Source organism: Papio anubis, chromosome 9 (genome assembly GCF_008728515.1).
Source record: "Papio anubis isolate 15944 chromosome 9, Panubis1.0, whole genome shotgun sequence".
Taxonomy (NCBI): Eukaryota; Metazoa; Chordata; class Mammalia; order Primates; family Cercopithecidae; genus Papio; species Papio anubis.
In genome coordinates, this window is record NC_044984.1 from 97,088,465 (window position 1) to 97,376,822 (window position 288,358).

At 40.9% G+C, this 288,358-nt stretch overlaps 2 protein-coding genes, 3 long non-coding RNA genes and 1 pseudogene across 10 annotated transcripts; 1 reads left to right on the plus strand and 5 right to left on the minus strand.

The window, feature by feature from the left end:
* Window positions 1-88,846: 88,846 nt before the first annotated feature.
* Window positions 88,847-89,903, minus strand: LOC116268922 (annotated as a pseudogene). Its single transcript, XR_004176177.1, has one exon. The product of XR_004176177.1 is annotated as a 60S ribosomal protein L7a pseudogene (transcript).
* A 30,038-nt stretch (window positions 89,904-119,941) lies between these two features.
* Window positions 119,942-140,203, minus strand: LOC108581099. 3 transcript variants are annotated; one of them, XR_004176178.1, is made up of 6 exons: window positions 139,494-140,203; window positions 130,641-130,894; window positions 126,711-128,047; window positions 125,986-126,116; window positions 121,264-121,401; window positions 119,942-120,417 (listed from the first exon to the last, which is right to left on the minus strand). It is a non-coding gene; the product is annotated as an uncharacterized LOC108581099 (long non-coding RNA). The 3 variants fall into 3 exon arrangements; XR_001892933.3 differs by having other exon boundaries at window positions 125,986-128,047; XR_002515819.2 differs by having other exon boundaries at window positions 124,234-128,047.
* A 120-nt stretch (window positions 140,204-140,323) lies between these two features.
* On the minus strand, window positions 140,324-155,454 carry LOC108581098. 2 transcript variants are annotated; one of them, XR_001892929.3, is made up of 3 exons: window positions 150,425-155,454; window positions 143,170-143,274; window positions 140,324-142,908 (listed from the first exon to the last, which is right to left on the minus strand). It is a non-coding gene; the product is annotated as an uncharacterized LOC108581098 (long non-coding RNA). The 2 variants fall into 2 exon arrangements; XR_001892930.3 differs by lacking the exon at window positions 150,425-155,454 and having other exon boundaries at window positions 140,327-140,366; window positions 142,843-142,908; window positions 143,170-148,341.
* A 5,172-nt stretch (window positions 155,455-160,626) lies between these two features.
* Window positions 160,627-235,364, minus strand: PAH (phenylalanine hydroxylase). 2 transcript variants are annotated; one of them, XM_021922819.2, is made up of 13 exons: window positions 234,845-235,364; window positions 230,696-230,803; window positions 211,515-211,698; window positions 194,345-194,433; window positions 183,823-183,890; window positions 178,620-178,816; window positions 176,311-176,446; window positions 175,183-175,252; window positions 170,581-170,637; window positions 168,022-168,117; window positions 167,336-167,469; window positions 164,127-164,242; window positions 160,627-162,951 (listed from the first exon to the last, which is right to left on the minus strand). In XM_021922819.2, exons 1-13 carry the CDS (start codon window positions 234,902-234,904, stop codon window positions 162,908-162,910), a joined length of 1,359 nt encoding a protein of 452 aa, XP_021778511.2. In that variant the 5' UTR covers window positions 234,905-235,364; the 3' UTR covers window positions 160,627-162,907. The 2 variants fall into 2 exon arrangements, with proteins under 2 accessions (XP_021778511.2, XP_021778512.2); XM_021922820.2 differs by lacking the exon at window positions 234,845-235,364 and adding an exon at window positions 233,286-233,312.
* A 31,836-nt stretch (window positions 235,365-267,200) lies between these two features.
* On the minus strand, window positions 267,201-269,141 carry LOC103876018. The gene is made up of 2 exons (XR_635069.4): window positions 269,052-269,141; window positions 267,201-268,743 (listed from the first exon to the last, which is right to left on the minus strand). It is a non-coding gene; the product is annotated as an uncharacterized LOC103876018 (long non-coding RNA).
* Window positions 269,142-276,136: 6,995 nt separating this feature from the next.
* On the plus strand, window positions 276,137-279,004 carry ASCL1 (achaete-scute family bHLH transcription factor 1). Its single transcript, XM_003907054.3, has 2 exons — window positions 276,137-277,499; window positions 277,862-279,004. Exon 1 carries the CDS (start codon window positions 276,736-276,738, stop codon window positions 277,450-277,452), a length of 717 nt encoding a protein of 238 aa, XP_003907103.2. The 5' UTR covers window positions 276,137-276,735; the 3' UTR covers window positions 277,453-277,499; window positions 277,862-279,004.
* The last annotated feature ends 9,354 nt before the right edge of the window (window positions 279,005-288,358 follow it).

The window sequence follows — 288,358 nt, forward strand, 5'->3', positions numbered from 1 at the left end:
ACCAGCATGTCCTGAGATGCCCTAATAACTAAAGGTCATTCTTCCACATACCAGGGGGAGAAGAGGACCAGGTTGGCTTTATTTCCTTAGTGATCTGCTGAAATCTCTCTCCAATTGAAAGTCATCTTTTTCATAACACTGAAAAGATGTAACACTATCTTAATCATTCCCAAATGAATCCTGAAAAATATTTGGAAACAGTACACTTACACAAAATCATTTCAGCATTACTAGAAAGTTTCAACCATTTGCTATAAACTTGTACTTTTAAGTGACCACCATGTGGTCTGTTTTTTGAACATCCAGTTCTTTCTTTTTTTATAGAATTTAAACCCCTGACACTTGTTTTAAGACCTAAGAAAACCTTTAGTACTTAGCAAAAGTAGAACCTGGCATGGTCATAAACAAGATATATTTGATTTTACTCCTTGAAGCCATTTTAAAAAAAAGACACAGAATACTGTCTGTAAGAAAACTAAAATGGCAGCGGCAACTTCTTCTCGGAAGTCTCTGGGAGGAGACATCTAAGGTCACTCCTTCTCCTGGGTTCCAGGAAAGTCATTTACTCTGCCCTCAAACCCCCATCTAAAGCATAGATTATTGGCAAGACAGAGATCCAATTCTCAATAGAGCCTGTCTTGATTGAGGAAGTCAACATTTTAGAAAAGGATTCTGTCTTCTTAACAGGGCTCTTGAAGGATCCTTGCCAAACCCAACCCCTAAAGATAGAAAAAGTCCTTTTTCTAGGACTTAGGAATTAGTCACCAACTTGCATTAGCAAGAGGAACTGTAAAGAATTCCATCAAATAATGCAGTTTGAAAGGCCTAATTTAAATGAAAATAACCAATTTCAAAATGAGAATCAAGGCAGAAGTTGAAGAGAGGATTCAGGTGCCAGGGACAGACAGAAATTCACGTGGGCGGAATGCATAGTTCACTCTTGGGCAGAGGAACTATCACATTGGAATCTAGTGCCTGTGAGTTAATAAACAAATACTGATAAGAGGGCTAACTCTTTTGAGAACATAAGGAGGACAGCCTCTTAGTTCCAATCTATTTAGGTGAAATTTAGTATTATATTGAGGGAAAACATTGAGGTCTCATTAGCAGGATCCTCCTTCCAGTATGGCTTTTAGCTTCTTTGGGTATTGAGAAGAGTTTAGGCAAAAAAGAAGGGATGGGAAATAAATACAGAATAACACATAACTTTACTTCACACAACCTCTGCTGTGGGTTGATTTTTTTGTACCTAGCAGAATGACTTGCACAAAGGAAATGATCAATACATCTGCAATGTTAAAGGAATTAACTAGTTAATTAAAAGAATTAACTAATTAATTTTGTGTTTATATAGGCCCATGCATTAACCAAAGGTGTTTCAGTGCAATTTTATTCCTTCCAAAGGAGTTAAAATGAGGAAATATAAGAGAAAGAGTGAGCTAATTTGAACCAGTGATATCTAGCATTTTATAAACACTGTCTTTCTTTACAGATAGTCAATTTAGCAGTCCAAAGAAGAAAACAGCTGCTTACCATGAAATGAAACAAAGGCAATTAAGACTGTAATGGGGTGTTAACATTGAAGTTATGAGCAGGCTCCAAAATACAATTGATGAAAAATTCAAAAAAGGAGTCCCTGATTGCCAGTTGCATATTTATAAAGGAAATGAGCCTGAGGAACTGCTTGATAAATTTTTGACCCCTCAGACTGGTAAGACTATAAAAAGGGAGAGGTGCAAGGTGATTTTCTATTTCTTCACTTCTTGTGTAGTGAGAGGAGATTTTGAGGAAGCCACTATGTGGTTGGGAACAGGGTCTGACCCCTGTCTGGGGAATCTACAAAAATAAGAGAAGGGCTGCCCAACATTTTGGTGCTGGTATCAAAACAAAATGTGTCTACTGGGGTTGGACTGTGTTCCCAAGGCATGATGGAGCAAGGAACACAAAATGATTTCCTAAGGACTATACATGTGCTACCAGGAGACAGAGTCAGAGATGGATCATTTTTTATTTTGGGGATGCAAAGGGATCCCAGCAGCAAGAATCTGTAGGTGAACACCTTGGGTAAGGAAGGAATCAAGAGCAACCATTAAAAAGAAAAATGTATCCACATCTGCCTGAATCAAGGGGCCTGAAGGTGGGAGGGACTCAGTGCAGAACCGTCAGACACTCCCATCAAAACACCACAGAAGAAATATAATGGGCCAGCTCCAGAGAACAGGAAACCAAGCCCTGAGGTTCCATTAAGACCTTTCTTTACTATTCCCTTCTAACCTTGGAGAGGTCAGAAACTTTTGGCTACCTAGGGAGGGAGTAGAGAAGAGAAGCATAACATGGAAAATATATAGGAGAAATCAACAAACTTTCTCCTTTTCCTCTGCTGTTCTGCAACCTGAAATATAGTCAAACTAAGGAGAAAAGAAGAATTAACTCTAAGTCAAATTGGGATTTTTAAATGATATCTTGGATTGATATTAAACTTTCTGAACTGAGACTATTTTCAACTTAAAGTAATTGTATAATTGTCTACTACCTAAGCATGTATGGAAAGGTCATGGGGCATGCCCACAGGCATAACTTGGTTTCTGGGGAAACTAAGAAAAAAAAAATTGTGATTATAGAAAAAAATCACAACAAATTACAGATTTTAAAAAGCTGACAAAGACCATAAATATCACAAAATAAAAATTTTAATTGGCTGCACATTGATATAGATTTTCTCCTTTTTTTGTTCTTTCGTTCTTTTTTTTTTTTTTTTAGAGACAGGGTCTTGCTCTATGGCTAGTGACATGATCCCAGCCTATTGCAGCCTTGACCTCTCAGGCCCAAATGATCCTTCCACCTCAACCTCCCTATAATAATTTTTCTAACTACATTTTTGATAACATATTCTTTGATTACTTCTTCATATGACTGTAACTACCCAAGGGGTTCACCTTGCCTGCTGCCTAGGCAGAGCCCATTCATCAAGACAAGGGAGTTGCAACAGAGAAAGAGTAATTCACGCAGAGCTGGCTGTGTGGGAGACTGGAGTTTTATTATTACTCAAATCAGTGTCCCTAAGCATTGGAGAGCAAAATTTTTAAGGATTACTTGGGGGTAGGCGGAAGCTAATGAGCCAGGAGTGCTGATTGGTCAGAGATGAAATCACAGGGAGTTGAAGCTATCCTCTGGTGCTGAGTCAGTTCCTGGGGAGGGGGCCACAAAATCAGATGAGTCAGTTTATTAATCTGGGTGATGCAGCTGATCCATCACGTGCAGAGTCTGCAAATAACTCAAGCACTGATCTTAGGAGCAGTTTAGGGAGGGTCAGAATCTTATAGCCTCCAGCTGCATGACTCCTAAGCCATCATTTCTAATTTTGTCATTAATGTTAGTCCTACAAAGGCAATCTAGTCCCCAAGCAAGAAGGAGGTCTGCTTTGAGAAAGGGCTGTTACCATCTTTGTTTAAACTATGAACTATAAACTAAGTTTTTCCAAAAGTTAGTTCAGCCTATACCCAGGAATGAACAAGGTTAGAAGCAAGATGGAGTCGATTAAGTTAGATCTCTTTCACTGTCTCAGTCATAATTTTGCAAAGGCGGTTTCATGACCGTGGTTTAATAATATCAGATCTTCTGTAAAGAGAATGGAAAAATATTGTCTTTTTGTTGCTCAAACTTTTTTTTAAATAGTGTCAATATAGGTTTACACCCTATATATAACATAGGTATAATAATACATTTTATTTCATTTTTTATCCTATTAAAAACAGAAAAATAATAAATGCACCTGGCATTCACAATTACATAGACTACATTTTCAAGTTTGTTGAACATAGGCATCTATGAGAACTGAATCCTCTGTTGAGGATTCATGAGATCTATGAGAACCTGCCTGACTACTGCTCTGCCACTGGGAGCAGAACCTTGTGTTCTCCCCATTACCTCTGGGGAAAATCTGGCCTGGGGCAGTCCCTGGTTCTTCAGATGAAAGGCAAAAATTTAACCACTGCCATAGGAAACGAGGAAATAATTGCAGGCAAGGAGGATACAAAGAGTTGGGTGGTCAGTCCTCTGTCCCCAGGTCATGTGAAACAGGAATGAAGAATCAGACAGTGAAAGAGAGCATGACAACTAGTAGTATATGTATAAGGGAATAGGGCATGAGTCACTTTAAGTTTGTGGGCAAATGCCTGAATGATTTGTTTAAAGGAAACAGGAAACAGCAGGAAAAGTGGGGAGCCCAGTGATATGGTTTGGCTCTGTGTCCCCATCCACACATCACATCAAATTGTAATCCCCATGTGTCGGGGGTAGGCCTTGTGGGAGGTGATTGGATCATGGGGACAGATTTCCCCTGTGCTGTTCTCATGATAGTGAGTGAGTTATCATGAGTTCTGATAGTTTAAAACTGTATGGCACTTCCTTCTTCTCTCTCTGTCTCTCTCTCTTGCTCTGCCATGGTAAAGACAGGCTTGCTTCCCCCTCTGTCATGATTATAAGTTTCCTGAGGCCTCCCAGCCATGCTTACTCTATGGCCTACAGAACTGTGAGTCAATTAAACCTATATTCTTCATAAACACCCAGTCTCAGGTAGTTCTTTATAGCAGTGTGAGAAGGGACTAATACACCTAGTCTACTTGGTGAAGAAGATACCTCTAAGTTCCTATCTCTAGTCACTGGCTTGGCTAGTTGGGTGTGGTAGGATAATGCCTGGGTAGTAATCTGTACTGTGTCATTCCTGTTACATATGGTGTGCAGTAATAGCCTTATAGGTTCACACCTCTTTTAATCTACTGTCTTTGGGTAATACCGTGCCACACTGTCTCTGAGATTGGCCATGGTATGTGCTTTGGCCAATGTGATGCAAGCAGAATTTGGGAACTGCCTTCTCTTATTGTTCTTGGAACCCTCTGCCCGCCATCTGAAGATACCCAGACTGGCCTGGTGGATAATGAGAGAGACAAGAACCAGCTGCCTACCCACCTCTTACCTCCTGTAACCTATCTAGCAGTCTATTAACTGCAGAGTGATATGGAATAAGGGATTTACCATAAGACTTATACCTCACACAGTTGAAAGTCACTGACTAGAAACCACAAAGAAGATCTGTGGAAGGCTGTTGCTTTTGCATCTGATACTATTTCTGAAGTCACTGAAGAAAGACAGGTAGTCAAAAAGAAAACCTGGGCACAAAACAAGAGAGAATGAGGACACACTGGAACCCATATATGTCTTCTATTGCATCTAACTCCTTTGCTATGGAGCTGCACACATGCCTGGCCCAGGATTTAGGGAAGCTAGAGGAGGAGATTCATGGGAGCTGGAGGAATTGTGTGTCTTGCTGCTGTCCCATGCCAAAGGGTGAGCCAGCAGATCAATGGCATGCATGAGCTGCAACAGTGCTTGAGTCCTGCACCAACATTACAAGTATAAAGACTGCAGCTTTACTTCTACCTTCCAGGTATCATGCAAATAGCTTGTGTTGTCTGCCCTAATCCAGAATTACACAAGGAAGGGAATTCTAGGAAATATACTTGAATTTAAGCTAAGTCAATGCAGTATAAGCACCATGCCAACTTAAAACATTCAGCCTCCAGCTAAGTGACCAACTGACCCCAGACACAAAAGCCTACCCAGCAGTTTGGCCAGCAGCACCCAGACCAGAACTGTTCAGCTTACCATAGGATCACAAGCTAAATAAACAGTTGTTTTAAGCCACTACGTTTGTTGCACATCCAAAACTGATACAGGTAGTTATCTAAAAATGGTGAGCTAGATGGGTAGCAGAGCAGATGGGGACAGAAGTAGTAGCTAGACTTCTCAATGTACACCTTATTCAATGAGGCTTGTATCATTTTATTTTTTGAATTGTGTAAATGTATTACTTCTTAATAAAGGATAAAATTAATTTAAAAATACATGGAGAGAGTGTAGTATGCTATTTAATAGTTTGTTAGCCATTGCAAAAGGCACTAACTAAAGGTGAGAAGTGTAATTCAGAAGAACAGAAGAAGAGATATGTCAATTGAGTCTGCATGGGATATGGAACAATCATCCGCCCAATTCATCTGATCAGCCTCCACCGGGACATCAACCTGTCTTCCTCTTTTGCTTTGATCTCTTACTCCAATCCATCAACAAAGACTTGGATTCCATATCTGAGGTATCGCTTAAATATGCCATCTTTTTGTTTCCATTGCTATTTCTGTGGTCCAGGTACCAACATCTCCTGCCAAGACCATTCCAATAGCATCCTAACTCATATCTCTATTGCCATATTGCTTGCCTCCAATTCATTCTTGTACTTAAAAAACGTATTTCTTAAAATATAAAGTAGATCATGTCATCCCTTACCCCATCTTCTACATGAAGCCTTCCACAAATGTCTCTCCATTATGTTTTTAATTTATATAAACTTTTTTTCCTGATTTATAATATTCTGCAAGACCATACTCCTATCAACTTCTCTGATCTCCAGTGTCATTCTCCCAGACTCACCCCACTAGACCCCAACTACAATGGACATCTTTCAGTTCTTTAAACACTTCATGTGTTTGTCCTTTGCACATGATGTTCATTGATATCATCTGGATGTGCGGCCCCACCAAAGTATGTTGAATTGAAATCCCCAATGTCAGAGTTGGGGTTTGGTGGGAGGTAATTGAGTCATCGGGGTGGATGTCTCATGAATGCTTTAGTGTCATTCCCTTGTTGTTCTTTTCGTAATAGTGAAGATGCCAACACTATGCCTCCTGTAAAGCCTACAGAACTGTGATTCAATTAAACCTCCTTTTTGACAAAATAAAAATACCCAGTTTCAGGCATTTCTTTATAGTCATGCAAGAATGGCCTAATACATTCATTATGTCTGTTCTTTATTTATCTCCCTAATAGAACAGAAGCTCTATGAAGGCAGGAACCCTGTTTACTTTGTTAATCATTATATCCCCTAGTTGTAGCATGGGGGTTTGCACAATGGGCCCTAAAAATATATTTGACAGATGAATGAATGAATGAATGACGCAAGATGGATTAGATCGATCCAATTCCATTGGAATATTTTCATTTTTAAATATTCTCTGTTTCTTCTTCCTGGAACTCTCTTCACTTAGATTTGTTTATCTGGCTCTAGCCCTTTCTTTATTCAGGTATTTGCAGCAATGTCTCTTTCTCAGAAAGGCCTACCTTGACCCATATCTCATGTAGTCTGCAGTTGTTCCTTTCTAATTTCTTATCTATCACTCTCTGCAAATATATTATTTATGTGTTTATACGATGGCAGGAATTGTGCTTTTCTTATTAGAATCTGCATTTTCAGTTAAGAACGGTACTTAACACATAGGAAATGTTTGATGATGAAAGGGGGAATATTTAATGAATGAATGAAGAAAGGAAGGAATAAAACAATGGATGGTGATCTTGCCTCATTCTTTGTAGCCTCCCTCTAAGGACTGGAAATCCTGACCTTTAATTCCAGCCTAGTGCCCAGAACCCAGCTACCATTAGCAGTGCATGCCATTGCTGAGCGTGTTGAAGTAGACTGAATTCTCCATCTCTGGGCTGCATTCACCTCCTGGAATTTACCTTCCCTTGTTCTAATTGCTACCAATTTGCCTGAACCATGACAAGATTGCTATATCCCTTTGGATGTCATACTTGGCTTGCCAAACTGCATCTTCTCTCTTGCTCTGTGTCCCACCATTGCACTTCTCTTGGGAAGTCTGGGGCCTGCTCCTGTTTCCTCCCCCAGCTGCCTCAGTTTGCTGTATGTAACTGCCCACACATCCCCAAGTCCTGAGACATGATTGAGGGAAGAGAAAAATCGAGTCCACAAAAAGTTAAAAAACAAAACAAAACAAAAAACCTCAGTGTGATGGTTAATTTTGTGTATTAACTTGATTGGACTATGGGATGCCCAGATATCTTGTCGAACATTATTTCTGGGTATGATGTGAGAGTGTTTGCAAAAGAGATTAGTATTCAGATTGGTAGACTGAGTAAAGTAGATGGCTGTCCTCAATGTGCATGGGCATCATTCAGTTCACAGCTGCAGAGAATCACATCATTTAAATATACCACAATGCATTCATCCATTCCCCTACTGGTGGCCGTATACATAGCTTTTACTTTACATTGTTTGCAGTAAGCATCCTGTGCAGTCCTGGAAGACTTTCACTATGATTCCATTTATGTGAAAAGAAAAAATAGTCTGAATATTTTCCATGGCATGAGCATATATATAATTACATAAATGCATAGGAACAATCTTTTAATAGTAGTTACTTCTGAGGGTCAAGATAGTATTCAAAGTGACTTTTTGCTTCTCTATAATATTTTAGTTTTATAATAAGGAATACACAAGCTACATTACTTGTGTGATTAAAGATGATTAAAACCATTACTAGAACAAACATTGGCTAAAAAAACGTTAACCTACTTTTCCCAAAGTACCTTTTTGAGGAGAGAGTGGAAAGTGATAATGTGATTGGACTTTGTCTATTCCCATCTCTAGGGTAAAGTTGTGGAACGTTGCAAAAGGCAAACAACCAGATTGCCCTGGGAGGAGGCTATCTGGGTAGCCCACCACCCAATTTATTAGCATGGTAAATCATCTTTCTTTGGTGTATTTTAAGGACTTTTGAATTTTACTTTCAACTTTGTCTCTTGCATAAAGAGACTAAAATCTAATAAATGGAAACCTGTCTCAGCATTTTATTACAGAAGATTTCTGGAACATAGCTTCATCTCTGCAAAAGTTACCTATGACTTCCCAGAAAAGCCCAGGCCCAGAATCTGCAATTGCATCATGGTGCGGTGATTGGGCACCACAGCTATTAGTGGACTGTCATAGGGCTGTGTCATTGGATGTCTGGGCCATTGAAGTACATTAGAAAGGTGTGATAACAATGAAACAAGACACCTCTTGCATTTTTATTGGGCTTTTCTTTTGCAAATGTTTCCTAGTACTTCACACATATTTAAAAGATAACAATATGATAATTTCGGGGTAGGTTCACTATCCCTGTTTTACTGAGAGACTGCTCCAGCCATGCTGACATTTCAGTCTCTTAGTCAAGCACCACAGGACATTTGCACTTGCTGTTCTGCTTGGGAATGCTTTTTATCCAGATTTCCTTGCAGGATCCCCTTTTGTCATTTAGTTCACAGCTCCGAGGCCAACTCCTTAAAGCAACCTTCTCTGACCACCCTAGCACTCCTCCAATTACTTTCTATTACATCCCCATATCTTATATTCTATAAAGAACGTACCACTGTCTATAACTATGTGGTTGACTTCTTTATGTATGTCTGTCTTCCTCCAGTCAAACATAAAAGGGCATAGCACTTTTTCATGGTCACTCCTAAATGCACAGGACAATTCCTGCTATCCTATAGGCACTCAAGAATAGCTTTGAATACATAAATAAATTGTTTCCCAGTGATTGGTCTAGAACAGTGGTTCTGTGTCCTGATAGGCACATTAGAATAACCTAGAGGGCTGTCAAAAAATACAGTAGCCGGTACCACCCTCCAGCAGTGCCCATTTACTGGGGCTGCAGTGGGGCCTAGCACTTTGTATTTTTAAAAACTGCTTAGATGATTCTAATGTATGCCCAAGTCTGGGGAGCCTGGGCCAGATAATCTTTTCAGTTCTTTGTGATCCTGTTGCAATTCCCCAGGAGAAAGATTATGGCAATAGGGACTGCAGTGGTCACAGAGAAGGTGGTTAGATGGGGTTGCACTTGGACTAGGATACAGTACACCTGAGGCCAGACATATGGAGACATGCCTGAGATCATTTGCTTTGTCAGCAGAACTGAGGCCACAACCCACATGTTCTGATTATAAAGAAGGGCTCTCCCTGAAACATAATGTCACCCTCTTCTTAGATGCCATTTACTCCATGGTATTCTGGGACCCTACAGAAGTCAGTGCACAGATATTGACTACCTCCTCTCTGAGCTTAGAATTGCATTTAAGTGGCAGATCGACTGAAAGGAAGAAACTTCTGGGTATGAGCCTCCTGTTGTTATTGTTTTCATCCTCCTGTTTTTCTTTCTGCTTCAATTCTCTTACTCTCTGCATTTCTCTCTCTGTAATCTTACCACTTTCTAGTCCCCCTAGAACTTTCTAGAATGCTTCCTCAAATATTTGAAAGTCCCCCTTTTTCCTTCTGTCCTTCCCTCTTTCTCTCTCTCTTTCTTTCTTTTTCTTTCTTTCTTTTCTTTCATTCTTTCTTTCTTTCTTTTTTTCTTTCTTTCCTTTCCTTTTCTTTTCCTTCCTTCCTCCCTCCCTTCCTTCCCTTTCTTTTTCTTTCTGTCTCTCTTCCTTCCTCCCTCCCTCCTTCTCTTTCTTTCTCTCTTTCCTTCCTTCCTTCTTCTCTTCTCTTCTCTTCTCCTCTCCTCTCCTCTCCTTTCCTCTCTTCTCCCCTTCTCTCTCTCTCTTTCTTTCTTCCAAAAAGTGAAGAATTCTCTGTATTGCACTGTGTGCAATCTATGTATAAGAAAAAGCTCTGCATCTGAGCACTTCATCACATCCTCATGCAAGGAGGCCACACAAATTACACTTCACTGTAAATCCCAGATGATCTTCTCATCTTTTCAGACTAGAGAAATGGGGAGAGAATTGGAGTGCAGTCACTTGACCCTTCTCTAGCCTGTGAGAGTTCCTGGGAAACAATAGACCATCAAGGAATTTGGAGAATATGGGTCACATGAATTTTTGAATTTTGTCAGTCTCTAAACAAAACCCCCTCTTCTGTCAATTAGACAAATGATTTATGAGGAGTGAAGTTTGCACATGGTTTGGACACACCATGCCCTGGGGATGAAAAGAGAAGAAAATGTGATTTTATTTGGAAGATGTTTTAAACTGTTGGCTGTCTAGTACTGAGAATAAAATCTGGGTGCACAAGGGATAGAGCAGAGGTGGGGCTGGTGCAGAGTAGAAGGGTGGATTGAACAAGATGCAGGGGCTGGCTGAGTGAAGCACAGCATTGCTTGCAGCTGTGGGATGGTTTAGGGGTCCCATTTCCCTAGATTTCTGTCAGATCTCCTTTCTTTCTGATACAGTGGTGAGGAGACACAGGGCATGTCATGTTTAGTCCTCTTGGCACTGGTGGGAACTTGTGCTTGGTGTCTGTGTATATAGAAGTGAAATTCACCAGACCTGACATTCTGCTGGATTGTTCAGGGGGAAAGGCCAGGTGGGACATGGCATGGTCATTATGTGACCACATAGCACACACTGTTCTTCTCTGATTCAGCACTTTGCATTCTCCAGTGGAAAATTAGCAAGAAATACTCATTTGTGTCAGTCTTTCCTCATGATTTAAATGTTGTAAGCTTTAACCAGGACACCTGTGTTTGTTAAGCAATCATAGAGAAGGCTTTTGAGAGGTTTACCAAAGAATAGGCAGTGCAAGGGATGAGTAATGAAATGGAGGTTCCCCTTGGGGTAGAAGAGAGTGTGTGGGAAGATGTAATTGGGAGGGGTAGAAAAGAAGGGAGTGATGTGAAAAACTAGCTTCTCTAGTCATCCATTCAACACTTTTATAGCTATTTATTGAGCTCCATTGTGTACAAGGTACTTAAGTGTAGAAGGTATATCAGGTTGAATCTGAGTCCTTGACTTTCCTATCTTTGTTCACCATATTTCTACTTATTGCCTGTGGAGACTTTCCTGACTCCTAGGCAGACATGTTGCTCTTTCTCTATGCTTTATTTTCTTGCTTCTCTATGCTTTTGTGCAGACTTCTCCTTTGGCACTTATTACGCTTATTATAGTCTATTTTTCTGTGTTTATGTCTGCCTATTTTATAAGGCTCTGAGCCCTGCAGGCAGGAGTCATGTCATAGTCATCTCTGACTCCCATGCACATGGAAGGTGCTCAGTAATGGTTTTTAAAACAAATTTGACAATGAACATTTAATTTGGAAAGGTGGATTTGTCTTCACATATTTATAAATATGATGGTGATGATGACGATGATGTGGATGATTTCATTTCCCAATCTGTTCTAGCAACCAAGGAGGCAGGTTTGACAGTGATATGGTAAGACCCATGGATTTTTAATTTCATTCTTCAAACAATGAATAATATGAGAACAATCCCATGGAAGATCAGTGGGTGCACCAAAATTAGTGGTCATTATTTAGATAGGGTTGATACAGTTGTTGTTATTGTTGTTTCAAATCAAATCAGCATGGTCCTTCACTAACTCATCTGTTCCCTCTCTCATTGTCCCCAAACCATGCCCTCAACATGTGTCACATCCAGGAATTACTCAACAGTAGTAACAATGATTATAACAATAATGAATATTTATTGAGTCTTTCCATTTGTTAAGGTCTATTCTGAATACTTTTCATGTTTTATTTTATTCCTATGCAATCCCATGAGGCTATCAGGACTATTATTTTAATTCTGAAATAAAGAATGGAGATGTAAAGAGTTTAATTAACTTTTTAAGGTCACACCAGCTTATAGGCAGGATAGAAGCAGAATTCCTGCCTAGGTAATCTACCTTCAGGGATTGTATTTTTTATTTTTTATTTTTTTGAGACAGAGTCTCGCTCTGTCACCTAGGTTGGAGTGCAGTGGCTTGATCTTGGCTCACCGCAACCTCCGCCTCCCAGGTTCAAGCAATTCTCCTGCCTCAGCCTCCCGAGTAGCTGGGATTACAGCTGTGTGCCACCACACCCAGCTAATTTTTGTATTTTTAGTAGATGGGGCTTCACCGTGTTGGCCAGGCTCGTCTTGATCTCCTGACCTAGTGATCCGCCTGCCTCGGCCTCCCAAAGTGCTGGGGTTACAGGCATGACCACTGCGCCCAGCCCAGGGACTGTATTCTTAACTTCTGTGCTACATTGTATCCTCTCTTTGACTATTGGCCCTGCAGGAGATTTGTGCACATGGAGGGATAAACATGTTTCACTCTTTGTGTTGAGGATCTTTTGCCTGAAGGAGACATTCCTTGCACTGAGTTTCCCTCATTTACCCTTCAGGACTGAGCATCATCCTCTCTGAGAAAGTTGTCCCTAATCTTTTCCAGAAGAAGCCAGATATCACTTTCTGTAATTCTATAAAACCTTTTGTTCTCCTTTTTCATGTGACCTCAACTGTAATCATCCAGTTTCTTGTCTGCTGCTCCCATGAGTCTGAGTTCCTTAAGATCAGAAACTTTTCAACTCTCAGTGCCTAGCACCCAGTGCTCAATAGTTTAATTAATTAGTTAATTTTTAAAAATGTGTAATTTGCTTCCAGTTTTTCAAGAGCCTGATGGAAAGAATGTTTATTCACTTATTACATCTAGTCATTTATTCATTCTTTCAATAGATATTTATTAAGAGAGGATCTGTTTATGTTAAGCATTCTTCTGTGGACTGGGAATACCAAGGTGAAAAAATATATACGTGGTTCTTGTTCATAAGAGGCCTACAGTCTACTACTGGGGGGTCTAGATATATTAACCAGAACTGCCAAAAATTTCAGAAATTACAGAGTGTTATGGGGAACTATAGAGCTAAACAAAAGGGTCCCTGGGCCTCAGAGAAGGCCCCCAATCTTCCCAAGTTCATATGAACTCGGGGTATATTCTAGAGTCAAAGGATGACACATTTGACATCCTTTGACTCTCTAGGATATGACCAAATATGTAATCACTGGACTCTCTAGGATATGATCCAATGTGTCATCCTTTGACTCTCTAAGATATGACCAAATGTGTCATCATTTGCTCTAGGATATGACCAAATGTGTCATTCTTTGACTCTCCAGGATATACCTCAAGTCAATAGCCACTTCTTATTGCAGGCCAATTAAATGCAGATTTGGACAAGTCTGGAAAAGTCAATATATTATTCTTACAAGAAGTCTTAGAATGATTGAGTTAAAGAGACCTCAACAATCATTGAATTCAAACTTCACATACAGTGGAAGAGCTCACAATAAACTTCTGGGTAAACTGATTATCCATGGAGAATATGAATCCGTGCCACTTTATAAGGATTTACTCAATGTCCCAACACTATTCCTAGGAACAAATGGAGACCAGTGTCTTCCCAGAAACTTTATGAGGCATTTACAGACATCTTGGTGGCCTCAGGTACTTTTACACAGAATCCAGAACAAATCATCCCAAACCATGTCTGAGTTTTGTCAGGGATTTATTCCAAATTCACCTAGGTACTACCCTCTGGTGGGTAAAATCAGATAGCAGAGTTTGAACTTCTAATCCTGAAGAACTTTCTGATGGAGTGATTTTTTGTTTTATTTAGAGGAGGGATCATGAGATATTATTAAAACAACTAGAACATCTGGTTTGGGAATAAAGTCATTTAATTGTGTGACTGCCAAGCCACAGAGCCAAGCTTACCAAGAAAGCCTTCTTTCCTCCCAGCCTTACGTAAAGCCTAATACCCAACTATAACAATATGAACCCTCCAACACAAATGAAGAGTAAAAGGAAGCAGAATGGGGTCTTTACGTCAATGAAAATTCACCTGGTGGTCGAAAGCCAGAACCTGTTTTCTCAGGCTGCTTACCCCCTATTCAAACTCTCAGTGAATACTATAAAGAAGCAATATCAAAAAGAGGCGTTCACTGAATCCCAGGAAAATTCCTCCTCCCACCACCACTGCCCTTTCCTCTATGAAGTTGAAGGTCTGAGATCAGTCTTAGAGGAAATAAGGATCAGATTTGGCAAGGACCCTTAAAGGACAAATGGAATGAGGTTATTCTAACTATGTGAGTCCAGTACTAGTGGAGCCTTGTCCTGCTGTTGGCCAAATGCTCAAGATATGGTCCTTAAGCTATTTAGACTCATTCATTTATTCAAAACATATTGAGCACCTATCAGCTAATAGGCTCTGTATCAAGCACAGGGCTCTATTACGGGATGGCACTTATATTTTAGGCAGCTAAAATACACTAAACAGATACACACATACAACTATTGCTAGGGCGAAAGAACTATGAAAGAAACACACAAAACTCTGGGAATTCTTCCTATCACATCTATGGCAGACCTGTTGGTCAACCATTACACCCTTTCCCACATTCCTCTCAGTGAAAACCAATGGCAAAAAGTTGAAGTCTACCTGCTATCACCAAACCTGGGTTTTCAAATAAGGACATTGACACCCCTAAACAGGACATATCTATGTCATACCTGCTTAGTCACTGTATCAGAGTTGGAAAACAGACTAGAGATCTGCTTTGCTGAGGCCCCTTGTTTTGCAGTGACCCACAATGGGGAAGTAACCTGCCCCAATTCTCAGGATGTTACCAGAGGCAAAGGCCTGGTTAGAACTCAAGTCTCAACTTTAATCTAGGACCTTTGCCTGTGGTCTTCAGTGGAGACTAACATTTTTGTCTTTTCCTACCCAATCATCTCCATCCACTTACTGTGCTTTCATAACTTGAAGAAACTTGTGAGGGAGGAATGTTTACAAAGGTCAGGAGTTAAGTAATTTTTGTGGTTGGCAAGATGTATCAATGAGTGGTAGATTATGAATGCTTAAACAGGAAAAGCATATCAGAGCCTGGCAACTGAACAGGGATTAGGCTCTTTCTTTCTTAAATGTCAGAATTTCAGAATGTGAAAAAATCATCTTCCTTCTGAGTCTTCAATTCATCTTTTCAGGGGTAGGAATTTGGGAAAAGATAGGAGAAGGGGTAAGAGCGGAGGGAGACAGAGAGGCAGGAATTGGATTTTTAAGATATATTTGTGATCTGTTCTTGCATTGACTACCTACCTAATGTAAATGCTGAGAATGGTTCAGTATGTGCCAAATTGATGGTGCTATTTCTTGCATCTCATAGCAGTTTGCCAGAGGAAGTCAACTATAAACAGGTTTTTAGGCTGGCAATACAAGACTTCTTACAGGATTGACTCAGCAGTTATTTTGTCCAAGGTACATAGAACAAGTTTAATAAGTCTGGGTCATTCTGATAAATTCTTGAAAACAGGGACCTAGACAGCAAGGGGAGAACATCAAAGATCTCCTGGGGCTGTAACCATAGTTGGCAACTGGCCTGTGTCCTCACTTCACTCCCATCCTGGGGCCTACAGCAAAAGGAAACTCACAAGGCAGAAGTCCTCCTTTGCCCTCCTTAAGCCATCTGCTTTGATATGGCTCTCTTGAAGAATCAGAGCTTCTAGACTTCAAAAAATCTCACCAGATCATCTACTCCAGCCCTTACTTTATCTTTACTTGCACTTTACCTCATGGAGATAAATTAAAATTGTCATTAACAAGACCACACTACAGGCTCTTATGTGGAAAGAAGAAGGGTTAGAGCACTGAGTGAGCACAGGGGTCCCCAAAGACCTCTGGGAACAGAAAGTAAGTGACTCCCTGGCTTAGGCAGGAAAAAAACAGGATATAAGAAAATAGTAGTACTCAAACTTTGGCACACACCACAATCACCGACATGGCTTTTAAAACACAAATCCCTGGACCTCACCCCCAGAACCTCTAATTCTGGTGGGTCTGGGACACTGGAATTCACATTTATTTTATTTATTTATTTATATATATATTTTTGAGATGGAGTCTCGCTCTGTCACCCAGGCTGGAGTGCAGTGGCACTATCTTGGCTCACCGGAAGCTCCGCCTCCCGGGTTCAACTCCTGCCGAGTCTCCTGAGCAGCTGGGATTACAGGTGTGCGCTACCACACCTGGCTAATTTTTGTATTTTTAGTAGAGATGAGGTTTCACCATATTTCTGGTCTTGAACTCCTGACTTCGTGATCCACCTGCCTCGGCCTCCCAAAACGTTGGGATTACGGGCGTAAATCACTGCGCCCAGCCTGGAATTTGCATTTCTAGCAAGTTCCCAGGTGATGTCAATGCTGCTGGTACAGAAACCACACTTTGAAAACTTCTGTAATAGATAAAAAGAGAAAAAAAAGAAGGCAACTGTATGAAGCCACTCAATTCCCTTATCTTCTAAAGGCTTCAGGGAGGGAGTTGGCGAGTAGATATTTTCCCTAGTTAGGTAGATGGATGCAATCTTTTCTTTCCATTAAGTGTCATATTTGAACTTAGTGAGGGTGGTGTGTAAGGAAGGGCTATGCCAGCTGGCATAGTTCACAAAACATAATTCCCTGTGGAAATTCACTAAAAAATCACAAAGGGGTGAAGTCCGATCCTACCCAAGAGTCACATAGTTGAGCCCTGGAGGGAGTGAGGGACTGGCTTGGGTCTGGTGAATAGCGGTGGGAGTGAGGTGGTAAACAGGAGAGAGAAGCAGATCCAGCTCTCCTGTTTGCCATTGCTCATCACTAAGTATATTCCAGGTTGTAAATTATAAGTAACTTTATTTTTCTAATTCTATTAACTTTTATTCATATTTAGGGGATACTGCAATGTGGGAGAAAGGGCCCAGGACAGGGATCTGGCAAGTCACAATCCTGACTCCACCCCAGTTAGTATTGTGATAATGAGTGTTCTTCTATGCAGCTGAGCTTCCTTATTAGTAAACTGAAATAAAAACGTTTCTAAACACTCCTTGAGGGTCCAATGAGATAAAGTATAAAGGTACTTTGCAGAAATACCTTTATACTCACTCACTCATTCATTTGACAAAATTGTATTAGGAATCAATCATGTGCTGTACTCTGAGGACATCATGAAGAACAGACCAAACAAGATTCTTGCCTCATTAGGGGAAAAAGAGGAAATAATAAGTTTTCTTTTCAATCTCCTCCCCTGACCTTACTACTACTGAGAAAACTTTTAGTGGGACCACAGGAGAGAGTTAATAGACACAGCTTTAGAGTTTTCCTGGGAGAGGGTCTTCAGGTGCCCTTGCATGCCCTCTCCAGACTACTAAATATTCTCATCTCTAAATAGAGATAGATAGATGAGGGAGAAGAGGTATTGAGCCAGTGAGGTGGGGAGTGGTGGAAAAGGCCTCACAGTAGAGTCAATGGGTCCCAAACCTGGTACTCAATGAGTGGCTTTGGATGAGTTATTTAACAACTCCATGGCCCAATTTTTATCTATTATATGGACCTAAGTCATGGCTAAGATTCAGCAGTACTGGTTGGTGAAACATTGAAATACTTCTGTCCCAGTTGGTAAAAGTTACTGCTACTCAAGTATCTCCTATTCCTGCTACTCTGGGCATTCATGCCCTACCCTGTCCTAGGACCTTTCCACAGTCCAACAAATAAGAAGTAACGCCTGTCACAGTGGATGAATCCACTCTGCTTCAGTAAACTTCTATAGTTTCTGGGTGGCTGATGACTGTGTCAAATGTATTGTTAAATATTTTGACCATCACTTGTCTATACAACTTTTGTGAGGATCTCATAGAATCTCAATAAGCAAATGTCTTTTTGTGTGCTCAATATAGTCTTATTTCCTCCTCCAGGCAAAAATGGACTGTTTGGTGATGGAGACTGAGCAGAGGTGGGCTAAAAGGAATGGAAGGAGACTAACTGGTGAAGAAGGAGCAAAGAGTGAGGCACAGTAAGTGGGTTGGGGGAGGGGGCAGCTTCTCTCTGGACCTAGGATGCACTTAGTAAGTCCCTTCTTGGAGTCCAGAGAGAAAGTAAAAGCTCAGGGCATGTCAAAGGGTTTGCAATTTGAATGAAACACAAAGTGTTATTGTTACATAGTAACAGCTCTTGCCCACATGGATAATTTATTCCATTCTAATTCTAATCTCTTCTTCACTGGGGAGACACAAGTCTGCACATTTCTTCCTTGCACAGCCCTGCAACTTGCTACTGGGAGACTGGGAGAATGGTTTCCTTGTTTCCCTGAGACTCACATTTGCACTTTCTTGGCAAGCCTGCCGAGAGGTATCAGAGTCACTGCACACACCCCAGAACATTGATATGTTTGGAATTTAATCAAAAGCCCCACAAAATGGGACTATTTACCTTACTTCTGGAAACACCCACTTGAAAAATATTTAAAAGCTATCAAAATACAAATTATTAGGACTCTGCCCTTCACAATGAGCTTTTTAGGATTTATGTATTTTGATATACGCCTCACTCTTCCCAAGAAACGAGGTCAGGCATTTCCCCGATTCTGACATTTTAGTGCAGTGAGTAGTAAAAAGATGGCTAGGGTCCAACCCTGTTTTTCCATACTTCTTTACCTTGTTCTTTGGCATCTGTTTTCTTGCAGGCGGGGCCTGGAAAAGCCTCTCCCAGCAATCTCAGGTGGCATGGTCTTAGTGACTGGAATTGCCAACCTTGGAGTTCCAACTCTGTCTTTGAAATCTGACTGGGAGCAGTCACCGATCTGAAAGTCAAGGCCCACAGGAGCCTGAGAGTCCGAGAGCCCAAAAAGAGACAGACAGACAGATAGGCAGACAAAGACAGGCAGAGAGACAGACACAAACACACACACACACACACACACACACACAGAGAGAGAGAGAGAGAGAGAGAACCAACTATGTTGCTGCTTACCAGCCTTTTACTTCCTTACTTGTTACTCTTATTGTGTCCTCTGACACCAGCCTAGGGGTTGTTTTAAAGTTTCTCCATGATTCTCAAATCTTCAGACTCACCCTCCCCACCTACCTCTCTAAAATGCCACCAGCTCCCACTCTGCATTGGAAATATCCATCTTCCCTGCTCATATTCCTCTCCATCTCAAAATGTTCCTTTGTTCTTCACTCTCTTCCTTTCCTTTGGCATCTGGGGAAGGTTTGTTCTCCTTGTCAAATTGAAGGCCCTGACCTGGGCTGATGATCAAACATCACTCAGTGATCTCCTCTTGGGTAATTTCAGTCTCACCCTTTTCCCTTTCTGTAAGAAGGACCCTCAGTCTTTCCCACACAATGCCCTCTCAATGTGCACCCCACCTCTCTTTTCCTTCCTTGTTAAATTAGTAGCCTGCACTGGCTGGCTCCTCTTTCTGACCTCATCTCATTCCAATCTGCAGATTGCAATCCTGATTGGGATCTTACTTCTGGTCAAATTGCAATATTGAAACATAATTGGTGGTGTAATGATTTCACCATTGATGACTCTCAAATCATCCAAGTCAGTTTTTTCTTTCTTTCTCAGCCTTACTCTCACCCTTCCCTCACTACAGGGCATAGGACACTGCTGACATCCCCTTGCTTCTTGAAATGAATGCTTCCTGCTACACTACTGTAGTAGTTCTCTTGCAACCAGGCATAGTTTTTCTCAAGTTTCCTAAATGATGCTTCCTTGGCACTCCTGAGATTCTTCTCCTCTCCTCCTTTTTTTTTCCTTCACTCTACCCTCCCCTCCCCTTGTCTCATGCACTGCCATGGTTTCGGTGACTACCCTTTACCTCTATAGAAATGACTCCCAAATCCTTGCCTCCAGAGTTCTCTTGCCTCCTGGATCATAGTCCCTCAATTCTACCTGCTGGATTTTTCCGCTAGTATACTGCTGGCATCTTAACCCAGAGTGTTCAATACCCAAATCATTCCCCTCTTCTTGAAACAGACTCAGCCTTTTCAGCCTCTTTACTTTTGTAAATGGTATAAACATTAGCTTAGTCATGCAAACTAAACATATTTGCCTCTACACTGCATCACTCTATTTATTTAACTCACTTTTTCTGTTTGTTTGGTTGTTTTCTGCACTGGCTCTTGACTCTACTCCCTGCTTTCCACTGCAGTTGCTCTCACCTGAATGTATAGTTTATCTTTCTGCTTGGATGCTTGCAATACTTGCAATAGCCTGTTTGGTGATTGTTTCCTTAATTTTATTTTCTCCTTTTCCAATTATCTAACACACCTCAGATACATTGATCTTCTTCTTTTTTTTTTTTTTTTTTTTTTTGAGACAGAGTCTTGCTCTGTCACCAAATGTTGGAGTGCAGTGGCGCGATCTCGGCTCACTGCAACCTCTGGCAGGTTTAAACAATTCTCGTGCCTCAGCCTCCCAAGTAGCTGGGATTACAGGCACCTGCCACTATGCCCAGCTAATTTTTTTTGTATTTTTAGTAGAGATGGAGCTTCACCATGTTGGCCAGGCTGGTCTTGAACTCCTGACCTCAAATGCTCCACCCGCCTTGGCAAACTGATCTTCTTAAAGCCCACTTCTGATGAAAGTCTTTGCTGGTTTCACCTCTCTGCTAAATTAAGCTAACCTTTAAAATGGCATTTAAGGTCCTAAAAGATCTTTCAAGATTCAGTTCTCAGTAATGTCCTAAAATTAATCTATTGTCAAATCAAATGTGATGGCTCAAAATTTCCCAGTAATTTCCAATTTCTGCCCCTTGGTTTATATTCTTTCCTTTGCCTAGCTCCCCCAAGAGTACTTTTGCTCAAATGCAGTGGAATCAATTCCTTCTCTGAAACCCTATGAAACTTACTTTGATCTTCCTGGTGACCTTGATCATTGTCTGCTTAATATTGCATATTTTGGTAGCCTAATTTTTCTACTTCTCTCTCTTCCAGTTTATAAAATCTTTGAAGGGAAAGAGTATATTGTAGGCTTTCTTAGAATCTTGCATGGCATCCGGGGCAGTATCTTTTGCATTGTAGGCCCCAATATATATTTGTTGAATGCTAAATAAAATAGTCATATTTTTAGAAACTTTATATTCAGTTTCTTGTTTGGGAAAATATTTAAATATTTTTCTTTTATTTATTTTTTATTTTAATTGATAACTGGAAAATACTAGTAACTATTCACCTCACATAAACATTCTCAAAACAAACTCATTTCTCCCCAAAGGTGACTACATTCATCAACATTTAGAGATAATTCTTCAGAAGCAAGATGGTGGACTGGAGGGCTCCACTAATTGTCCCTCCAACAAGGACACCAATTTAAGATGTATACACACACAAAAGCACCTTCATAAGAACCAATCATCATGTGAGTATTCACAGTACTTGGTTTTAACTTGGTTTTATCACTGAAAGAGGCACAGAAGAGGCAGGAGAAACAGTCCTGAATCACTAATGCCACCCCTCCTGAAACCACTTGCAGTGGTGGCCTGGTGTGAAGCATTTCTATGCTCTGGGGAGAGGAAGCGTGGAGTAATTATGAGGCATTGACTCAGTGCTGCCTTGTTCAAGTAGAATGTAAAAACAGACCAAACTCACATGACACCCAGCCATGGATGTCATTTAAACCATGGAGGGGGCATTTAAACCAGCCCAAGACTGAGAGGAATTGCCAATCCCAGCATGGGAACATAAGTTCCCACAAGTCTTGCTCCTGTGGGCTAAAGTGCTCTGGGGCCTCAAATACATTTCAAAGGTAGCCTGGGCCACAAGAACTGCAACTCCTAGGTGAGTCCTAATCTGAAATGGGCCCAGAGCCAGTGGACTGTGTGGGGAATTAGACCTACTGAGACATCAGTTAGGGTGGCTAAGGAAGTACTGGCATCACTCCTCCCCTAACCACAGGCTGCATAGTTTGCAGCTCCAAAAGAGACCCCTTCATTCTGCTTGAGGAGAGAGGAGGGAAGAGTGGGGAGGACTTTGTCTTGCATCTTAGATGCCAGCTCAGCCACAGCAGGGTAAGGAACCCATTAGAGACATGAGACCCTAGCTCATGGATGACATTTCTAGACACACCATGGGTTAGAAGGAAACATGTTGCCCTGAAAAGAAGAACCCACTCCTGGCAGTCCTGCTAACTTTAAAAGCCATTGGACCTTAAATAACCAGCATCCATAACCAGGTAAACTATCCAGAACATTGTGGGCCTTGGTAATACTCTGAGACTCGCTGGCTTCAGTTGAGACTCAGCACATTCCCAGCTGTGGTGGCTATGGGGCAAGGATCTTTCCACTTGTGACAAGTAGAGAGAAATGTACAGTGGACTTGTCTTGCACCTTAGGTACCAGCTCTGGCCATAGTGGGGTGGAGCACCAAGTGGACTTTTGGGGTCCCCAATACCAGCATTTGGCTTTTGGATGGCATTTCTGAACCTGCTCTGGGCCAGAGGGGAGCTCACTGCCCTGAAGGGTGAGTCCCAGACCAGGCAGTATTCAGCACAAACTGACTGAAGAGCCCTTGGGCCTTAAGGGAACATTGGTGGCAGTCTGGCAGTACTCACTGTGGGCTTGTGGTGGTAGTGGCCATGGAGTGAGGCTTCTCTGCCTTTGGAAAGTGTAGGGAAGAGTGGGAAGGACTGCTCCTTGTGGTTTGAGTGTCAGCTCAGCTGCAGTACAATAGAACACCAGGTAGACTTCTCAGGTTTTTGACTCTAGTCCCTGGCTTCTGGACAGCACCTCTGGACCTGTCTGGGGACTGGGAAACTTGTCACCCTGAAGGGAAGGACACAGGCATGGCTGGCTTTGCCATCTACTGATTTTGGAGCCCCAAGGCCTTGAGCGAACATAGACGGTAGCCAGGGAGTGGTTACAGAAGACCTTGGGTGAGATTCAGTGCTGTGCTGCCTTCAGATCTGACTCAGTACAATCCTAGTGCTGGTGGCCAAAGGAGTGCTTGTGTCACTCCACCCCCAGCTCTAGGTGGCTCAGAACAGAGACTTTGTTTGGGAGAATATAAAGCAAGAGAACAAGAATCTCTGTCTGGTAATCGAGAGAATTGTGGATCGTGTTCAAGACTCTATGAGTCTACAGGAACCAGAGCATTACTAGACTTGGGGTGCCTAAAGTAGATACAGCTTAGATCACACAACAACCAAGTTTTTTTGAGTATCTGGAAAGCCTTACCAGGAAGGATGAATACAAACAACCCCAAACTGCAAAGACTACAATAAATACCTAACTCTTCAATGCCAAGATACATACACTCATCTACAAGTATCAAGGCTGCCCAAGAAAACATGACTTTAAGAAAGTAACTAAATAAGACACCAAGGATCAATCCTGGAGAAACAGAGATAGGTGACCTTTCAGACAGAGAATTCAAAATAGCTGTTTTGAGGAAACTCAAAGAAATTAAAGATAACATAGAGAAGGAATTCTGAATCCTATCAGATAAATTTAACAAAGAGATTAAAATAATTTAAAAGAATCAAGCAGAAATTCTGGAGCTGAAAATTCAATTGACAAACTGACGAATGCATCAGAGTCTGTTAATAGCAGAAGAAATAATTAGTAAGCTTGAAGACAGGCTTTTGAAAATACACAGACCAGACAAAAGAAAAAAGAAAAAACCAACAAAATATGCCTGTAGGATCTAGAAAACAGTCTCAGAATGGCAAATCTAAGAGTGATTGACCTTAAAGAGGAGGCAGGAGAAAGAGATGATAAGGATTAAAAGTTTATTCAAATAGATAATAATAGAAAACTTTCCAAACCTAAAGAAAAATATCAATATCCAAGTACAAGAAGGTTATAGAATATTAAGCAGATTTAACCCAAAGAAGAGTACCTAAAGGCATTTCATAATCAAACTCCCAAAGGTCAAGAATAAAGAAAGGATCCCAAAAGCAACAAGAGAAAATAAACCAAACACACACAATGGAGCTCTAATATATCTGGCAGCAAATTTTTTAGTGGAAACCTTATAGGCCAGGAGAGAGTGGGATGACATATTTAAAGTGCTGAAGGAAAACAAAAACAAAAACAAAAACAAAAACCTTTTATCCTAGAATAGTATAGTCAGCAAAAATATCCTTCAAACATGAAGAAGAAATAAAGATCTTTCCAAACAAACAAAAGTTGAGGGATTACATTAACACCAGACCTGTCCTGTAAGAAATGCTAAGGTAGTACTTTAATCAGAAAGAAAAGAATGTTAATGAGCAAGAAGAAATCATCCAAAGGTACAAAACTCACTCTTAGTAGTAGATACACAGAAAAACACAGAACATTATAATACTGTACTGTCATATGTAAACTACTCTTAAGGAAAAAGACTAAATGATGAACCAATCAAAAATAATAGCTACAACAACTTTTCAAGACATAGGCAGTACGGTGAGATATGAATAGAAATAACACAAAGTTAAAAAATGATAGGATGAAGTTAAGCCAGAGAGTGTTTATTCATTTTCTTTTTGCTTGCTTGTTTGTTTATGTAAACAGTGCTAAGTTGTTATTGGCTGAAAATAATAGATTATAAGATTGTATTTGCAAGCCTCATAGTAACCTCAATCCAAAAAACATACAACAGGTACACAAAAAATAAAAAGCAAGAAACTAAAATGTATTATCAGAGAAAATCATCTTCATTAAAAGGAAGACAGGAAGGAAAGAAAGAAGGAAGAGAAGACCAGAAAACAAATAACAAGATGCCATGAGTAAGACCTTATTTATCAATAATAACAATGAATGTAAATGGACTAAGCTTTCCAATCAAAAGACAGACTGGTTGAATGGATAAAAACAAACAAACAACAACAACAACAACAACAACAAAACAGGCTGGGCACAGTGTCTTACATCTGTATTCCCAGCACTTTGGGAGGCAGAGACGGGCAGATCACTAGGTCAGGAAATCGAGACCATCCTGGCCAACATGGTGAAACCCCGTCTTTACAAAAAGTAGAAAAATTTGCTGGGTATGGTGACGCATGCCTATAATACCAGCTACTCAGGAGGCTGAGGCAGGAGAATCACTGGGAGGCAGAGGTTTCAGTGAGCCAAGATCACGCCACTGTGCTCCAGCCTGGTAACAGAGCAAGACTCCATCTCAAAAAAAAAAAAAAAAAAATGTATAGATATATGTATCTCAATACTCAGTAGTCGTTTGCCTACAGGAAATATACTTCATCTATAAAGACACACATAGACTGAAAATAAAAGGGTAGAAAAAGATATTTCATGCCAAAGGAAACCAAAAAAGAGAAGAAATAACTATACTTATATCAGACAGAATAGATTTCAAGACAATAACTAAGGTAACAGGTAACTATGTGGTGATAAAGGGGTCAATTCAGCAAAAGGATATAACAGTTTTAAATATATATGCACCCAACACTTCAGCACCCAGATATATAAAGCAAATATTGTTAGCGAGAGACAGACCCCAATACAATAATAGCTGGAGACCTCAGCATCCTACTTTTAGTATCGGATAGATTTTCCAGACAGAAAATCAACAAAGAAATATCAGACTTAATCTGTGCTGTAGACCAAATGAATCTAATAGATATTTAAAGAACATTTCATCCAATGGCTACAGAATATATATTCTTTTCCTGACACTTAAATCATTCTCAAGGATAGCCCACATGTTGGGTCACAAAACAATTCTTAAATTATTCAAAAAATTAAAATAATATCAAGCATTTCTTTGATGACAATGAAATAAAACCAGAAATTAATAACAAGAATAATTTTGGAAACAATACAAGCATAAACTATATGCTCCTGAATGACCAGTGGGTCAATGAAGAAATTAAAAAGGAAATTGAAAAATTCTTTCAAACAAATAATGGAAACACAGCATACAAAAATCTATGGGAGACAGCAAAAGCAGTACTAAGAGGGAAGTTTAGAGCTATAAGTGCCTACATCAAAAAAGAAGAAAAACTTCAAATAATAAAAAAAACCTAACAATGCATCTTAAGGAACTAGAAAAGGAAGAGTAAACCAAACCTAATCTTGTCTTGTTTAGAATAAAACAAATAGTAAAGATCATAGCAGAAACCAATAAAATTGAAATGAAAACAATATAGCAGATCAATGGGGAAAAAAGTTGTGTTTTTGAAAGGTTAAGCAAAATTGACAAACCTTTAGTCAGACTAATTAAGAAAAACAGAGAAAATGTCCACATAAATAAATTCAGAGATGAAAGAGGGGACATTACAATGAATACTGCAGAAACTCAAAGGATCATCAGTAGCTATTATGAGCAACTATGTGCCAACAAATTGGAAAATGTGGAAGAAATGGACAGATTCCTAGACACATATAACCTACCAACATTGAACCATGAAGAAATTAAAAATCTGAACAGACAAATAACAAGTAATGAGACCTAAGCCATAATGAAAAGTGTCCCAAAAAGAAAACCCCAGGATCCACGGCCTTCACTGCTGAATTCCATCAAACATGTAAAGAACTAATACCAATCCTATTCAAACTATTCCAAAAAATAGAGAAGGAGGGAATACTTCCAAACTCATTCTGTGAGGCCAGTATTACCCTGATGCCAAAACCAGACAAAGACACATTGAAAAAAGAAACCTACAGGCCAATATCTATGATGAATATTGATACAAAAATCCTCAACAAAATACCAGCAAACAAATTCAACAATACATTAAAAAGACCATTCATTATGACCAAGTGGGATTTATCCCTGGGATGCAAGGATGGTTCAACATATGCAAATCAAACAATGCGATACATCATATCAATAGAATGGAGGACAAAAACCATATGATCATTTCAATTGATGCTGAAAAAGCATTTGATAAAATTAACCTCCCTTCATGATAAAAACCCTCAAAAAATTAGGTATAGAAGGAATATACTTCAACATAATAAAAGGCATATATGATACACCTACAGCTAGTATCATACTGAGTGGGGAAAAACTGAAAGGCTTTCCTGTAAGATCTGGAACACAACAAGGATGCCCAGTTTCACCACTGTTATTCAGCATAGTACTGGAAGTCCTAGCTGGAGCAATCAGACAAGAGAAATAAATAAAGGGCATCCAAATTAGAAAATAAGAACTCAATTTATCCTTGTTTGCAGATGATATTATGTTATATTTGGAGAAACATGAAGACTACAAAAAACTGTTAGAACTGATAAACAAATTTAGTAAAGTTGCAGAATACAAAATCAACATACAAAAATTAGTAGCATTTCTAGATGTCAACGGTGAAGAATCTTAGAAAAGAAATTTTAAAAGTATACCATTAACATTAGGCACAGATAAAATTAAATACCTAGGAATTAACTTTAACCAAAGTGAAAGATCTCTATAATAAAAGCTATAAAATATTGATGAAAGAAATTGAAGGGGAAACCCAAAAATGGAAAAATATCCTATGTTTATGGATTGGAAGAATGATTATTGCGAAGATGTTCATACTACCCAAACCAATCTACATATTCAAGGCAATTCTTATCAAAATACCAATGACATTCTTTACAGAAATAGAAAAAAAATTCTAAAATTTATATGGAACCAAAAAAGACTCAGAATAGCCTAAGCTATCCTAAGCAAAATGAACAAAACTGGAGGAATTACATTACCTGACTTCAAATTATCTTCCAGAGTTATAGTAACAAAAACAGTATGGTACTGACATAAAAACAGACACAGAGACCAATAAAACAGAATAGAGAAACAAACCCACACACCTACAGTGAACTCATTTTCAACAAAGGTGCCAAGAACACATACTGGGGAAAAGACAGGCTCTTCAAGAAATGGTGCTGGGAAAACTGGATATCCATATGCAGAAGAATGAAACTAGACCCTTAGCCCTCACCATATACAAAAATTAAATCAGGATGGACTAAAGATTTGAATCTATGACCTCAAACTATGAAACTGCTAAAGGAAAACACTGAAGAAACCCTCTAGGGCACTGGCCTGAGCAAAAATTTATTGAGTAATGCCCTACAAGCACAGGCAACCAAAGCAAAAATGAACAAAAGGAATCACACCAAGTTAAAAAGCTTCTACACAGCAAAGGAAACAGTCCAATGAAATGAAGAGACAACCAAAAGAATGGGAGAAAATATTTGCAAACTCTACATCTGACAAGGAATTAATAACCAGAACCTATAAGGAACTCAAACAATTTATAGGAAAAAAATCTAATAATCTGATCAAAAAATGGACAAAATATTTGAATAGATATTTCTCAAAAGAAGACATACAAATGGCAAACAGGCATATAAAAAGGTATTCAATATCATTGGCTATCAGAGAAATGCTCATCAAAACTACAATGAAATATCATCTCTTCCCAGTTAAAATGACTTGAATCCAAAAGACAGGCAATAACAAATGCTAGTAAGAATGTGGAGAAAGAGAACCCTCACACACTGTTGGTGGGAATGTAAATTGGTATAATCACTATGGGGAACAGTTTGGAGGTCCCTCAAAAAACTAAAACTACCATATGTACAAGCAATCCCACTGCTGGGTATATACCCCAAAGAAAGGAAATTAGTATATAAAACAGATATTTGCACTCCTGTGTTTGTTGCAACATTGTTCACAATAGCCAAGATTTGGAAGCAACCTCCATGTCCATCAATAGATGAATGGATAAAGAAATGTGATACTTACATACTATTCAGCCATAAAAAAGAATGAGATCCTGTCATCTGCAACAACATGGATGGAACTGGAGGCTATTCTATTAAGTGAAATAAAGCAAGCACAGAAAGACAAACATCAGAAGTTCTCACTCATTTGTGGGATCTAAAAATCAAAACAACTGAACTAACAGAGTTAGAGAGTAGAAGGAAGGTTACCAGGTCCTGGGAAGGGTAGTGGGTGGTTAAGGGGGTGGTGGGGATGGTTAATGGGTCCAAAATATAGAATGAATAAGACCTAGTATTTGATAACACAACAGGGTGACTATAGTCAATAATAATTTAATTGTACATTCAAAAATAACCAAAGGAGTATAATTGGATTTTTTTGTAACACAAAGGATAAATGCTTGCAGTGATAGATACTCCATTTTCCATCATGTAATTATTATGAGTTGCACACTTGTATCGAAATATCTCATGTACCCTATAAATATATGCACCTATTATTTACCCATAAAGATTTTGAAAAAAAAACATTTTGAGAGTGATTATGCCTTCTTATTTAAATAATTAAGTGAAAATAGGAAACAAAGATATGAATGTAATGTACACAGAAGCTCCTGGGACATGATATTATGAAATTAGTACTCCTTCTAAAACAAACAAATAAACAAAACCCAAAATGGTCAACACTTTGTAATAGTGAGACATTTGAGACACTAAGCACAAGGTCTCCTATACTCTTTTTAAACATCCAACCCTCTTTCCCTACATTGTACCTATGAGAGGATTTGGAGAGGGACAAATAGCAGAAGGTGCTATAATTGACTATAGAACCATAAAAGGGGCCTCTTCTGACCTTCACAAGTTTTTTTCATTACCCTACACATTCAGAATAAAAGCTTTTTTTTTTTTTTAAACTCAGCCAACTACTTGAATGTTGGATCTTCAAATTAAATAAAAATATATATTTTAAAACATCCTCAATAACTAACAAAAAAATCACTTTGTTATTTGGTACATGGACCATGTCTCAATACCTTGTTTATTTCTCCCACAGGATTAAATCTCAGTACATAGTGAATGACCAATCAATCCTCATAGCTTGAGTATAGATTATTGACTTACATTTACGAGATGCCTTCTGGAAACTCTCCTATCCCTGAACTCAGAAGTCTGACAACATGTGTAGAGAAAACCTGTGTCTAGAGCATGCATTGGCTCAGAGCAAAACACACCCAATATTGTCAAACAATTGGTTGTTGACAAAAATTCAACCTTTGTTTAATGAGGAAAATGTGGTTGGCAGGCAGAACCCAAGTCTTCGAAGGCATTTTTTATGGTGTATGTGTGTTTTATTTGCTTTTATTTCCACATGTATTAAACAGTCATCCTATCTCACCTTGGGCGATTGCAGCCCTCTTCAGTAGGTAGATCCCTCCAGCCATCGTGGACCATTTCTATGCCACAGGCAATGTTTTCTTCTTTCCAAATTTTATTTTGAAGTAAGTTCAAGGAAATTCAAAGCAGCAAAGTTGAATGGAAAAAATAAGTCTTTTGTTCAGCATGTACAGTTTGAATTCTTTCAGGGAATATTGTACTTTCCTTTTATTACACTTTATTTTGGAGGGTTTTTGTTTGTTTGTTTGTTTGTTTTTTAACAGAGTCAGAAGAACCCTAAGTCAGGAGGCTGTCCATAGCTGAGTCTCATGGACAGATGGTCAGCTCAAACACATAACAAAGGGTCTGTTGTGATGTTGCCAATTCTATTTCATGAAATCTTTTTTGGTATAAACTGGAGAAAGCACTTTGTTCAGTTAAAGATTTTTTTTTTTCTTCCCTACCAGTTGTCTTTGCCAAGGTCAATGTTTCTATTACGTGGGGGAAGCATACCCGCCCCCTGGTGGCTGATTTACACATAGACATTTTTCTTTCCCAAGACCCATGAGTCTCAGGAGCTAAAATGTCCTAGTGTGGTGTACATTCATTTAACAAACATTTATTGAACTTCTATTGTGTGCCAGGCAATGTACTAAGTGATTCAAGTTGGGAAACCCAAAGTCTTCCTCTGGGTCTTTTATATGGCAACCAACCATTCAAGCTGTTCACAAGGTGGCCACCTCATCTCCTGTGCTTCGTTTTCTCAACAATGAGCTGTATTATATCTGCATTACTTATCCCAAAGCATAGTATCAAAGATACAAAACGATAAAATAACAGCAAGTGTGATCATATGTTGTAAATTAGATGAGGTCACTCCAGTGCTTAAAATAATTTAATGTCTTCCCATTGCCCTTAAAATAAAATCCAACCTCTTTTTATGGACTCAAAGACCCAGCATAATCTATGCACTGCCTCCTTGTCAACCTCATGCCACACCATTCTCCCCATGTAGAATCTCACCCCTTCATACAGGTCAACTGTCATTTTCTTGAAAGTGCAATTTCCCCCGCAAGGCCCGTATATGTACTTTCTCCTCCCCTTTATAAGCGTCTTCCTACTCTTCACCTACCTCTTATTTATCTTCTTTCTGAAGGCCACCTTCTCAGGAATTTCTTTGCTAAGTACTAGTTCTAAAAATAATTCACTTTATTATATTATTTCTTAGAATCTTATTTTCCTTCACAAGTCTTATCCTGTATAGCAAGTATGTATTTATTTAAATTACTGTTTTTGACCATCTTCTCCACTAAAGTGAAAGTTCCATGAGGACATGTACCATAACTGTTTAATTCACTACAGTCTATTTTGCATCTGTAAGTAGCATCAGTTGGAATTTGGGGAATGAATGAATAAATGAAACCTGTGGAATGTTATAGAAATGTGAATTTATTATATATAAATAAGATACTATGAAATATAGAAAAAGAGTAGGAAAAGCAGTTGAAGAAAGAGAAGATTGGTGCATTTAATATGTATTATTGAAATATGAACTTTTAAAGTTACTTTAATTACTCAGTTATATAATTTATATGTTATGGCTGCTTAATTAAATAGAATTTAGAATGGTATAACCTAAGCTAAGTTTGCAGGTGACAAAACTGGTGTCTAAAGACATGAAGTGATATATATAAGGTTATACAGAAGCAGTAACAAGACTAGACTATATGTCTGTGATTCCTGACCTGGAGTTCTTTTGACTACATTGTGTTTATTTTTGTTCAACATTATTGTTATGAGACCTCATTTCTTAAGGCTTTATAGACTTATTAAACTTTTATATTCTATTAAGGTTAGACTAGAGCATCTATAAACAAATTGCTTAATAATTATTGAGCATCTTCCATCCTGATGTCCTGGAACTTATATATATATATATATATATATATATATATATATATATATATCTTAACTCGACTGCCTTCTCCCTTCTCCTCCTTTTCCTTCTCCTTCTCCTTCCCTTCTCCTTCCCTTCTCCTTCCCTTCTCCTTCCTTCCTTCCTTCCTTCCTTCCTTCCTTCCTTCCTTCCTTCCTTCCTTCCTTCCCTACCTGCTCCCTTCTATTTTACTATTTCCTTATTGGGAGCATTTTGTCACCCTTTGTGCTCCAAGGGTACTTTCTGTCTGGAAACTCATTTCCTCCATTATGGGAAATTTTCTTAAATTATTTCTTTTATAATTTTTCCCTCCATTTCCTATTTTTATTTTTCTGTACTTCTGCTTTTCCTTCATTTCTGCTCCAATAACTGTAATTAACAATAGCCTTTTGATGATATTTGAGTATTTCTTTTTATAACAAACTGTTCTTATTTCAAAGCCACAGTATCTTGTCTTAACTTTTTGAGGAAATGAATGGCACTATTTTTGAAATTATTTTTTCTTTGCATTTTTTTCATCTTTGTTTCTTTTCCCTCATTAGTATGTTTAAATCACTGTCTTTCTTGCTGAGGTTTTCCTGAAAGATCTGGTGATTCTTGGATGTCCATTCTTATTTAAGAGAGAATAGAGTTGCCAGACAAGATAAGGAACACTCATTTGAATCTGAATTTCAGATAAACAATGAATACATTTTTAATATGTCCCAAAGGCCACATTTTTATTTGCTAAATCTGGCAACCACAAGAGAGGGGCAGGAAGCAGCTGAAGAAATGTCTGTGTGCATGGATAGGACTTGTTGACTACTGGGTGTTACTAAGGTGATCTGGCTGGGCTGTTTCACTAGAGGATGCCTAACCATTAGCATCTTTAGGTGTTTACTGAGTACCCAGGACAGAATCATTCAGTCTTTAGCTCAAGGGCTAAAAATTGGCTGTCAGTGTTCTGGGAGCCAAAGTAGACCAGGAGATTGGGGTTCTCACCATTCAGAATGTACTGTTTCAGTAACTCTCCTTGTTTTCAGTGGGGGTGCTCCTGCCCTGAGTAGTGCCTGCCATCTCTTGTCTAGATCTTTCTGAAACATGTTCTCCAGAGAGTCTCCTGTCTTCAGTCTCCTGCCAGGAGGGTGAAGAAACTGATACTCAAACAGACTATTAATAATTCTGCGTCTGCCTCAACTGCATCCCCACTTTCACATGTACTTCTTGCTTCCAATTCCTGAGCCTTTCCAGGGTTTTGCAATGCAAATCAGGTTGCTTCTGGGTTTTGTCCGGTCAACTTAAATTTCAGCCTTCATGGTTCGGCTAAGCCAGTTACCCCTCTACCATCTGCTTTCCATCTTCCAAAATGTTGTTGTTGTTGTTTTCCTCCTAATTCTTTTTTTCTTTATGAGTGAATGTCTTTAAAATCAGTCCCTTTATTGTCTTTTTAGTGAGCTTGGGGGATGGAATGTAATGTAAAGCATATGTTAAATCTTCCATCTGCAACTAGAAGCACAGCTATGAATTTTCAAAGTGACTACAGAAGAGTCATTTAATTTCTCTTTTCTCAGTTTTCTTTTGTAAAATGAGATGACTAAGGGAGATGAGCTTTGATAAACCCCACTCAAAAATTTTATGATTGTATAATCTCCTGCACTATTAACGGAAACCTTCCAAACAAATTATGTTTTCAGTCTTTTAAGGGAGAGACAAAGCCATGGTCTACATTTTCATCAATATTAAGACTTCTCACCACCACTTGCCACAACAGGACCTTCAGCAAGGACTTCTCTGAAGCTTGTTTTCTCTCCAAATGGGGAACTAATATGAACTTCCATTAATATAAATTTCCATCATAAGCCCGCTGTGATTAGCAGATGAGTTAACCCATCAGAAAGTACTTCACATATGGACACTTGCTATGCAAATATTAATTGATGTAGTTGTTCGTTGGAGTATGCACCTTCTCAGCACAATAATTCTTGGTCTTTTTAAAGTCTTCTGCCTGGGGAATCATAGTATTTACCTTAAATCACATAGACTTATTATAATTAGAGTTACTAGTCCCTGCAGGTTACCAGTGAATCTTCTTTCTAGAAAGCACTGAGGCCTCAAAGACATTAGTAATACTATTAAAGGAGTTACTCTTAATTGAAAAACACTAATGTATCGGATAATCTGCTAAATGCTTTATATACATTTCCTCTAATCTTTACAAACATCCTGCTAGGTAAGTCATATTTAACCCATTTTACAGATGAGGATATTGAGGCTCATAGAAGTTAAGTGATTTGGTCAAGTTCACTCACTCAGCAAATGGTAGAGTTGGGATTCAAACCAGATCTTTTTTTTTTTTTTTTTTTTTTTTGAGACGGAGTCTCGCTCTGCTGCCCAGGCTGGAGTGCAGTGGCCGGATCTCAGCTCACTGCAAGCTCCGCCTCCCGGGTTCACGCCATTCTCCTGTCTCAGCCTCCCGAGTAGTTGGGACTACAGGCGCCCGCCACCGCGCCCGGCTAGTTTTTTGTATTTTTAGTAGAGACGGGGTTTCACCGTGTTAGCCAGGATGGTCTCGATCTCCTGACCTCGTGATCCGCCCGTCTCGGCCTCCCAAAGTGCTGGGATTACTGGCTTGAGCCACCGCGCCCGGCCCAAACCAGATCTTTCTGGCACCAAAACCCATGTATACTTTTTGCTTTTATGCCATAATGCTTTCTTAACCCTTTAAAAAACACTAATATCACTTACAACATTGAAGCCAGAATGAGCTTGGTGTGATTAGCAATCCTTTGGTTCGTTTATGGTATTCAATTCTGACATTCCCAAAAGAGATTCTGAGTTCTGTCAGCATCTGTTGGTCACACTCTACTAAGCCCCCTTCTTTGCTCCTGTTGTTGTTCTCCTTCAAATACCATTTCTCCCTTTCTCTGTCCAGTGACTGTCTACTCATTCTGTGGGGCTCCATCAGGGTACAATTTCTTTTTTGTTTGTAAGATACAGTCTTGCTCTGTTGTCCAGGCTAGAGTACAATGGCATGATTATGGTTTACTGCCGTCTCTACTTCCTGGGCTCTAGCAATCCTCCTGCCTCCGTCTCCCTGGTAGCTGACACTACAAGCATGTGCCACCATGCACGGCTAACTTTTTTTTTTTTTTTTTTTTTTTGTAGAAATGAAGTCTCGCTATGTTGTCCAAGCTGGTCTCAAACTCTTGGCCTCCGGAAATCCTCCAACCTCAGCCTCCCAAGGTTTTCCAGCCTCCCTGGAATTACAGGTAATAGCCACTGTGCCCAGTTAAGGTGCAACTTCTTTGTGGAGCTTTTCTTTACTTCTCCAAGCAAAATTAGTTGCTCCCTTCTCTATGTTCTCTGTACATTTTAGTTCATACCATATAAAATTGCCTCTATGTAACCATTTTTGACCTACAGATGTGGCAATTTTATATCGTTTAGCCAGATGTCTCCTTATCCCATTGTATTACATTTTGGGATGGCATGTGTCTATCCCCTCCCCATTCCACCCCCCTAGAATATAAGTTCCAAGACAGTTAACAATAAGAGCTGACTTTCTGTGTGCTTCCTAGGGGGCCAGGACTGTCCTACACACTTTAAGTAAATTAACTCTTTTAATTCTTAGAGCAACTGTGTAATGATGATACTTTTATATGCATAGTACCACTATATAAGTGAGGAAGCTGAGGCACACAGAAGCTGTATTTGTCAAGGTTCTCCAGAGGGACAGAACTAATAGGATATATGTCTATATGAAAGGGAGTTTATTAGGGAGAATTGGCTCACAGTTAAAGGTGAAGTTCCACACAATAGCCAACTGCAAGCTGAGGAAGAAAGAAGCCAATAGTGGCTCAGTCTGAGTTTACAAGCCTCAAAAGCAGGAAAGCCTACAGTGCAACCTTCAATCCGTGGCAAGGACTGAGAGCCCCAGCAAACCACTGGTGTAAGTAGTCCAAGGGTCCAAAGGTCAAAAATCCTGGAGTCTGATGTCCAAGAGCAGGAGGAACAGATGGAAGCATCCAGCATGGGAGAAAGATGAAAGCCAGAAGACCCAGCAAGACAGATTATCCCACCTCCTTGCACCTGCTTTGTTCTAGCCATGCTGGCAGCCGATTGAGTGGTGCCCACTCACACTGAGGGTGGGTCCAGTCAACTGACTCACATGTCAATCTCCTCTGGCAACATTCTCACAGACACACCCAGAAACAACACCTTACCAGCTGTCTAGACATCCTGCAATCCAATCAAGTTGACACCCCGTATTAATCATCACAGAAGCTAAATAACTTGCCCAGCCTCACAAAACTTGACAGAGCTTGGATTTGAGGCTAGGTTATCTGTCTTTAAGATCCAGAGTCTTAACCATTTCTCTAAAATCCTTCTATTACTATTCTGTCTGGTTGAGTTTTGTTCACCACTGTATTCCCAGGGCTAGCACAAGGCTAGGTAGGGGCCTACTGGGTACTTAGTAAAGAGGTGAATTAAAGAATTTTGTACCAGTCACATTTACTGAGCACCTACTCTGTGCTCCCAGATGTTGTGGTGGTAGGCATCAAGAAAAATAAGGCCCAGTCCCCGCCTTTATGGAGATGGTGGCCAAGCAGGGGCCGCTGGAAACAGTGTTGCACTTACATTGAGGAGGCTGAAAGTCAGAGGTGAGGTTTTAGGAGAACTGTGGATGGCCTGTTGTGTACCTGGAGGTAGAAAAGGTGATGGAGAAGTCCTGAGAAAGGGAAGGGTAGAATTATCCACATGAAGGAGGGTCCAGGTTCAGTGCAGATGTGTTCCAGACAGATGGAGCAGCTTATGCAAAGGCCCTGAGTTGGGGCAGGGTGCAGGGAGAATGGAAAAGTAGGGCTGCGAGTTCAGAGAATGTAGGACTGGGGGCCCTGGGTCATAGGGCCTAGATTCTGTATCATTTATCTCCTTAGTGACTTTGGGTAGATTTCTTACCTCCTTATGCCTCAGTTTCCTCTTCTGTAAAATGGATATAATAACAGTAACTGTCTGGTGAGATTCAAAGGAAGAATTGCCTTAGTTATACTCATAAAGTATACAGAATAGTGTCTGGTTCATAGAAAATGCTCAAACATAATTCTTAAGGAGTTAAATTTCCTGAGTGTGTAGAAGTTCATCAAAGAAAATATTTGCTTCAGGAGAGTTAGAAATTTGTGATTAGGGCTTCTGTATTAGTCCGTTCTCTCACTGCTATAAAGAAACACCTGGGACTGGGTAATTTATAAGGAAAGAGGTTTAATTGGCTCACAGTTCTGCAGGCTGTACAGGAAACATAGTGGCTTCTGTTTCTGGGGAGGCCTCAGAAAGCTTACAATCATGGCAGAAGGCAAAGGGGGAGCAAGGCGTCTCACTTGTCAGGAGCAGGAGCAAGAGAGAGGGAGCAGGGTGGTGCTGCACACTTTTCAACAACCAGATCTTAGGAGAACTCACTCAATTGTCACATGGACAGTACAAAGAAGATGCTGCTAAACTATTCATGAAAAATCTGCCCCCATGATCTAATCACCTCCTACCAGCCCCCACCTCCAACATTAGGGATTACAATTTGGTGGGGACAAAGACCCAAACCACATCAGCTTCAAACTGCGCTCTCATAATTATAAAGTAGTTAGAATGATAGCCATCATGTATTGTGTGTGTAATGGGTATTCTATGGCATGCTAACCTCAAAACAACCTTGGGAAGAAGGTACTACTGTCCCCATTTTATACATGAGTATGTTGAAGCACAGGGAGGTTAAATCATAGTTTCACATTAACAAATACACAGAAGACAGGTTTTAAATCAGGCATTGGCTTTCTGAGTCCTTGTGCTGAGCCCCTTTGCCATGATGATTTTCTGGTTTGCAGTTTTAAAATGAGAGTCAGGTTGGATGCAGTGGCTCATGCCTGTAATCCCCAGTGGTTTCGGAGGCCAATGTGGGAAGATTACCTTGAGTCCAGGAGTTTGAAACCAGCCTGAGCAACAGCACAATCCAGCCTTTAAAATTACAAAAAAAATTTGAAAATTAGCTGGGTGTGGTGATGGTCACTGCCATAGTGATGATTAGTTGGGCCCGGAGTTCAAGGCTGCAATGAGCTACATAGTGCCACTGCACTCCAGCCTGGGAAACAGAGCAAGACCCTGTCTCTAAAATAAATAGATATATAAATAAACAAACCAATAAAATCAGAGTGAGATGGCAGGGTCCTAAATCAGTCTTGGTTTAATGGGGCTATTTGAAAAGAAATAAACAAAAAAAGTACAAAGGAATGAATAAATGCTCCTATGACATATTCTTGTTGGTTTCCATCACTTCGAGCTTCTTTCAATTGATTGATCATAACTCCATTCCCTTGGGAAAAATCAGGAAGAGTTTACATGGAGCTACAGGTCACTCCTTTGGGCCAAATGTTTAAGAAATAATCAGTGGAGTTTTCTTCCTTCTTTGTTTTTCATCTTCTTTTAACATTTTAAACTAAGCAAAAGATTTCATCTAAGTTTTCAGACTGATGTCTTCAAAATAAAATATTTTAAGAGGAAAAAACCCATAAACATGTCAGAATTATGCATAATTTTAGAAAGGAAGCAGTAGGGTGCAGTGTTAGAACTAAAGATTTTAGAAGCCCAGAGTGTTAAGCCTGTATGAGACTTTAAAGATCATCCGGTAATGAAAGAGTTAAGGTAAAGGACCTGCTCTTGAAACTTGTGACCTTAGATAAGTTATTTAACTTATCTGAACACCAGATTCCTGTCTCTTAAGTGGGGATAATAATAATACTTGCCACGAAGGTTATGACATGAAGAGTAAATGCGTTCATTCATGAAAACTGCTTCCTACGATGCCTGGCAGTCAGTGTGCAAAGTTACTTTCCTGAGGTCATCTACATAGTTAATGTCAGAAAACTGAATTTTCACTCCTAATCCTGTTTTCCAGGCAAGTATTTTTTTTAAACAGCAGATTATTATGAACATTCTCAACATAATTGATATTTGAGTTTCATTGTGTGTGTTTGCTTCTAGTAACTAGATCGATTCATGTTTGTTTTCTGTTCTTTTTCTCTTCTGATATTATGATATTAATTCTATATATAGACAGCCTTTTCATAAATTTCTGAGCAATAATATTAGTCCTAGGCTAAAGCCAGACAGCTTAATTTATGGTGTGTATCCTTTAAAAATTATTGTTATCTCAAACAACTTTACAGGAAAAAAAAAATCAGTTGATGTTAAATCTCAAATATGTGTTTGTTTTTAGCTGAAAATTCCAAGCAGAATTACCTAAGTATTGAAAATCTTCAGAAAGAGCTGTAAGTTGATGGATATCTCAGTTACGCTGATTTGATCTTTACCCACTATATAAATGTCTCAAATTATCACGTTTCCCCCCAAATATGTATACATATTATGTATGAATAAAAATAATTAAAAAAGAAAAAAAGAAATAGCTTTAGTTATTATTAGTTAGTATTAGACAGTGGCGACAAGGCAAGAAATTTAAATATGATCTAATTGCAAGATTTAACATCTAGAAACCTTTTATTTTCTGAAATTAAACCAAGATATAAAGACATAGAATCAAGTTATCTAGAATGTGCAGAGTCAGAAATGGAGGGCATCTTGTCTCTAGTTCATTTTATATTTTTAGGCAGTGGTTAATCAGTGAAATTATGTCATGAGTTGGGGAGATCTCACCATTTCTCTTATCATTTTTCTTCTAGCCATGCTTCACCAAGGGGTTTAGGGGGGAGATTCACAGTGGAGGGAATAAGGATTAGGACCTAACTGTATTCTGAGAAAAAGTATGTAATTCGAAGAGGTCATTAGGAAATCATTTCCCAAAGAGGGCACTTGTCTTTGAAATCCGTTCTCACTCCTGATCTAACAAAGCCCTAGTTCATTGAACCTCAAAGGACGATCTTAAGCAGCTGGTTTGGGCTGGCCAGCTTTGATGGCTGGGGCATTTGAACTGCAGGGGTTGGAGGTATCCAGGGGTAGGGGGTGGTTAAAATGGTTTATTTCCATTTAATTGTTTGTATTATCTGTTCAGGATTCCTCTTAAGGAAAAATGGGCTTCATCCTGTGGGAAATGAACATCTCATAATGAGTATTATGGAGACTTAGACAAAATAAAATCACTTTTAAGAGCCCAATTTGATGTTCTGGTAAATTAGTTCATCTAATCACTTGGTGCTTCTGTGATGGATTTAGTGTGCAAGGGATATCTGCACTTTCACATCCCTGTCCCTTTAAGTTCCTGCAATCTGGAAGGCCCCTTCACAGATTTCTGCACTTTCTTCAAAGATTCCCCAATAACCTTCCCAAATCACTTACCTTCAAAATTCAAAGGACAAGATTTTACATTCCTTTGGTGTCCTGGGAGAGGGGCAGAGGGACTAGTGTTCTCTGGACTTGCCTTCATCTTGGAGAAGAGAGTTGAAAGTAAATCATAGGATGGAATTTGATAACTTTAGCTTGTCCTCAAGAAGAAGGATTAATTTTCTTCCCTAATATATTCCTCCTTGTCTGGACTGAAGCATTGCTGCATTTGATCTCACTAGATTCCTCTATTAGAATATAAGTTCCATGAGGACAAAGATTTGTCTAGTTATGACTATATCCTGAGTGCCTAAGACAGTATCTAGCACATGGTGGGTTCTCATTCATTTAAATGAATAAATGAATGACCCAATGTGTCAGTAAGGTAACCTGGGTTGTGCTGCAGTAAACACAACCTTTAAATCTTAGTGGTCTACCTCTTATGCACTGAGGTCAGCTGGGAGCTCTGCTCCATACCTCCTCCCATTGGAACCTAGGCTGACAAAAAAGCTGCCATCTTGAATTTTGCTTATCACTGGATAGAGGAAAAGAGAGCTGTAGGTTTTTGAACCAGCAATAGAAAGTTCTGGCCTGGAAGTCATATATGATCCTTTAACTTACAATTCATTGGACAGAACTAGGCACATGGTCCCTGCCAAATCATGTGGAAGTATGTTTGCAATCTGACTATATTCCAAAACTATTGATAGCAATAATGCCTACTACATTTAAGGAAGGCTGTAACCTAATTTTTAAAGGGAACTTGGCCATTATTAGAATTTTGTTGAGGCCATGAGACAGCTCCATTTCCCAGAATTACTTTTAGAGTCGTAAACTAATCGCTTTGAATCATGTGTCTTAGTCAGTCTGGGCTGCTATTAACAAATTACGATAGACTCTTGGCTTAAACAATAGAAATTTATGTCTCACAGTTCTGGACGCTGGAAAGTTCGAGATTGTGGTGCCATCATGGGTAGGTTCGGATGAGATTCCTCTTCCTGGTTTGCTGATGGCTGTCTTCTTGCTCTGTCTTCACATGGCCAGAGAGCAGAGAGAGGAAGCAAGCTGCCTTGTGTCTCTTCTTAGAAGCACAATAATCATATCACAAGGGCTCCATCCTCATGACCTTCTCCTAAAGACTCTACCTTCTAATACCATTCCACTGGGGGTTAGGGTTTCAACATATGAATTTCGGGAGAACACAAACACAAAGTCCATAATACCATGCATTCTTACAAAAGCAGTATCACCCCAAGAGAATGAAAATTGGCTCTTGGAGGATGAGAAAATTCAGATCTTATGATGGTTTGTGGACCTACAAAGATTCACACTACATAAACAGACATATAATATATGTGTGGTATTTACATATCATGGTGGAGACAATTAGGAAAAAATGTGCAGAGGTTGCAGTCAGCCAAGATCACGCCACTGCACTCCAGCCTGGGCAACAGAGCGAGACTCTGTCTCAGTAAAAAAAGTAAAAATAAAAATAAATTAAAAAGCATTTTTAGGGAACAATAATGAAAAAAAGGTTGAGGAAAACTGCTTTAAACCAATGAGAAGGTAGCTTATATCTGAACTTCTTGTTGCTGGTGATTTTTGACAGGAGTGGTGACTCCCTGGGGCTTGTGAATTATTTCTGCTGGTGTGAAGAGATGATGTCTCCACTTCAGGCCACGTTCATGAAGTGATTTCATGCATGGTTTCAGGATGAAACTGTTTTACCTCAGATCATCAGACATTAGATTCTCTGCATCTGCTATTCTCTAAAACATTCTGATACCAGCAGGTTGAGGAGGCCTATAAGTAGAATATTACTGATATTCTAGCAGTAGTACTTTCAAGGCAAGGAAAAACTTCTCTCCCACAACCCACCATTTAGGATAACCAGTCCCAACAGATGGGTTCTGTGCTAAATAATGGACTGACTAGTATTTTTGTTCTGATATTTTGATCATTTGAGTTTGGAAATTTCACTCTCAGACTCAGGTTGGCTTATTAAATATTTGTTGACTTCCAGAGAAAACCCTTATTTTTAAGTGAAGATAAAATAAGCAAAATATCCTTTTCTTATGTTTTTAGTAAACTTGAGTTAGAATTGTTGCTCCCTGTATTTGAATTGCAGATTGAGCACTTATGAACTGAGAGACTTTCTTTGAGTTATTTAATTCCTTTGTGCCTTGGTTCCCTCACATGCTAAACAGGGATAATAATAGTTCCTACTTCATAAGGTTGTTGTAAGGATTAAATAAAGTATATAAGCATTTTAAGCTTTTATAAATTGGCAAATAAAAATTGTAAGTATTCATCTTGAATAACATGATGTCTTGAAATATGTATGGATTGTGGGATGGCTCAATGGACCCTAATTAACATGCATATTACCTCACTTTTTGTGGTAAAAACGCTTAAAATCTACCCTCTCAGCAATTTTCAAAATATAATGCATTGTTATGAGCTTTAGTCACCATGTTGTACAGTAGATCTCTTGAACTTATTCCTTCTATCTAACTGAAATTTTGCGTCCTTTGACCAATATGTCCCCAATGCCCCTACCCAAGTGCCTCTGGTAACAACCATTCTATTCCCTACTTTCAGAAGTTCAACTTTTTTGAATTCTACATATAAGTGAGATCATGTGATATTTGTCTTTCTGTGCCTGGTTAACTTCATTTAACATAATATCCTCCAGTTTCATCCATGTTGTCACAAAAAGATTTACTTCTCTTTCAAGGTTGAATAATATTCCATTATATATATGTACCATATATTTTTAATCCATTCATCCATTGATGAACTCTTAGGTTGATTCTGTGTCTTGGCTATTGTGAATAATGCGGCAGTGACCATGGGAGTGCTTTGACATACTATTTCATTTCCTTTAGATACATACCCAGAAGTGAAATTGGTGGATCATATAGTAGTTCTATTTTTAATTTTTTGAGAAACCTCCATACTATTTTCCATAATGGCTGTACTAATTTACATTTCTACTAAGAGTAACTGAGGGTTCCCTTTTCTCTACATCCTGGTCAACGTTTGTTTTCCTTTGTCTTTTGTGTAGTAGTCATTCTAACAGGGTGAAACATCTCATTGTGGTTTTAATTTGCATTTAACTGATGATTAGTGAGGTTGAGCATTCTTAGTATGCCTGTTTGCCATTTATACATATTCTTTTGAGAAAGAATGTCCTTTGCTCAATTTTGAATCAGGTTATTTATTTTCTTGCTATTGAATTGTTTGTTCCTTATATATTTGGGTTATTCATCCCTTATAGCAGCAGTCTGCAATATTTTTGACCTACTTGTTTCATGGAAGACAGTTTTTCCACAAACTGGGCTACAGGGGCATGGTTTCAGGATGAAACTGTTTTACCCCAGATCATCAGACAGTAGATTCTCATAAGGAATGCACAACCTAGGTCCCTCGCATGTGCAGTTCACAATAGGATTTGTGCTCCTATGAGAATCTAATGCCACTGCTGATCTGACAGGAGGTGGAGCTCAGGTGGTAATGCTCGCTCACCCACTGTTCACCTCCTGCTGTGCAGCCTGGTTCCTAACAGGCCACAGACCCGTACCAGTCTGCAGGGCTTGGGGACCCCTGCCTTTACAAGATGTATGATTTGCAAATATTTTATCCCATTCCATAAATTGTCTTTGCATTCTGTTGATTGTTTATTTTACTGTGCAGAAGTGTTTAGTTTGATACACTCTTATTACTCTATTTTTGCTTTTGTTGTCTGTGCTTTTGGGGTTGTATCCAAAAAATCATTGTCTGAACTAATGTCATAAAGCTTTCCCACTATGTTTTCTTCTGGTAGTTTTATAGTTTCAGGCCTATGTTTTAGTCTTTAATACATTTTGAGTTGATTTTTTATATGATATAGAATAAGGGCCTAATTTTATTCTTCTGTATGTGAATATCCTTTATTCCCAATATTATTTGTCAAAGAAGCTGTCCTTTTCCCTTTGTGTTTTCTTGGCACTTTTGTCAAAAACCAATTGACTATAAATTCATGAGTTTATTTCTGGCCTTTATTCTGCTCCTTTGGTCCATGTATCTGTTTTTATGCCAGTACCATGCTCTTTTGCTTGCTATAGCTTCATAGTATATTTTGAAGTCAGGTACTGTGATGCCTCCAGCTTTATTCTTTTTGATCAAGATTGCTGTGTCTACTTGGGATCTTTTGTGGTTCCAGACAAATTTTAGAAATGTTTTTCTATTTCTGTGAAAACATCATTGGAATTTTGGTTGCATTGAATATATTCAACTTTTCACCACTGAGTATGATGTTAGCTACAAGTTTGTTGTCTGTGGCCTTTATTGTACTTCTGTACCTAATTTGGTAAGAATTTTTATCATGAAAGATATTAAATTTTGTCAAATGCTTTTTCTGTATCTATTCAGATTATCATATGGTTTTTGTCCTTTATTCTATTAATGTGGTGTATACCACATTTATAGGTCTATGTATGTTGAATCATCCTTGCACCCCGGGGAAAAATTCAACTCGATTATGGTGAATGGTCCTTTTAATGTGCTGTGGATTTCAGTTTACTATTATCTATATTCATCAGGGACGTAGACCTGTATTTTTTTTCTTGTAGTGTCCTCATCTGGTTTTGGTATCAGGGTAATGTTGGCCTTGTAAAATGAGGTTGGACATATTCCCTCTTCAAATTTTTGGAAGAATTTTGAGAAGGATTGGTATTCATTCTTCTCTAAAAGTTTTGTGGAATGCAAGAGTGAAGCCATCAAGTACTAGGCTTTTCTTTGATGGAAAACTTCTTATTACTGATTCAGTCTTCTTACTCATTATTGATCTGTTCAGATTTTCTTCTATTTCCTCATTATTAATTTTTGGTAGGTTGCATATATCCAGGAATTTATTCATTTTTCTCTAGGTTATTCAATTTGTCAATGCATAATTATTCATGATAGTCTCATGATCCTTTGCATTTCTGTGATATTCGTTGTAATGTCTCCTCTTTGATCTCTGATTTTACTGGAGTTCTCTAATTTTTGTTAATCTAGCTAAAGGTTTACCAATTCTGTTTATCTTTCAGAAAACCAACTCTTAATCTTATTGATCTTTTCTATTGCTTTTCTAGTCTCTATTATTTATTTCTACTCTGATCTTATTATTTCCTTCTTTCTACTTACTTTGGGCTTAGTTTGTTCTTCTTTTTCTAGTTTCTTGAGGTATATACCATTAGGTTTTTTGGGGGGACTTTCTTCTGTGTTGATGTGGGGATTTATTGCTATAAACTTTGCTCTTAGAACTGCTTATGCTTCATCCTGTAATTTTTTGTATGTAATTTTGGCATGTTGTGTTTCCATTTTCATTTGTCTCAAGATATTTTTTTAATTTCCCTTTTAATTTATTCTTCAACTCATGGGTTGTTCAGAAGCATCTTGCTTAATATCCATATAGTTGTAAATTTTCTGAAGTTCCTCCTGTTGTTAATTTCTAGTTTCATACCATTGTGGTCATAAAAGGTACTTGTTATAATTTCGATCATCTTACATTTGTTAAGACTTGTTTTGTGGACTAACATATGATCTATCCTGGAGAATGTTTCACGTGCATTTGAGAAGAGTGTATATTCTGTCTCTGTTAAATGGAATGTCATGTATCTGACTGTAAGGTTTATTTGGTCTGAAATGTAGTTCAAGTCCAATATTTCATTATTAATATTTTGTCTGCATGATCTGCCAATTGCTGAAAGTGAGGTATTGAAGTCTTCTACTACATTGTATTACAATCTGCTCTCCTTTCATGTCTATTAATATTTGCTTTATATGTTCAGGTGCTCCTATGTTGGGTACATATGTATTTACAATTATTATATCCTCTTGATAAATTAGCCCCTTGGTATAGTCCAAAATTAATCTCCAGTGTTAGAGGTGGGGCCCAGTGAGATATGTTTGGTACATGGAGGCAGATCCCTTATGAATGGTTTGGTGCGGTCCTTGTAGTAAAAAGTGAGTTCTTGCTCTATTAGCTCATATAAGAGCTGGCTGTTAAAAAGAGCATGACACCTCCCCCTTCTCTCTTGCTCCCTCCCTTGCTATGTGACACACTTGCTCCCCTCTGCCTTCTGCCATGATTAAAATTTCTTGAGGCCCTCAACAGAAGCCTTCCTTTGTTGGTGCTGTGCCTCTTCGGCAGCCCATAGAGCCAAATAAACCTCTTTTCTTTATAAATTACTCAATCTCAGTTATTCTTTTTTAGTAGTGAAAAACAGACTAATACACCCCTTTATCACTATATAATGACCTTCTTTGTTTCCTTTTGTGGTTTAAATATCTCATATAATAATTATTATCTAAGAATTTTTAACAGTATCTAGAGTATAGTAAGTCCCACACAAATATTAATTACTGATATCCATTGTTGCGTTATCAGCATTTTAATCATTATTCTTCATACATGGTCCTTAGTCTTTTTTCTTGTTATAAAATGAAGGATACAAGGTTGTTTTTCAATGCCATTTTTGGATATTCATGCACCTCAGCTTTGACCATATTAGTATTCACAGCAGACACTGTAGGGTTCCTGGACACAGCCTCAGTCACAATTTGCTTTTCCCTGGAAGCTTTCGGAGATTGGATTAGGAATGCATGTGCAACTCAATAATCTCTAACTGGAAGTTGCTGGATGGGACTTCAGGGAAAGTTTGATTTACAAAACTCTACCCAGAAAGTATGATTCTTTGACACTTAGTTCTTTCTGCCTTTTTCTTCTTACCACCTGGAATGCAGATGGATTTGATTGCAGTTGGTGTGACAGCCATCTTATGACTGTGATGAAACAACCATGATACCATCACTTTAAATACAGTGAAGCAAATGATAGAAAGAGGTTAAATCCCTGGCAGAATCTTTGGACAACCACATCACTCTGGACAAATTTCCTCCTGACTTTTTGATATGTGAAAGAAGAAAATGTTTATGTGTTGAAGCCATAGTTTTCCATTGCTTTCAGGAGAAAGCATTATTAGTTAATGTACTGTTTTTACCTATATGGAAATGTGTAAAATGTGAATGCTTTAAAAAATAAATGGAAAATGGACACACACACACACACACACACACACACTCTACTGGTAAGAGGCATATTTCCAAGACATACTAGGAGTGAAAAGTTTTTAAGTTTCTTTCTTTCTGAATTATAAATGTAAGGGTTATTTCATATGATAATGGATAAATAACCATTTGTTCTTGAAATATCAAGAAAAGGGCTTCCTGTTTGATCATCTCTGCTTAAGGTTTTTTTTGGTGAAATTAAGTACTACTTAAACTTCACAGAAATTATATTTTTACATTGTTATTTAAAAGAACAGATGTTCATAGCTAGCATTTATTTACATTTATATGCTTGACATCATGCTAAATGTGCAGTCTCTATGTATCTATACACATGCATACCCTCAGTTAATCGATTAGTCTTATATCAGTCTTAAGAGACAGGTACTGGGTTTTTTTCAGTATATGTAAGAATATTCAAGGCTTAAAAAGACAATTTACCTAATGTTAAGTGAAGATTATTGATGGAAAGCGACAGAAATTAACTTGGCTGATTTAAGGAAAAAACAGATACGTATTTAGAGGATATTACATAACATGCAAAATTGTTGGGGGGCAAGAGTACAAAGATCATGAGTTATTTAGCCAGAATCAAGGTCCATTAATGCCACTAACACCGAGGCCACTGATACTGGACTTAGGACATTTCCACTGGCACCACTGGACTGCAGCCATAGGAACTTGATCTTGCTTGACCTAAAGGAGATTCTACAGGGTCCCTATTTCTTAGTGTCAGTAGCTCCTAATTTAGAAATTTGCCTGGCTTCATTTATTTGGTAGATTCTAGACCTCCTGCTTAAAGTTCAGCTGTAAAGGAGGTTGGAGAAATGAAATTTGCTTTCCAAAGTGGGAGGTGAGCCATACCTCCTATGAAGATTCATACAAGGAAGGGTATTTTCCAAGCATTGGAAGGAATTTCAAATATTAGCCAGCCAAAAAGAATGATTCCGTACAGCTAAGTCAAAATTCAAACCCAGATTTCTCTAACAGCAAAATCCAAACTTTTAACCACCATCCTGAAAGGCTCCTAATTTGTAGTAAGAAATCCAGCTTCCAAATTTTTAAGACAACAGAGCTCCCAACTGATTCCAGGGGGATAACAACACTGTTATATGTATTTCTAAGTCATTCTCCCCCTTCCTTCTCTTTAGGGGTTTTGTCAAGGGTCTGGTGGCATTCCCACTAGGTGAATTGACCAAGAGGTGACATTATTTTCTTTGACAACTGTGCTGACAGTTTTATAAGTTGAAATAAAAAAGTTGTATTATCTATTAAGAAGCATACATTCCTAGATGGACAATGTGATGGTGTGAAGTGAGTTTTGGAACTGGAATCATTAGAAAAGGCCCTTTACCTCCCCTTCCTCACCTGACATGTTTCCACTAAAATGGTGCATCTCAGCTGAACTGTTCAGCTATTCTCTGCCCGTGCTCACTCTGAGAGCCCCTCATCCCTTGGGTAGGATTGGCAAATCTGGGTGATGAGAACGTAGGCCATTTCTTCTTACTAATGGGTGGAGTCTCCTCTATTTCTTATTTGCGTTGCCTCTAACCCTTGTTTCCTGTCTCCATGTGGAAACACTGATGCCTGGGAAATGTCACCATCCTCTTTTAGCTGCTCTCCTCTGGGGTCAGCTGGGAGGTGAGGTGGACTTGTGACTGGCTGGACATGTAAGCTTAGTGGCTAACTGGAGACCCATACCTTGTTACAGGAGTCTCCAGGTCTGGATCTAGAGAGATAGAGAGAAGAGTCTCATTTTGTGTTCCCCAGTGGAGACTATTTCCACTTTATTGGATAAACTCAACATTTTGGTTCTCAGTTGGCTATTATACATGAATTAGTCTTAGGCTGTGAGGAAATTTCAGAGTCAGCACCCCTGGATTCAAGTATATCTACTTAATACATTTGGCAAAGTAGTTAGCTCTCCTGAGTCTCAGTTTCCTCAGCTATAAAGTGGGAATAATGTCATCTGCTTCGCATGTGTATAACCACAGTAAGGGCTAAAAGAGATTTCATGTATTAAATTGTTACATGACCAGGCCTAGGGTAGGTATTCAAACCACATGAGCTAAAAGGAATTTTAGAAACGACGGGGATTATTTACCTTTTGAAAGAATAACAGCTAGTCGAAACTGGTAAAAGAGAAAATCAGTCTAAGTTCTAATGTAGTAGCACTTAGAAAAAAATGTTTATTGAATTCCTGTCATTTTCTCCTTTAAAAGTAACTATTACTTATTGAGGACTTACTCTAGGCCAAACACTTTACCAGTATTATCTTATGTAACCCTAACAAGAAACCTTTGAATTCAGTTCTATTATAAGCAGTCCCATTTTGCAGATGATAAAACTGAAGCTTAAAGATGTTAAGTAGTGCAGTGGCAGGCCTGGTGGTGGAGGTTGGGGCTGTCTGGATCCAGGATCAATACTCATAACTACATACAGTCCTGAGGGCACAAAGGAAAATTTGGCTCAGTCTCTCCCATCCCATAATTGCACACCCCCAAATGGTGGAATGCGAATGAGAGAAGTCAACTTTCCCTGTGAGCTGTAGATCAGAATTCAAGCCCAAGTTTGTTAGCTGTAACACCTGTAATCTGAGATTCTAAGCAATATCACCTTTTGTCCTGGGTTCTGTGTAACTTGTCTGTACAGATGGATGTGTTCCAAATTCTGGCACTGAGGTCCATAAGAGAACAGTGAGATGTGGCACTAACTGCTCAGGCCATCTGGATACCCTGTCAGGACTCCTTGGTTTGTTTACTCATCTCAGTTGGCTACATAAGTGGTAAGGAAAGTGGTCAGGGGCCTGGTTTCATTTGGAGAGCTCTGGGCTGTTATCTTGCTAGGTTTTCCCCTTCTTCTGAATGTGATACCTATTCAGGGACAAAGTTCTGTTGAATAAGCAAGCTGTGTTTGAAGGCAGCCATCCAGGTCCAGAACAGTCCATCTATTCAGAATCTGATCTCTTGACAATGGGGGCTCTCAGGGTTATTGTTATGATAATATGTTCTAACTCTTTCTTCCCAGAGCCAGGTAGGTTCCCATGTAAAGAGTGGTGTTAGCATTGGATATTGTTTCTAGTAGCAGTTTTCCTGGTATGGGCGACAGGGACTGAGCAGTAAGATTGACTCTTACTAAATGGGTCCTAGCAAGGGCTGAAGGTGGGGAGTGGGTGCAGTGAGGTAAGCACAGGCCTGCTGGGGACCCTGCATAACCACGATGACCACACACAGTGGTCCCGGAAGGAAGGATCTGCAGGGCTAGGAAGAAACTGTGTCGTGTGTGTGTGTGTGTGTGTGTGCGTGTGTGTGTGTGTGTGTGATGGAGGAGTCTCATTACATTGGTAATTGTAATTGTAATTACCAATGTAATGTCAATATCCCCAATTCACAGTCATTCATTTGTTTATTAAAAATTATTGATCAAGTGCTTCTCAATTGCTAGGCAGTCTGCTAGGTGTTTCAGGGCAAGACTACCATGTACAACCTGCACAACTATCTATGGCCATCCTTCTTTAGAAAACAATAGATAAAAACATGATGTAGTCCCTGCTACAAGAGACTTAGTGTCCAGGGCCCAGAGAGGAATTGAATGGGCAGGTAGGAGAAGTGAAGCTTTCTTTGAGCTGGAAAGTTGTGACATTTGAATTGCATGTCAGGATGAAGGTTGGATCAAGAAACATGAAAATATGAATAAGGTTGAGAGAGAGAATATTGAGACAAGTTGTAAAGGGGCAGGAAATGCCTGGCTATGTATATAGAATGATGAGGAGTATAGTTTGAGGCAAAGGGTATGTGAAGAAAAGTAGTAGGAAATAAGGTTGGTGACAGGTTGAGACCTTGAATTCCAGGTGAAGGAGTCTGTGTTTGACTGTGAAATCATGTGGATAGGTAATGTGAACAGAGTGTGTTTCAAGTAAATTAATCTGGTTGGAACATCAGTAAGGAAAGAGACTGGGGTCAGGGAGACAGGGTAAATATATGTCATTTAACAGTTCTTTATGCTCTGACTCAAGCTGTCAATTTTGTATATTTTTATATAAGAGCAGTGCCTCTTAAAGCAAACTGTTCAGAGGTGAACCAGGATTATTATTAGGCAATTATATATACAAATTAAAACAAGAACATGTTTGTGTGACTTGGCTCATTCGCCTATGAGTGAATTTACATGTAACTGACATTTCATATATCCCATCTTTTTTTTTTTTTAAGAAAGAATTATATAAGAAATAACATTTCTGTGTTTGAAGAATTCCTAGCAATGCTGTTGTAGACAGCTTGATCAGAGATGGGAATGCTCTAGTACTACTCCTTAGCTTTTGTATCCACCTATTTGGGCCAAGTGTGGAAGTTCCTTCCAACCTTACTGCCATTTCCTTGCATGTGAAGTAAGCTTCACTAATGGGACATTCCTGGATCTTGTCTCATTTCTTGCCTCTTCTGATGCAAGTAGAGTAAATAATCTAATTGGTGAGTTTGAGAAAAGAAGGGGGTATGCATAGCTCAGCCACTCACTCTTGGGTGTGAGCTGCCTGTAGGAACCATGTGTCCTCCTCTGTGTCTCCAGGCCATAAGGTTTTTTAGGGTAAGATTTCACATGTGGAGACCTATAGTACTCATGCTGTTTGTCATTGCATGGGAAAATTCGTCTAATTCTAGGTTTTGGTATTAGGAAGCCTATTTGCTTAGTGTTTCAGGAAAAATTCTCAAATATAACCATAAAGGTGATGTTTTGATTTCTCTTCTGCTTTACTTGGTGGTCTTATTTCTTGATTGACTCAGAACTTGGGCAGGGGAAGAAGTGTGCTCCTTTTCAGGCCTCTGAAACTTTACCAACACAGTGTGGCTGGAGGAGGTATTTGTGTTTTCACAGAAAGTAAGATGGTATTCATGTTTTGTACAAAAGAGAATTTGTTTCTGGCTACAACTCCAAGGAGAAAGGTACTCTTTCTTCCAGATAAGGTCTAACATGCACATTCCAGCCCAATATCCCCATGGAAAATGTCAGTTCCCAGGAGTGAACAGAATTATCAAAGAGAACTCAGATGTAGAGTGCACCTGGGAAAGACAGGACTGCAGCCTCACACAGCCCCTCTCCTTAACAGAGAAAGCTGCAGGGAGCATTTTGCAGAGGAAAGCAACATCTTCTGTAGGAATCAGTTAACAGCAAAAATGGTACTTCAAGCAATTCACGAGCAAAGATTAACTCATCTCAGTAAATAGCATTATAAGAACTGTGGTAGGCTGAATAATGATCTCCCAATGATGTCCACATCCCAATCCCCAGAACCTGTGAATATGTTGCCTTACATAGCAAAGGGACTTTGCAGATATGTTTAAGTTAAGGACATTGAGACAAGTAGGTCTCCCTGAATTATCCAGGTGGCCCAATGTATCACAAGGGTCCTTACAAGAGGGAGGGAAGAGAGTCAGAAGAATCACTTCTGTAATTCTTCACAGAAGTTGTGATGATGAAAGCAGAGGTCAGGAACTCAGGAGAGAGATTTGAAGATGTTGTACTCCTGGCTTTGAAGATGGGGAAAGAGCCACCAGCCAAGGAATGTAGGAGGATTCTAGAAGCTGGAAAGGCAAGTAGATTCTGCCTGAGAACTTCCAGAAGGAACCAGCCCTGCTGACACCTTGACTTTAGCCCAGAGACCTGATTTTGAAGTTATTACAGGACTGCATGAAAATAAATTTGTAATATGTTAAACCACTAAGTTTGTGGCAATTCATTATGGCATCCAATGGGAAACTATTAAATACTACAAGGACCCTAAAATAAAAGTTAAACATTGCAGCAAGGATGCCTAGAAGAAGTGGATCCAATTCTGGAAAACTAGCCTCTTAGCCTCACTGCCTAAGACCTCTCTCCACCCCATTAATAAGAAATAACTGAAAACTAATATGAGAACATTTATAGTGCATACATTTGTATATTTCACTGTATAAGGGTTTGTATTGCTGATTGTAAGCTTAGACATTCTAAATAAATTCTTTCTTCCAAAATTTCTAGCTAAATAAACTTTTAGGTATTGCTTTCTATATTTTTTAAACTTAAGTAGACTTGTACTTTTGATTAGAATCAGGGTTCTGGTATTAAGAAGGGGCTATAGGTAAAAATCCCTTCAAGATAGAATTCTGCCTTGAAGAAGCCCATTTATTTCTAGGAGTGGGGTTTGTTACCATATAATAATTGGCTTGGTGAGTTATTCAAATCTCTGTTTAAAAGTCAATTCTTAAAATTCTCTGTTTGATATTCTCTCAGGTTCCCTATTACCTACAAGAGAAAACCCATATTTCTTATGCTAGGACAGTGGTGAAAAAAATTCCCTTTGTGGGAAGAGCTCTGAGCAGTATGTTTGATTGTCTATGATGCTTGAAGTGACAGAAGGCCAGAAGTATGGCTCCTATGTTGATTCATGGGCAGTTGGATGGTCAGGTGCTTAGTGGAAACAGGATTGGAAAATTGGTGGCAAGAAAGTCTGGAGAAGAAGTACGTGGGTAGATTATTCAGAATTGGCACCGAAGGCGAAGATATTTATATTTCGTCTGAATGTCCACCACAAGTCATCCCTATAGAAGAGGTGTTTAATAATTAGATGGACAGAATGTTGCACTCTCCTATAGATGTAATCACACTCTTTCCCTAGCCACATCAGTCCTTGTTCATTGGGACCACGAACCAAATGGTCATGGTGGCAGGAATAGGCTAAGAACATGGATGTCCCCTCTAACCTAGATAGGACTACTGAGTCAATCTGCCATCAACAGAGACCAACACTGAGTTATTGATATGACTATTCACAGGCAAACCGGTGAGCTACTTGATGACAGATTGACTGCATTTGACTTCTTTCATCATGGAAAGGGCAGAGATTCACATTCACTGGAATATACACATATTCTAGAAATGGATTTGCCTTCTATACATATAATACTTCTCCTAGTATCATGATCCATGGATGAATGAAATGTCTTATCCATTGTCATGGTATTCTACACAGCATTGTATCTGATTAAGAATCTCATGCCACAACAAAAAATGTGCAGCAACGGATGCATGCCCATAAAATCAGCTAGTCTTACTGCACACCTCCATTACCTAGAACTATCTGGCCTAATTGAAAGATGGTGGCTGATGAAGACTTGGTTATGACATCAGTTGGGAGACAATACCCTGCAAGGATGGGATTCTGTTTTACATGATGTGGTATATGCTTCAAATCAGACACCATTATATCTCCCCCACACTCAGCCTACACAGGTCTGGGAATTATAAAGTAGAAGTGGGAGTGTTTCTGAACTAGTTTCCTAAGGCTGCTATAACAATGTACCACAAACTGGGTGGCTTAAAACAACAGAAACTTCCTCTGTCATGTTGTTGGAATTCATAACTTGGAAATCAAGGGCCACATTCCCCCTGGGGGCTTTAGGGGAAAATCATTTGTTTTTGCCTCTTTCCGCTTTCTGATGCCTGTTAGCATTTTTTTCTTTTTCTTTTTCTTTTTTTTTTTTTTAAGACAGGGTCTGGTTCAGTCCCCATCCTGTAGTGTAGTGGCATGATCTTGGCTTACAGCAGTCTCCATCTCCTGGGCTCAAGTGATCCTCTAACCTCAGCCTCCTGAGTAGCTGGGACCACAGATGTGCACCACCATGCCCAGCTAATTTTTGTATTTTTTGTACAGACTGAGTCTTGCCACGTTGCCCAGGCTGGTCTCAAACTCTTGAGCTCACGTGATCCACTCACCTCCACCTCCCAAAGTGCTGAGATTACAGGTGTGAGCCACTGCACCTGGCTGTTAGTATTTCTTGACTTGTGGATGCATCATTATAATCTCTGCCTCCATATCACATTGCCTTCTCCTCTTCCCTCTCTATCTCCTCTGCATGTCTTTTATAAGGACACTTGTCAGTAAATTTAGGGCCCACTGAGATTTTCTCAAATAAGGTAATACCCACAGGTTCCAGGGATTAGAACAAAGCATATCTTTTTGAAAGCTACCATTCAATTCACTATAGCTACACACTGGAATTGTGGGGCAACTTTGAAAAAAAAACAAACAAGAGAGATTCTTTGATTTCACCATAGGCATTTTGACTCAGTGTTTTTAAAGATGAGGTCTAGGAGTCTGTATTAATTCCTCGGGTGATTCTTGTACAGTAGTCTGTACACCTATACACCTGCATTTAAGAACCACATCTATTGCATGCACCAACACCAATCCTTGAATTTTACACTGTCAGTATCACCACTTGCTAGCTGCATTACCCTCAATAAATTATTTAACCATTTTGAGCCTCATTTTCATCTGTAAATTTGAGATAAAAGAAATACTTTCTTCAGAGGGTTTTTGTGAAAATTAAATGCATGCCAAGTGCTTAGAACAGTGCCTGGCACATAGTAAGTATACTACTCAGTTAAGTGTTTGCTACAGTGATAATAATTATTATTACCATTGTCATTACCCAGTGATGTAAGAGCTGGTTCCTCTGCCAGGGGTTCCATCTCCCTGTATTTGGGGGCCTTTCCCTACCACTTCTCAGTATCAGGAGGCCAGGGTCCTCTCTCAACTCTAGCAGGAATAGTTGCTAGTCACCACAGGCTTTCTCCTTACTAACTTTCAATTCCTGTACCTGAGAATTTTGACCATCACGGAATGCCATTTTCAAATTATTTTTTTATCAGTTTTTTTTAGATAAGGTAGTCTGAGTTACAACTCACAGATTCAAAGAAAGATATATATTGGTTTGATTTTCCAGGCTGCCACTAAATACTATGTACCTCACATATAATAAGTACATATTTTTATGATGGCATTATAAGATGTTATCTTGTGACTATATATAATAAGACTATTATAAGTATGGCTATTCAGTAATAACCATTTATTGAGCTCTGTGTGTGTATGTGTGTGTGTGTGTGTGGGTGGGTGGGTAGGTGTGGGTGTGTGCATGCCAGATGTTATGCTAGATCAGAGGTTGACCAACTGTGACCTCTGGGTCAAATGTATCCCATGGCCTGCTTTTGAAGATAAAGTATTATTGAAACACAGCCACTTCTATTTGCTTACATATTGGTTGCTTTTACACTATAACCACAGAGTTGAGTAGTTGTAACTACTCATCTGGATCTTTACAGAAAGTGTAGGCAGACCCCTTTGCTAGATGCTTAGGTTACACAGATGCAAAAAGATCATTGCGCCTGCTCTCAAAGAGTTTACAGACTAGGGTGAGGGATATAAAAGAAAACAAAAACCCAGTAGAGTGGAGACATTTTTCAACTAATTGTGTAAACCATGTGAATGAGATTACAAAGCAGGAAATGATTAGTTCTTTCTATGAAAGTTGCTAAAACATCCCTGAATAAGAGACAAAATTTGAGTATCTTACTGTCTAAGATTTTGCTCAGTGGACAGAAAAAGGTATCTCAGATGAGGATTCAGTATGAGCAAAGGAGGAAGGAAAGGAAGTAGAAAGTGTGGGAATCACTCATTAAGTTGCCCATTGTGGTATAGCATCTGTGTGTGTGGGGACAGAAGGAGTAATTGAGGCTAGTGGTGGGTGGGTCCTAGAATGAAATCAAAACAAAACTCTAATTCTGACACGGGAATCCCCTTTCCATCTTATTGTAGCCTTCATCAGAGCTGCTGCAGCTGGCAGGCTGACTTACTCTTTTACAATGGATACAGTTATCTTTAGCCATGTAAGGATGAGGAGAATAGTGGGTGTGGAGTCGGTCATTGTGACATTAGCCTCCTAATTTATGTTTGTGCAAAGATGTTTTTGTGGAAACGTTATGTTTTATGATTGGGAAACTATGAAAACTCCTTCCTTGGAATTGCTTACCATTCATAACAGGAACCTTATTTTCCAAAGCACAGTGTGAACAACACAACAGAGAAAATTCAAAGATAAAGAAATGTCTTGAGGCCCCTTGCATAGTCATAAATAATGATGAGTAAATAAAATTTGGATACAAGATGGGAAAGCCAATCATTTTTGTAGAAAGAGATATTCCAAGGAGAGGTTTTTCCACTGGGAAAGCTGTGCAAATGGTCCCTCACTTTGGACATAAGAAATGCTCTCCTTTTCAGCATTCTTTTGTTCTTGAAATCTGTCTTCTCGATTGCCCCTTCCTTAAATTCTGGACTCAGATTGGGCATGGATTTGAGCTCCATGATGTTCTGTAGGGAGAAAAAAAGTAAAGTGGGAAGTACCTTGGGAAAAGTTGGGCAAAACTCTACTGGGGTTATAGAAACATAAACATAAATACTCCATAATGATTCACAAAGTTTTGGGATACTGTATTTGATCAGTTCTTCAGATGATTTCTAATTGTTACAAACTGATCTTGAATACAGTATCATTTTATTAATAAAGAATTGCAGAACTTGGTCTATGCCACTACCTGACTTTGTGGCTTTTGACAAGTTCCTTTCTGGATATCAGTTTTTTTATCTGTAAAATAAGGATGCTAGGAAAAGTGGTTTGGAAAGGTGGAAGTGCAGTGAATTTGAAGTTAAGAGTTTGTGTTTCTCAAAACAACTCCAATTCAATTGCTTCTAACTAGCTTCTTATTTACTTCGTGATCTTGGACAAATGGCCCCTCTAAACCACAGTCCCTTATTGGGAGAATAATACATCGAAATTTTATGAAGCTACTGAGAACATTAAATTAAGTAAAGAAGAATTATAGACCACTCAAGAAAGATTTTATATGCCTAGTGTTTGCAAAAGAGCAAGAAGACTTAGGGACATGCAGATGATGACTTCTAAAGGTGTTGAATCAATGTCTTTAATATATGCCAAAAGCCTTAAACACAGTGATAACTTTAACACAATAATCTCACTCTTGGAATTCTTTCTTAACAAAATAAAACGGTATTTATGATTATTCATGATAGCAAAAATTATAATCTGATTTTTTAAGTAATGATTAAATAAGTTGCCTCTTTGTAGATCATGGAGTTATTAATTATTATGATTCTACAGCCCCTGGTGGAGTCTCACTCAACTTGTCTTTAAAATAACAATAAGAGCTTATAAAATGTGGGTAAATATCATGCCATTGATATGTGGCTTGTTTTTTCAAGCACAAAAATATAAACATTTGTCGTCTTGTGCCAGGAGCGGGTGCGGATCACAACATTGAATATAACTATTGACACAATTCATTGCCAGAATCTGTGATAATTTTCCACACATTTTCTTGTCTATGGAGTTTGAATGAGAAAATCCATGAATGGCCTACCAATGCATCGCCCAAGAAGATTGAACAATCCTGGACTCGTGGGACAAGGTGGGATAATATTGTATTTCTCTCTCATTGTCTACTGTCTGGCTCAGTCACTGAAGACCTTTACTCATCAGAAAACCAGGTAGTCATGTTTCTACTAGGTAAGTGCTATATGGTGAGGAAGCCATAGAAGTTTTCCTTTCCATCCTGTTCCCGATCCATCTTTTACGATCATTTTGCAGGGTGCTCTGCTTTTTGTTTCCAGACATGATTCTGCAGCCTGCTTCCAGAAAGCACAGCAGGAGGTTGTTAAGTGGTGGTGATACTGGCGTGAGGGTGAGGTGGTTACCACTGTGCTTTTGCCTTCTAGGGGTAGAGTTCTCCTGAGCAAAGTACTATAGAGAAGACAACAACTAGTACACAGCCATTCTGATCATAGCACAAGCTGTGCAGCTTAGAGTTGCAGGGAACCACACGATGGAGGTAGGAAAGATTGCACTGTGGGCCAGAGAACCATCCTGAGGAAATGCCTGCTAGGCACGGGCAAGCAGCTGTGCAAATGAACGGCACTTTAGTTACGCTTTAAAGTGAAGATGATGGAAATGAAAGGCAGAGAACAGAGATCAAAATAAAAATAATTAAAACTGTCTTTGCCTAGAAATAGTCTTCCGCACATCATGCCAAAGCCCAGTTAAATTCCAAAGAAACAAATAAAAATACATACTCCAAGACTCTGGACCATTTTTTTAAAAACACATGTATAAATAAAAACTTGACAAGGATCACAACAATACAATTAATTACTCAGTGATTAGTTAGGAAATGGTTTGGCTACCTAAAAGAGGAGGTCCAAATAGTGATGGCTTAAAGAAGATAAGTTTTGTTTTTCTCACATGTAAAAGAAATCTGATGTTATGGTTTGGTTGTGTCCTCAACCAAATCTCATTTTGAATTGTAGCTCCCATAATTCCCACGTATTGAGGGAGGGATCTAGTGGGAGATAATTGAATTATGGGGTCAGTTTCCCCTATGCTTTTCTCTTGGTAGGGAATATGTCTCATGAGAGCTGATGGTTTTATAAGGGGAAACCCTTTTCACATGGTTCTCATTTATCTCCTTTGCTGCGATGTAACACGTGACTTTTTCCTTCCACCATGATTGGAGACCTCCCCAGCCAGGTGTAACTGTGAGTCCATTAAACCTCTTTTTCTTTATAAATTACCCAGTCTCCAGTATGTCTTTATCAGCAGTGTGAAAACGGACTAATACGTCTGGAGAGGCAATTCTGAGCTCCAAAGGCAGCCCTTGTGTCATTCAAGGGAGCAACTTCCTTCTAGCTTTCCCCTCTGACATTCTCAAGGTGATCCTCTCAAGATGGCTGCCAAGACTCCAGCCACTGTGTCCAGGCAGGAAAACAAGAAGAGGCAAAAGGAACACATGATCAAAGGTGATTCTCTCCCTGTTAAGGGCCTTTCTGAGAAGCCTGCATTTAGTAACTTCCACCTAAAATTAATTCATTGGCCAGGACCATGATACATGGCCGTTCTCTCTGCAGGATAGTTTGGGAAATATGGTTTTGGCAGGGAATATTTATATACCCAACTAAATCAGAGTTAGTAACAAAGAGAGAATAAATATTGAGTCAGCAACTGGCAATATCTGCCACATCTATAAATCTACAGAAGTCAGACTGACATTTGGCTTCTACTTTTGGGTGTAAAATAATATCAGTGCATCGGACAATGTCTCTAGATTTTTAAGAGGAAAAATGTAACCTATACTTTCATACATAGTGAAGTCATAATTTATATGAGAAGCTACAAAATAAAATTTCCAATATACAAGGGGTTAGAAAATACACTATGTGCACTTCTTTTAAAAAAAATCCCAAATGGGCCGGGTGCGGTGCTCATGCCCGTAATCCCAGCAATGGGAGCCTGAGGCTGGCCGATCACAAGGTCAGGAGATCGAGACCATCCTGGCTAACACGGTGAAACCCCATCTCTACTAAAAATACAAAAAAAAAAAAAATTAACCAGGCATGGTGGCAGGCACCTGTAGTCCCAGCTACTCAGGAGGCTGAGGCAGGAGAATGGCGTGAACCCAGGAGGCAGAGCCTGCAGTGAGCCGAGATTGCATCACTGCACTCCAGCCTGGGTGACAGAGCAAGACTGCGTCTCAAAAAACAAAAAACAAACAAAAAAACTTGTGACAGGTGACTGAGAGATGAGTCAAAAGTAAAAACTTCATCATGAGTTAAATATAATAGAAATCACTGGAGGTAAGAACTGCACTCATTTAAACAGGGAGTTGATTAAGAAATTATTTTGAACAACTCCTCTGAGTACAATTAGAATAAGTGAAATGTCTAATTAGATACCTCAATGAACTGTGAACAATATTTATGTAAAAGTATCAATTAACAAAGATGATTCAAGAAGATGTAGAAAGCATCAGGATCTATATCCTACGGAAAAAGAAAAAATAAACAAAAATAAACAAAAAAGGCTGAAAAGCCAAATGATTTCATTGATGAGTTTCCTACAAACTTTTAAAGAAAATATAATGCTTATGATGCTAATTAAAAGTTTTGTACATACAGGCCAGGCACGGTGGCTCACGCCTGTAATCCCAGCACTTTGGGAGGCCGAGGTGGGCAGATCACCTGAGGTCAGGAGTTCGATACCAGCCTGAACAACATGGAGAAACTCTGTCTCTACTAAAAATACAAAATAAGCCAGGCATGGCGGTTCATGCCTGTAATCCCAGCTACTAGGGAGGCTGAGGCAGGAGAATCGCTTGAACACGGGAGGTGGAGATTGTGGTGAGCTGAGATCGCACCATTACACTCTAGCCTGGGCAACAAGAGCAAAACTCCATCTTAAAACAAAAAATTGTACATACAAAAAGTGGAAAATTTCCCAGTTGATTCATAAAGTGTCATGAATCTGATGCCCAAAATTGACAAAAAAAATACTGTGGTAAAAGAAAACTCTAAACCGTCTTCTCATAAATATGGGAGGGAATGTATATATGAAGTATTAGACAGTTTAATTCTTTAATACAATTCTACTTGGACGAAGGAATATCTAAGTAAAAAATGCAAATTTTTTATAATTATGAATCCAATAATATATGAGATAAAAAAGAAATCTTTTGATCATTAAATGAGTGACCAAAACCTATTGAATAAATTATAATGTGCATCTCTGTGAAAATCTAAAACACTAATAACAGAAGACTTTTCTTAACATGGTAAAAATAACTATCATAAACCAAAGATAACACTTAAAATATCAGAATATTTGACAAAAACTAAAATCAAAAGAAATATGTTGCTATCACCACTATTATTATTCATTGCAAGTTCTAATCCTAATGGAACAGGAGTAAAAGACATGGAACAGGTATAAAAGGCAGATACTTTAAAAAGGAAGATAGAGGCCAGGCACGGTGGCTCACGCCTATAATCCCAGCACTTTTTGGGAGGCCGAGGCATGCGTATCATGTGGTCAAGAGATCGAGACCATCCTGGCCAACGTGATGAAATCCCGTCTCTACCAAAAATACAAAACTTAGCTGGGTGTGGTGACATGCACCTGTAGTCCCAGCTACTTGGGAGGCTGAGGCAGGAGAATTGCTTGAACCTGGGAAGTGGAGGTTGCAGTGAGCCGAGATCATGCCAGTGCACTCCAGCCTGGGTGACAGAGCGAGACTCCATCTCAAAAAAAAAAAAAAAAAGAAAAAAAGGAAGATAGAATATTATTGTTATTTATAGATGATTTGATACTTTAAAAAGAATCAATTGAAAAATAATTAGTGGTTTAAAAATTTGAGACAATATAAATAAGCAAGATTCCTTTATAGATATCTAATAACCTGAAGACATGAAAAATATATCAACTGTAATATATATAAAATATATAAATATGTAAGTATGTATAATGGATACATAATAATGTATCAGGTATAATATCCATATATCCGCGTAACTATATGTACTATCCCAATATTTTATATATATTATAAAATACTAGTCATAAAATACTAGTCATGGACTAAGAGAGGCATAAAAGATTTTAATAAACTGAGAGCTTCTTCTGGAGAGGGTGGGGCCTAGAATAAACATTTTTAAAAAGTATTTCTTTACAAATCAATGCATAGAGTTAATATAAATAAGCTTCAAATTCAAATGAACAGGCTGTGTGTAGTGGCTCATGCCTGTGGTCCCAGCATTTTGGGAGGCTGAGGCAAGAGGATCTCTTGAGGCTAAGAGTTTGAGACCAGCCTGGGCAATATGGTAAAACCCCGTCTCTCCTAAAAAAATACAAAAATTAGCTAGATGTGGTGGTGCATGCCTGTAATCCCAGCAACTTGAGAGGCTGAGGCATGGGAATCACTTGTACCCAGTAGGTAGAAAGTGCAGTGAGCTGAGATCATGCCACTACCCTCCAGCCTGGGGGACAGAGCTAGACTCTGTTTGAAAACAAAACACAGCAAAACAAAACCAAAACCGAATATAGGAGTGGAATTGAAGTGTGCTTCCTCTTTTATCTTGCTTTTTCTCACCTAACACCTCCCTCTCTAGCCTTGAGTTTATAAAATTCACATTTGTTACAAGTGTTTCCCTTTGCTGGGCCACCAATCTGGTTTGGCTGGGTTGTGAGGGGCAGAGTGGACACTGTCAAGAATGACTCCTCTCCTTTTAGGCGAGAGAAGAGACAATGTTCCCTCATGTAGCTAATTCTGTGTGCCAGCTGATTACAATGCCAGACAATAGTTGCCTTCCAATACAAGGGTGATAAATGTAGGCTAAATGGGAAGGGGAGTCATATTTTCTTGTTCACCACTGATTCCTCAGCACACAGAAGAGTAATTGGCACATAATAAGCATTCAATATATATGTGTTTAAGAAAGGTTTTTGCTGGCTTGTGATAGCTTTAATATTTTCTCAGATTATTTGCCTGATACGTAATGATGGTTAATCCACAAATTAGTTAATCCATTGCAGATGATTGAGAGTTGATTATGCATGCAAAGCACAACCACTAAGAAAACAAAATAAAGACTATGCAGAGGAAAAAAGATCAAAGCAGAGGAAGTAATATATCAAAATGATATCTGTGGATGAGTTTAAATGATGGGGCACGTCTGCATTTTCTAAAATATTTAACAAACATGCATTAATTTTATAATAAAAAAGCAGCTTTTATTTTAAGTATTTTGAGATGTGTTTGCACTTTTGGGTGGATTTCAGATTTTGCTTACATGATGTCGTAAAGCTCAGTTGATATGGTGGTTTCTTGGACAGCCAACAGATCTAATAACAAAGCATAAAAGCAAAACAAACAAACAAACAAACAAATCCCTAAATATCCAGATTTGGAATTTATCTTGAAATGACTGAAATTTTTACTTTATAATTGATTTATTCTCACACTGAAATAGTAGAGAGACCGTCTCTGCATGACATTGTCTTCTAATACTATAGATAATAGGAATAAGAGGTATACTTAAAAGATGAACAGGAAATAATGATGGCCAATCATCAATTGCTACCCCCGCTCATACTTCTTCTGAACCTAACTTATGTTGCTAGTAGAGAATTTATCCTCACTGTTTTATGATGACTCCCCCTCCCCATTGGTGAGCCTGTAAATTACCTGAGAGCAGAAATCATGCCTTGCTCATACACCCCACTTCTGGAATAAGTTAGGCCCCTCTGTCATGCTCTCTCATGATCCCCTGGGCTGCTCTTTCTGGAGCACTCTCATAATTGTAAGGAGTGTGTTTAGCCTGCACTCTTCTGACTTTCTCTGGAAGGGTCTCTGTTAGAGTAAAAATTCTGGTTTCTTATTCCATCCCGGCTTTTTGTTCTCTTAACCAACTGAGCTTAGCCAGAGGTGTGGCCCAGCTGATTGGTAGGGGCCATCCTGAGTTGGCTGCTGGTCAGATAGGAGAAGGTGAAAGTGGGCACAGATTGCTTGGCAATGGGTGCTATTGGCAGAGAATCTTAATGATGTTTGGCTCTGTCTTTCTGCAGGGACTATAAGTCAGATGATTAAATTAGTCCCCTGTGAAGGAGGCCTATAGTTTTGTGGAAAAAATTCAGTGCAGGGGCACACTGTAAAGCCCTCTTGGGTAAGTAAGCCACATGCTCCAAACAGTTTTATCAGTCATAAAGCTGGTGTGCTTATTTCTTTTTCTTTCCTTTCTTTTCTTTTCTTTTCGTTTCTTTTCTTCTTTCTTTCCTTTTCTTTTTTGAGACAGGGTCTCATTTTGTTATCCAGGGTGGAGTGCAGTAGTGCAAACACGGCTGACTACAACCTTGACCTCTTGGGTCCAAGTGATCCTCCCACCTCAGCCCCACAAGTAGCTGGGACTACAAGCAAGCACCACCATGCCCAGCTAATTTTTGTATGTTTGTAGAGATGGGGTTTTGCCATGTTACCCAGGCTGGTCTCAAACCCCTGGGCTCAACTGATCCACCTGCCTCTGCCTCCCAAACTGCTGAGATTAGAGGTGTGAACCACCATGCCGGGCCTGGTGTTTTGATTTATACCATTCTGACTCCCGTGTCTCTCTCAGGTGATCCAGAACTTGAGTGAGGAAGAGAATGATATAATGACATGATTTTTTTAAATGTTAAATTGTTTTGAATTGAGTATCTATATTGCCTGCTAGACTGGAAGCTCAATGAAAGCAGGGATCTTCTATCTGTTTCATCATTGCTTCCCCAGGGCCTATCATTGTGCCTAGCATATTATAGGCCATCAATAAATATTTGTAGTATGAACAAATAAATTTATCTTTTGATTATCACTTTTTAGTATAGTCCCTGACATAGAAGTAGGGCTTAGTAAATACTGGTTTGAATTGGAGCTGAGGTTTCAGATGGGGGTGGCATCAGGAATCACATTCTGGTTCATTCTTCTTGGTTCTTTGACCCAGCCCTCCCTATTCCTGGGTGAGTGCTAATAGCCCCTAAGCCCACCTGTACTTGTTCACGTTGCTTCTCTTTACCACCTCAGCACAGTGCATAAGGGGAGGGGGGAGTATAGTCAGTGGGAACCTATCAATTTCCTACTTGCATGCCTCATCTCCAGCCCTGTGGCAGAACATTTATTTTTTATTAAAAAAGACAAAAGCTGGGATAAAAGAGGAAATGAGGGCATTTAATCATAATAGTAATAGGACTTAGACTCTGTTCCACCTCCTCAGTAGCACAAAGAACCTATATGTAGAGTCTCCAATCACCCTGTCCAGGCACCAGTCCACCTCCCAGATCCCTGGGCTCACTTTGGGCTGTGCCTTCTCCTGAACTCCACCTATATTCTTAATTAAGAACAGAACATTTTCTTCATTTCCACTACACAGAAGAGTGACATTATGTGCAGAACATCTGTAAATCTTAAGTGTGGGCTCAGACAGTACCACTTTCCCACACATAAATCTTCATGTGAGCTTAGGTCAATCGATACTTGCCTTCATAGGTGACTCTGGGGTCAAGCACATGTCCTTTAGACTATAAGGTCAGGACCTTCTTTCCAATGGGAAAAAGTCCACAATTTCAGAGAGCTGAACAATGGCCCCAGGTCATAGCACTTGTCTGTCTTTTTCCTCCTGCAGTGCTCTGGCCTGGATGACTGGAAGCCCATTAAATCAGCTGGAGTCTCAGACTTTCAGTCTGAAGGTGTGGCACAATCACCTACTCAGGGCTAATATTCTTCCTCAACATGTGCACTCCAGCCTACAATTTCCCTCTTCTGTGGGCAAGGAGATAACAATGTCTTGGAGATCAGTCACTCCATCTTCACACAGCTTCTGTCAAATGATGCCCAACCATGTGCAGATGGCCAAAGCACACCTGGTGCTTCCATATGATAGAATGTAATGCAGCTATTGAAGATCGTATCTTAAAAATTATTTAACCATCTGGGAAAATGTTGATGATAGATTATTAAATGAAGAAGAACAAATTATTATACTGTAATATAATATAGCTAGATAGATGATAGGTAGATAGATGATAAATGGATCAAGCATGAAGGATGATGAGTGCCTCAAAACACTGAAGAGCTCTTCAAAACACTCAATCTCAAACCGAGGAACTATGTTTCCATAACTCTGTTTTGCCCTATGCTATATAGAAAGACAAGCAGACAGAGTGTATTTCTAGGAGGAAACAATTACACCTATTATTCAAATGCAAACATGTAGAAAATGCAGAGCATGGTGTAACACCAGAGTTCCCTTTCAGTCTGTTCACTGAGTCACCAGTGGTCACCGGGGGTCCTTCTTCTTCTGCTCTCTCTCCCTCTTTGCTTCCTCTCTATCTCTATGGTTTTCCCATCCCTTTACACATTTCTGCAGCATGTTAACATCACTCTGGCCTTAACTGAGCTTTGCAATTCTCAACAGAAGCAGGCTTAAGGCTTCTGGGGGTTACAAAGTGAGGCTTTTTTTTTTTTGAGACGGAGTCTGGCTCTGTCACCCAGGCTGTAGTGCAGTGGCACAATCTCAGCTCACTGCAAGCTCTGAGAGTGAGGCATTTTTGAGGTGAACTCCTCTTGCTAATATTTAGCTCATCACGTATAATTTATGGGGTCATTTATAGTAATGAACACCCTATCAGGGGTAAGAGGGACAGAAAACCCCATTGGGTTTCACTGGATTTGCCATATAGTTAGGCAGACATATCATGAAACGTGCTGACCTAGAAGAGAAGATACTCAGTTTTTGTGGAAAGCAGAAGAGTTACCCAGTCATAATCATGGCTAAACTTAAAAGCTGCTTGTTTCTATGTTTTAAACTGTACTTTTCTCTAAATCATCACGCTATATTCCTTAAAAAAAAAAAAAAAGGTAACTACATCCACTGTTTGCACTGCTTCTTGAGAAAGTTTGAAAAATAAACTCTAGTAAGTAAGCTGGAGCCATGGAATTTCTGATTGAGGTTGGAGTTACTGGAACCAAAAACAATGTGAAAGGCAAAGTCTAACAATAAAGGCAGTGAGAACCAAATAGATCGCAGCAAAGTGACCTCTCTAAGGTTAGATCAGAGGATGCATGTTGCAGAACAAGGGGAATAAAATAGATAGCTATGATAGGGCTTGACTCTGGAGGTCTGAGGAAGCTTGATTTGATGCTGAAGCCCATTGGAAAGGCAAACCTTAGAGTTGAGGCTACAGGGCCTCCCCTCCTGCCCTCAGCTCTTATTCTACCCCAACTTCTGCTCCTGGCTCATCTCTCTCTCTCCTTTCCAGGTGGGGAGCTCAGCTGTTCTGAAAAACAAAATAGGAAGTCACTTATATGCCCTGGAGCCCTGCTTTTGTAATTCTGATACAGGGCATTAGACCTAATTTAATTTGAAAATAATATAGTAAGATGAAAGGAAATCCCATTTGAGCTTCTCATTTTAAAAAGAGTTCAAAAAAAGATAAAGTGAGCCTGAGAACCTCAAAGAAGGCCCTCTGGTCAATAGAGGCAGACAGGCCAGATGTTTTTCCCGTCTGTGTCTTGTCCCCTCTGACATGGGGCTAGCTGAGGGAGACAGGCACACAACAGAAGAGCAGGCTAGCTTGCTAATACTGCCCTCTTCTTTAGCTCAGGGAAATGTCATAACATCTAAGATCTTACTTTCCCTCTGGGTTTGAGGGGAAAATATCTATAGTCCTCTTGAACTCATTTCATGGAAGGAACTTTGTTACTGTGCAAAATTTCACCGAAGATTAATTGAACTTGACATCCTGAATGTCTTTTGCATAATGTACTAAGGTGGAGTTTTTAAAAAAAATGTCAGTATCTGATCCTTGGTGTGTGGTTTTTAGATGTCCAAAGTATTCCCACTTCTCAAATTTCCTTTAAGAAGCTGGAATGCAATGCATTTCTGGGTTTTCTTTATTTCGGTTGAATCCCCATCTTGCTATAGCAGTACTAAATATACTTCAAATCAACAATTCATCACAATAAAAAAAAATTACTGAGTGATATCCAGAGTGGTTGGCCTCCGTTCAACACCAACTATTCTCTAGTTTACGGGAAATTAGGATCACAGGCCAGCTTTACATTAACTGGAAAGTGTACGCTACCATCTTGTGGACAAAATATCAATAACACTGAAATATACTCAAGGCAACTTACCATCTCTTTTGTATTACAGCAAACATTTATTTTGTCCTGGGTTCCCACATGCACTCATGGTGACCGTTCCATGCCATTCAGAACTTTGTCACTGAATTATCTTTGTTAACAAATTGGGTACAGTTCAACATGAAGAAAAGGGAGCTTACTGAGAAAATTGTGGAACCCAAATAGCAGAGACCTGGATCCTCATGTAACCTTAGCTTTTGATTCCTGCCTCTTCAGTTTCCACTTTTCTAAATGCAAAATACAAGTGTTGATTCTGGTCATCTTATACTGAACACATGGATTTTTGGTTGGTGTTGACAAGGTTAGATTTGTACAATATCCCGAGGAGTTGAATGTTATGATCCCAAGAGACATTAATTTATTAACCAGTTGTTCTTTAACTGATATAAAAATTCATTACTCTTCTCCTGGATGGTTTTCACATGAACACACAGGTGCATATCTCACATGCTATGGTACTAAACAATGACATCAGAGGATGCAGAAGGATGGTGGTGTCATCATAGCTGTATGACATAAAAGTTATAGGATCACAGCATCTTAGGGTAGGCAAGGACCATCAAGTTCATTAAATTCACTTACATTTCTAATGTTTGAATCACTTGCATAATGTCCAGTTGCTTGTTGAATCTCTTCTTTTAGAATATAAGAAAGTACTTGAAAAGGGAACCATGTAAAGACAGGAAAATAGGCAATTTCTAGTCCAAATTTCTAAGGATGCTTTTTTTTTTTTTTTTTTTTTCTAGTAGAGATTATGACAATTAGTAACTAGAGAATCTCTAAGGAGGAATCTGTAAATATCAGTCTCCTACCCTTGATGTTGTGGTTCTAGTCTATTTACAGTATGCCAAATAGCTTCTTGCTCACTGGAGCTCAGAAGGCCTTCTAAAGTTAGAACTTTCCAGTGTTAAAAGTTTCTACTACAAGCTAAGGGTCTGTTCTATTCCCTCAGCTCTTCCTTTAAGCCATCATATCTAAGTTAGAAACATGTGCAAGTATGTGTGTTTGTGTGTTTGTCTCTATGTCCATATGCTTGTGTGTGTGTCTGTGTGTTCTTGGTATTTTTCTTACTTGTAGGAAAATGATGACCCCTCCCACCTCCAATTTGGTACCAGTGACAAAGCATCATTTAAGAGGGCCACACACTGTTCATTTTTGTTATGAGCAAAAAAATATAACTGGTTTTACACAGTTTTCCTTCCTGTTAAAAAAAGGAGCAAGCTATATCTTCTCTACCTCCAACAGACATATTTTGACAATTATGACACCACCATCTTTCATTAGCTTACTAATCTAAATATACGTTTCTATTACAACATTGCATACATAGCAGAGAGCCAATTTCAAAAGAAGTATGTTCACTTCCACTTAACTATTAATGCTGAAGCACTGAGTTTTGCAAATAGAAAAGCCCTAAAGCTACAATAAGATGATGATAATGATGACAATAACAGTAACAGAGACAATACAACACTTAGACAGGCATTCGTTCCCAGTACTGGGTCTGAGGAGGACAGGTGAGAAATAGAAATATAACTGACCGCACGTAAGTGACTGGACCACGGCTTCCAGACCAATTCTACTTGCCTTTGTATTTCAAGGTTCTTGACCCTCCTTTTTGGGGGTATATTATGGGTTGGTTTTTTTTTTTTTCATTATATCTTGTGGCAAATGTATAAATGTGGTCTCTGAAGAGAGACCATCATTTTAAAAGGTCTGAGAAGCTTTAAAAAAGCTGTGACCCCACCCAAATCTCAATTGAATTGTATCTCCCAGAATTTCCCACGTGTTGTGGGAGGGACCCAGGGAAAGGTAATTGAATTATGAGGGCCCGTCTTTCCTGTGCTATTATAGTGATAGTGAATAAGTCTCATGAGATCTGATGGGTTTATCAGGGGTTCCTGCTTTTCCTCTTCCTCATTTTCTCTTGCTGCTGCCATATAAGAAGTGTCTTTTGCCTCCTGCCGGGATTCTGAGGCCTCCCCAGCCACGTGGAACTGTAAGTTCAATTAAACCTCTTTTTTCCCCTGTCAAGTATGTCTTTATCAGCAGCGTGAAAATGGACTAATGCAAGCTGGATAGAAACTCTGCCTTGATTAGCTATGAAACCACCAGTGCCAAAGCACCTTAAAACCAATAAGAAAATTACCTAAATCCAATGAGGAGAAGGAACCTTTCATATCCCACTGTTTCCCACAATCTGGACACAGTATTTTCAGTTTACATACATTTTTATGTGAGTGATGGATTGTTGAATGCTAATACTAGCATTTTATCATAACATTATCAATGTTCTGTTTTGAAGAAGACTTCATGCATTCTTAGAGTTTTAGGGTAATTTAAAATTATTATTGTCTCCAGATGAACTTATCTCCAAATGAGTAGTGGAACTCAATGAGAAAATAAGGCTCAGTGTCTAGAACGTCTCTACACAGTCAACCTTTTAAGTACTTCTTTGTTCTATATTTGAGAAATATGGGTAATAGACATAAAAGATAATCTGAGAGTAAAGGCATTATATAAATTCCAAGAAAAGTTTAATAATAAGAAGAATGATATGATTTACTGAATTTCTATGACATACCAGGTAGTCTGCCAATACTTTTCTCTATCCTGTCTGCAGTCTTTACTGTAGACTGACCATCACCATTTCAAGCTTGGTATGCTTAAGTGGTTCACCCAAGTCACACAGTTAGAAGTACTAGATTTGGAACTCAGAGTTTATACCCTGCTTATGCCATATTGTGGTCCGTATGTAAAGATTGTAGTGTGTCCTGGGTGAGTTTTGATAGGAGGACAAATTTATAGATTTTATAAAGCAAAATACCCACCTACAAGGTATCCAAATTAGTGTTTTGGCTATTTAAGATTGTAACTTGGGAGAGAAGTTGAAGCTGGTGATACAAATTTTGGGGTCACCTGCATAGATGCCAGAGCTACAGATTAGAACGGAGATCATGGCGGGAAGACATAGGAAGAATGGAACACAAACCAATATTCTAAAGAATGCTAACAGGTAAGTGGGTGGGATAAAAGAATGAGCCTCTGATCCACAAGAAAGCCAAGAAACAAGATATGGGTAGTATCCTTATCTACTACTTACAGATCAGGAACCTGCAATACAAAGACAGAAGTGACTTGTTCAAGGTCACACATCAAATCAGCATCCAACCTGGGACCATAAACCAGGGTTCATGTCCACCAACCCATTGCTTTTTGCCCCACAACTTTAAAATACAGCCCTTTTGTCTTTCCTAAGCCCATTATTTTCTCCCCAGCAGGTGAGAATAGACACATTCTGAAGATAGCACTCCAAACCAGCCTGGGCTTCCAACTCTGTTGATCCGACAGCTTCCTGGTTCCCTTCTGAAATGAGCCCAAGTTAAGTATTGGGGTACATGGAGGGCAGGAAGGTGGCGAGTGGGGAGAAGCAGGAGTAAGCATTAGTTTTCTCATTTAATCAACTGCATTCAACAGAACTAATGCCATAAGCAACTTACTAAAGGCCAGTAATACATCCCTTAGGAAATACTTGGGGCCCAATTTTTTGGCCCATTAGTGACCACAAGAACAGACTCATAAATCTAGGTCTGTCAAAGCCAGAAGAAAAATGTGTATAATTGGAAAAAGGTTGAAAACAATCCTTGATAATAAATCACACTTATTCAGCTCTTTTGTCCTTCCAATTCTTCAGCTAGCATCACATTTCACAAAGGAGACATGGAGAAGAGGCAAACACTGAAAGGGAACCTTTACTTATTAGACACCAGAGGGAGGCCTCCGAGATCAGTGGAATCAGCTGTTTACGTAGATTCCACTAACTCAAAGGGTGTGTAATGCCAAGAGGAGGCTGCTTGCTTCCCTCATGGTCCAGAACAGGGCCCCACAGTTTGACCCTTATCTATAGGAAAGTTGGCAGAAGGAGCTTAACAAAATCTCTTCTAATTAGGCGTTCTGATAATCTTCTAAATTCGCTCGTGCAAAAGCCAGCTACCTACCTCATCTCCTTGGACTGCCTGGAGTTATAATCTTCTCTGACATTTATTGGATCTTCCTCCCTGGGAGATAGCTGCTCAGTAAAAGGAAGATGAAATGGAGCACCCCTGCTTACCAAGCGCATTTAACACACATTAGCGTCTTGTGTGGATGGAAACCAGCTGGAATAATTTTGTCAGGAAGTGCCAAGCTTTAGTCTGTTGTAGAGCTTGAAGTGGATTCTCCCTGCTTGCTGGGATGAGGCCTTTGGATGTTAGTTTATGCCACTGCCAGTGATGTGTGAATTCGGTCACTCAGTCTTCATCCACAAAGACATTGTGAGCCTCATACTTTTAAACTCAAGACTCCTAGGGGAGGGACAGGCACCGATGCAGCTTGACATCCCTGTGAAGAGGTTCTCTTCATAGTCCTTCACCTGTAGCTCAATTTATCTACTCATCTACCACATACAGTAGTTTTGCCTGCCATTTCTCATGTGGACACATGTCCAACATGAGCTGGCAAGTCCATCTACGTGTGTGATACAGTGCAGGCCAGGAAAAGACTTTGCTCCCAAGATGCACGTTCTCTAGAAGTGGCCTCTTCTCAATATTGTTGAAATCCTCTCTTCACCTCACATTTTTTGTGACCTATCAGGAAAGTAAAGGTCAGTGTGTTGATTACTCCACTGGAGCATTCGGTAGCCAGACCAAGAAGCAGTCTGTGGGCAATGGTTTCATGCAAGGGCACCCCCAATGTTAGAACAGGGAGTCATTTCTGGATGCCAGGAAACCCTTGGAATGTGATTTGAAGGTCGTTTTCATCTTTCTGAGTCCCTCGCTCTGCTTTTTTTTAAAACCTTGCTGAGAAGGGAAGCTTTGGGGAAGCAGGAGCCTGGCCTGTTCTGTTCATTCCTGTGTGTGCACATCACGTACATGCCTGAATAAATATTGTTGAATAAATGGGTGAAGGAAACCAGAAATGCTGCTATTTGAAGATGAATTTCTATGGGTCATCAGAGCTTTCAGGCAAATATCTCTGAGAAATAGGTCACAGTTTCCACTTTCTGAACTCATGATGCTGTGGATTTTCAAAGTTTTTTTCATCGTTTTGAACAAGGGAAACTTTAAAACTTTCTTTATTTTAGATTCAGGAATACATGTATGGGTTTATTATATGGGTAAATTGCATGTCCAAGGGGTTTGGTGTACAGATTATTTCATCACCCAGGAAATGAGCATATGTATTAGTCTGTTCTCACGCTGCTATGAAGAAATACCCGAGACTGGGTAATTTATAAGAAAAGTGGTTTAATTGACTCACAGTTCTGCATGGCTGGGGACGACCCAGGAAACTTACAATCATGGGGGAAGGCACCTCTTCACAGGGCAGCAGGAGAGAGAATGAGTGCTGAGTGAAGGGGGAAGCTGCTTATAAAACCACCAGATCTCCTGAGAACTCACTATCACGAGAATAGCATGGGGGAAACTGCCCCCATGATCTCCCACTGGGTCCCTCCTATGACATGGGGGAATTATGGGAACTACAATTCAAGATGAGATTTGGGTGGGGACTCAGCCAAACCATATCAGCATAGTATCTAATAGGTAGATATTTGATCCTCTCCCTCATCCATCCTCAAGTAGGCCCCAGTGTTGGTTGTTCCCTTCTTTGTGTCCATGTGTTCTCGTTGTTTAGCTCTCACTTATAAGTGAGAACATGGACTATTTGGTTTTTGGTTCCTGTGTTAGTTTGCTTAGCATAATGACATCCAGCTCCATCCATGTTGCTGTGAAGGACTATGATCTTATTCTTATTCTTATTATTTTGAGACAGAGTCTAACCCTGTTGCCCAGACTGGAGTGCAGTGGTGTGATCTTGGCTCACTGCAACCTCCACCTCCTGGGTTCAAACAATTCTCCTGCATCAGCCTCCTAAATAGCTGTGATTACAGGTGCTCACCACCACGCTCAGCTAATTTTTTTATTTTTAGTAGAGATGGGGTTTCACCATGGTGGCCAGGCTTATCTCAACTCCTGACTTCGTGATTGCCTGCCTCGGCCTCCCAAAGTGCTGGAATTACAGGTGTGAGCCACCGTGCCAGGCCGATATTATTTTTTATGGCCACAGAGTATTCCACAGTGTGTATATACTACATTTTCTTTATCCAGTCTACTGTTGATGGGCATTTAGGTTGATTATATGTCTTTACTGTTCTGAATAGTGCTGCAATGCACATACATATGCATGTGTTTCTATGGTAGAATGATTTATATTCCTTTGGGTATCCACCCAATAATGGGATTGCTGGTTAGAATGGTAATTCTGCTTTAAGTTCTTCGAGTAATCACTACACTGCTTTCCACATTGACTGCCCTAATTTACTTTCCCACCAGCAGTGTATAATCATTCCAACAAGGGAAACTTTTAACAGTAACATGAATGTATTAGTCGGTTCTCACACTGTTAATAAAGACACACCTGAGACTGGGTAATTTACAAAGGAAAGAGGTTTAATTGACGCATAGTTCCACATGGCTGGGAGGCCTCACAATCATGGTGGAAGGTGAATGAGGAGAAAAGTCATGCCTTACATGGCGGCAGGTAGGAGGACTTGTGTAGGGGAACTCCCATTTGTAAAACCATCAGGTCTCATGAGACTTTTTCACTACCACAAGAAAAGCATGAGGGAAACTGTCCCCATGATTCAATTACCTCCACCTGGCCCCACCCTTGACACATGGGGATTATTACAATTCAAGGTGACATTTTGGTGGGGACACAGTCAAACCATATCAACAAAAACAAAACAAAACAAAACTTCTGGGGTGAAGCTGAGTTGTGCAATTTAAAATCGTGAATTTTGGTCAGGAACAGTGGCTCACGCCTGTCATCCCAGCAGTTTGCGAGGCTGAGGCAGGTGGATTACTTGAGATCAGGAGTTTGCGACCAGTCTGGTGAAACCCCATTTCTAGTAAAATGAGCCAGGCGAGGTGGTGGACGCCTGTATTTCCAGCTCCTCGGGAGGCTGAGGCAGGAGAATGGCGTGGACCCGGGAGGTGGAGCTTGCAGAGAGCCGAGATCACACCACTGCACTCCAGCCTGGGTGACAGAGTGAGACTCTGTCTTGGAAAAAAAAAAAAAAGGTAACTTTCTAGTATGTGAATTTCAGCACAATTTTTGTAAGAGAGCCACCGAGGGGCTGTGAGGTGCAGGCAGCACTGGCAGGAGCCCGAGGGTTGGAGGAAGGAAGGTCCTCCCCGAGGGGATGGTGGTAGGTGCAGCCCTCTCAGTCCTGCTGCATCCCACGGGGTCAGCGTAAAACCCAGCTCACTGGCTGGGCAAAGGAGCAGCTTTTGTCAACTTGGTCTCTCGGCCTCACACGTGAACCAGGTTAGAGACTTCACGAATGTCTTTTTTTTTTTTTTTTTTTTTTTTTTTTAACGGAGTCTTGCTCTTGTCGCCCAGGCTGGAGTGGAGTGGCGCGATCTCGGCTCACTGCAACCTCCGCCTCCCGGGTTCAAGCGATTCTCCTGCTTCAGCTTCCCACCACGCCCAGCTAATTTTTTTATTTTTAAAATTTTGAGTAGAGACGGGGTTTCTCCATGTTGGTCAGGCTGATCTCGAACTCCCTACCTCAGGTGATCCGCCTGCCTCAGCCTCCCAGAGTGTTGGGATTACAGGCGTGAGCCACCACACCTGGCCTTTTTTTTTTTTTGAGACAGAGTCTTGCTCTGTCACCCAGGCTGGAGTGCAGTGGCGTGATCTCGGCTCATTTTAACCTCCGCCTCCCAGGTTCAAGCGATTCTCCTGCCTCAGCCTCCTGAGTAGCTGGGAATATGGGTGCCCGCCACCACGCCCGGCTAATTTTTGTATTTTCTCTTTGGTTTTGAGATGGAGTCTCGCTCTTGTTGCCCAGGCTGGAGTGCAGTGGTGCGATCATGGCTCACTACAACCTCCGCCTCCCGGCTCCAAGCATTTCTCTGGCCTCAGCCTCCCAAGTAGCTGGGATTACAGGCGCCCGCTAATTTTTTTTCATGAAGAATAAAGATAATGTGTGTTTATTTGGGAATGTGGTGTATACTCAATAGACATTATCTTTATTCTTCACAGTAAGTCTGTGAGTAGAATAACAAGCTGACCTGACCAGTGAGGAACCTGAAGCTTAGAGAAATTAGATAATTTGCCGTGTAACCCAATTAGCTAGTGGTAGGTTTTAATCCAGATTGTTTGAGAGCAAGCTTGTACTTGTCAGACACCAGGGAAAGGTCTCAGGGTAGAGGGAAATCAACTGTTTATTTGGATTCAACCAATTTAAATGCTGTTTAAGACTAAGGGTTCCCATTCCCTTTTTCAAAAATGGATGTTCTTTCTTCTACAAAGTGTAGTCCATGGCCAGCAACCTTCATATCAGAGAGCTTATTGGAAATGCAGAGTCTTGGACTTTAACTCAACCCTAATGAATCAGAATCTGCCTTTTAACAAGATCCCCACATGATTTGTATGTACATTAAAGGTTGAGAAGCACTGGTCTACACCACAACACACACACACACAACAGCAGCAGCAAGTTCTGAGGGAAGAAGTAAGTACAGAGGTAAAAATTTGGAGTGCAGTCTGTGCTCAAAGAAGGAAGGCCTGCTCTGTAGCCACTGCATTGCTGAGAACTAAGAAGTGAGTAGGTAATGGACACAGTGTGGAGTACCGGATCTTTTACTGGTGAGAGCAGCATTTCTACCTTAGCACAATAAACCCTTTGGTTCAACCAAAGGGGGTGTTTCTCAAGAATACATTTGGGGCTTAAATTTCTATTGGGGTGGCCAGCTTGCCTCAGTTTACCCAGGACTTTCCTATAAGTCCTGCATCCTGAGAAAATCTTCTATTCTGAAAAAAACATGACTGTTGGTTATCCTAGCATCTGTCTCTTCCTAAAGGGGCAAATAATAAAATTACCTTAGACTTAGATCCTGGAGATCTGAGTTCAACTTTCGGGATCATCACCTATTACTGCTATTATCTTATGTGAGCCACTTAAACTCCTCTTTTTCTTATCTGCATAATGAAGATAATACCAAGCTCCTTTGGTAGCTGAAGAATAAATTTAAAGCTATAGATATTAAGATCATCAAGACAGGGATGATTTACATTCTATCTTCACCGCCCTGAATGAAAGTTTGTGAATACACTTTGTGAACTATGACATAATCATGTATCCAAGATGTTGCCAGTGGTATAAGAATGTATCTCTCTTGAATACCTCTCTGTCAAATTCTATACAGTCTATACTGCTCTGATGAATCCTAGTCTCCTCAGAGTAGTCTCCTAACTCACTCCAGCCATAGTGGCTTCTCTCACTTTTGAAGAATCACTTGAAGAGAATTGTTCAGCATTACAAGTTTGTGTTTTGGCCAGGAACGGTGGCTCATGCCTGTAATCTCATCTCAGCACTTTGGGAGGCTGAGGCAGGAGGATCACTTGAGCCCAGGAGTTTGAGACTAGCCTGGGCCACATAGTGAGATTTTGCCTCTATAAAAAAATACAAAATTTAGCCCGGCAAGGTGCCATATGCCTGTAGTCACAGCTACTCGAAAGGCTGAGTTAGGAGAATCACCTGAGCCCATGAAGTTGAGGCACCACTGCACTCCAGCCTGGGCATCAGAGTGAGAACCTATCTGAAAAAAAAAAGAAAAGAAAAGAAAAAAGAAAAAAAAAGTCTGTGTTCTGGAGACTTGGCTTCACCACTTAATATTCAAGTGACTTTGGACAAGTTACTTAACCTCGTGAGGTTCAATCGCTTCAGTGGTAAAATGGGAGCAATTGTAATAGTACCTGTCTAATTTATAGTTGGGTGTATGGAATGAGATAGTTAAATCTATGTGTACCATAAACTAAAGGCTTAGATATGTTAGTTGCTCTGCTCTGAAATATATTTAATGCTTACTTTCTTAGAATCCTGTTTCTTACAGGACTTGCAATGTGGGGAAGGATTCTCTTGTAACACTAATCTTTTGTTTTTCAACTTTTTATGTGTTTACTTTGTCTATTCCTAGATTGGAAACACTTTCAGATTAACAATAATGATATTATCGGCCATGCAGTGGTTCATGCCTATAATCTCAGCACTTTGGGAGGGTGAGAGAGGTGGATTGCTTGAGGTCAGGAGTTCAAGACCAGCCTGGCCAACATAGCGAAACCCTGTCATTCCTAAAAATAAAGATAAAAATAAAAATATTAGCTGGGTGTGGTGGCAGGTGCCTGTAATCCCAGCTACTCTGGAGGCTGAGGCAAGAGAATCATTTGAGTCTGGGAGCTGCAGTGAGCTGAGATCATGCTGCTGCACTCCAGCCTGGGTGACATAGCAAGACTCCATCTCAAAATATAATAATAATAATAATAATAATAATAATAATAATATCTAGACCACCTCCTCCAAGACCAGCACCTGTAATAGCATTTGGAGCACTCGTTGTGTGCCAGGCATTATGAAAAGCAAATTGCCATTAGTGAGTGAGCACCTATTGTGAAGCAGATACTTTATTTAGGTGACCTCATTAACTCTTATGCCATCCCCATGTGGTAGAAATTATTGTCCCCATTTTGCCGATGACTTTTGATGATATGGAAATTAAGTACCTTTTCTGCCAGTCACACAGCTGGGACTCAAACTAAAGACCATTTTATTCTGAAGCTCATGCCAGCCACATAACTGAGATTCAAACTAATGACTGTCTGATTCCAAAGCTCATGCCATTTCTATGTTGCTTAGGTACTGGGATCCCCAGACCATCTAGTAGTTCTCCACGAACACATAATAAAGTAGTGCTTCTCAAATGTTAAGGTAGATATGAATCACCTGGAGATCTTGATAAACTTCAGATGCTGGTTCAGTAAGTCTGGAATGGACCTGAGGTTCTGCCTTTTTAGCAAGTTTCCAGGTGGTACTGATGCTGCAGTCCAGGGACCACACTTTGAGTACCAAGGCTGTATTATTTACTTTCCAATGGGTTGGTTAATAGGTGAAGTCTCTAGGATCTGCATCTTCTGCAGTTCTTGGGGTAGGGTCTGGGGAAGGCATGAGAATGGCAGGAGGTGGAGATTTGGTGGAACTGGTAAGTAACCAGTCATATTTAGAAATTGTTCTTAACTGGAGTGGTCATAATTTGGGACTACTTTTATCTATTTCTCTTAAATTCTGTGGCATTGGATATTCATCAGATTTCCCCAGTGATCACAATCACCTGGGGTACTTGTACACCAGAACACTTCCAAGGACTGTCTCCCAGAATGAGGCCTAGTAGTTTGTAATTTTACAAATACTTCAGAAAAGCCTGAAAAACACTGAAGGTGCTATAGAAATTGCAAAGAGCGAGCAATCAATAAGGGATGATGTAATCAAAGAAGGCTTGGCTAGTGGGGGTGGGGAGGTTGTAGGGGGCATGGTTAGGGGATGGAGCTCAGTCCTGCAGAATGAGAGAGTTCTAAAAGGGTAAAAGATGGTGGGAAGAGCGCTGGGTGGTGGTGGGGCACATAAACAAGGGTATGAAGATTGGTTCTGCATTTTTTCAGATTCAATTTAAGGCGGGATATTGTTTGAAATGCTGTATAAACGTCATCTATATGGGTACACTAAAAATATTATAATAAAAGATTTTTAAAATATTGGTTCTATACTCAAGTGACAGCAAAGTCACATGCAACCAGAAGTTTGCATAGTATAATAAACCTAAAAAATTGCTGTGTTTCTAACTGCTGGATGAAAACATGCATCAGAATGGCTAAAGTTAAAAAGCCCAACAATACAAGTGCTGGTGAAAACGCAAAACCCAATAGGAATTCTCACTCATTGGTATAAATTGGTACAACCACTTTGGACAATTCTTTTATGGTGCCTATCCGTGTTGAAATATGTCTTCCCTATGACACAAGAATTTTACTCCTAGATATAGATCAAACAGAAATTCCTACATTTCTAAGGTCACCTAAAGTCTGAGCAAGAATTTCATGGCAGCATTATGTATAATGGCACCAAGCTGGAAATAAATTAGATTTTCATCAATAGTAGAATAAAAATGTATTATTTCATTATAAGAATGTGCTATATTCTTATGATGAAATATTATACAGTTACTACTGTATAATATTAATCAATTATTGCAATCAATTACTGTATAATAATTATTGCAAAAAGTAGATACAGAAAGTATGTTCAATATGTTTTATTTTATATGAAGTTGAAAAACAGATAAAACTAAACTATGGTGTTAGAAACCAAGATATGGCTATCTTTGGGGAATTGGAGGGGGCGAAAACCTAGGAGTGGCATGGTAGGGGGGCTTATGGAGTACTGATAATATTCTATTTCTTAACCTGGGTGGTGATTATATGAATATGTTCATTTTGTGATAATTTATTCATCAATACACTTAACAAATTTTTTTTCTATAAAAATATCCTACTTCAAGAAAACACACAGGCATGCACACATGTATGCACATGCACACATACAAACACACACACACACACACACAAACACATGGCATTTTAAAAAGAAGGGAGAAGACCCCAGTCATAGGTATTTCTAGGCTAGGTTTGCATTGTCTCTATTTCTCAAAACTCATCTCTGGGATAAAACATTCAACTGACATTTGGGGATTTCTTTTCTCCCCCAATCATGTGGTATAATGTTTGGCAAATGGAAATGACACTGGTTCTTCCCAAATCATGTACTTCTGTAAGAAACAGCCCATGGGCCACATTCATCTTCCCCTTGGAGAGGTGTTTAAGCATCACTCAACCCTGTGGGGTAGGATTATTCTTGATTGGGAGAAACAGCCAACACTCATTGCATCTGGCAACTTGCCCTAACCATTGAGTATTGTGGAGATTTCTCAACAAGGCACGGTCAATCTTGTGAATAACTTGGTGAACTTGGTGATCACATGTTTCCACTCTCCGTCTATTCACCACCTTCCCCTGAATATATACGTGCCTGTTTGTTCTGGCTTTTGCAACCAACCTTGCAAAATCTACCTTCTACAGCTCCCAAGGCATGAGGGTTTGGGTTTTTTCCGATTACCCTGCTGGCTTAGTCCTGGCTTTGTCTTCGAGCCAGAGGCCTGGGTGGTCTTTGAGAAACCAGAGGAAAGGTTTCTTTGACAGATCATCTCCCAAAAGTGATCTTTTATGAAGCCTTAGGCTAAAATCTCCCTGGAGTCTTGTCTTCTCCTAGTTGGGTAAAGATAGTATCACTTGAGTTTGGGCAAGAAGTTGGAGGAGCTCTGAAATGACGAAAATGCAAATACACATCTCAAAATAATCCAAAGCAAATAATTTATTTTAATAAGTTAGCCAAGGCCAGGTGCAGTGGCTCACGCCTGTAATCCCAGCACTTTGGGAAGCCTAGCAGGTGGATCACAAGGTCAGGAGATTGAGACCATCCTGGCTAACACGGTGAAACCCTGTCTCTACTAAAAGTACAGAAACAAAATTAGCCAGGCATTGTGGTGGGCACCTGTAGTCTCAGCTACTTGGGAGGCTGAAGCGGGAGAATTGGGTGAACCCAGGAGGTGGAGCATGCAATGAGCCGAGATCGCACTACTGCACTCCAGCCTGGGTGACAGAGCGAGACTCCGTCTCAAAAATAAAATAAAATAAAATAATCTAAAAAAAGCCAGCCGGGCGCGGTGGCTCAAGCCTGTAATCCCAGCACTTTGGGAGGCCGAGGCGGGTGGATCACGAGGTCAGGAGATCGAGACTATCCTGGCTAACATGGTGAAACCCCGTCTCTACTAAAAATACAAAAAACTAGCCAGGCGTGGTGGCGGGCGCCTGTAGTCTCAGCTACTTGGGAGGCTGAGGCGGGAGAATTGAGTGAACCCGGGAGGCGGAGCTTGCAGTGAGCCGAGATCACGCCACTGCACTCTAGCCTGGGAGCACAGCGAGACTCCGTCTCAAAAAAAAAAAAAAAAAAAAAGTTAGCCAATAAATACTTAGTGAGGGATTAATATGCAAATGATATATGATGAAAACATGAATTACAATAATGAGCCCACTGCCCATATGTCATTTGCCTTACTTTTAGGATATCTGCCTTGTATAACAATTTTTAAAGTAGGGCCTGAAAACTGACATCCTGCAGGACTAATACGGCCCACAGACAGGTTTGGTTTGGCTTGCACAATTGTTTTAAAACTCAGAAACTTTACAATAAAATCCATACTTAACAGCATCTCTTTAAAAACTGAAAGATATGGCAACATGTCAACACATTAACAATTTATTGGAGCCACCATCTCCCATTGCCTTACACAAGAACTGTTTCACTCGTGTGTATTGCTTGTCTAATCCCTTTAGGAGTTTGTGTTTTCTACCATTATAAAAGTGTCTGTCTTCATAAACAGGTTGCATGAAAGGGGAATCATGATCATACCTGTTCCTAGGCTCTGCTGGTGGGATGGGCTTGGGCAGTTGTATTTTTCATGATGTTACCTCTCACTCCACCTCTCCACTTCTCACCCTGGGTTGACTTCACCAGAAATGGTGCCGGCATCAGAGGTGGCCCATCCTGAAGCTTGCCAGGGACTTCTGGCCTGACAAGAAAGAGTGAACAAGGATAATCACATTCTTTGCTCAGAGTTTGGAATTAGAAAGCTGAGCAACTGTTTCTAGTTAGTGACGGAGAACATTGGAGACATTGCAAAATGCACTTAGGATCACAGCAAGTCAAAGCCCTATGCAAGCTGAGCTGGGTGGTAGAGAAAATCCTTGGAGAGGGGAAAATGGACTTCATGCACTGAAAGAGCAAGTGATAAGACACAAGGTTGCCCTGGAAGGCTGAGAGCACAGCTTTGTCCCCTTGAGTTCATTCTCAATTCTAGCTCTGGTGAAAGCTGATGGACTTGGTTTCCAATTATTGGATGTACCTGACTTAGAAAAAAATTGCCCCAGTCATCCTATATCCACCCTTCTTCTTAGGGAAATAATACCCTGAATTTCCTTAAGGGAACCATTCCAATATGAGAACTAAGATTATCTGAGAATGAATCCTATGCACAGGGGAGAGAAGACTTATACCCTAAATATTTCAGATGTTTCCTATTTCTCCAGAAATGCTTTTGCTCATCAGAAGGTTCTCTAAGCATTTGCTCAGCATATCTGCCTATATTTAAGGCACAGTTGGGAAATACAATAATTATGAAAATACATTTCATAAGCATTTATTGAGCATCATCTATATATGATCCAATATGGTAAAGACTGAGAGGGAAACAAAGATGACCCAATTTCCTGCACTCAAGAGGCTTACAATCTAATTTGGAAGACAGAAAATGTCTATGAATTGCTATTCATATTGCAGAATGAAACAAACAGTACAGTAAATAGTTGCAGATCCTCAGAGTCCTTAGGGGAGAGAGAGGAGGAAGTTATTCTCTTTAACAGGGGTTAGGGGGCTGCTTGGTAATCTGGCTTCCTAGCAATGAGGAGAGGCAATGATAGATGGAGAACAATTTACCAGGAGACACAGACAACAGGACAATGTTGATAGACATGAAGAAAGGAGACAGGAAAAAAAGAATATAAGAGATCTGGAAGCACAGCAGGACAGAGAGAATAACCTCTTTCATAGGGAGCCGGGGGCATTGCTGGATGACATCCTATTGCCCCCACCACCGTAGCACCAACACTGGATATCGAGAAGGGTCAGAGGAAGAAGAGGTCACCATGGATTTGGAATTCTTCCCAAGGGGACCGGCCTTCAATGGGGCTTTGAAGCTTTTGTTTACATTTTAGAAGAGGGTGAGATGCAGCAAGAGCCTCCTAGTTGAAAGGAACCATGGGAACAAAGGCATAGGAAGGCGAATTCAGGGGCAGTATTGTGTGCTCGGGGAGAGGGAGTGTGAGTAGACAAGCCTTACTGGATTGATCATTCACAGTGGAGAGAGCTGGAAAAACACTGTTGATAAGGCTGTCTGGAGCCGGCCTGTGGAAGGCCTTGGATTGCAGGACAAAGGGTTTGGACTTGATCCTGGAGGCAGTGGGAGCCAGAGAAGACTGGGGAAAAGGGTTTAGTTGATGAAAGAGTTCCTCATTCACTAAAGAAAAGCACCAGCACAGCTCATTTTTCTCCTCAGAAAACAATCACAGAATTTAGCTTTAAATGCACCCCCAACTCAGGGAAAAGCATATACCAGTCCCTGCAAAGGCTCCCGGGGGGAGTTCACGAGTTCATACTCAAAGCACAAGATATGTTTTACTTGGCATTTAAGCATATCTATGGGTGATGCATGTCCTCAAACGAGGACAGACCGATATGATTATACACTTTATATCAGCTGATGCTCAGTGGTGCCCTTTCTCTCCACTGTTCAGTCTCTGATCCCTCCACTTCTGGATATCCAGAGTAAAATGGTTATAAGACAGATAGTATACTTTCTTGGTGGCATCTATGTGGTGTAGATTGTCCAGGTAAGGGCTTTGCAGGAATTGAACTACTGTTATCTCAAGCTCTTGAAGTCTCACTTAGTCCTTAGCAGTGGTTGAAAACACCTAGCATCCTGTCTGGCAATGGGGTCTGGCACATGGCAGGAACTCAGTCAGAACTTGTTAGTAACAATGTTTAGGATACACAGGGTTGTAAAGTGAAACTTCTGATGTATTCCTTCTTTCTTTCTCCCTTCCTTCTTGCTCACTTCCCACTTCATTTCTCTTTCCTTTCAGCTTTTCTTTTCAGCTCATTCTTGTTTCTTCCCCCTCCGTTCCCTCTATTCTTTTTACTTTCTATCTCCTTGTAACTTTCCTTTTCCCTACAGGAACTGGGAAAGACAAGGGTGTGTGGGCGGTCATGGCTCCCCTCCAAGGAAAGTGTGAGGCTTTGGGCAAAATAGATCTCTCATTTCTTCCAAACATAGGTCTAATCTGAACTGTCTCCAGGCTCTAGTCTCCAATCCAACTTCAGTGGTTTTAGCTGGACTCCATGAGAAGGGACCCCAGGGATGCTGTGTCTTTAGTCTTGTCTTGGAGAAACCCGGCTTTCCATGCGTCTACTTGTCTCGCAGACTGGGGCACCTACGTTCCCTTTCCTCAATCCACTAGCACCTCAGAGAGGCTCTTCAGAGTGAAATGCCTGGCTGAAGAGAAGCAGGACTTCATTAAGAGTTTGATTTATCCCCAAACGATCTATTGTTACACATCAAACATGTTTTCCCTACAAACTAGTTGGCAGAGAGCACACAGATAAATTACTACAAGATGTAACCAGACAAGCTGTTCAAAAGGGAAATGGTTCTCTGTGTGTGGAGCTCAGGAGAGCACATCTATAAACATGTGTTGGGAAATCAATTTGGTATAAGTTTGCAAAAGAAGTGCACTGCTGTCCCCAAACTACCAGCTTGCTGTGATATCTGACTGTTCTTTTGAGATCATAGTCCATTGTCACAGTGGTAAGGAAAGGGAGAGGTACAACCTACTCTGAAGTGTCTTCAAGGGGGAAGGAATACCAGGTTTTCCATAGGCAGTTGCAAATTCTCTCCCTAGGCACAAGTCAATTCGTCCAATTCATTCTCTGGAGACAATAGGTTAGAGTAATTCTACCAGCATATAACAACATTTAGTTGACGTTATGGTAATTTCAAAAGAATTATAGTAATATAATGCTGCAGCACAGTACTATGTAGTGTGATGTGGAAGAAAACCCCCTTGGTGTGGCTTCAGAGACAGAAGAGTGTAAATCCCTTCCTGACCATGTGCAACTTGCTAGTTCGGTGAACCATTGAAAATTTCTCCACTTTTCTGAGATTTTTGTCCTTTTTCTATAAAGCAGTTAAGTGTATACAGGTTGAATATCCCTAACCCCGAAATCCAAAATCTGAAATGCTCCAAAATATGAAACTTTAAGAACACAAACATTTCACCACAAGTGGAAAATTCCATGCATAAGTACTAAAACAAACTTCAGTTCATGTACAAAATTATTAAGAAATACTGTATAAATTACCTTCACGATAGTTGTATAAGGTCTATGTGAAACATAAATGAATTTCGTGTTTAGAGTTGGATCCCATTCCAAGATATCACATTATGTATATGCAAATATTCCAAAATCTGGAAAAAAAATGGAAATCTGAAAGACCTTTAGTCTCAACATTTCAGATAAGGGAGACTCAACCTGTACTACTTGCTTTGACAAGACTTGCAAGAATTACAGAACACATGCAACCTGTCCTATAACTGCACTGTGGCCAATAAATTAAAAGAGATTACATTAGTTCTTTAGTTCCTTCCTCGCAAGAGCGACATTTCAAGTGCTCAAGAGTCACATGGGGCTGTGGCTACCGTAGTGGGTAGCACAAATATACAATATTTCCATTATTACATAAAGTTCTATTCAACAGTGTTGTCCTAGAACATGCCAGACACGAAGTTAGGTAATTTACACATAATTTTCTCTTGCTTCCAAGTTTTCAGACACCTTGGTACATACAGCTTAATTAAAAGTCCATCTATCCAGCAAATCTGGAGTGCCCTTTGATAGCCTGTTGGACAACTGTCCAAGACTGACTCTACATAGTATTCTAAGCTGGCACAAGTCTACAAGGCATAGTGATTGCTGAAAAATTGGAGAAGGTCAAAAATAGAGGACTTCTGGGCCTTTACCAAATGCATATATATGAGAGACTTTGGCTCCAACCACAAAACATATCTCAGTAGAGATGACAATGAGAATAGAAACAAAGTGGAATCAGCAAAGGAAAAAATAATCATGTAGGAATAGCCACCAAATACTCTTGCTTTTTTTTTTTTTTTTTTTTTTTTTTTTTTTTTGAGATGGAGTCTCGCTCTGTCGCCCAGGCTGGAGTGCAGTGGCGCGATCTCGGCTCACTGCAAGCTCCACCTTCCGGGTTCACGCCATTCTCCCGCCTCAGCCTCCGAGTAGCTGGGACTACAGGCGCCCGCCACCACGCCCGGCTAGTTTTTTGTATTTTTAGTAGAGATGGGGTTTCACCGTGTTAGCCAGGATGGTCTCGATCTCCTGACCTCGTGATCCACCCGCCTCGGCCTCCCAAAGTGCTGGGATTACAGGCTTGAGCCACCGCGCCCGGCCCCATACTCTTGCTTTTAAACATGGTGATGACAGCCTAAGAAACCTTCTCATGATTCATATAACAGTCTTGGAAAAATCCCAGAGTAGATAAAAGCTACCCCAAGATATGTAGCTGAAGCTTAGGAAACTTTCTCAAGGTCAAAGCAGAGTTACAAATTTGCTCTCATTTCATTGAAGACCATCTTGACTCTTTGGGGTGAGTCCAACACATCTATGCTGAAGCTGATCAGATTGTAGCCTGCTGAGAAGGACCTCTTGATCTTCAGAGCACATTTCCTGGCAGAAAAAGTAAGGCAAGCACAAGGTAAGGTTGCCTTCCACAAGCAAAAGTGAAAAGAACAAAAGCAATAGCTACATTTGTTAAGTGCTTATTGGGTACCCTGTTCTATTAATATTACACTGGTCATCTGATTTAATCTTCACCATAACCTTATGAAGAACTTTTAATAGCCCCATTTTATAGAGGAATAATTGAGACAATAAATGTTTAAGGACAATCCAAAGTCACATGCTAGTAAATGGTGGAGCCAGGACTTGACCCTGTGTAGTACAGCAAGAGTTCACATTCTTTTTTTTTTTTTTTTTTTTTTTATGGAAAATTTGTATTTTAATTATTTTTATGTACGGAAAACTCAATAGTGTACATTTAACCCAGTTTAGTGGCAAGTTCTTTAGCCTTTGCCTTTTCGAGCTTGGCGATACGAGCCACAGACTTGGGACCCAGGACATTGCCGCCCCAGTGACAGTGGATCTCATCGTATCTGTCGTTGTCATTGGTCCTGATAGCTTCTACCAGCTTAGCCAAAGCGCCTTTGTCTTCCGAGTTCACCTGTGTGAAGGCGGCAGTGGTGCAGGTCTTCCTGTGGACTAGACGGCCCAGTCTTGCCTTCCCCTTGATAATGCAGTAAGGAACCCCCATTTTACGACACAGGGCAGGCAAGAAGACAGCCAGCTCGATGGGATCCATGTCGTGTGCAATCACCACCAGCTGAGCTTTCTTGTTCTCCACCAAGGTGGTGATGGTGTTAACTCCTGCTCGAAGGACAAGTGGTCTCTTAGTGGGGACGTCCCCTTTGCCAGCAGCTTTCTTCTCAGCCCGGGCCAACAGCCTCTGCTTCTTCTCTTGCTTCGTCTCTGGCCTGTACTTGTGGACCAGCTTAAGCAGCTGAGTAGCTGTTTGGCAGTCCAGGGCCTGGGTGAACTGGTTAATAGCAGGAGGTACTTTCAGCCACTTATAGAGGATGGCTCTCTGCCGCTGCAACCTGATAGAGCGGGGCCATTTCACAAAGCGGGTGAGGTCTCTTTTGGGCTGGATGTCCTGTCCAATGCCAAAATTCCTAGGTCTTTTCTCAAACGGGGATTCACCACTTTCTTGGCCTCCTGCTTTTTCACGACAGCAGGAGCTGGAGCCACCTTCTTTCCCTTGGCCTTCTTTCCTTTCGGCATCTTGGGCGGCAGGAGGAGAGAGAGCAAGTTCACATTCTTAACCACTGTGTCTGTTAGTGTAAGTGATCTCTCTGGCTTTCTCATTTAAGTTTCTAAAAATAATGAATTCTTATACAATCTTTAGAGTTTTCCTTCTGCAGCTTTTCTGGTCACTGTAGAAAACAGCCATATGCATTACATAAAACTTTAGCCTTAAAAATAAAGATATAAATACCCCTTTTTTGACAATGCATCTTATAGATCGCATATAAGCAAGCATTTCATGAATAAATGAAAAATGCAAATAAGACAGTGAGATTGTTACATCTTTGAAGGTGTGGGATCATTTTGTCTTGAATGTTTGAGTAAAGAAAGTGTCAAATGAAAATGGGCACTTCGATGGGGAGGGTGGTCTCTAAACTAAGATTTGTAGATCTGCTGCCTATTTTTGTAAATAAAGTTTTACTGGAACACAGCCACATGATTTATAGGTTGTCTATGTTTGGTTTTGCACTACAATGATACAGTCGAGTAATTGTGACAAACTGCAAGACTCACAAAGCCTAAAATATTTACCATCTGACCCTTTACAGAAAAAGTTTGCTTACCCCTGACTTAGATGACAGTGACAAAATTATGTTCTGATAGTGTGTCTTAACTTGTATCTGTCATTTTCAGTTGGTTGAAAATTCAGGATTTCAATGGTATGATATCAGTGAAATTTGACATTATTTAATTTTACATAACCCAAAACTGCAAATAAGAGGAGCTTACAGGTCAAATGGCAAACATTTATAATAAAGCATTGTTGCAGTTCTGAATTTGAGAACCAAAGGCCATCCTAAATAAGATAGAATGAGAAGCTGCTCCATGATCCTCCAACCTCAGGTCTATTTCTGTCTTTACCTCTAATCACAAGTAATCATTGTTATTATTCTTGTTATTGTTTTATTTGCAAAGGTTTCACCTTTCCTACCTGTAAGTTTTGAGGGCAAAAGATGTGTGTTTCATTAGCCTGGAACTTGGCACAGTGATTGGTAGGTGGTGGGCACATAGTAGTAGCTGAATGAATAACTACATAGCATTGAGTTAAAGAGTCTATGCTTAGGAGAGTTAGGGAAGCAGCTACAATACAGGGGTGTTTGGGCAGAGTGCTATCTCAAAGACTGGGTGAGCCAGCAGTGAATTCATAAAAGTCACAGGGTTACGACCTAATCAATGTGCAAATATATCCCAGGCTAAGTGAGGAAATCATGGCTAACTTTTACTGATCGTATATTATCCTCTAGAGACACACTTTTCTCAGCTCTTTGCATTTATTTCATTTAATCTTCACAATGACTCAAGGAAATAGGTTATTCTGTTTATTTAATAAGTGAGGAAAAGAAGCACAGAGAGGTTTATTACCTTATCCCAGGATACACAGCAAAAAATGGTAGAAATCAGTCTTAAACCCAAGGAGTCTGAATTCAGAGACAAAATTTTCAATAATTATGCTATATTCTTCTCTATGTGGCTTTATCTGTGACTTCTTCCTCTTCAGTGGTTTCCAAGACATTCTATAGGGAGCTCTCTGAGAACATATATTTTTACTTTTCTAACAAAAACCAATTGCCCAAACCTAGTTTGTTGCATAACTGTGCATTTTATTGCCAACTTCCTAGTAACTAGCCTACAAAAAATAAAGCATATCATGTGAACAGGGATAGGCATAACATACTCTATTGCTTTTATAGTTCCAGCACTCATTTGGAATTTACTCTGTTATGCTTTTCTATGCAATTAAAATTATGCTCTTTCAAATTTTGAAATACTGGAAAACTTCAGATAAAAGTCCTTGCTAGCCATATCCCAGTTTGATGTCCAGTAGAATCAATATCACCCGGGAGCTCGTTAGAAACACAAAACCGAGGCTTCATCCCAGACTGACTGAATTGAAACCTGCATTTTCACAAGATGACCAGGTGATTTATATGCACTTTAAAGTCTGAGAAATATTGACTCCATCATGGCAGAATGATTACCATTGATTCCCCCAAAGAGAACAATTTGGGTACCTCTGGTTAGGTGGGAAAGAGAGGCAGGCTGATAAAAGCCTGATATGCTTGGGGCAAAGGCCCCATCCTAACTGTGAAAAGACCTAGTGGCTTATACCCCTGACTGCTTTTAAAAGCCCCAGAACCCATCCTTCTCACCATACCAACTAATTTAGAACCTCTCAGGTGGGAACTATGTACCAGTACTTTTTAAAGATCCTGGGGTGATTCCAATGTGCAGTGAAGGTTAGTCCCTTTGTTGGAAATGGGTGTTCTTTGTAGGAGAAGAGTGAATGTGCCTCTGTTTGCCCTCTTCACCTGAGGAACTGACACTCACCTTTAATGTCTCAATGTATGCCTTAATGTTTTTTTTTTCCTCCAGGAAGTCTGAATTAGGTGCCCCTGTGTGCTCCACACACCTATGTTACTCTTATCAAGAGCTATTGTAATTTCCTGTGTACTTTTCTCTGTGTCCCATTTGCCTGGAAATTTCTTGATGGCAACATGGCAGCCACCTTGCTCACATGTGAACAACAGCTCAGGAATGAGCATTCGGTGCACACTGATCATGTGCCAGTCCCTGTGCCTCCATTCCCTTAGTTAAGACCCATTGCAACCCTCTTATCTCCATTTCCCAGGGGACAATTGGAGGTTTAAGAAAGTGAACTTGCCTCAGGTCACACTGCTTAGAAGTCCGTAGTACTATATTCAGTTCCTGGCACCTAGTAGGGTGTTCAATAAAGATTTGTTGAGTGAAAGAATAGAGGTATGAGCTATTCTCCTTTCAAGCCTGCCTACGCCTTCTGTGGTGGGATTAAAGCCACACTGAGATTTCCTCCCCACACTCTCCACCACATCCCACACTCACTGGAGCTCAGCCTTGACATCTTTTAAGTTCTCTGCCACAAAATGGATGGGCTGAAAGTCCCAATCTTTATATGCCTGGACAGCAGCAGCTTCTGCATCAAAGGGCTGGTATTCTGGCTTGTTTGACAGAACGTGTTTAAAGAAAGAATCAGATGAGAGGGAAGAGACCAGATGCATAAAATTTTCCAAAGTATTTACTTTCAGCTTAGAGTCTCAAGCTGTGTTTCTCAACCTGAAGGCGGAGGACATAGTGTGGGAGGATTAGGGCATGGAATTGTGCAAAGGACCTTAATCCTCGGCTATGTCATATATTTTCTTGAAGTAGAAATAAGCTTTATTCTCCATTCCTAGATGTACTATTGGATTGTAATACTGTCATAACAAATAAAATGCGAGCTCATTTAAAATTGTCAAATCCATATTAGTTTTCCATCATCTTAGTAAGTACAAACAGCAGCGCTAATACATTTTGTGGGGTCCAGTGGGGATTTTTGAAGTTATTACTAGTAATAAAAATTCCAAATATATATTTACTGTGCAATGTACTGTGAATGCAGGTTATCTCATATAATTCTCCATCAGTCCTTTGAGGTAGGCACTATTATTCCTGCTTTATACGTGAGGATCACAAGATATTTAAAAACAGTGGTAATCGTATTTCCTGCTTAATAGTGTAATGGAGAGTAAACACCTGGGGAACTCTGTCAGGTCAGTGCCAGAGTGCTCTCCTCTGCCAAAAAAAAAGGATCCATGGAGGCTCAGACAGTTTGGAGTGGGAGATGGGGAATGGTAACAGCTATGCCTGGAAGTGACAGGGAGCCTCATGTAGACTGACAGAGTCTAAAATTTGGGAGTGGGTAGTAAGCCAGCAGGGAGGTGGCAGATGCCCAGAAGATTTAGCAGGGCCTAGAGTGAGTGTCTTAGGATGAGAATGGTACCTGTCTAAGGCAAATGAGTTATCATCTTGGGTTTATGGGGCGAATATGTAAGGACCTCCAATGTGTAGAAAGAGTGCTTTACATTTACAAAGTATTTATTGAGTCCCTACTGTGTTCTGTGCACAATGCAAGTGGCTGGAATGCAGTTCTGAGCAAAAGAGATATGGTTTCTGCCTTAATTAGACTTGTTTAGATAAATTGTTCAAATATTTACATAAGGCTTAACAAAACTGTAGCAAGCATGATGAAGGAAAGGTACAAGGTGCTATACAAGCATCCAATAGCAGAATCTGATTTCATTTGGGGGTCTCAGAAAAGGCTTTCTTGAAGAAGTACTGGAAAGAGAGGAGAGCATTTCTGGCAAAGGGAACAGCTTGTGCATTTCTGGCAAAGGGAATACTGGTGCCTAGATCCAATCCCCGGAGGTTCTAAATTGATTGGTATGGTGAGGAACCTGGGCCCTGGGTCTTTTAAAAGGGAACAGCTCTTTGGAATGGGAGAGAGAGGACAGCATTTCTGGCAAAGGGTCCTGAAATAGAAGGAAGATAATGCATTTGAGAAAATGAAAGAAAGCCATATGTCTTGAGCTCAGTGTGGGTGAGAAAAATACTTCTGTTTTGGAGGAGGTGAGACTCTGAACCAGCTATATAGATAGAGACTTTGACCCCAGAAAACGAAACAGGAATGAACCATTGAAACTTGAGCTCACGAGAAGACTAGAAGGACTAAGGCTATTGAACTATGAGTCTGAACTTCAATTTGTCATCACAAAGGATGCAGGTAGTCCCAGTGTAGCCCTCAGTATACTGCCTGACAAGTGTGCAGGCAGCATGTACTCTGCTTAGGGCCAGGAAAGTTGTTTCAGCCCTAGCTCTGCCTCCTTCTTAATTTGGTATTACTAGGATTCTGCTGACCCCATTGTATTGCTTAGAGCATTGCTATTCAAATTGGAGTCTTAAATTGACAGAATTTCTAGAGGTGGGGACTGGGAGTTGTGTCGAGTGATTATTATGTAGTTAAAATTTTGGTAATGGTGGTTTCAAAATGTGGTCTTCAACCTTAACTGCCCACTAGAAGATCTTTAAAAGTATTGATGCCTCAGCACCAGCCCCTAGTTCCTGATTTAATTGCTCAGAATGTTGGTCGGGCATCGAGAATTTTGAAAGCTCTTCAGGAGACACTAATGTTCAGCTAGATTTGAGAACCACAGATTTAGAGGCTAGTTCCCAAATGCCAGTCCACAGATCAGCTGTATCAGAAATATCTGGAGTGCTTATAAAGAAATCTCCAGTCCTACTTCAAACCTAACATGCCAGAATTTCTAAGGGTAAAGCCCAAGAATAGGCACTTGAAAATATTTACCCTGACATTTAAAACAAATATGGGACCACCAGGTGATTTTTGAACCTATCTGGGTTTGGGAGGCCCTGATTTATATTGAGGCATCTGAAACTGTAATCTGATTCAGTCTGTGGTGGCGTCCAAGGTTCTGCATTTTAAACAAGCTTCAAGGTTGTGCTGCTGGTCTGAGGACCACACTGCAAGCAGCAAGGGCTCAGGAAACCCAAATGAAAGAATGGGCAGCTTTAATTTAAAATCCGTAAAGGGCTGTACATGAAATCTATTAGCACAAGGGACCCTGTTTTCATGGCTGTCTCTCTTTACCAGACCACTTTCTTTAGGGCAAGGATTGGATCATTATCATATCTCCATTTCTAGCATCTAAACACAGTGCTCAGCACATGTTAGGAACACAATAAATGGGTTTTGAATTGACTGAATACCATGATGTCCTTAGGGTCCAAGCTGCAGAGCCAGCTGAAGGTGAGACATTGCTATAATGCAGGCCTTTTGCCACTTCCAGTCATAAATTCCAATTGGATGGGGTCCAGTGCGAAGCTGTGTGTTACCAAAGCCTCCTCTGTAGGGGGTAGGGTCAAAGCAGGCCTCTGAAATATTAATAATTCTGAGCAGTGACCACAGCTATGATATTTACAGACCCATGAAGTGCAAGAGACAGCCTGAGGTTGTTCACACAGGCAGAGACTCCAAGGACTTATTCTGCTCCAAATGGAGCATGTATATTGCCCAATCCTGCCAAAAGCCATACGGTTCATTAGCTTTTACTATACTGAGAAATGCGCCAGGCCTGGTGCTAAAATGACATGATAAAGCATATTTGACAGCAACAGTCAGAGGAAAAGGCACAGTGGGAACGGAAGAGCTCTGTGGGACGTTGCTCATGCCTTTGGAACAGAAGAAAAATACCTCTGCCTCTCAATTTGGAGACCCAGGCTGGTTGGAATCTGACAAGGACTTATTACTTGAGAAACGTTTTTCAGGGGTTTGATTTCATCCCCTGGATTCTCTTTGCCTGGTGATGGATGATTTTCTCCTTAGTATTTTTTGATACTGTGACTATTTGTGTGGTTTGTGAGTTAGATATTGGGAGGGGGTCAGGAGAGGAAAAAGACACAGAGAGAGAAAGAGTAAAAGACACAGAGAGACAAAGAGATAGAGAAGGGAGAGAGGAAGAAAAAAGCCCACACCTGTAAGTGAGTGGAAAAGAGTGGACGAAGAGCAGTGAGGAAAGGAAATGGGATGTCAGAGGAGGATGGAGGCCAGGAGGATTCAGGTCAGGGCCCTCCCTTCATTTGGGATGGATGGTCTTTATACTCAAGGCTGGTCTTAGTGTGTTCTGAGGGGTACTCATGTAATCTCCTCCGTCTTCTTTCCAAGAGGCACAAAACTAGCATTTCTGGTCTCACTTTCAGTCCTAATAACTCTTTGCCTCCTGCCACGCTATGAAATCTCATCCCTAATTGTTTTTCTGCCACCATCACTCCTGTTCTTCCTATCAAAGACTACATGGTCTGGCTCAGGGACATTTATATTTTATGTGTTAGAACTTTCTCAGGCTGTTATACCCCAACTTAATCTGGTCCTACCACCCTTAAGTCTTTTGCCCATCTTTCCCCAGTGCCTTTGGCTCCCTTCTCTGGGCATAGCCTGAGACAGGGTCTCATGCTCTGCTTGGCCCACTCTCCACTCCATCTGAGTATAGATTCCCCCTGGAATGTATTCCAAATAGCCCAGTGTTTCCCAAAGTGTGTTTTCTGGACCATCTGCTTCAGAATCATGAAGGTGGGGTAGAGAAAGGGGAAAAAGGGATTTTTAAAATATGCAGATTCCTGGGCTCGGTTCTCCAACCCCTAAACCAGACGGGGGACTGGAGGTGGGGGCAATTTTGAAAATATGTACTTTTAATCCTTGACCCAGGATTGCAAAATATAGTAACATTTAAGAACTTCAGCAAGACCAGTCATCTGGCTTCCCAGATTCTTTCTCCTTCAAGACCTGGCTCAGAAGATCAGAGACTCCCCTCCCACAACACACAGGGTAATGTCAAGAGCCTGGGCCACACACCTTACACAAATCACTTAAACTCTCCAGGCCTTTCTCATCTTTAAGCAGGGACAGCACTGAAGTCACAAGTAGGAACAAGGACGGGTGACATATAGACAGGACCAACGCTGGCCTGGTGGGAATTAGGGGAAATTGGAAGCTGCAAGCTTGAAGCAGGCACCTGTTCCTCCAGTGCAGTCAGTTATGGACAGTTGGGAATGGGGCTCAGAGATGCCAAATCTTCTGAAGTTTTTAGGGAAGCTAGAAATCAGAATTTCTATGTACATTTCCTAACTTTTTTATTTCTGGCTAATTTCTTCTTAACGGGCCAAATAAAATTACACATGTGGGGCACATTAGGGAGGTTGAGTCCACATTTGCAACCTCCAGACTAGGGCTCCCTAAGGTTGCTTTCCACACGAGAGTCCTGGCATACAGTGATCCTGAAGCCCCCTGGTTAAACAGGTTGTTCTGTTGCTGGTTGGAGCTTCCCAGCTGATCCCTCTGCTTTCCAGGAAAACCCCACAGCTCCACTGGTTCTAAGAACCACTAAGGTTCTCAGAGCTTACTGTGCATCACAATCACTTGGAGGGCTTAGTTAAAACACAACTTGTTGGGTCCTACCTGCAAAGTTTCCGACTCACAATGTCTGAGTTAGGACCTGAGAATCTGCACTTCTTACAGACTCCCAGCTGCTGAGGCTGCTGGTCCAGGGTTGGCACGTTGAGAACCACTGCTGTAGACCCATCATTACTCACTACTCGTTACCTATGATGTTTGCTTTCTCCTTATAACAGGCACTCAGGGCCGGGCGCGGTGGCTCACGCCTATAATCTCAGCACTTTGGAGGCTGAGACCGGCGGATCACCTAAGGTCAGGAGTTCCAGACCAGCCTGGCCAGACATGGCGAAACCCCATCTCTACTAAAAGTACAAACATTAGCCGGGCATGGTGGCAGGTGCCTGTAATCCCAGCTACTTAGGAGGTTGAGGCAGGAGAATCGCTTGAACCCAGGAGGCAGAGGTTGTAGTGAGCCGAGACTGCACCACTGCACTCCAGCCTGGGTGATAAGAATGAGACTCCATCTCAAAAAAACAAAAAACAAAAAACAAACAAACAAACAAACAAAAACCTGGCACTCAGGTTTTAGCTTCTCTGTCATTCCTGAGTCACTTCAGACTGCAATACTTTGTGCCTTCCTGGTGTTGCTCACATGATCAAGAACTCATTTGAACAATAGCTGTCATGTTTGGGTGCTTACAGTGTGCCAGTCATTTGTCCAAGCACTTTACTGTGTAACCGTCATCAAACCTTGCTAAGGAAGGTATCATCCTCAATCTCTACATGAGGAAACCAAAGCCTGGAGAAGTTAAGTAACTGGCTTAATATCAGAGCTTAGTGAATGGTAGAAACAAGGTCCCAGCCCAAACTGTCTGGCTCCAGAGATTGGTTGTCATATAACTTGTAGACCAAGCTGCAACACTTTTGAGAGTGACAGGAGATAATATTAATAATTATGCCAGGACAACAGATATAAACCAAGACTGATCTAGGCACACCAGGACATGAAATTGTCCAACATATTCTGCCATTTTAAATGTACTCGTTGAATGGTTACAATCTTGTGAAAAGACCACAGGCTTTATAGCCAACCAAATTCAGGCTTAACTGAGCAGAGGCATGAAAGCACCCAGCACAGTGCCTGCTGCATGGTAGGAACTCAGCAGATACCTGTTTCCTTCTGTCAAGCTTCTAATCCTTTGCTGGGCAACATGGGCAAGTGTAACATGTTGCCCTTATTCTAGAAGCCCTTACAATAGAGTTGATAGAAAAAGGAACGTAAATGAAAACTTTTAAAGATTATTCTAAGACTTTAGTAATCCACGACTGAGCGTAAGCATTCAGAGATGGTGATTCCCTCAGCTTTTGAGTCTTTTGGTGAGTAGAATTTGAACTGTCTTGAAGACTGAGTAGAAGGTAGGAAGGTTAGAGTTGGGTATAGCTAAGAAAAGAATGAGTTTATTCAGAACTGTCTGTGTGACATAAGTTTGTCAAACATTTCAACTCCATTCCAACCATCGTAATACTGCAGATACAATGAAACAGGGACACGATTTTATTGTATTTTATTTTTTCAGTGTTGTGTACTCATGAACCCCTAGAGAGCCCAGATGAGGACTTGCTTCTCCCAGGCATGGAAGGACAGACAGAGAAACTTCTTAGGAGCATTGGTCTGTGGTTTTCAAGACCTTCTGTCATTTAGGAATTTTGAACAAAATTCTACGCCTCACAATGTTTTTCACAGTAAGAGTAACAGCTGTGGGGTACTTATTCCTCCCTGATTTGTGTAAAAAGGAAGAGCAACTTCACACTTTTTCTCAATCCCAAGTGTGGGAAATTCTAAACAGGCTCAACACCACCCTCTAGTGTGCACAAAGGGCGGACGTGGGAATTGAAGCCTGTTCATGACAAAGGCAGCTGGTGAAGACTGGAAAAGGTAGAAGAGAAACATCCTTATATCTGCAGGAAGCCCATAAATTAATAAATATCCAAGTGCTCTAAGGTAAAGTACTTCTTTAATAGAAAGATCTAAGGCACCGCTTCCAAAAGAAATAATGTAATGTTCTGTGAAATAGTAATCCCACGAGATTCCGTCCACACCCACTCTTAAAGTGCCCCACGGTTAAATAAGTTTGGAATCCTCTGCATATCATTACAGTCTTCTGCAAGCCCCTGTTATAGGTTCAGTGTTTAGAAAAGCTGTTGGAAGTTATGCAGTGATGAAAAATCCACTTCCAACAAACATTTGACCCCTGAACTTCCCCGTCCCCACCCCCCGACCCCCCCCACAAGCCACATATCATCCCCTAACACAACTTCTCATGGAATGTACTTTGGGCGATGCTACTAGAAAAAGTACAAATGAAGTTCTTACCTTCGGCTTCCCATTTGATTAAACAAGTCCTGTCCCATAGGCTTTGATGGCTCCACTCTGCTTGCAAAGATCAAACTCTAAAGTAAACCAATAGAGCTGATCAAGACACAAAATGGAAAAAGAATGGAGCGGTGACTGAAACCAAATATCTAATCAACAGTGCCAAGGACTGGAAGATCCCTCAAGAGGCTGAGAGGCAACCCAGCTCTTCCCTATTTCAACCGCATCCCGATCTTCAGGCAGGACCAAGAGCTTTCGTACTGCTCTCCTAATGCATCACCCTAAGTCCTCTGGATCCCTCTTCTGTCAAATTTCAATTATATCTGAGGCTTAGTTCAAGGGTCCTCTTCTTCAAACTTTCTCATGACTCTGGACCCCACTGAGCATTTCCTTTTCTTCAATTAGATCACTCTTTCATGTATTCATTAAAAGCACATTGAACACTTACCATATGCATGATACAGTGCTGGGAAATACAGATCTGAAATAGACAAAGATCCTACCCCCCAGAGGAGCCCACAATTTCTACCACTGGAAGAGGAATGAAGAGAAGACAATGAAGGCTCAGTTCTAAGGAAGGCTTCAGGAGATGAAGATACAGTAAGTTGTGGGCACATTGCCTTGTAGAACACATCCAACAGCATTCTCACCATGATCACATCAAGTCATCAGAACACAGCCTGGCTCAGGGTAAGCACTCTATAGATGTTAGCTTTTATTTGTGTTGTTCTTATCGCTTTTGGTGTTATGTATTACATTTATGTTGTATTATATTTTTTCTCATTCTGCTGTTCCTGTACAATAAAATTGAAGGGTAAGATGCCATCTCCCCTACAAATGGTTTAGTTTGTGAAATTACTCCAATACTCAGTGATTGCTGATAAATATGAATGCCAATGACACTTTATTCCTTTCCCTGTAAAATGATGCTACCAGTAACTATCTTTTCAGATTTCATTGATTCATCATTTTTTTTCTTCATTCATTGAAATAATATAAGGTTTCCATTAGGTGCCAGACTCTGTGCTAAGGAAAGGGAATATAATAATAAGACAGACATGGTCCCTGCCCTCTTGGAGTTTGCTATGTCTCAGAATTGTGGAGATTTCAGTGAGATTACTTTATATGTATGCATTTTGTGATCTAGAAGGCTGGGTAAATGTAGAGTATTATTATAATTTAACAACCCACCAACTCTACTGCTGTCAAGCATAGCCTCCAGTCTCTGAAATAGAGAATCTCACTGTGCTTACCTGGCACTGTGCCTGGTTTCATAGGCACCTTCAGAAATGTCTGCGAAATGAATGAATGAGTGGAAGAATAAATTAGAAACACTATTACTAAATTCCGTTTTCTACATAAATAATAATTATGATGAAATGAAGGGGGGTGAATGAGAATATCTATGAATTAGTCAACTTCTTGTTATATGGTAATTATGACATTGTATACTTTTTTATCATTGTCTTCCTAGCAACCACGGTGTTTAGTGTCAATATTCTCATTTTAGAGATGAGCATAAATAAGTTCAGGGATATTAAGTAACTTTCCTAGGGCTTCAAAATTATAAGCACAAATAATAATGGAATCAGTGGCCTGAGAACACACTCACATGTTCCTTCTCCTTTAAGGGGTAGTTTCATTTTTTTCCCAGACCCTATTTTATTATTGAGGAACATGGTCTTCTTTTCCAGATGAAACTAAATGGGGATGGATGAGGTGATGAGTTCCACCTAATGTGTCACAGCTGGAGATGAGTGTCATGGCCATTAAGTGAAATTAATGCCCTGAAGGCTATCATTACCAACGCCAGCCTAATAGAAACCAAAGGCATCTCCGATAATGTAGTTTTGATTTCCTCCCAACATTTTCCAATTAAAGTGAAACAACGGATTTCCTTAACACCAAAAGATGTGTTGTCGCTGTGCCGAGTGAATCTTGATACAGAACTCAGTTACACGGTAACAGGACCAGAGACCTATTTGAGCCATTTCCTTGATGATGAATCTTCTCTAATCCTCCCCTCCCCAAATGCCCTCTAGCCTGTGCTTGGATACCCCTAGTTGGAGAATTTCTTCATGCTTAAGATAGCCCATTTTATCTTTAGAGTGAGCTCATTGGAAAGTTCACTATGTGTTGAGCTGAAACCTGCTTCAAGTGGCTTCTCCTCATTGTTTTTAATTTTCTCCCCTGGGAGTCACTAGGAAATGTGATTTGCCATCCCCAGGAATAGTGTTTCCAGACTACTCCTATGGTACTTGCTGTACTACACACTTATACACTCAATATTTTTATTCAACTCATTATAACTTTACCTATTTTAATCTATAACTAAGCAATAATATCTGTGAAATCATAGGTTGATGTGTCAGCTTTATGGTTTCTAACACGTATTAATATTAATGTATTAATTATATATATTATTTGTTATACATTATTTATATTAATGTATTATTAATTATATTATCATTAATGTATCAATGGTAGTATGGCCACCCCATTTGGGAAACACCATACATATCCCTTCTCTGTATATAGTAGTTGGAAATAACAGCCAGTCTTCATCGAGTTTCCGGTTATCTAGGACAAACATCCTTAGTACTTTCCATTATATAATATAGAGCGAAACTAATTTACTACCTTGGTTATTTGCCTCCAATTTGTCTATATGCCTATTTAGGTTTGGGGGCCAGTCTCAAATACAATTCTCTCATTATATATGCTTTGATTTTATTAATCTGTGTTTCCATTAGCCTTGGAAGTCAGACTATGTATTTCTAAAGAGTTCACTGGTCCTCAACATCTTTAAGTCTTTGTTACCTGCACCGGTGTTATATCATCCTTCCCCACCTTGTTCCTTCTTTTGGAACCAAGTATAAGAGCTTCCATCAATCCTCACTGCATTTCATCTGGGCCTATCAATTTATAACCTGCAAAGATGCTTGTTGATTCTGATTCTGTTACCTAAATTATTCATTCTCTCTCCTATCCTCTAATGATATATATATATTTGATAAACATGCATTCTGTATTTTCGTGTAAATCACCGACAGGTATGTGATCCTAGAAACTTGCTTCCAGATTAATATTGGTCCATCAATCATCTTGCTTTAGGGACTAGTTACTATAATCAAATCCATGTTTATTGTTAATCCTCTAGAGGCTTTTGTCATTTAACATGGCCTATATAATACTCTGGTAATTACTTCTTACATACTTATGTACCACCCATATGAACACTTGATTTTAGTAAGATTACTAAAGAATTCTTTAAACATCACTCAGCTCTAGAAGGTATAATAAGGATTATTGAGTTCCAACTTATCCATTTATTGGACCAAACACTTGACATATACTGAGCGTTTTAACTGCAATAAGTTCATAATAATAAAGATTACTATCCTGAAGATATTGGAGATCCTGAAGATTTTTAAGTCATAACACCAAATTAAGTAACCTGGTTGGTAGGTGGAGAAGATAAGATTCAAACTCAGGTCTGTCTGACATCAAAGTTCAATCCATTTCTATTCTAAGATGGTCGGCTCAGAATGGAAAATGCATTTGGAAAACTGTCTACTCTCACGTTTGCTGACTATAGTGTTTGCACTTTGTAGGCTAATATGTAACAGCTATCCTGGAAAAAAATATCAAGTCCTTTTCTGAGGGCTTTGATTTTTTAAAACAAAATTGTAGTCACATAATCTGCACAGAAGATAAGCTCCTATAGAAAATGAGGCATTCTTTGACCCTGTGAGGAGTCTCAGTGTGGAAGCTCTGAGCAGAGAGCAGCAGCAGGGTGCATGCATGCTTAAGTTTTGCACACTGAGGCAATACTTTTAAAAGTTGGTATATTAAGCCAGATCAGAATTTAAAATGAGCTTATCTGTGATCTTTAATTGTGGCATAATCCATAAGAAGAAGAAATAAATGTCTAGATTTATCCCCCTGATCCTGAAGCAGCTGCTACTGTAGCTACCACTAGCTTACTTCTGCTTGATGGATAGCACAGTAATATCATCTCTAACCATAGTACACTCCAATGTACATTCATGGACACATAAGCAATCCAGCTCCTCTCCCTTTAAGAGTTACTCTCCTAGAAATGGGGCTGCACTCTTCATCCCACCCTACAGAGGGTACAGAGGGCCAGTCAACATGGGGACCATTTCAAAGTGATGTAGGAGACTGATGGCTCCCAAAGGCAGGATAGACTAGTAGCTGTGCCATATGGACTTTTACTTATTGGACATTCACCCCTTTGGGAGAAAGTTGGGATGGCTGCTTTTCAATAGGTGCAGGCTCTCTGCAGCTTTGGCCCTGTCTCCAGCACTTAGAGGGTGGGTAGCAAGCAAACTTTTCCAGCAGAAGGCTGTATTTCCACGTGCCAAAAATGCATTTGGCCATGGAGCTGTTGGAGAAGGCCCCAGGGGGAGCCTCTGTGTTTTTGCATGGTTGTGGGTTGCTAGGTCTGGGATAACCTGGGGCAGGCTGCATTGCTCACCAAATCCTTAAATTAAGTGCTTCAACAAGGGAACATGGGGTAAGCATGCCTGGCTTTTTCTGTCAGCGTTGGCAAAGCCAGTTCCATAGCTGCCATGTCAAAGACCTCATTCAAGGTATGTCCAGCTGAAAGCATGGAACAACTTGGTCAGGCCAGATGGCTGGACCATGTGGGAGGGAGCCAGTCATCCACCAATGCTTGTTTAAGGTAATCTGAAACATTTTAATAATAATTTCATTAATTTTTTTCACCTGCTTCTAAATAGCAGTGAAGCCAAGTTCGTGTAACTAGAGAGAATTTCATTACAGTGGAAACTATCTTACACACATTGTTTTCTTCTGTGGTCCAGTAAGTACGCTCCCGAGAGATATCAAGCTGGGACTTCCCAGGATGAACTACCTTGATGGTATCAGTGCACCCCAGGGCCCCAGAGAACTTAAAATTTGATTCGATCTATAATGTGATCTGCTTGATCACTAGAATCGGCAGAAGACCCTCCCACAGCCCCAGTGAGAGAAAGGCTTGAGTCAGCACCCACCTATGGGAGTTCCCTCCACCCAGTGAAGTGAATGTTCTCTGCTTTAGATGGATGCCTCTGAAGCCACCAATGTGTCTTGAGAGCAGCTAGCTGGTGCAAAACATTTTCTTTATTGGGCCTATGGTGTTCGTCCTGTGGGATTCCATATCTGGCCCCAACCAAAGATCCAGGGAAGTCTCTCTCCACAGCTGCCCAGTGTGCCCCGATGCACAAGAACACTAGGCTGTATTTAGAACATGTCCACATCCATAGGGTGGAAAAAATTATGTTATTTCACAGAGCAACTGCTATCATGTCCTTCTCCCTCTCTTTGTCCATAAAATTCTTTCAAGAGCAACACAAATGCCTTTCAAAAAACCAATTTCTCTGTAACCCTTTCAAATTGTAGCTTCCTCCTCCCATTTCCCCCAAATACCTCAAGATGTAAAGATGGGGTAGGCATCTTCTATTCTTGGAATTACTAATTGGAAACTATTTTTACTTCCTCCTTCAACAATCCAGTTTCTTGTGACCTTCCATGCCTCTATATTACTGATCTTTACTGACCACATGATGAATGGCCTCATCCATTGAGGACTTTAGCACCTACCTTGTTATTTTCTTCTCCACCTCTATTTCTGACACCATTCTTGATAACTTCAACACTTACAAGGCTGACTCATTTAGCTCCCTGCCTTCTCAGTTCTTTCAACTCTTTGCCACTGATATAGTTCTGCTTTCACCTCACTTCAGTCACACATTCCTCACAGTCTCACCCCTACTAAAATCTTCACTCCCCCAATCTGTTCCAAGCATTGTCCCCTCTAACCACAACCCCTCTTCCTCTTCAACTCCATTAGTGGTACCTAGGCCCTAACAATGAGCTGTCCCTCAATCCACCTAGCCATCTCTCTGTCTCTCTCTTTCTTTCTCTCTCTCTCTGTTTCTCTGTCCTCCGCTCTCTCCTCTCCTTCCCTCCATTCCTCCCTTTTTCCCCTCCATCATATTGCCCGGAAAAACCATAACCCCATTTAAATCTAAATATTTATATGTTCTGCACCTACACCTAAGTAGCTTAATGTTGCTGGAGAAAATCAAATGGATGTGATGATTGGTTTGATTGAATTTCATGATCCCAGATCTCAAATGATCACTCATGATCATTAAACATTTATCTACTTCACTTCCTCGTAAGTTCACTTTACATCTTTCTGAGATGGTTCTCTTTATCCTCCAAATTTTCACATGCTTTTTCTTCACCCCTCTCCTCACTCTCAGCTGATGATCCTACTTGAAAAAAACAGGAACGAAAAGTCAGAACTCCTTCATCTACCAAGCACAAACATCTACAAAAATCGACCTCTATCCTCACCTACATTCTCTGCCTACCTCGCTGCCACAATGGAAGTTGTATTCCTGCTCCTGCTCCTTCCCTCATTTAATATCTGAAATTCACCCTCTCACCATCTGATATGGTTTGGTTTTGTCTCCACCCAAATCTTATCTTGAATTGTAGCTCCCATAATTCCCACGTGTTGTGGGAGGAACCCAGGGGGAGACAATTGAATCATGGGGGAGGTTACCCCCATGCTGTTCTCAACATAGTAAATAAGTCTCATGAGACTGGATGTTTTTATAAGGGGTTTCCCTTTTCACTTTGCTCTCATTCTCTCTTGCCTGCTGCCATGTAAGACGTGGCTTTCACTTTCCACCATGATTATGAGGCGTCCCCAGCCATGTGGACCTGTGAGCCCATTAAACCTCGTTTTCTTTATAAATTACCCAGTCTTGGGTATATCTTTATCAGCAGCATGAGAACAATTAATACACCATCTCAGGCACTTTCCTTCTGTATCCTCCATTTGTCCCACTCTGCTGCCTCATTTTTATTAGCATATAAACCTGTTCTACATCAGTGCTACATAGCAGGCTAGGCCATGAGGAGATAAGATGACACCAGAGTGTAAATCAATGCATTGCTTCTTTCATTGAGAAAGTCTTCATATGAAAAAGTGTCAAATGAACTAAGAATTTGGCTTAGTGATGTTGTTGATTCACATTTGGTTCATAGATTGGCACAGATCTACAGGACTAGCAGAGATCTCTGAACCACACGTTGAATTATACTGCTTTGAATTTTCCATGTTTAAAAACTCTCCCTTGGCCTCAATTCCTCCCCAGGTATTTCTGATTTCTGAACTTACTCAGAAATATTTCACTGAAGAGTTGTTCAAACCCACCATCTTGACATCCTTGGCACACATTTGCCATTTAATCTATCGAGTCTGGCTTTTGTCCCTCTCGTAACTGAATTTTACTTGCCATGGTTTCTTCCAGCCCCAATGTTATCATAGCCCATTATTGCTTCTGTGCCCTCATTTCCCTCTTATCTATCAGTGGTAGTAAACTCAATTACCCTCTCCTTTCTTGCAACACTTTAATTACTCAGCGTCTATGATACTGTGTTATACTGGGTTTCCTCCTTCTCCTCCTTCATCTCCATTGCTGCCTTCTCTTCCTCTATCCAACTTCTAAATGAGTGGCTGAATGGATGATCAAATGTACTCCCTCCTTATTCTGTGTTCCTCTTTCTCCATTTCTCCTCCTCCTCCTCCTTCCTCTTCCTCTTCTTCTTTCTTCTTTCTTCTTTCCCTCTTCCTTCTTCCTTCTCTCTTCTCTCTTTCTTCTTCTTCCTCCTCCTCCTCCTCCTTCCCTCCTCCTCCTCCTCCTCCTCCTCCTCCTTCTTCTTCTTCTTCTTCTTCTTCTTCTTCTTCTTCTTCTTCTTCTTCTTCTTCTTCTTCTTCTTCTTCTTCCTCTTCTTCTTCCTCTTCCTCTTCCTCTTCCTCTTCCTCTTCCTCTTCCCTCTTCCTCTTCCTCTTCTTCTTCTTCTTCTTCTTCTTCTTCTTCTTCTTCTTCTTCTTCTTCTTCTTCTTCTTCTTCCCTCTTCTTCCTCTTCTTCTTCTTCCTCTTCTTCTTCTTCTTCCTCCTCCTCCTCCTCCTCCTCCTCATCATCACTCCTCTTCTTCTTCCTTCTTCATACTGGCCTGGCTAACAGCTGGCCTTTATTGGCCTGGCTGCAACGCTTAGCTGCTGCTGCTGCTGCTGCTGCTGCTGCTGCTGCTGCTGCTGCGATGGAGTCTCACTGTCACCTAGGCTAGGCTGGAATGCAGTGTTGTGATCTTGGTTCACTACAACCTCCAGGGCCCAGGTTCAAGTGATCCTCCCACCTCAGCATCCCAAGTAGCTGGGACTACAGGTGTGCACCATCATGCCTGGCTGATTTTTGTATTTTTAGTAGAGATGGGGTTTCACCATGTTGGCCAGACTGGTCTCAAACACCTGACCTCAGGCGATCCAACTGTGTTGGCCTCCCAAAGTGCTGGGATTACCGGCGTAAGCCATCATGCCCAGCCTATACTTCTAATTTCTATGTGTTCTTGATTTCGTTCTTTTGTTATCTCTATTTGTTTCTGTGTCTGACTCCCAAAAATCTACAATGATCTCAAGTTCTTGGCCATAACTTTTGAATGTGATCTTCTTACCTGGAGTGCCTTTCCTTCTCTTCATTAGTTCATTAATGTAAAATATATTTATTGAATGCCTTTTGTGTGCCAAGCACCATGCTAGGTGCTAGAGATGTAGTGAGCAAAGAATCCTGTCCTTACAGAGCTTACAATCTGCCTCCTCTGTAATTTTAAACTCCTTCCCATTATTAGAGCACAGCACAAATACCATTTCCCACTCCACAGTGCTATGCAACATCCTCGTGTTATTACTAGCCTTCACCACAACCCTAAAAGCCACATATCATTATCTCATTTTATAGATGAAGAAACTGAGGCTAATCAAAGTTAAGCAACTTTCTGGATCTCTTACTTAGGAAGATTAGAGGCAGGGATCAAACTTGGGATTGCTGCCTCCAAAACCTTTTCCTTTCTGCCACACTACAGACAGGATCAAAAGGAAAGATTAAAGAGCACAAGGGAAGAACAGTATGGTTAAATGTATACAAGCAGAAAAGAAATGGGGCAGAGTGGGCTGAGAAGAACCAGAAGAACAATACTGTGAACCGAATGTACGTGGGCTCCAGATTTGGACTTGGAGTAGACGCTATTAGAATACTACTGTATGATGGTGCAGAAGACTCCACATGGTGTGTGTGCCTTATGGCCTTGAACTTGATACTAAGGTTCTATGATAAGAATCATGAATCTCCTATCCTAAAGGAGATTTTATTTAATTGATAGAAAACAAGACTAAAAAGCTTTTTCAGTCTTCTCTAATCTCCCTCTCAAACACACACACGCGCACACGTGCACACACACACACACACACAGGGATGCATACACAGCACCCCTATACACTTTCTGGCTTTCCTTCAGAAAAGAACTAAAATTAGCATTTGTTTACCATACTAAATCAGAATTTTAATTGGTGTGAGTACAAGTCTCAATTACCAGACATGTGGCAAAATGACTTTAGCAGAGGTACCAAGTTAGTGTGAGACATGAAGTTTTCAGGTTTACGTTGAAAAGAGAGGCTTCATCATAGGCACTGAGGTGTAGTTGCAAAGAAATTTAAATGTATTTGTGTCAAGGTGTGACTCTGCTCTTAACTAGCTATGTGACCTTGGGGAAATCTCTGAACCTTTTTGTGCCTTAGTTTCCTCTTCTTGGGACCTAAAGGTAGTAGTGGGTCCCTGAGCTGCTATAAACATTTAACAGTCTTATAAAAATCTTGTCTTTAGCTGTACAAACTAGTTGTGTGACTTTTAGCAAGCTATTTAACCTCTCTGTGCCTCACTGTTTTCATCTGAAAGTGGGTATGATAATAGTGCATGACTATGGGCTTCTTGTAAGGATTAAATGACATAATGCCCATGACACTTAGAACAGTGCCTGCTACTTGGAAATTATTGAGCAATAAATGTTAACAATTGTTTTACGGTTATTATCAGCATCATTATTACGGTGAAATGGAAAAGCAGTGGTATTTGCAACAAAATAATTACTACTTAGTAACTGTGGTTTTCTGGTTAAAATATCTAAACAAGGAGCTCTTTGAGAGGAGGATTTAAAATCTGTATTGAAACTATGGGAACCACATATTTTCTTTAGGCATGTGGGAGTTGGCAGCTATTATGCACCTACTTTGTGCACTATAACATGCTGTACATAAGACATATTTTCCAACAAACTGTCCCTTGGCTCAGACCCATGGTCTGTTACCCCAGCTTATGCCATTGACATTAACACCAATAAAAATTTTGTAGAATACTAATGACAAGCAAACTGCTGGCCTATCAACCTTAACAGTTTTAGAGATGTGTTTCAAATGCTGGGAACACAGCAAGGTCTCAACTCATTATACAGATATTCCATTCCATGTCTCTTCATGACTCTTAAATTTATTTCTCTCCAACTTGTATATGTCTTGGGGTAAGAAAGACATTTACTGATGTAAAACACTCCATGTCTATGCCTGACATGGAGTGAGTGCTCAATCAATACAAACTATTTACTTATCAGTCATGTGTCACTCTTCTTCCTTTGTTTAACAATGATATTGAAAGTAGAGGCCGGGCACAGTGGCTCACGCCTGTAATCCCAACACTTGGGAGGCCAAGGCGGGTGGATCAGCTGAGGTCAGGAGTTTGAGACCAGCCTGACCAACATGGTGAAACCCCGTCTCTACTAAAAATACAAAAATTAGCTGGGCATGGAGGCACACACCTGTAATCCCAGCTGCTTGGGAGGCTGAGGCAGGAGAATCGCTTGAACCTGGGAGGCAGAGATTGCAGTGAGCCAAGATTGCACCATTGCACTCCGGCCTGGGGAAAAAGAGCGAAACTCTGTCCCCACCACCCCCCACCCCAAAAAAAAGAAAGTAGAGGCGGGGTTAAATGACATTTTTACGGGCTAGTATATGCTAGACACAGTGTGCTTTGTGTACATTCTTCTCTTTTACTTCTCAACTATACTCACACACCTGAGTAAAGCTGGAGAAAAACAAACAGCCATGCAGGTTATAATGTGTGGGTGACTGGATCACTATAATATTCAGGGTTGCCCTTTATTGGAATTTTAGATCTATGCCCTTTGCCATATGACTTTGCATTACCACCCAATGGAGCAAGCATATATCCCTGATCTGTTATGGAGAGCTTGGCCATGTGACTTGCTTTGGCTAAAAGAATGTTGGCAGAAATGTCAATGTGCCAGCTTTGGGTCCAGGTCCCTTTCACTTCTGCATTTTCTTGAGAAAAGTTTCCCTTGCATATTTGCTGACCTAAGTACAATCAGCAATGAGGAATAAAGTCCAGCTGGACTTGTGGCTTGAAACAGAGCTGTCCAGGTCACCCTAGCAGAGACTGGCCAACTCCAAGACAACCTGCAACGCAACGTGATAAATAGAATGTTCATTATGCTATGCTGCTGGGACTTTGGTTGTATGTTACACGGTGCCAATTTAACGACAGTAACTGACACATAATCACTTCAAACTCAGGACCTTTAATCTTATGATAGCCCTTAAATCTGTCTGGCATCAACATACGTTTGCCTAGTCCATCTATCTCTATCTGCAAATCTTTAACATGTACTATTCCTTCCTCACTTTTGGCCAATGTCTTTTGCTTATACTTTCACTGAGAAAAATGGGAAAAATTGGAACAGAACATCTACATGTTTCATCAACCGCTGTCCTACTGGCCAGCATCTGTGCCCATGCACTCTGCCATTTCTTTCAAATGAACTACCTGTTCATGCTCCTATCAAAAGTGACTTCTCCCTTTGAGCTTTAAGTCACATCCTTCTTTCTCCAGATTTTCCCCTCTCCATATCGTGCATCATCAATTTTCTCTCCTGAGATGCATCATTTCCATCAACATAGGAAGGAAAGAGGAAGGAAGGAAGGAAGGAAGGAAGGAAGGAAGGAAGGAAGGAAGGAAGGAAGGAAGGAAGGAAGAAAGGGAGGGAGGGAGGGAGGGAGGGAGATGGAAAGAGGGGTGGAAAAGGAAGGGAAAAGAAGGAAAGAGGGGAAGAGGGGAAGGGAGGACCTTTCTTGACTCCTATTTTCCCCAACAACTACCACCTCACTTCTCTAACTCGTGCTACAGCAAAGTTCCTTGAAAGAATTGGCTATATTCTCCATCACCGAGTCTTCTCTTTTCCTACTAAATCCACTGCAGTCAGAATTTGATCTCTCCCATTTCAACAAACTACACTAGTCAAGGTCCCAATACTCTTCACATTACTGAATCCAATGGTCAGTGCTTAGTCCTCATCTTATTTGACATAGAAGCTGCTTATGACTGCATTATCACTCCCATCTTTCTTACATCACCATTTGCTTTCCAGGACCCTACACTCTCCTGATCTTCCTCCTACATCACGACTACTCCTTCTCAGGCTCTTGAAAAGCTGAAATGTCCTAATGCTCAAGTCTTGAAACTCTTCTCTCTTGACTCTCTCTCCTTTGATGATCTTAATCAGGATCATGGCTTTAAGTAACATTTAAATACTAATGACTCTCAATTTATTATTCAGCTCACATTTCTCCTTGACCTTGACTTGTGTATCCAACTGCCTATTTGATATCTCCTGCTTGGACATCTAATGGGCATCTCAAATGTTACATGAGTAATAGCAAACTCTTAATCCCCTCCCTATACACAGACACACAGACACACACACAGACACACACACAGACACACACACACACACACACAAATGTTTTCTACATCTCAGTAAATGGAAACTCCATCTCTCTATTTGAGCCTTTTGAGAACCTTGGCATCAATCTTTGACCCCCTTTTTTTCACCACTTGTTTGTCATCAAATTCTGTCAGTTTCATCTTCAAATGACATCCACAATCTTACAACTTGTAGCACCTCCACAGTTATCAATGTGGTCCAAGCCATTGCTATTTTTGGCTAGGGTCATTGCAATAATCTCCTAATGCTCTCCCTGCTTCCTCCTTTGTTCCTTCATTCTGTTCTCAATGTAGCAGTCAAAGTCATGCTGTTCAAACTTAAGTTAGGTCAAAGTTAAGTCACTGCTCTGCTCAGAACCTTCCAAAGGCTGCACACATCACTCAGAGTGAATTAAATCCTCATGGTGACCTATGTGGCTTTACCAATTCTAACTTCATCTGTTACTACTCTTCTCTTTTGTCCACTGTGCTCAGCTTCCTTTCTCTTCCTCAGGTGCATTTCTGCCTCGGTGCCCCCAGACTTACTTTTTGCTTGCCTAATTACATAGCCTACTCCTTTCTATCCTGTAGATTTGCCCAAATGTGATCTCCTCAGGAAGACTTCCTCTGTCCCTTCCTAGTCCACTAGCAATCCCCACCTCTACTTCCTTGCTTAATTTGTCTCCCTAGCATTCATCACTGTCTAACATACTGTAAGGTCCTTATTTATTTTATTTATTGTTTGTTTCTTCTGGACAATCTCTGGGAGCAGGAACTTTTGTCTAATTTGCTCCCTGTTAAATTCCATATCAAAAGTATGTCTGATACATAATAAACATTCAGAAATTATGTGTTCAAAATATGAATCATATCATTTAATCCTCAACAAACTTGTGAAGCATATCCTACTCTATTCATTTCAAAGAGGAAGGAAATAAGGCTTAGAAAGTTTAAGTAACTTGTCTAAGGTCACACTGATGGTCATTGCTGTTTATTAGGCCTGATCCATTTACAGTAGGGTACCATTATATTGCTTCACCTTCCATAATATTCCATCTCCTAAAACCAGTAGCTTTCAGGTTTAGACCTACCACCTCTAATCGCTAGTCCTTTCCATGCCAATTCCCTTTGCCTGAAGTTGTCAGGATTTCTACCATAGTTTCTATTGGGCTTTTGAAGTAGAGAGCCATACTTTTCCATATTCTAACTCATTCCCTGCCCCAAGTGGACCAGTGAGACAAGAAGCTCTCCTTTAGTTCAGTCAGATACTGAAAAGAAATTCTACAAATGAGAACATTCTAAGTAGATTCTCTATAGCATATTGGATATGAAATGTACTTTATCAAACTTACTTATTGTGTATGCTTCCTGATCACTCCAGGTAAGAGCTTTGACCCTGAACTCAGGAAGTCCTAGTTCCAATTTTGACTCTTCCATGTGCTAGCTGTATGACCAAGAGCAAGCCTCTTAATTTATTTTTGACTCAATTTCCTAATCTACAAATAGTTCCTCCTCCAGAGGGTGATTGTAAGGCATGAATGAGATTATGTACATGAAGCACTGATGAATATGATGAGAATGCACAGAACATTTAGGATAATAAGGATAATAGCCCAGTGTCAAGAGAAGGAGCCTAAAGAGAAACACAGAAGCCGGGTGACCTGTCACTATTCCATAGTCACAAGCTTCACTCTTGATTTACAGCATACCTATCTGATAAATGCAATAAATGAATTCATTGTTGATGCATTGGCCTAAGTTAGATCATGTGGAGGAATTTATCACCATGGCTAGAAATAAATCATTACTCAATTACAAGATATTAGTTAACAAATTCCCACGATGTTCTCTTCATTACCATTTCCATTATGTTCTCTTCATTTTCATGGATTGTACCAGTAGATTAGTATATTTGTGGAGACAAACATTTACATGGGAAAGAAACCTAATAGTACTCTGCAGTAAGTGGGTAGAGCCAAAGACACAGCAATGGTCATCAGCATTAGAGGGGTAGAGATAATTTCTAGGAAAAGTGGTCAGGGAGAGCTTCAGGAGAGAGGTGATAATTTGGAGTGGTTTTGCATGTGATTTGTATCTGAAAATAAAGGCATGAAAACAGAGGTGTCATTTACAATTTGAGGCTGAAAAGGAAGGGTGAAACCAGGAGCTAGAAGACCTTGAATAACAGTTGAAGAACTTTGGCCTTGATCCTACAAGAAATGGGAGAGTGGATCAATATTTAATAACATAAGAATGATATAGAGTCAAAGAAATCTTGAATGTCTGGAAAATACTTCATTCAGCTCAGCCTTCACCTGGGACCAAGGAGAAAACCTAGGTCCAGAGAGATGTTCAAGAGACTAGTCAATCCATGACAAAGGCAAGACTTCAACTCAGGTCTGACTCCTAGTATGGTATTCTCTCCAGTATGTCATCTTTGTAAAAGGACAACCATCTATGACTAACTGTATGAATTGTAAACCAAAAAAGTATTATGTCTCATCCTCTCTCCTGACATGAGAATAAACCATGATCATGCAATGCACACTTAATGGTGCCAGATTTTAATATCAACATCAGATGATACAAGAGAAGTAGGTCCAGTATTCTAATCAGTAAACGAGGACTAGGAGTTGTTAATGCAGACATCTATGGTTACTTTTCTAATAGCCAGCAATCAAACTGTACCTGCCTTCCTTTTGCATTGCTCTACTTTCCCTTCAAATTTTACTTCTTCCCCTCATTCTTCATTCACTCGAAAGGCCTTAATCCCAGGCCTTGTCCACACTGTGTCTGATCCTTGTGACTAGGTCCTGGCTTACTACTAGCCAAGTGTTTTCTCAAGAAACTAGAATTAATTAGGCCCTAATTGGAATAATGAGTTGTTTTTTACAATGCACATCTTGAAATAAAATTTAAACTTCTGCTTGTGTGTTGAGAGAAGCAAAAAAAGAAATTGATGGTGAAATTGTTGTCTTTCTGTATGGTCCAGGAACCACATGGAAGTGTGATTTGCCTGAACTGAGAGGTGATGACTGGGCTGATGGTTTCATCAGGTTGAATACTGGGTGGTGATCTGTCTAGGATGCAAGATGTACTTCTCCAGCAATTATTTCATGGAAACAGAATTACCTCACTGTACTGAATTATTGGATGTGCCTCTTTTTTGCATATCTGTAACATAAAAGTGGGTTAACTGAATGATGGGAGAAACTTTGAGATACATTGAAGCTCTATAATCACTTTATTTAATTTTATCCAAAATGTCTCAAAGTCAGCTTTGCAGCATTTTAGTCATTAGGGGAAAAAAAGACTGCATTCTTGAATAGCACATAGTTTCATGCCTAGAGCTCACAATGTCTATTAGCTTATTAAAGGCTCCGAGAAGTCCTGCAGTAAATAAACTGGTTAAATAGCTATTGCTCAAAACCTATTTGATGGTGGAATTCTTTCTTTTTCCCCCAAGAAATTCCTGGCCTAGCAATTTTAGACATCAGCAAGACAGTATGTGCAAAAAACAAAAGACTAATTACCTGTGAGCACTGGGTAAATTCGTTATCTGCAAACATGGGACTATGATCTAATAATTCATGATAGCAGCCTCTAGAGAAGAAAAACAAGAGGTGATAAATATGATTCATAGTCACATAGCAAAGACCATAGGAAGACATATCTATGGAAAAAGTTAAACATGATGCATGTTTTGACATTCAGAAATTACTCCAGAGTATCTCACCTTCTAGCTCATTAAAATGTTATCTCAGAAAGTCCAGCTATTCAGAAGATATATTCCTGTATATAAAGAAAATATTACTGCATTTGTACAAATAGGTTTTAATAGCATAAAAGATTCATGGCAGAAGCACTAAATGCATGCAAATGCGCTGTAATATCAAAAATCCTATTTACATAACTGTGTCATCAATATAGTCCTTTCTTACACATTTATCACATTTGAAACACTCAACTATTCAGATTTTTACAAGTATTTGTATTTTATACAAGTCTGATCCTATCTCCAATTTACAGATAAAGAAATATAACAAAAACTGAGAGAGACTTAGTGGATGTTGTGGTGTGCCACCCAGATTCCCCGTAGGACCAGAGCTGTCCTTCCCCTAGCCAGAACGGGAGGCTGCTAATGGATCTCAGTTTATTTCTCTCTGCAGGAATTGCCCTCTGCCAAAAGTAGTTGCCTTGCCCAAGTTCAGGCACCCTCCGTGAAGTGGCTCACATCTACTGATTTGCCAATAAAAGGGTACAAAACTTAATTCCCTTGCCTGTATTCAGGACATTCCTTAAGGACCATCCTATCCCAGCTACATTTTTCATTGTAGGGTCAGCTGAATCTTCTTCTGAAACATCATCACAGCTCATCTTTTGCCTCTTTTCTGTTCTACTTCTCTTACTGCAACACAGGTGTGAATCCCCAGGGTCTGCCCCTACGCCCAGTAAATATCATGCATGCAAACTCTGCCTCAGGGCCTGGTTCCTGGGGAAATCCAAATAATGACTCTAAGCAACTTGACTCAAGTCATCCTACTAGCAGTTCACAAAAACAGAACTTGAAGGCAAATTCCATATTCTCTCCAGAGAACACCAATCTGTCAGGTGAATTTTTTGGGCCCCCTTCCGTCAAAATTCAAGTGTTGAAACCTAATCCCCAATGTGATGATGGTATTAGATGATGAGGACTTTGGAACGTGATTAGGTCATGATGGTTCCACCCTCATGAGTTGAATTAGTGCCCTTATAAAGGAGATCTGAGGGAACTTGTTCACCCCTCCTACCATGTGAGGACATAGCTAGAAGGTGCCATCATTGAAGCAGGACACTGAATCTGCCAGGCACCTTGATCTTGGACTTCCCAGCCTCAAGAACTGTGAACGATAAATTCTGTTGTTTAAAAATTACCCAGTCTAAGGTATTTTGTTATAAAAGCCTGAATGGACTAAGATAGCCTATAAATGGATGTGACCTCTACAAACTTGTCTCCTGCTATTAGGCACCTCATTGGCTGGCTTCAATCACATTAGTCTTCTTTGCTTCTTTGTCCACAGACATGCGCAGCCCAATATCGTCTCAGGAACTTGCACCGTCTCTTTATTCTGCCTGGAAATTTCCTCCTCCAGATATTTACATGACTGGCCCTTGTCAGTTATGGCTCAGCTCCAGTGTCACTGCCTCAGAGGTGCTTCCCTGACCATTCAGTATAAAGTAATCCCTCAGTTCTGGTGTTTCTTCTCTACAGTACCACTCTGCTATATATTCATTGTATCACTTACTACTCCATGTTAGCTTATTCATTTATTTGTATATTTGTCTGTAGTGTTCTCCCCCAGTGCTTGATCTCCAGAATAGTGTAATCCCCACATTATTAAAGCAGGGACTTTGTGAGTATTCTCAGTGCCTTGAACGGCACTTCTCAAAGTGTGGTCCTTAGACGGCTGATCAAATTATTTTCATACTAAGACATGAAATACCCTTTTCACTGTGTTGACATTTGCAATGATCGTGTAAATGCAACGGTGGGTAGAACTACTGATTCCTTAGCACACATCAAGCAGTGGCACCAAACTGTACAAGTGGTCACTGCATTTTCTTTTTCATGCTCTTTCAGGAAAAAAAAAAAAAAAGTCAGTTTTACTAACGAGTGCCCTTGATGAAGCGGTAAAAATTATTATTTTGAAATTGTGACCACCAAGTACACATTCTTTTGATGTGCCATGTGGTAAATAGGAAAGCACACTTAAAACATGCCTCCCCACATAACAAAGTATAATGATTGTCTTGAGGAAAAGCATTTGTGTGACCGATTGCAAGCTGCACTAGCTACATTTTTCATGAAACACCATTGTTCCTTGAAAGAATGACCACCAGTCAAGCAATGGTTACTTAGATTTGCGTATCTGGCAGACATTTTCTCAAATAAACAAAAAATATCATTTGATAAAATTCAAAATTTCAAGTGAATGTTAGAATTTTGGAAAACTTGTACCTGCCAGCATCGGTTTGACAGCTTCCTAATACTTAAGAGACTTTCTGATGAAATTGATAGGTGATGTTAACAAATGTATGCTATTTTTGGATCTAGTCTATATAGTACAATGTAATGTGTCAACTTTTAGACTATGTTAATGACTCAGTAAACCAATATTTTCCAAGTGAACAATGCATGAGGTTACAAAATTATTCATGGTTAAAGGATCTATTCCAAGTTTAGGATAGACCAATGAATTTTAATATAAGAGTATGAAAAGTTGATTGATATGGTTTCAAATTCCTCCTTGCAACTGACTTTTAAGAACTTATAGCCACTTGGATTTTATTTTAGCATCAAAGAAGATTACCCACAATTATCTGAAAATACTATTACAATATTTTCCTCTTCCCAACTATGTAACTATGTGAGCCTGGATTTACTTTATGCAATTCAACCAGAACACATATCACCACAGATTGGATGCAGAGTATGAGAATCCAGATTCCAGATGAAGCTGGATACTAAAGAAATCTGCAAAAAATGTAAAACAATTTTACTCTTTTCACTATGTTTTTGTTTTGAAAAAATAAAGCTATTTTATATTCATCAATACAAATCATATTTGTATTAAGATTTATAAGATTTATTATTTTAAAATCAACCAATAAATGTTCACATTTCTTAGTTTTAATTTCTACATCAGCAAATATTGGTTAATAGAATAATAAACACAGTACATAAACACAATCCTTTGAAGTCTTCAATAATTTTTTTTTTTTTTAGTTTATTAAGAAAGTGAAGGAATAAAAGAATGGCTACTTCATAGGCAGAGCAGCCAAGTCCTCTTAACTTTTAAGACTGTAACAGGATTCTGAGATCAAAAAGGTGGAGAACAATTAACCTAGAATCTGTGTTGGCACAGAGCTGGCATTCAAAAATTATTTATTGAATGATTTCAATATTTATAAAAGAAAATAAATAATAGAATTTCACTCCCCGTTAGATTATGCATCATGTCTCTGCACATTACAAATAGGATATTATATCCATCTGAGTGAATGAGTACACCTTCATGGTGGCTAAAGTAGGTGGTTGTCAAGAAAGAGAGTATCCATCCCAAATTTGATGGAGCTTTTTTTTTTTTTTTTTTTTTTTTTTGCGGGAGGGTGGTTGGAGACAGAGTCTCATTCTGTCACCCAGGCTAGAGTGCAGTGTCACAGTCTTGGATCACTGCAACCTCTGTCTCCCAGGTTCAAGCAATTCTCCTCCCTCAGCCTCCCAAGTAGCTGGACTTACAGGCATGCACCAACATGCCCAGCTATCGTTTGTATTTTTAGTAGAGATGGGGTTTCACCATGTTGCGAGGCTGGTCTCAAACTCCTAACCTCAAATGATCCACCCACCTTGGCCTTCCAAAGTGCTGGATTACAGGCATGAGCCACCACACCTGGCCAGTTTGATGGTCTGAAAAGGAAATCTTCATTTCCCACATACAGCCAAAATCTTAGGTATTTTTGGAGTACGGGAAGTCTGTGGGCTCAAAATTAGTTCTTATAGGCCTGGCCTTGCTCAGTATGCTCTTTACTTGTAGTCAAGAAACATTTACAAGAAGGAAGAATTTCAGCACAGTCTCAGAAAGTTAATGAATTTATATCCATGCTCTACCCATCAGATTACCCAAAGACATGAAGGGAAATGCTTCTTGAACAGGAAATCTGTTTTGGAAGCCCAGACTTTTGAAGTTTGTCTTTAATGAAGATGTATAAAATCAAATTCATAGTCAGGAGCACCAAGCTGACCCTCTTCCTCAAGCTCCCCTCTCAAGTCAGGGCATGATAACTAGAAAGAAGCAGAAAAACTAAAATTATTGGGGACCCGTTAGCCACGCCAGTGTTACGAAGGCTAAAATTAAGCAGCACTGAAGTGAGCATTCTGAATAGTGAAACTCGGAGATGACAATGGGGCTTTCAGTAGAACATTTTCTAGAGCTGGCCCTGAGACTTTCAATGGCTTTAAAGCAAGCTTATTCAATGGCTAGCCAGATTTTGAACAGTAGCTCTGACTGGCTTTCATAAGAAAAGTATAGGAGGTTTGCTTCAAATTTTGGAACAAGAGGAATGCTTATATCTGAATTACAGCAACATCTTGGTTAACTAGAACTGAAGCAACAAGACCTTTCAGTTAGACATATTTATCCTACATTTAAATTAAAAATTGAAGTGAGAAGAAAACCACATGGCGTAAACAATTAAGTAAGGGGACAGGACTACTTGCAGAGAGTATCCAGGGTTAAATAACCTTTCAGTTCAACCTTCTGTACTTTCAAAGTTCAGTTGCACTTGATACAATAGTAACTATGGCTCCAAATGATGGCTTTGAAGGATCAGGTACTCACCAATTCCTCCTGCATTTTGGAAAATTAGTAGACACAATTTATTATTTAAAAATTTGCATGAAGTATAACAACTTGGGTAACTTGGAAGCCTATGATGTTTTACAAAGCTAGACTACGATCTATTGTAACATATTCCCCTGGTGTGACACACTCACACTGATAGCCACTATCAATTAGCAAGTAGTTGCTTAATGAAAGCAGCTAAAATATTGAAGATGAATACAAAATTATTTTTATTATAAAAAAACACAGATAATACTTTTAAAAATATAAAATGTAATATGCCTTACTTTACTCCTTTTTCTTTCTCCATACTTGACTTTCACTCTACTGGATCCGTTCATCCATTTGCTGAGGGAGTAGGGCTATTATAAAGGAGTCCATCGCTAAAGACGAGGATGATTTTCATAAAAAATAAGATTTCAGAACTAGAAAAAAAATGTATGAAACTTGAGTTTTTGTTCAAAGGAAGATTTTGTAACCTCTTTGTTTCTCTTTTAGCATGGGCCATTCCTGGAAGACCCAGCTCTAAGACTTCTCCTGTAGGGTGGTGAAGATACCCCTATCTATGTGACAGGAGCCTATCAGTTCATTATAGTACATGATTGAAAAGGATACAAAGTAAAAGTTATATCGCTCTTCCCCTATACCTAGACATCAGTCTCAGGAAAAGAGAAAACAGAGATAGAAAGCAAAGCTGGTAGATTGTGTGTCTTCACATTCTCTTTTTTCATCTTTGGATGGGAGAAAGGAAGGTATATTAGAAAAGCAGAGATAATCCTGAAGGATAAAGCAGGTATTGTGTTTTTAACTCACAGACTTCCTCATAGGCTTGACACGGCAGTGTGGTGAGGTTGAAGGTGGCCTTGAGTTGAGGTTATCTGAAGTTGCCTTCTCTTCCCATTTGGGGTAAAAGTGGAATTGAGAGCCAATAGGCTAGTGGTGGGTCTTATCTATGGATGGTGGGTGTGTTAGTCAGGGTTAGCAGAACCAGGGAAGCAGGACCAATAGGATGTATAGATATGAGGAAATTTTTATGGAAACAAATATAAAGATCAAGAAGTCTAACAGGCTGGAGAAAACCAGGAAAGCCATTGGTGTAATTCAGTCCTAGTCCAAAGACCTGAAAACCAGGAGCTCTGACATTGAAGGGCAGGGAAATTGGATGCCCCAGTTCAAGAACAGAGAGTGAATTTGCTCTTCCTCCACCTTTTTGTTCTACAAGGCCCTCAACAGACTGGATGATGGGACTCACCTTGGTGAGAGAGATCCTCTTTTCTCAGTCAGTAGCAACTCAGTTGCTAATCTCTTCTCTCTTCCAGAGACATTCTCACAGACACACCCAGAAATAATGTTTTACTAACTATATAGGTATCCCTTAGTCCAGTCAAGCTGACATAAAATTAACCATCGCAGTGGGTGGAGAGATCCTGTAGCAGAAGTTAGGTGGGACATCTTACCAGGAGAACAAGAGGAGGCCAATGCTGAAAAGAGAGGAGTACTCGATTCTCCCCAAGAGTACTGGCCAGGTCAAAGAATGGTTAGCATTAAAAGCCAGCAAATGCTCAACCTTCAGGCAATAAGAAACATCACCCAAGAGACCAGGAATGCCAAAGATACTGCCCCCAAAGTCTCTGAACCTTACCACCCTTCACATGAACCACATACCCCTACCCCATATACCCTGCTGCCATCTTACAGAAGAATCAGGGAAGTGACGAGAACACTGAGACACTGAGCACTATCTAAAGGGACTATTTTAGTGATCAGATCTCACTAAAGTTTTAAAGTATGTAGCTAGGACTGAAAGTTATCCCCCCGCCCCGCCCAGTATCAGAAGGCAGAATAAAATTAGTCATAGATAAAATAATAAAATTGTGTTTCCTCTGTGCTTTCAAATTGTTGGGTGAGTAAATTTGTGGCCAGCTACAAATGAGAGTTCTATTAGGATTTATGGATCTGTGGCTACCCTGTCTCTGTATAGGTTAATAAATGCTCAAACTAAATTTAGGAAGGTATATCAGGCCAAGGTCAGAAACAGATATATAATAATCAGCAGATGGGAGGAACAAGATGAGTTATCATAAGACCCTTTCTTGACTTCTGAAATTTTTAAAAATTGAATTGTTCTTTCAGAAAAGAAAGTCCAATTGCAGCTAGAACTCAGACCACTAATTCACTGACCTGGGACATCTTCTGAGACACCTTGGAGGAAGAGATGGGACTTCATAACAAGTTCAGAAAGCACATGGGTAGTAATGCAGAAGTGTTTAAGAAGTCCATGGGAGGCAAGGTGGGAGCCATGCTGGTCCCACAAGAGCTAACTCAGCTAGTACCACTTCCTCTCCTAAGCCAGCAAGCAGGAGCCTGGATTATATAATTCAAGATGGTCAGGAGGGGAACACGATGGATAGTTGAGTTGAATTATCAGCCAATACTAGACATAACAAACCAGCTGCTCACTCCCAGCTGGTGTATAGAACCCACTCATGATTTGGTTCTGCATAGGGACGCTCTCTGCCACAGTGACTGAACTCCTTGGGGACGCATGGAGTCTATGTTAGGGGAGAATCAAGCCTCTTCGGGGATTGAGTTATGGCACCTAGTGGCAGGAGGTAAGGCTTCATGAGTACAAAAAGTTACTAAGGCAGGATTTGAGGGCTTGGAGTGGAGTGAAAAACAGATTTGAGAGAGACCTGATCCCAAACCCACTTAAAATAAGGTGGCACGTACATGTAAGTAAAAGTTATTAATGGGTATGTAAAACTTTACCGAAGATAAAGTGAAATGGGGACAATAATAGACTTTACTCTTTTGCTTTTCCCAGTATGTGCATGGCTCAGTGTATCAATCTGCAGAGAATTGAGGAGAAATTAGGAATGCTGCAATTAGAATGCAGAAAAAGCACATTAATAATTTTCAAAATTGATCCCTTTTATAATAGCCTCCCAGTTATTCATTTGCATAGCAATGTGCTTTCTGGAGTGCAGAAGGGACAGCATTGGAGTCTCAGCTGTGAATTATACACATCCTACAATGGAGCTCTATCTCACAGGGCTTTTTCTTGGCACATATCAGGGCATCTGTCAAAAACATAAATGATATCCACTATGTGTGCTTTGGCAGGAAAAAGATTGAGAACAACTGCTTTAAACAAGGAACCTGTAGTGTGGATAATAAGCAGCTTGAAGGGGTACAGCGGGGCTGGGGAGCAAGGGAACTTAAACCTGAGCGGTGTGATATTGGGCAAGTTTCTCCACCTCTCTGAGATTCAGTGCTCCCTTCTGTGGAGGGAGAGAATTGAAGATGATTTCTGCAGGAACTTCCAGAGGGAAGAATTGTGAACTCTTCAATGCTCCAGGACACAGGGTTGAGTCCCCTCACTAGCCTTCAAGTACGCCAGACTAGACATGGCAGTGTGCAGAGTGGCCTCCTGCCCTGAGAAGGGCTGCAATAGGGTTGTACAGGATCATCTGGGAGGAGGGTCATTTTGCTGTGTGCCTCCATCCTCCCCTTTCTTCTCTGACTTCTTATTACCTTCTCCCACTTCCCCACAAACACTACAAAATATTCAAGATGCTCTCCATTATCAAAAAGTGCTTTCAGTTAAGCTAATACCAGCCATTTATCCTTTGGTGTGAATTTATGTCCCAAATCACCACCCCAAAGGAGTGGTTTGGTTACCACTCACTGCACACATTGCCCCACATAACTGTTTTTGCTCTGTCAACACATATGCTCTGCTGCCTCTCACCAAGCTCCTCATCTCCTCGTGCCCTCTTCCTGGTGAACTTCCATCCTTTAGGACACATCTCACATAAATGCCACATTTTATGTTACAGGCTTTGAAGCCTTGACTCCCAGGCAGAGTATTTGCTCCTCCTCTTGGTTCTGGCACCATTTAGGGGCTTGCCAATTCCCCCACAGCTCCCCCAACTCTAGCCAGGTCTTCGCCTGGCTGACTTCTAGGGAGTCCTCCTCGCACACAGCATCTCCTCAGAGAGGCCTTCCTTGAGCAGCATGGGCTTCGAGTCTCCTCCCCCAGTGATTCACTAACCCTGTTTTAATTTCTTCATAGCACCAGCGACTCTGCAGTTATTGTATTGATATATTTGTTTCATGTTTATTGTCTGTGTCTCCCCATAAGAGAGCAAGCTTGTCTCATTCTCGGTGGTTTTGCTGTCACCTAGAACAGCCTGGTGCACTGTCAGGGCTGATAACTATTGTCTGATGAACGAATCTTGTGCATTCCTTAAGAGCTTGTCATGCTATATCACATGTAACATGTTCATTTCTCTCTCTCTCTCTCTCTCTCTCTCTCTCTGTCTCTCCTCCTTGTACTCATATTCAGCTGTGTTCTCGACACTAGTCAGGAACTTGGTACATATCAGATATCTGATGAGGGAATAAGTGAATGAAGAGTAAGACTCTCTTCTACTTATATTATTAAGAAAAGTTTTGTCCAATTTTAAGCATTTGCGAGTGGCTGGAGAAGGAGCTACTCTAATGCCCCTAAAAGTGTTTACCCAGAGACTGCCACCTGCTCTTCCCATGGGTAGTGCTGGTGGCTTGGGGCCAGGCGTGATACTCGAAATATGTAAGGACCGTGATGGCAGCTTCTGCTCGTGACTCTGATGTTAGCAGTAGACTGGAGCAGCTCTCAGGGCCAGGCATCAACCCTTCAGTGGCTGGATTCTAGGATGTTCCGGGGCAGGCACAAGGAGAGTGGCTGGGGTCCTAAAGTCATTGTGCAGGAACCTTAGAGCAACTGCTTTTATCAAGATATACAGACATATTTAAATGCTTTCATAATCGCTATATCTCCATCCTGGCTCTTGGCTGAATCTTAGCCTGGTGTGGTGCCCTTGCAGGGAAGAGGGCCTTCTTGGGAGAGTGTTCACAGACAGAGCCTGTGGGGCTCAACCCTGGAGAGATGCACGGCAAGAGTAATTCATTTAGCAAAGCACAGAGCAATCAGGAATGGGGAGACTACGAACCACCCCTGCACTTACAGCTCAGGGGACTGCTTCATGGAATGAGAGGTATTTGATGTATTGGGTGCTCTGGAGGATCTGGAAAGCGAGGCTGGCAAGGAAGTTTCCAACTGAGAGCAGCCCTGAAGTTAAAAGTCTCTTCTGTCTGCCTGTAGAGAAGAGAATGAGCTGGACCTCTGACACAGAGTCCCGGGCCACCACCACACTCCCACATCCACTGAAACCCTTCACTGTAAAGGTTTGGAGGCCTAGGGAGGAAAAAGGATTTACCTAGCTACTGGGTGGCAGAGTTTCTACTAGTCTCCAGCTCTTTAGGGTAAAGATTAAAGGCACAGGCTTTACAATCAGCTAGAACTTGGCCTGCAATTTGGTTCTGCTATGTGGTCACCATGTGTCACTGAGCAATCATTTGATCTCTCTGAGCCTCAGTCTCCTTGTCTGTAAAATGAGAGTGGTTGTATCTGCCTCAAATCATGCTTGAAAAGCCCTAAGCACGATGCCTGGTACACTGTAAAGACCCAGAGAATGTGTATTATCACTAATATGACTAGTATTATTATGTCCTTTCTAATTTGGGCATACTTTGATTGGCTTAATCTGAATGCTGAATTTATTCAGTGAGAGCTGGAACCTAAATCTTTATCTCTTGATCCTCTGATTCCTATTTCTACTCCAGCTACACATAGCCTTGCTACCAAATTTCTGAAAGGATAGCTAATTCGACCAGGGTAACCCACTGTTACCTAGAGTTAGTAGATCTTTAACATAGTGCTTCGAAGAAAGGTTACTCCTTTCAGCAGTCTTCTGATGAAGTAGAAGGTTAGCCAGAAAAACTGTCTGGTCAGAGCCTTGTTGACAAATCTGAGGATCCTTTCCCATTTTGGTGAAGCATGGGCTGGGGAATGCAATTGACTTGTGATGATTCTGAATCTCCAGTGCTGAAGGGTAGATTCTGTGAACCTAAAGTATTACCATTCCACAGAACTGTCGCCCTATAGATGGGATCCCAGAAATAACATTTAATAAACATTGTTTGATAAACATTATGTATCAAACCCTGACACCAGCTGGTTCCTTCCTTTTTTTTTTTCTTTAGCCTAAAAGTAAAAAAAAAAAGTAAAAAGAAGACCAAAACAAAGATGTATAGTTAGCTAAGGGCTATTTATTGTTCACTGGGCTTTAGCTAAGAGGCATACCATCATTCCAATCAGCCAAACCACCTCTTGCCTCCTTTGTCTGAATTAACCTGAAAGAAGGAAAGAGATTCTATTTTTTTCCACTTTATTTCCAACATGTGTTGGCCTGAGTTTCAGTGGTCTGTGAACCATACCCTCTGTGTCTGTACCACAGACTCTGTGTGAGAGATTCTGGAATCCACCTAAAACATTAGTATTTTTTGGTCCTAGCTAACAAGAAGGTGAATGTTTCTATTGTTCAGTTATGCAATTTTCCATATTGCTGAAAAGCCTGTCCTCCTTGCCAGTGAGGAGGTTTGTGGACTGATATTTTATGAAAGATACTAGAAGAAAAGAAGGGGAGAGGTGGGGCATCAGGAGGGTGAGGAGGGCACTGTGCATGAAGGGAGGATGGTTTCTCATGGGCAGCCCCGACAGGAGTGCTTGGATGAAGAGAGCTTGCAGTGCAAGCACGAAGCACGAGGTTTCACTTTTGGCCTAAGAAAACCTTTGCAGGGGCCTAAATAAAACTTTTTAACTTAAAAAACTTGTAATGAGCAGTAATGAGTTCCAGCTGTGTGGCAGAGCAAATTCCCAATTCCAAACAGCTTCCCTAGAAAGAAACAATCATGTCTGTCCCTGCCTCCTTAACTCTTTCATCCCTGGGGGAGAGACACATTCGAGCCTGTTCCTGGGTGCCCAGGAGGTGGAACAGGTGGACTGGCCTTTGCAAGCTGGGTCCGGAGCATGTTGCAGGCTTCCCGGCTTGATCAGATCTCTGAGATGGGCCAAGGTTCTGCTGTCATTGCTTCTCCCAACTCTCTCTAGGACTGCCATCATCTAAATCAGGGATTGGTAAACTGGAGCCCGCTGACCAAGTCCGGCATGCTGGCTTGTGCCTGTTTCTATAAATGAAGAGTTATTGGCACACAATCACACTTATTTATTCACGTATTGTCTATGGCTGCTTTCCTGCTACAACAGCAGAGTAGTTGTGATCAAGAGACTTTGGCCCACAAAGCCCAAAATATTTACTACCTGGCCATCTACAGAAAAAGTTTGCACAGCTCTGACCTAAATAAAATTTAAGGTCAGTTGAGTCTTGTCTATCCCTATCACTATCAAGGCTTTGGTATTTTTTCACTGTAGAATTGGGTGAACAACAAATATATTCAGAAATCATAGAGTCCAATCCATTTCATACAAGAAACAGAGGCTTACAAAGTGATTTGCCCAGAGTTAAGTTAATGGTAGAGCTGAGGTTGGTATTGTGTCCTCCTGACTCCCAGGTCAGTAACATTTCCACTACATGAGCTGCCTTTCGAACAAGGAAGCTAATGTCCCCAGAAAATGGACCACAGTGACAGATCTTTGCTTTCCATGATCCATAGCAAAATACCTACAGTAAACTGGTTTTCCGAAGGAACATTTTAATAAGATCTTTTTGCTATGTATTAGAGATACTCTAGTGTTTGCTAAAACATGTTCTGTAACTTGTGAGTGTGTAATGATCTGGTATTTTAGTGGTAAGTGTTTGTATCTAATGATTAAATAGTCATCTAGTTATTTAGCCCAGGACAGAACCAAAAAAAAAAAAAAAAAAAAAAAAAGGACTCCCTGCTCCTTTGATCAGGCCCTATGAACAATGGCAAGAATTTGCATAGTGATTTTAATAGGCCATTACACAGAATATGCACAGTATAAGTTAGGTTTTCATGGGCTGTTACACAAAGTATGCACAGAGTAAGTTAGTTTTTCAACTGAGTTTTAATTTGATTTTTTTCTAGTAATCTCCCAAGGATACATTTTGGCTCTGGCCAAATAGATCAAAAGTTTCAAGAGGGCAAGTAACAGATATTTTGAAATGTGTGTATTCTTTCCAGCTTTCTTGGAACTTTAGTAGCACAATAACACAATAGCATAAACTCACAATGAGCTGAAATCGATCTAAACCGGAGCTCAAATAACTGAAATGTAGCTTTTGGGTCACTCTTCCCATCACTCAAGTTTCAGAGAAAAGAGCCTCATAGCAACAAAACAAGTAGATGAACATTTAGTTTAAAAATTGACAAAGCAACTTCTGGAAAATGTCTCTGGAGTCAGAACAGACATGGGATGGGGAAGATGAGTAATTTTCTGGGGTCCCCATAGTTTGTTAGGTATATGCCCCTCGGGGGACTGGGCAGTGGATTCCGGGAAGCAGCCGAAGGGAAAGGCAGAGTCACCAGCTGGAGCTAAAGAAGAGCCGGGCTCATGTTCTTACAAGCAGCCCTAAACCAAACCACCTCCAGGCTCTGAGGCTCGCCTGGCTCATACCCTTGCTCTCCTTCGACCTTTGTCCCACCACCAGCCACAAGGCTGAGCATCTGCCAAACTGACTTTCTCAGGGTTCTCCCAAAGTGCCCACGCTCTCTCTCAAGAGGCAGACAAGAGTAGTGTGGTCTCTGTAGCTGGATTCTCTGGGTTCAAGCGCTAGGTTTGTTCTTTATCAGCTGGGCAACCTTGAGCAAGTTAACAGAATCTCTCCGTGCCTTTCTTTATTCTATTAATGAGAATAATAATGGTACCTCTCTCATAGGGTTGTTATGAGGTTTAAATGAGCAAATTTGTGTCACCTGCTGAGGACACAGACTGTTACTCCAGGATTTTGCACTTGCTACTCCTTCAGCCTGAAACACCTTCATGCTACCTCCTAAGAAGGAAAGGGACTTTCCCTGACTTCCCCAACCCTGTCGATCAGCTACGATGCAAGGCTGGGTTATGATTCCTGGCCTCTGAGTCCTCATGAAACCCTACGCTACTCGAAGGCATTTTATCTACTAGTCTGATTCTCCCATCAGGCTGAACTCCCTGAAAGCCAGAATTTGGTCTTAAGCATTCCAGTGTCAGCACAATGTTTTGCACAAGCTATCACTCAAAGTCTACTTTTTAAATTGATGATGCATAATGCATGCATGAATGAATGAGTCATTTTATGAATAAACTAATAAGTAAATGAATAAAAGCCAAATTACTCTTCTATGTCTTTCATCTATCTGGATCCTGGATTGTGTCTATAACAGACACCACCTCTCTGCCTTTGAGTGGATCAGAAGAATTTTAAAAATGCTTTCTTCCGCAAGATACTTCACTTCCATCTCTTCCATCCCATCAACTCATTCCATAATTATGACAATTATAAAAATGTCATAATACATTGATTTTGTTAAAAATGAGGCATTTGACTGTCGTCTTCTTAAAACTTTAAATCATAAGTATATAAATCTACAGTGCCTATCTTGTAAATGGAACCCCCATGGATTTTGCACTGTCCAACCTACACAAAGATGGTGGCCCTGCCTGTGCTTTCTAGATCAGGAAACCAGGTTGATATATTTAGAAATAAATGTTTACCTCTAAACCTCAGAAATCAGACCATCCTGTGAACCAGTTACTTGGTCTTATTTCTGGGTATTTTGCTGTGAAGGACTGCAAGCCTAATGGCACATTGGGACTTACCATGAAGTCAGTTCTTTCGCTTGGTTCATCTGCCCTCCTTAGTCATACCTACTCTGAGCCTTCTGTCAGCTTTTCCTCCCAATAGTGAGATATGCCATAAAAGGGCATGGGCTGGTAGCCAAGAGACTTGGGTTTTATTTCCATTAGCTCTTCACTGATCAGTTAGGTGATCTTGGGCAAATCTCTGAATTGATCTGAGACTTAGTTCCTCCTTAGAAAATCAATTGTAAGGTGATTTGAAGACCACAAGCTCTCTGCAAAAGCAAAGTACTATATTATCATCATCAATAATAATAATGATTACCTTAGTATAATAATAATAACAGTGACAATACTTCTAATAAACCTACCATGAATGTCACATTGATTCTAATATTCTAAGCATTTGATGAGATACATTAGTTCATTAATAAATGAGCAAGAATTTGATTATCTGACATATACCACCCTCAGAACAGAGAGCAAAATCCTAGGAAGGAGTGACACCTGGTAAGTTTTGATTCATGAGAAAGAGGTTAGGAACATGAGATGTCCCCATACCAGAAGAGTTTGAAGCAGGGGGACGATAGGAAGGTATTGGACATCTGCAAGAAAACGGAGGTCTTCTTGTCTTCAAAGTTTGGCACAAGGATTGTTTTCAACACATGATTCGGGGCTTTGGGTTGGCTTCTAATGAATGACTCAAAATTATGCTGTCCATTAGAGTTTACATGTTCGTTTGTGAACCAAACACTATAGTGACCATATTGGTCTCAAAGGGTCAATCTTAACTTTGGTTGAGGGAGAAATGATCAGGAGGGAAATATTTAAACAGAACCTTTCCCCTGAAGATAGAAAGTCTCAGATTCTCTTGAAACCTTGCCATGCTTTGGGGTTCAGAGAAATGTTGTAACCTTGTAATTAAGATAAGATGTTTTGCGTGAAGATACTAGAACTGGGAATGCAGATAATGTAGCCCAATAATATTCTCCCTGGAGGGAATGTTAAGGTAACTTGCCCAAAGTCATGCATCAAATTAGTGTGAGAGCCATAACCCCAACCAAGTCATCCCAAATGTATGGATATTAACAAGCTGCATTACTCCAAATATCTGTACACCCATAAAGCATTGACAAGAGTCTCTGATGAACATCTGTAGGCTTCACTAATGGAGGTTTTGTGGATGCCCATATCTAACTGCTCCATTTGTGGCCACAGGCTCAGAGAGCCCCCAAGTTTTTCTCTGAGGTTTGTCACTATACAATCAGGGTATAGCATTATGGACTGATAGGTGTGGGGAGGCAGCAATAATGAAGACAATGAATATTATGGGCTGAATGATGATGTTGGAAATACTCCAGTGTTGGGTCTCTAGAACTGCTGCCAAAGGCAGGGACAGGTACAGAATTCTGGCCAGTGCTGACCCTCTTCCTTGCCCTTGTTCCCCATATATTATTTTTTAGGAGAGGCATGTACCACTGAGCAGATGTTCCCTCTCCTATGTAGGTTCACTCCTATACTTACCGGGGCTCATCACAATGCTAGATGTTGTTTTGCTTTGTTTGGACCATCTGTATTTATTTCTACCTACTTAATGCTTGCCCCTGAATCTCAGGGGCTGGAAGCCAAGGACCTACATTTCCCAGGCTCCTCTGCCTCCATTGTCTAAATATGATTTAGTCTAAATATGACTTGCAGTCTGCCAGTGAGATGCAGTAGCATAAGATGTGGAAGGGGAAAGACAGACCAAAGCCATCGTTTTCCTCCGGAAGGAGTTGCATGTGATATCATGCAGGAATGCTTTTATAATGATCTCCTGAAATTTACCTGCCTCAGGCCTATGGAGATAACAAGTTTCTGAGCCAGGCAGAGCTTCATAAATGTTATGACTCTTGGAACCCCAGCTTAAAAGCTAATGCTAATCCTCCTAACTTGCCCTTTCAGTCTTTTCAGTGATTTTATAAAGACTTATTACTCAATGTTAAATCCCTTTTTGCTTGACAGACCTAGTGTGATTCTCTTTTATTGGCTGAACTACCTGATGAAACCAGCTTGCCACTAACCATTGTGTAACACTGGGCAAGTGACTTTCCATGCTAGGCCTCCACACCCACTTGTTGAGGACCCACAGAATTTCTCTGGTGGCAGAAAGATATCCAAGTACTGCTTACAGGCATGGGTTTCATAGGGGCTACTTAGTTTCCAGTAGAAGGAATACTGGTTGCATTTTTACTCCCTTATGAAAGTGGATCTCATCTCACCTGTAATCTCAAGAGAAGCTCATATATCTGCCATATGTAAGTAGAAACTCATTTGACCCTTCCATGGTCAAATGAATTTCTATTCTTCCCTCTCATCTTCCAAACCTGAACAGGAGACACATTTATTTGTGTCAAATTATTGCCCCATCCAAACCCTTCCTTAGAAGGTCAGATCCTTCTGACAAGGGGTGGAAATTTGTGGTCAGTCATTTCACCCTATAAAAATTATAGTGGCCAATGCTGTCAGTGCCCTACCCACACTCCTTCAGCTTCAACACTTTAATGTGCCCCAGGTATTTCCAACCATAGGTATCTGCATCACTTTACTGGAATGTTTCCTCCAAAGCCCAGAAAAGCCTAGTCTGCCTCTGTGCAAGGAAGCCTGGCTACGCCAGAGAATTAACACTCCTCAAACAAGGGCTGGTAAGGTGGTGTATAAAGACTCCAGCTCTCTTGCCCCTGGGTGGGATAGCTCAGAATAGGTGGCATGTTTTTCTCATCATTTTTCAGAGTTTTCACATAAGATTTTTCAACTCAGGTTGCCCATAGTGGTAGCTGGCTTAAGTTTGTGAGCCTTGATTGGCTGTCTTTCCTTCCCAGCCTCTGTTTCCAAATAAACCCCCTGCATTTGTATGCTTGCTCATAGTCTGCTTCTGAGGAAAGTCAACCTAAGGCAGTTAGTTTATCAAATGCTTTTCTTTGTGACAGCCACTTACACTCAGGGGACTGAGATATCGGGGATTTTTATAGATGAAGAGGAAAAGGAAATTCTAGAGTTAGAATGAAAGAGTAGTCTGTGTCAGGGGCTATATATTGCTGCATGAAGGTCCCAAGGAATTGAGGAAAAGCCAGGAAGAGCAGGAAGAAGGGTGAAGAGCATGGGATGCTTCTTCATGGCCATCACATATAAAACTCTGAGCATAGAGCCTGACATGTAACAAGGGCCCAAATGTGTTTGTATCTCTTGTTGAGTGTTTACATTTTCTTCAGCACTTAGCCCAGGGGATCAGATCATTCATTCATCCTTTCATTCATTGATTTGGTAACATATTTACTCACCAACAATGAAAATAATTTCTTTAATACATATGTTGTATTAGTAACTGTGCTAAGTCCTGGGATGGAAAGATGAATAGGGCACAACTCTTGCCTTTAAGATGCTTCTAGTCAAAAGGCCCAGAATGGAAAGTGCTCCTCCCACTCAGTACCAAAAATCCTTCCCAATTCAGACTCACTTGCTGGGGTCTTTGTAAAGAGGTCTTTGCTTGACTCCGGAAGGGGTCGGCTAGAGTCCACTACACACTGTATTTTGCTTATTTAAAGCAAACAAGTAATAATGTAATGGCAGGAAGTCTCATAAAATGGTTATTTCTGTTCCCGGACTACTCTGGGGTTCCATCTAATTTATAAACATTGTTTTATGAAAAATTGAGATCATTCTTGGAAGTGTCTAGAGAGAATGACCTTTGCTTGTTTTGGTGCAGTGTTTGTGTGTGAGTGTGTACACGGCTATTGTTGCTAAGGAGGCGATGGCCAGCCATGGGTAATGGCTGTCTTTCCATTCTGCACATTTTCTTAGTCAGGGAGGGTGTAACTGACACCCCCTCCCACACCCAGCTCTCCCCAGAAAGACAGAAATGGAGTCAGACCACGGAGTCAGCAGTCTAACTGAGTGCCTGGGAAAGGCTGGTTTTACCACTGCTACAATTAGGACAAGTTCCACCATGCCTTCAGGTGCTTTCAGACCCAGAAATTTTGCGGCACATGCCTCAAGTAGTTTCTCATCTAACTCTTTATGAGAGTCAGGCATTAACACCAAGCTCTGTCTCTAGGGATCTGCACCCAAGCTTAAGGTGGTGGGGAAATGTGCTTTACATGGGTGGGGGAGGGGTGGGCTAGCGGGGAGCAGAGAATCAGATTCTAGTGAATCTTAGGAGTGCCTAGTCCCAGGAATAATTTGGCAAAGGATTAAAAAGCAAAAAGTTAGAGTCACTTTCCAACTCTGCCACTTAACTTGCTGTGTTGCCCTGGACACATCACTTAACCTCTCTGTGCCCCAGGTTTTTCAAATAGTAAAAATACCTGTATCATATTTTATAAACTAACTCAACAAATATTTATAACGTGTATACAATACATTGCAGGCAGCCTCTGATAGGCATTTGGTTAGGCTACTTCCTTTGTGTGAAATGTTCTTTCCTCAAATATCTGCCCAGATCCACCCCGCTTCATTTAAGTTTCTGCCCAAATGTCACCTCTGTCTAGAAGTCTTCCCTGCTCAGCCACTTCTTAAAGAGCAGCCTTTTTATTCTTTTTTCTCTATCCCCTTCTCTGCTATCCTGTTATTCTTAGCACTTATCGTTACCTAAAATTATGTCATGTATATCTTTTTATTTAACTAGTTTGTTCTTATTTTCTGTTTTCCGTAGCTAGGATGTGTGTACTATGGGGGCAAAGACGACTTTTCACCACTGCATTCAAAACACACATAATGATGTCAAGCACATAATAGGTACTCATTACATGTTAGTCAAATTGACTGATATGTGTACGCTCTCCCAGAGTGTGTACTCTGAACTAATTTAGCAATTGGAAATCCCAGATTAAACGTGAATGTTAAACGTGAATGTGAATGATGCCTCTATCAGAATTTGCCAGACTTGGTTAGGCTTGTGATTGAAACAATTAGCGTTTTCCCTTAATAGCCACAGAAGTCACTTTTTTCTGTATCTTCATCTCCTTCTTCCCCCAGCTCTCTCTCATGGTTTTCCTTAGCTCTGGACTGTTTTGGGAGTGAATCTTTTGACTCTGGGATCATTTTTCTCTTCGTATGGACCTGAGGCACTGCAGGGGGGAGGCATCCTGCTGCAGCTCCTCGGAAAGCATTTGGAGGAGGTTGTCATGGGCTACACAGCTCCCCTGGGGCTTTGCTGGAGCCCTCATATCCATGAGGTAATGAATGTGACCCTCTCACACAGCCAGAGCACACACGAGCTAATTTGGAGAGCAAATTCTGAAAAGGTTGATGTAATTGGCCCCAAGGGCCCCTGGGTGGGGTCAGAAGGAGAAGACAGCCTTTTCACTGGGCTGGCATGGCCTAACTCTCCACAAACAAGAATTGGCTAATGGGAAGACAGTCACACACACTCATGAATTATCAATGTAGATGGTAACCCCACTGACTTTCTAAGGCCACAGATGCTCCTGTAGGGGCTGTGATGAATGAGAAGTTAAAATAAGAAAGCAGAAATGCATGGAGGTGAAGTGGCTTACCCAAGGTCACACGGCACGTGAGTGACACGGCTGGGATTAAAACCTAGTTTGCCTCTTCCTGAGCTACACTATAAGCAAATTTAAGACAAGGACTGAGTCTAACTTGCTCATCCTAGATTCCTCAGCACCTAGGACAGTGCCTGGCACTGACAGATGTAGAACATCCATACACCCACCATTTTGACCTAACATATAGGAAAAGAAGCCAGAGAAGCAGAGAGAACAAAATCTTGGGTGGCTGCTATGGTTATCCCTGAGCTTTTACCAAGCGAGCTTTTCCATGTCTGTCCTCAGTACTTCCTTCACAGTTGTCTCCTGGCATTTTGTCTCCACAGTTCTTCTAAGAGAGCTTTGGAATGTTTGATCCGATGGCATTGGTGAGGAAGAATCCAAGTATTATTGTTTCTCCATTTTAGGGTCATTTAAAAAAAAGAAACCACTTTTGGACCTGTTATATCCACATTGGGTCAACAGGTCAATGGAATCCAATTAATCAACTCACTGAAAACAAATTGCCTAGCTGAAGTGACTAGAGCCATCTAGCTAAGTATGTCACCAGAAAGAGGTAAAATGATAGTTAGCATTGTGTGGGGCAGAATGCAGATTCCTGGATTTGAAGCCCAGAGGTTCTAATTCAGTGGACTTGAGGTATGGCCTATGAATCTGGATTTTAGCAAGCATCCTGATGAACTAGATGCAGGTGATTCAGGGCCTTTGCACGACATTGGGTGCAAAAGCCCTCATATGGGAGGTAAGAGATAAAAATTATAGTCAGGACACACCTCTATGCAACTATGGGAACTTATCATTTGACCTTCTTGGACATGACTTAACTAGGCAATGAACACATCATTTGGGGCTTGCAAGCTGGCAGCTTGGTGACTTCATATGGCTTCCAGAAGGGTGTGTTATTGTCATTTTCTTCAGCACTTTAAGCAGTCTTTTTATTGTAGGGCCGTAAAATCTATCAAGCATGTTAATGTCAACCATGTTTCACATTCCAAATTAAATATAATTTAAATTAGCTACAAAATAGCGAAACTGCAGTTGGTTGGTTAACATGTTACATTTTGTAGTTATCTAATTAAATGTTACTTCTGATTCTGTAATTTTCTTTTTATGTTTTGGAACCAAAGCAGTTTTTTCCTAAGGTTCAAACATTTCTAGAAGGTCTTTAAAAACTTAGGTCCTAGATAATATGTCTTTAGTTTTTCTAATAGTTGGAATTGCTCTACTTTTGTTTGTCTAAGAGAGTATTTTAACAGGCAATAAAACTAGTTAGGAGTTAGCTTGATGGGAATATAAGCAGCTTAACCTCTAGGATCTTATATACCATCCATTTCATTTCATTCAATTCTTTTTTTTTTTTTTTTGAGACAGAGTCTCACCATTCCATCCAATTCTTATTGCCTGTCGGCCCGTGGACTTGTTACCCATTATCCATCATGGGATCTACACTTAGAAAGTAGAGAAAAAGAAAACACAAAGAAAGACATTGTGTAAATATATTGATCATGACCAATTAGAAGACTAATTAGCAAACAGAATGTTGAAGCCATTTTATTAAAATATAGGCATAAATTGAGACTTCCTCTATTAAAAAAAGGAGTCAAATGTGAATGAATTTTCTCCAAACCCTCTTTAAAAGACAGGATCCTGAGCAAAAGGTTTGCTACCCTACAGGGCTCCACATTTCATTGTGTAGGCCACTGGCCACCCATGGTCATTTACACTTAAATTTAGATGAATTAAAATAAAATAAAATAAAATAAAAACTCAGTTATTTAGGCATACTAGAGACATTTCAAGTGCTCAGTGATCACATGTAACTAGAAGCTATTGAATTAGACAATGCAGGTGTGGAATATTACCATCATCATAGAAAGTTATGTGGAGAGTACTGCTGTAGGGGATGTCTCTTGCTCTTATCAAATAATCTGTTGATTCACATTTTGTTGAAACAGGTTTAGTCATCTGTGTTTCAATTTCTATGTCTAATGTCAATATGGAAGAATGTTTGGTGCCATGGGTAATCAGTGGAATGATGAAATATTCTTTAATAAAGTGAACTTTGTAGTACATTAATATGTCTTTTCCTTATTGGAAGCACAAGATGAGTTTTTAAAAATTCAAAACTGATTTCTAAAATGTCACCCAAGGCCAGATGCAGCAGCTCACACCTGTAATCCCAGCACTATGGGAGGCTAAGGTGGGAGGATCACTTCAGCCCAGGAGTTTGAGACCAGCCTGGACAACACAGGGAGACCCTCATCTCTACAAATAATAACAAAAAATTAGCCAGGCATGGTGGCAGGCACCTGTGGTCCCAGCTGCTTGAGAGGCTGAGTCTAGGAAGTTGAGGTTGCAGTGAGCTGTGATTGTGCCACCACACTCCAGCTTGAGTGACAGAGTGAGACTCTGTCTCAAAAAAATAAAAATAAAAGCCAGCCAAGCTAATGTTAACTCAAAGCTGCAATGCAGATGGTTATAAACAAAACATTCCATATAATGAATAACCTTTTGATTTGATAATTTATATGAGGAGTATTTGATACTTTTGTTGCAGTTATCAGACACAACTAAGAAAAAGATACTGTTAATGAAACTAGGTCATCTGTTTATTTAATCATTCAATTAAAATACAAGGAAAAGAACAACTGATATTTTTAGAACAATCTACAAAAAGAATTTCACGCTGTACCTCAAATTAGAGACAAGTATATTTCATGTCTAACCTTTATTCTTATTCTTCAACTTTGTTTTCACCTTCTTTAACTCAGTCTTAATTCTCCCTTTTCCTTTTTTTCCAACACTTGCAAGTTTTTAATCCTTTAGAAAATGATTTCCAAAGAATAGTACACATAACACTTTAGATGGAATAAAGATATTAACTTTAAAATTTATATATTAGAACAATATAATTTTTCCTTCAAAATCATGAATTCTCAAATATTAAGGTTTAAAAAATAAATTTAAGCAAAGATATAAGACAATTTTAAAAATGCTAGATAAATAATAGTAGTGGTATCTTGATAGAAAAAAATCATGAAGTTGGTATGTAAAAAACCGAAGCTTAGAAAATATTGTTTAAGGTAACCATCAGTATTACCTGGCATCAACCCCCTGGCATATTATCCCTTAATTGTTTTAGATTTATGCTAAAAAGGCCTTGAGTTGGCCATAGGTGTCATGCTTGTTCCAGCTGCAATACTCCAGCATTATTTAGAATCTCAGTCTTATTTTCGAACTTCCATGAACAAGTGAGCATTTTTTCCATCTCCCCAACATATTCCACACCATATTTAGCTTCCCTGCTAGACCTGTGGCTTTCTATTCTTACCTGTGTGCCATATACCCTTTTTTCTTCCTGAGAAGTCCCAGTTCTGACTGGTATTGTACATACTTCAAATACACTGAAGAGTCTTGGTTTAGTGGCATTCACTTTGAGAACTTAGATTAACATGATAAGAGTCTTCCCATCAAATCAAAATTCAGTCATTACCTGTTCAATTATATGATGGGCCTGTGGACTTACATTTTTAGTTATATTTTAAAGAGGGGTGGCATAAAGCCATTGCTTTATTGAAGCATTTATCAGAGTACCCCATTACATACTTGTCCTCGATGTCAATTAGAAGAAATAAATTTAGGAAACACTGAATGTCAAATTCCCCCTCTTGGACTTTCCCATTCCACAGCATTATGATGTCATGATTAAACATGCAAGTTCTGTAACCAGATGGCCCAAACCGCAAACTCAGCCACCACTTACAAGCTCTGTGCCTCTGTTTCTTCATTTGTAAAATGGGGAACACAATTAGTGCCTATCTCAGGGTTATTGCCAAGTTTAAATAGGCCACTGTGGGTAATGTACTTTGCACAGAGCCAGTCACAGAGCAAGTATGCCATCGTGCTTTGTACAACAAAAGTATATTAGGCCGAACGCAGTGTCTCCACCTGTAATCTCAGCACTTTGGGAGGCTAACGCGGGTGGATCACTTGAAGTCAGGAGTTCGAGACCAGATTGGCCAGCATGGTAAAACCCCATCTCTACTAAACATAAAAAAATCAGCTGGGCATGGCACTGGGCACCTGTAGTCCCAGCTATTCGGGAGGCTGAGGCAGGAGAATCACTTGAACCTGGGAGGCGGAGGTTGCAGTGAGCCAAGATCACGCCACTGCACTCCAGCCTGGCAATAGAGTGAGACTCTGTCTAAAAAAGAAAAAAGAAAAGAAAAAAAGTATATTAAACACTGTGAGAAGTCCTGCAGGGTTTAAACCTATTGAACTTGGTTCAACCCAAATTTATTTGATTTTAGAAGCATCTTTCGAGTATAAGTCTTTAGAATATTCATGGATCCACAATTTTGAAGACTTGTGTTTGAAAGTCAGGAGCTCAGAAAGCCAATTGCTTCCTTCAAGGTACTTTTCTGTGTGAGGGTCTGCTGCCCCCAGGTGGACAGAAAGACCTTGGCTGGAAACCCAGAGTCTGCCCTGCCAAGCTCCCCACAGGGGTAATTAAGAGAAAGTAGAATAAATAAATAATTTTTTTCTGTTACTATGTGTTTTAAAATAATTTGAGGAAGAGTTATTTATTAAAATACTAAGTATAAAAATGGATATTACTAGACAGAGGGAGTACCAAGAGCTAAGACTCCAAGTTGCTCCTCATGAAAAGACAATCTTTGTATTTTTGTAGCCCCTGCTCGGAGAACTGCTGAGACAGGCACGCAATAGGTATCAACAAATATTTGTGGAATAAATGACTGGCTCATTGACTTATTACAAAGAAGGGCAGAAAATCTGAGTGAATGTTATGTTTCTAATTACGTTCTTCAGGGAGCTCAAAGAACTGCTGCAAATATGTATAAAAATTCCAGGTAAATGACTGGGAGCTTTTTCTCCGGGAAGATTCAGTACTCATTAAGGAAGAAAGGAAAGCTAATAATATTTTAACAAATGTGTCAGCTAGAATTAAAATTCAAAGGCTCTCAACAGATAACCAGTAAGTTTGGCTAACCAGAATAACCAACCCTATAAAAATTACAGCCCTATAATTAAGTATAACTGAGTTTTTCTCTGAAACAGCAATGTGAGAAAGTGGAAGGTGAGACCAGTGGTTTTCAACAGCAGCATACCAAAGAAGTTTCTACTTTCCAAGTTTCTAAAATCATTACTTTTTGTTCTTGTCTTCTCTCCTTTTTCTCTTTATTTGTATTACTGTTAAATATGAGCCATTTTGTGGACTGTAGTTGGGAAGACAGACATAAAAGCAGTAATCTAACTACTCATACTAGAGAACAGGAGGTGATGGAGAGAAAACCTGGGCGTTGTTCAGTTGGAGGCCTCAGGTTCTGAGCGGCAGTAAGTGCCTTTGATTAGGTGAAGCAGAAGTAACCATGTATCAGAAAGGCACTGGGGAGCTCCGATCCCGATGTGTAGAAGGAATGAAAGCAGCTCAAGCCTCCTCAGCAGCAGAAATTCACAAGCTAAATTCACGAGCTTTCTGTCATGGATCATTAACATTATTCATTTCTAATGACAGTTTCTGTATCTCTGTGTTTACAGTCAGAGAGAGGGGAGCTGATTGGCCAAACTGATGTCAGATGTGCCTGAATATTTCCCGTTTGCTTCTCCAAGTGCATTAGTTTTCCTTCCCCACCCTTGTCTGCTCTACTCTGAGTCCCAGGCGGGTCAGCCTGAATGGACTGAGTCATGGACCCTTTGCCCTCTGACTTCCAGTTGGGTTCAGCCGATGGAGAGTGCTGCAGGAGATCAGAGGGAAAGAGGGGAGTGATTGGCATATTTATTCCCCTAGCTGCCTCCCTGCTGGGCCATGTGGCCTGGCTACCTCCCTCTACTCAATGTAACAGCTACTGTTAAAGGTCTTTCTTTCCGTTTAAGCTTAGGGGTGGGGCTTTGCCTATTCCTTTTATATATATAATTTTTTACGACTTGCCCATTGCTTGTATCCAGTCCCCATAATGAATTCCTCCCAGTTTACTCAATTTGAGTATTCCTTCTGTTCCTGTTGGGTCCTGATAGATAATAGAGAAATACCACACAATCCATCACGCAATTACTCAGCATCTCTGGGCTACACTTTCCTCAGCTGAAAAAATAGGTCAATACTTCATAGAGTTATAGTAAGGCTTAAGTGGGTTAATATATGTAAAGCTTGGCACATTAAAAAAAACAACAAACCTAGGCTATTATTATCGACATTTTGTCATTGTGATGAGTTCATTAAATATATTTTTATAAATGTGATTAAAAATGTTATGTTTGTAAGAGACTTCACATAAGCACTTTTCAAACTCAGTAAAGATTCACGTGTGACCAAGTATCTCCATTTGGGCCAGAAGAAAGTGAGATTATAATAGTTCTGGTAGCCTTCCCAGGAGTAGGTAGGTAGTGGGTTTCTGAACTAATTGTATGGATTGACTTCTGTTAACTTCTTAAGAGATGGGCTGTGAGCAGCCTTCCGCCCACTGATCACTCCCAACCACTGAATCCATCAGTAAAGAGAGCCCATCTTCAGAGGAGCACCAAAGGCAGACACTGCCCTCTCTTCATGGAGCAACATTACCTGCTGGCCCATCCTGCATGATGAAAAATATTCCCTTTAAAAATGTCCCCTTCCAGGGAAGGCTCTGGATCCCAGAATACTACATAACGGGTTTACTTACTCTTCACGGCCCAAAGCCAGTTCCACAATGTCTGCCCTTAACTTCTGTTCTCTAGACCTGTGGTACCTAGAAAGGAAGAGATTTGCTGAGAAGGCTCCATCTTTAGGACACGTCCCATTTGTTCAGCCAGAGATTTTGTTTTAGGGTTTTTTTTGTTTGTTTTCCCCCTAAGATAAGAAATTACCACAGTTCTAAGGTTGGAGAATGTCATTGAAGGCAGGCAACATGGCTTTGTTTAAAAAGCATGAGGTCTGAAGCGAGAGAGACCTGGGTTTAAATCCCAATTTGGTCATTTATTAGCTGGATGACCTTGGGAAAGTTACTCACCATCTCTGGGCTGAAGGATTATCATCAGTAAATCAGGGTGTACATCTTGTTTCTGTAGGATTCTTGTGAAGATTGTGAGAAGATGGAAACTGTCTGACAGGGTACCTGATGCAATCAATAAACGGTGACAATTATTGGCAGAAATAGTAGTCGTTTTCATTCTTAAAGTCCTTACCTGTCATGCAGAAATACTCCAAAGCATCTCATAGATGCATATATTCTGGATTGGGAGGGGCCAAAATATCCAGTTACTTCAACAACCTCTCCTCCCCAACCCCCTGCTAGACAGAACTCTACAAAGCCAGTGGGCAAGGTATAGGGATCCTCCTGGGACTTCCAGTTGGCTTAAATCTAGACACGTGACTACATTTAGTGAGGACTCACTCTGTGATGGGCACTGCTCTAAGACTTCCATAAATATTTTCTAAGTTAATACTCAGCACAATCTGTGTTGTATTTCCTACCATTGCGCCCATCTTACAGATGATGGAACTAAGCCTCAAAAGAGTTAAGTGACTTTTCCAAAGTCACATAACCCATGAGTGGATGCAGAATTTGACCCCAGGCAGCCCTCCTTTTTAACCACTCTATTGTGCTGGCTCAATATCTGGCTAAAAGACACAGCAAAACAGTCATAGGCTCTACATGCTAACATGGCTACTTGGACTGAATTGACGCATCAGCACAGCAACTGATCTGATTGATTTGAGCATGCTGCATCTACTGGAAATACAGACGTCCTATAGACCAGAGCTTCTCAACCCTAGAAGCAGATGAGGATCACTTGGAGAGCTTTTTAAAAAGTACCAATGCCTGTACCTTACTGAAGGAGACTCCTATTTAATTGCTCTGGGTGGAATCTGGGCCCAGAAAATTTTCAAATCTCCCAAAAAGTTCTAATACGTAGCCAGAGTTGAGAATCACTGGTGTAGACTCTTCTTGTCCTTGATGGTGACACTTAGTCACAGAGCTTCTTGGAGTTCTTTAGAGGTTGGGTTTGTTTATCTTGACATTTAGTTCAGAACTAATTAGCTGATCCTCATACACTATGCAATAATACATTGTGTAAATTCTGACTTGGGACACCACTTTGCATAGAAATATGAGCCTTTCCAAAGAGAACATTTTTCTGTATTACTAAATGTAGTCAAGTTTCCTTTGGAAAATGGCAAAATCCAAATCTCTTTTTCCTACTAATCATGTGTTGCAAAAAGATTGCCTTGAAACGTTGCAAGGCAGCCAACACCATTCAGTAAATTACACCATGTAACTGGCTTAGGCCTCATTAGGCTTGCCCTCTTTGGCCTTATCAAGGGAACAGCCACTTCCCTTTGCAATCCCTTCTGGGAATGGATTTCTTCACTTTTCCCTGAAAGGTCAAGACATCCATCTTTCCCTGAATCTCTCATCAAGAAGTGACAGTTCAGCTTTTTTTATTATCTTTTTGTGCCTCTCCTTTGAGGAGGAATTTTACTTAAAAATTAAAGATATCTTCAATTGTAGATAATTTATATTTGAAACCAAAACAGAACAATCTTATTTTGAAAAAGAATACTTATAGTGAATTGTGTTAGACGTCTAACGAGCATTCCTCTTCCTCTTTCCTAACAGGATATGATTTTGTTTAGGTATCTGTCCCCTCCTCTGTACAGCTCATGTGTATTCAATGTCCATTTATGCTCATAATTCCGTTTGCTTATCCTTCTCCACTGTGACCTAGAATCTGAGTGCCTGATCTGGTGATGGGTGTGCACTGATGGCATTAATGGCTTCCTTGCACTGTGGCTTTCAGAGTGAGGGTGGGTATCTATTCTTCTGGTTTCATTTTTTCCTAGGTAGTTGCAAGTTGACAGCATCCCTCTATGAATGCACAAAGAACCTCTTGGGCAACCCTCCCTATCTGATTCTCGGCACTTGTGTTTTAATAACAGCCCCCTAATCCTCAGGCTGAGGGCAGTATTGGTTCCTGTTGTTGCCAGCCCTGGACACTGCACCATCCCTTGCTGAGTTCCCTAAACTTTGACCACAGCTTTATAGTCACTTTATTAAATTCTCATTAAACTAGTTTCAATGTGTTGTCTGCTCCCTGCTGGGACACTGACAGACGCGTGACTCACATCTCCAGTTCCAGGGTCTGAATCTTGATTGTCCTAACCTAGTCACAGTATCCCATGGACCAGTGGTCAGTTCAGACACCGGGATTAAGGCAATCAGTGCGTGGAACTTCCTTAAGAAATATTTGTGATGCAGAGGTGAGCACCTGACTTATGTTGGCCAATTAGATGGAAGGGAAAAAGGAAGTACCTGGCTTCAGCTTCCAGTAGTAGCTGTCTTGTGAGTGAGAGGGAAGACACTGTGGGCACAAAGACAACACCTCACGGGGCAGAGCCTGGAATTATAACACTGATATATATGTCACATATGTGGGCTTACTGTCACATATATGGGCTTATTGTTATAGGAAATAATAAATCTCCTCATAGGTTAAACCCAGTTTAGTTTTGTTTCTGTTTTTGTAATTTGCTGCTGAAAGCACCATAGCTAATGTGATTTGTTAGCATTTCTTTTAGTTGTGTAGCAGCCATGGGGTTTAAAGCATTTCCCATGCATTGTTCATTTTCATTTTTTCAAAAGCCATGTTAATGATTATAGTAATATTAATAGTTAGGGTAATAAGTAATAACTATATCTATGTGCTAGGTACTATTCAAAGCACTTTATAGATGTTAATTTGGTTAATCATCACAACAACTCTATTCAATAGGTACTACTATCATTCCTATTAAGGTTATTAGATGACAGACAGAAAGCCCTGAGATATCAAAAACATATATCAGGTCACCCAGCTGGTAAGTAGCAAAGCTGAAATTTGAGCTCAGACAGTCCAGTCCCAGAGTCTGTGTTCTTTATATGAATGTATCCTACCACTCATAATTCAAATGAGGAAACTGAGGCTCAGAGAGCCAATGAACTAGTTAAGAGAAGAATCGGGAAAACTAATACTGAGCAAAATCTACTGCTATTTCCACTATGCCACATTTTCCTTCCAGTGAGCTTCCCATCAAGGCCTTTTTAATAATTTGTGGAGCAGTTAATGCAAATGAGAGCTCTCCACCCTTCCAAGTTATTCTTGTGGAACTTGGGCAACATGTGAGGAGAGACTCCATCTAGAGGCCTCTAAGTATAGTGCAGTCTAAAGATTACACACGTGATATTCAAATCTTACACACTCTCTAAAAGAATTTTGCAAATGTGTATACCCCTCGGATATTTTTAAGTTATCATCTAAAAATTTATCCTATGTCATAAAAATGTAATCCCTGGTGTATTAAAATATTCACATTTAAAATAAAACAGTTAGTTAATTATTCTATTTGTATCCCTTTGAAATCTGATTCCATTGCAACTTGATTCTCACAATAATCCAGCCAAAAGTTGTGGTATGCACTTTGCTAATAGTTAGAAATTTTATGTTTGTCCTCTTTTCTGGAAACCATATTTTCATTTCATATTGCTCACAAAATTTTGTTGCAATGCAATATATTTTATTCCTAAAAGCATTTTATTGATCTTCACAAAAAAAAAGAATATAAATTAAGCCTCTTTAAAAAATTTTTTCCATGACTCTAAGATCCTGAAGGTTAAAATGTGTTTTGGATTGAGTGATATTTACAAATATTATTAATACACAATTTATAAATAATTGCTAACCACAAAAGTGTACTATAATTGGAAATGCATTTTTTAATTAGAAAGATGGAAAATTTTTTAACCCTCTTAGTTTATATAAAATGTATTTGTTACTAAAATGAAACAGGAACAGTATTGATTATATTTGCTTGGGTTTTTCCCAATTTTTTATAGTTGCAGGTGCTGAGAAACTATACAGGAATGCCACTCAATTCTTTGAGCACCTTGAGGTTATTTGGCAAAAGTATATCATGATCTATGACCAAAGATGATTTTGATAAGCAATCAGATGTTTATTTTCTTCACAGTCTTTATCAGACAAAATAATCATATCCTTCATTTGTTTATTTTAGTCTCCCCTCCTGCCTCCCTATATCAGGACACAGATATTATAAAAGCAGAAATCTTGCCTGTATGCTTTGGAATAATGTCTGTCACATCATAGGTGCTTAACAAATATTTGTTGAACAAATGCCTGAGGCAACCCACATTCAAAGGAAAGGCAAGTACGGTGATTCTATTAGGACAGGGGATAAGGGAAGTTTGGATGTGTAGGTGATTGTGGTCTTCATGACCTCACTGTTAAAGTTTCCTTCTTCACCGTAAGTAGTAGCCTCTCTGAAGCACTATTGTTCCAGCAGAACAGGGATTCTCCTCCCATCCCCACAGGTACAGCGGGAACAGCTAATTTTCCTGTGTCTCTGGTCTCAGGTACCTTAACAGCCTCCCCTCTAACTTCTCCTCAGTAAGTTCTCTTACTAGATCCCCCAGTAGGCTGAATGGCCATCTGTGGTGTCCTTGGGTGATTTCGACGTGTCTGCTGTTTCCACGAAACTTTGTTTATTCCCCAGCTCCACGCAACTTAGGCAAACACTTCTAGAAAGTCCCAATAATACTTAACAATACCATACATAACATTTCCATGCCATTGGAAGGTCTACACATTACATTTTTATATCTAATTTTTATAATTATCACGGGTTGTGAGGTGAACACCCTAAATTTGAAGGTGAGAAAACTGAGGCCCAGGAAGGTAAAAATCACACACCCAATATTACATCATCCTCAGATGGCTGAGTATGAGTTTGAATGCCTCAACTAGAAATAGTGTAGATTTAAATTTAAGCCCAGCTCTGTTCAGCAACTTACCAGGGAGACTACAAAAAAGTAACTTAATGTCTCCGAATTTTAGTTGACTCAGTAAAATGCAACCATGAAAATCATTTGATGTCAGAAGGGAATTAATACATTTATAGCCTTAACACTCCCCAGTACACTATTTTTCCTGCCATGAAGCAGTATTATTATTATCCCCATCTTAAAGATGAGAAAACTCAGGCATAACATAGCAGAACAGCATAGTCCTCAAGAATCTGGGCTTTGGGCCAAGCATGGTGGCTCACGCCTGTAATCCCAGCACTTTGGGAGGCCAAGGTGGGAGGATTGCTTGAGGTCAGGAGTTCAAGACCAGCCTGGTCAACATAGTGAAACCCTGTCTTTACTAAAAATACAAAAAAAAAAAAAAAATTAGCTGGGTGTGGTGGTATGCATCTGTAATCCCAGCTACTCAGGAGGCTGACGCAGGAGTATTACTTGAACCCAGGAGGCGGAGGTTGCAGTGAGCCGAGATCATACCATTGCACTGTGCCAGCCTGGGCGACAGAGAAAGATTCCACTAAAAAATAAAATAAAATAAAAAACGTGAGATTTGGAGTCAAGCTACTTGAGCCAGGTCCTGGCTCTATCACTAACTAGTTAAGTAACTTTGGGCTAGTTACTTAATACCTGCCTGGCACAAGGTAAAATTTAATATAATATATGTCAACCGGTGTTGGGCAACTTCTCCAAGGCCACAAACAAACCATAATAGTGCCAGGCTTCAAAGCTAATTAGCCAATTTGGTTTCAGAGATCATGGTGTGTACCATAACACTGTTATCTTTAGAGTCAGAAAGTCAGGGGATAGGAAGATAAATATGAGACAGAAAGAAAAACCTGGAGGTTTGAGACTGATAAAAAGTACAGGCAAAAGAGAGAAGAGCAATTTGTGGTGCATCAGGGCATTTTACTCTATGGCAAGAAGTGGAATTTCCCATAAGTTGTCCTTTCCAAAGATTCCAGTGAAGCACTATATTGCTCCGCAAGGTTTTTTGTTTGTTTGGTTGGTTGGTTGGTTTTTTTTGTTTTTTGTTTTTGTTTTTTTTTGCCAGGATGACATTTCTTTAGAAAGAAGTACTGTTTCTAAAACAGGACACAATGCAGCCCAGCTTTATTTGGGTTAAAAGTTCTAAAATAATTTCAGTAGTTCACTCTGGATACAGCCTCCAATGTGGGGTCTTGGAAAGAAAGGGCAGAAATTCCTAGGGCAAGCACCACTGTGTGTTTCCTAGGCAGTGATACGGTCTACATGTTGTGGATCCTCATTCTGTCCGAGGAACTGACCAACCAGCTGATCAAGATATCAACCCACTGAGGGTGACCAGACAGAAGCATGCTACTCCCTTCTCTGTTTCTATCTACCCTCACCTTAGTGCCCATACTAATTAGAACTCCTTTTCTCTCCAGGAAACTTTATCCAAGAAGCCCCACTTCCCCTTTCAAAGTAGATTGGTTCCTGGAAATATTCTTGGCCTGGGAAAGAGAAATCATTTTCTATTTTCAGCTGGAGTTAGGTATTATTCGTGGACACCTGCTAGATCCCAATAAACAGATTCTGCCTGAAATTATAGCCTTTTTGTGTTCCAAAAACTAGCTCTCCTCTTAGCCTGTGGTACCCACAGTAACAAACCCAATATCAACAATCATATCTATCATGCAGTAAGCAATCACTACATTTCCTTGTTGAAATGAATCCTGTGTTTTTGAGAAGGTCACCTTACCTGACCTCAGTTGGGGAATTTCTGTGCTGCAGAATGTCTGTGGTCTCTTTTCAGCTTTGAGATTTATAAATCCGGTATGTACCATGAGGTCCCTTATGGTTCCTCAGCAAGATTCTATTGCTGTTTATTATTATTATCAATAGGAATAACAAGGGCTAACATTTCCTGGACACTAACTATGTGTCACTGTATTAAGTATTACTATATATAGTATATATAATCCTTACCAAAAAGAATGTGAAGTATGTATTATTTTCATTATCCCCAATTTGCAAACTGGGAGACCAAAGTTTAGGTAGGTTAAATAAATTCCCCAAGGTTACCCAGCTAGGAGTGGAGGAGGCAAGATGTAAACCCAGCCCAGACTATTCACTCCAGACTACTCACTCTACTACATGGAATTACTCTTTCCAAGTTACATGTGAACAAGAGAGTTCAATTTTTCTTTGTCTATATATTTGGGGTTAGAGTTTTTATAGTACAACATATTAATTGGCCTAAATTTCTAGCCATATTCTTAGGAAAGATAGGGATCTGCCTGTCAGGTTCCTGCATGATAGTGGCAATGATGGTACTTATTTTCAGTGCAGATAAAAAGCCTGCCTGGAATCTTCTTTTTGGAAGGTTCAAGAGTATAACCAATACGTTGTAAGGTGGAATTAAGATAAACAAGTGCATTTTACTTACAGGGTGAAAGTGGTCCATACCAGATTCATGATTGGTTACCAGGTGATGGCAGTTGTCAAGATCTTGTATTTTTCCATGGAAACAAGGAAACCATAAGAAGGAGAAAAGAAGATACCTGAGGTAAGAGAGAGAAAAAGGAGACATTAGAATTAATCATTTATAGGATAAGGGCATATAGATGAGAATCTTGGGGGGAAAAGCAATGCAGAAGCTTGGGTGAGCAACACACACTATCATCATCATCATCATATCATCATCATCATCACTGTCTTTGTCGTTGTCATCATTATCATCATATGCACATGTGTCCTAGTTTGGGTCTTTCAGAAGCAGACTCTGAGAAAAGGATCCTGGTGAAAATAGTATAGCTGGAAACTAAAAATTGAAAAATGGGAAATAGAGACAGATAAAGAAAGGTAATAATTACACGGAGTGTTATCAAGCAGGCAGCTATTATTGTGGGCAACTCAACTTACTGCCTCTGAGAGTCAGTGAGGGAGAAAGCCTCTACCAGTTCTTACTGGTCATTGGTAGAGGAATGATGGGAAGTTATTAATTCCTAGGAACTTTTGGCCTACCATAAAGGAAAAGTGCTTTAGAACCTGAATAAAACTTTTAAAAAGAGAAACAGGAGCTGGCAGTTGGCAGTCAGCCATTCTGCACTAAAGAGGAAAGGGCAGAAGGGTGGGGGGGAGGGTCACTGAGAGCATCTGAAACAATTTTGCTTTTAGAGGGTAAGAGACAGATGGTAGTTAACATGTATTGAATGCTTAGAATTCATTTAATTTTCACAGTCTGCATAGAAAGTGTGTAATATTGTTGGCATTTTGTAGTTAACAAGAAGTACAGAGAGGTAACATATTTGTTCATGTGGGAATAGCTGGTAAGTGGCACAGCTGGGAGTTGAATCCAGAGGTCCTGACTCAAACCTTCCACGTTATTCCATCTAACTATGCAGACTGTAGCCTCAGGTTCCTTAACCTATAATCTCCAGCTCCATCCCTCTTGTTCATTATGGATATTTTTTACCCAAAAAGGACCAATCTGCTTCCAACAAGTTTCAACTCTCCTTGATTTGCATTTTTTCCACGTAGGATTAGTGATAACTACTACAGTTAGCTCTCTCCTAAGCTCCTTACAGGCTTGTCTTACTTAACACTCCCATCAAACCTATAAGGTGGATACTGTTATATTCTCACCTTACCAATGAGGAAACCAAAGCACAAGGTGATGAATAACTTGCTTAAGGTCATGTATTGAGTGAATGGCAAAACCATGTTCAGCCCTTGCTTAACCACGATGTTCTGCTCTCTCTTTAGCTAGAAAGATTCGAAATAGTAAAGTTGTGTGTAGACTGTGGCACATGGTAATTCCAGGAATTGCCTTTAAAGTGGAACAGGTTTGTAATCATAGCCAATCCAGGGAAATGGCAGAACTTTATCTCCATCCTCAGAGCCTCTGATTTAGATTCAGAGCCTCTGCTTAGAGAAATACAACGATTTACCTCTTTCTTTTGGGTTACCATGTCCATATCCGAGCTCTTGTTTTAAGGCATCAATAAACATGGTGACAATCGGCTTAGAAATGTTACATTTCATGTAAATTTTCACCTGAGACAAAGCATCTTTGGTCTTAGCAGGTCTGAATTCTAGATGATGAATCTTTACTTCAAGGGATTGAAAGGGAGAGATGGATCAGTCATTGAAATCTTCACGACTTGCTTTTTATCCTCAAATTTCAGTAATTTTTTATTGCATAAAACATTAAAATAAAAATAAAAACAGCAACAGTAACAAGTTCGAATTACCTTTGATCACATTATCTTTCTTCTTTTTAAAACAGTATGTGGGGTAAAGAGCAAGAGCAGTGTTTGACCATCATTTCAGAGCCAGTAGTAACCACCAGCAACATTCCCAGTTGCTGGTCTCTCTTATCCTCTGTGATTATACAAATATACATATATGCCATGTACATACATATACACCATTAATAATGTTTTTCAAAAAATGGAAATGTGTTCATGCTTTATGTTTGCTTAAAAATACCTCATAGACATCCCTAGGTCATTATTTATAGATTTACTTCATTTTGAACTCTTGAACAATGTTCTATTACATAGATACTAATTTTCTGAGCAATCTCTTACTAGTGGACATTTGGCTTGTATTGCGACATCTGCTGCAGAGATCATGTTGGTGTATTCTTTTGTACTCCCCAAATAGTGTCTTTTTAGAGCATGCAGCACTGGCCTGAAGATATCAGGTGGTTGTTTTTTTCTCTTTTCAACTAAGTAGGTAAAGCCTAACTGAATATTTAGTTTTCAGATTTCCAGACACCCTTTTACAAACACTTCCTGCTTCTGATTCTAGTTAGATGCCCATAACCAATAGCAGTAATTTATATTCTGAATCCTTAAAGACAACAGCATGTCTGCATTCCCATTCTAATGCCCAACCAAGAAGAAAACTTGGTGGCCACCTTCCACCTTCCTCTATCTTCTCCCCACTGCCTAGGTCCAGCTTCCCACTCTCTCTAGGACTAGCCCTGAGTCCTTTGGGGGTTAACAGAGACAAAACACTTGGAAGCCATTGATCAAATGTATTAAAATATGCTTCCCAGAATTCCCCACACATCCCCTCACACCCCTCCCCACACATACACAAAGAAAGGTCCAACTCTTTGAACAAAGATTGCACCTGCAAAAAGCTTCTTCAGTCTTGGAGAAACAGACTTTTTCATTGAGCTCTCGCCTGCACTTAAAACAGAAGCCAGTAGAAAGACCAACCGGAAGCAGAAGGATCTCACACTCCCTCTCCACCTTCCACTAGGAGAGAACCCCCAGGTCCCAACCCATCTGGACCCTGGAGACCCAGCCTTCTTCTCATCTCTCTCCATGAGACCTGAAGATTGGCAGGTCTGGGAAAAAGGGAGGTGGGGAGTGTGAAGACCTCCCAGTGGCTGGGAAAAGGGGAAGGGTGATGGATGAGTGAATTTCACATCTGGCCAACCTCTTTCCGTGAAGAACCAAGTTAGAAAGAGCGTGGAGAAGGGATGGGGAGGGGAAAGTGGATGAGGACTGCACTTGTTATGCTGGGAAACCTCAGTTCAACTCTACAGTGAGGCCTCTGACACGTCTCTAGTCTCTCTCTCATTCGTGAGCAAACAGAGTTCTCAAATGAAGTAGTACCTGAACGACGTGGGAAACTTTCAAAGCAGGCCTTCATCCCCGATCTCCTCCGGGGGCTCCGCGGCCGCCTCCTCGCCGCTGTCTGAGCGCTGCCTCTCGGGCGCAGTAGCTGAGCTCCCAGAGAGGAACTGACCTAGATCTTCATCGGGCGCCTCTTTCTCATCTCTCGGGCTCTAACTCCTCTTGGGGTGCTTAGTTCAAGGCTGGGCAGCCTAGAAGACACCCACCAAGTGTGGGTGGGGAAGAAGCAGAGCAAGGGCAGGCCGACCCGATCTGCAGCCACACTCCTCGTCCTCCGGGTGAAACTGCAGACGGCACAGCGCAGGGAGGACACAAGGGCCACAGGGCGGGAGCTGTCCGTGGTTCTGGCCGGCGTCGACCCGTGGGTATTTAAGGTCTGGGGCAGCCCGCCTACCTTCTGCTAAACCGCAGGGAGGAGTCGGGGGCTGCAGAACCTGGATTGGTTCTAATTAACCCACTCGCAGGCAAGGCCTGAGAGCCGCGTTTCTGCGCCCTTTGCAGCGCAAATCACTGCTGGGGAGAATCTGAATGTTTCTTTTCGGGTTCTCCGTCAGTGCCATTTCTCTTTGAGGACTTAGAAAACCTTATTCGGACACCTCTCATTTTCTCTTTTCCCCGATCCCCCAGAATTTATCCACCACCGCCCCAGTTCTCTCCCCTGCCCCACAAAACAAATCTATGCGGAAAAGCGCAAGGTGAGGGCTGCAGTAGCCAAATGGTCATTCCCAGCTTCACTCCTGATCTCCAAGCAGTCATGCTGGCCTTGGGGATTCTGAGGCAAACTGGGGATGGGACTGGTTTTAAACCCACCATCCCCACCTGTATGTTGACGGGATGCAACTTTAAGTTCATCAAATATAAACTAAATTTGTGGAACGATGAGGGTTGAATCTCTTGAGATGAATGCAGCGTGTTTCTGGTTCCAACTAAGCTGATTCTAAGTCAGGACTGATGCGTGCAAGGCGCTCCCTTTCAGGTTGGAGCGTTCCTGGGAAAGGAAGAGAAAAAGAGGTCGAGGAATCCAGCAGTGCTTAGGCAAAAAGACTAATATCCTAAATCAACTACACACGGTGGAGCAATAGAGGTTCTGCTGCATCGCCCTTGCAGTAATCATTTTAATGTGTCTAGTCTTTCACTGAGCCCGAATAAAGCATTTATTTTATTTTCAAATAAAAACTTGTGGAATTAAGCCCGAAAAGTGCAATACATTGAGTTTTAAAACCTTGTATATTAATGGATTATCTTTCCCCCTCGTCAAACTATACACCTGGTGGCAGATTTTAGCAACTTTTATTCTACAATCCTTTAATGAGTGGGGATGGAGCAATATTCCTGCAGCAACAGGGTGCTTTCTTATCACTTCCTCATATTTGAGGGACTGGTTTGTCTTACCCTATTTTGCAAGAATTTTTTATTCTGCCTCCTAAATTAACTTTTTCTGTAGGCTGCAATGTGCTCAAAGGGTGAAATGGCCACAGTGCCAGCGACTTTTATGTTAAAAATTGTTCTCCACTTCCTGTTCCTGGAAACACAAAAAGCCTCCCAGATCTCACTCTCCAAAATTACCTTAGAATTGGGCAGCAAAGTGAAGTCATGCTTTCTTGTACTGGTTCCTTAGTAAAACAACCTGTCTGTAGCATGATTTTTTTTTAAATCAATGTTGTTTATGTTAAAGCGTTAACTATTTCATAAAACGTGCACTGCACAACACCCCCAGCTGAAAGAATTGTTTTAATCTGTTCTCACGCTGCTAAAAGGAACTGCCCGAGATGGATAATTTATAAAGGAAAGAGATTTAATTGACTCACAGTTCCACATGGTTGGGGAGGCCTCAGGAAATTAATAATTATGACAGAAGGGGAAACAAACACGTCCTTCTTCACATGGTGGAAGGAGAGAGAAACGCAGAGCAAAGCGGGGAAAATCCCCTTATAAAACTATCAGATCTCATGAGAACTCACTCTCTATCATGAGAACAGCATGGGGGAACCACCCCCATGATCTAATCACCTTCCATGAGGTCCCTGTCCCAACTTGTGGGTGTTACAATTTGGATTCAAAATGTGATTTGGTTGGGGACACAGAGACAGATCATTTCAAGAAATGTCTTTAGCAGTGAAGCAAATGCTGACTTTTTGAAGGTTATGATCTACAAGTCTGGTAATGCTGCAGCTTCATGAGAGAAAGGAGGTTGCAAAATGAAGAACAATGTCAGAAATGAGGGTGGATGAATGAAGGTCTATTGCCTTAAGCTTCAAATGGGAAATTTCAATTTCAATCTCTAAAGTTGCCATTTTCAAGATAGTTTTAGTTTCAAGTTGATGTAAATTTTATTATTTTATTGTTCATAACACATGCACATGTGTGTACATGTATGTGTGTGTGTGCATGTGCAGTGTGCGTTAAAAGGTTTAAATTGTACTTTAATTAAAATTCGTTTCTCAACTGGAAGCTTCTTTACAGTTGTCATCTCTTTGGAGAGAGTTGTCAGTTGGGATTATGTTGCTGGATCAAGATGATCAGAGTAATAATAACCAACTCTTATTAGAGCCCATTTGCCCTTTAAATAAGAATAATAAATATTTAAAGTTGTTAGATAATATTGGAAGTGATTGAGGGCTTCCATATACACAATATGTTATTTGATCTTTGTGACAACCATATAAGATAGACATGCATCTTCTCCACCTTACGGATAACAAATTGAGACTTGGGGAGATTAAGAATCTATTTAAGTGGGTTCAGCTTGATGGAAAAACTGCCACTTGAATTGGGATCACCAGAGCAGTCTCCTGAAATATGCTACGTCTTTCTATCTCTATCCCAAATCGTAACATGTAGGAGTGCACTGCTTTTTTTTTCTTTCTTATTTTTTTTTTTAATGGTACCTGATTTTTGTCTGTGTAAAATATAAGACATTGGACATTGTCATTAAGGAGATAAATGACACATTTTTTCATTTGGTCTTTATGCAGCCAAAATTTATTCAACGTTTACTCTAAGCAAAATAATTGTCATAATCTTGTTTACGGGTCTTTGTACTAACTCATTCTCTTCCCATGCCCGACTCTTGCTGTATAAAAACATAGGCTTTCGGCCAGGCATGTTGGCTCCCAGCACTTTGGGAAGCCGAGGTGGGTAGATCACCTGAGGTTAGGAGTTCGATACCAGCCTGACCAACATGGTGAAACCCCATCTCTACTAAATACAAAAAATTAGCCAAGAGTCATGGTACATACCAGCTACTTGGGTGACTGAAGCAGGAGAATCGCTTTAACTTGGGAGGCAGAGTTTTCAGTAAGACAAGATCGTGCCACTGCACTGCAGCCTGGGCAACAAAAGCAAGACTCTGTCTCAAAAAAAAAAAAAAAAAAAAAAATGGCTTTCAGGCCTACCACCCACTTCCCTGCCCTCAGTAAAGGCACCAAATGTGCGTGCTGTCCTCAGTGCTGAGAATCTCCACTCTGGAAGGCATGGATAGTCTGCTCCGCTCTCTCTTTGCCCCAGGCTGAGGTGCCTTGTCTTAGAAGTTATATTCCTGGAGCAATACAGTGGATTTCACAGTCACAAAACCTCTATTGTGTAATTCCAGGCTGCACTCCATGCGGGGAAATTAGTAGCTATTTTTCACAAGAGTGACCTCAAAGAGAGTCTCTTGCCTCCATGGCTTTCCCAAGGACATTCTACGAACAGAAAGTTTGGGAAAGTTTCTGCTTCCTCCTTTTTCACTCTCAAACTTGATTTATTTTATTAGGCCAAGGAAACAGAGTTTATCTATCTTCACAGATTTGGGGAAGGTGGGCAGAAGCAGTATTTGGGTGCTGCTGGAGATGGAAAGCCTTTCTAGACCAACAGTTACTGTGCAGTCAAAGTTAGGTATTTCAAGCTAATTTTTTGTTTTGGGATGTTTTTGATGCCTGGTGACTCTCTAACGAACAGCTTTAAACTGTGTTCTATTCCAATACATGGCAGGGTGGGTCTTAGGGAAAGGGCCAGCTGCTCTGTGCCTTTGCTGATGGAATTCTCAACTTAGCCCTATCTATGGCCTCTGAGAGGTAGGAGGAATGGCGGGGAGTGGTGGTAGAATTAATGACTTCTCAAAGAAATTCACTTTTGAAAAGAGAGACATGAGGGAGAAACTCAAAGTCACAAATGAACATACATCTTAGTTCTTCCTTTCTAAATCCAAATTCCATCCTCCCCAGGCCCCTCATAAGGAAAGATGAAAATTATCCCTTTGACACAACTCACTTACCTTACATTTGCAAGGTAAGATTGTGGGACAAGACAGGTCCAGCTAACATTTGTTTGAGAACCCTTTGGAATAAAGAGACCTTAAAGAGGACTAAGTTTCTTTCTTTTAAAATAGATATTCCTTAATTTATGTCTACTTCTAGGAATAGTAAATTAAAGGCATCCAAACTATAGAAAAATTTTAATAACGTCAGTGAAAGATGCTGATCCACTTACTTCCTCTGGGCATCATGTACCACCTAAGAATGATCTAGGGAAAAATAAGTACCGCAGTTCAAGCTTAATTACTATTTATCTTTTATTCATTTAGGCAAATTTAAAAATTAACAGTCTGTTATGATTTCTTTAGTAACGTTTTCTTTTCTTGGAAACTTAAGAATCCCATCTCTCAGAGAAGCACATCTTTTTAAAAGGAAGTTTTAAAATTCACACATACAAATTACATATATTTATGGTGTATAATGTGGTGTGTATATATATATGTGCAATACATATATGCATATATACATGTGCATATACATATATGTGCACACACATTGTGAAATGATTAAATCAAGGTAATTGGCATATCCATCACCTAACATATTTATATTTTTGGAGGGTGAGAACATTAAAATCTACTCTTAGCAACTTTCAAGTTTCAAGCAATTTTACTTTTGAAACTTCACAGGAAATCTATTAAAAGGCAGTGACCATCTGTGTGTGTGTGTGTGTTTGTGTGTGTGGAGGGGGCACGCACACTTTACTGGGAAGAGTACTTTAAACACATTTTTAATCTTTCCTTTGCCAAAGACATTTTTATTTCTTTCTTAATTTTGTTTCCTTGATTTTTTTTTTTTTTTTTTTTTTTACAAATGTTAGGGAAGTCACTCAATGCTTTCTGAGCATTTCAGCCTGACTATGGACAACAGTGAAGTTTCGCCAGTGTAATTTTTTATCTTTATTTATCAACAAACATTTATTAAGCACTTACCATAGTGCAGTTATTATCCAAGCAGCATAAATACAAACTATCCATAATCTAGTCTAAACTGGATATAAGGGGTAATATCTTTCTTTTTAAAAAATCGCAGTTTTGTCTGGGTACGGTGGCTCATGCTTGTAATCCCAGCACTTTGGAAGGCCAAGGTGAGTGGATCACTTGAGCTCAGGAGTTCAAGACCAGCCTAGTCAAAATGGTGAAACCCGTCTCTACTAAAAATACAAAAATTAGCCAGGTATGGTGGTGCGTGCCTGAAATCCCAGCTACTTGGGAGGCTGAGGCAGGAGAATTGCTTAAGCCCAGGAGGCTGAGGTTGCAGTGAGCCGAGATCATGCCACTGCACTCCAGCCTGGGCAACAGAGCAAGACTCCATCTCAAAAAAAAAAAAAAAATCACAATTTTGACTAATTTATAAATTTTCTTTTTTTTTATTATACTTTATGTTCTAGGGTACATGTGTACAATGTGCAGGTTTGTTACATATGTATACATGTGCCATGTTAGTGTGCTGCACCTGTTAACTTGTCATTTATATTAGGTATATCTCCTAATGCTATCCCTCCCCTGTCCCCCCACCCCACAACAGGCCCCGGTGTGTGATGTTCCCCTTCCTGTGTCCAAGTGTTCTCATTGCTCAATTCCCACCTGTAAGTGAGAACATGCGGTGTCTGGTTTTCTGTTCTTGCAATAGTTTGCTGAGAATGATGGTTTCCAGCTGCATCCATGTCCCTACAAAGGACATGAACTCATCCTTTTTTATGGCTGCATAGTATTCCATGGTGTATATGTGCCACATTTTCTTAATCCAGTCTGTCATTGATGGACATTTGGGTTGGTTCCAAGTCTTTGCTATTGTGAATAGTGCCGCAATAAATATACGTGTGCATGTGTCTTTATAGCAGCATGATTTATAATCCTTTGGGTATATACCCAGTAATGGGATGGCTGGGACAAATGGTATTTCTAGTTCTAGATCCTTGAGGAATTGCCACACTGTCTTCCACAATGGTTGAACTACTTTACAGTCCCACCAACAGTGTAAAAGTGTTCCTATTTCTCCACATCCTCTCCAGCACCTGTTGTTTCCTGACTTTTTAATGATCACCATTCTAACTGGTGTGAGATGGTATCTCATTGTGGTTTTGATTTGCATTTCTCTGATGGCTAGTGATGATGAGCATTTTTTCATGCATCTGTTGGCTGCATAAATGTATTCTTTTGAGAAGTGTCTGTTATATCCTTTGCCCACTTTTTGATGGGGTAGTTTGTTTTTTCTTGTAAATTTGTTTGAGTTCTTTGTAGGTTCTGGATATTAGCCCTTTGTCAGATGAGTAGATTGCAAAAATTTTCTCCCATTCTGTAGGTTACCTGTTCACTCTGATGGTAGTTTCTTTTCCTGTGCAGAAGCTCTTTAGTTTAATTAGATCCTATTTGTCAAGTTTGGCTTTTGTTGCCATTGCTTTTGGTGTTTTAGACATGAAGTCCTCGCCCATGCCTATGTCCTGAATGGTATTGCCTAGGTTTTCTTCTAGGGTTATTATGGTTTTAGGTCTAACATTTAAGTCTCTAATCCATCTTGAATTAACAAATTTAGTTGTTTCTAAACTTTTCTTACACAATAGTTTATTTGTGATCAACAATCTTTGCTACCTTCTTTGTGATGCAGCTCACTCAGCAATTGTTTTAAAATAAATTATTGAGCATCTATTATGTGCTAAGTGCTAATGGTTTCAGAGGTGAAAATAAAGTCAAGGTTTCTGTTTTTATAAAGCTGATATTTTATTAGTGGATTTTTTGAAACACAACTAAATTATATAACTTAGAAACCTACAATTAAAATTCAGATTCCTACTTTCAGAACCTTATTAAACATCAACGCCTCACACTTGGAATTTTTTATGTATTTCTCTGGATTGCACTCAGCAAGATCATCTATCAGTAAAGACTGATACTGTTTCTAAAATATTGCTCATTTACTAGAAATTAAACAAATAAAAACACATATTGGAAATTTATTAAATCCCATTGCTACAGACTGGGCTTTTATATCTGGATAAAAAAGAGTTAAGAACTGAGTAGCACATTACCAAAAGTACAAACATTATATTTCATTCAGTATGTAACTTCCTGTGAAAATCATAACTTAACCAAAACTTTACCTTCAAGCTCATTAAAACATCTTTACTGGACTAAAACTCACTCTTCAATATTGTCAAAAATATTATCTAAGTTCGAGTCAACAATTAACTTTTCATGTGAAATAAAGAAACATCAGAATAATCCCTTTGCAGGGATTGTTTGGTGTTTAGAGTAACACCAGAGAAAAAAGTCCATTTTCACTTTTAAAATCAGTGGGTTTTACAAAGGCATGAACATAGATACAGGCATAAAATTCCAACTTCTAAACAATGAAATTTCAGACACATTCAGTAAATTCCTCCTTCCTCCCAGCTGTCTTATGTAAGCAGGTATTGTAACACCCCATTAGTGGATCAGGGATAGCTATATGAAGACACATGTGAAAACTTGAATCATATTTCAAGGCTGCAATGGACCTTGGTTTATAAAGTTTAACTCCCTCATTGTTAGAGTGACACTGAGGTCTGAAGAGGGGAAACAGCTTATTCACATTGGCATCATTGGCAGTGGCAGACTGACCAGCACAAGTCAGGTTTTCTCAAACTGAATGTACCTGATAGAATTTGGCTATGAATAATGAAAATAATAATTTTGGGGTACTTAAAATACAGGTATCTGGGCCTTATCTTTAGAGATTCAAATTGGGTGGAGCTGGGAAGGTACCCAGAATTTATTGTTGATGATACTACAGCTGATCTGAGAACTACACTTGAAGAAACACTATGGAAATTCTTTAAGACTTAACAATTTCCAAAATAAAATGTAAAGTAGTGTGAGAATTTCAAATTCAGAGCTTTAAAGACATTGTTTTTTCTCCCCATTGCTTCTCAGATATTCATGTGTTCATGGCAAACACACAATCAACAAAAGTCAAAGTCTGCTGCCTGTCCAGGCATGACTTTGAATGTCACAAGGAGCCCCTGCAAAGGGTTGGAAATATGAGCCTCTGGCCATTTTCTCATGTTACAAAATTATCTAGCTAATGTATTTCTAAGGCAGTGAGAAGAATATTTCATTCCAGGAAATATCTGAAACAGCAAAATTGCTTAAGCTACTAATGTTTTATTTCTAATACAAATAAAATTTTCACATGTATAGAGATTTGCTTTTCAATAATGTATTTACTTATTTATTCAATGAACATTTCCTGAATATCTACCAAGCAAGCCTTTAGTCAACATCTGCTGCATAATAAATGTCTTCAAAATGTCTCCCAAAACAGACTTGATAATTAATTGGAAAATGAAACTGGAAGTTATGGGGATTAGGTGCACAGTTTTATTACCTTATACAGCAGTATTTGTAATTACAACAAAACATACAAAAATGTTTTATATTAATATAATACTAAAGAAGTTCAATGCTTATAAATATTTTAATGGGCTTCTGAATTAAGGAAAATTTACTTAGGTACAATAACAAAGCAGTAATTGGAATCATAGTTAACTCCAACAGAAAATAAACTTCATAGGTTACAATTTATAGGAAGCCCACTAATTCAATTATGATGACAGTCTTGTGTTTTACATTTAGCCTTATATGCTCCTTTATGAATTCTCTACAAAGCATATATGAAGCTTGAATGAAGCAGGTCCCAAATTTTAATTAACCTTGATGAAATGCGACAGATTACTGATTTAACTCAATTGAGAGTATGGGATTATCATGTCTAAAGCAAAGATGACCCCAAAAGATTTACCATTATGCGTTTGAGTATGTACTCATATCCTGTCATTTCAGATTATTTTGACTTATTTGTTGTTTCTCCATCTTGTTCTATAAAGGATTTAAGCCTCTTATTTCAAATTAAGGTTTGCTTTTCAGACTTTTTCTGATAAAAGAAATAGTTGGATCTCCATCAATAGATTCACAGTTGACAGACCAAGTTCTGTCCATGGCTTTACTTTATTTTCTGGAGGGCACTGCAAAGGATTCCAATTTCACCTACAAAGAAAAACACCCTCAAAATGGGCCACTCATATAATAAACAAACACTCTTCAAGTATCCACAGTGCAAAGCACTGGGGGATAAGTGGGCTTCTTGGATAAGCCAGATACCACCCCAACTTTCAAGGAGCTTTCATTATGGTATAAGTACTTGCATGTTTTAGAAAATGCCAGAGCCATTAATGTAATCAGCATCCCTTTTCCATAGGTCACTTCCCAGGGAAGGACTTAACAGGTCTCTCCCCAGGCAAATTATTAGCCGTTCCATTCCTCTTTTACATTACCATCTACAGATGCTTCAGGAAGCAAAATCATTGAACCTAATAGTATGGTTCACACAAAACTCGAATGTCAGAATCACCTGAGGTCTATAAACTCCCAAGAGTTATCACAGATTTGGTAAATTTAGCCTTGGCTATGACTCAAAGCTATTAATTTTTAGCTAGCTTTTCATTTGATTCTGATGCATATTCAAATTTTAGAATCCATGGTTTAAGCAGATAACTCAATTTAGATGGCAAGATCACTGGATGAAGGTGTGAGGCAGCCTTCCATTTATGCCATGTTCTCACATACCAAGTAAATGAGAATGGAAAGGAGAATATTTTAAACATAAAGAACTGCATGGGCAAGAGTTAGGAGTCAGGAAAGAGCATGAGAACTAAAAATTGATCACTGTTGCTGGAAGAGAATGTGAAGGGCTAGAGAGATAATCAGGTGATAAATGAAGTAACCCTGTGACATTCTTAAGAGCAATTATTATAATATTCTCATTACGAAAGAAGAGTGGAAGGTCAACAGATGAGCCACTGGACAGCTTATAAAGTGGATAGAACCAGGAAGAGTGATACCAACTGGTCACTTTGCGTAGAAGGGATGGAGAGGTGAAGGAGAAAAAGGAACATGGCGGTGACAGGCTAAGTGTGGAAAGGTAGAATGATGGTGGGAGGTGGAGTGGAATCTAGGAAGGTCAAAGGAAAAAGGACACAAAGGTAACTCCTATCTTTTTGTCAAGCTCTTCTCCATCAGTGAACCCATGGCTTAAATGGAGATGCTTTTCTCCTTAATTAAATATTTCAATAAATTTCTTATTTTTCCTATGGCAATGGTAAGGAAACACAGTCTTCTATTACTGAGAAACAGAGTGGCCTTGTAAGGTGTAAATTACTTACTGTTAATGGAATCAGCCAAAATCTTAAGCTGCTGGGTATTGTCCAAGACCTCAATCCTTTGGGTGTATGGGTCATAGCGAACTGAGAAGGGCCGAGGGATTGTGGCAGCAAAGTTCCTAAAACCAAAACCACAGGCTTGAGTGAAGGGCACCATTTGGAGAAAGGTAATCTTAAGAGAATTCTCGTGACATTTTACTTCTCTTTTAGGAATACGGACACCTCCCTAGAACACGGTCTTCAACAGCCAGGGCTGAGGAGGGGAATGGAGTTTTAGTGAGTCTTCTTGGGAAACCTTCTTGTGTGTATGTGTATGTACAAACACGTATATACACATATTTAGTCACTTAGCTCCAAGAAGACAGAGGTAGCTTACAGTGAAAGCACTGAATACAATAAAGCCACAAACTCCTATCATTAAATAAAATCAAGAGTGAGTAAAACCTAGCTAAAGAATGCTATATATAGAAAAAAAAAAAAAAAAAACCTCTGAAATGCTTGATAGTCAATGCAGAGGAAAATGGCTCTCAAGTGGTGAAGAAAGCACCTTCTATGTACCAAGAACTATGTTAAGTTCTAACTGCCCAATGCTCTTTACAAATATCCTTCTTATTTAAGCTTCACAAAAACCTTAGCAGAAAGGCACCATTACCATACCCATTTTATGGATGAGGAAACAGGCTTGGGAAGGCTACGTGACTACTAAGGCAATACCGTCAGTAAGTTAACTAACTGGGAAGAAACCCAGGCAGTCTGACTCTGGCCTGGACCCTTTGCTTTCTTGCCTTCCCAATACTTTACTCCTGGATCTGGGAGAAATCCACCATGAGGGCCTCTATGAGGGACATCATGCAATACCAATAACAAGATGTTCCAAAGTAATCACAAATTTCTAAGTTGGCCTCTGGTGAACATATAAGCTGCCGTACTGAAAATACAGTGTTACAGGAGACAGTAGGGACCTCCAAGTTTGGCAAGAGTGGCTCCCCAAGTTCCAAGTCAAGCTGCCTAGGCTGAAACCCTGCCTCTGTCTATTACAGCCCTTGTGACCGTGGGCACAGGGGACCACTCTTCTGTACCCCAATTTCCTCTGTAAAATCGGGGCAAGAGTAATAGCTGCCCCAGGGGGTTGCAGCAAGTGCTGTTATACTATGGAGTAAGTGCCCCATCAGTGTTAGTTGCTACCTTTAATGAAGAACAAATGGCCAAGTATGTATTTCCACCTCTTCTTCTCTGAAAAGAGCGGTCTCAGTCCAGCTAGTGGCATGAGCCATGTGTTACACATCTATAATTTTGCCTGCTCTGCACCTCTTCCTCCTTCTTCCCATAAAGCAGCTCATTTTTTGCTTTGGGTGATTTACTCCTACCCTACTAGGTGTGTATCAGTCCAGAAGTCAGTATTTGGTGCCAGCCATCCTCTGGCGAAGAGGTAGCATGTGAACCCTGCTCAGCCAATCACATCTCTGCCTACAATTTGAATCTTGAAATTCCAAGTGGTTAGAATTGGTTGCTCTTGGCTGGGACGCTCTGAGAGAATCCAAAGGGATGCACAGATTCCTTGTTTTGAAGCCTGTCCTTTAGCATTCTCTTTGACTCTCTGAACCACTTCTCAGCAGAATGGAGTTTTCATGGTTGTTTCCCTTGAGGCCTTGGTACTGACAGGCCTGTGTCCTGGCAAGCTCTTCCCTGCTGGTCTGGGACCGATCACATGCTGATTAGAGAGCTGTGTCCAGGAGGGCTCATCCAAATATTATCTTGGTATGACAGGGGGCTCATCAGCACTGCCTCCAAGCCCCAATGCCTGGGTCCAAACCTTGGGCCTTGGAGGAAGAGGAGGATGGTGCTGGAAAGTGTCTAGGCTTCCAGTTTAGGAGAGAACTAAGAAAGCAGAGCAGGAAGGACCTGAGAGCTCTGGACAGAGCTGGAGACATAGTCATTTTAGGCCAAACCAAGTAGATTTGTGGGCCAGCATTTTACCTTTAATTATCTAAAGATAGAAGTAGACATAATTTAAGGAATATCTATTTTAAAAGAAAGAAACTTAGTCCTCTTTAAGGTCTCTTTATTCCAAAGGATTCTCAAACAAATGTTAGCTGGACCTGTCTTATCCCACAATCTTACCTTGCAAATATAAGGTAAGTGAGTGAGTTGTGTCAAAGGGATAATTTTCATCTTTCCTTGTGAGGGGCCTGGGGAGGATGGAATTTGGATTTAGAAAGGAAGAATTAAGATGTATGTTCATTTGTGACTTTGAGTTTCTCCCTCATGTCTCTCTTTTCAAAAGTGTGAATTTCTTTGAGAAGTCATTAATTCTACCACCACTCCCCGCCATTCCTCCAACCTCTCAGTGTCCATAGATAGGGTTGAAAGCTAACATACTCAGCTTCATAGACTCCCAAAGGCCCGTATGTCCCATGCCTGTCATCCATCACTGATAAGATTTTTTTAAGTGGTAACATACAATGAGTATTAGGATATCCGTGTCCAGGTTGACCCTCTGCCCAGTCTGTCTCCTGCTTGGGTGCAGGAACTGTGCACTCAGAGGGCCAATAGTCTCAGAGTCCCAGCACCGCTCCATCAGCCTCTTGCTGAACTGCCTCTGAGATTAATGCCTTCACCAATTATTTATTGAGTGCTTACTCTGTGTCAGGTATTGTTCTAGGGGCCGGAGGAAAAACAGAAAATAGAAAGAACAAAATTTCTACCCTCATAGAGCTTACCTTATGTAATATATTACAAGTTAATAAGTATTACAGAAGCACTGTAATACTTGGCAGGGATGAGTAGAAATAAGTTGGTTAGAGAAAGACATATGGAGATTAAATTTGGGTAAAGATACAAAGGAGGAAGCACGTTTTGTAGGTGTTTGGGAGAAGGAAGTGATGAAAGGACTTCCTAGGTTATAAGACTTCTTTGATTTTGTGGGGAGACTTCTGTGGCCTCTCTGTATGCAGGAGGGTTCAGTATCTGGACTTGGTGGTTGCGTTGAACAGGGACCAGGTGGCAAGGGTGTGTGCAAAGGTCAGCACGCCCAACCTTCCAACGGAGAACGGAAAAAAAGGAGGGAGGGTGGAGAACATGGGAGAGAAACTGTCTATGGTACAAAGTTGCAGTAGGCATTGGAGTCCACTCTCCTGGCCAACCACCCACAGATGAGTGCCACCAGCCAGGAGGCCCCCAGAGCTAGTGGCTCACCTTTGTCACCACCTCACCTTACTTTCTCCTTGGCATCATTAAAACTCTCCGCCACATAATACAGGGGCTGGAACTCCGTAACAGTGTACTTTTGGATGGCTGTCTTCTCCAGCTCCAGGGGAAGGAGCTTTGGCTTGTCTGATAAGCAGTACTGTAGACCCCAAGTGACAAGTTATTATCACTGTTAAATAAGGATCAGTATTCCCTACCGCATCCCAGAGGCCATTTGTGCCCCTTCTCTCATCTCACCCCGATTCCTTCTATATCACGGCCCAAATGCAGTGAGCCAAATTACTTTGCACATACTAGGTTCTACCCTTCATAGCTCATCTAAAACCTACAGCCAAGGGAGAAAGGAGTAATTCATTCCAATTACTTTCAAGTAAGGTGGTCAATAGATGATGTGGGAGCCACCACACTTTCTGGCATGTGTTTGCATACTCACAAGGCTGCATGCATAGGTCAGTCTTGGAATCAGGAGGCCCTTTCTCCCCAGAGATACGTGTACTTGCAATTCCATTTCTATCTGTAACACCCACAGCCATAATCAAATCATAGCTGCTAAGGTACCAATCACTGAATGAGTACTCAGGTTGCATGTCAAAATGGATACAAATAGGGTTTCAACAATATCGAAAGCACAATAATGGTTTTCTGTACCCACCACTTTTAAATCCATCCTTGGTTCCTGTTAAGGTCATACCTGTAATTCACCAAAGGATGACAGGAGCCCAGCACCATATGCCTTTATGGAGTCTCCTTGTTTGCAGAGCCCAAATTCCACAGTAAACCAGTAAATCTGGAATGGAAAGTCAATCTGAGAGCACACTGTGATGGTTAATTTTATGTGTCACCTTGAATGAATGAAGGGATACCTGGATAGTTAGTAAAGCATTATTTTGGGGTGTGTCTATGAGGGTGTTTCTGGAGGGGATTGGCATTGAGCCAGTGGAATGAGTGGGGAAGATCTTTCCTCAATATGGGTGGGAACCACCCAATGGGTTGGAATCCCAGATGGAAGAAAAAGGCAGAGGAAAGCCACATTCATATTCTATCCCTCTTAGAACCAGGATACCCTGTTTCTCCTGCCCTTGGACATCAGAACTCCAGGCTTTCTGGCCTGTGGACTCTGGGACTCGCACCTCATCACCACCCAGGAGTTCTCAGGCCTTTGGTCTCAGACTGAGAGTTATACCATCAACTTCCATGAGTCTGAGGCTTTTGAACTTTGAATAATCTACGCCACTGACTTTTCAAGTTCTCCAGCTTGCAGCCAGCATATTGTGGGACCTCTCAGTCTCGATAACTGTGTAAGCCAGTTTCCCTAATAAGTCCCATCTCAGATTTCCCTCTCTCTCTTTATCTCTCTCTCTATACATCTCACTGGTTCTTTTTCTCTGGAGATCCTTGACTAGTACACATCCCAAAGAAGGAGAAGGCAGCAACTGCCCCAGTGCCACGGACAAGATTGCCCAGGTAGGAGCCTGTGCAGGTTTGTTCTCTAAATCAGCATGACCTGTGATCATGTCTGTGTGTCCTGTGTCTCACTCTATCCGGTCACCTGTTGAATCGAATGTTGGCTGAATGTAAAGAGTGATGAAAAATATCAGGTGGTACTAAGAAGCCCCAAAAGGAGACCTCCAACAATCTGTTCTCCATATGACAGGAACTCTTCTATCTCTTTTGTCTGTGGTGTCAACTAGACGGAGATGTTCCTCAGATGCTCTGAAGCTAGTAGAGCTCATCAGGCACAACAGTGGGAGGTAGCAGATTAGGTAGTGATAGAATCAATGAGGAGAATATCCCATCATCTATGCTAAAACTTCGGGGTGTTTCTGAAGTCAACTACTGCATTTATCTCCCCAAATAACCAAGTATTTTTCTTTCAATAACCCACAGTCCAATATGTCCTAGAGAGTTGGCCTGAAAAAAAGAATATGGGAGTTCTGGGACTAAGAGGAACCCACAGCTCAGTTAGCTGCTAGAGACAGTCACAGTTTTGGAGAATTAGGGGTAGGTTATTAGTTACATCTGTTTATTGGACTAGAATATGTTAAACCTGGGAGGGCTGTCAGAGCTCAGTCAGTCTGACCTCCTCACATACAGGTGAGGAGTCTTCAGCCCAGGAAGGTAAGGCAACATGCATGTAGTTACACAGCAAATTAAGGGCAGCAAGAATCCAGAACTGTTCCCCAACCAACCAGTAACATTTTTCCAATCAGTAACAATTTTTTTGGGAAGTCGAATTGGTGATAAGTCATTTTAATATTGTTATGGTAGATAACATGATGCTTTGAGTTCCAAATTTATTTTCTTTGTAGAAATGAGAAATTCTATCCAGCTCTGTAGCTTCTTTGAAAGCCGCTCCTTGTATCTCTGAAGCCTCTGGCATTTAAAAACCCATGTTCACAAAAATTTAAATAATTAAATTTAAATAGTTAAATTTTTAGTTGCTTTTGAGATGGGCAAGATATGAGCTGTTGCATTTCATTTTTAGAGATGAGGAAGAAAAAGCCGCTTGTCCAGGGCCTAAAAGCAGCTGTCAGTGAGAAAATAACCTTCTGAGAGTTTTTAGCCTTTCTGATGGAACGAGTTCATAAGCTTCTGAAACTGATATATCTTAATAATAGATTTGCACTCATTGGCAGTCCATAATTCAATTATAAACATTTATTTTTCAACTTCCAGCACAGGCAATGTGGCTAGTGGCTGGGGTGGGAGGTAGTAAAATTAGAAATGAGTATGAAGGAAGGAAATCACCTGCTATGCAGAATTGCTGCTTCTATAGCCCCAGTGGACAAGTGTCATCAAATATACTCAGGAGAGGAAAGTGTTCAGCAATAACGGGAAAGCCCACCCCTGTTTCTCCCTCGTATCTGAGAAAGAAAAAATCCTAATGCATGCTCTGGTGTGAAAGTAGAGATGTAAACATTCCCTCTTCAAAGTTCTGGATCCAGATTACTTCATACACACACTTTATGCCAAAGGTTTTCAAGGGCTACTGTTATAGCCTGTTGGTGGGTTCAAGATACCGCTTAAAATTTAAGAGATGTAAACATCTGCAGGTAGCTGATTTCAAAATCAAATTATTAAGGAGAAATCAATCAAAATGTGAAGTTTCACTTGTGCAAATGTAATCCACCACATTCTGATTTTTTTCCCCCAGATAACCTGGCTTCCAGGGGAGTAACAAAGCTTCAAAGACCTGAGGGCCATAGCCTATAGCACTCCCACCATCCACCCAGGGAGAGAAGGGACTTACTGTAGCGAGCTTTTCAATGTACTCATCAGGTGCACCCAGAGAGGCAAGGCCAATTTCCTGTAATTGGGGGAAAACAGAGTCACTGGAGTAGCTGGTGTCTGGCCGTCTTTAACATTCACCCATAGAGCCAACCTGGTACTTGGCCATAAAAAGGTGATGGGTGGCCAGATGCCTTCAGAATGGCCCACATGGACCCTGAGTGTGGTGTCAAGTCTTTCCTGCCCACATGTTATAGAATCACAGATCTCCAGGGCGGGGAGACCCTTTCACCCTCACTTAGTCCTTTGTTTTCACTTTATAAGTGAGGAAACTGAGGCACAGAGACGGGAAGTGACTTGCTCATGGTCACAGGGTTGGTTAGTATCTAAAGCTTCTTCTCTTGACTCCAGCTCAGTGATTATTCATCAGCAGAACATTCCTGGAGTGTTAAATGAGTCTTAATCATGTACCCTGGAAACTTCACAGGAGAACTGCAGATAAGTGGTGACATCGGTCCAGACATACATATAACTGGAGAGTCTAACACATCATCGATTAATTCTCACCACAGCTTCTGTTGCAGAATTCCTCTATTGGTCTCTTTGTCTCTTTTACAGCACTTACTGCAGCCTGCCTTGTGTGTATGTGTCTTTCTTACTGTATACATTAATGCATTCTTGAAATATTAAGTTCATTCGATGTGCCAGGCAGTGTATAAAATCAGTAAAGGCATCTTGTGAATTCTAGTGGAGACAGACAATAAATAATGAACATATACATAACTATTTAGAAGAATACAAATTCTTTGGAAAGAAGAAACAAAAGAAGAAATAAACAAGAGGGACTAAGAGCTCCAGGGGATTGAGAGGAGGCTTCGATTTTAAATAGGGTTCCAGGGTAAGCATCGTTGAGAAGGTGATATTTTTGCACAGACTTGAAGGAAGTGGGGTTGTTGGTTATACTGACATCTGAGGGAAGAACACTGTAGGCCAAGCATATAGCCAGTGCAAAAGCTTGCATTTCTTTCCCAAGAAAAGGAAGTGTTGTTTGGGTCAAGAAACAGGGAGGAACCAATGTGGCTAGAGCAGGATTAGTGAGGGGGCAGTGGCAGGTGATATCAAAGAGGGGTCCAAAGCCAGATCATGTAGAATATTTTTAGACATTTTAGGGCTTGAGCTTTTCCTTTCAGTGAAACAGGAGCCATTGCATGGTAATGAGCAGATAGAAGGTCATGATCTCACTTGTGTTATCAAGTACTCCTTCTGGCTGCTATGTGAGAATAGATGGTAGGAGTTGAGGGTAGAGGCAGGACACCAGGAGACTGGATGGTAGACAGGGAACCAGGAGACTGAAGGGGCTGAGGGTAGACAGGACACCAGGAGACTGGAGATGTGGAGGGTAGCCAGGGCACCAGGACACTGGAGAGGCTGAGTGTAGACAGGACACCAGGACACTGGAGAGGTGGTGGGTAGACAGGACACCAGGAGACTGGAGAGGCTGAGTGTAGACGGGACACCAGGACACTGGAGAGGTTGAGGGTAAACAGGACACCAGGCCACTGGAGACATGGAAGGTAGACAGGAACCAGGAGACTGGAGAGGTGGAGGGTAGATAGGACACTGGAGAGGCAGAGGGTAGACAGGACACCAGGACACTGGAGAGGTTGAGGGTAGACAGGACACTAGGAGACTGGAGAGATGACAGGTAGACAGGTCACCAGGAGACTGGAGAGGCTGAGTATAGACAGGACACCAGGAGACTTGAGAGGTGGAGGGTAAACAGGACATCAGGAGACTGGAGAGGTAGATGGTAAACAGGACACCAGGAGACTGGAGAGGCTGAGTGTAGATGGGACACCAGGACACTGGAGAGGTTGAGGGTAAATGGGACACCAGGAGACTGGAGGAGGCCAGGGTAGAGACCACTAGACGGGGCCAATGAGGAGGCTACTGCAGTCACCAGGATGAGAAATGATAGTGGCTGAGACCAAGTTGGTAGCAGTAGACATAATTGAAATGGTCAGACTCTACACATATTTTGAAGGTAGAACACACAGGATTTTCTGAAAGATTTGTTGTGGGGTTAAAGAGAAAGGAGCTGGTAATGTCCCAAAGTACTTATGGTTTGATCAGCTGGAAGGGTGGAGTTCCTGTGAACTGATAGAGAAAAAGCTATCCTGGAGAAGGTTTGCGAAGGAAGATCCATAACTCAGTTTTGGACAGTATGATAGAGATTTCTTATAGACATCCAAGGGGAGATGTTGAATAGGCAGTTCAATATGTAAGTCTGAATTTTGGGATGGAAGTCTTGGCTGGAGATATAAATGTGTCCATCATCAGAGTAGAGATGGTATTTAAAGCAATGAAATTGAGTGAGATCACCAGAGGAGTGGGTGTAGACAGAGATGAAGACTATGATTAGACTCACTTTGAAGCAAGAAGCTACATGGTCTATATCTCTGTATCACTCCCTGGGCCAAGTCCAGAGCCTGGTTTGGATTAGGCTTATAAAATGCTTTCTGATTTAGAGTGAACTGAATTCAAATTCTTAGCCTGGATCTGCTCTCCTGACCCTCAGCCATCTCCAATCCATCCACCCGCCCAGACATACCACAGTCTCAATTCAACTAGAAACCACTGATAAATCCAAGACCAAAATGGCGCCTTGTTCTCTTAGTCACCATTCTTTGTGAGCCTAGAGCTTGCCTACAACAAGGGGCCCAACATCCCTGTGCTTCAGTTCCACTCCATCCTGTACTGTAGTGAGAAGCAAGTCCTTCCTCTGTTTAACAAGGAATGTTCTCAGGAAACTTTCAACACGTCTCACTGCCTTGGGACCATCCAGATCAAAATTGGAACCATGTGACACTGATGCCCCAGGAGCTCCTGTTTGTTGACCTGAGTAACCATCCACTCTTCTGTGGGGTTCCCCAAGTGGAAATGGCTTAAGAAGGACTGCCACTTAGCCTCTGACTTCATAAACTAGCTTCTGGTGGTAAGAATAAAAGTTTCCTATTCTTCAAGGAAAAACTGATTGTTTTGGGGCCATAGTAACAAATCCAGATTTTAAAACTGTCCCAAGCAATCAAAGATATCTTGGCAGCCTAACCACACTTCTGAATGTCATTGGTGATCCTTCTACAGTTAAAGTTCAACTAATCCCTAAACAGTCCCACTTCCAAAAGTCCAACAATCTTTGAACTCCATAATTCCTCAAACCTCACATAAAAGTAATTTTTCCTTTTGTTTAGAGAGGCTGCATCTTACAAGTACAGTTTTCCCTCACTTAGCAAGCAATAAATTCCAGTTTTTTGTTTGTTTGTTTCAAATATTTACTGGTAGCTTCTTTATTTGACCGTGGGAATGTTTATTTCTTTCAGCTAAGGGAAAATGCCCATTAAATTCACACATGATCCCATTATTCTGAAATCCCAATACTTGGCTCAGTATTTGCTCATAGGTCATTCCATTTGATTCTCATGCTTCTTTGTGACGAAGCTGACTGGTGGAGAGGGCTTTTGACTGATCCACATTTATTAAAAAGGAGGCACAGGGTGGCTGATAATGTAACCCCAGGTCATACAACTGGTTAGTGGCAGGGTTGGAGCCTTGGTACATCAGAACACCATTCAACCTTCTCATGATCCCAGCTACCAAACCATGGTTTTAGGCTGCCTCTCAGTGCCTGGAGAGAATTAGTAGAATTATTTTACTCAGCCCAAAACTTTCTTTTTTGGCCAGGTGTGGTGACTCTTGCCTGTAATCTTCTCACTTTGGGAGGCTGAGGTGGGAGGATTGAGGTCAAGAGTTTGAGGTCAGCCTGGGCAACATAGTGAGACTCTGTCTCTACAAAAATTTAAAAATTCAGCCAGGCATGAAAGCATGTGCTTGTAGTCCCAGTCACTCAGGAGGCTGAGGTGGGAGGACTGCTTGAGCCCAGAAGACTGAGGCTGCAGTGAACCATGATTACTCCACTGCACTCTAATCCAGCCTGGGTGACAGAGTGAGACCCTGCCATAAAAATAAAAAAATTTAAAAAAAAAAAAAAGCTTTTTTTTTTTTTTTTTTTGAGCTTGTTAACCACTGTGAAAGATGAATGAAATTCTAGGTTGCAGGGTTGCAGCTTTGATGATGGTGATAAGATATTCAGCTCATTTTTATTTCTTTGTTAACTGTAAGTCAGGGTTTCAGCATTGAATTCTTGGCAAATGTCATCTCACTTAATTCAAGCATATACACAAATAACTGCCTGACAAGGCAGAAAGTTACAATGGCCCTGAAAAGGTGAGGGGAATGCACTAAGACATTGGAAGAAGGTGAGGTAGTTCCTGCATGGGCATCAGGGAGGCTTTCATGGACGAAAGGCTCTAGCAGGAAAAATGAGATTAGTACATTGAAGAACACACATATGATTCAGAGGATGAGTGATGCACCAACACCATGCTTGATCTCTGAAATGGGTATTTAGCTTCCCAGAACCACTCACCCACTTCAGGTGGGATCATAGAACTGTACCTGGTTTCCACTCTTGCAGAGGGCATGAGGGCCCCTCCCTGGGCTCAACTCATTTGAGAAATTCAGGTCACAGACCTATAATTAGAAAGCTAAAAAATCCATTCTTTACCTGGGAAAACTGGGCAAAGCTGCGATCTGAAAACAAGGGCACATGTCCCAACAGCTCATGGCAGATGTCACTGAAAGACAGAAAGCACAGAGAGCTTGGAGGGGAGGAGGTTTAAGCCAAGCCAGACTCAGTCTTTCCATGTGAGGAATGGGTAGAAAGAATGGAAATAACTCTTTTAGGCTTATAATCTCTCTCCCAGGAATAACTGATATGCAGAGGTTGGGATCAGAAAAGGCAAGGTAAAAGATAAAAAGAAGAAAAGGAAGGAAAAATAAGAGACAGGTACAGGGCAGGGCACAGCAGCCAAGGGTCTTAGGAGTATGCCCAGTGGGGTACAGGGCAGAAGAGCTAATATTTCTGTGGACATGCTCCCATATACCTAAGCAAGCTATGAGTCATGAACACTTCTCATCCTGTCTTCTCCCTGGTATTGACTTCCCTGGGCAGATTCAATATGCTCAGCTATTCCACTGGGAACTAAAACAAAAACAGTGCTGCTCTTCTCTTAGTCTGGAGGTGGACAGCAGTGAGGGAAGAAAACCTACCTTTACTTAATATTTTATGTGCTATGTCCATTTGGAAAAGGTCTTTTTGGATTTGTAGCAATGAACTTTATGGGCAAGGAAAAATAATTTTGGATGTTCTACTGAATTTTTTATAAGTTGCATAAGTTTTATCAGACTAAGGGGATAACTAAACACCCAAGTAAGAAGCATAATGGCTGCCATTCTCTACCTCTACCCAATATACAATCTAGGCAAAGAAAGATAAGAGTAATCTAGATGTATACTTAGGAGGTATTGAGATAGCTTGGCTGCCACTTGTTCCTGTTCTCATTTGCAACTTCATAGCTTTGACTTTGGAACTTGATTGGGATCTCTCATTCTCACTGCCAAGGGAGTTCTGAGTTATTGGATCACAGGATGCCCAAATGTCTAATCAGTCTGGTCTATCTACTTGGATGGAGAAAATCTCCACAATAGATGAGTTGTTTTTAGTACTATCAGCAAACAGTCTAGACAACTAGTCCTATGGACCAGCCAGTAATGAACCCAAATCTCATTCTTGCAGCAGGAAAAGATGGTGCTCATTGTGCCTGGCAACTAGTAGCTGGAGGACAGTACTCACGGTTCGGGGGTGTACATGGGCTTGGATCCATGTCTGATGTACTGTGTGCAGTGGAAAACTCGGAAGGCCAGGCCACCCAAGAAATCCCGAGAGGAAAGCAGGCCAGCCACAGGTCGGAGGCGGAAACCAGTGCAAGCTGGGATGCAAAGAAGAAAGAAAACTCAAAGCTCTTCACCACTGAGCCAGAGGCACTAGGAGACCTTCAGGTAGTGGAGTAGCACACATAACTGCCCAGGGACATGGGCTTTGATGCTAGGCAAACTTGGCTTCAGATGTCTGCCTCGCTGCTTTCTAGCTAGGTGATCTGATCAAGTAAATTCACATTTCTGAGCCTCAGTTTCCTCATCTGCATAATGTAGACAGATACTTCTTAGAGATGTTTGAAGAATAAAAAGAGCTAATGAATATAAAGTACTTAGCACAGAGTCTAGCACATTGGAAACATGCGATAAATTTAGCTTTCATTACCATTTGTTAGGGTGGAACAATTATTCCCTACTTCTCCTGCTTCTAGAGTGAAAAGGGAATTTGTACCTCATTTCCCAGAAGGTAAGAGTATGGATAGAGTGCTTCCAGCTTCTGTCCTGCACCTCACACAGTCCACCCCATGAGTAGCAGTGACCTGTCTGACTGGAGCATTTGGGAAGAAAATATGAATATTATCAATTTAACTCTTTCTGTACTGCTCTTTCTCTTTTGATTGCTCACAGAGGACCTCATTCCAGTCTGCTCTTGGCCATGCAATGGACTGTGCTGCATGAATTGCCAGGTAAGTTTACCTAATTAAGGGGTAAAATATTAGCAAGTCCATTTGTGTGCACATCTATATCACATTCTCTAAATCGCTCAATTTTAAAGTTGACCTCTGATCACCATCTCTATGGTTCCTGTATCTGTCTCTCAATTTGTTCCAAACTTTAAAGGATAAGGACAATGACAGTGATAATGGTAATAATAGCTAACACTATATATTACCTACTGTATGTAAGACACTCTTTTAAACTACTTTATGTGTGCTACTAATCCCCACAATAGCCCTATGAAGTAGACACTCTTATTATGCCCACTTTACAGATGGGAAAGCTGAGACAGAGATAGGTTAAAGGTTTCATTCAAGGTCACAGCCATAGGTAGTCTAGCTTCAAAGTCTGTTCTCTTAATTACTATTATGTAGCTTCCCAACTGCTAGTATTACTGTTTTATTACTCTTATTATTGGCCATGGCAATGGGAGTAATTAGCTAAAGAAGTCTTTGAGATCTCCTTGCCTCTTGCCCCCTGTTCTCTGTGTCTTCAGGCTGAAGTACACTCTCCTTGGACCCTTACTCCACTCTTTATCTAAGAAGCAAAGACTTTCTAATGGAAGGGACCCAAAAGGTCATCTAGCTCACCCCCGATCTGTCCTGGCTACAACTTCCCTTCCTGCCAAGTAATTTCCCTGGCTCATTGTCCCCAGAGTGGCTCATCTCGGCACAGCTCTGATATATAGAAACTTTTGTAACCTGTAGTCTGTCTCCCTACTTTTGCTTATTCTACCTGGCACACAGTAGGTGTTCAATATGTGTTAGTTCATTGTTTTGTTTTTGCTAAATTAACATCCCCTTAGCAGAAAGAATAACACCTATTTCCCCTGAATATATACTGTATGGAGAGGCCTGCAACTCAATGTATTTACCTATTGAGCTACTCAGGTTTCAATTCAGTCCAAATTCACTGAATACCTGCTGTGTATGCAAGACTGTGCTGAGTGTTTTCATATGCAGCATCTTACTTCATTCTCGTAATTTCCCTATGGGAAAAGCTAAAGTGTTGATACAGTGTCCATTTGACAGATGACAAAACTGAGGCAGGTTTACTCAGCTGGAGGGTGTCAAAGGCAGGATTCATACCAGATGCACAGACTCAGAGCTCAGGGCTCTTGGCACCATCCCTAAAAATAGCACATTTCTTACACAAACACACACTCCTAACTCATAACACAGCAGGAGCTACAGGGAAAAAACAAAAAACAAAAAACTCAGTGAAACAGCTTGGGCTTTAAGTGTGAAAGAAAATACTTTTCAGGGACATGTACACAGCAAAATCCACAGCCTCAGGTATTTGATTGAATGAAAGTGGATAAACACAGTAGAGACTGGAGGGAAGGTAGAGCACAGTGAAACTGAGTTCTTCCTGGAGGAATCAACCTGCATGCATTTCTACAATCACATGCTTTCATACTCGCCTCCACATACGTCTTCCCCTTCCCTCTCCTCTGCTTCAATCCTCCCCCCACTTTCTGCAGGGTCATTGACCCTCATGTGGACTTACTCTGCAGAAATTGAGAAACGTCTTCCAGCTGGGGAATATTATCTTCACGGAAGCCACAGTACTTTTCAAGAAGTGGAAAAATGTGATTGTACTCATAGCAAGCATGGGTTTTATACAAGGACTTCAGAGTCTTGAACACTGTACCCCAGGTTTTCTTTTCTTCCTCTGTGTATTCCACTCGAGGGATGGGCTGCCCACTAGAATCCAGACAAAAATAGGTGTCTCAAGCAGGGCAAGGGCACAGCAGAATGCAGGTTAGGTTAGCAGAGGGAGTCAGAGGCCAGAACCTGTGAGCTGCCATCACTTGCTCCAGTGAATTTCATACATTATTTGAAAGAGAAAAATTACACATCTTGATACAGGAAAATTACTGTTTTGATTTCCCACATGAAATTGGCTAAGCAATGGTTAACCACTTTGATTAAGCAATGATACAGGCTGCATTGAGGATTTGCTCTCACATTCAGGAAATCACTTGGTTTTTCTACTCTTCCAATTCTCTAACTGCTTACCTAGGGTGGAAATTCACTTACCTGCACGGGCCAGTCAGGTATCACAAAGGTGTAAAGTTTCAGAAATAAGGCAATAAGGAGAATGGTGGCCAGCTGGTGAATGCATTGCCTTTCTAAACCCGGGCATCTAAGTCCAGTTAAAGCAAAATAGTGTATTTTTATGGTGTTAACTAAAGCAATTATACCAGTGAGCTGAACTGGATTTAATATGTAGGCCACGAATCTGAGATCCCCTTTGTTTGGTAGGCATGCACTTATTGGGTTTGATATTTCTTCTCCTGCGAAGTTATAAAGGTATTTAAATACAGGCTAAGTAAGATTCCACATTGTATACATATATCAAAACATCATGTTGTACACCATAAATATACACAATTTTTATTTGTCAATTAAAAAAACTAAATAAATAAATAAGTTCTAGATCAAGGATAATAAATATTGGAACAAAGGAGAGAAAATTTTATAAATCCATGCTAAGGTATAAAATGCCTTACACCTTCTCTACACTGAGCTTGTTCAAGTACATATGCCAGGCCCCACAGATTCTGAATCTCTTGGGGAAGGGAAGGCTCACGTATCTGGAGTCTAGTAAGCTCCCCAGGTGACTCTGATGCAAACTATAGTTTAAAAGTCATTCGTTGTAAAAGTCCTTTTGAAAACCACCTGGGAAGGAGCTGTGTTCTGAACAGCACAAACAGATGAAAACCAAACAAAGCCTGACTTCAAAGCAGTGACTCCTCCCTAGGCTGCAGGCCTGTTTCTCTAACAGGAACACAGAGTCTGGGACAAAGTGAGACTGTTTATCTCAGAATTATGGATCATGATTAGGCTCCAGATTAGGTCTTTCTTGCCCTTTCAGAATTGTACCTCATCCAAACGCATTAGAGCACAGTCTTCGTTATTGTCTACAGATGAGTGACAGGGATTAGGCAAAAAGATAGCATTTTGCTTAAGTATTGAAAGCCAGACAAATTCAGAAGGTCTTTTGGTAACCAGCAGTGATGGTGAAAAAAAAAAAAAAATCAGGTAAGCTCTTGCCCAAGAACGTGCCATTATCAAGACTAAGAACTGATACAGGAGACGAATAGACTTTGGAAACAGACAGAGACTGTTCAATCCTTGGCCCTGCCATTACCTAGCTGTATCGGCTCAGGCAATTCAGCAAAAATCTCTAAGCCTTAATCTGCAGCTGCTACATGGGCTAAACATAAGTAACTATTTAAATTTAAGTCTAATACTATGTATAAAGTACCTAGTATTAGTACTGACAAATCCTAACAATTGGATAATTGATCATTACCATTATTACTGATTCTAATTTTAAAAGAAAGGCATCTGTTATTCCTGGCACAAATTTCAAGAGATGGTAACATCCTGAGCACCAAGATGTTCTGCTGGTTGACACCTGCTGTTCTAGGGACTCAACATCTGTTCCCCATTCATCAGTAAAGCACCTTTCTGCCCTCTCAGTCTGTGAGGTTCGGGTGAGGAGAGACTCCATTCCTACCTTCAGAAGTGGGCATGTGACCAGGCTAAGCAAATTGAAATCCCTCATTCCCCTGCATTGTGCCTGGCTGACAGATGGGCCTATGTCCTAATCAGAGTCAGTGGACTCAATGCTAGAACTGTGGTTGACCTTGTTGGAAATAGACAGGACCTCTAACTGAGTTGAGGTATCAGCCTAGAGGTGCTAGGTTCCCTCTCCAAGAGAAATGAGGCCAAAGTCTGAAAGCAAGGCCAAAGCAAAGGACACTAGAGTCAGAGAGGCAAATAATGAGACACTAAATCCTGGACCTGCCTGAGCCTAAACGACCCCCCTTAAACTCTTCATTTATAGTATCCAGTAGAGCTTTCCTTTATGTTTGAGTTGTTTTGCAGCTGAAAAATATAAGCTCCTATGATCCATTTTATCTATTCCTAGATAAAACTTAAAAGCCCAACCTCCACTCCAGTAATATAATCAAAACCTGCTGTAGCAGTCTTCCATATGGTTCTAGACACAATTCCTGGCTCTGCCTCCAATTCACCATTTTGAATCTTTACTCTTATATGGTCTCTTGGATTAATTCATTCATTCAACAAATGTTAATTGAGCACTGTGACAAAACAGTCAATTACCCCTGCCCTCATGAAGTCCACATTTCCAGTAGAGGGAGACAGAAAGCCAACACAACTCCGTTAGATGGTGAGAAATGCTACAGAGAAAAAAAGGACAAAGGTATAAAGAGTTTCAGAATGGGTTTTCACTTTTACATAGGGTGTAGAGAGGGGCATGGCTGAGAAGGTGACATCTAAATGAAAACCTGAGGAGATGAAGCCTTGGTGCTTCACTCTGGAGTCTTCCATTTAGCTTGAACATAACTATTTGAGATTCTGATTCCGCTTTTCTGCAGGTTAATCTGGTTAGCACCAGTCCCTGAAGTCTAAAGCAGTGAGAGCTGTATCCCCTTCATGCAGGTATTGGGGCTGCTCATCCCAAGCTTGATAGCAGTGGCTCAGCACTCCCTGCTTTCCTGGGAAAAGCAGGAGAATCTCAATTCTAACTCTGCTGCTTCCTAACTGAGTGAGACCTTGGTCAATTGTTAAAAAGCAAATCACAAACGAAAGCACAAAAATGTTAAAAATGTGACACTAAACAGACCATGTAAAGGACACAGGTTGACAAAATGAGGGTAGAAACAGAAAGGTAGAGTGTTGCCTTGTTTGACCTCAGTTGGAGATATACACCTCAGTAGAATCAAATTTTTTCTCCTGCTCTGTGCAAGTCTGGGAATGACTGTGAAAGTGTACAGTGAGTATCAATTTTGGGGTCACAAATACACTTAAGTAGGCAAATTCACAAAGTAGAATCTGAAAAGAAAAAAAAAAAAAAAAGGATGAACTATATCAGACCCTGAAGTAAGACTGTTTACTATTTTGAGACTAATAGACTCTAGTAAGACTAGAGACTATTTTGAAGAAGAAAGACATAGTAAAAACAGCATCAAAAGCTTAAATGACATGAGATAAAGTAAGATCTGAAATAGGCTTTGAATTTTTTAAAAGGCGAACCCTTAACTAGCTACACGACCTTTGGCACATCAGTTAATCATCTGGGATTCATCTATAAAACGTGAGAAATTGACTAAAAAATTTTAATGTACTTCTGAGAGTCCAGCCATCTATAGATGATTTTCAATAACCAATGTAAATGATTAACATGCAGGATTGTGAGGTGATTCACCAATTTCACTCTTCTTCATAAGGTTTCACATTTCTATGAGAAGGAGGTTGAGGAGGATCTGTCTTCGCTCTCCCCAAGTCCCAGCAACCCAGAAGTAAGTGAATGTACTTTCTAAGCACCTCCTCCTTGATTATATGAAGTGCAGTTTCTAGACTCTAGGAGTCCCCAGACACTCAGAAGAGTGGCTAAAAATACCCTTAGAATTCAACAAACCTGAGTTTAAAACCTGATTATGTCACATACTAGCTACATGATGTTGGCAACTTACTGAACCTTTGTAAGCTTTGATTTCCCCATCTGAAAAATGAGAAGTTATTATTATTAAGGCTAAACAAAATGATATATACAAAGCATGTACCAAAGCCCCCAGACACATAGCAAGAAGATAACAAGTATGATCTGTTATTGCTGACTATCTGAAGGACTCTTGCCTGCACCTGCTTTGATGGTGTCCACCTGACTGTGCTGGGGCAAAGGTGGGGTCAGGAGAGGGAGGTCACCATCTTCTGTGAATCCTGCTCAGCAGGATCCAAGGCCCAGATGGGCTTAGATCTGACCAAAGACAGCACATTTTTTAATCCTTCCACTACCAAAAGTCATTCAGAAAAAAACTTTCCCTCTCTTTTTCTGGAGGTTTTTCCATGTTGAAAGTAACTTTGTATTCAGTATAGAAAGGCCCATCATCTTCTCCATCTCCCTGAGATTCTATCAAAGCTGTCAAAGTACTATGCCATGAGCATTCTGGACAACTTTTACGTTTCTTCTTGTGTATGTCTTTTCTTAATCCCTTAACTCAATAACGGCACTTGTCAAAACACTGTTTCCCATGGTGGCATTTCTGTAGTTCCTTAAGACTCAAAAGAGCAAAGCTGTTGTCTTCTCAAACATGTTTGATACTTGCATTTTCTTTTGGCTAAAATAGGGTAGGAGAGGAACACAGAACCTCAGACAGAAAAAAAACAAAACAAAACAAAATCCTAAAATTGTCCTTCACAGCTGGGTCAGACCAGATAAAAGTAGAAAGCTGAAGTTTGGCTGGCCTGAAATCTTGAATGATTCATTATTTCAGTAAAGCAGCCAGCTCCTTCTTGAATGTAAATGATTCTCTTTCCTTCTTCCCTGTTTAATGTGCAGAAGACCGGAGGCTGTTTTATTCAGGACTGAGGCCTTTTCTAATTACTGCAGACACCACTGAGTAATTAGACAACAAAGCTTGGGAGAGAGCAGGGCCCCAGCACAGTGGGTAATTTTGTTTTGTCTAGCAGCAATCGTTTTTTATCGTATGTTATTAAAGGGAGGGTTTAAACACACCCCCACACACATACACGCACGCACGTGAACACATGCACACACAGAAGGCAGGACTCTTCAAGCTGGTATTTTCCATTCTCAACTGGATGAGGGCAAGGGAGAAACAGGCTAGGGGTGTGTTTTTCTCTCTTCCCTGCAACAAGCAAGGCAGACTTACTGGCGGTAATTGTAGGCAGTGTCAGCAAACTGCTTCCGTCTTGCACGGTACACAGGATCTTTAAAACCCTAGGAGAAAAGAGACACCTGATTTTCAAGGCTTCATAGAAAGAGGTCTGGTACCTTTGTGAATGCTTTGAACGGGGGCTCTTGAGCCATGACAGTGCATGTCTCCTTCCCTTGTTTATACCCTAAAACTAAAGTCTTGGTTAAACTTAGGATAAGCTCTCCTGCCAGATATTGTGAGTGACACCTGGTTAGTAACTCCTTCGATTTAGCATGAGCCTCCTTGCTGTGGATTCCAATGTGCATGCTCCGTTCTTAAAGAAACCTCATCTACAGCATATCTGACTGACACACTTGCTAAATTAGGCAAAGTTCATAGGATGGATGTCTATGATGAAGATATACAATATCCATTTAATTCCTGATTGAGGTATGTGTCTAGCTCTACCTTTTAATTTCTTGATAGAAAAAGGTACTTGCTTATTGCTCTTGCAATTTTTAAAAATACGATTTATTAAATATATACTATGTGCCCATCTGTGAGTACTAGGAACTGATTTTACATATAATTCTCATAACAAACTTGCAAGTTCCACGAGTATGATTATCCTGTTCTTTCCAGAATAAATGGTGGTTCGGAGAAGTGGAGCCATAGTGGAGGTGAGGCTGGGATTTAGATCACCATCAGTAATTGTCAGCCTTTACAACCTGGCAGGGGCCTAGCTAACTGAGAGTCTGTCTCAGGACCTAAAAAGGATGATAATGGCTTCTCCTCTCAAGCTGACTCACAGGCAGCCTTTTCCCAGTGATTTGTAAGCTCATTTCTTTTCACTCATTTCTGAGTGAAAAGAGGCTAAGTGTGTCTTTGAGTGTTTGGGGTGGAAGTGGGATTCCAACTGATTGAAAGACAATTTTCCAAAAAAAGTTGATTGCAGTCTAAATTTCAGTAAGACAAGAGACTGATGTCATTGCTGTAGAACTCTGCTGTGGTTCTTCCAAGCCTTTCCCAGTAAGCCATGCCATCCACCACTTTAGCTCACAATTTCTCTGCTCCACTGTCCCTCCAAACCAAGGCAGTAGTGAATTCAAAACAAAAGCTTATATCACAGAGTGTAATGTTTAAAGGAGCTTTTAAAAAGAGAAATATTCCCTGATTTTTAGATATTGTTTTTTGTTTTGGTTGCTTGATTGGTTGAATTTTTATTTTGGCAGAGTTTCTCTCTCTCTCTCTCTCTCTGATATATATATCTATATATATATCTCTCTCTCTATATATATATATATATATCAGGGCCTACCAGTAATTGTAAAGACACAGAGGGCAATGTAATATAATGTAATTTCTTCTGAGAATCTGCAGCATTGATTTTGGCACACAGAAAAAACTACAGACACTTGTTGGAAGAAAGGAAGAAAGGAAGGGAGGGAGGAAAGGAGTTAATTAGTTTATTTCCTGGAATATATTTTGAAAAATAGAAATATCCAAATGTTTCACACTTGAAAAGTGAAGTAAAACTACTACACATTTTTTTTCACTCCAAAGCTAAATCCCAGATAAATAATGTGATTACTCTGTTTAGAAAAGATTTTATGACGCGGTTATTACAAAGTATAACTCTTCCTTTCCCTAGAGCACTGAATGGTTTTTAATCATTAATTACAGATTAGAAAGCTTAGGAATCTGAGGACTTAAAACTACTGTTGTGCCTCATTTCTACTGGGTGAAGATAAGTTGGTTTGAGATGATGTGGTTAAAAAAAAAAAAAAAAACAAAAACAAAAAAAACTGGGCAGCATGATTTACTTTCCAAGCATCAATAACACACCATTTTAGAAACCTGTCTACTGGACCAATCAAAGAACATTTATTTGTCCACATCTCCATACTTGGGGCTCAAAATAAAAATGTAATATTGGTCAGTCATTAAGGTTTGATTGTTACAGTCATTCTCACTTGCCATTCTTATTGAAGAGTTAGTAATGAATAGCCTTCTTCAGGCCCTAAGGATAATAGGTAGACTTCTGACCCTGTAAGGCACCTTGGAGAAAGGTCCATTTCTATATTTTGGTGTTGAATTGAAGAATATAAAGCCCATGGAGCCATTTGCCTAAAGGCCCTAAACTACAGAACTAGCACCTCCATTTGGATTTTGTGGCCCTGCCTAGGCTGGCAAGCTGAGATTTGAGCACTGAAGTAGGACGCCAGGAAGAAAAGAGAATTCCTTCAATCCATGGATTTCCACTTCATCATGCTGCTTCTAAGAATGAGATGTCCATGAACAATTCTTACCCCCATTTGCCTTTATTGTTTATCTTTCATGTACCTTGCCTAGGTGGTTTAAAGATTTTCCACTTGAGAAAATAAAAGCTAATGTAATACTGTATATCCAGTTGATATTATCAATTATGTCATATATCAATTAGGTCAGAGGAAATACGTAAGTATATAAATGAAATGACTAAAGAAATACACCAAACTCTAACAAATGTTACCTCCAGGTAGTGGGAAAACTAAGTAACACTAACAGTTGTATTCTTGAAAACTATTTATGCTTTTCAAGTTTTCTAATGTGAGAATGGGTTTCTTTTAGAATAAGAAAAAAAGAAAATAGTATTAAATATCCATCTCAAATCATTTTAGTGAAGTAGCAGGAGATTCACATGAGAATGTGAGAATGGGTTTCTTTTAGAATAAGAAATAAAGAAAATAGTATCAACATCCATCTCAAATCATGTTAGTGAAGTAGTAGGAGATTCACACACTGGTATACAGGAACACACACACAGATAATGCACTATACAGATCTTCCATGTGGGAAGGCTTCTAACTATGACCCTTTCTAGCTCCTGGTTTTTAAGAAGTTCATTATCAGCCTGCAAGGGGCCCCCACCAACCAGGTTGCAAGGAGTTTTGCTTTCTCAGTTACCAGTGGTCAGACATCTCTGTGGCCTGAAGCCCAGCCTCTTGGGGATTTGGCCTCGCATCCCTTGGGCTACCAGATGATCACAGGGCCTCTGTAGCTGTCCATGTGGAGTACATTCTGAATCAAATCACAGTTGGTGATGACTGATCACCCTGTCTCAATTTAGACTAATAGCAGCAATTTCAGTAGCACTGCATGTAATTTATTTATAATCACCCTGTCTCAATTAAACTAATAGCAGCAATTTTGGTTGCACTGCATGTAACCAAATATGTTTTGACAGGAAAATATATTGTTGGTGAAGGAGTGGTGAAGGGGAGGGAGAGGGGATAGGAAAAGACGGGAGAAAGTCGAGAGAGTTCTACAGGACTCAAGTCATGACATCAACTGGAGTCTGCATGTATTGAGAGGTATAATTTGTGTGTGTGTCGGTTTAGCGGAGAGGGTAACTACATATACGGAAAAGTCTTGAGTACTCTTGTAGACAGATATTTATTCCATCATTTCCTAATATCACAGTTAAGGTTAAACCTCAGAAGTGCTCTCTTTAGGCTAGTGAGAACACGGGTTTTAAAGTCCGAAAAGCTGTGTTGGAATACTAATTCATTTATTCACTAGGAGCATGGCCTGGGGGCGGCCAGGTTATCTCTCAGCCTTAGTTTCCTCAGCAGTAAAATGAGACTGTCAATCCTACCTGCTTCACAGTGTTGTATAGTTTAAGTCAGGTAATGTCAGCAGCACATTAAGTAAAATTCGGAGCACATCGTAGGCGCTCAAAGAATGATGCATTTGTGCAAAATGGCAGGAAATCCAAAGACAGAGAAGTCTGGCTCAGAACATAAAAAAGATACACTCTGGAATGGGTCAGTGATCCCCACCAGCCACATGGGGCTTTTACATCTACAGAATTCTTACCTTGCTGTGTATATTGGCTAGGCCAATAACAAGAGGCATTTTGCATTTTCCATAACGTTTCATGACAACTGGGGGAAGGATGGAACACAGAAGACAAAAGGTTCAAACTAACTGGCATTTATTAAGTAGCTGCCATTCCCATTCTAGAGACACTGGTCAAGGAGGACTTGCAAACAGTAGACTAGGGGACTACCGACCATTCCTAATTCCTTCGCTCACCCTACAACTGGCCAAGAAGCCTATTTTGGAAAAATGTATGTACCTAGTTGCCCAAGCCCATAAGCTAGGAGTTATTGTTTTACTTCCCCCTTCTCTCTTCCTTCACATCCAGCAACCAATTTCTGCCCATTCTACCATTCAAACATCTGAGTCTGTCCTTCCGACTTCATTCTTACTGCTGCACCTGCATTCGACCACCACCATTTCTTGCCTGACTATTGTAGCTGCTGTGTAAGTGGCCTCTCACCCCCGCCACTTCAGCCCAAATTAGATTTATAAAGTGCAGGTCTGGTGAGGCCACTCGCCTCCTCAAAAGTCCTTCAATGGCTTCTCATTGCTATTAGACTATTGTCCAAAATATTTAGCACGGTCCACAAGGCTTTACATGATCCAGCTCTATGTGTCCAGCCCTGTGCTGACTCACTTTGGCCTTCCTAGGATGCTCCAGAGTGGGACCCTCTTCCCCACTTGTTTAGACCAATAAGTCACTACCTGTTCTTTCTGTCTTCCTGGATTTTTCCAAAATTTATTGGTTTCCCTCAGTGTGCTGTATATTTCTCTTTTCAGGTGATCTCACGTGTTAATAATGATTAAACTCAGGAAACTCTCTTACATATCACTGGATTTTCGGGGCATAGCACATTCAGCATACCCCCAAGCAGAAGCTGTTGAAAAAATTATGCAAAACAGGCTGGGTGCGGTGGTTCATTCCTGTAATCCCAGCACTTTGGGAGGCCAAGGTGGGCAGATCACCTGAGGTCAGGAGTTCGAGACAAGCCTGGCTAACATAGTGAAATCCCGTCTCTACTGAAAATACAAAATTAGCTAGGCGTGGTGGCACATGCCTGTAATCTCAGCTACTCGGGAGGCTGAGGCAGGAGAACTGATTGAACCTGGGAGGCAGAGGTTGCAGTGAGCCAAGATCGCGCCATCGCACTCCAGCCTGGGTGACAAGAGCAAAACTCCGTCTCAAAAAATATATATATGCAAAACCTAGGAAAAAGGGCAAACAAATTACTATGTGCCTTTTAAATGTCATATGAGATCATTGTCTCACAAGCTCACTCTGTGCTCTAAGGGGACATATATTTACTACTTATAAAGTTACAACCACTTCAAAGTAGATACTGGCTTCCTAGAAGACCAGTAAGTTGCAAAATATTCATTTGATGATCAAATTGTAAGTTGTTTCTGTCTAGTAGAAACGATAAGACACATGATTATGGCTTTATTGCCTTATGGAACATTAATCACTTGTGCATCCATCTTTGTGATCTTATTCTGGCTTTCTATTTTCCAATGACCACTTGTACTTTGGTCTCTTGTATCTTTTCTGCACTATCTTTGTCATCTTGCTGGTTCCCTCAATAATGAGCTACATGGATCTTTGACAGGTGTTCACCATATACCTGCATGACAGTTATGTTTTTAACTTTTTGCAAATTATGCTTGGATAGAGCAACTTACTAAGAATGCAACAAGTCTTTGATGACTCAACTAGCTGACTGACTCTTAGAATTAACTCTGATGGGGTCTCAGGTGGAGAAAACTAGGTGGGCAAAAGGAAAAGAAAAGGAGAAAAGTATTGAAAAACGTAGTCTTGTCCTTGGACAATTTGCTGGAGAACAAATTTCCTACGGGAGAGCAGGAAAACTTGATGTCCACACCTTGAAAGATTAAAAAGCAGTTTCAGGCCTGGCGCGGTGGCTCATGCCCATAATCCCAGCACTTTGGGAGGCCGAGGCAAGCGGATTATCTGAGGACAGGAGTTTGAGACCAGTCTGGCCAACATGATGAAACCCCATCTTTACTAAAAATACAAAAATTAGCTGGATGTGGTGGCACAGACCTGTAATCCTAGCTATGCGGGAGGCTGAGGCAGGAGAATCACTTGAACCCAGGAGGTGGAGGTTGCAGTGAACTGAGATCGCACCATTGTACTCCAGCCTGGGCAGCAAGAGTGAAATTCCATAAAACAAACAAACAAACAAACAAAAACAGTTTCAAAGACTTGGGTCAAGAAGTAGAAATATACACAGAAGGATAGTTGTGTTGGCTGATATTTTCTTCACTAAGAAGCCCCCGCTATTGCAGATCTGTAGCCTAGACTCCAGTGCATCCGCCAGGTAAACTGGAATAGGTACCTCTGGAGTTGGGGTCTATGTGGCAGAGGCTGCTAGTGCTCCTCAAGATCTGTCCTCTCTCCTTTGTTCAGAGAACATTGCTAAACTATTTTCCCCCATCTCCTTTGCAGTTAGTAATGGGCATGTGACTGAGCTCTACTCAATGGAATTTGATTGAAGGGATGTGAGTCATCTCCAGACATGGCCCATGAAAACTTCCCAGAAGCAATTCTCACTCTTTCTTCTCCCATCCACTGGCAGAATGAGTGGGCTCCAAGGAGTTGAAGGAGGGTACAGCCATCGGTGGAAGGAGCCTTGGTTCTGAAAGACCGTGTGGAGCAGTTTCCTTACTGACCCACATTGGAAGTGAACTTTTATTGGGTTAGCCATGGAGATCTGGGGATTGTTTGCCAAGCAGTTAGCTTGCTCTGGTTGCTGGAGGGCTAGACTCAGATATTCCTCTTTCTAGAAGGCCTCCCTAACCATTCCAGTCCACAGTGACCTTAGAAATGATAGCACATGCTATCTGACTCACGAAACCTGGCATTTATGCACTTTTTAAAGTTATTATTTGACTAATTATTATCCAAACTGTATTCCATGGAAAACTACCACTCAAGATAATGTTGCTAGGCATTTCATTAAAAAGAGTTCCATGGGTAAATACGTTTAAGGAAACATTACATTGACTGGGTTTCATTTTTGCAGGACTTTCCAAAGTTTCTGATGAGATCATGGAATTTGCATATTTGAAGCAGGGTTATAGAATACAGAGTTTCTCTCTTTGATCATGGGATATTTTTCATAAACTATAGTTTGGGAAACATGCATATGGCCCTTTCACTTGCATAGAGTATCTTGTGCCTCCCATGAGGTTATAAGTCATGAAGAAGTAAACTTACTGTGATCTGATACTCTATACCCAAAGCATAAAGCACAATGTGATAGTTGCCATCTCTGAGATAGTAACAGAGTAACAGTGTGAAAAACTTAAGCCTGGGAAGAGACAGGAAGAAGGCTTTAGGGAGGCAACATATGTGATTTAGACCTTAGATGAATAGAGGTTTTCAAGTGGGGAAAGAACAGGTAGGTTGACAAGAGAAAACTTCTTAGGTAAAGGGAACAACATGGACAGAAAGGGGAGTACATTTTGGAAATGGAAATTAAGTAGAACCGGTTAGATTCTGCCTGTCAAGTTTACAGTTGCTATTCCAGCTCCCTCCTGCACTGCTTTGAGAACAATCAACACCCCTTCTCCCTGTACTGTACAACTGCAGTCCCCTGGGAGGCAGGGATCATGTCTTATCCGTCACTTCAACCCCCTGTCTTTTATATGGCCTGAGACATAGTTCACGTACAGGTGATGCTACATGGCCCTCTCCCTCTGAGATTTCTCATCTGAAAATGAGGTGTACAGCCCTCGTAGGGCGGTGATAATATTCAAACTTAAAAAGGAATGCCAAGCATTTAGCATTGTGCCTGGCACATAGACCATGCTGAAGAAGCATTAGCTCCTAATATCATTAGCTAAATAAAAGCTTGTGGAAAAAAGCAAGCAAGGTGGGAAAGGGGAAAGGAAGGAGACTGGGAAAGAAGGGGAAAGGAGGCAAGATGGTCACTGGGGAATCTCGCTTTCCTATTTCATTTTCTCACTTAGCTAAAACTGAAAGGCAGAGGCCGTTTTCCCTCTATCTTGGAAACAATCCTTCCTTTACTTCATTTTTCAAAGCAGGACCTGATGAGAGATATTGGGTCACACATCCATGCATACTGCCAAGGGCCGGGTTCAGGGACAAAGAGATTACACAGGATGCAACGGGACAGAGAGAACAGAGGGTCCTTTGGAGAAGAACACCCGCTGCCTGTGCCACTCCTTGTGCTGGTTTCTGTTTGCAGTCACACACTGAGGCCAGGCATGTGGGCCCCGGGGTCTCTGGGAAAGCACGCTGGAGGGTTTGCTTTGTCCTTGGCCCACCTCCCTGGGATCTGATGAGAAACCAAAGGAACAGAGAGAGCCTGGCGCCTCGTCTTCAGGGAACTGTGTACCTGATATGTTGTATTTTTACAATAAAATTCATAACATTGAGAGGGCAGGGAGTCAAAGACGTGGCTTTTAAAGCCCAATGAATTCCAGAGACTTTTAAAGCCAGTGCCAGCAGCTTTGGAGGGGACATGAGGATACAGAGAGAAAAATGTCAATCTCTTTGTATTGGCGTCTTCCACTGCCCCAAATGAAAAGGGAGTGAGACCAATGGGAAAAATGCCGGTTTGGGGCAGGAAGACAGGAGTTTGGTAAGAGGAGAACGCCCTGCTGGACAGACCCCTTGGATGGGGTCAGAGGTGAACAGATAGCTTTTCTGAGAACCGGTATCTTTGGAGATGCTTTGCGGACAGAGTTGATGGCTAAGAGGCCCCAGACAGAGACCTGTTGAATGGGTACACAAAGCAGAGTCCCACGTGAGCAACCTTGGCACCCCAGGGCTCCTGGGAGTAGGCTACATAGTATACAGGAGGATGGAATGGGGGCCAAAAGTCCCCACATTTACCTTTAGTTTTCGGAGAGGGAGAGTATTTAAGTAATATATACTAAGAGCCTTAAATGTAATTCCTATCCTTAGTTTAAATATAACTTAGTTTAATTTCACAGCTAATATTCAAGGAAGCCATTGGAAGTTCACATGAACATGCACAGGCGAGACTCAAACTTCCTATACGTTTGCAATTGGGTGCTGGTTAGTAAGTTGTGGCATGTATACACACACACACACACATAATTGTGTGCATATATATATATATATATATATATATATATATTTAGAGAGAGAGAGAGAGAGACAGAGAGAAAGGAGGAAGGATGGAGGCACACCCAAATATTAATATTGATTTATTGATTATTTTAGAATAGTGTGATAATGGGTGATTTTTTTTTCTCTTTTGAAGTCTGGGAGATGGGAGGAAATTCACCTTTGTTTCTGTTTATATATGCTTTCTCATTATTTAAAAAATGCAGAATAGGCCAGAGAGAAAAACAGAAATAACTAAAATTATGGTTGCTTTTCATTTTCCTCCTCATGTTCTTCTGTGTTTTCAAGCCCACTATAATGGGTTTTACAATTTGAATTAGAAGAAGCATCAATCATTCATATTTCAAAAGGCCAGCCTGCCCCTGAAATCGTTCGCCTTTGGCCTCTGTAAAAGAGCCTGGATTTCTGCCACTAGCCAGGCCTTTGTCTCCAGGCACCATGAGCTCTCAGGATTCACAGTATAGCACAGGGCCTTAGAAAAGTCATCAGGCTCCTCAGGCCTCACTAGTTCTGTAAGATGGAAGCATCTGCTTTGCCTCCTGAAAAAGGCCTTTGCGAACATCCTTTGCTGATTGTAAAGACCCACATAAATGTGAGGAGAAAACAGATTCCTGTGGAAGTGTAGACGCTTCCTCTGGGTTCTGCTAAACCTTCACCAATGTAAATGGCTGCAAGTCATTTAAAGATTAAGGAGTCATTTGCCTGGCAGAGAATAAAGGGCAGGCAACAGGACGGTGGCCCTTCCCACCAAAGGAGGCTGTGAGACCTGGCCCCGAGCCACCGCAGCCTGGGCTGTTCCTTCCCAGACCCTCTGCCCCAGAGTAGAGGGAACGATGAAATTTCCCCTACCCAGTCCTCTACTCAAAAACCATTAAAGGATCTGCCTCCATGGCCTCAAGGCACAGGCCCAGTCCATGTTCCTCTTTCTGGTCCATCAGACCTTTTACAATCTGATCCCAACCCACTGCCCCAACCGCATCTCTCATTCTCATACTTAATGCACCAACCAGTCATTCCTACAATATTGTGGATGCTTCCAGGACTCTTGGTATCTCATACACTGTTCTTTCAGCCATAAGCCCTCTCTGTTCCTTATCTGACCAACATTTCCCACTCAGTTTTTAAGATCCAGTTTCAATGTCGCCACTCCCCCCTGCCCCCTGCAGTTGGCAGAGTTGTTAGTACAGGTTGCTGTTTACCAAGCACTTGATTTAAACCTCCATAGATGTACACAGGCAGAAGCAATGATGATTTGCATCTATGTGTGTGTGTGTGCACACACAGATCTAGTATATAGAGACAATAGTTTCTGGACAGTGATTTATATTTGCTCCTACAATAATAATGACCATGATAATGATGATGACAATAATGTCTTGCTAATTTTTCCCAGCCCTCGTGTAAATAGGAACACAATAAGTGTTTGTCGAACAAGTGAACAAGCACATTGCTCCAAGTGGAGGAGGTAGGAGGAGGGGAGGGAAGTGGAGGAGAGGCACTGAAAGAATCTCAACCTATGGGCCATGGACTCACAGGGTGGTCAGCATCCAGTTCCGCTCCATAGCTGAGAATCTGATTGGCAAATCTGTCCAGTTCTTGAATGGTTCTTGGAAACCAGGGCACTGAAACACAGAGAAGGCAAAGTCCTGAGTGCAGATTGGCAGGACATGGCCAAAGGCCTCGCTGAGATCAGAAGTGGGGATCCCAGTCAATGGTGATGGCAAGTGGGCTGGCTTCCAGATAACCCCCAAATTACTATCATTCAAAAGTTAAACTCCGTTTTCCTTAGAAACCAGTTTTAACACCCATTCCCAAATACATTATCTTTCATGGAGATGTTCTCTGAATTATCTCAAAATTCATCTCCCTCCCACCCGTCATGGTAGTTTTCTTTGATGGTTTTCTTTAGTAGCAGAATTTTTTTTTCCCCTCTGTCACCCAGGCTGGAGTACAGTGGCACGTGATCTCAGCTCACTGCAACCTCTGCCTCCTGGGTTCAAGCTACTCTCCTGCCTCAGTCTCCCGAATAGCTGGGATTACAGGTGCACGCCACCATGCCTGGTTAATTTTTATAGTTTTGGTAGAGGCAGAGTTTCACCATGTTGGCTGGGCTGGTCTCGAACTTTTGACCTCAGGTGACCCCTCCCCTTGGACTTCCAAAGTGCTGGGATTACAGGCATGAGCCACTGTGTCCGGCCATTCGCAGCAGAATATTACATATAGGCCCAAAATATAAATTATATAAAACCAGACTGTTCTACTGTAAACAAGTTCATGAGATCCCATCTTCCCATTATGTGTTTCCCTCCCAAAGGCCCCAGGCACTGCAGCAAAATCTTTTGATTGCAAAGCCAGTTAGAAAGCCACTGTGACGCAGAGCGAAGGGAGTCAGGTAGTTGGGATCTGAAGATGCCTTGCAGCACCTAAAGGATTTCAGACTTGCTTCTGAGCCAGTGTAGTGGGGAAGGGGTTGGGCTTGAGTAGGGTGAACTACAACACCTGGGTCTTGCAGAGAGAGGGGCCCAGGGAGAAGGGCAGGTGGCAGCACCGACGTCCCTGTAGGTTACAGGAAACAAGACACATTGCAGGTGAAAATTTCCCAGGAATGAACAGAGACAAGGGCATTTTGGACTGTAAGTTTCATGAGGGCAGAAACCATGGGTACTTTGTTGTACCAGGCATAAAGAGAAAAAGAAGGAGGGAAGGAAGAGGGAAGAGAGGGAGGGAAGAAAAGGATAGAAAGGAGGGAGAAAAGATAAGGAAGGAAGGAAGAAAGGGAGGGAAGAAAGGAGGGAAGGAAGGAACTAATGGATTCACCCTGGTTATGTTAACATTTAAGGTATTGACAGCAGTAACCACCATCCGGAGTGCCTGCTTTGGTACAGTTGCTATTTCTGAGGTACCTCCAAAATAAGGAAGGCATGATAACCCCTCTTGCGCAGGTAAGAAACTGAGGCTCTAAAATTTTAAATAGCTGGTTTAAGATCACACCAGGAGTAAGAAAATGGTAGATTCAAAAAGAATCCAGAGAGCCAAAATAGATGTGGTGGGAACCCTGAAGTGAGCACAAGGCTTCCAAACTTCCCCTGAAATGAGGTTGAGGGGAAGATGCTGAACTTCCAATCAGCATCCGGTCTGGCTTAGAACCCGGGCTCCATCTGCCTACTTATCTTCTCTGTGTCTCAGTTCCTCCTCCGGGAGGAGGAGGAATAAAACAGCTGGGATACACAACTATAGGAAGAACCGCAAATGTGTTTTTGAAGCCTTCCCATGTGCCAGGCACTTCTGGTGTAGCATTTCTGGTGGAGTAGCTCTTTGAATCTGAGGACTGCTGTGGGCAGTGATGAGAAAACAGGCAAAGGGCGCCGCTCAGCGTCTGGCACATAAAACACGACTTTCCATCTGATACCCATTATTCATGATTCTGACCTACTTAGATGGGACAGGAAAGAGCATGCGTGCCATCTAGTGGCCAATCTGGGGAAATTCCATCCATGATCTAAACAGGAGCCTCAGGAGGAGCAGCAGCTGCATTCCAGCAAAACAAGGAGAGCTGATTCCAGCAGTTCATCAAGGTCCATTTAGACCCTGGTTTCTGCAGAGCTGAGGAGCCTAGGCTCTCTACCACCCATGTTAGCAATAAAACCAAAACAGAATGGTGTTCTAAATATTTTACCTGTGAGCTGGGTACTATTAATATTCCCATTTTAAAGACGAGGACATTGAGGTACAGAGAGGTTTAGTGCAAACCCAAATACACACATTGCTAAGAAACAGTGGAGTCAGGATTCAAATACAGGTCCAGCTGACTCTCTGGCTTCTGGTCTTGATCTCCAATCCATCCTGCCACTCATGGGAAGGTGGCAGAGCATACTGATAAGGAGGGCTGGCTCTGAAGCCAGATTTCCTGCCCAGAGGTTTCCATGGCCCTAAAGCCCAGCCCTCTTTTCCAGATTGGCTCCCTATGGACAGCAAGAACAGAAGCAGATGCTGCAGCCATCGTTCCAGGTAACACTTCTGTAGTACTTGCTGTGTATCAGACACTGCCCTAAACATCTCACATATGCTACCCCCTTCAATTTCTGCAACAGTCCTTTGAGGTAGGTATTATTATTATCCCATTCTACAGATGAAGAAACTGAGGAACAGTGAGGGCAAGTCTCTTGATAGACCTCCTTGGTCCCAACTGCTGAAACTTTGGAGTCTCGGGTGACTCAATACCATGCTCTGCTCACTTGGTGAGGAACGTGGCTTCCCACCTTGTCACCTACACTCCTCCCCAAGCTCTCCTTCCTCTGTGGGTCCAGCATTTGTACTGCACACTGAACCTCTGTTGTCAGTGCCAAGAATGGGGGTTTTTCCCACCCAGGTTTGCAAGGCCTTGAGAAAGGAATCAGCACTTCAGAGTCATCCAGGGCTCAGGATCTTCTTTAAGATCTTTCTTGTTTCTCCAGGACATTTCCACTGCGGGGTTTCAATGACTGGCACCCACCTGGACAAGGGGGCCTAACGTCTCTCCTCTGTGTTCAGCACCACGGATAACCCCATCCCCGCACTGTGGAGGTAGCCTGTCTCCATTCATTCATCATTTCTCTTTTGCCTGGGAATCATTCATAATTCTGTCAGTAACTGCTGGCCCCAGAAATAAGGCAGGCCAAGTCCTTTCTTGCTGCACCCTCTTCTTACTTAGGGGACCCTTAGAATCACCAAAGGAGATTCCACAAATATGTACTGAGCACCTCCTGCATACCAAGCACAAAGCACTGGGGGGTGCATACAAGGGAGTCTTCATCCTTGTGGTGCTTACGTTCTGGCAGGGGCAACACGAAATAAGTAAATGTAAATACGTGACGATGTAAGGAAATTCTTGAAGAAGAAGAAAAAAGAAGCATAAGGAAATGGAAAGTTATGGGGATGCTCTTTTTTAAATTCTTTTTTAAAAATTCCATCTTTATTGGGGTATAATGGAACAATAAAAAATGTATATATTTTTATAATATAAAATTACAATTGTATAAAATTGCATACAATTGTAAAATTTACATGTATACACACAATTATATTTGTATATATTGCATATATTTTAATATTTATTTATTTGAAACGGAGTCTTCCTCTGTCGCCCAGGCTGGAGTGCAGTGGCACAGTCTTGGCTCACTGCAACCTACGCCTCCCGGGTTCAAGCAATTTTCCTGCCTCAGCCTCCCAAGTAGCTGGGACTACAGGCACGTGCCACCACACCCTGCTAATTTTTGCATTTTTAGTAGAGACAGGATTTCACCACATTGGCCAGGCTGGTCTGGAACTCCTGACCTCATGATCCGCCCGCCTTGGCCTCCCAAAGTTCTGGGATTACAGGTGTGAGTCACCGCCCCTGGCCTATTGCATATATTTTATGTAACACTTATATATATATTTATATTATAAATTTATAAATACAATGTAATTATTTAATACATGCATGCATCATGGTTACCATGATCAAGTTAATGAACATATTAATCATCTCATGTAGTCATTTTTCCTGTGTGGGGATGGAGTGGAACCAGGATACTTCAGATCTCTCTGAGCAAATTTCAAGTACACAGTAAAGTGTGATTAACAATAGTCACCATGCCATACATTTGACCCCCAGCACTTGCTCATCTTATGACTGAAACTTTGTACCCTTGACCATCTCCCAATTTCTCTCATCACCCTACCCCCTGGCAACCAACATTCTACTCTCTGCTTCTATAAATTCAACACGTTTTGAATTGGATATGTGTGATATCATGTAGTACTTGTCTTTCTGTGTCTGGTTTATTTCACTTGGCATAACGCCCTTCGGATTCACCCATGTTGTCCCAAATGACAAGATTTCTTTTTTATGGCTGAATAATATTCCATTGTGTGTGTGTGTGTGTTTGGGGGTATCACATTTTCTTCATTCATCCACCTTGATAGACACATATTGATAGATATCTAGGTTGTTTCCCTTGGCTGTTGTGAATAATACTGCAATGAAAAAGGGGTGCAGACATCTCTTCGACATACTGATTTCATTTCCTTTGAATATATACTCAGACATGGGATTTCTGGAAAGTATGGTATTTATATTTTACATTTGTGAGGGACTTTCATGCTGTTTTCCATAATAGCTGTGCCAACTTACATCCCCACCAGCAGAGTACAAGGGTTCCCTCTTCTCCACACCCTTGCCAACACTTATCTCTTGTCTTTTTGATGTTAAAGGCAACATGCTATTTACTATGACATCCTCTGCCTCTAGACCCCAGAGGGAAGACCCTGGTGACTTGACATTGCCTTGGCATGGCTCAATGAAGTCTGGGATAGTCAGGATCTGGCCCTAGTCCAGAGTTGGTTTCCTATTTGTGTCATGAATAGTCAGTCCAGCAATGGTTAAGAGTCTTACAACAGCCAGACAGCCCAGGTTTGAATCTTATCTCTGCGTTTACTATCTATGAGCCCAGGAAAAGTTATTAAATCTCTTTGTGCCTCACTCTTCCTATCTTTGAAATGGTGATAATAGTAGTACTAGAAAATATTGCTTTATAAGAACAACATGATGTCAAATGAGTTAATATGCATGATTTATGGAAAACAATACCGGCACATAGTAGATAGTATTACTGCTCAGCTGTGAGTTACATATGTGTGTGTATGTATATAAACACACACACATATCACACATACTATATATGTATGTGTATATATATGCATATACATATATATACACACACACACATATATATATATATATATATAATTTTTTCTACTCTGTCCTTAGCTTATCATAGCAGAGAGCAGAGTGGAAAGTTTTCCAGCAAGCCTCGAAAGTCTCTGCCACTTATTTTGTTGTGCAACTGGCCAGTGTCTTATCTCCTGGAGTCTTAGTTTCCCTATTCACAAAATGAATTAAAATGCTCTTTCCATATTATTGGATGAATTAAATGCTGCAGCAATATGACACATCTTAGCACAGGGGCCCATAATAAGTGCTTTATCAGTGTTAACCATTAATATGACAATGATTTTAATGATGATGATTAAAGGAGGAGGAAGGAGGAGGAAAGAACAGAGATTGGGATCAGGAAGCTGGTTCTCTGTCCAGCTTTGATATTAGGAGGTTTCTAATCTCGGCCTTCAGTTTCTGTGACATGTGGGTATTAGATTCATCTGCGCGTCACACCCTTTTGAGTTTCTTATTCCGAGATCCGTGGGATCCTCTGAAGGGCTGAGACTGGCCAGAGGATACTTGAAAAGTCAGCTTCACTTCAATCAATGTGTCAACCTCATTTATTTTTCAGAAATACAGTCACTACATTTGTTCGGTTCCCAAATGCACTGCCTCATTTCCCTTTCTCCTCCCACCAAAGAAACAACGTTCTTCCCCATAAACCTAAGCTAGGGTGCACCACCTTGACTTGGGGCTGTGTGGGCTGGCTGGCGCCCAGCGAACGCCAGAGGGCAGCAGAACCAGCGTATTTCCAGCTCTGGGTGACTTTTTTTTTTTTTTTTTTTTCCCCCTTATCCAAAGGAAAATTCTTCCTGGGCTACCTGGCTTCGTTCAGCTCTCTTGGTCGGAGCAACAAAACAAAATAAAACAAAACAAAAACAAAAAATTTGAAGAACTTGAGAAAATTTGCTAAGACTCAGATGATTCAAGTCTCTGTAAAAAGAAGACAAAGATCAAAACAGCTCGCCACATCCCAGACCTTTGAGCTCTGCACCTTGTCACAGAGGCTGTGAGGGACCCCAAGGTAGCACTGCAAAGCTGCAGGGTGCTCACCTGAGTCCAGGGGCCTTTGGTGGCTTTGGGACCCCACCATCATCAAGAAAAGGTCCAAAACACAGCCAGGCTGGAGAAGTGGCAAAGCCTGGGGGCTCTTCATACACACTTTGCAGCCAGACCGCCTAGCTCCAATCTAGCTCCAATCTCAACTTTGGAACTTTGGAACTTTGTGCGAATTACTTAATCCCTCTGTTCCCTAGTTTCCCATTTACGAAATAGCTATAATAACAGTACGTCCTTCAGAGGGTTGATGGGAGGATTAAAATGAACTCATGTATGGAGAGTGCTTAGAATGGTGTCTGGCACACAGCAAGTGCTTATAAGTATCTGGTAGTGGTATTATTATCATTATAGAAGGGCAAGTGAGAAAGAGTGAGAAGGCCTGGTGCTCACTTCCTCCAGGCAGCAGCCCAGCCCCATCTTTGATCTATTCCCTCAGGTGAAGTTAATGCCCTTGGGTACAGTCTATGTGTCTTCTATGGTAGGATGAGGACCCAGGTCAGGCCTAACCATTAAGAGAAAATTCACCAGCTATCATGTTGGAGAGCAGGGACAAAGCCTGAGGAACGAGACCGGGGAGAGGCACCTGGGTGCTGGGTGTTGGGGACTGGGGATCGATCCCTGATGTGGCTCACTTCCCATCTTGCAGAGTTGTGAAACAGGCAGTGCAAAGACCTCAGGGGAGACCACAGAGGACCCCAGACAAACTCAGTGCCAAGCCTTGACACATGTACTGACTCTCTACATTGTGTGAAGGGTGTGCACATCCTGGGCTTGAAGCCAGCAGGTCTGAGTTCAAGTCTCATCTTTCCCACCCACACAACATGGGAGTCTGAGCAAACTACTTAATTCCTGAGTCTCTGGCTTTGCATCTGTGAAATGGGCAAGGTGCTGAGCCCTTGCCCGCCTCCTTCCTTGGAGTGGGAAGAAACTGACCCAAAACAGGTGCACCTGTGACATTAGTCCTTGCACCTGAGCCTCATAATAAACTCCAGAGTTGCTTGTCTGACTAAGATAGTGGTCTCAGAGGCCACTAGAGGCCAAGCCAGTCTGTACTTGTGTCTCTAACCTCTGCACCTGGGCTTTTCTGATTTTTCTCAGGCAAAAAGGTAGGGCTACCCTTTTTCCTCTAAAGTTACATTTTCTTGAGAGCTTATTATGCACCAGATACTGTGCTAAGTGCTTTACTTTCATCATCTCCTTTAATTCTCAAAACAGGCCTAGGTGGTAGACATTATTGCTGTTCACTGATGAGCAAACAGGCTCAGAGAGATAAAGTGATTTGCTCAAGATCACTAAGCTAGCTGAGCTGAAAGGACAATTCTGCAGCCAATGCACTTCACCAAAAAGCAATGCTAGGCTTTGAATAATGGTGTGGTGGTGGTGGTGAAGGAGTGCTTTTAAATTTTAGATTCATTTTCTCCCACCTTGAGAAGGAAAGGAAGTGTGACAAACTAAAGTAGATCTCTAAAGGTGCTCGAAGAAGATCCCTAGGACAGCCTTGGGCCTGCCCCATCCTAAGCATCCCTGGATTTAGGGATAGTCTCTTTTTAACGTAAGTTCTCCTTCACATACCCCTTCTTTTCTTTACTGAAGGCTGCAGGTCCCTTCCCCCACCCAGTCTCTCTCACAAAGCTGGAAATAGAGACTGACCCCAGCGACCCAGACCTCTGTTTTGAAAAGTTAAATCAGATTAGCTCATTAATGGCCTTGCCAAATACCTCGGCCGGTGGGCTGGCCTCTGTGAGCCCCTCAACAGCCTCTCGGGTGGGCGGCTGGGCTTCACGGTTAATGAATGACTTGGGCAGGCTGGGGCAACAGAGGCCCTCTGTGGAGCGGAGGCACCCGGTGGGGGCAGATCATTAATAAATATTGATTTGGCTCCAAAGGAAGCAGCCCGCTGGAGAGCTGGCCCTGGACACCCACGTAGTGGTCCCATTAAGTCGGGGTCAAATGCTTAGCCAGGACGCCAAGGGGCGGCTGGCTCAGGAGCTTCACTGAGAAAAGACCCCCCAGGCCTGGCCAGAACCTGCTTCCTGGCCAGTGGGTCAGAGGAGGCCCATTCAATTTACAGCAGCTCAAGGTGCAGGCTGAGTCCAATCTTACCCCCTCCCTCCACCCGACATTCACCAGCCCCAGGGGTTAGCCGGCAAGGCACCCAGGCTTGCCTCCAGCCTGTCTCAGAGAGAGCAATAAATCCTGGTTTCTTGGGTGTGAAATAGAAGGCTGTTTTCACCACCCCCTCCCAGGCTCCCGGATGTCTCCTTCTAGGCAGTGGCCTCCAGCCACGCAGAGAAGCAGTTGCTGCGTGCTGATCTCCACAGCTCCCACAAAGGAAGAAGAGACGGCTTGCCAACGTCCTGCAGGAGCAAGACTTTTAAGGGTTTTGTTTTTCTCTTTTAAGTAGCTTCTACTTTCTTTCTGGAGAAGGAATGCTCTTCAGGAAGCTCTTGGCAAGAATGATGAGCCAAAGGCTGGCTGATGGTGCCCAGCTATTACTCTCTGCCTCCTGGAGACAGCAGTGGTCAGAAGTCAGGAGTAGTGGTTTTAGGGCAAAGCATCTGTTCTCTCTGTTCACATGGAAAAATAAGAATCCCCGAACTAGATGACTAAAAGGGATCTCACACATGAAGGGTGAAATTGTGCTTAATAAGCAGAGGGAGTGAGTGAATAGATATGAGTGAAATTATGAATAAATAAAATAATAACCTGTAGGGCCATTATTCCAACCACCCCCTAAATTACAACTACCCTCCCAATATCATTTTTAAGATACTATGTATCTCATAAACATTATCCATTGGCAGGTTGGCCCCTATATCCCCAAATATCCAATTCTGTCTTCTGAGAGCTCACCATTGCATTGAGATCTGGTTGCCTGTCACTGACAACTCTAGTTATGGTCAGCCAACATTGGGCCTAACAGAAGACACCTAAAGCCTCCTCCATGTATTGGCTGTGTCACTCCAGGAGCACTTATTTGGCCCTGCTCCCCTTCTTCTCATCAACTGAACCCACGCCTGGACTCAGTGCCTCAGTGCACCTCCTAAGACTACTCCTGAGGCATGCCACCTTCTCTATCACTGCCATGTATTATGCCATGTAGCCACAACCTACTAGATTATACAATGCATGGGTCTAGGCACCATGTCTGTCTTTTTCACTATTGCATCCTATCATGTGACTGACACCGAGTGGGCACTCAATCAATATCGGTAGCATAAATGATAACTGAATTAGGAGATAGATGTGAATGAGAGAGGAATTTGGCAACGCTGACTCTGTGCTGTTTGAGAAGGAGTAGTAAGAGAAGGAAGAAAATTCCAACAGTCAAGATTTTTAAAAGGTAAGGGCCACATAATTCATAAAATGCTAAGGAAAGAGAGAATTCCTGGGGGATATTTATGTCAGATGCTACAAAAATGTCAAAGAGGATGAAAAATAAAAGAGGCTATTGGTTTTGAGTATTGTCAGAATGGTACAAGGAAAGGAAGAAGAGAAAAGAAAAGGGAAAGAAGAAAGAAGGAAGCAAGGAGGAAAGAGGATGGTGGAAGTAGGGAAGGAAAGAGGAAGAAAGAAGGGAAGGAGAAAGAAAAGCTGCATGAAAAGGTGACCTTCTATCTCATATGCCAGTGCCATGTGCAATATAGCACCAAGTGGATGATGTTAAGCACAAAAAGTATTTGGAAATGTGAGATCATTCACAGGGCCCATCATACAATCCCACACATGAAGTTGTCTCCGTGGCTGCTAGGTAAGCCTGGCTTCAATGAGGTGGTGGCTGCGACCAATTCCTTATATATTATTATTGGCCTGGTCAGTGTCTATGTCCATGGAACTGGTGGTGACAAGTAACCTGCTATTGGCTGGGGTTATAAATCATAGAGAGCTCTCCCTATTGAAGCTTAAGGATGTCTAAGATCAAGGGCCTACTCAACTCAAGCAAGTTCAACTTGATCTTTAAGCACCCTAATGCACAGGGTACTCCACATAATCCCCTCAAGGAATCACAGGAATTGGGAGAGTGGGTCTTTGCTCCGTTTCACAGATTAAGGACAAGGGGTCATCCATCTGGAAGGGTGTCAGATGGAATTCAAACCTAGCTGGTAGTGTACAAGATGGAGACCCAAATCCTGGCTCTTGACTCTAAATTCATGGCCCTTAGTGCATCACGACAATACTCCCTCAATCCAGCATGATGGCAGTGACATTTAGTTACAGTCATTCCATATCCTTTTACTTCCTTCTTCAACTGAGAGAACACACCTGTCACACAGAGAAAATGTATTCCCTGTCTAATTTTTTTCTACCTTTCACTATCTTTTGGACTGACCCAAAGAGCATTTCGCGGTTGCCTTTATTTATCAGACATCAAGAGTTTTGGGAGTTTGGACATGCTCAACCCTAAGATTCATTGTGTGTGTATCCTTATGAGAGACTTAAGGGTAAGTTTACTTGTAACCTTTTGCATGGGCCCTACATGCTAGGCACTTTATGCAAATTATATCATATAATCCACACAACCACACTGGTACCTGGATTTCTTCATTTGCAGATGAAAATATTGAGGCCTAAAGAGGGACAGCAACTTGGCCAAACAGCTACAGTCCAGGAATTGAACTGCAAAATCCATGCAATCTTTTAATTATACCTTTCTGACTTGTTTTCCAATATTGAAAACAAGAATGTTTGCTTTAGCTATGTTTGCTTTAGCTGTCAGAGTTGGTTGTTGCAAAGCTTAAATGAGACAACCTAATGTGAAAGAATTTGGAAAACACTGGATGTGGCATACCAGTGAGGGATTCCTCTTAGAATGAGAGCCTCCTTATAATTTTTTAATCTTCCTGAGCTTGAAGCTCTGTGACCTGGCAAACTAGATGGGCTACAGAAATAGCATTTGCTCAGGATCTTCCTTTGCCAATGAAGAGAGCTGCCTGTGACTGACCGCAGGGAGAAGACAGTCTACCAAGGATATGAAGAGACTCTGCTTCCCGCTCCTGGGTTGGTGTCAGCTCCCCCTGTATGGGCTGATCCTCTCAGCTGGAGTCTGCTTGTCTCAGTGAGGCAGTCTGCTGAAACGAGTGACCTCCCCAGCTGCCAGGACTTAGTGCTACATCAGCACATCCAGCAAGCATCCAGGTAAAGACTGAAAAAGGCAGTCAATCCTGTGTTTTTGCAAACATGCAGATACTTGGTCTCCTGCAGACAAAGAGCCACATATATCTACAGCTGTGAAAGGCACCCATGGAATGCACAAAGTGAAATGCACGGGAGCAGGTTTAGAACTGAGAAGAGGGCAGTGGGAAGGTGGAGACAGAAAAGCCAAGCAGACGAAAGGAGAGAGGAAAGAAACACTCAGGTGGTGGGAGTGGAGAAAAACTCTAACCATATGGATTCCCTTCCAGCCCTAAGCAGCTTCTCTCTAAAAATTCTTAACTCTTTGGGAACCATAGCCCCTTTGAAAAATCTTGTCTCCTAAAAAATATGCATGCACACCCATGTACTATCTTGCCCACAATCCCAGGGGCTTTTCAGAGCCCTCTAAGGAATCCTATCCTCCCTTCAACCCCAATTGATCTGAAATGTCAGCTTTACTCAGCACTGTTCTTCAGGTCAGAAATGTTGAAGCAGAAAAAACTCAAGAAGGCAAGGAGGGGCAATAAGAGGGAAGGAATGACTATAATGATGTTGCTTTTGTCTTCTCATAGCAATCATAAGTGTCCCCAGGCAACGTAGATAGATAGATAGATAGATAGATAGATAGATAGATAGATAGACACGCAGATAGTCTTTCTGCTTTCCACAGAACCAGTAGTTGTTCTGGTAATTTGAGTCCACTTTTCTTCCCCTTATAATCACCATAAATTAAACAAAACCCAACAGATATTTATCCGCTCGTGGAAAATAACTGCAAACATATTTCTCAAATGGTGATGTTCCTATAACTCTGTCTACCCAAGACATTGTGTCTGTCCGCTTCTCCTGGCTGCAATCTGTCTCCATATAGGAATTTTCTAACCCCCACTAAATGTAATGTCATGCAGTCGACTCAAAGGGAAAGGTAAAAGGATTAGTAGATTGATCGATGAAAGATATTAATGCTCTTTCATGTTGGGTTGAAGAAGGATTTGAAGTCATCAGGAAAGAGGGTAGCAGGAGAATAGACCTCAAGTATTCAAAAGACTCTCTGGATTAAAATCCTATTAAATTCACATCAGCTTCTCCAGGAGGCATTTGAGAAGGTTGGGGTTTCTTTACCATGTCGCCGTAATTAACCTTCTCTTAAGCTGTTTTGGGTGGGGAACTTTCGCAATTAAGAAACTAAAAAACTTTTATTTTCTATCACCCACATGGCTTTTTGAATGGTTTAAAAACTAGAGTGGAAAGTGGTTTAGCTTAATTGATTTCTCCTACTTGAACCTGCTGTCAGACTCGCCTCTGAGATCTGTGCCCCTCAATAAAAAGGGCATTTTGTCCGGAGAAAGAATCAAAGGTTCAGATCTACTACAATGCTTTTCTTCCTCTGACTGTTCTCCCACTGAGTCCTATAGAAAGGGCGATTTTGCAAAGAAATGGTTGTTCTCCTTAAAAAGACCTGTTTCTTGGCCCAGACCCCACTTCATGGAAACTGTCACAGAAACCCAAAGAGCCTTTCTTGGCAGATGCCAGGTTGTGGCATGTCAGCATCAGCTGTCTCATTACAGGTAAGTTAAGGTCAGGTGGGGGCAGCCACTATGGGATTGGGTAACCAATCATCTGAAGAAATAAGGGTCACAAAACACATGTTGTTTTAAAGGGTTGGTCTTAGCCAGTTTTTCTTCCCTAGGGAAAATGTCATCCCACTTCAAATATCAACAACCTTGCCATTTTGAGCAAAGACGTGAGAATCCTTGCTAGGGAAATGAACCTGTGCTTCCTCCAGGTTCCAATAAGCCCAACTTTTATTACATGATGCCTCTATGTAAAAACATTAGCTTTTTAGGCTGGGCATTATGGCTTACACTTGTAATCTCAGCACTTTGGGAGGCCGAGGTGGGCAGATCACCTGAGGTCAGGAGTGCAAGACCAGCCTGACCAACATGGTGAAACCCCGTCTCTACTAAAAATATAAAAATTAGCTGGGTATGGTGGCATGCACCTGTAATCCCAGCTACTCAGTGAGGCTGAGGCAGGAGAATTGCTTGAACCCAGAAGGCGGAGGTTGTAGTGAGCAGAGATTGTGCTCCCGTGTACTCCAGCCTGGGCGACAGAGGGAGGCTCCATCTCAAAAAAAAAGATATCATTAGCTTTTTTTACTTTCATACTTCCTGGATTCTCAGAGCTAAACACAAGCAGGGAACAGGCCGAATTGCACCAACCTTGTCTTTCTCACAGCACCTGTTCCTCTATTCTACTTACCTGGGTGTGTCTTCTCCTTTGCCAGGCTGCGAGCTCCTTAAGAACAGGCAGTTTGACCCTTTCTCTCCTAGCACTGTGCCTGGCACAGAGCATCTCTCAACACACCCTTGCCCGTGACCCCCTAGAACCCATTCTTTGCCTTAAGGCAAGTCCCAGCCTCTGTTTTTACAATGAAAAATGAAGGGGTCTGTAGGACTGCATGACCTCTCAGGTCACTTTCCAGTTGCCAGACTCTCTGAAAAAGGAGCTGTGTACAGGCTGCATTTCGGTAGCTCTTGTGCTCATGCCAGTGTTTATAACGATAATGATGATAATGGTAAGAATAGAGAATATCTTTAAGTCCTTAAACATGCTCTGCTCTGTTCCCAGTGCTTCACTTGTGTGATTTCACCAATCCTATAAGGCAGAGGCTGTTGTGACTCCCCTTTGATACAGTGGGAGACTGCAAGGGTGAATGATTTGCTCAAAGTCACACCAAGTGTGGTCACCGTGGTTCCTGAGTCTGCACTCCTAACTCCCCCTCTATGTCCCCGCTAAGAACCTCCTTTCTGAGCCTCCAGTTCAGGCTGCCGACTCTCCAGCTGGTTTACTATATATTCTCTGGCTCCTCCAGGGGCTGGCTGTCTGCCTGTCAATTGCTTTGATTTCCTTCCTCATGGCCCCAGCTGGCCCAGCCTCCACCTGCTCCAACCAGAGGCTGAATTGCCCCAGGATCTGGCAGGCCCTTTGTCCAGAGGGTCTGCAGCTCCTGTTGAGAGCAGGTGGCTGGAAAAAAGCAAGAGAGGGCAGTCATTGTGGAAGCAGCTTGGGAGGCTGAAAAGGAAAGAAGGCAGATAGGAATGATCCAGGGAGGAATTCCCAGTGCCTGCCCTCCAGGGACCCAAGCCCATCTGCATGGCTGCCCACTCTCTGCAAAGCCAGAACACTGGGGTGGGCTTTCCTTACCTTGGTTATACCTACAGGAGAATGAAGGCAGAGATGAGTCTCCTAGAAAGACCACGGAGCTACCTTTTGAAAAATGTTTCAGTGGCCTATTTTACAGGGTGGATCTTGTCTCATTTTAAAGCATCTCTGCCTATTCAAATGCTTCTTTCAGCTATGGTGCCTGAACTCCTCTTGACCCAAAGTCTTTCCAAGTGTTTTGGAAAGAAACTTGATTTTACAGTAGAAAAAAATAATTTTTTAAAGAAGTTCATCTCTGCAATCACATTCTTAAATATTTACTTGAATCAGTTGAAAACTTACCTTCACACAAAAACCTGCACATAAATGTTTATTCACAGCTTTATTCATAAGCATCAAAAATTGGAAGCAACCAAGATGTCCTTCAATAGGTGAATGCATAAGCAAACTGTGATACATCCTGACAATGGAATATTATTCAGGAACAAAGAGAAATGAGCTATCAAGTCACAAAAAGACATGGAGGATTTGTAAATATGTATTGCTAAATGGAGGAAGCCAGTCTGAAAAGGCTACATACTGTATGATTTCAACTATGTGGCATTCTTGAAAAAGCAAAACTATGGAGCTAGTAAAAAGATCAGTGGTTGCTGCAAGGAGTGTGTAAAGAAGAAGGAATGAATAGCTGGAGCATGGGGCATTTTTAGGGCAATTAAACTATTCTGTATGACATTGAAATGGTAGATACATGACATTACGCATTTGTCAAAATCAATAAAACTACAAAACACAAAGCATGATCCCGAATGTAAGCTATGGACTTCAGTTAGAGATAATATATCAATATTGGCTCATCAATTCTAAAAAAAAAAAAAACCACACACAAATGCAAGATGTCAATAGAAGAAACTGAGGTAGGGATGAAAGACCTGGGAACTCTCTGTACTTTCTGTGCAATTTTTCTGTAAGCCTAATATTGCTCTTTTAAAAAGCCTATTAAGGTCAGACGCAGAGGTTCACGCTTGTAATCCCAACACTTTGGGAGGCTGAGGCGGGTAGATCACCTGAGGTCAAGAGTTCGAGACCAGCTTGACAAACATGGTGACAGACCGTCTGTACAGAAAATACAAAAATTAGCCGGGCTTGGTGGCACATGCCTATAATTCCAGCTACTCGAGAGGTTGAGGCGGAAGAATCGCTTGAACCTGGGAGGCAGAGGTTGTGGTGAGCGGAGATCGCACCATTGCACTCCAGCCTGGGCAACAAGAGCAACACTCTGTCTAAAAAGAATAAAATAAAAATAAAAAATAAAATAAAACGTCTATTAAAAAATGGTTCACTTGAATATACTTGAGGCCCTAAAAAGCAGTCACTTTGCTCCTCTGTATTGCTTTCAGGCTAATCATAATCATAATAACAACCACATGGTATCATTTGTCCAGCCCTACAGTGCACCAGGCACTGTTCTAAGCACTGTTTATGTATGACTTCATTTAATCCTCACAAAAGCCCTATGAAAAATTGAGGTCAGGGCAGTTAAAGCAATTTGTCAGGGGTATCAAACTCAATAGGTGGAAGAAGCAGGACTTGAACCACAGGCTATTCAACTTCAAGCCCACACTTATAATTGCTACACTCCATCACCCTTCCCCGCCCCCACCCCCCAATCCCGAGAGGATGGGTAGCATTTCAGTATGTAAATAATGGGACAATGCAAGTTTTGACAACTCCTTTATTAGTCATTCACTTGGAAATATGTGCAGAGCACCTGTGTACCAAGCAGTGTGCTAAACTCTGAGGATACAAATATAGGTAAGAGAGTGTACCTGCCCACAAGGAGCTTGTATGAGTAGAAGAGACAGATAAGAAGATGGAAAATGACAATGAAAGCCCTAGCAACAAGAAGCCAGGTAGCTCCAGCTCTGGAATTGGCATGTTATGAACTGGAGCTATATGGGGAGATCCCTCTGGTTGGAATGGAGAGATGCAAAAATCCATTCAACCATCTTGAGTTGATTTTTGTATATGGTAAAAGGCAGTGGTCCAGTTTCAATCTTCTGCATATGGCTTTCCAGTTATCCCAGCAGCATGTATTGACTAGGAACTCCTTTCCCCATTGCTTGTTTTCATGGGTTTTGTTGAAAACTAGATACTACTTATTGGGTATTACGCTGATTACGTGGGTCACAAAATTATCTGTACACCAAATTCCCATAACACACAATTCACCCATGCAAAAAACCTGTACCTATAACCCTGAATTTAAAATAAAAGTCAAAAGAAAAAAAAGAGAGAAAAATAAAAATAAATACAAATTAAAAGCTTATAAAGTTAAAAAGAGAGAGAGAGAAAAGAAAAAAGAAATAGCTATCTTTAGGAAGGGGGAAAAGAACTAAAATTCATTATATGTCTAAAATATACCACGCACTTGCCTAGGTCCCCAACCTATATCCGCTCAATCCCCCAAACAGTCTTCCAAGGCATTATTTCCAATACATATATATTAAATATACATATATTTAAATATGCTGTTAAATATATATCTTGCTGTTATTTTATGAAGACAGTGTGGAGTTACTTATGTTGCAAAATTCCTCTAATTCTTACCTGTGTCTTTCTTCTTATCTCGTGAAAGCTCATGGACAGTGGCCCCAATGTCGTGCCTCAAGATCTTGATGATGTTTGTCAGAGCAGGCAGGCTACGTTTATCCAAATGGGTGAAAAATTCGTACTCATCTTTCTTTAAACGAGAAGGTCTAGATTCAATGTGGGTCAGGTTTATATCATTCTCCTAGAAGAGAGAATGGGGAGGGTGAGGAGACAGTCACTGGAACTAACACAGGTCAAAGATGCAGAACCAGTACAATAAAACCTAACACAACAAAATGGAGAGTTCACGAATACAATTGTTTTTATAAGAGTAGAAAAGAGTCCTTAAATTTGCAAAAGTTGTTTACTTTTTCTTCTTTAAAACCAAGTACTAAGTGGCAGGAGGTGGGGCAGTTAGTTCACATGTCACAATTTAATCACATGAAAATCTGCTAAAGGCCTAGAGTTGCCACTGTAAGATTTTGATTTGGTTAAAATATTTAAGACAGTTGTTGCCAAAAATATTTACATAGGAAACCTCCCCACTTCCCAAATGAAATTCTATGGAATTACAATAAATAAATAAGATAGAAGCAACATTGTTCTGCTTGAATAGGGGGATCAGACTTACTTGATTTATATCTAACATCTAAATTTATTGCTTGTGAGACAATGTACTTTCATGTTTCTAATCCTCAGTTTTTCCATCTGTAACTTGCTGGTCTTAATTATACCTGCTTCATAAGTTTATTGGGAATGTTGATGATATGATACATATGCACCACTTGGCACATAGTAAAAATTATCTAATATAATTACCACTAATATGTTTATATAGGCCAGGTGCGGTGACTAATGCCTGTAATCCCAGCACTCTGCGGGGCGGAGGCAGGTGGATTGCCTGAGGTCAGGAGTTCAAGACCAATCTGGCCAACATAGTGAAACCCCATCTCTACTAAAAACACAAAAGAATTAGCCGTGCATGGTGGTGTGTGCCTGTAATCCCAATCCCAGCTACTTGGGAGGCTGAGACAGGGGAATTGCTTGAACCAGGGAGGTGGAGGTTGCAGTGAGCCAAGGTCGTGCCACTGCACTCCAACCTGGGCGACAAAGCGAGACTCTGTCTCAAAATTAAATAAATAAATAAATAAATAAATAAATAAAATAATATGTATATATATAATTACTTTCCATTCAAGCTATTCAATAAATATATACATTTGTAGCACCCAACAGTGGCCAGTGATCCTTCTAGCAGCTTGGAATCCATCAGTGAACAAAATAAAGATGCTTCCCTTTATAAAGCTTACATTGAAGTTGAGGGGACACAAACAACACACAGAAACTCATTTGTGCATGTTATAATGAGAAGGTCTAAGGCAACAATGCAAGGCAGAGCAGGGGGAAGCAAATGGGCATTCCTGAGGCAGGGTGAGGGCAGATTGCAGGACTAAATAAGGCAGACACATGGGGCCTCATTGGGATGGCACGATTTATGTACAGTCCTAAAGGAGTTGAGGGAGGTGAAGGCCAGAAGATGGCAGCGTGCCTGGCCTGTTGAAGAGACAGCCACAAGGTGGGTTGACGAGAGTGGAGGAGGTCAAGGGGAAAATAACAGGAGACAGTGTCAGAACAATCACAGGGCATTGCAGGCCATTTTAAGGACTATGGTTTTGATTCTGAAAGAAATAGGGGTCTTTGCAAAATTTTGAGCAGAGGAATAATATGATCTCATAGGCTTAAAAGGATCAGTCTAACTTCTATGTTGAGAACAAACTTTAAGGGATAAGATAGACCAAGCAAGGCCTGTCAAGAGGCTGGTGCTGAAATGCAGACAAGACGTGAATGTGGCTATGTCCACGCTGGTGGGAGTGGAAGTGGTAAGAAGACATTATATTCAAGACGTCTTCTATAATCTCCTCAAAAGGATCAAAATTATCCAAGGATATGAGAAAAGTTTGTGGGTAAGAAAACGGAAAAAAAGTTCATCATATTCCATGTCACCCTCAGATTTGACTATTACACTGATCACTATGTGGCTAAATAAAGAGAATTTCAGGAATCCAATGGGAAGAAAAGAGCACATCATATCTCCCTGAGGAATATCATCTTTAAATCAAATATTATGGGCCAAGCTAGGTACTCGGACAATGCAAGGATGAATAAGATATTTCCCGCTTTTACATTAGCCATTCCTACCCTAATCAGACCATTTTTAATGGCTGCCTGATGATCTGCTGCATAAATGCAGTCATAAATTCTTTAACCAATACTCTAGTGATGGATATATGTGCTGCTTCTTGTTTTTCTGCCACTAGAAATAATGGACAACATTATACATAAATTTTTGCCTACTTGTCTGATTTCTCAGAATAAATGCCTAGGGGTCAAATTGTTTAATCAGAAACTACCCTTTAAAGATTATTTATATATTGTCCCATTGCCTTCCAGAAAGACTATACTCATCTCTTCTATCTTTCCACTAGAAGATCCATGTTTCCCACCTGTACTAACTTTAAGAATTTTCAATATTCTTGACTTGACAGATGAAAACAGCAAATAACTCATTGCTCAATTTTTTTATTTAATTGCTGATGACACTAAACATTTTTCCTAGGTTTAGTAGCCATTTGCATTTTTTTAATGAATTATCAGTTTATACCATTTTTTATCACAGAGATTTTTTACTGATTTGTAATAATTGTTTATATTTTCATATTAACTCTCATATGTGTGTGTGTGTGTACATATATATGTATATATAAAAAATTCAAACTGACATTTATTCTTGACTATTCTTAAACACCTCAGTGAAAAAACAATTCTTAAAATGCTCTCAAAAAGTGTTGGAACATCACAAGTATAAATAGTCTTAGAGTTTTTAAGGAATGTAGCTGTGATGTATTATCAGAAAAAGGCAATAACTTCTTTCTCAAAGGTAATAACTGCCTGCGTATCAGAGTTTGCTTGATGTCTCAAATGCTCCCTAATTGTAGAACCAAATTCCTTAGACTCTTTTGGATTACTATGGCATCTGCTGAGTGCTAGATGCAAAATCACCAGACATAGATAAGCGGCACAAGGTGGGTTGTATAATTTGTCCAAATGCATCCCCTAAAAAAATTAGGCTGGATGACTCAAGAGTTTTATTTATATCTGTCTTGTCCCTTTCTGAGAATAGGCTGTGGGGGACTGGAGCTCATTTGTAATTATGCCACAGTTTTCTTGCAAAACCTGGACTCTTTACACTGGTTCTGAAGCAGAAATGAACTAAAAAATGAATGTTGGTCAGCAGCAACACTTGGCAAAGTCTACTCAAATGCACTGAACCCCCAACACAAAGATGTCAACTTGCAGTCAGTGTTTTCCTGCTGGAAGCACTTGCTAAGTATGGAAACACCCCACTCCCACATTCGTGCGAAGAGCTGGGAAGCTGCTTTCATTGTGGAACGTACCTCAAAATAATAAGAGCTATTTATGACAAACCCACAGCCAATATCATACTGAATGGGCAAAAACTGGAAAAATTCCCTTTGAAAACTGGCACAAGACAGGGATGCCCTCTCTCACCACTCCTATTCAACATAGTGTTGGAAGTTCTGGCTAGGGCAATTAGGCAAGAGAAAGAAATCAGGGGTATTCAGTTAGGAAAAGAAGAAGTCAAATTGTCCCTGTTTGCAGATGACATGATTGTATATTTAGAAAACCCCATTGTCTCAGCCCAAAATCTCCTTAAGCTGATAAGCAACTTCAGCAAAGTCTCAGGATACAAAATTAATGTGCAAAAATCACAAGCATTCTTATACACCAATAACAGACAAACACAGAGCCAAATCATGAATGAACTTCCATTCACAATTGCTTCAAAGAGAATAAAATACCTAGGAATCCAACTTACAAGGGATGTAAAGGACCTCTTCAAGGAGAACTACAAACCACTGCTCAGTGAAATCAAAGAGGACACAAACAAATGGAAGAACATACCATGCTCATGGATAGGAAGAATCAATATCGTGAAAATGGCCATACTGCCCAAGGTAATTTATAGATTCAATGCCATCCCCATCAAGCTACCAATGAGTTTCTTCACAGAATTGGAAAAAACTGCTTTAAAGTTCATATGGAACCAAAAAAGAGCCCGCATCTCCAAGACAATCCTAAGTCAAAAGAACAAAGCTGGAGGCATCACGCTACCTGACTTCAAACTATACTACAAGGCTACAGTAACCAAAACAGCATGGTACTGGTACCAAAACAGAGATATAGACCAATGGAACAGAACAGAGTCCTCAGAAATAATACCACACATCTACAGCCATCTGATCTTTGACAAACCTGAGAAAAACAAGAAATGGGGAAAGGATTCCCTATTGAATAAATGGTGCTGGGAAAATTGGCTAGCCATAAGTAGAAAGCTGAAACTGGATCCTTTCCTTACTCCTTATACGAAAATTAATTCAAGATGGATTAGAGACTTAAATGTTAGACCTAATACCATAAAAATCCTAGAGGAAAACCTAGGTAGTACCATTCAGGACATAGGCATGGGCAAAGACTTCATGTCTAAAACACCAAAAGCAACGGCAGCAAAAGCTAAAATTGACAAATGGGATCTAATTAAACTAAAGAGCTTCTGCACAGCAAAAGAAACTACCATCAGAGTGAACAGGCAACCTACAGAATGGGAGAAAATTTTTGCAATCTACTCATCTGACAAAGGGCTAATATCCAGAACCTACAAAGAACTCCAACAAATTTACAAGAAAAAAACAAACAACCCCATCAAAAAGTGGGCAAAGGATATGAACAGACATTTCTCAAAAGAGGACATTCATACAGCCAACAGACATATGAAAAAATGCTCATCATCACTGGCCATCAGAGAAATGCAAATCAAAACCACAATGAGATACCATCTCACACCAGTTAGAATGGCGATCATTAAAAAGTCAGGAAACAACAGGTGCTGGAGAGGATGTGGAGAAATAGGAACACTTTTACACTGTTGGTGGGATTGTAAACTAGTTCAACCATTATGGAAAACAGTATGGCGATTCCTCAAGGATCTAGAACTAGATGTACCATATGACCCAGCCATCCCATTACTGGGTATATACCCAAAGGATTATAAATTATGCTGCTATAAAGACACATGCACACGTATGTTTATTGCAGCACTATTCACAATAGCAAAGACTTGGAATCAACCCAAATGTCCATCAGTGACAGATTGGATTAAGAAAATGTGGCACATATACACCATGGAATACTATGCAGCCATAAAAAAGGATGAGTTTGCGTCCTTTGTAGGGACATGGATGCAGCTGGAGACCATCATTCTTAGCAAACTATCACAAGAACAGAAAACCAAACACCGCATGTTCTCACTCATAGGTGGGAACTGAACAAAGAGATCACTTGGACTCAGGAAGGGGAACATCACACACCGGGGCCTATCATGGGGAGGGGGGAGGGGGGAGGGATTGCATTGGGAGTTATACCTGATGTAAATGACGAGTTGATGGGTGCAGCAGACTAACATGGCACAAGTATACATATGTAACAAACCTGCATGTTATGCACATGTACCCTACAACTTAAAGTATAATAATAATAAATAAATTAAAAAAAAAAAAAAAAAACGTGAAAATAATGATTATTTACTACAGCTTCTCAATTTCAATGTCTTTAAATAGTGATATTTTAGTTCTTATGGTTATTACAAAAAAAGTCATTTATTTTAGTTGGTCCTCTAACATAAATGCCTGGCAAATTATCTGCTACTTAGTCAGAAAGTGTGTGATTTCCTTGGTAATGCTATTTATTATGGAGAAAAACAAGGAGTATTGTATATACTTTATTAAAACAAACAGATAATAGGGGTTACTGCATATTTAAATAGACAGAAAGTATCTGAAAATATAACTTAAATAACTCTAAAATTTCAAAAAATTAAAATTCACTGAACTTGTGGTTGAAGAGGTTTATCTATTTCCTGAATCGTTAATGGTATAAAGTTCAAAAGAACGGTAGTGATGCCTTTTCATACTTAAGTATCACTTTATAGTACAGAATTCTTTTCTGTGACCATCCCAACAATCCTTTGAAAAGGTTAAGGGAGACATAAAAAGGTAAAAACAGAGATGAAGGTGCTTTGCCTTAAGCAGCTAGAGAACAAGGCCCATTTTTTTCCCTAATCTCAGAGTCATTAGTTTTTTAACCACACTGCCTTTCCTGCCAGGCATACATACAGTGAGCACTCCACTAAAATACTAACTTTTATTATTATTACTACCATTATGTCAAACACAAATAATTAAAACCTCTGGATGTAGTAAATACAATAAGTAACCTCAAACAGGCTCATGGTGCAGCCATTATTTATGGCTTCAACTGCAGGCAACACACCCTTGAGGACTGTGGCTAGGGAAACCCACAGAGGGGCCCCCATTAGGGAGAGAGAAAATAGTGGGGAGGCAACGCCAGAGAGACAGCGGCAGGTCTGAAGCTTTCTCTGGCAAACAGAGATTACTTGTTAAACAAAGCAAAGAGCAATGTCATCCTTCTTGGCTCAGGAAGAAAGAGAATGGGTAGGTTCCACCTACTATTTACCTAAGATGAAGCTTCAAAAGAAGACATAACCAATTCCTGCCTTATGCAGAGCTGAGAGCACAGCAAATTCAAGAACCAAGAATGGACACACCTCTGGCATGCTTATTTGTGGGAGAGTTCGGGAAGGAAGGGGAGCAGGGAAGAAGTTCTGGGAAGCAGACCATAGGATATAGTGCTCTTCACTCATACCCCACCCCTGGAAGCATCCACTTCCACAGAGAAGTTTCTAGCTTTGAGGATAACAATAAAACAATTTATGTTTCATGACTCAGTTTTTCTAGTGTTAGAGATTTAACTTATGGGAAAATTCACATAGCATTTCACCAAAACTTCTAAGCTAACTAAACTCCCATAATAGAGGAATGATGAAGTGGACTGTGGTATAATCCCACAATGGAAGATTAGGCAATCATTAAAAAGTGAGTAACAAAAACAACAACATGTATTAAAAAACGTGTCGGTAAGCACTTCAAGACCTGAGTGCAGTGGCGGTCTCCAGATGAAGGGCTTAGGGGTGATTTTGTTTCCTTCTTTCTCTTTTTTTAAAATCATAGTTCAACTTTTTTGTTAACATTTATTGCTTCTTTTTTTTTTTTTTTTTTTTTTTTTTGAGACAGAGTCTCGCTCTGTTGCCCAGGCTGGAATGCAGTGGCACGATCTCAGCCCACTGCAAACTCCGCCTCCCGGGTTCATGTCATTCTCCTGCCTCAGGCTCCCGAGTAAGTGAGACTACAGGTGCTTGCCACCACGCCTGGCTAATTTTTTGTATTTTTAGTAGGAAAGAGGTTTCACCACTTTAACCAGGATGATCTCGATCTCCTGACCTCGTGATCCACCTGCCTTGACCTCCCAAAGTGCTGGGATTACAGGCGTGAGCCACTGTGCCCAGCCACATTTATTACTTTTATAATGAAAACTTAACTTTATTTGTTAAGTGGTTATAATGATAACCATTGGGGTAAATACTTATGATAGGTATAGGTATGTGATTATTAAAAAATGTTTAAAATATTATGCCCAGGCTAACAAATGGGGGGTGGGGCGTGGAAGTTATGATGAGATTATATGTAACTGCTACTTACTTGGCAGAAGTCTTACATGAGTGAAGTTTCTGGTTAATTACATACTGAACATAGAGCTGAATTGTTTAAATCATTTCTTTCCCATTGGAATCAATTTGTTAATAAACAACCCTCCAGTTTGGCATGTAATTTCCTTATTGGCATCTTTCTAATTTACTAGTATGGATCCTTAGAAACCAATAATTTTGATTGCTAAGAGAGCCTCGAAAGTTAATTTACAAGCCTGATTAGGATCATACTTTTAACAAATGAATTTTTACTTTTCAACAAGTGTCTGTGTAGGTTTACAAATTGACCCATATACATTCACTACATCTTTGCTGAGGGATAAAGAAAGCACTCTTGATACTACTCCAAGTGGACATCTAGGGGAAGGCAATAAAGGCTTGAACTTTTCAAAAACAATTTCATGATTTGTCTAATATTTAATTTATGCATAAAAGATGGCAGCATAAAACCTTGCTTAATCAGGATTCAAACAGAAGATACAGGCAAGGTGAAATGAATCACCAATTTTTCTAAGTATTCACCAGAAACCCCTTTCTTCTCTTATCCTTTAACAAAGTCTTTCTAAAGGGGGATTGGTCACAAGTAAATAAAACTATAGAAACAGACTTCATAATGGTGAAAAGTTGGCTTGTCTTTCTGGATCTTCTCTTGACCAGAAACTGGGCACCCCGTCTCCTCCTCCTCCTCTATTTTATTTATTGAAAAGAGAGAACAGTATCTTGCAAGTATGTGGGCTATCTGAGTTCAAATTTTGGTTCTGCTACTCACTACCTTTGGATATATTAATTGGCCATTCTGAAGTTGGTATTCTGTGTTTAAAATTAAGATGATAATATTACCTGGCAGCTTAATGAGAGTTTAAAAAAGCAAAAGCACCTAACAATTTTTGTCTGCACCTAACAATTTTCGTCTTCATTAATAGATATTCAGTAGGTATTCCTTACACTCTGCCTCCTCAACTTGGTATAGATGCTCATTTCTCTGAAAGATGGAGCACATTACATTTTATGTGTCATTTTATTCTTCAATATTTGTTTCACCCTAAATTTTTCTCAGCTCTTTATTTTTATTTTTATTTTTTTTGAGAGCACACTTCGAAAAGAAGGAAGGCCTAGGCATCTTTTGAGATGAGAATAGACTGGCAAGGGAGAGCTTCTTGGACCACTATGTGCTACGTGCTGTTGTCTTGGAGTAAACCTAAGTGAAGTTATGTCCTGGCCTGTTTCAGAGGTTGCTGGGGACAATATCAAAGAAATTTACAAAAAAATGTCCTAAATCACCGGTCTTAGGTAAATAGACAGGAACGTTCAATACTTCATTCAGTTAAGCACCTTTTTTGTGTTAACCACTGATCTAGGTGCTGGGGTGTAACAGTGGGAAAAGCAGAAAAAAAAATCTCAGCCCTCGTGAAGCTTTACGTTCTCGAAGGAGGAGACAGATGGTAGGTATGGTAAAGAAGTAAAATATATAGTCTTCAGATGGTGGTCAGCATCACGGAGAAAGATGAAGCTGGAAAGGGACTGGCTACACCATTGTTCATGGAGGTGCTATTTTTAAACAATGTAGCGATGAAGTCATAAAAAAATAAACAGGTAATGTTTAAGCATGAACCTGAAATCAGTGAGGGAGAAAATCGTGAGGGAACAGCCAGTGCAAGGGTCCTGGAGTAAGAGAATGCACAACGTGAGGGCAGACCAACAAGGAGGCCGGTGTGACTGGGGCAGAGTGAGCAGGAAGTGGGGGTGTGAAGACACCAGGCAGAGAAGTTACCAGGAATAGATTATGGAGGGCCATCCTGGCCATTATAAGAAGCTATGCAAGGTAATTAGGCAGAAGAGAGATATCATTTGATTCATGTTTTAAAAGACGCATTCTGGCAGCTGTTTTAAGACTAGACTGTAGTGGGACGAGACAGGAACTGTCTGGGGCAACAACATTTGGAGTGAGATATGGTAGTTGCAAAAGTTGGAGAAGTCGCAAGGAGATACTGATGGAAGTTCTTACATGTTTCACTGATTTCCTCTTCCAGGAGGGCCAACAATACCCCAGTTGACCAACAATATGGAAATTAAACCCACTGGCATTTATAGGAAACTAGAAATATTCAAGAAAGTATGAGCAGCACAATTAAATTCTATAGGGAGCTCAAGATTATCCCCCACTCTAGTCTGGAGGAGGAGATCTTGGAGAGATGCAAGCTGGACCTTCCATGGGATTCTCACCCCAAAGACCATCTTTTGGGATCTGATTCCTGCTTCCTTTTGGCATGTCTCTTGTGTGATTCTTTGGACATTTTTTTCTTTCAGCCACCTCCCTCTTTATGAGATTATTTCTTCCTCCACTCTCCCTTCCAGGTAGTTTGGGCTGCCTAACTCAGAGAAGACTCCTTGCAGGAGAGAGCCAGGGCTGCAGCCAGTCTGAGGACAGATCTTTTGGAAGCAAAGGTCTGTCTACTGTACAAATGGAGGGTAAATTCTGAAGCAGTTTTTGGCTCTAAGTGTCTAATTCCTGCAAGCTTGTCTAGTCTGAGCGTCGGTGTCTTCATCAATTGAATGATGCTGTCTTTGAACCTACCCATATACGCCAGAGACGGCCTTGGAGCTCAGAGCTCTGTATATCTGCTTGTTTGTTTGTTCCCTTCCCCAGAGAATACATGCTAAGGCAAACAGTGTACTTCCCCCAGAAGCCTGCTTCTCATTTTTTATCCCATTACTAAGCCACTTAGAGTAAAGATTCTCAGGAGACTATTTTCCTAAAAGGCATGGACACGAGCTAGCAGAGGCTAAAAATATAGAGCGCTACAGAAAATGTTTAAACCAATGCATAAATAATTGAAAGTTAGAACAATCTACTGAGATCAGTGGGATGTTTGTAGGTTAGCAGGTAAGGGTTTTGGTATACTCCTAATCATTTGGCTCCAATTCACTGGAACTTCTACTTCTTATCTTAATTTTTAGAATGAGGAAACCTAGCCACTAAAAAGTTAAATAATTTTCCTGAGGTCATCAAGCTTACAGGTTATGCAACTGGGTTCTGAATCTAAACAGTTTGATTCTAGATGATATATTCTTACTCCCAATGCCAGGTTAACCCCAAACCTAGGTTATCGCTGATAGTTTGGAGTTCATAACTGTAAAACAGCATAAGTTTAGTGGAACACTGGTGCCTGGAAGATATTAACAGATCTTCCCTAAACAAGGTCCCATGGTAAATACATATAGGAAATGCTGAGTGAGATTACACTGAATAGGTTTCCTCTCTGCAGAACTTCTTAGAATCTTTAATAAGTTCATGTGTACTATGGCTCTCTAAAACCTAGATGTGGAATTTTTCAGATATAATGACCCTTGGAATTCTTTTCTGATAAAACATCTACTATCATACCAATTTTGCCAAAAAAAATGTTTAGGAAACACTGCTGTAAAGTATAGTCTAGATTATTTCATTTGTTTTGCCACTTATTTCCTTTAATTTCATTTTATAGGGTCCAGAAATGTGTTGTAAACTCCACAGCTTAAAGGTCTTGTCCGTATTTTCATATATGACTCACTTCTCCACCTCATTCACAAAGATGTTGGGAGAGGTGTAAATACACAAGCACACTATGTGCACCACAATCCCCCACTCTGCCAAGTTATTTTTCTTCTGGCAAATGGCTCCACACCAGCTATTATTGGCCATTGCCACTTTTCTATAAGTGTTCATGAACAATGCAAGTCATTCATTCTAGATTTTCATTAAAAAAAAAAACTTTAAAATCAAGGTTTTCTACTCTCCCTAGTCTTCCAACATCTTTCTCATCTTCACGCTTTCTTGAAGATTCCTAATGGGGTTCATAGATCACACATGGAAGGGGTAAAGGAATAAAAATTGTGTGAGCATCTTCTGTGGCCTCAGAGTCACACTAGGCATAGCAAGATCAATAAGTTAATCACTGGCAGATCTGGGATTTAGATGCCCAATATCAAGCCTATATTCCTCCTACTCTTTATATCATAACATGGGGCTACTATAATGTTTGGTACCAAAGATATGAATTCATCTATGGGCAAATAGTGATCTCTTGATTCCTCATAAAACCTTGGCCCCAGATAGTTCCCTGATTCACCCCTTTGTAAGTAACAGATAGGTGATGGGGTGAAGTCACTAGTCCAAGGACAGAGTCCCAAGATCTACCAGCCATGCTTCTCTTGGTTCTCAATATTTTGTTTCAACATTCGCAGTTTAAAGATAATTCTCTTTACAATGAAAAGAGATGCAAAATAACTGCTGTGCCATTCTGCTTTCTCACAGCAATTGGTTTTTCTCTGATTAAAAAATATATATAAGCCCAGAGGTTTTAGCATAATAGACCTAGGTAAATTTCTGAAGTACTACCACCTTCTCTACCTTAGACAAGCTACTGAGTCTCTGAGGTTTAGTTTCCTCCTCTCTAAAATGGGTATGGCATCTCTGACTCCCCATAGCACTGTGATGAGTATTAAATATGACTTAATTCATGTGAAGTGATAACACAGTCTCTCATGCACAGCAAGAACCCCTTCCCAGGCAATAGCTTAGAACAATGGTTCTCATTCCCGACTGGGCATCAGAGTCACCAGTGGAGTTTAAAAAAAAATTCACAAACAAACAAAAATCTAAAACCATGAAAAAATGACTGAAAATGTTGATTATATCAGAATTTTAAATTTCAACATGACAAATTATACCATAAACCCAAGTAAAATGAGAAAGACTGGGAGAAAATCGTTGTAACACACGTAACAGTATTCAGAGCATATAAAATGTCAAAAAATCAGTAAGAAAAAGGCACATTTGCCAAAAGACAACCATGTGTAGACAAATCACAATTTACAAAAAGACAAATTATAAATGTTATGAAATATGACCTACATCTCACTGATAATCAGAAAAATGAAAATTAAATAAATAAATTACTGCATTTCACTCATTATATTGTCCAAGATTAAAGGCAATAATAAGCATATATTCTTAAATCTATAGAGAAATCAGTATTCTCATGTCGAACCAGTGGGAGTGTAAATTCTGACAGGACATTTGGAGAAATACTTTGTAGTTCTGATTAAAACTAAAGATGTCCATATCCTAGGACCAGATTCCACTTATAGGTATCTACTCAAAATAAATGTCTGCATATTACTTACCAAAAAAATTGAACAAAATACTGCAGAATTGTCTGTGACTACAGAAAACAGAAAACACCATGGATGCCAAAAATAGAGGGATGATAAATAAAATATGATACACATATATTAAGAACTATACTTCAGAAGTTAAAAGTTATGAACCTGCTCTAAATGTGTTAACACGTATACATTTTTAAATGTTGCATTCACGAAATATATATATAGTAATTCTTACTTAACAGTTAATAAACATTCTGAGGGTTTTACATGCATTGAGTGATTTAATCTTTAGAACTACCATATGAAGCAGACACGATTACTGTTTCCATTTTACAGATGAGGAACTGAAGCACAGAGAAGACAAGTGACCCTCTCTAAGCCACAGCCCTACATACATGGAGTCCATCCTCTTGGCCACTCCATTGTGCTCACTGAAAGAGGTTGCAGACCAATGTGCACAGTATGACATTTGTCAATATCAACATACTTTTCCAAAGGCCTGGAAGGAAATATGCTAAACTCATAATGATGCTGTCTTGGCTAGAAAGTTTGTAGAATGATCAGGATAGAGGAGAGATCAGAAAAGACTGTAGCTTTATCTTCTATTTTTTTTTTCTTAAGAAACAATATGTTAATTTGTAATTTTTGAAACTGCAATTATACAGGAAAAATTGAAAGTGATATGTCAAAATGTTAACAGCGGTTGATAATAGATGGAAGGAATATTAGTAGTTAATTGTCTTGCATTTAAATGCATTTTTCAATATGAAAGAACAAATACCCAGAGACAGACACTCTTGCCCCCTTCCCCCAAGAATGGGAGACTGGGACCAAGATATTTGCATTTTTTTAAAAACTCCAGAGTGATTCAGATGTTCAGAGATATCTGTATTTGGCAGAGGTGTGGGGTGCAATAGAAAGATCATGGGTTTTGGAATCTGAGATTCAGAGTTCAGTGCCATTTCCACTGCACATTAGCTGTGTGATCTTGAGTAAATTACTCAGTCACTCTGAACCTCAGTTCCCTCATCCATAAAGTGAGAGTACTACCTTCACTTAGTTTAATGCAGATTAAATCAAGAGTCATATGTGTCCAGCTCATTGCATAACATGGTTCTACAAATACTAGAATTTGATTCTTTTAACGCAGCATCATTTTTTTTGGAGGGGGGGGTGCAGGGGGACAGAGTTTCACTCTGTTGCCCAGGCTGGAGTGCAGTGAGGTGGTCTCAGCTAACTGCAACCTCTCTCTCCCGGGTTCAAGCAATTCTCATGCCTCAGCCACCTGAGTAGCTGGGATTACAGGAATGCGCCATCATGCCCAGATAATTTTTGTACTTTTAGTAGTGACAGGGATTCGCCATTTTGGCCAGGCTGGTTTGAATTCCTGGCCTCAAGTGATCTGCCTGCCTCGGCCTCCCAAAGTTATGGGATTACAGGTTTGAGCCACCATGCCCAGCCTTAACTCAGTACTTTGAGTGATTGTAACATTTTGCCAGGCTGTTACTAAGGTGAGAAGTATACTGGCCTATATAATGTCTACAGCAACTTTTGAAGTATGCTTGGAAAAAAAAATCAATACTCACTAGCAACCCTTCTTCAGTCACCCACTATAGTGACCTCTGTTTCCTCTTCTGTAAAATGGGTGTAATAACATCACTTACTGACCTGTGTAGTTGAGTTTCTGGATAACGCTTCAGAGAGTTCAACCAAAGTTCACACACATTCATGTGACCCCCCCCACACCACCACCACCACCACCACCACCACACACACACACACACACATCTTGAGTGCATTCCATCCAGTTCTGATAATTTAGTTACTTGTTGTTTATTTATTAGGTTGAAAACATTCTGTTCATTTACTATTATTTAATCTATTAACTCTGACTTAGGCCTAAGGGGCAACCTCTCAAGGAGAAAACGCTGATTATCTAATACAAAAGCTAAAAAGTTAGGTGCATTTTACAGATACATTCTTTCTCATGGACAGTTTGTTGCTCAGAAAATGCTGTCCCTCTTCTCTACACTCACTGCTTGCTCTCACTCAGACATAAATTCTCCTCCCCCAGGTTTAATTTTTTTAAGGCAATTTTTAAAGAAAAATTTTGATTTATGAAAAAATAGAAATGATAGCACAGAGAGTTTCCACATAACCTGGACTCAGTCTCCCTCATTATGAATATCTTACATTAATGTGGAACACAGGTTACAATTAATGAACCAATATTGATGCAGGTTGTAAACTAAAGACCATACTTTATTCAAATTTCTTTAGTTTATATCTAAAGTCCTTTGTCTGTTCTAGGATCTCATTCAAGATACCACGTTACATTTAGTCCTCACGTCTCTCTTTTTTTTTTTTTTTAGACGGAGTTTCACTCTTGTTGCCCAGGCTGGAGGGCAGTGGTGCGATCTCGGCTTTCTGCAACCTCTGCCCCCCTGGTTCAAGCAATACTCCTGCCTCAGCCTCCCAAGTAGCTGGGATTACAGGTGCCCACCACCACCCCCAGCTTTTTTGTGTTTTTAGTAAAGACAGGGTTTCACCATGTTGGCCAGGCTGGTCTTAAACTCCTGACCTCAGGTGATATGCCCGCCTTGGCCTCTCAAAGTGCTGGGATTACAGGCGTGAGCCACCGTGCCTGGCCCGAGTCTTCATGCCTCTTTAGGCTCCTCTCGGCTGTGAAAATCGCTCAGACAGTATTTGTTTTTGATGACCCTGAGAGTTTTCAGGAGTAATGGTCATGTATTTTGGATAATGTTCCTCATTAGGATTCATGTGATTTTTTCTCTCATGGTTAGATGGAGGTTATGGATTGTGGGGAGGAAGATCACAGGGGTAATGAGCCATTTTCATCCTACCAAGAATTCATACTATCAACATGACATCACTGATTATGTTAATTTTATTTTATTTTTTTACTATTAAGGAAAGGTTTATTTTAATACTCAGTTTCTTTTTGAACAATGTTGATTTTGGTCACATGGCTGAGGTGTCTTTGTCACATGTCACCACTGTAAAGAGACTTTTCCCCTCCTTCCATGTGGTACTTTTTGGGAAAAAAAGTCACTATAAAAACCCACTACTTAAATTGTTTGGAATTCTAAATAGGAGATCTCTTTTCTCTACTTATTCATATATTCAATCACAAGATTTAATTATATTTAAAAACTCAGGGTAAAAATTAATCAGCTCTGGCCAGGCCTGGTAGCTCATGCCTGTAATCCCAGCACTTTCGGAGGCCAAGGCAGGCAGATGACTCGAGTCCAGGAGTGCCAGATCAGGTTGGGCAACATGGTGAAATCCTGTCTCTACTAAAATTATAAAAATTAGCTGGGCATGATGTGCCTGTAGTCCCAACTACTCGGGAGGCTGAGGCATGAGAATCGCTTGAACCTGGGAGGCAGAGGTTGCAGTGAGCTGAGATCGCGCCACTGCACTCCAGCCTGGGTGACAGAGTAAGACCCTGTCTTAATAATAATAATAATAATAATAATAATAATAATTGGTTCAAAAAGTGAAAAGATACTTTTAAAACATTTTTTAACTTAAAAAATGTATTAAAAAAATTTTCTTTAGATTGAATTTCATTCTTAATTGAACACAACATATATAAAACTCAGGTTCTGTTGAGGATATAAACATGACTCAAGGTTCCCTTCTTGAAGAAACCATCCTCAGGGCTAGACATAAATGTACACACTGAGCAAACAAGGAAGTGCTGCAGTTAAACATAAGAAGTGCTTTGGGAACACTGAGAAGATCGTAATTAATTCAAGGAAAGCTTCATAAAAGAGGTGTGAGGTCAGGGCCAGCTTCTGGGATGTGCAACCAGTGTCCAGTGTCGGCCCACAGGAATCACACTTGGGGTTTCATGTTCATCATGTTCTTTGCAATCTTCTTGAAATTTGTTTGTGTTTTTTTTGTTTGTTTGTTTGTTTGTTTTGAGACAGAGTCTCACTCTGTAGTCCAGGGTGGAGTGCAGTGGCGCGATCTGGGCTCACTGCAAGCTCCACCTCCCGGGTTCACGCCATTCTCCTGCCTCAGCCTCCCGAGTAGCTGGGACTACAGGCGCCCACCGTCATGCCCGGCTAATTTTTTGTATTTTTGGTAGAGACGGGGTTTCACCGTGTTAGCCAGCATGATCTCCATCTCCTGACCTCGTGATCCGCCTGCCTCGGCCTCCCAAAGTGCTGGGATTACAGGCGTGAGTTGAAATTCTTAATAACGACTTTTGAATTTGTGTTTGATAAGCAAAGTCCAATGGGACAATGAAGCACATGCTAGGTATTTGGAGACTCAGCTCATGTGTAATCACACCATTTGCCCTCTCCTTACCTTCTCAGCCATGGTTCTAAGGGCTTGCTTTCAAGCTTGTTGGACCTCTGGGCCCACACAGCCTTCCCCTCCCTGGTCTTACCTCACCACCACTACTGCCGTTTGCCCAGCGTCATGACCAGGAGGCATGGCCTTTGCGGGGAAGCTCATATTCAGCTGCCACTCTCCCCCAACCCTGGGAGATCTGGCAGGGGATTTGGCGGGTGGTTTGGCTTTAGGCAAGCTTTGTTTCCATTCTCCATCCAGAGGTTACAATCTCTTGGGGGATAGCTTGTCACTGTGGGTTGGTGCAGCAGGCCCACGGAAATGAAACATGGATTTCTCCATCCTTGGTAGAGGCTTAACTGTCAGCCCAGCACTGGCTGGAGAGGGAACCCAGTAGTTAGAGGGCCACTGTGCCCAGGGAAGGAGAGCACAACTAAATGGCAAATCTAAAACACCATAACAGGACATGAGAGAGACCACAGAAGACAGGACAAAGTTATATATTTTAGTACTTTTAACAGCGTTGTTTCCTGTTTTTGAGGAAGAGACCCCATGTTTTCATTTTGCACTGGGCCCTGCAAACTATGAAGCCCATTCTGTCTGGGGCAGTACTGAATAGCAGTTAAGAGTGTCTGTAGGTTCTGGAGTCAGAATGCCTGGGTTTAAATGATGTCTTCAGTATTTACTAGCTGTTTGACCTTGGGTACATTTACCTAATCCCTCTAAGCCTCGGTTTCTACCTCTGAAAAATGGGAGCAGAAATAGCTCCTACCTCATGTTATTTTCATAAGACTGAATAAGATCATGTCTATAAAGTTACCTTTTACTGAGATAACTTCTCATGCTCTGCCTTCCCTCCCCAGCTACTCAGAATATTTGCTTCCCCTGATAGATCCTAAAGGAGGCAGTTTCTCTTCCTTACAATATCTGTGTATCCCCCACCTTCCTCCCCACCCATAGTGCTGAGAACATCATAGGTTTTCACAAGATATCTAATCATATCCAGTCATGCCACAAAATGATTTGTTGATTGCATGCCCAAACACACTGAGCACTAACTATGTGCACAACCCTGACCAATGTGCTACCCCTGCCTCCCAATCAGCTAGAGAGGTCACAGGAATCTCAGTATAAAGCAATGCATTTTCAGGTGGGACGAAATCCCAGCAAAAATATTAGCATAGTACTTGGGAGGAATCTGGATGAGGAAACCTATTTGGAATTCTGTGAAGTTTGGCTGCCCAGCAAACACCCAAATCAATATTTCCTAAACTCTATTCCAAGATGTTAATAAATGTTCTTAAAATAAAAAAGGATCCACAGTCAAGTAAATTTGGAAAATAATACATACATTTCTCTCTTTAAACGACTTAGTATAATTAGTTTTAGAGACTCTAAAAGTTCTATAATAAAGAAATCAGGTAAAATAATATGCCCAAGTTTCCCAAGTTTATTAATTATGGAACCACTTTAATCATAAAACATTTACCAATGTCTTGAAGAACATTAGCTATTTTCTAAAACATAGTTTTGCGTTAAGCTGCTTGAAGCAAGGAACGGTGTCTTGCATATTATTTTATACCTACACATAGAAGACAATCAATATTAATTTAGTGAATAAAAGAATTAATATGTATTTCTCATTTTTGTCTAGTCTTTAACTGTAATCGTATGTGACACATGTGATTACATGTTATGTGAAATGTAATCACATGTGTCACATATGATTATAGTTAATCACACATGTGATTAGGCATTTTACAAAACACATTATTTCATCACAAAGTTCCTGTTGAAGCTGACAAGACACATATTATCAGCACTATATTATGAATGGAAAAACTGAAGCTCAGACAGATTGAATGACTTAGCTAAGGTCACACAGTTGGTTAATGTAAGAACCTGAGCTGAAATTCAAATCTGCCTGTTCGAGATCATGTGTTCTTTTCATTGCATCTAACTAGACAATAACATGGAAGTTTGCTACGACATTATCCAAGACAAACATGAATGTAGCACTGACCTCAAATAAGCGCAATACTTTGGCCAATGCACCAACTTCTTCTTTGAGTGAGAAGATCAGTGATATGGCACCATTTTGATTGGCGTTGTCTTCAATATAGCTTGTTTCCTACAGGATAAGATGCATTTGGTTAAAACATTTTCCACAGTTTAGCAATTCATTCCTATTAAACCTCCATGGACAAAGCAAACATGAACTCTTTCTTCTAGTTAAATCTTGCAATACAACGAGCTATATATATTTCATACAGAAATATGTAGTGTGGTGGAAAATAAGTAAGTCCAAGGCAATTAAATGATCAATGATGCCACTGAGTCAGTTGTCAACTTAAGGAAGCTTCAATTATTCATTGATGTAACCATTCAATCCTGTAAATCCGATACTTTTAATGAGCACCTACTAGGTTCCAGACACTATTTGGGCTCTGAGAAATTTAAAGATGAGTAAGACAATGCTCTATCTTTTAGGAGCTCACAATCTAATTTAATAGACACATACATAACAAACTGAAAGATCCTTAGAGGTGATATAATATGGTTTATAAAATGTCCCAGAAAGATACTGAGAAATACAGTGTGGAAAGTACTAAAAATGGAACATACACAGGCTTTTGAGTCCTAACACCTGGATTAGAATCCTCTCGCTTTCATTTTCCAGGTGGACTACTTTGGGCAAATCACTCAGCTTTCTTCGTTTTCTCATCTGTAAAAGCGTGCTAATAACAAGCTCTGTCAAAACAGTATTCAGATGATGAAAAAAGGAAAAGAACAGTTTAAAAAGAATTTTGAGAAATATATAAAAATGATGAAAATATTATAAATACACAAAAATGACCTCTTGACCTTTGGCAAAGATCTCGGGACACATTAACTTGCTCCCATATGCTGAGATCTGAGATATCCAGTTGTTGAAAAAGAGCCACAAAATCCATGAAAGTATACAAATAATCCATTAGAAAATAAACTTAGTCTTAAACTAAATCTAAAAGAATGTCCAGGATCTAGCACTTACTGTGTGCATGTGACAGAAAACCAAGGTTGGGGTTAGGACTGACATTCCAGAGTTTGCTAAAACATTAGCCTAAGTTTTAAAATAATACATAAAATTCTATGTGTGCCCACAATAAACAGCAGGTACCTAAAACTGAGAAGAAACAAATTTGCAGAACAATTACTCTCTTGTAAGCAAGTTAATGAAATTAATGGAATGGATGTTACATCATCTCAATGAGAGAAGGCTGTGTTAGGAAACTCTTAGTGACTCAGAATAACAAGCCCTGCATGAATACTGATGACCCTTAGCAAAAAATTCTTTCAACTCAGAAAATTCAGAGTTTTGCCAAAACATCCCCATGAAACTGAGGTGTGAGGGAAAAAACAAATTTATCAGCAAGAGTGATTATAGGGAGCTTCAAATGAAATGGAAGACTAAACCGTTAAATATCCCTATTTTGATCGTGATGTTATCTTTCTAAAAAACTGCTTAATACCCCATTTATTTAGAGCCTATAATTTCCGGGTATTATAATAATCACTTGATTTGGATTATCTCATGTAATTCTGGCAACAACCTAAGAGGTAGGTTTTATTAGGCACCAAGTGCCTCCTTTTATTGATGACAAAATTAAGGCTTAGAGAGGTTAAGTAACTTGCCTATATTACACAGTTAGCAGTGGAGCCAGGATCTGAAACCAGGTCATGTGATCTCTGCATACTGTCCATGAATCACAATCTCTTGCAGCCTCTATTCCCCTTCCCCCTTTTAAACCCTGCCAGAAAGGTACAGATGAGTCTCTGACTTCAGTCTTCTTCCTACCAAAGAACACTGAGCCTTCTTTCCAGTGTCTGTGAAATGACAAAAGATATTCCTGTTTCTAGTTCACTTGGCAACACTTTTCTCCTGTTGGCTTCCAAGAAAAGTAAGATATTTCTGATACACGTCAACAGGTGCTACCTTTGACTAAGGCAATTCAGACTTGAATGTACCTGGGCTAAAGTTGAGTCACCTCCCAATCCCCACCCCACTCCAGTGTGTGTTCAGCCAATCACAAGTCTGATCTCGTCTTCTCCAGAAATGCCTCTGGACATCAGGTCCTTTCTTCGTTCCCACTGCCATCACCTGAATCCATTTCTTAGTGGCCTGCATGGATCCAGCCTGACATTTTTCCTCGTGTCCTTCTTCTACTTAGAATCCCTCAAACACTCCCTCCCCATGGCTTCTTGCTGATGTTTGGCAGTTTCTGGGGTACCTTATCTCTGGAGGCCCACTACAGAACCTCCTTTCCAGCCAAGCTGCTTTCTTTCTTGCCTTTTTAGCTCCTCATTAGAGTAATCACCAAATTTCCCTTTCCAAGATCTCACCTTCCTTAAAGGCTCTTTTGGATCTCACTTCTCTTGGGAAATGTTTGTGCCCCTCAGCCCAGGTGCACAATCACTTCTTTATCTATGCTTTCCACTTGACATTTGATGCCCACATGGTACTTTATAATAATTAACCAACAGAAATTGATTTGTCCTTAGTGCTCATCTAGTTAAACTCCCTCACATTACAGGTGGGGAAAACTTAGAGCCAAAGGGAGAAAGTAACTCACCTGAAGCCACATAGGTAGTGGAGGCTGGTCAAGAACTCCGGCTCCTAATTATCAATTGTTCTATATAGTTTCCTTTGCTATGGACATAATATGGGAATTTAGTCCTCTGTTTCTTGCAAAGTAAAAGATTTACTCTGGTCCAGTCACCAGACAGTCAATACCACTGCTAACAGCTTATAATGCAGTTCCCTGGGCTTTACCTAAACCTATTAAATCAGGTGTCTTAGAAACTGCCATTTCAAAACCATCCCGGGTGATTCTTAACCATAGAAAATTTTGGAACCATTGATAAATATGCAGCCTATTTTTTTGAATTATAACTTTTCCCTAAAATGTGTCTGCAAATTCACATTTACTATATAACAAGACACTACTTTTGTGTGTTATTAATACAATTTGTGGATTCTCAATCTTCTAAGTGCTCTATAAAGAACTTTAAACCCCCATCCTTTCCTGATGAGCTCGCTGCCCCTAATCGCTTCCCACAGTTGTGGGGACCCTATTGCCAGCAGCAACAAAACTATGTGGAGGATGGAGCCAGGACCTGTTCTGGGATCACTCTGACTCTCACGCTGTTCCTCTGTACAATAAGTTCTATCTCCTAAGAGCCACGCACCATTTTCATAAGAAGTTTTTTTTTTTTAAGATTCAAAAAAAAAAAAAATCAGTCCAAAGTTGGGCAGTCTTTCTAGTTATATTAACGTTAACATCAACCATTCTTTTCTCTTCAGCCTCCCTGTTCTCTACTGACAACTCTTCTCCCTAATCCTACAGATGACAGGGCGCTGCAGACTCACATTACTTCCCGGGTCTAGCTTTATGACTGAATCTCAGAGTCCAGGAGTAGACTTCTTGCCATGGGTAAATATATAGGTTACATTAGAGAATGTATTCTGCAATTCTTCACCTCAAGAAAATGCCAACAAATCCTGGAGAATGGAATATACCTTGGGCATTATTTCCAAGTCACATTTAGGGTTCTTTCACATTCCATGCCCAGGGCTAACTCTTGGTCATTTTCCTCTCTGCTTAGTTTCTGCCTCCCTGGTCTGAGTAAGTTTCTGTCTGAATTCTCTTCATGCCTCATCTTCTTCCCATAATGAAAGGAGGATACTTACTCACAATTTTGCCATTTTGACACCTGGCTGAGAGCACTTTATAAATATTACAAAAGAAATCTAGAAGGACTCCACATCCCACCTCAGATCATTAGGGACCAGCCCCTTCAGTGTACAGAAAAGTAAACAGACAACAGAGAGGGACAGTAACTTGTCCAAAGACACACAACTAATTGGTGGCAGTTCTGGAGGCCAGATCCCCAACCCCCTAAAGCAATGGTCACTCATTCCTGTGAAAGTCACCCAGGACAGATGTTCTCCCACTTAGAAACAATTGTTGAGGACATTTGTCTGTTGACTTCCTGGACATTCCCATCAGCTTCCAAAGAATTCAGACTTCTTACTGAGCTTAGGAAACCAGGAAGCACCAGCAGTCTTCAGACCTCTTTCTCTGGAGGCCCAAATTCCCCTACCTGAGCAGCTCAGGCTGCTGTGGCTCACCTGTCCAAAGTCAGAGAGTTTCCTGACCAAGCCTGGGTTTTCCAGGACCGCAGTGGACATGCTGGCTCCCCGGGAGTGAGGTCTCTGGCTTTTTAGGGCCTCAGGTACAGACAGGTTTGCAAACAGCACGTGGGGTTGAAGGTTTTAACCTCGCATTAGGGAGGAGACGAGAGTTACAAAGGGTGTCTCTTGCGCAGTGCATCTCCGCACAGTAACGCCCCTCGTGGGCGTTGTCCTGACGCAGGAGGCCAGGGCAGCCGGCCCGATGCTCCAGGTCACCTGCCCAGGACAGGCCGGAGGGGAAGGGCTAAGGGAAAGTGTGGGGGATGCGGGAGGCACCACTTGGCTGCCCGCCCTGGGTAATGGGAAGACACCAGGCAGCGACCGGCCACCCAAGCCCCAGAAGGTTTAGGCACTTCCGGGACTCTCGGAAGCCTGGGAAGCGGGTTCTCTGCAATTGGAATAAGCTTGCGACCGTCTGGTATAACAATTATATGAATAATCCGCCCCCCTTACCCCCAGCTGAAACAGTCAGGATTCTCATTTAGATTTTTGTGGTTGTTTTCCCTTCTGTTAACCTCTAAGCACAGTGCCTTGCTGTGCGCTGACTTCAGAAAACTACAGCTAGAGGGCACGTGAACGCTGAGAACAGCAGGTAAAGAGCAAATGTAAGAGCCATCTGGGTTTAAATCCAGCCTGGTGTTCTCCAGCTGTTCGCATAACTGCTCCTGAAGCTCAGAAAAGAGGGTGGTAGAGCCACCTTGCTGGAAAGTTTTAAGAATAGGAATAAAGAAATGCATTAAAATTTAGTGCAGTTCTTCCACATAAACACTCAGTAAATGGAAGATACTGTTTAAAAGCATGTCCACATAAATTTGACAACAAATAACTACTGAGACCTATACTGTGTGCTTGGTGGTGTTCTAGTCTTTGGGAATACAGCAATGAACAAAACAGACTCTGCCTCCCCAGCCATGCTGCCATTCTGGTGGGCAGAAAATAAACATATAAATAAGTTTAGGCAGGGCTAAGTCTTTTGAAGAAAGTAAAGTAGGGGAATAGTATATGAGTGAGCTGGTGGGTTTTGGCCAGTGGTCTTCAGATAGTCAGGAAGATGTCACTAACCACACTTTTAGAGGAGAAGACTGAGGTGAGGCATTAGTGACCAGCAGGTAAAACAAAGTATAAAAGAATGCTGGAAAGCAGGTTCAGAGGTTCAGAAAGGATGTAAAAACTCAGTGGCCTCAAGCCTTGAGTGCCTGCTTAATATTTTCCCAAGAGAAATTAATGGGCTGTAAGAAAGTAAGCCAATAATAAAGGTTGCTGGAAACCCGTCCCTCTCCTCCCACTGTTCTTTGACCAAGCATCTGACAAAAAAAATAAATAAACAAAAATAAACAAAAATAATAAAAATTCAGGTTTAGGATTCAAAACAAGTGGTTTAACTCTTGGTTCTACCACTGATTTGGTCAAGCCCATACTTGTTTTTTCTTTCTTTCTTTCTTTTTTTTTTTTTTGGTCTTTAAAATGAGAATTTTAAGGGATATTTAGGATTCCTTAACCCTCTATGATGTGCCAGACTTTCTACTGTCTGCTAAGAATACAGATATAACAAGTGTAATTTCTGTCCAAAAGGAACACTTAGGGGCCTGATGAATATTTCCCATAGTAAGTTGGAAGATCAATGTTGTTAAATATTGAAGGCCAAGATCTTGATTTCCATCCTCAGGAGAATGTATTCTTTATCTGACTCCAGTGTTTTTCAATGTAGAAGACATAAAACATGTTGTATTCCTCAGCCTCAGGGTTTTCTTACAAACTTCATTTCATCTCTTGATGCTACTTGAGGGCAATGAATGTGACAGCTCCAAAAATATTACAGGCATGCAATAAAGAAAAGCAAACAATGTTATCTACTTATTTGCATGCACACTCTGTCTTAGACACTGTGCCAGGCTCTCCACATGCATGGTTTCACTTCTTCCTCTCAACAATCCCATGAACTATGCACTCCCTCTTAATAGGCAAGAAACTGAGGCCCAGGAAGTTTAAACGAATAGCCCAAATTCAATCTATATTTCGCCCAACACCAAGCCACTGCACTGGCTCTCAAATACTTTTTCTTTCCTGTTTGAAATGAAGACAACATAATTTTTAGGGCAACAAAATGATAGCTTTTCTTTCTTCTCCCCATAACAGCTGAAAATGCAATTCTTTTTTCTGATTTTTAATTTTTGTGGGAACTTAGTAGATGTATGCATTTATGGGGTATGTGTGACATTTTGATACAGGCATGTAATGTGTAATAATCACATCATTGAAAATGGGGCATCCATCCCCTCAAGCATTTATCTTTTGTGTTGCAAACAACCCAATTATACTCTTTCAGGTATTTTTAAATGTATAATTCAATTATTTTCACTATATTCACCCTGTTGTACTACCAAATACTAGGTCTTATTCATTCTTTCTATATTTTTTTGTACCTGTTAACCATCTCCACCTCGCCTCCAGGCCCTCACTACCCTTCCCCACCTCTGGTAATTATCCCTCTACTCTCTAGCCCCATTAATCAAATTGTTTTGATTTTTAGACCCCACATATGAGTGAGAACATGCGATGTTTGGCTTTCTGTGCCTGGCTTATTTCATTTGACATAATGACCTTCAGTTCTGTGCATGTTATTACAAATGACAGGATCTCATTCTTTTTTATGGCTGAATAGTACTCCATTGTGTATAAAAGTACGTCATTTTTTTTAAACCCATGTTGATTGATACTTGGGTTGCTTCCAAATCTTGGCTATTGTGAACAGTGCTGCAACAAATATAAGAGAGCAGACATCCCCTCGATATACTGATTTCCCTTCTTATGGGTATATACCCAGGAGTGGAATCACTGGATCATACAGTAGCTCTACTTTTAGTTTTTTTTGAGGAACTGCCAAACTCTTCTCTAAATGGTTGTACAAAAATGGAATTTTTAATCCTATCTCACATAAAAATGCCCCAAATCTAGGTTGAGAGGAAATCACACTTAATCGTCTGCTAACTCAGAGAAGAAAATCTAATCACTTCTTTTAAAAAAATTATTCTGACAAAAAGGAAACATTTAGTTATGCACTAAGATAAAATTAAGAGATTGCTTATGCAATAAACTTGCAGATGATTTTTAAGCTTTTTGTTCAATTTGGATGGAATGCAGTGTGTTGCTATAACGAGGATAGGGCTGGATACTAAGGAAATTGAGAAAAAAAATGGCACATCTAGAAGAAGCATCCACAGTCAAATCAGTAGACCACTGAGGTATTTTTTTAAGACTGCATAGAGGTGGGCAACATGTCGCAAGATGAGAAGTTGTGTACTTGGCAAACTTAGAGCTGACCTTCACTGATTTGGAAGTTGAAGATTACCCAACCATTGCAGGTTTATCAGTTCTTTCTTGTTTATCTTCATGTGCAGAAGGTTGAGTTAATCATAATCCATGAGTTCATGGCACAGAAACAAAACCTACATGACCTATCTCTTGTTGTTTTATTCGTTCTCTTTTATCATAATTCCTCACTCTCATTGCCTTTCCCCAGAGGTAACTTCTCTAATATGACATTTGGCCTTGAACTTGTAAAATACATAGAAATGTTTGTGCATATCTTTCATCTATTTTTCATGGATATGTGATGTGGCATTACAGATGTACTATAATCTATGGATGTACTGTAGATTTCATAGTTTCTTTTTTCTTTCAACTGTGTTCTTAGGATCTAGCCATGCTGCTGAATATTTATCTAGTTCTTTGCTTTTCTAATTGATTCAGAATATCCCAGTGTGTATCTGCCACATTTGACTTCTTTATTTTCCAGTTATGGATACCTAAGCCGTTTCTAATTTTTCACCACCCCAAACAATACTGTGATGCATTTCCTTATATTTCTTCCTTTATAGGCCTGGGGTAGAAGTTTTCTGGGATATAAGAGTGGGGTTATTATGAATCACAGGGAACATACACTCTTTCACGAAGTGCTGCCAGATTGCCCTTTCGAGTGACTTGGACCAGTCTCTACGTCCACCAGAAGGCAAAAGAGTTCCTATTGCTGGATATATCTAATATGTGGTGTTCTCCAAAGGTCAGAATTTTTGCCAACCTGATCAGCTAGAGCTGGTGTGTTTTTTTTTTTAAATTTTAATTTCTCTCATAACTAATGAGTCTGAGCATCTCTTTATGTATTTATACCTCTTAGATTTCCCATGCTGTGAATAGTTTATCATCATATTCTCTGCCCATTTTCTACTAGGATTCCTGTCTTATAGATTTGCTGCAATAATTTCTATGGTCCAAATATTAGCTCAATCACTGAACACATTGCCTCCCAATCACTATCACTTAACTGTCAACTGGTGTCCTTCCGTGATTAAACAATAAAACAAGTAATTTTGAAATAATAAGTCCATCCTTTAAAAAACTGTTGTGGTTTGTAGTATAGAGTATTGTTTAAGAAGTCCTTCCCCATCCCAAAGTTCCAAAGAGGTGCTCTTCTCCCTATCATCTAGATCTCTCATATCTAGATCTTTAATCTATCTGCATTGTAGATCTACCTGTACATGCCTTGGGGATTTCTCAGAGGCTTTTCAACATGGTCCCACAGTCCAGGTAATACCACCTGACTTAAAGAGGTCCACCCGCAGTCAATTGTTTTTTGGGATTATCTCACCATGCAGCCTATTTTAACTTTCTGCTAGATATATAGGTCAAATTTTCTTTCTGTGATTTGAAAGTTATTCCTTGTATTTTTATTTTTTTGCTATATTTTTATTTTTTTACTCCAAGTTATATTATCTCCAAGTTATATAATTTCTTCCTTTTAGATATCATTTTTCTTTCATTTATTTTTGAGAAGGTGAGCACTCATATGGCTCAAACATCAAAATGTAAAACCTAGTGAAAATTATTTTACATTCCCCTGTTCATTAGGCACTTGATTCTCTTCTCCAAAAGTAACCAATGTTGTCAGTTTCTTCTAGAGATTTTTAAGCAAATAATTATGATAGTGTATGTGCATATATTCCTTCCCTCCTTTTCTTACACAAATAGTAGTGTACCATACATTATTCTAACTCCTGCCTTTTTTTTTTTTTTTTTTTTTTTTTTTTTTTTTTTTTTTGAGATGAAGTCTCGCTCTGTCGGCAGGCTGGAATACAGTGGTGCGATCTCGGCTCACTGCAACCTCTGCCTCCCAAGTTCAAGTGATTCCCCCATCTCAGCATCCTTAGTAGCTGGGACTACAGGTGCACACCACCATGCCCAGCTAATTTTTTGTATTTTAGTAGAGACAGGGTTTCGCCATGTTGGCCAGGATGGTCTCAATCTCCTGAACTCATGATCCACCCACCTCGGTCTCCCAAAGTGCTGGGATTACAGGCGTGAGTCACCATGCCCGGCCGTAAATCTTGCCATTTTAAACTTTAAACTTAATGATATATCTTGAGGTCACCCTGCTTACTACATGAAGACCTTCTTTATTCTTTTGTAATGGCTCCATTGTATTTTTATGTGGATTATCATAATTTATTTCATCAGTACTCTGTTGGTAAGTATTAACATTTATGTTGTTTCTAATCTTTCACATTACAAATAATGCTCTAATGAAGAACTTTGTATGTATCATTTTACATATATGTCAGAAGATATCTATGTGAAATAATACCTTAATTTGAATTTATGTGTCAAAGGATATGAGAATTTATCATTTTAGTACATATTGACAAATTACCCTTTAAAGGATGACCATATAATTTATTATCCATGTTGGAATGTTTTGATAGTGAAAGGAGGTACTAGTTATAATTACACTGAAAAAAAACCAGATATAAATTGGACTGTCTCCGTTAAACAGTTATGTATAGTCTATCAATCCATATGAGTTTTACCAACTTACACTTTACCAACATAATATAAGAATGTCCACTTTCTCTATACTTTTCAACCCAATGTGACATTGTATACTTCACCACTGGGCAAATGTCAAGAAGTAAGTTCAGATATACAGAAAGACCAGACATCACTTGATTAAATCAAGAGGTCTGCTGAGTCAAGATTCACAGCACAAAAGGTCATCAATATCACCTATGAACAAGCAGGATGTACGTTTACAGCCTGCAATCTTCAGCAGGGCATACACACTTGTGGATGACAATGCCTGCGTGAATGAGAGATGCTAGACCTTATAGAAGCTCAGCTTCCCCTTCACACACAGCCTGATGAGCATGAGACTAAATCAGTTCTGGACAGAGACTTGACTGTATACAACACACTTGGTTTCAGCATAACACATTAATCTTACTCACACATTGCACAATTTGGTGAAGAGGATATAGCATAGGGTACCCTTATGGCTGAACAAACTTCTCATTAATCATATTCAAGCTCTTCATGCTAATGTAAACTGCTTGAACCAAGAACACTTATGAATTTATTGCTGTGGGACCAGAATAAATGTTAGGTACCCAGACATGTGGCCTATAGACCATCCATGAGAACTTACCAGAATTTTTGATTCTCACCATTCTGGAGGGGGAAAAAACACATTATAGTTTAAATTAGAATGTACCTTATTTTGAGCGATGTTTGTACACATTTAAAAGTAATTTCTATTGTAATTTCTGTGAACTGTCTATACCTAAGATGGCTAAATTCTGATTATTTCTCTAATGGGGTATTTTATACATGTCTTGGGGATTTCCCAGAGGCTTTTCAACATGGTCTCACAGTCCAGGTAATGCTACCTGACTTAAAGAGGTCCATCCCACAATCAATTGCCTTTTGGGGTAATTTCCCTGTGCAGCCTATTTCAAGAAAAACTGTCCTGCCAGTGGTGGAGTCCAGCTTCTTCTCTGTCTATGCTCAATATTCAAAGAAGTTTTCCAGGTTTTTGCCTTTATACACGAGTTAGGCAGTTTCTACACCCTCAAAGTCCAGAGGACATAGGCCAAACTCTCTGGTAGGTTCTTTTTAACCTCCCTAACTTGGTATAAGGTAAAGAGGAGGGAACCCTTTTCCCCTTCCAGTGAAAGCAAAAGAAAAATGTCACAGCACACTGGTACATCTCTAGTGAAATTCTCTTTCCAGCCATTTGATTTAGTCTTCTGGTTTGTCCTTATAAATCCTTACAGTGAGTATTGAGTCTAATCCCGCAAAATGGGATTCTTCATCTCTTAGCATGTCCTGTATAGAAAGTTTCCAACTCCAAAGCAGCAAAAACAAAACAATCACATTCAATGTACTATTAGCAGCAACTAGACTGATGGGTTTTTAAAAATTAAGCTATTTCCTTAAATATTTAACCAGTTTTATGCATTTGTACAGAATTTAGGAAATGGGGATGTTAGAGACAATTTCCGTGGCATTTCCACATGTCTTGGACTACCTTTTCAAGGATACATGCACAGCAAAGACCTTTAGAGGCTAGAGATAGTTTGTCTCTTTGGGTCAGACAGCAGAATTATTTCTTGACAAGTATAATAATTATAGAGAACATCTGCATCTCTGAAGACGTTCCATAATGATAAAATCTTCAACCTCTCATCAGAAGAAAACTTGTTTCCATGCCAAGGTAAAGACGACGCCTGTCTTTGTAGAGGAGGATGAGGAATTTGCCATCAGCTTCTGTATGGATCAGAATGTCCCAAGCTCAGTGATTCTCGGCTGTGAAACTGTACGCTTGGCATCCACCTGGATCCACTCTGCATTACCCATGGACTTGGGAGACGAGGAGAATCAATGAAAACGTGGACCTAATGTTGCTTATTGTGCCCTGAACAATAAACTGTGTGAATTCATTTGGGTCCCTGGTTTACTCATTTGCCAATGTTATGAAAGTGTGGAAAGTCTGCCTAGAAGTTACACTGATGTTTAGGAATTGCTTGGCAACTTGATATGAAAAAAAGGGAGCTGTGGCATATACAGCTAGGTTCTCCATTTTCTTTCCTTTTTTCTCATGGAAATAGAAACTTAAGGTTAGTTATCTCCAATCCTTTATAGAATAAAAACTGCCTTTCCCAGCCTTTCTTTCAGCTGAGTGTAACTCCAGGTCTAATATTTGACAAAAGAAATGCAAGGAGAAGTAGTCTGTGCAATGCCTAAGTATTGCCCATAGAGGAGGCATACCCTTCTCTTTCCATTTTCTCCTTCCTGCAGGCTGGAAAAATGCTGACTGGAGCAGGAGCAGCCATACTGAATTATAAGGTAAATTTAGGAATGGAGCCATGTTTTTCAGGGCAAAGGAGGAAAGGTTCAAGATAGAAGATGCATTAGTGGTTATTGATACCATAAAGCATCACTTCAGCAGCCTTAGACTGCTGACTTAGAATTTTATGAGAAAAATTAACTTCTACTTTGTTTAAACTCTTTTTTTTAGAGTTTCTGTCACTCACAACCAAATATAATCCCAACAATCTAAGAGACATGGAATGATATTTAAGATGGATTTACTTGTCCTAAAACTATTCTTTCTTCATCAGACTTCAGAGAAAAATGCAATGTCTCGTTGCAAACACTAAGGGAACTTCCTAAAAAGTCAGCATGGCTCATGAACTTCTTCAGAACCTTGTTTCCATGGCATCCTTCTTTTTAGTCTAACTTTTCCCTCACAGACAACCCAGAAATCTAAAGAGCAGCCAAAGCCCACATAAATCCAATGCAATCAAGGTATGAAGTCATGGTTTTCATTAAAATAAGATTTCAGGCAGGCTATTCCAGGAATTCTTAGCAGAATTTAGCCTTTACGTTGAGTCATAATAAAGTCAATTAGTAAATCAAGTGCATTTGATCAAAGTTTAAGTACAAATCAATATATATATAATATACATTATATGTATGATCTCAAGACTCTGAAGCCGTTGCATTATCATCCCTTCTTGGCAACATCAGAGTGAGATCACTGAGTGCTGTCATTCATGCACACATTTATTCAACAAATGTTTGTTGAAGATGTACTAAGTGCCAGACCCTGTTTGTGATGAACAGGACAGTCAAGGTTACTACTCAAAGTGATTTCACATCCTATTAGGAAACATGAACATTAAACAAATAGTCACAAAAGACAAGATAAACTCAGTACTTACAGTGACCAAGAAGACATTGAGTTTTAAAAAGAGGTAAGAGACTATATGGGGATACTGGTTTAAGTTGGGTGCTGAGGGAAAATCTATTCAACAAGATGATATTTGAGCTGAGAACTGAGTGATAGAAAGGCTCCAAATGCAAAGAGCTGGGGGAAGGGATTTCTGGTAGAGGAAACACCTATACAAAATCTCTAATGTATGAGTAAATGGGACTTTTTTTGAGGAGCATACATAAGCCAGTTGTGGTGGGGGTAAAGAGAGTGAAAAGGAGAGAGATATAAACTGAGTCTGGAGAAGTAGGCAGGACAAATTCATGTCACTGGTTCATAGCCAGTTGTGAGCTAAAAGTATTAGGTTGGTGCAAAAGTAATTGCTGTTTTTGCCATTAAAAAAATGCAAAAACCACAATTACTTTTGCACCAACCTGATAGTTCACATAGATGCTCCAGAGACTATTTTTCAAGAGCTAATCAATAATTTTGTGAGCATATTTCTAAACAGAACCACAATTTAAAACTAAATTATGTAAATTTGTGATTAAATCAGTTATATTAAAAACAAAGGTAATAAATACTCCAAGAAGATTACTTCTAATTATTTTACTGCATTTTATTAGTATCTATGCTTTTAACATTATTTTATGTCCATTGTATCTATGTGGTAGAAATATGACATAATAAGCTACTGCACGTCTCTTCCCAATTCTGTATTCAGTGACATGATGTTGGTAACTTGAAGTCAGTCATAGAGTTAGTCTTTACATCATGAAAATTAGCAAAGACTGTTTGTTCGGGTGGGGGGTTGCTAAACCTTTACCGAAACCCCACTGACTATTACTATGGTAGCAAAGTCACAAATAGGACTGGATTGAAGTCTGATGGCTCAGAGGACAGAGCAACAATATGATTAGGAATAGAAGACACTTAGGGGCAGAGCAGGCTCAGCCATTGATAACAGAGAAAGGGACATCAAATCCAAGGTTATCAGGGTGTACTTGGTCTGAAGAAAAATTCAAGGTGAAAGCTAGGGGAAGCTGCCAAAATGGAAGGCTTAGGAGTAAGGATCAATACTCACCTGGTCAATTCGTACAGTACATCTTCAAAAACATTTTTTTTTTTTTCTGACTCATTACTCCTAGTCAGAGGTGGGCACCCTTCCTTGACTCAGACAGTGCCTGGCAGTTTTCTCTGTAAACTCACACATTCTTCTTGTGATTTTGTTTCCACTCTTCTGTCTCCTCTCCTGGACTAAGAACTCTCAGGACAGAGATCAAATATTTGTATTTCTAAATTCTCAGGACTAAGCATGGTGCCTGGTGCACATTATGTGTTAAATGCTTACTAGTATAATCAGAAATGTAGAAAAAATATGCACAACTATGTTCAAGATTATAAAAGTGTGATATTTTAAAATTTACACAATTAAACTATGAATAGTTACTGATAAAAGATATAAAGATTTGTATTCCTCATTATGTAGATACGTCAAGAAGCATACACCCCAACCTTATGCCAAAAAACAAATAAAAAACAAAAAACATAAACCTAGAAAGAGGCAGTGTTTTGTTTAGATTGTGAAATCAGGAGTGATATTTTGTTTGTCACATTTATTCTTTCCCACTTACATGTACGTAAGGAAGTACAGTTGCAAGGGAAAGTATAGTTTGCCTAAAACTATATTGGATTTCTAGTTGAACGTGAATGAAATATCCTTCAGCTTTATTTTTTCTATTTCATTCCTCCTGGGAAGAGAGAGAAAAAAAATTAATTCAGCACTTAGTTACTCAGTACCAGGTACATTGGAAAGGTTATCTCACTTGATACTTTCTACAGTCCAATGAGATAGGCTTTTATTTTAAATTTTTTTAATGTTTAATATTTGCGGGTACATAGTAGTTTTATATGTTTGTGGGGTACATGAGATATTTTGATACAATCATACAATGTGTCATAATCACATCAGGATAAATGGGGTATCTATCACCTCAAGCATTTATCCTTTCTTTGTGTTACAACAATCCAATTATACTTTTAGTTTTTTTTTTTTTTTTTTTTTTTTTTTTTTTTTTTTTTTTTTTTTTTTGAGACAGAGTCTCGCTGTGTCTCCCAGGCTGGAGTGCGGTGGCGCGATCTCGGCTCACTGCAAGCTCCGCCTCCTGGGTTCACGCCATTCTCCCGCCTCAGCCTCCGAGTAGCTGGGACTACAGGCGCCCGCCACCACGCCCGGCTAATTTTTTGTATTTTTAGTAGAGACGGGGTTTCACCGTGTTAGCCAGGATGGTCTCGATCTCCTGACCTCGTGATCCGCCCGTCTCGGCCTCCCAAAGTGCTGGGATTACAGGCTTGAGCCACCGCGCCCGGCCACTTTTAGTTATTTTTAAATGTACAATAAATTACTGTTGACTGATAGGTTTTTAGTATTCTCATTGTGTGGATGAGGAATCTGAGATATTGTACTCTTCTGGGATAGAAAGGAAAATATCAGGTATGGTGATGTCACGGCTGAAGAAAGTCCCCATTATCTTTTCCCTCTGGTTCTCAAGGGAAGCAAAATGTTTAGTGGAAGGGGTGTGGTCTAAACACCCCTGTCCACTTAGAGACCCCTGACCCTTGCAGGGACTTGGTAGGTTCGACCATTTGAAAGCTTAAGTTTTGGTGACTGCAGTCATTACTCATCTAATAAAAAATTTTGGAGGCACATATTCTGAGGTACACAGTCCATCAGGCCATATGGTGCTCAGTTTCCTGATAACACACAGACCTGATCGTGGATATGAATTCTTTCTCTAATTCCTCTGTGTCTGTCTCACCAGGGGAAAAAGCTGGCTGAGCTCTAAGGCTAAGGAGACACTTGGGGGACTAGATATGAGATTCATCCACCCAATCTAAAAGTATTTATTCAGCTTTTGCTGCAAGAGAGCCACTGTTCTAGGTTTCATGGTTACAACTGCCTTCCTAAGTTTATGCTTCTTGTAGGAAATGGAGATTGATACGGTTTGGCTGTGCCACCACCCAAATTGGGGCGTTCTCATGCCCCCATGCTTCTGTTCTCATGGTAATAAATGAGTTTTCAGGATATCTGATGGTTTTATAAAGGGTTTTTTTCTCTTTTGCTAGGCATTTTTCCTTCCTGCCACCATGTGAAGAAGGATGTGTTTGCCTCCCCTTCCACCATGATTGTCAGTTTCCTGAGGCCTCCTCAGCCCTGAAGAACTATGGGTCAATTAAACCTCTTTCCTTTATAAATTACCCGGTCTTGGGTATGTCTTTATTAGCAGCATGAGAACAGACTAATACAGACATTAGTCAAATCACAGGAATAAATTCAAATTTGTAATCTTAACAAGAACCATGAAGGAGATGTACATAATACTCTGAGAACTTTTCCCTAGGAAGTTTTCACAATCTCAGAGAGCAAAGTTGAAATATCTAGGTGAACAGGGAAGGGAAGAACCTGGAACCTTCCAGAACCTTCCAGGCAGAAGGAATAGCATGAGCAAAGGTCATGGTGTAGAAACAATGGGGAACTTGGTTGAAGATGTGAGTGGAAGGCTCCTTGGGGTAGACCATGTCAACCATGGCAAGGAACTTCTATCTTTATCCTGAGAGTTGGAGTGCCCTTGAAGTGTGTAATCAGAGGTGGCTCCATGATCTGTGCATTTTTACAAGACCACTCTGGTTGCAAGGCGGAGAGTGGAATGGAGGGGATCAAAGGCAGTTAATAGGTGATTGCACTTGTCCAGGTGAGAAATGGCCATGATGCCTTGGAATAAAGTGGTACTGAGGGTGAAGATGAAGAAAATAGGATGGATTTAAGAAAAATTTAGAAATTTTAAAGAGGAGTCAGTTTAGATATGAGCCAGCATGAGAAACAGGTCAAAGATGACTCCTAGTCTGCTAAGTAGATGGAGGGAATGCCATTCTCAGAGATAGCTCCATCTCTAATTTTGAAGGAACAAAGAGATCCATTGAGTTGTGATCTTCAATCTAACCATTGAGAAGATCCCTGTGGACCTGGGACTCATTAAGATATTAAGTAGGTGACTTTCTATTATGTGTTGTTTCTACAAACTATTTTTCTATTTGTATTTTACATTTTGATTTACAGAGTATTTTCAAATACATTATCTGTAAGTTATAGATTGCTATCCCCATTTTGAAAATGAGAAAATAAAGTGAGTAGTTAAGTAACTTGTTCAAAGTCACACTGGCTATCTGAATCCAAATTCCATGCTCTTTATTTTATTTCTGCCATTCATTCATTCAGTACGTATTTACCACCTACTCACAGGCAGCAGAGGCAGATTCATCATGGAGCTAATGAACTAAAGCTTTAGAGCCTCACATCTACATAAGCTCTGAGGCTCTTAGAGGAACCCTAGAAATGAGTTCGTCTGGTTACATATTTTCATCTTTTTTTTTTTTTTTTTTTTTTAATTTGCCAAAGTAGGATAGTTAAACCACAGTCAGGTATGACTGCCATCTCTTCCCACATTAACATCCTCTCCATCATGCTTCTCCTCATGGCCAGTGGCCACAGACATCTTTGAGATCCAGATAAGAACAGGGTAGGATGAAAATTAATGTAGTGTATAGTGGTTATATTGACATCTTTTACACCTACTTTTATAAGAGTTGTTTTCCTGGCTAAGTGTAAGAAGAGATTCCAGGAATGCCCCTGCTGTCCACTATGCTGACTTACTGGGTCTTAAGGTCTTGAGAAGAAGTTTGGAGAGCATGTAATATGGGGTCTAGTTCTCTCTAATCCCTGATCAAAACAGAATTTCTCTCCTTGTCAGGAATATACTTGATAGTAAAGCAAAAACACACACCTTTTCTTCCCCGTTTCTGTTGAGAATTGTGTGAAATCAATTTACAATAATTCCTGTGTTTGTAAGGCACAAATCTATAGTAGTTCTACAACTACACATTTCAGTATATTTGTGTGAAGTGATATGTCTTAGGTATCTATAGTATCAATAATAAAAAAACAAAGTTCAATCATGTTATAGAAAAAATAAATTTTTTATTCTCTCTGAAGATAATGAGAGTAAAAATTACGAGATAATCAGAGTGTACACCAAAAATATAGAAACAATTACTACAGAGGTTGATTCAATAATTTTTTAATAAAAATATTGTATAATTTACCTGGAATTTGTGGCATTTTGCCAGCCTTCAATAATGTGGAATTTCCTTGGGTTTTTGTTCTAAAGACATATTTATTTTTCTATCAAATTTTATATTTAAAATTTTGTATTCCTTTCCTTAAATAGAGCCCCAAAGTTTTATTAGCCACAGGCTTCCAAAATTTGGATGTACTCCCACACAGGAACTATGTGAATCAAACAAAATATCCTTCTCCCCCAACAACTTACAGCTTATGAGAGGGAAATGGCAGTGGGGTGGGTAGGTGTTAGAGCTTGGCTGTGTGGGGCCAAGTACTATGGGAAAGCACCACAGATGCCCCTGACTGCCTCGAGGGTTGATGGTGATGATTAGGAAAGGAAGATGATTCCCAAGCAGAAAGGAGAGGTAAGGATGTCTTAGGTAGAAAGACTAGCCAAAACCTCACATAGACATAGCTTTAATCCTCACTACTTGATCTAAGGTCCATGAATTGTTTCTTACGCAAAGCTCTGATGACTTCATTTTGGGAGCTCTCCTTTCATTGCTACTTCTCTCAATCTCCTTGCCTACCTTCCCTGGGGAGAGTCAGTTGCCCCTTCCATTGTTCTGGGTCAGCACCCTGTTGATATTCTGGTTTTGCATTCAGCCTTGTTCCTTGCCCTCTTGCAAAAAGGAATATTATGTTAACTCCTTCAATACAGAAATTAAGTCTTTTTTCAATTTTTGCATCCTAGAACCCACCACTTTGTTGGTACATAGTAGGTATCCAATAAATGTTGATGCAGTAATATTTATTGAGCTCCTATCATGTGGCAGCCCCTGTACTAGACACCAAAAAACCACTGGTAAATGAAGCAGACACAGCCCCTGCCATTCTGGGGCTTACATTCTAGTCTGTGTTGAAAGAATAAATGAATAAATGAATGGTGGTGTGTGTGCTGAACAAGCTCAGAAAAAGTGATGTCAGGAAAGGGGTGTGAGGCAGTCAGAGTCTGTCTCCTCCAATCCCTCTTCCATTGTTTCAGACTTATCATCTGTGTTACCTCTCTGCTTAAAAGCCTCCCAGGCCATCCCAACCAAACCATTTGTCTGTCATTCAAGGCTTCCCAAAGTCAAGCCCACCCTGCTCAACTATCCCAAACCCTTAGGACCCAACAGTACAGAGCCTCTGCTCTTCCCACTGTGCACTTCTTATACTTACAACTTATGAGAAGGAAATGGCACTAGACTTTGGCAAGTTAACAACCATGATTATATGATACCATCAATATCAACTACAATGAACATTTATTAAATGCCTGCTATTCAGTAAATAAGCACCAGACTCTGTGGGCTCCTTGGAGAGAAGACCCAATTGCTCGAGGCTAGGAAGATATTCACATGACAAGATCGCTGGTGATCCTAGAGAGCCCATGCCAAGGGACAAATGAGGCTACAGAGATGACAACAGGAGAAGGACAGTTTTTCTGAGACCATTACATTAAGTGTTTTGCATGCCACTTCCTGTATTACATATACATATATCTTACATTATGTAAGCAGCTTTAGTTCCACCAACTCAATTCACTTCTTCAACAAGTATATATGGAACATCTGCCTTGTTCGAGACACCATGATGAGTGCTGAGTTCATGAAAGGCGGCAAAGCAGGTTTTTCACTCTTATGGAACTTCAAAGGCAGTGGGTTCTTATAAGAACAATGGGAGGCTTTTTCATTATTTTAATTTTTAATTTTTGTTGAGTATGTAGTAGGTGTGTATTTATGGAGTACATGAGATATTTTCATACACGCATGCAGTGCTTAATAGTCACATTACCCTTTGCATGCTTATACTCATGGAAAATAGGGTATCCTATCCCTCAAGCGTTTATTCTTTCTTTGTGTTACAAACAATCCAATTATGCTTTTTTATTTTAAAATGTACAAGAAATTATCATTGACTGTAGTCACCCTGATGTGCTGTCAAATACTAGAAGTTTTTCATTCTATATCATTATATTTTTGTACCATTAACCATCTACCCTTTCACCACAACACTATCCTTCCCAGCCTCTGGTACCCGTTGTTCAATTCTCTGTCTCCAAAAATTCAATTGTTTAAATTTTCAGCCTCCATAAATAAGTGAGAACATGCAAAGTTTGTCTTTCTGTGCCTGGCTTATTTCACTTAACATAATGACCTCCAGTTCCATCCATGTTATTTCAAACAACAGGATCTCATTCTTGTTATGGCTGAATAGTACTCCATGTGTATGCGTACCACATTTTGCATATCTATTCGTTTGTTAATAGGCACAGGTTTCTTGCAAAATTTGCCTATTATGAATAGTGCTGCAATAAACATGGGGCATGAATATTTCTCTTCAACATAGTAACTTCGTTTATTTGGGGTATATACCCAGCAGTGGGATTGCTGGATCATATTGTAGCTCTATTTTCAATTTTTGAGGAACCTCCAAACTGTTCTCTTTCACTCACGTCCATGTGAAGAGACCACCAAATAGGCTTTGTGTGAGCAACAAGGCTGTTTATTTCACCTGGGTGCAGGCGGGCTCAGTCCAAAAAGAGAGTCAGTGAAGGGAGATAGGGGTGGGGCCATTTTATAGAATTTGGATAGGTAAAGGAAAATTACAGGAAAGGGGGGTTGTTCTCTGACTGGCAAGGGTGGGGGTCAGAAGGTGCTCAGTGGGGGAGCCTTTTAGCCAGGATGAGCCAGGAGAAGGAATTTCACAAGATAATGTCATCAGTTAAGGCAGGGACAGGCCATTTTCACTTCTTTTGTGGTGGAAAGTCATCAGTTAAGGCAGGAACAGGCCATTTTCACTTTTTTGTGATTCTTCAGTTACTTCAGGCCACAGGGGATATGATGACTTAGCTTGGGCTCAGAGACCTGACATTGTCCATAGTGGTTGTACTAATTTACATTCTCACTAACAGCATACAAGGCTGTCTTTTGGATATAAGCCATTTTAACCAGGGTGAGATGATATTTCATTGCAGTTTTGATTAACATTTCTCTGATGATCAATGATATCAAGCATCTTTTCATATACCTGTTTTCCATTTATATGTTTTCTTTTCACAATGTTTATTCAGATTTTTTGCCCATTTTTCAATTGGATTATTAGAATTTTTCCCATACAGTTGTTTGACCTCTTTATATATTTTAGTTATTAATTGGTTGTCAGATGTAGAGTTTGCAAATATTTTCTCCCATTCCGTGGGTTGTCACTTCACTTTGTTGTTTCTTTTGTGGTGCAAAAGCATTTTTAACTTGATATAATCCCATTCATTCATTTTTGCTTTGGTTGACTGTGCTTGTGGGATATTACTCAAGAGATCTTCGCCCAGTTCAATGTTCTGAAGAGTTTCCCCAATGTTTTCTTTCAGTATTTTCATAGTTTTAGGTCTTAAATTTTGATTTGATTTTTGTATATGATGAGAGAGAGGAATGTTGGTTCATTCCTCTGCATATGGGTTTCCAGTTTTCCCAGCATCATTGATTGAAAAGACTGTCCTTTCCCCAGAGTATGTTCTTGGCACCTTGGTAAAAAACGAGTTCACTGTAGATGTATGGATTTGTTTGTATGTTCTTTATTCTCTTCCATTGATCTATGTGTCTGTTTATCCTGTTTTGGTTACTATAGCTCTGTATTATAATTTGAAGCCAGGTAATGCAATTCCTCCAGTTTTGTTCTTTTGGATCAGAATAGCTTTGGATATTCTGGGTATTGCATGGTTCCTTAAATTTTAAGATTCTTTTTTTTTCTGTTTCTGTGAAGAACGTCATTGATATTTTGATAGGGATTGCATTGAATCTATATATTGCTTTGGGTAGTATGTACATTTTAACAATATTATTTTTTCCAATCCATGAATATGGAAAATCTTTCTATTTTTTTGCATCCACTTCAATTTCTTTCATCAATGTTTTATAGTTTTCATTGTAGAGATCTTTCACTTCTTAGGTTAACTCCTAGGTATTTTATTTTATTTGTGGATATTGTAAATGGGATTACTTTCTTGATTTCTTTTTCAGATTGTTTGTTGCTGGCATATGGAAATGCTACTGATTTTCTATGTTAATTTTGTATACTGAAATTTACTGAATTTGTTTAACCAGTTCTATTATTTGGTTAAATACTTAGGTTTTTCCAAATATAAGAGCATATCATCGAAAAATAAAGATAATCTGACTTTCTCCTTTCCAAATTTGATGCCTTTTATTTCTTTCTCTTGTCTGATTGCTCTAACTAGAACTTCAGTGGTTAAAGTAGGCATCCTTGTTATTTTCCGTATCTTTGAGGAAAGGCTTTCAGTCTTTCCCCATTCAGCATGACCCTAGCTGTGGGTCTGTCATATATGGGTTTTATTGTGTTGAGGTATCCTCCTTCTATACCCAGTTTTTTGAGGGTTTTTATCATGAAGGGATGTTGAATTTTATCCAACGTTTTTTCAGCATCAGTTGAAATGATCCCATGGTTTTTGTCCTTCATTCTGTTGATATAATGTATCACTTTGATTGATATGTAAATGTTGAACCATCCTTGTATCCTGGGATAAATCTCACGTTGTCATGATGAATGATCTTTTAAACGTGATGTTGAATTTCTTTTGCTAGTATTTTGTTAAGGATTTTTGCATCAATGTTCATTAAGGATATTGGTCTGTAGTTTCCTTTATTCACTTGTCTTTGTCTGGTTTTGGTATCAGGGTAATATGGCCTTGTAGAATGAGTTTGGAAGTACTCCCTTCACCTCTATTTGTCAGAATAGTTTGAGTAGCATTGGTATTATTTCTTCTTTAAGTGTTTGGTGAAATTCAGCAATGAACCCATCAGTACCAGGCTTTTCTTTGCTGGAAGACTTCATTATGGCTTAGGTCTTTTTACTTGTTATCTGTCTGTTCAGGTTTTGGATTTCTTCATGGTTCAATATTGGTAGGTTTTATGTGTCTAGGAATGTATCCATTTCTTCTAGGTTTTCCAATTTATTGGTATACAGTTGCTCATTGTAGCCTCTAATGTTCCTCTACATTCCTGTGGTATTTGTTGTAATGTCTCCTTTTTCATATAAGATTTTATTTAATTCGGTCTTCTCTCTTTTTTTTCTTAGTCTGGCTAAAGGTTTGCTGATATTGTTTTATCTTTTCAAAAAAACACCTTTTCGTTATGTTGATCTGTTGTATTGTTTTCTTTGTTTCATTTCTTTCTGCCCTGATCTTTATTATTTTTTTCTTCTATTACTTTTGGGTTTTGTTTGCTCTTGTTTTTCTAGTTCCTTAAGATGCATTGTAAGCTTATTTATTTGAAGTTTTTTATTTTTTAATGTGGATGCTTATAGGTATAAAATTTTCTTTTAGTACTGCTTTCACTGTAACCCAAAGGTTTTGCTTTGTTGTGTTTCCATTATCACTGGTTTCAGCAAATTTTTCCATTTCTTTTTTAATTTATTCATTTGACCCACTGGCCATTTAGGAGCATATTGCTTAATTTCTATGTGTTTGTATAGTTTCCAAAATTCTTCCTGTTATTGATTTCTAGTTTTCTTCCATAATGGTCAGAGAAGATACTTAATATAATCTCAATTTTTGAACTTTTAAAGACTCTTTTGTCACCTAAAATATGGTCTATTCTTGAGAAGATCCATGAGCTGTGGAGAATAATGTATATTCTGCAGCCATTGAATGAAATATTCTGTAAATATCTATTAGGTTCATTTGGTCTATAGTGCAGATTAAGTTGATGTTTCTTTGTTAAATTTCTGCATCAGTGATCTCCTCAATGCTGAAAGTGAGGTGTTGATGTCTCTAGTTATTATTGTATGGGAATCTACCTCTCTCTTTAACTCTAATAATATTTGCTTTGTATATCTGGGTGATCCAGCATTGGGTGCATATATATTTACAATTGTTATATTGTCTTGATGAATTTACCCCTTTATCATTATACAATGATCTTCTTTGTCTCTTTTAATAGTTTCTCTCTTGAAATATATTTTGTCTAAATGTAGCTACTCCTTCTCTTTTCTGGTTTCCGTTGACATGAAGTATGTTTTTCTATTTCTTTATTTTTAGTCTATGTGTGTCTTTAGGAGAAGTGTGTTACTTGTAGGCAACAGATCATTGAGACTTACTTTTTCTTTCCATTTAGACAGCCTATGTCTTTTGACTGGAGAGTGATACGGTTTGGCTGAGTCCCCACTCAAATCTCATCTTGAATTGTAGTTCTCATAATCCCCACATGTTGTGGGAGGGACTTAGTGGGAGGTAATTTAATTATGGGGGAGCAGTAACCCTCATGCTGTTCTCATGATAGAGTGAGTTCTCAGGAGATCTGATGGTTTTATAAGGGGCTTTTCGCTCTCTTGCTTGGCACTCCTTGCTGCCACCATGTGAAGAAGGACGTATTTGCTTGTCCTTCATTATTGTAAGTTTCGTGAGGCCTCCCCAGCCCTGCAGAACTGTGATTTAATTAAATCTCTTTCCTCTGTAAATTACCCAGTCTCGAGCATGTCTTTATTAGCAGTGTGAGAAAGAACTAATACTGAGAGTTTAGTCCTTTTATATTCAATGCTATTATTAAGTAAGGACTTACTCCTGCCATTTCTGTTGCTTATTTTTCTGGTTGTTTTGTGGTCTTTTTCTTCTTTCCCTCTTTTCTGTCTTCCTTTTAGTGAAAGCGGTTTTCTGTGGTGGTATGTTATAATTTCTTGCTTTTTACTTTTTTTTTTGTATCCATTGCATTGTTTTTTTAATTTAAGGGTACAAATGAGGCTGCCACATAATATCTTATAATCTATTAATTTAATCTGATGACGACTTAACACTGATTGCATAAACAAACAAGCAAAGAGAAAACTAATTTTAAAACTCTACACTTTAACTTCGTTGCCCTGATTTTTAATGTTTTTGTATTTCTATTTATATATTGTTGTACTTTCAATGTATGGACAAGTTGTTGTAGTTATTATTTTTTATTTACTCATCTTTTCATCATTCCACTCACGATATGAATAGTTTATATACTATATTTACAATTTTATTATATTATGTTTTTCTCTGTGCTTAGTATTACCAGTAAGTTTTTCACCTTCAGATTATTTCTTATTGCTCATTAACATCATTTTCTTTCAGATTAAAAAACTCCATCAGCATTTCTTGTAGGATAAGTTTGGTGTTGATAAAATCCCTCAGGTTTTGTTTGCCTCGGAAAGTCTTTATTTCTCCTTCATGTTGAAGAACTTTTTGGCTGGATACACTACTCTAGGATAAACATTTTTTTCCAGAGGAGAGGTGCCAAGATGGCTGACTGGAAACAACTACTGTGCACTGCTCTCATGGAATGGAGATAAAGTTGTGAGTAAACACTATAAATTTTCCTTTTAGTACTGCTCTTCAACAAGATTGTACAGGAAGCCATGTTGGAATTCATCAAGGAAGCAACAGTGAACCAGAGAGAGCAGTGAACCAGAGAGAGCAGAGAAGAATGAGGCAGGACAGCTGCCCACCCAGGATTGGCATGGAAGCAAGGGAGTCTCCCCACCATGGGGAAAGGGTGAGTGAGCAAGAGGCCCCCCAGTGACCACACTTATGCCAAAGATCTTTGCAATTCTGGGCACAGGAGATTCCGTATGACTCTCCCCGCAACCTCTCCCTCCCAGGCCTCCAAACTGACATGGACAGCTGCCTAGAATCTGGGCAGAGCTACCACTCAGACTCATATGGATCCCCAAGGATCTTGGATCCCTGAGCACCCCGACACCACCTGCTGTAGGGGTGTATTTCACCAATAAGGAATGCCAAGCTCTCTTGCTCACCCTCAGGATAGGGTTTGTGTCCACCATGTTGAGGAGTGGACAGACTGCAAGCCTCACCTCTGCTTCATATCTTCAGGCAAAGTCCACTGGCCCAGGACCCCAGAACAGCCACCCTATTCCCACCTAAGCACTTGGGCCAGTAGCAGCTCTGCATTTCTCTGGGACAGAACTCCCAGAGGTAAATGACAGACCCTCAGTTGCTGCTGCATGCTGTCTGCTGTCTTGGCCCTCACTTCTACTTCCCTCAGGCCAGGGAGGTAGTGAGGAGCCCAAATACTGTCTCAAACCTCCAACATGCCATAGTAGATGTCATACAGAAAACGAGCCAGATTATTCTTAACACTGGTCCCTGCTCCTGTTACACTTCACTCAGTAGGGCCTCCCAACCTGGGCTCCCACCACAGCCACCTTCTTACTTCAGTTGGCGGTGGCTGTGCATTTCTGTGAGGTAGAATATCCAGAGATAACTAATGGGCTCTCTACCATTGCCATGGCAGCATATCAACTCTTTCTGCCCTTGGGCTGGGAACACACAAAGACCCTGATTGCTTTGCTCACATGTCCAACATGCCTCAGCCACCATACAGAGCGGAGCCCAGTCTCTCTTCCCTGTGAGCTCCTGACACCCTGCGCTTCATCAGGCAGAAACTCCTACTTGGGCCTGCAGAGTAAGTATCCCACCTCCAACTGAACATTTCCACTGACAGCCCTGTGTCTCTCTCAAGTAGAGTACACCCAAGCAACTGACAGCCTCTCTGCCATTGCCACTGCTGCACTGAAAAAGGAACAACAAAGAACCTGAGTGCTTTACTCACATTTCCAGCACACCACAGAAGACCTATGGAAAAGAGGCCAGACTGTCTTCCCCAAGAGCCCTCTATACACCTTGCTCTTCACCCAGCAGGGTCCCCTGGCTTGGGCCTGCAACACAGCTGTCCCACCCTTAGCTAAATGTTCCCATTGGCAACAGCTCTGTGTTTCTCCAAGGCAGAGCTCCCAAAAGCAACTGACAACCCTTCTGGCACTACCACTGCCATGATACCTGCCATTGCTGCTCTTGGGCTGGGGAGTGAACAAAGACCCTGATCGTTTTGCTCACAGCTCCATCATGCAGTTTCCATGCAGACAGGAGCCCAGTCTCTCTTCACTGTGAGACCCTGACTCCCTGCTGTTCTTCACCATGCAGGGCCCCCAATTTGGGACTACAAAGCAGCCACCCCACCTGTAAGTGATTATTCCAATTGGCAGTGGTTCTGCATTTCTCTGGGGTGGAGCTCCCAGATATAAGTGACAGGCCTGCCATTGCCACTGCCAAGGTCTTTTCCCCTGCAGACCTTAAGCTAGGGAGGAAACAAAAGCCCAAGCTTGCCCCAGGGCTGCAGTGTGCAACCTGGGAGCGCCAAGCCAAGATCTGTGACCAACATTTGACTGGAAGAGGAGCCTACACTGTCAGAGCACTGAGAGGGTGGAGGCAAGCAGGAGGAAATACAGAGGAGCCATGACATTGAGTGAGAGCCTGTCTAATGGCCCTTATGTTTAAGTGCCATCTACTGAGTTGCAGCTGAAACTACAACAGCAAAAATAGTTTGCTAATACACCCCACTGCGAAACCATGGGAAAGAATTTAGCCACAAAGACAGACCCTGCACAAAGCCTGGCCCTCTGAAAACATCTAGAAATGAAGCCAACCGACTGCTCAAATGACACCACAGTTAAAGAACGTCATCACACACAGATGAGAAAGAACCAGCATGACAACTCTGACAATTCTAAAAGCCAAAGCTTCTCATCTCCAAAAGACCACATTAGCTTTCCAGTGATGTTTCTTAAGGAGAATGAAATGGCTGAAATGACAGACATAGAATTCAGAATCTAGATGGCAATGAATATCGTAGAGATTCAAGAGAAAACTGAAACCCAACTCAAGGAATTTTAAAAATTCAGTAAACTGATTCAAGCGATGGAAGGCAAAATTTTCATTTTAAGAAAGAACCAAACTGATCTAATAGAGCTGAATGACTCACTACAAGAATTTCATAACACAGTATTAACAGCAGAATCAAACGAGCTGAGGAAAGAATTCAGAGCTCAAAGACTTGTTCTTTGAATTAGTTCAGTGAGACAAAGACAAAGGAAAGCAAATTTTCTAAAATAAACAAAACCTCTGTGAAATGTGGGATTATGTAAAAAGACCTAACCTATGAGTCACTGGCATCACTGAAAGAGAGGAAGAGAGAGCAAGCAACTTGGGAAACGTATTTGAAGATACTGTCCACAAAAATTTTCTCAATCTTGCTAGAGAGGTAGACATTCATATTCAGAAAATTCAAAGAACCTCTGATATACTATACAAGATGACCACCCCAAGACACATAGTCATCAGAATCTCTAAGGTCAGTGTGGAAAAATATATATTAAAGCAGCTAGAGAAGAAAGGGCAGGTCACCTGCAAAGGAAACCCTATCAGGATAACAGCTGACATTTCAGCAGAAGCCCTACAAACCAGAAGAGATTGGGGACCTATATTCAGCATTCCTAATGAAAATAAATTCCAACAAAGAATTTTATATCCAGACAAACTAAGCCTCAAAAGTAAAGGAGAAATAAAACTCTTTTCAGAGAAGCAAATGCTAATGGAATGCATTACCACCAAACCTGCCTTATAATAAATCTTTAAGGAGTGCTAAACATGGAAACAAAAACCACTACTGGCCACAACAATAAGTACATAGGTCATTGACACTGTAAAGCAAATACACAATTTACATAACAACCAGCTAATAACACAGTGATAGGATCAAATCTGAATATTCCCATATTAAACTAGCATGTAAGTGGGATAAATCCTCCCAATTAAAAGACACAGAGTAGCAAGCTGGATACAGAAGCAAGACCAAACTATATGCTGTCTTCAAGAGAACCATCTGACATGAATGACATCCATAGGCTAAAAGTAAAAAGATGGAGAAAGATCTATCAAGCAAATGGAAAACAAAAAATAGCAGGGGTTTCTATTGTTACTTCAGGCAAAACAGACTTTAAACCAACAATAATAAAAAATAATGAAGTAGAGCATCACATAATAATACAGAGTTCAATTCAATGAGAAGACTTAACTGTCCTAACTATATATGCATCCCACATTAGAGCACCCAGATTCATAAATTTTTAGAGGTCTACAAAAAGACTTAGAAAATCATACAAAAGTAGTGGGAAACTATCACAAAGCAAATCCACAGTGATCAAGTAAACTATATTTCTGGGATGCCATGTTGATTCAACATAGGAAAATCAATAAATGTGATTTATCACAAAAACAGGACTAAAAACAAAAACCACATGATCTTCTCAATAGATGCAGAAAAGGCTTTTGATAAAACTCAACATCCCTTCATGTTAAAAACCCTCAACAAACTAGGCATCTAAGGAACACACCTCAAAACAGTAAGAGCCATCTAGGACGAACCCTCAGCCAACATCATACTGAACAGCAAAAGATGGAAGCTTGAGAATTGGAATAAGACAAGGATGCCAACTCTCACCACTCCTATTCAACATAGTACTAGAAGTCCTAGCCAGAGTAATCAGGCAAGAGAAAGAAATAAAAGGCATCCAAATAGGACAGGAAGTCAAACTATCTCTCTTCATAGATGTTATGATTCTATACCTAGAAAACCCCATTGTATCTGCCCTAAGGCTTCTAGATCTGATAAACAACTTCATCAAAGTTTCAGAATAAAAAAAAATCAATGTATAAAAGTTAGTAGTATTTCTGTACACAGTAACATCCAAGCTGGGAGTCAAATTAAGAACACAATCGCATTCACAATAGTCACAAAAATAAAAAAATACCTGAGAATACAGCTAACCAAGGAGGTGAAAGAGCTCTACAATGAGAATTACAAATCTCACTGCTGAAGGAAATCAGGCACAACGCAAGCAAATGGAAAAACATTCCATGCTCATGGGTAGGAATAATTAACATTGGTAAAATGGCCATACTACCCAAAACAGTTTATAAATTCATTGCTATTTCCATGAAACTACTAATGGCATTTTTTTTTTCACAGAATAAGAAGATACCATTCTAAAATTCATATGAAACCAAAAAAGAGCCCAGGCATTCAAAAACAATCCTAAGCAAAAAGAACAAAGTCAGAGGCATCACACTATCCAACTTCAAACCACACTGCAAGGCTAAAGTAACCAAAACAGCATAGTACTGTTACAAAAACAGACACATAGACCAATGGAACAGATTAGAGAACTCAGAAATAAAGCTGCACACCTATAATTACCTGATTTTGAACAAAGTCGACAATAATAAGCAATTGGAAAAGGACTGCCTATTCAATAAATGGTGCTGGGATAGAGGACTAGCCATATGCTGAAGACTGAAACTGTACTTCCTTTCACCATATACAAAAGTCAACTCAAGATGATTGAAAGGCCTAAAACTTTAAAAACCTAAAACTTGTAAAACCTAACGCTTTAAGAACCCTAGAAGAAAACCTAGGAAATACCAATCTGGACATCAGCCCTGGCAAAAATTTCATGAAGAAAATTCCAAAATCAATTATAACAAAAAGAAAAAATTGACAAGTGGGACTTAATTAAACTAAAGAGCTTCTGCACAGCAAAATAAACTATCAATAGAGAAAAGAGAAGACCTACAAAATGGGAGAAAATATTTGCAAACTATGCATCCAACAAAGGTCTAATATTAAGATTCTATGAGGAACTTAAACTAATAAACGAAAAAACAAACAACCCCATTAAAAATGAGCAAATGACATGAACAGACACTTCTCAAGAGAAGACATACACACACCAAACAAGCGTATGAGAAAATGCTCAACATCACTAATCATTAGAGAAATGCAAATCAAAATCATAGTGAGATACCATCCACACTAATCAGAACAGCAATCATGGAAAAGTAAAAATGTAGCAGATGTTGGTGAGGTTGTGGAGAAAGGGAGATGTTTATACACTGCTGATGGGAAATTAAATTAGTTTAGCCACTGTGGAAAGCTGTTTGGAGATGTCTCAAAGGACTTAAAACAGAACTACCGTTTGACCCAGCATTATATTATATACCCAAAGGAATATAAATCATTCTACCATAAAGATACACACATGCACATGTTTGCTGCAGCATTATTCACAATAGCAAAGACATGTAATCAACCTAGATGCCCATCAGTGGTAGACTGGATAAAGAAAATGTAGGACATATACATCATGGAATACTATGTCATAAAAATGAATGAAATCATGTCATTTGTGGCAACATGGATAGAGCTGGAGGCCATTATTCTAAGTGAATTCATGCAAGAATAGAAAATCAAATAAACATTGAGTGAAGATAGACACACGCCAAAAAAACAGAAAAATAGATACTGAGTCCTACTTGAGGTTGGAGGGTGGGAGAAGGGTGAAGATTGAAAAATTACCTATCAGATACTATGTTCACTACCTGGGTGACAAAATAATTGGTACACCAAACCCCTGTGATATACAATTTACCCATGTAACAAACCTGTACATGTATTCCCTGAACCTAAAATAAAAGTTGGAAAGAAAAAACAGTTTTTTCCCTTCAGCACTTTAAATATGTCATACTACTCTCTCCATGCCTATAAGGTTTCCACTGAAAAGTCTACTGTCAGATATATTGGAGATCCATTGTACATTATTTGTTTCTTTTCTTTTGCTGCTTTTAGAATCCTTCCTTTATCCTTGACCTTTTTTGATTATTAAATGTCTTCAGGTAGTCCTAACTGGGTTAAATCTGCTTAGTGTTCTATAATCTTCTTGTACTTGAATATCGATATTGTTCTTTAGGTTCAGCAAGTTCTGCTATTAAACTTTGAAAAACTTTCTACCACCATCTCTCTCTCTCTACCTTCTATTTAAGGTCAACAACTCCTAGGTTTGCTCTTTTAAGGCTATTTTCTAGATCTTGTAGGCATGCTTCATTCTTTTTTACTCTTCTGTCTCCTTTGTGTATTTTCAAATAGCCTGTCTTCAAGCTCACTAATTCTTTCTTCTGCTTTGTCAATTACCTTATGACTGTAATACATTCTTCAGTATGTCTATTGCACTTTTCAGCTTCAGAATTTCTGCTTAATTCTTTTTAATTATTTCAAATTCTGTTAAATTTAACCAATAAAATTCTGAATTCCTTCTCTATGTTATCTTGAGTTATGTTGAGTTTCCTCAAAGCAGCTATTCTGACTTCCCTGTCTGAAAGGTCACATATCTGTCTCTTCAGCACTGGTTCCTGGGTGTCTTATTTAGTTCATTTGGTGAGGTCGTGTTTGTCTAGATGGTCTTGATACTTGACCATCTAGTTCATTGTTGTCTGGGCATTGAAGACTTAGGTGTTTCATATAGTTCTCATCATCTGGGCTTGTTTGTAGTAGTCCTTTTTGGAAAGGATTTCCAGATATTCTAATAAATTTGGATATGGTAATCTAAGTTTTTGGTCGCTGCAGCTGTATTTGCAGTAGGGGAAACTCCAAACCAAGTAATACTGTGGAGCTTGCAAGCTTACAGAGGTACCACCTTCGTGGTGTTGGATAAGGTCTGGAAGCATTATCTGAATTACCAGGCAGAGACTCTTGTTCTTTTTCCTTACTTCCTCCCAGACCAGTAGAGTCTCTCACTCTGTGCTGAGCTGTCTGGAGCTGGGGGAGCAGAGCAGTGACACAAGCACCCCTGTGGTCACCACCACTAGGACTTCATTGGGTCAGATCTGAAGCCAGCACAACACCGGATCTAGCCCAAGACCTGTGGCAACTACTGCCTGGCTACTGCCTATGTTCACTCAAGGCCCTAGGGCTCTACAATCAGTAGGTGGTAAAGCCAGCCAGAGTGATGACATGTTCTTCCCAGCCCCAGGTCCAGAGATGGAAGCCCATACTGCAAGGAGGATATTAAACAACTAACTCTTCAACATTCAAGTGCCAGACCCTGGAGTTTGGAAACCTTAGGAACCTACCTGGTGCTCTCTTTTGCTGTGGCTGAGCTGGCACCCAAGCCACAAGACAAAGTTTTTCCCATTCTTCCTTCCCCTTTCCACAAACAGAGGGGTTTCTCACCCTGGCTACCACTGCCCCAGGCCCACAGGGAGTACTGCCAGGCTATCACTGATCTTCACTCAAGGGCTAAGGGCTCTTTGGGCAGCTTGTGGAGAATGCTACAAGGTCTGAGACTCTCTCTTTAGAGGAGTGGGCCCCCTCTGGCCCAGGGCAGTCCAGAAATGCCATCCAAGAGCTAAGGCCTGAAATTGGGAACCCAAGAGCCTGCCTGCTACTTTACCCCACTGCAGCCAACCTCATACCCAAGCTCCAAGACTAAGTCCCCTTTATTCTTCCCCCTCTGTTTCTCAAGCAGAGGGAGTCTCTCCTCATTGACACCACAGCTAGGAATATGCTGGGTCACACGTGAAGCCAGCATGTCTGAATCTAACCCAAGGACCATGGAATATACTACCTGGTTGCTGTTGCTCATTATTCAGGGCCCAGGGGTTCTTTCCATGACTGGGTCTTTCACTTCAAGGCAGTGGGGTCTCTTCTGTCCCAGGGTGTGTCTAGAAATGTTGTCTGGGAGCTAGAGCCTGGAATAGAGGCCTCAGGACTCTGCCCAGTACTCTATTCTACTGTGGCTGAGCTAATATTCAAGTTGCAAGACAAAGCCCTCTTTATTCCTCCCTCTCCTCAAACAGAGTGAAGGGGTCTCTCCTGGAGCTGTGAGCTGTGCTGCCAGGGGTTGCAGGATGGGTGAGACAAGCACTCGCTTGACCACTCTGGCTGGGGATTCACTAGGTCATGTGTCCTGCAAGTCCACTGGCTCTGAGCCCAGCATAGCATCAGGACTTGCCTGGGAATTGCAGTCTTTGTGGCCTAGACTGCCTTTCAAGTTTATTTAGTATCCAAGAGCTGTTTAGCCCATGTTACTGAGACTTATAGGAACTAAACTTTTGAACACTAGGATGGACAGTTCTCCTCTAGCTAGGCCCGGTCTAAATACTCCCTCTGTAGGTGCTGACTGAGTTCTGCCTGGTGTTGCTTTCCACTGTGGCAGGGCAGAACTGAGTTCCAATGCCAAGTCCCACAATCCCTTTGCTGTCCCTTACCAAAGCACAGAAATTCTCTCTCCAAGCCATGCGGCCACTGCTGCTGGAGTGTTGGGGTGATGGGGGAGGAGTTGCATCAGCAATTCAAGACTGTCTTTTCTACCCTCTTTGGTGTCCCTTTCAGTGATATAAAACAAAAATCATGTAATGTGATCGCTCACCTGATTTTTGGTTCTTATGAAGATGCTTTTTTGTGTGGATAGTCACACAATTTGGTGTTCCTGTGGGGAGAATGATAGGTGAAGGCTTCTATTCAGCCATCCTTTTCTGAAAGGTTTTGTAGAGGAGCAATAGGGTATGTGATACTTTATAAAGATCACTTTGTCTGGGGCTGTAATATAAAGGTCCATTTATTTACATTCTGATGCCTTTTATACGTGTGACTGTGACATTTAGTTAGATCATTCTGGTGGCAGTGAAGAAAAGGTATTTGAGGGAGATTAAACTAAAAGCATGATTACCAGCTGGGACAATACTGAAGTAAAGCAATGATATAGTAATAGGGAGGAAGAAAATGATTTAAATTCAGATGGAGTTTTCATTATGTACATTTGTTTATATTATATACATACTATGTGTCTGTGTATGTGTGTGTATATGTGTGTGTCTGTATCTGTGCATGTGTATAATTGTTAAGACTTGGTGGTTGTGGAGTGGCTGTGAGAGAGTGGTGAGAGTGTGGCATGACCCCAGGATTTTGGTTTGACTGTGTGGGCAGGTGGTGCTAAGCCCTGAAATACAGAACACAAAAAGAGGGAACTAGTTGAGGGAGTAAGCATGATGAGCTTGGTTTCAAATATGTTGCCCTTGATACACCCATGGAATACTCCAGTAGCAATGTTGGTCACACTAGTTTCAGATCCCAGGGAGGTCATTCCAGAACCAAGAATTTGAGAGTCATCAGCAGAAGAGGTGGAAGCTAAACTCTAAGGGCAGCATATGTCAATAAGAAACTTGACACTGGGGGTGAGAAACTAAAAAACACTAAGTACTGAGAAACAAAGGATCAGAAGGATGAGAACCATGGTAGTCAAAGGAGGAGAGAATCTCAAGAAGAGATGAGTGATCAACAGGGCCAGATGCATTGAGATGATCAAGTAAAGTAGGACCTGATGTATCCATTATAGGTAGCAAAATAGAGTCAGGGGTGAGTGTATTAGTCTGGGTTCTCCAGAGAAACAGAACCAGTAAGAGATTAGATGTAGATGGACATGTATTTCAAGAAATTAGCTCAGGTGGTTATGGAGGCTGAGGAGTCCCAAGATCTGCAGTTGACAAACTGTGGACCCAGACTACAGTTCCAGTATGAGTCTGAGTCCAAAGTTAGGAGAAGACTGCTGCCCCACCTCTAAGACAGTCAGAGAGAGTAAGTTCTCCTTCACTCATTCTCAGTCCCTCAACAGATTGGATCAGGCCTACCCACAATCTTTACTCAGCCCACCTCATCCAGAAAGACTCCCACAGACACACTCTGGGCACTCCAGAGGGAAGAGTGGGAGATAAATGAAACTGTGGGTGTCGACTAATGTTCAAAAAATTTGGCAGAGAGCTAAAGGTGGTCACAAGGTCAAAGAGTGTATCAGCTTTCTTTTAGGATGGGAAGGTAAGCATTTTATAAGTTATAGGTTTATGAGTTAATCAATCAAGCTTTCCTGAGTTGGGGGAGACCAGATTGGGAAGAAATAGAGCTCAGGAAAGGAGGTTGGAGAGAGGCAGGGCAGAAGTGAGGATAAGGAAGAATCAGAGGATGAAGCTACACAGTAGGAATGGAAAGTTAAGATTTCCAAAGTGGGGCTCTTCTGAATAAAGGCAAAGCCCAAGATGCAGCCTTGAAAGGGGTGACTGAAGAGGAATGGAGGTTAAGGCTACTGGAGTGGAGAAAGCCAAGGAAGCGAAAGGCTCCGGGGCTGGGTACGTTGTTCCTGTGGCTCTTTTCTTCCCCCTGCAAGTTTCTGACCATTCTTCAGGGCCTGTATCAGAGGCCATCTTTGTAATAACTTACTGAGCCTCTCCTCCCATTCAAGTCACTAGGGCATCCTCTTACCCAAATAAAGTATTAACATATTTACATGACTAGTTTAACTTCTTTATCAGAAGATATTAGTTCTTCATGAGTCTGAGTAATGGAGACTGTCTTATCACCCCGAATACCTCTAGAGAAATAGTTCTTTATCTTTAGTATACAAAAGGACTACCAAGTAGCTTGTTAAAAGAGCCGATTTGCCAGATTCTGATTTGGTGGATCTGGGATAAAGCTTCGGAATCTGAATATTAACAAACATCTCAGATATCTCTAATGGGAGTATCAGGGGAGAACGGCATTCAGTCCGCACAATGCTCTATGGTTGCACCAAATTGTATGGAGAAGAATTAACAGAATAGAATCCAGTAGTCCTGAATGAATCAAGTTGCAAATGTTCACAGTCCCAGCTGCAGTTTGAGAAACAACCGGCAGGTGGCGAACGACCCACACAACTAGCAGAAATTACAGCTGCTCGGGATCCCAATTTCCAGACCCAAAACTGCCCAGGAGTAGAGGAGAAACCTATTTTCCAAGTAATGCTGTCGGCGACAATGGTGAGTTTCATCTGTTTGCATGTGCATCCTGATGTGTCGATGGCCGATCTCTTGCCCTGGTCCCTAGGGCTAAAGTCATGCTGACCCCATGACATTGCCTTCTGGCTACAAAAAGCCATAATCCTGGCACCAGCAAGGACTGGTCTCACTGATGACATCATTTGCCCCCTGAAGGTTCTTGTGGTGGAAGGGCAGTGGGAGAAGAACAGCAAAACAAGTTTGTCTGTTCAAAGAATGGTTGCCACTAGAGGATTATGTGGTCCACACCTGTATTCTCTATTTAGTCAGAGGGGAGGCATCTTACTCAACCCCCTCATTTTATAGAGCCTGAGAGAGGATGAGCAACTTTCCAGAGGTCACAGAGCTAGAAAGTTCCAGGATCTTCTGGGATCTGTCTCTTTAAGTGACTTGCCTTTTCACTGCACCTAACAGTAAGGTGTGGCAACGGGTGTGTGTATGTTGAAATCATTAGTGTCTGCTCATGAATTGTTACATAGGAGAAGCTTGGGGTGACCATCTGGTTGGGCAAGAGGGGCTGGATGACATTAGGATGTGTTTGCATAACAAGTCCGGCACTTTTTCCTAGATTGTGTGTTTATTTGGGGGTAGTCTGGCAGATGCAGGAGGGTGGGAGTTCAAAAAGAAGGGAGCACAGGGAAGAAGATTCTCCATGGCTGCCCCCACTGCATGTTTTAATGGACTTTCTTATACATCTCCTTTAATGTCTACTAAGTCACAAATTTATTGAAGGCACTCATTGAGTCTTATTACCCTCTGATTATGTTTCATAGTTATTTGATGAATCAATGACCATGTCAACCTTGATCATTTTCAGATCTAAACAGTTTCTAACATCTTAGATGATTAGCATATACCTCATGTTATCTATTCCTGTCTGTTTGTACTTGTTCAACACATATCCAGTGTTTACTATGTGCACCATTGTCAGCATTTTACAAACATCAACTTATTTAATCTTGTCTTTGTTGCTGTTTCCTAAACAGTCCATGACGGTGACTATCTACTATTAGAAATCCTTCTCTTCCTCTGTTTTCCTCTTCCTCTCCAAAGGACTGAAAATCAGTTACTGGTCGTTGCCTGTTTTGCAAATACTTGGCCTGGGGAAGAGTGGTGGGGAGGGATGAAATAGTTAACTAGCTGACCTGGGGCGCACAGTTTCCCTGGCAGATGCTGCGCTCAGGCTGCGGCTGCTTCCTCCTGAATCTGTTAGGAGTACACTTTCCCTTTGCCCTCGGGGCCAGCGTCCAGGTTTGCCCCGGTGCTGGAGACAGCTCCAGCCACGAAGCTGATTTATAGGCCAGAGCATTCCCAGGCCGCACCGCAAGGAGTCGGGCTGAGCTTGGACTTTGGGGAGGTGGTGATGGACACAGGACACGTGGCCACACAATGGGGACACACGACTGACCTCAGTCACTTCGGTAAACTGCCCTTGCTTTCCGGAGGCGGCAGGAACGTTTCAGGAGCTCCAAGGCTCTAGGCGCCTGCCTTCCTCGCCCCAGCAGGTAGTCCCCTCGCCCTGTTGAACGCAAGGGCATCCAAGGGCGCGCAAGCCCCCAAGAGCTCTCAGAGGTCCCTGACCCTGAGCGTTAAAGCCCTTCCTCGTGGATGAGACCCTTGGTGTGTTCCACCCGCTTGGAGGCTGAGACTGGCCAGGACGCGCTGAGAACGAACTTTCCGCGCAGGTCAGATATAGGCACTCAGGGGTTTTGTGACGTCACAGTGCCGTCGGGCCCGGTGAAAGGCAAAGGAAGGGTCAAAAACGGATAGTGTGTGTGTTGTGTGGCTGAAGTGCGGGCATGTGAGAAAAGGGAAGTCAGAGGAATGGGGGAAGGGATTTGGGGACATGAATTTGAGAAGGAGCAATCAAGTTTGTGCGTGGAGGGTAGGGGGAAGCAGGATTTTTTCTTTTTCCCTCCTATATGCAAACTGTCACTTCGGGTTAGCGTGAACCCTTATCTGGCTCATTAGCATGAGCTGTGGCTAACACGCTTAAACCCTCTAATTATTTATTATGCCGTCACGGAGCGGGTTGCAACTCCACCCCGGGGCGCACTTTCGGGAACCTGCAGAGCTGGGCACCGCACGGGGGCCGGGGCACAGCTCCTGGTCCGGCTGCGCGCTACCAGGGAGACCCCTCACGACTCAGGAGCCCCACGGGGCACTGTTCTGAGGGTCAACGAAGCAGAGTTGTTGGGGGTCTGTCTGGAATGGCTTCTCACCAACATTCATCCCCTAGTAGTACTGCACTCGTCTGGCGAATCTACATAGCACCCTAATTTCTCCATTGACAACTCCAAAGACCGAAGTTGGAGCCAAGAGGAACAGACTTTTTGCAAAAATAAAAACAGAGGCCAAACCCGGTGCAAAGGGCCTGGGAATTGGGTTGAGTAGCATGTTGAGTACACTTTCCAGAAGAACCCTGGGGAAAACCTAAAGTTTGCTAGAGCCTTCTTCCCCCACCCCCACGTTCCAAGAGGATCCACAAAGTGGGGGTAGGAGATTTGATGGGCTGAAATCCGGTCGCTCACGACCACGGTTCTATTCAGAAAACAGTTTCAAAATAAGTTAACCTCTGTAGGGCGTTTTTTCCCCTCCCCTTCTAATTGTCCCCGCTTCCCCCTCCCCCTCCTCATTTGAGTCTGTTTTATGTTCCCCTGCGTTGTGCCAACTATTTTATCTTTATTCCTTCTCTTTCTCTCTTGCCATTCATTCCTTTTTTTGTGTGTGTGGCTTCTCTGGCTGATGTGCGGCTCGTTACCACCCACTGCACACTTGCTCCTGTAGCTGAGGTGTTTCTATACAAACTCCAGCGTCCAGTTGTCATATTAATTATTACACTGAGTAATGACTGAAATGGTCAAAATAAGGGGAGACTCAAGAGCGCTTTTTCTTGCAGCTCAAAGATTCAGCAAAGAAGCCGTGCAACAAAGCACTAATTGGTCCCCAGAAACACTCTGACAAGGCATGGAAGATAGGTTTCATAGAGCCCTTCGATTGTGAAGGGGGGAGAGCTCTGAATGGACTCCACGCTTCTTTTCTAAACTCTCTTGCTGAGCAAAAAATGGACCTCTGTTTGAATACTGCCCTGATCCTTGAATACTATACCCAGCAGAGAAAAAAATGCACCATTTATTGTAAGTTTTTTTTTCTTCTCCAGCTATTCAGGGGTTCTCTGTGAAGAATCAGCTGGTTTTGTTTACCGTGAAAGACCTTTACTTTATTTTCATTCTTGGAGGAGGTGGGGAGGAGGAGGGAAGGAAAGCCATGTGCCTAGACAGAGAGGAGCTGGCCTACTGTAACAAAATAGAGTGTAACAAATCCTACAAAAGTTTAGAATGTATTGATTCTTTGGAGAGCTATATAGATTAACGACTTTCTTTATGCTCATCCAAGGAAGGTATTTAATCATAATGTAAATGGGGCTTTAGAAAAAAATAAAGACTTAGCGTTACTTCTCCTTATTTGGAGAACTTCAAAAGGACTTGTGAGGGTGGCTGCAAATTACCTCCTCACCCTTCCCCACATTCCCTCCTTATCCCAAAAGCCACAATAAAATATAGTTTGTGCTTTTTTTGTTTTGTTTTTTCAAACTTTTTTTTCTTTTTAAAGCATATTGAAAAAGTGAATAGATTTGTTAGAAGGCTGAATTCCTCAATGCAGGTGCAAGCTTGGCTGCTGTGACCAGGAAGCTGAGCCAAGCCAAATACATGGTTTGTGCTATTCTGCCCCCTGAGCAGGCCCTCCAAAGCTGGTGCAGAGTCAATGCAGGCTAGGCAGCAATCCTTTCTGAAATTACCTTGGGTAGGGTATTCTTAGAGGCAGTAGATTGTGCAGTAACGTTCTTTTCTTTTCCCTGGATAGGGCAGTGTCTAGCACAGGCTTACAGCAGCACACAGCTCAGCAGGACAGAGGCCCTGTATTAATTATAGCTCCTGGAAGATGAATATTGGCTATGAATGCCAAGCACACTCACTTTTCTCAAAGCATCCATTGCTTCTGGAACTCAAGTCACCCCCAAATTCAAAGATTACACTTAAAATCCTGTAACAAAATCCAGAATCCAAGACTTGTGTTCATCCTTGTACCCCCTTTGCCCCTGATTCGGAATCTAACTAAAGTTAAAAATATAACTTTATTAAATTATTTGTCCAGTGGAAATCCTAGTTTCACTTGTAATATCAATCCCTCTCCCAAAAGAGAAAGCATAAATTGGTTTTCAAAGAGATGAGTCATATCTTCTTTTTACAGAGAGACAACACACAGTCAAGAGCACATACATAGTTCTTGAGCTTGAGCGAAGTTGGTATTGGCCTGGCCTTCAGCTGTGAATGGAAATTAAGGTGGCAGGAGACTCAAGGCACAAGGTCTCTGATCTCAGGGCAGCAGACCCCTGTGGCCACTAGGAAAGCCATCTCACCCTACAGATCCTGATGCTGAATGAAGATAAGGTCTAATCTGAAGTATGGTTCAGCTCCAGAGTGTTCTGATATAGGAAAGGGGCCTGAAGGTGCAGAAATTAAGTCCCCTATTGTATTGGAGGAGAAAAAGAAGCCTTCTCATCTTTCTGCAATGTCTGTACTCTGGTTGACACTCACCAAAGGGGATCAGTGCTTTGCTCTTCCCACTCCCCCACCCCCATGACAAGACAGAACACTGTTTGAATACTGCTATTTGAAAAAGCAAAAAGGCAATCTCTGATATGTGGAGAAACTTGCAAAGCAAATTACCCAATAACATCTGATTTAATTCTCACAACACCCTTGACATACAGGCAAAGGGAGTACCACCACCTCATTTACAAATGAAGGTATCAAACCCTCCTTTTGTGAGTTGTTTACTTCTCCCTTCATGTGAAGATAAATGCGACATTGTTCAAGTGTCTTAGCCAAGTAAAGTCCTAAGGACTTGCTCAGAATCAGGCCCACTGTGTGGCAAGGGAGCCACAGAAAGCAGAGCCCAGTGGCTCGGCTGAAGCCCCTTGCATGTGGAGGCCGCAGAACATCTCTATAGTTTATCTCACTTGCTACTGTTCATGTCTAAAAATTGGGTTACTATCTCCATCACTTTAATATGCCAGCATCACCACCATTTCTCAAAAATGACAGGAATTACTCACCCCTAGGTGCTGGGGCAGTGAGACAGAGTGGCACTGGATCTCCATTGGCTGGAGTGATGATCACAAAGCGGTTCCAGGAAGCCAAGTGCTGAGGCTGCTCCTGCCATACACCCTTTCCTGGGTGTGTTGTGTGAGCATGACTTCCTTATTAATCCTTTTCTCTCTAGACCTGGGCTAGAGTGCTCTACATACATATCTTTGAAATCTCACAACTCTTCGAGGTAGGTACTATAATTATTGGCATAGGTGAAATACAGACACCCAGAGTGTCTCAGGATCACACAGCTCTCAGGTAAGGAGGCCTGGATACCAAGTCAAATCAGCCTGCTTTATCTGGAATTCCATGGGCCTAGGGGAGCAGAACATGTGGCCAGTTCTCTCAGGTTGGGAGGAGGGATTCTAATCTAGGCCACAGTGTCAGAGGCAGGATTCTAATTTTGGTTCCTGAGCCTCCCATCTTTTGCTTCGCACTGGTGAAAACAACCAGGAAGCCAATATCAATGGAAAACTCTCCTTGATAGAATCCCCAAGGATAGAAATGCAAACCTCTAAAGAAAAATTATAGACTGTTCTACCCTAGGGTTGGAGGAGAAAGTGGACATGACAGTGTTGAGGTGCAAATTCCAGGTTTACTTGAGTGGAGAAAGGAGAATGCCTGGGTTCTTGGAAGGCTTTGCAAAGCATGTAAGGAAGAAAAACTTAGCATACTAGGGTGAGAAGAGTGAGGACAGGCTCAGGGCTGGCATAGGGAGAATAATGACAAATGTTCTGGTGGTTTTGGCCAGAAGGATCCTAGCATCAACTGTCTTTTCTCCTGGCCTGAGGCCAATGAGTAAGGCCACTACAAGACAAGTCTTCTTCACTACAATGCACTTCCATTTGGGCACCCATTTCATGGTGTGTGGGAGGGGAGAGGAGGTTCCATCCTCTACATGCCTGGTATTGAGATCCCTGTGTATGCATCCTGGAAAAGGAAACTGGGAACACGTGCTGGCTACCAGCAAATTTTCTAAGCTGTTAGATACAAGTTTCAAAATTAGCTGGTGTACATCCCTTCTGTGCAGATCAGAAAACTGAGGCCCATAGAGGCAGAGGGACTTGTTCAAGGTTATAAGGCACCATTGTGGTAGAGCTCAGACTCCGGACCTTTGTGAAGTGAGTCCAAGTTGGTAGGGAGCTTGGGGTTCATGTTTCAGCTTAATGTAAAAGAAAACACATCTAGATGATTCCACGTTTGCAAGACTCCCTCTCACTCTCACCCCGGACACTCAACTATTTTGCTGAAATAGAGTGAATGGGGCATTCGGACACAGCTGGGTCATGTGGGAGGTGAGTATGGAGTGCCTGAATAATTCCTATTTCTGCAAGTGATCTGAGGCTTACTGTGGCTGGGAGGCACAGGGTGCCCAGGCTGTGTTGTGACTCTGCTTTTGGGTGCTCACCTCCTATACTTCCAGAGATCTCTTAGCCTTTCCTGTGGTCAGGGATGTGGAGAAAGGCCCGAGGTGTGAATCCCACGGGGTTCAGCCAGTCCTGTGAGGCCAGCAAGTTACAGGTTACTATGGGGAGAAGAGGCTGTGTGGCTAGGAAAGGTTACAGAATTGACCTCTGTTAGCACGATTTGGTCCTATACCTCTCAAGCCTACCTATTCTGCAAAGAGGAAACTGAGGCAGAGAAGAGCGTTGATTCACTCCGGCAGCCGCCCGTCCTTACCGCCCACCATCATCAATATTGTTCCAGAAACACTCAGCCAGCCCACATACCAAGGGCAGCTCCCTGGGTCATCCCCGTTGGCCCTTTAGAAAGATCCATCTCCACAAAGGGGAGTTCAATTAGAACCAATTATCCGGATAATTCACCACAATCATTCTTGCATCCAGATCTCGGATTATTTCTACTGGAAAATCAAACGGATGATTGCCCTCCACTTCGTTCTGCCTATGTAGACGCGACCTGATACACGCCCCAGCCTCTCTCCGGACCAGAGCCTTAAAGAGATGGGGCCTGTTGCTCGGTCTGCTTTCTCTGCAGCGCCGCGTCCCCAGACGTCCTGAAGCTGGACAGGGTTCTGGCCAGAGAGCGCCAGGGCCGAGGGCCCAGGAAGGGCGCCTGGGCAGGCGCTGTCCAAGCGGTCGAACGACGGCTGCAAGCGCCTCCCCCTCCCTCGCGGCGCCAGCACGCGGCCCCGCCGGGCTCGGCTCCCAGTCGCCTGCCACCGGCCCGCCGGGCACACGCCTGGGGCGGGATGGGGGCTGCGCCAAGGCCGCCGAGGTGCCCGTGGCGGCGCCGAACAACCAGGAAGCTCCACCAGTGCCCTAAGCGCCATCACCCAACCCCCGCCCGGCGTCTTTCTTCTCCGAGGGTCTGGGAATATCCCAGAGCACTCCTTTCTTTATGATATCCCCCAAGCTGGTCCGGAAATAATCCTTTTGGGGAGGGGGTGGCGGTAGAGGGCGGCGGTAGGGGGTGATCCTACGGGGGCCAGAGGTCATCCTAGGGGGATGTCCCTGCCATATACACCCACCTATAGGACGGTTCACAACCACTCCTCAGTGGCGCTTCTCCTTGCCCCCCCATACACTTGCTCAGTTGTGGGGAACACATCCTAGGTTTTAGAGCTGAATGGGACTTTAGAGACCATATTCTGTGGCTGCAGACGAGGAAGCGAAGGCTTAGAGAGGATGCCACTTACGAGGAGCCACAGAGCATTGAGAGGACGCCTTGGGACTAGAACCCACGTTTTCACATAGTCCAGCACCCTTTTTCACTGTCCTGGACGGAGTTACCCCCTACCCATGTTTCTAAACCTCAATCATAATTTGCTCCAATTCCTAGGGTCACCGAAAAACCCGAAGAGAATAATAGTGAGGAGGGGGAGAAAACAGGAAAAGTCGAGCCCCACTCCATCCTCACCGCGACACCGCTCCTGTGCCAGTTTTTCTGCCCAAACCCTTCCCTGCGCTTTGCTTCAAGTTCTTAGCAGAATCCAAGGGAACTTCACCCCCAATCTTTCCACCTATACACCTCAATTCCTAGAGCCATTTGTCTGTCCTGTGACGCCCCCCACCCCCTTCCTAAAACCACCCCCGGCTGCAGCCCGCCCCGAGCGCGCCGCCTGTTTATTCAGCCGGGAGTCCGGCACGCGCCAGGCGCACGCACTGCAACAACAAACCCAGCTGAATGGAGAGTTTGCAAGGAGCGGGAGAAAGGAACGGGAGGGGGGAGAGGAGAGGAGGAGGGGGAGTTTAGGGAGTGGGTGGGAGGAGAAGATAAGAGGAGGGGGGAGTGGGGGCTGCAGCCGCTCGCTGCAGCAGCGGGGAGTGGGGGGCGAGGCGGGGCCAGGGCTGCGCGTGGGGCTGGGTGTCCCATTGAAAAGGCGGACGCACTCCGGCCGCCCAGCACTCTCTCACTTCTGGCCAGGGAACGTGGAAGGCGCACCGACAGGGATCCGGCCAGGGAGGGCGAGTGAAAGGAGGAAATCAGAAAGAAAGGGAGTTAACAAAATAATAAAAACAGCCTGAGCCACGGCTGGAGAGACCGAGACCCGGCGCAAGAGAGCGCAGCCTTAGTAGGAGAGGAACGCGAGACGCGGCAGAGCGCGCTCAGCACTGACTTTTGCCGCTGCTTCTGCTTTTTTTTTTTTTTCTTAGAAACAAGAAGGCGCCAGCGGCAGCCTCACACGCGAGCGCCACGCGAGGCTCCCGAAGCCAACCCGCGAAGGGAGGAGGGGAGGGAGGAGGAGGCGACTTACAGGGAGGAGAAAAAGCATTTTCACCTTCTTTGCTCCCACTCTAAGAAGTCTCCCGGGGATTTTGTATATATTTTTTAACTTCCCTCAGGGCTCCCGCTTCATCTTTCCTCTTCTTTCCCTCTCTGTTCCTGCACCCAAGTCCTCTCTGTGTCCCCCTCGCGCGCCCAGCACCTCGCGTCCCTGCTCGCTCTGATTCCGCGACTCCTTGGCCGCCGCTGCGCATGGAAAGCTCTGCCAAGATGGAGAGCGGCGGCGCCGGCCAGCAGCCCCAGCCGCAGCCCCAGCCGCAGCCCCAGCAGCCCTTCCTGCCGCCCGCAGCCTGTTTCTTTGCCACCGCAGCAGCAGCGGCGGCCGCGGCAGCCGCAGCGGCCGCGCAGAGCGCGCAGCAGCAGCAGCAGCAGCAACAGCAGCAGGCGCCGCAGCTGAGACCGGCGGCCGACGGCCAGCCCTCAGGGGGCGGTCACAAGTCAGCGCCCAAGCAAGTCAAGCGACAGCGCTCGTCTTCGCCCGAACTGATGCGCTGCAAACGCCGGCTCAACTTCAGCGGCTTTGGCTACAGCCTGCCGCAGCAGCAGCCGGCCGCCGTGGCGCGCCGCAACGAGCGCGAGCGCAACCGCGTCAAGTTGGTTAACCTGGGCTTTGCCACCCTTCGGGAGCACGTCCCCAACGGCGCGGCCAACAAGAAGATGAGTAAGGTGGAGACACTGCGCTCTGCCGTCGAGTACATTCGCGCGCTGCAGCAGCTGCTGGATGAGCATGACGCGGTGAGCGCCGCCTTCCAGGCTGGCGTCCTGTCGCCCACCATCTCCCCCAACTACTCCAACGACTTGAACTCCATGGCCGGCTCGCCGGTCTCATCCTACTCCTCGGACGAGGGCTCTTACGACCCGCTCAGCCCCGAGGAGCAGGAGCTGCTCGACTTCACCAACTGGTTCTGAGGGGCTCGGCCTGGTCAGGCCCTGGTGCGAAAGGACTTTGGAAGCAGGTAGGTTGCATTTTGGGGCGGGCGGGGGAGGGGTATTCTTGCCTTAGTCCTCCCTCTGAGTGTCTGTGGAAGTGCGGATGTTTCCAAGGAGATGGGGGAATTTTTATTTAAAGGATTTGTGAAAGCTGGTCGATTTCAAGTCCTAGTTTGTTAGTTTCAGCACTGGCCTCTGAAAATGGCTTTGCCCAGGTCTCCAAGGAGTGAAGGGTAGTAGTGAGGTGCAGAGATACTGGTGAACCGAATACTGGGACGTGTCAAAAGAGACGTCTACCTGACAGATTCTTTCCCCAGACCTCCATCTCCCCCTACCACTAACCTACACGTTCAAGTTAACCTCTCCTGTTATTTTCCTTATGTTATAGGGTGATCGCATAACCTGCATCTTTAGTGCTTTCTCGTCAGTGGCGTTGGGAGGGGGAGAAAAGAAAAAGAAGAAGAAAAGGGAAGAAGAAAAAAACGAAAACAGTCAACCAACCCCAACGCCAACCAAGCGAGGCATGCCTGAGAAACATGGCTTTCAGAAAAACGGGAAGCGCTCAGAACAGTATCTTTGCACTCCAATCATTCACGGAGATATGAAGAGCAACTGGGACCTGAGTCAACGCGCAAAATGCAGCTCGTGTGCAAAAGCAGTGGGCTCCTGGCAGAAGGGAGCAGCACACGCATTATAGTAACTCCCACCACCTCTAACACGCACAGCTGAAAGCTCTTGCTCGGGTCCCTTCACCTCCCTGCCCTCTCTCAAAGTGCAGTTCTTAGCCCTCTAGAAACGAGTTGGTGTCTTTCATCTCAGTAGCCCCCACCCCAATAAGCTGTAGACGTTGGTTTACAGTGAAACTATGCTATTCTCAGCCCTTTGAAACCCTGCTTCTCCTCCAGGGCCGGATTCCCAAACCCCATGGCTTCCCTCACACTGTCTTTTCTACCATTTTCATCATAGAATGCTTCCAATCTTTTGTGAATTTTTTTATTATAAAAAAATCTATTTGTATCTATCCTAACCAGTTTGGGGATATATTAAGATATTTTTGTACATAAGAGAGAAAGAGAGAGAAAAATTTATAGAAGTTTTGTACAAATGGTTTAAAATGTGTATATCTTGATACTTTAACATGTAATGCTATTACCTCTGCATATTTTAGATGTGTAGTTCACCTTACAACTGCCATTTTCCCTATGTGGTTTTGTAAAGAACTCTCCTCATAGGTGAGATCAAGAGGCCACCAGTTGTACTTCAGCACCAATGTGTCTTACTTTATAGAAATGTTGTTAATGTATTAATGATGTTATTAAATACTGTTCAAGAAGAACAAAGTTTATGCAGCTACTGTCCAAACTCAAAGTGGCAGCCAGTTGGTTTTGATAGGTTGCCTTTTGGAGATTACTCTTACTGCCTTTTTTTTTCCTTACTGTTTTATTACAAACTTACAAAAATATGTATAACCCTGTTTTATACAAACTAGTTTCATAATAAAACCTTTTTCCTTTTTTTAAAATGAAAATAATCAGCTGCCTCTAAGCTTTCTTTGACTCTGGTGCCCCTAGTTCAGTTTTACGAAAATGTCAAAGGGAAGAGTGGGTGGAGAAGAAAATGTTGCAAAACATGCTAAGTGGCAGAAATGACAATGATAAGTGCCACGGCCAGTCCCATCCAAATGGTGACTTTATGATGAATGTATGTGTGTGTGTGTGTGTGTGTACATGTATATACGTTTTCTTTCTATCCTGTGCGCAAATGTACATGCCCACCAAAAGAATAGATGATGATTGATGGCTGCATTATCCTTTGATCAAAATTTAAAATCCCTAAAAATGTGAACCAGAAAGAGAGGGTCCTCCACCGTTTTCCAATTCTCAACTCCATTCTGAGTTTCTCCATGTGAAACTATGGTAGGACTGGATGAAATAATGGAGACTAGGTCTGGGTGGGGAGAATGGTGGTTCTGGGATGGGGGTTGGAGAGGTATCCCTCTCCACATTCAAGCTCCTAGTGGTGAGTATGTTTCTCTTCCCTCACTTCCAGGCACACATTTTCTACTCATTTTCTCCAGTACACATACTTGCCACATTGATTTTAAGTAAAAGGCACATATGATATGAATTCATTCCAAACGGATTGAGATTTTAATAAAAAAACGCATTAGAAATGTGTGGTCGCTTTGAGACAGTGGTCTATCTAAGCTTGTGACTCTACCCGAATAGCGTGAGCTGCGTATAAAAGTACCCAATTACCAAGATTCAAAAAGAAATTGGTGGGTTTTTGGCTGGCTTGCTTCTTGTCAGTTAGCAAGGACGTGATTAGAATCCTACTCGGCCTCTCGCCGGCTCCTAGCTCGCCGCCTGCATTACTTGCAGATTCAGTTTGCGTGTCTCCAGCCAAGCGGAAAGCCGAGCGCAAAATGCATCTTACAAAACCCAACAAAGAACGGGTAGCCAGCACGTCTTCCAGAGTTAAAAATCTAGTCTGTGTTGGTACATCTATACCATTTAGTGGCACAGAATAATCATTTTTTAAAGCCACGATGCGCGGAGCACGCCACAGCGTCTGATGTCATTTTGCTAAATGACCCTCTATAGAATGCACATTGAGGCTTCAGTCCCTTTCAAAGAGATGAGCGTAATTAAGGAAAAAAAATCAGTAAATTCCTCATCGCCATAAATAATCGGACTTTCTGCCAGCAGTGGGCCAATTTAGAGCTTACTTGAGAGAAGTAATGCTTTTGTGATGCCTGCTTTTATTTTTATCTTCTCATTTGGAGGACCAGAGATGGGCTCCACCCCCACTGTCCATTTCTCTTTCCTTTAATTTATCTCCTTTGCAAGTTTCCAGATAAGGTATGCAAAGAAAGTGTAGCAAGTCACTTATGGCTATGAATATAACATTAGGATAATGTTTCAGCCCGCACAAAAGGGGATTTTTTTTTCCTTCTCCTGTGGAGACAGGTGTTCTTTTACTCACTTCTGAATGGGAAATATCCAGTCTCGTTAAACTCGAGGCAAAGTTAGTCGTTGTTTGCCACAATGTGAAGGCAAACTCGAAAAATTCACAAAAACACACACACACAATTTTGCCGAAGCTAGGAAAGGGCAAAGCGAGGATTGGGCAAAATCTCATTACATCTGCTCTAATCGCTTAGCAACACAAAGCCGGGGCTTGTGCGGCGAAGGGAAGCCATTCACAGCGCTCTGACAGGCCGCATTCAGCGCGCGTTAGTCAGCTCCATAAATCACCGCTGCCCATTGGCTGCGCGGCGGGCTTTGGAGCGGCCCTGGGCTGTCAGCGAAATACAAAATGTAGACCCCAGAGGCTAGCAATAGCAGCCTCTTCCCGGTCTTAGCCCCCACCTTCCTTCCTTCCTTCCTTCCTTCCTTCCTTCCTTCCTTCCTTCCTTCCTTCCTTCCTTCTTTCTTTCTCTCTTTTCGTTTCATTTCTTTTTTTTTTTTAAGAGAGAGGAGGGGAATGCTGGGGTAGAAAACTGCATTGACTTTATTGACTGACAAATCTTACCTATTCAACAATGGCCTGGAGACCACCGAGTTAAGACTGAAGACACGCTGAAATCGACGAGGAGGAGTGGGGAGTGCGGGAGAGAAAGAAAATACAGACCTGCCGCGGGCTGCAGAGCTGTTGAATGGCACACATCATCAGGGGATGGGAGAGAGCTATTGGTGCACAGGTTTCACCTCCCTGACACAGTTCTTTTAACATTTTAAATTGAGAGTAGAAGGGGATGCATCAAGAAGAATCTATCTCAAGTTCACATCAGGCAGGACCCACTAAGGAAGAGAGAAGAAACCATTCTGTGGTTTGCAGAGAACTTCAAAGGAGTAGGACTGAGATGTCTTAAGAAAGAGGGATAGAACGTGCCTTTCCACTTCGCTGTTCTTGCAGTGCTGGCGATGTTTAAACACAGAAGTAGCAGCCCAATTCGTTGATATACACAGCAGCTGGGTGAAGCCACGTAAAGGAGTTAAGAAATGGCTTGGTGGCAGAGATTACAAGCTATATGTAAATGTTAACCCCTGTTGCTGTTGCTATTCTTATCTTCCGGTCTTGTATCTCATTTTCCTGGGGACTGGTCAGGTGCATCTAGATCACAACCCAAATTGGATTCTTACCCACAAACCACGTAGAAAAAGTCTGATAATAGATGTGGTATCAAGGGAGATTTTTCTAAGATGCCCAAGTTGCTTTACCTCAAATGCCACCTCCTCCAAGAAGCTTTCCCTGACTACCCTCTTTAAAGCAGCTCTCCATTGCTATAATCGCTGTCCATTAATCCTATTTTTCCTTCCTGGCATTTACCACTATCTGAAAATGCTGTATCTTTGTTTGGTTATATGATTATTGTCATTTATCCCCCACTACACGGTAACCTCCCTGAAGCTAGGGACCTTACTTGTCGTGTTCACCGTTATCTCTCCCGCCCCTGGGAAGAAAAGGTATTTATTGACTACATGGACACATGGGGATGGTCTTCTCTGCTCCACGGAAAGTTGTGTTTCTCATTCTTCCTTTCCCTTCCACTTGCACTCTCCACCCTTCTCTGCTCTTCTCTCTGTCTCAGGAGGCAGGCTTATCTTTACGGAATTCATCACAAGAGTTGTGTGTCCTTCTGGCTTCCTCTTGGGTTTGGCCAGTGGGAGACACCAGCAGGAGGTGGCAAAGTAGAAGAGGAGATAGGTTGGGATATTTTTATCCCTGCTCCATCCCTGCCTAGGCCCTATTGCTCTGACAGTGTCTCTACTCCTTGTCCTAAGTCCAGGGCTCTTGTCAGGAGGCTTCTCTCCCACAAATACAGCTCTTACTGAAGTCTAGTAACAACTCCCTCCTCTTGCCCCTTAATTAAGGCCCAGAGCTGGTAACAGCTCTCCCTTGTTCCTAGTCTCTGGGTGCAGCATCGTTTTAGTTAACCTCACCAACATCTCTGTCTTTCTGTTAAACTTTTTCATTTACCCTTGTGCCAGTATCTCTCTTGCCAACTCTGTCTGCTACACAGGCCATTTCCCCACAGGATCTCATGGATATATTAGTTTTGTGTAAGATTTTTCAGGGACTCTTGGGGTTATGAGTAAGAAAAGTCCTAGAGTACGGATGAACCCAACTCCATGTAACATGTAACTCTAGAAACATCAGTTCATCTTCTTGAACCAGGAGTGAAGTCAATTACAGTTTTCTCTTCTGGAAAATGAGGAAAATAATACCTTCCTTTGCATAGATCACCAGGTGAACAGAAAATGAAAGGGCTTTAGAGCATCCAATGACTATATCAATGCAAGAGATATGTGCTTCTTACGATCTTTCTGAACTAGCTAGTGGAGTGGTACTGGGGACTTGCCATTAAGATCAGCAAAGCTGTTGCTGCTATTGGAAGCCACCCCCACTTTCTTTCGCCCATTCATTCGCCCTGCAATTTATGCACTCACTTCAAAGGGGAGGGACAAATTATTAAATCTGGTCAACATTTCTAGAACTTAATTGTGTTAATTTGTGTTTTCTCTCCAAGAAGCATCTGTTATTGCAACTTCTTAAAACAACAACAACAACAACAACAACAGCAACAACAACAACAACACTGTGGATGCTTCTGTGGTGTAATAATTGTCCGCAACCTCAGGTCCTTTTATTTATTGCTGAAAAGCCTCTGAACTTCTTTCTCCCGCTCTCCACTCCTGAGCCAAGACTTGATTCTTTTCGGACTTCCAGAGAAACTCCTGGTTATCCGGAGACAACGGTAAGGAGGGAAGCGGATTCGCTGACACTAAGGTTCTTTATCTACTGCGAAAGCGAATGACTTGGATCTAGCGCAGGTCGAAGTTATATTCCTTCTTCCTTTGTATGCAAGATTAGGTTGTTACAAAAGAGGGTGTGTAGGTTAATGGCAGGAGGCAAGTTGCAGCGCGGAGCGCGGGCCCTGAGCGCGTGTCAGGCTTAATGATTTATTCAAGCTGCAGCGCATCCGGGCGTTGATTGGCTGCAGGCATGCGTCCGCTGTCAGCTGCGCGCGCCGGGAACTCTCCAGGCTACCTGAAGCTGGGGGGAGGAAGAGGAGGCATGGGGACCCGAGGGGAGAGGAGTGAAAAGGAGGAACAGGTAGGAGTAGAGGGTGAGAGAGAGGAACAGAGAGAGAGAAACAGAGATAGAGGAAGAGAGACATAGAGGAGATGGGAAAAGAAAAAGTAGAGAGAAACTGAGTGAGAGGAGGAGAGAAGGGAAGGAAGGAGGGAGAACAGAGAAGGGAAGAGAAACTCAAGCCTAGGTTGCTGGGGTAGGAGAGAGGAGAGAGGAAAAGATGGAGAAAGCAGACGAGAAAAACAAGAGGGAGAAAGAGAGAATGAAGGAGAGGCGAGGATAGGAGAATAAATGAGAGAGAGCATAGACAGAAATTGGAGACAGGAGTGGGACGCGCTCCCAGAACGTCCCGCGTGCGCCCCCCTCCAGGCAGCCAGCGGGCGGCCGCTTACAAAGCCGCCTTTGATGCGCTGGCTACCAGGGCTATTTTGGGGACGAGATGGGGGAAAGCCGCCAACCCACACTCCTTGGAGGGAGTCACTTTCTGTAAAGTGCATTGGAGAGGACTGGGCCCTGGATCCGTGCTGTCGAAGCAGGAAGTGGATGTAGGGGACAAAAGCTCCGCACCTGCCAAATGGGAGACCTTAGAGAGAGCCTCCCCCTCGCCGCTCCCTGCTCCCCCGCCGGCCCGGGAAGCCTGCACTACCAGGCTCAGCGCAGCCAGCCCCACCACCTCCGGACTCGACCCCAGCAGAGCCCCGCCCTCCACATCCTCTCTGAACCAAACTGCTTCTGCCTGCCTTTCTTTGGATCTGTCTTTCTCTGTCATCTGAGTCACTTTCTCTCTCGCCTCTCTTTTCTTTCTTCCTTTTCTTCTTCCTTTCCCTCTTCTTTCGCACTCATTTGTTCTTTGTTTTTTTTGTTATCATTATTTACAATTAACAAAACCCCAGACACTTCTAGATTGGAGCTCTGCTCAGCCGGTGGACTCTTTGGAAAGAGGGAAGACAGAGGGGAGAAAAAGCAGAAGAAAGGTATTGCTGGGGGAAGAGAGTGACATTTGAAAATCGAATGAGAAAATCAGCCCACTGTGTGCATTTGCCCGGATGAAGTTGTTGAGCCTGCAGGGTCAGCAGTCAGAGAGCGGCTGCTTGTGTTGGGGGAGTTGGAAATTCTATCAATAACCACCCCTCTCCTGAAGACCAGACAGAAGTAAAGCTGGCATGTCCTTCCCCCAGCCACCCCCCTCCAGTACACACAGCTTTTGGGTTCCTCCAGCTATCTCTCTTTAGTAGGAAAAACAGTCTGTCTCCATTGTCCAGGTGCCAGCAGGGCCTTTGGCGAAAGGGAGGCCAGCCAGCCTTCTGATCAAACTCAAAGGTTAGTTAAAAGACAAAAACAGCTGAAAGTCTTCATGAATAATGTTGGGCCAGTGCCCCCCTCCTCCACTCCACCACTCCAAACCCCCCTCCTCCCAACTCAGTGTAGTGCAAGCCATGCTGAATGCCCTACCACTTGGTTATGCTGCTCGCCTAAGTCAGAATTTCACAGAAAGCCCGAGAAGAAAAGCTCCCACAATTAGGGGTCGCCTGTCAGAAAACATTAACGCCTTCCTCTCCCAGCCTGTCAGGCTTGCTGCAGATACAAACCGCCATGGCGAATTGGCCCTCCACCCCATGAAGTGCCTGCCAGCCAAAGGAGCAGGGATTTGCAAGCCACAGGAGATGGAGCCTGCCCTAGTGCAGTTTCTGCAGTGTCCTGATGCACCGAGATGCCCCCAGTTTCTGCTTTCTAAGGCTTGGCTGTGTTGGATTCCTGGAAGAGGTCATACAAGATAGTACTGCAGATGGGCAGATGAATGACCTCCCAGACCAGGGCAGTATAGCAGGACCTTTTCCTACAATGGAAATGGGTAAAATATATACACATGACTACATCCTTATCTCCTGTTTGCTGAGCATTTTTCAAGTGCCGGGGATCTTATATTGTTAATGATCAGAGCAATCCTTCAAGGTGGTGTATGATTATATTTATCTTATAGGTGAATAAAGCTGAGAGTCTGTAATAGCTAAGTAGTGGCAGATAGGATTGGACCTCAGATTTGCCTGACTCCAAATTTCATTCCCCTTCCACCATAATCCATCCCTTAGTTTCTCCAATAAGATCCAGACACCAACTCTATGCTTGCTTGCTTCTGAAAGCATTGCCAATACTTGAGTGTGTTCTTTGCCATCTTCCTTGTATTATCGAGAATATTCTCCACTTTTAGAACAGTATCTGGCATGTCCTTGACACTCATAAACTTGTGGATGGAAGGGAAGAGGAAGATACAAAGAAAAGAAAAAAGGGAGGAAGGGAGGAATTCCTTAGAAAGGTCCTTTTGGTTTTCTTTGAACATTATTTTGTTCTGGAAGATATTTGACTTTGCATGAAGAGATCTGGTTGGGATTCTTATGTACCATCAGTTAGTTCGGGAGTGGAACCTTTGTTTTCTCATCTGCATAAGTGGAGATAATAATAACTACCTTCTATGGTAATGATAAAGATAGAATAAGACTAACTTTGTGAAAGTTCCTAGCATGATATCCAACACATGCTCAAGAAAATCCAGTTGAAAATGAAATAGGTCTTAGTTTTTTATTTTTGTGTATCAAGAAAATATATATCACACATGCATTATATCTGTGAAACAAAACTGCTATGTTATAGCTAAGTCCTCAGAAAATTTTTAATACTGTTGTTCTGTGGTGTTCATGCCACTAAGATGGAATGAGGTAAAGTAGAAATGATGTTCACAGGTCTAAACCTGTGGAAGGAAGGAAAGAGGAAAGACCGTCTAGTGTTGTGGAAGAGTTTCAGGGCTTCCAAGAAGTGAGCCGTCATCTTCCAGCAAGAGCAGAATGATGCGGGTGTTACTTCTCCATGATGAAGCAGGTAGGAAATTATCAGCCCATTTTGTGGAACAGAGAAATGAAGCCCCAAGATGTGATTACTTTCCTAGGAGAAATTAAACACTGGAAGTTAAAATTGGCCACTGTGGTTCCTTCCAGGAGACATATCTTCTGAGCTTTCTGGAGTGATTCAGAACTTTGGTCTTCTCAGGCCTTAGAAGGAACATTTTCACAAAACCATTCATAGCGATTCAAGGGATAGCCATTATTTCCATTGCATGGGACACTAGTGAAATTATTAAAATTTGCTTCAGTTTTCAAACTTCCAAGATTGCTGTCACTGTCTGTCTTTGATTCTACCCACCAATCAGCTCTTTCAGTTCCAAAACACCAATTTTTTAAAAATGGAGAATAAAGCAAGAAAAACTACTGTTGATAATCCCAGAAATGTTTGATAATCCTGCAAAAGTTGGTCAGCTTCTTGGTCATTAGTTTTTCACTGAGTCCTTGTATGATGTTTTCATTTCTGGAGAGCAGGAATGATCTTCAACATGTCCCTCTTTGTCTTTCCCACATTTCTGGGTTTTTTTTCCTTCTCTGGTTAACCTTCTTTATCTTCCAGAAGACAGATTATGTTTTTGAGATATAATAATTACCTCATGCACTGTTGGCCAAAAATAAGAGGCCAAAAAAGTAAACACAAGGTCTACTTTTCAGATATTTTATGGAAATATTACATTGTCTAAATATGTTCAGAATGCAGTAGTGTTTGATACATAGGGCAGATTTAGAAACAACCATAAGCCTGCCCCACATAAGCACATAATATAGGACTGCTGAAATAAAAACGGTAGAGTTGGTATAACCATAGCGATGTAGCAATGGTGGTTCATGTAAACTAATGATGATATTTTTTCCCTTGAAAATCCATGAAAATATAATAACCAAATATCTCAGCCTTGGGAGGATGATCTGGCTAGACTAGTCCAGGTTCAGCATTCAGACCACTCATGTCTCCACTTCCTGAGGACAGGGAAGCTGTGTTTGGAAGAGAGAGCAACACGTGTAGGGCATGTTTTTTTCTCCTGTTGGGGTGGCCAAGAAGAGGCCTGCTTTATATCCATCTACTCCTTCTCAGGAATGTCCCTGCTTCACCAGGACACAGAAATGAGGGGGATTTATTTTGTGGCATCTAAATAGGGTATACATTTCAATGAACAGCTAATTTGTTGCTGGAGATCCTCTATAGATGAAAGTAGACACGATATTCTAATTCTAGGGACTTTTTGTAAGGCAAAAAACAAAACAAACAAAACAAAACAAAACAAAACAAAAACCCAGACAAGTTGAAAAGATACATAGCCAGGGGTGTTTGTTGTAGTATTTTTTTTTTTAAAGATAATGGTGAAAAACCCAAAACAACCTGAAACTTTAATCTTGAGTATTCGTTCAAATAAATATTTTATTTGCAGGCAGGTCACAGCAGCTCATATCTGAGATCTCAGCGCTTCAGAAAGCTGAGGCAGGAGGGTTGCTTTTGAGTGTGGGAGTTTGAGACTAGCCCGGGCAAGATGGAGAGACCCTGTCTCTACAAAAATTAGCTGAGTGTGCTGGCGCACACCGGTGGTCTCAGCTACTCAGGAAGCTGAGGTGGGAGGATCACTTAAGCCTGGGAGGCTGAGGCTACAGTGAACCACTGTAGTGCTACTGAACTCCAGGTTGGGTGGCAGAGCTAGAGACCCTGTCTCAATAAATGTATAAAGAGATAAATCGATTAATATTTACAAGCTCATATAATAGTATATTGTGCAGAATTTTAAATGGTCATGCAGATTTATGTTTATTACCATAGAAATATATCTGTGTTATACATAAATGAGAAGAAGAAAATAGCCATCACCTATAATTTTATCAACCAGAGAATATTAGACAATATTTAATTATCTATCAATCTA

What these genes read in the sequence shown, in the direction of transcription:
- ASCL1 (XM_003907054.3), top strand. Translation starts at nt 276,736, where the DNA reads ATGGAAAGCTCTGCCAAGATGGAGAGCGGCGGCGCCGGCCAGCAGCCC.
- PAH (XM_021922819.2), bottom strand. Translation starts at nt 234,904, where the DNA reads ATGTCCACTGCGGTCCTGGAAAACCCAGGCTTGGTCAGGAAACTCTCT. An exon ending in AACTCTCTGACTTTGGACAG is followed by an intron (nt 230,804 to 234,844) that starts GTGAGCCACAGC and finishes CTTATCCTGTAG; the next exon opens with GAAACAAGCTATATTGAAGA. An exon ending in TTTGGCTGATTCCATTAACA is followed by an intron (nt 162,952 to 164,126) that starts GTAAGTAATTTA and finishes TTTTCTTTGTAG; the next exon opens with GTGAAATTGGAATCCTTTGC.